General features: G+C 32.2%; 8 protein-coding genes, 1 long non-coding RNA gene and 1 pseudogene across 9 annotated transcripts; 5 read left to right on the forward strand and 5 right to left on the reverse strand.

The window, feature by feature from the left end:
* Nucleotides 1-12,037: 12,037 nt before the first annotated feature.
* On the reverse strand, nt 12,038-18,217 carry LOC133186921 (stimulator of interferon genes protein-like). The gene is made up of 4 exons (XM_061322311.1): nt 18,024-18,217; nt 12,835-13,067; nt 12,161-12,259; nt 12,038-12,048 (listed from the first exon to the last, which is right to left on the reverse strand). The coding sequence occupies exons 1-4, from the start codon at nt 18,212-18,214 to the stop codon at nt 12,038-12,040; spliced, it is 534 nt and encodes a 177-aa protein (XP_061178295.1). The 5' UTR covers nt 18,215-18,217.
* A 2,988-nt stretch (nt 18,218-21,205) lies between these two features.
* On the reverse strand, nt 21,206-22,188 carry LOC133186922 (uncharacterized; annotated as a pseudogene).
* A 553-nt stretch (nt 22,189-22,741) lies between these two features.
* LOC133186923 (stimulator of interferon genes protein-like) lies at nt 22,742-31,053 on the reverse strand. The gene is made up of 6 exons (XM_061322312.1): nt 30,830-31,053; nt 25,623-25,855; nt 24,935-25,033; nt 24,242-24,474; nt 23,666-23,852; nt 22,742-23,025 (listed from the first exon to the last, which is right to left on the reverse strand). Exons 1-6 carry the CDS (start codon nt 31,018-31,020, stop codon nt 22,742-22,744), a joined length of 1,227 nt encoding a protein of 408 aa, XP_061178296.1. The 5' UTR covers nt 31,021-31,053.
* A 5,715-nt stretch (nt 31,054-36,768) lies between these two features.
* On the forward strand, nt 36,769-46,758 carry LOC133186591 (E3 ubiquitin-protein ligase RNF169-like). The gene is made up of 5 exons (XM_061321819.1): nt 36,769-36,825; nt 40,495-40,796; nt 40,938-41,008; nt 42,803-42,952; nt 43,540-46,758. The coding sequence occupies exons 2-5, from the start codon at nt 40,508-40,510 to the stop codon at nt 45,577-45,579; spliced, it is 2,550 nt and encodes an 849-aa protein (XP_061177803.1). The 5' UTR covers nt 36,769-36,825; nt 40,495-40,507; the 3' UTR covers nt 45,580-46,758.
* A 7,698-nt stretch (nt 46,759-54,456) lies between these two features.
* LOC133187083 (glycoprotein-N-acetylgalactosamine 3-beta-galactosyltransferase 1-like) lies at nt 54,457-74,312 on the reverse strand. The gene is made up of 7 exons (XM_061322449.1): nt 74,280-74,312; nt 73,685-73,798; nt 73,014-73,111; nt 71,857-71,889; nt 67,439-67,495; nt 55,470-56,137; nt 54,457-54,947 (listed from the first exon to the last, which is right to left on the reverse strand). Exons 3-7 carry the CDS (start codon nt 73,108-73,110, stop codon nt 54,711-54,713), a joined length of 1,092 nt encoding a protein of 363 aa, XP_061178433.1. The 5' UTR covers nt 73,111; nt 73,685-73,798; nt 74,280-74,312; the 3' UTR covers nt 54,457-54,710.
* Nucleotides 74,313-79,788: 5,476 nt separating this feature from the next.
* Nucleotides 79,789-130,366, forward strand: LOC133186924 (uncharacterized). The gene is made up of 11 exons (XM_061322313.1): nt 79,789-79,971; nt 80,122-80,614; nt 96,265-96,462; nt 119,179-119,319; nt 120,646-120,777; nt 126,146-126,280; nt 126,476-126,610; nt 126,980-127,024; nt 127,325-127,451; nt 127,566-127,659; nt 129,932-130,366. The coding sequence occupies exons 1-11, from the start codon at nt 79,789-79,791 to the stop codon at nt 130,256-130,258; spliced, it is 2,010 nt and encodes a 669-aa protein (XP_061178297.1). The 3' UTR covers nt 130,259-130,366.
* A 20,011-nt stretch (nt 130,367-150,377) lies between these two features.
* Nucleotides 150,378-222,375, forward strand: LOC133186593 (uncharacterized). The gene is made up of 3 exons (XR_009721070.1): nt 150,378-150,497; nt 151,898-152,032; nt 222,295-222,375. It is a non-coding gene; the product is annotated as an uncharacterized LOC133186593 (long non-coding RNA).
* LOC133187084 (uncharacterized) lies at nt 152,776-155,242 on the forward strand. The gene is made up of 3 exons (XM_061322450.1): nt 152,776-152,891; nt 153,011-153,104; nt 153,745-155,242. The coding sequence occupies exons 1-3, from the start codon at nt 152,812-152,814 to the stop codon at nt 153,970-153,972; spliced, it is 402 nt and encodes a 133-aa protein (XP_061178434.1). The 5' UTR covers nt 152,776-152,811; the 3' UTR covers nt 153,973-155,242.
* LOC133186925 (uncharacterized) lies at nt 185,366-186,859 on the forward strand. The gene is made up of 3 exons (XM_061322314.1): nt 185,366-185,379; nt 185,792-185,885; nt 186,603-186,859. Exons 1-3 carry the CDS (start codon nt 185,366-185,368, stop codon nt 186,849-186,851), a joined length of 357 nt encoding a protein of 118 aa, XP_061178298.1. The 3' UTR covers nt 186,852-186,859.
* A 25,050-nt stretch (nt 222,376-247,425) lies between the features above and the next one.
* On the reverse strand, nt 247,426-273,686 carry LOC133186952 (uncharacterized). The gene is made up of 19 exons (XM_061322335.1): nt 272,957-273,686; nt 265,852-266,254; nt 262,068-262,070; nt 260,088-260,117; nt 259,727-259,839; nt 257,915-257,982; nt 255,931-256,154; nt 255,022-255,090; nt 254,245-254,511; nt 253,898-254,032; nt 253,479-253,526; nt 252,931-253,266; nt 252,446-252,610; nt 251,891-252,067; nt 251,134-251,286; nt 249,650-249,991; nt 249,105-249,446; nt 248,544-248,717; nt 247,426-248,382 (listed from the first exon to the last, which is right to left on the reverse strand). The coding sequence occupies exons 1-19, from the start codon at nt 273,446-273,448 to the stop codon at nt 248,186-248,188; spliced, it is 3,738 nt and encodes a 1,245-aa protein (XP_061178319.1). The 5' UTR covers nt 273,449-273,686; the 3' UTR covers nt 247,426-248,185.
* Between the last annotated feature and the right edge of the window lie 3,802 nt (nt 273,687-277,488).

The following is a 277,488-nucleotide window of genomic DNA, read 5'->3' on the forward strand; positions in this document are numbered from 1 at the left end:
TTCTTTGAATGTGAGTATAAACCACCCCCCCCCCCCACCCCCACCTCCCGAAAAATTCTCCTATTGATTCTATTGGATGATAGTAATTGTATAAGAGTAACACCGTTGATACTGTATATCAGAGAAAGTGTTATGAATATATCAAAACACTATGTCAAAGAAGATGGGCGTGTTTGGCGTGTGATCTTGCTGGTACATTTAAAATGTCTACGATTTGGTCGGCTGACCACAGCTGGACATAGTTTACAAAGTTACGCACATGGGAAAATGTTAGATTGAGTTTGAAATGATTTGTCAGATTTAATACATCAGTCCGCTTCTCTTAATAATTATTACATATACATGTATAACTTAGTAACGCTTCATATAAATAATGAACACCTACATATAGGGTATATTTAGATGCAATTACAAGTACATGTGTATGTTAAAGTATCAGTAGGTTGGAAGAATTGATTTCGCCTTCGGTACAACAGAACCAGAATTTATTTTAAAATAAATCATTACATAAAATTAAACTGACTAAAGAATTGATTGTTTGTACCAAAAAAATATTAACGCTCCAAGCGAGGATCGAACCAAAAATATTTCTTTTTCATTGCACTGGACGGATAATGCATACTACTGAGCTACATTATGTATCAGCGTTACACATATTATTTGGTATTTAAAACGACAATGAAGCACCGCATTTACACATTAGAATTTTTCTCAATTTTTTTTAAATTTTTTTATCGTCTATGGGTCTTATCTCCATTTTTTTTTTTTTTTAATACAAATGTTTGTTAGTTTCTTTGAATTAAAATGTTAAAATGCACACAAATAACGTTTCAAAATCATGGAGAGATGACCAAGAGATAGTAAATTTTTAGAAAAACGTGTTTTAAAATGTAACATTTTGTTCCAAATGACTAATCTAGCCAATTTTCAAGTTCTTTTATAGCAAATCAAAATACAATATCGGAAAAAAATATTTCTCTTTCCTATTTCACAGGAACCCGATATATCAAAAGAAGACTAAAATTTCATGTGACAGATCAATGAAATTTTCGCTTTTCAAGTGCGCACAGATTCCTGCCGAATGCCAATCAATAGCGTCCTCGTCCTTTATGTAAATCACCAAAATGTCTCATTTACCAACACCTTGTTGATAATTTTACCCCCCCCCCCCCATCTTATTTATGTAAACTGATACATTTAAAATATAAAGTACTAAAAACAAGATTAAGACTCTCTGCACATAAGTTAATGATTGAACAAGGAAGATATAACAGAATTTCGAGAAATGATAGAATATACCATCTTTGTGAATAAGGGGACATAGAATTTGTTTTAAAATGTCCACATTATAGTACATTAAGACAAAATTCCATAAGAAAGCTTCTACTCCCGAAGACCAAGCGTCTTCAACTTAGTACAATTACTTAGTACACAGAATATTAAAGAATTGTGTAATTTGGGAATTTATGTCCAGTATGCATAAAAGATAAACATGGTGTTAATATACCCCTTGTACCAATATTTTGGTTTGGGTTAATAAATTGTACTTGAAACGAAGCCTGTTTCGTTAATGCACGAGCATTTTAACTCTCTGATAGCCAATCAACATGTTTTATGAAAAGTGAAAATCCCACGCGTGGACTGAAAACAAGCATGTCATTTCATGGCCGTAGGAACCGGAAAGGGGGGGGGGGGCACAATAATTTTGCCGATATATAGATATATAGATTACTAAAGTAAACATAGATACTATATGCTTGTGCCCTCTAAATTTAATAAAACCTAGTTTAAAAACAATTACCGGTAAGTCAAAATGGGGCACCTAAAGCCGATCGCGAGTTATAGTTGATGCAATATAAACTGTATTTTTTTTTTTCACTGTAAAATTGTAATTTGCTATTTCAATGTAATTATTAAAGAGAAAAAAATTAATATTTTTGCATTTTATAATTGCGATGGGAAAAAATTGATTAAGGCATAATTACATCGTACAAAATTGAAATCACAGATTTTTTTTCTGGTAATATTTCAATCTTATTAGTCATTAAGGGAATTACGTTCTTCAAAAAAAAACTTTAAGCAACATTGCGTAACTAAAATAACATCTAGGTGCAAACATGTTTTTAATGGATAACCATGATAACGTTTAAAAATATAAATATCAAAGAACAAAATCAATTATCAATACGTTGAATCGGGCTCGATGTTCGACGTAACGATGTGCATATGCTGTGACGTCATATCGAAGGTCGAGAGAATGACTCAATGAGGTTGACATGTATGCAGTGTACATTCAATATTATAGGCTATTAAATGGCGATAAATCGAAATGTTTTATGTGTATATTAAATTGTAACCATGAATTAGCGGAAGGTGTAGAGAAAAATACAGTCACGTAAAAATTAAGAGTGATATTGTTTTAATTTAATAGTAAATCCAGAGGAGTTCTGATGACGTTCCCCATAAAAATGAATGATAAAAAACATTCCCCATAATTTTCGAATACATACTGAAACGACAGATAGGTTATTTTTAAGATAAGAAAGGAGAGAAAGCAACAAAACAGGTATTTTCTATAATAATTGTCCATTATTGAAATAAAAACATATTAGGAAAACACTTTCCCCACAACATATTCCAGGCGTCCAATTCCTCACAAGTCGGTTATGATGGGTAAGAGAGAGAGAGAGAGAGAGAGAGAGAGAAGGGGGTAGTTTGGTTTGTTTGTGCACTTCCATGTACTTGTATAAATAATTAAATGCCTTGTTTTCTGAAGCATATTAATGCCTTCATAAACCTTATATCGCGGATGAGCTTTACGTACTTTACCTTTTTGCAAATAAAAAGTAGGAAATATCGATCATATTTACTTCCTTCCGAGTCATCAAATTAATAAATATATAATCATTTCATTTCCTGCCAGAGATGACATATAGACACCAAATTCTTCAGTAAAGTTATTTCTAATTAAGAAGTGATAAAATTAAATTTATCGAAAAATCTAGAAGAAAAACTTACACTCATGGATCATTTTTTTGTAAGTGATTTCATCGGGTAACTTTCAATGAAATCGCGATATAAAACATCTTTCAGAAAGAGAGAGATGCATGTCCACAAGATCACACCTAACCAGTTGTCCACTGAATGAATATCGGACTACCTTAAAGAAGACATGAATCTATACATCTTAAGTGTACCTTTCTTACACTTGTAAGCATTCCTTATCACTATATTTATCATTCCAGTATTCTCTATGAGATATCGAAAGATATCAAAAGTAAGTATACAAGTCTAGATATCGAACAAAGGTTTTTTTTTATATCATGTGTACTTTTACCAAAATAACCCAAGCTGGTACACTACAAGACCAAGCTTCGTGATTGGATGACTCTGTCATTGTGCTTATGATTAATAAAAAATATAATTGCCAATGATAAGTAATTATCAAGGACACAGCGTCGTGTTTACTAAACAATTAAGCTCGACCTTGAGGCGGTCGATTGTTTAGAATTTTACGATGTTTCATCGATACTTAACACCATCTGATAAAATACACAAATTTAGAAGCAAAGCATCAAATCGACCTCTAAAATTTAGTATAATAAAATAGGGATATTAAAATCTCAAATACTTCATATATTTATACATGATATTTAATATGTAAATATCATAGGGGTAGTCGAATATATTCAAATATTCGGTAAAATAAATAAATCATGCTTTATTCTAATATGTCTGCATCACCCTACCCTGAGCTAGTACAATTTTTGCGTCGGTATTTAGGAGTAAAATTTCATGTATTCGGTAAAATAAATAAATCATGCTTTATTCTAATATGTCTGCATCACCCTACCCTGAGCTAGTACAATTTTTGCGTCGGTATTTAGGAATAAAATTTCATGTATAGTTTTTTATGTGTACAGTTAAGTATCTTTATGTAATTTTTGTCAATATTTTATAGAAATAAATTGATTGTACATGTGACTTCTCTCTATGAGTGAAAAGTTCTCGATTGGGACGTAAAACAACATACAACCAATCAATCTTACCGAAGACTTGAATAATAACTCCTACAAACGTATACCGAGCAGGATTAACAATTATGTGTGAAAGAAAAAAATTATATTAATTGATATGTTTTGAGAAAAAAACCCAAACATTTTGAAAGCAATTTCCTTAATTTATTTCCTGATAATAATTTTTAATGAGATACATGTAAACAAGAAATCCCTGCCTTTATCATGAAATCGGGCCTCCAAATGATTTAATGATCAAATTTATAGAAAAACAGTCACTCTTCACGGATTTTAAATAGTTTAATAGGAATGTCTTTTTGTTTTTATAAATCTATATCTGATTAATATGGAAGACAGGAATTTATTACTACCCGTACTGCGAGATCAGAAAACTCCTCTCGATATACAACAAAAGCCATTATTATTATTTATTATAAAATATCGCCAAATGATTGATTTCGAGGGTATGAATTTTTTTTCTAAACATCTAATTCAAAATATAAAAAAAGATGATCCGAATTGAACTTGATTAATTGAATACTTTTTAAATTAAATTTGCCAGGGTTATCTATCTTTTCAGTATACTGAAATAAAAACGAATTTTCGAATCATTAATTCATATTCAGATACATTGTATATTCATTGAATGAAAATTCCTTGACATCCATATATTAAAAAATATTTTCACAAGAAAAAGTCCAAGGAAAGCACAAAATTAAAGTATGTTTTTTATTTGAAAACTTTATACCGAGCTAAAAATAAAAATACACAAACTTTAAGATACACAGAAGTAACTCGTACTACCAGCACTTTGATTTTTAGGACAATTTCGAAATCAAAATAAATGCTCCGCAAGTTCACAATTTGAAAGGAAGAGTTCATATGGTAGAAAAAGGCCAGCTTTCGGTGTCTTTTTCTTTTCAATTTCAAATCCTCTCAACATTTTTAACACGTGTATAGATTTTTAAGATATGTCTCTAACAAATAAGAAAAGCGCCAACATTTCACTGAAATTTGTGGATTTACAATCTTCTTTCATGAAACCAGCCTGTGGTGGAACTTGAGCTGGATTGACATCATTAAACTCAGTAAAGGATAATTTTTTCTCGTACCATCCAAAAATCTGAGCCAATATACTTATGAAAGAAGAAAGTACGTTATGTACCAAAATCGGCCCTGTCCCCAAATCTGACAAAGATTTTTTTGAAGCATGTCTAAGATGCCCTCTTTTTAATTCAGCTTAATTTTTTGTAATTATATCAAATCAATTTTTCTAAAAGCTATCTGAATATAGTTAGTTTCTTTGGAAAATAACACTATGACGTTATGACGTCAATCTATCGACGCTACGCAAATACGAGGTTGTTGGAAAGTTCGTTATATTACTCTCAAGAAATATTTTTAAAAAAACACATTTTTTCATACAGGTATAAAAAATATTTATTTTGTTGATGTGTGAAGTTTCATTCCATTCGATTTAACAGAAATTAATTTACTTAATTAAAAAAAAAACATGATTGGTAACCCCGGAGCTACATTATGATGTCAAAACACATTGCGTCATGGTGTTTTTTTTTAAAACCCCTTTACATTTCGCACAGTTTGGTCCAATAGCCAATTATTAAAAACGTTTCTCTATCAAATTTGATTTATTTAGCTAACAATCGTACCAGTAGCATAATTTAATTTTGTATGTCCATGTAGCATAATTTAATTTTGTATGTCCATGTTTTATTTTTTTACTCTCAAGAAATATTTAAAAAAAAAAACACATTTTTTCATACAGGTATAAAAAATATTTATTTTGTTGATGTGTGAAGTTTCATTCCATTCGATTTAACAGAAATTAATTTACTTAATTAAAAAAAAACATGATTGGTAACCCCGGAGCTACATAATAACGTCAAAACACATTGCGTCATGGTGTTTTTTTTAAAACCCCTTTACATTTCACACAGTTTGGTCCAATAGCCAATTATTAAAAACGTTTCTCTATCAAATTTGATTTATTTTGCTAACAATCGTACCAGTAGCATAATTTAATTTTGTATGTCCATGTAGCATAATTTAATTTTGTATGTCCATGTTTTATTTTTTTTTTAATTTTACCGCGTAACTGTGCATTTACAAGATCAGCAACTGTGAAGAGCCTTTTTCTTTCCATGACCTACAAAGTTTCTGTTCAGATTTTTACAGATAATCCTTTTTCTCACAGACCGCCCTTGTCTGATACAGAGTTTTAATCATTCGAATACAGCTTCTATCATTTATACACATATGCACAAATCGCTTTTGACATTTGCTCCCTACAATATTTTCCGAGTTTATTCTGAAGATTTCCAGAGTACAACACAAAATTTTGTTATACCTTTAAAAACTGGTTACAACACAAAATTTTGTTACACCTTTAAAAATTGGTTTCTAAATAAATCTATACACATTCTCAATGTTGTACAGAGCGGTCATAAAAAAATCGATGTTTGGCCGCGGAGTAAGATACCTGTCGATGAGAAATTGGACCGCTTACGACAAAATTGTGGGCGGGATCAGCTAAATCTCATTTGCATTCGTTGGTGTTCGACAGTGACGAGCTTAACCAATTTTAGCCCCAGTGGTTTAAGGAAATTTACATCATGGAATCTGGCACAAGATACAAAGGTATAACGAAACATTTATTGACTATGTTCTGTACTCGGGCAAAATGCGTTTTAATTGTCGACCCATCGATCGGTTAGATAAAGGCCTCAGACAAACAGTTTGGTTTTTGGGTCCGACAATATACGTACAAATGAAAGATTAATTTAAACAATTTTAAAACGAGAGAGAGAGAGAGAGAGAGAGAGAGAGAGGAGGGGGGAGGGAGAGATGCGTAACGCATATTTAATAGTACGTTTATTATGAGTATTCGATTATTCTAATTCAAGCAAGAGTTTGATTTTTAAAAGCTAGACTATTTTTATGCGAATTCCTTGGTTTGTTTTTAAGATTGCATTAAAACTTTTAGCACTATTTTATAGAATGTCAGATTCCCTATAAAATTTTATGAGAAAGCATTAAAGATATTTTTGAAAAGTATTTGAATTTTTAATTAACAGATAACATTGAAAGGACAAATTCCCCAGCCCATCCTTTCCAACGAGTTGTTGCGTCATTCACGAATTTATCTAAACAAAATGTGTTTAAAACGTTTCTATCGTCATCTGAAAAAGTTTCAAAAAAAAAAATAAATGAAAAAGTACTATAATTCGATTAATAATTTTATGTGTCACCGGATGGTCCTTCTCAAATGCACGAATAAAGAATCACCCATCCCCCACCCCCTTTACAAGCTGGTACGTTGTAGAGATGCAGTACTTCTCTTGGATAGTTGGCATAGGCAACTTTCTATCGCATTTTCTTTAGCAACTTATTGAGGTTTTTTTTTATTACCAATTTAGTATAGCTTTTCAAAAAAAAGTATAAATAAATAAATAAATAAATAAATAAATAAATAAATAAATAAATAAAAAAAATGAATAATAAAAAAAAAGATAAATGAATAAATAAAATAAATATAAACATGTATAAACAATTACTTTCTTTGAAGAACACTTTAACGATCTTTTTTTAAATACGTACATATAATTATAGATAAATACTGTTGCTTGAAATTTCTCTCAATATCTATCTTTAAGTAAGTATTTTAAGCCATCGATATCAAACCTATGGAGAGAAAGGTCATTTTATGCCTGCTTTTCAATCCATTTCAGGTAGAGCGCTCGCTCTGATCGGAAGGTCGTGTGTTCGAATCACGTATGCGACCGACCTAACTCGATTAAAATAGATAGCAACTGTTCCTTCGTCAAGCGCTCGCACTTTTAAGTGAAAGTTGCGGGTCTTTCGGATGAGACCTTAAAAACCGAGGCCCCGTGTCTCGGTAGGTTCAAACTTTTTTTCACAATTTTTTTTTTCACAAACAATTTTTTCCCCAATACCTATATTCCTAAATTTTACCTATGCTACAGCAAACAGAGGGGGGGGGGGGGGGCAGTCTTTCAATGAACATTTTCAAAGTTTGGAGAAAAGTGGGAAGAAGCCCTGCGTCCCTGATTCTTCGTGCCTGATAAATAACTTGTTTTCTGACTTGTCCACACTGACAGATAGTTTTGTTCCACAGTATATACTTATATTAAATTGTGTGATACACATATACTGCCTTTAGGGGTAGAAAGAATTAAGTGACAGGTAACCTTGCTGAAAAGTGAACCCCTCATCCGATACAGCTTTTTTATAAAATTTTTTTGTCCGAAATTCTTTTTTGACCTTTCTGTCGCTTTCTCATTCCAGTCTCCTTTTAACTTCACTGGATCCTCGACAGATAAGAAATTACAACTCTGGTATATGTGGAATGATCTTAAGTAGAATATAATAAGTAGAATAAAAATAAATTTTACTAGGTGAAATATATGAGCCTTTGTTTTTATATGCACAATATTATCGACAATGTCTACAATATAAACTTATGCAGATGCAACACACTTATATTGTGCGTGGAATTATAAAATCTGAAAATATATTGAAACATCAACCGTGCACTTGTATAAATGACTGAAAATACAAGACTTCAGAATATTAATTAATCGGATCAGTCGTGACCGACGGCATCCAAAAGATTGGGAATTTATACCCCCCCCCCCCTCCAAAAAAATGTGTTGCAAGCTAGGGGACCTATTGTGACGTCATCTTTTAGTTTATTGCATAATTTATTTACATATTACATGCAGACTTCAACTAAGCCGTTTCAGTAGCAAAATAAAATAAAGGCTAGGATTTAAGCATTTTCTCTTCTGCAATAATACTTTTAGTGATTTCATTTGTCAGCTAAACATTTTTATTGCTTTAGTATATTAAATTGATCTCTTCCCTTCTTGCTGGCATTATTTATCAAGTGTAAGGCTTATTTGTATAAAATTATATCGCAATTTGTCATTTCTATAGAACATTTTTTTTTTTAGTTTTTTATACTATTTTCATGACAAATATATTTGTATGAGCAATATAAATATGGACAATCAATGATAAATTTATTATTTTGCATTATTACATTATTATTTTGCATAATAAATACACCATTATTATTACTCCTAGATAAGAATTCGCCTCTCGACTAACTTTGTATCCGCCACCGGAAATAGTCATGAAATGTCTAAATTAACATACTGCACATTCCCCGAGCAAATTCTTACCATTATTTTTGCTTGTCTGATATCAAATTATTTTCAAATATATATGTTTTATTTTGCTCGAGGAGTGTGCACTACTTCAATTTTGGGAATTTGTTGTAAAAATAGTGGAAAAAATAGCAATTTCCGGAAAGAATGGATTTTTTAAATCCTGTGAATACCTCTAATCAACGTACTTGCGAAATTTTGTTATGCATATTTCAAAACTACCAGTCTTCTTCTACATGTACATAGTAGTTATATTTTTGCAAACGTGTATATCAAAATACAAAAAATTGTGGGCCTTCGAATAATACAAAACGTATTTACTTTTTTGTTGTAATTTAATTGATGCCATTTCTAAGGGAATGTAGTATAATATTTATATCTATTAATTCTACGGCCTATGTGTGAACGAGTTTAAACATTAAAGCCTCTTTTTCGTTGTCAGAGATGCCCATTGTCACAATCAAAGTGGTCTGGATGCGTATTATTCTGGAGCCAAGCGGCAATATCAACGATAGGAAGTATAAATGGTTTCTTTTTCACCAAATGGATGTAAAGTTATATCCTCAACCGATTCCGTTGTCGCACTTACCCAAACCGGGCTTATCAACGTGTGATTATCAAATACTCGTTAAAATGGCGTGTAAGACACATCGGGAATAAAAGAAACAATCAAAAAGAACTCCGATTGTGGACATATTTGAAGAAAAATGTCAATACTTTTAAGATAAGTGCCGCCGACGTTTAAAGAGTAATTCTTCGTTAGTCTCTGAACTGTGTAGTTACGTCTTTTTTGATGCTCAGACCCTTCTTCAGATGGAGAGAAGTGAAACAAAGAGCATGAATCACTTTGTGATAATCCATGTGGTCTTAAACGTTACTCAGAATCCGACCAAGAGCCAGAAAAACGAAACAAAACCATAAAACGAAAACAAAATGATAAAGTATTCCAATTATAATTGATTCGAGGATTATAGGAAGTTTCAAGTGCCTTCTCCCCGCCATCAAAGACATCTGCATTGATTTTTAAAGGCGGTGAAATATCTATGTCATTCTCTTCAATTATGCAGAATTATCAGACTAGGAAGGACCCCCTAGAATTAGTCAAGTATTTTGATATAAAGTGGAGAGTTTTAGTAGGTTAACAGAAGTATAATTTAATAACCAAAAAAATAATTGTAACATTAATGATAAATATAAGACATCAAATATCAGAAATTTTTTTATTCTATATGCTAAGTTAAAAACTTGTCACTGACATTTTTTCTGTATTTATATGACTTATGTACAATGGATTCCAGTGGAAGCAGGTACTAGTATACAATGCTTGCTCCTCATGAAATATATATTCAAATGATGTACTCGTATTCAAATATGTCACTGGGCAACAACTCACTATAATGTCTACAATAGAACACTCTCTTTTGAAAGAATTATCTTCTCTAACCGATGACAATGGCAAACAATTACCAAGTCAACGTTAAACAAAACCACATTCATCCTAAAATCATCAACCTTTTGACCAAAGAAAAACTTTTGGTTTTCCTTGTCCTACATCATATCGGTTCATTGAACACATTGGTTAGTTGGTCTCCTCGTTCTACTGTCTTCAATTTACCTTTCTCATCTCGGTGAATGTAAGGTTCACTTTTAGACATATGTGAATTGACAGAGTTTCCTATGGAATAAAGATTGAAATCAGGTCCACATATGGAGGAAAACTGCTCGAGGCTGCTGAAAGAGGTCTCGCTAGGTTGGTCATCCGGTGATTCCGCTTGTATCTGTTTCTTTATTTCCCTACATATTAACCGTGGTTTTGTTCTCAGAGCTGTTGCAGTTATCTAAAAGGTAATTTATAAAATTTCAACCCGGTAAGCATAAGCATAGTTATTGTACTGATACAGAAATACAGCAAGATAAGCGTACAGCAATTCCATTTATTGTGAATACCTATTCATAACAGAGTTATGTTTTACCAGTAGATATACATGTACTTAATAAGATATTAATGTAAATTATTTCATGCAACGAATTATGGTTATAAGAAACAATTAAGATGTTGCTGTCCATTAAAAATAAGTGCTTTTAATGCAAAAGCAAGTTCTTATGCTTTCTAGTTGCTAATTTTGATATTTAATGTTAAAAGTACAAATTTTAAAGAAAAATGGGGCTTAAGGGTTTTTCTGGTCCTCTGTTTTCGATTTTTTTTAGAACAATTGAGGTGTTTATAATTAAACACCTATGATGATGCCAATTTCAATAAAAGAACTGATTTTATAACAAAATCATCTTATAACATACGTAGAGGGTACAAAATTGTTTAATTTCCAAACTTTCGTACTTTTAATTGATTTTTAAACAATTTTGCTTAAAAAAATGTATTATACAAAAAATTTTGACCAATACCATACCTAGTCTTTTAAAAAGTTAAAATATCTATGCCTTTGATATACTTATACCTTTGTAAAATATAATTTTATATTTTTTCGAGCACTCAGGATCCTTCTGTAAAATGTCCTTTATTGTTAGGTAGAACCTCATGGCTTGAATATACTTTTCTCTTGTCTGTAGGCCTGTTTTAGCATTCTGTTCCATTTCATACATAGTATGAATAACTGTTACATATTCACCGACGAAGTAATATTCCTATATATAAATGCATATTTTAAACAAAGGATCTATTTATAATTCTTTTTAATTAAAAAAATAATGAATATCTATTTTGTTCTAAAATTAATGTGGTGTACAGCAAGGATGTATATCAAGGCAAAAATGAGTCACTCTTTTATCGTATGAAAGTTTCGTAAAATGTAATCAAATCTTTTCTGAGATATCGATGAAGGAAAATATAATAACAAAATTCATGTTAAATAAAACAGAGAGAGAGAGAGAGAGAGAGAGAGAGAGAAAGTGCATAACAAACCAACAAATACATACTTGGTAAAATGATTTTGAGGTATCTGAAATAATATCCCCAGGCAAAATCATGCGCCAGATTCCCCACAGGTAAAAGGGACTCCCAGGTGTAATGTGCTTCTGTTGACAAAAGCGACAACAGAACTGATTTGGACTGTAAAGTCTCTCGCTCTATGATTTTTTTTCTGGTTAGGTGCATGTAGAAGTTATTTTATTTTTTCCCATGATATGTGCATGTAATAAGAATTTTATCTGTGGTATATGTTTCTCATCGTTTGACCATTCACTATCCACAGTTATAAATGACCACAGCGCTGTATAATAATGTGAGATCACTATATTGGGGTTTGCACTTTCGTTGTTTTCTTGGTATAAAGAGACCAACGAATTCATGTCCCCAACAAAAAAGTTGCAATTTCATAAACAGTAAGATGTTCTTCAACCACGAAATCAAATCTCCTCAAACCAAATTTTTTTTCTTCAAACCACAAAAATAAGTAATTTTACAATGTTAATTTTCATTCTTGTTATACAGCGAAAACTATCGAATTTCTTTTAAGATTAATTTCAGATTTCCAAGAAGAGATTATGTTTGAAATCATTAATTTGATTAAAAATCTAGTGCATGTAACTTAATTTTTATTTATTGAATGTTATTACCATGATTATAATAACATATAGTAAATACAACTTACTTTTAATGGCCTGGATGATATCATGAACATTCTCGAATTTTTCACGGAGTTCTACACAAGTAAGAAGTCGGAGTGTAGGTGGGAGACATCCTAGCTTGACCCCGCCTAGCAGTACCGGAACCAGACAAACGCTGTTCCGGGTATGGGAATCGTCCACAGCAATCAGCATCTCAAAGTTGCTCCACTCGCTTTGTAATGACGACGGGGAAATCACCAGAATCACATGGCGGGAACTGAAAGAATATGTTTAAATAAAAGGCTCATGGGACACAATGCTCACCTGCATCACCTCGGCCAAGCTGTTCTTCAGAGGAAGATTTTCAAAAGATTTGTCTCTCTCTTTATTCCAATGAAAAATGGAGACTCCGTATTTTGGCCCCTACTTGCCTTAAAGGATTATTATTTAACCAGCTTGAATCCACACAACATTGGGAGGGTATGTTTTGATATCAATATGACTAACATGGCCTTAATTGCTGTCTTGTAGAAGATTTTTTCAAAAAGATTTTTTATGTACATTAGCATTATGTAAAATCTGATCTCCAGTTTTAACCCCATCTTAACCAGGGTCCATAATTTGAATTTAAAAATAAATGAATCAATAGAATTTATACAATGTTTGCAAATTGATGCAATGTACTTGCTACTGCCTTGCTACTTTGTTCCTATATATTTTCTTGTAAAACTCTGATTCCCTGTTGTGGCCCATTTTTGGGGGGAGGGGGGGATAATCTACATTACCTGAGGATGCTTGCACATTACGACTAATCATGGCTTTGTTGTATTTCATTTTTTCAATTTTTTTTATATAATACCATGTAAAACTTTGATCTCCTATTTGTGGCTCTACCCAACCCAGGTGGGTATGATTTGATCAAAGTTATATCTACAATACCTGAGAATGCTTCCATATGAATAATCTTGCCCATTGTTGTTCTTAAGAAAAAGAGTTTCAAATACACATGTATTACCATGTTAAACGTTGTTCTCCCATTGTCGCCGCATCCTACTCCTGAGGGCCATGATTTGAACAAATCTGAATCTAAACTACCTGAAAATGCTTCCATATAAATATGAGAAATCATGACCCAGCTGTTTTTCAGAAGAATGATTTTAAACTTCAAAAGAATCATTTTAAATTCCTATTCAAACCTATGATCCCTTACTGTGGTCCCACCATACCACAGGGACCCGGATTTGAATATCTTTTCTGGTTCAGTGATTCTTGAGAAGAAGTTTTTTTAAATTTGATACATTATTTTCTCCAGTTCTTAATTATCTACCCTTGATCATGAATGAATCCCCTACACCCAAGAATGTTTTGTGGCAAGTTTGGTTGAAATTGGCCCAGTCATTCTTGAGAAGTTGAAAACGTTAAAAGTTTACAGATGGACGGACAGACAGACAGACCGACAAAATGTCATCAGAAAAGCTCTTATGCGCCTTCAGCAAAAAGTGTTGCAATATACACCAAGCAGGTATTTGCTACCTCTTCTTACTTGAAAATATCTTTTGCAAATAACATTAACAATTTATCTATTTTTACTCATTCAATAAAAGGGGCTATCTCTTTGGCAATGAACAAAACAAGTAGGATTTCAATTTACTTTAATTGAAAAACTATATGTAATTTTAACCTTAAATCAAAAAAATGTTTTGCGTTTTAGAATACAGAATTTGTTTTCTATTGATACCATTTTCTTTTCTCCAATTATCAACTTGAATGTTGATCTACATAATTATAATTCACTGCCTTCTTATTGTATGCAATGTGCTTTTTACATGCATTTTTAGGCTGTGACTTGAATTCTCAGGAAAGAATCGAGTTGTCTCCCTCCCCCTTTACTCCTTTTCATGACTCTAATCCACATTTAATGAAACAAGCAAATTCACAGAATGGTGGTCCCCCGCTTTTCGCTTTAGTGTATGGGATGCATTTTGTGGCATATTGTAACTGTCTTCGGCCAAAGTTATTTTTTTATAAGAAAGTCAAACTTCTAGGTCAAGGTCATGAGTAAAAAAATGATGTAACTTTCTGAAAGGTGTTGTCATATGTAATTTACATATAAAATGTGAAAGCCCCATCTTCTCTTCAAAAGTTATAACTAATGTAAAAAATAAATAGTGTAGGATAAACTTTAAGGTCAAGTTCACGGCGTCAAAAACTATAGTACATTTAGCAAAGTCTTGAAACAGGTGATGCACCTGTCAAATATAAATGCCCTATCTTCTCTCATTAAAAAAAAATATCAGCAATGTTAATTATCAGCAATGTTAAAAGTTTGAAAATTAGGTCAAACTTCAAGGTCAATGTCAAGAGTTAAAAATCATAGTACATTTGAATCTGAATGCCTTATCTTTTCAATCCTTTATAAGTTATCAGTAATGCTAAAATGTTGGAAAATTAGGTCAAACTTCAAGGTCAAAGTCACTGGGTCAAATATCATACCACAATCGGAAACTTCTTGTCAAATGTAATGCTCTTGTCAAATATGAAAGTCCTAACTTCTCTCATTCAAAAGTTATTAAGAATGTTAATTTTTTTTTTAAAAAAATGGTCAAACTTTAAGGTCAAGGTCACAGGGTAAAATATTATAGCACGTTCGGAAATATCTTGTCACAGGTAATGCAAATGTCAAATATAAATGTCCTATCTTCTCTCATTTAAATGTTATATTCAATGTTAAATTTTGAAAAGTAGGTCAAACCTCAAGGTCACGGGGTAAAAAATCATAGTATATTTGGAAAGTCTTATCAAAGGTAATGTACATATGAAAGATGAAAGCCATATCTCTTCTTATTCAATAGTAATGATCATGGTAAAAGTAAAGTTAAAATTTTATAAAAGTAGGCCAAACGTCAAATTCAAGGGATCAAAAGTCATGATATATTCGGAAAGGTCTTGTCACAGGTAATAGACATGTGAAATGAAAGTTCTATGATCTTTTTTCATCCAAAGCTTATGAACATACTTTGGGTAATGCTAAATGTAATGGTAATGCATTGCAATGCATTACCTGAACTTAAAGTAATGCTAGTAATGTGTAATATCAAAAAATTTGCATTACATGTAATGGTAATGTAATGCATTACTTTCGCAGGTAGGTTAAGGCTTCCCGAAGAAAAATCACAGTGCACTCTGTGCCTTCACATCTCTGGACTACCAAAATATGACGTCATAATGGAAAATGACGTCAAATCACTGCAAACTTGAGGTGTTATGACGGGGAGAGTGTCATTAACTTAACACTTTATTTCAAACTATATGTAAAATGCTACATAGCTATTGCAAAATTCACGGGTCGTTAAAGGTTTTTTAAGTCTTATATGTCCGATTATTTTAAAAATACACCGCTTACCTACCCTTGACTGAAATTCCGCATGTTCAAAATGCTTATGAAAAATATACTTTTGAAATGCACGCTGTTTTATACTCGTGGTTGGAGGTAGAATTTATTTTGTGTGTATAAAAGATTCTGGCGCAGGTGATTAATGAGGATTAATCTGAGAATTTTTGTGAAAATCTGTAAGAAGAGGTTGTTTTCTAACTGAATCTTGCTTGGGAAAAATGTGTGTTGGCTTTGTTTTAATACAGATTACGATATTGTGTGGAAAATACCCTCAAATTTGTAGGTAAGTTGAATTTCTCACGAAATATTTTGTACCCAAGTAATACTATGACTTTTCCCAAGCACATTTCGGATACACAAGGATACGATGAGTTTATTTATATAACAAAATGTTAATAATTATTGTGTTAATCAGCTGCACCGAAGCGATTTATATGAAACACTTCAAAAAAGTATAAAAGATTGTCACGTGATCAACAAAATCATGTGATATCATAACAAATATGCTTATATGTAGCCGAGGAAACCCTGTATATAAATTGGAAGTACTAAAGTTCAATACTTATAAATTAAAACCAAAACCGACCTCGCAATGACATATTATGATTTGAGCGCATTTTAAAGCTTCGGGAAGCCTTAACATAGCTGCGTTCTCAAATCCAGAGTAGTGCTGGCATTACATAGCATTACTAAGCATTATTTTGTATAAACCTATTTTAAAAAATCGAAAATGGACATGGACATTATTGCTTAGATAATTTTTATATAATCGAAATGAATGAAAAAAGTTAACCCATTTGAATAAAACTCTCCGTGTCTATTTAAATACATTTTTTATTTTGTTGAGAGTACAATTACCACTCATTTATATTTTCATACTTATTTTAGATCAGATTTAATTTCAAAGAATATTTTAAAGATTTTTTCTTTGTTTTAAATATCCTTTAAAAATAATTCTGGTATGAGACACACTAATTAATATACACTATAAACTGATAATTGCCACCTTTTGAATAGAGCGTCATCAAAATACACAATGCCTCTAAGGTTATGTAACAATTAAAACAATATATTGTTTTAAGAAACACTCCAAAATCCAGCCCCTTTCTTCTGACTGTTTATGAAACATTAATTGAGTTGTCTAGCTTGAGCTGACCATGACAAATTCATTGCACCAAAAGAATTAGAAGACAGGCATTCTACTTTTAGCAGAGCAAAATGTACATACATGTACTGTCCAACCCTTTTTACAAGTTTGTCAGTGCAATTAATTTTTGTCATCATTTAAGGTACTAGATCCAAATAATCTTCTTATTAAGTTTAGTTATAGTTTTGGGGAAGGGAGTAAATTGCCCCCAAAAGTTAAACTGCTCTATGACATCAATAGTTACACAAAAAGTGCATATTTACAAGTTTTTATCGCTTTGGCAATTGAAAAGTTTGAACGTGCTATGAATAATAAAAAGACATGTGAATTTGAATTATCATTCATCATGCTTATTTTTGAAGGGGTAAGATGCATATTTATGCATATTTATGCATATTTATGAAAATATCTGCAAAGTTTTGTATTTTTATTTTTGAAAACCTCCAAAAGTAATGGTAATAATATTGCATTACTTAACTAAAGTAATGGCAATCTAATGCATTACTTTAAGAAATTAAAGTAATGGATGGTAATTTAATGCCCAAATTCTTGAAGTAATGGTAATGTAATGCATTGCTTTACAATGTAATTCGCCAAAACCCTGGTTATGTCCAAGGTTTAAGTTTTTTGACAGACTGACAGATAATGAGATTTAATGTCTCCTCGCTTTCGCGAAAGCGGGAAACAATTACCTATGTATGGCGTCAACGACCAGATCGATTTGAGCTCCTCCTGGTAAGAAATCTTTCTCAGGGAAGCAGCACTGAAAGCCCTCGTTTTCTATAACTTCTAGTATTTTCTTTGCGTTGTTTGTATCTGTGTCGGGACAGTAGTAGATGAAGGCATGGTATCTGTGTGGATGTTCAAGTGTGGGCGACGACATCTCGACGTATGGTTGTGTCTTATAATAAAAAATACATCGAGGAGCTCATCTTCATTCATGTAAAGTTACTGGGGCCAGTAATAAACAAGAGGCTCATGGGCCACATCGCTCACCTGAGCACATTGGCTAGGATAAAGCACAAATCTGTTCAGTATTGAAAAGTTTTCATGGGGGGACTTGAATTTTAAGCTACCTGAGGCTGCTTCCATATCAAAATAACAAATGCTTTGCTGTTCTTGAGCGAAGATTTTTAAAGATTTTTTCCGATATATTCCTTTGTAAAAATTGATACCTCATTGTGGCCCCTCCCTACCCCAGAGGGTCATCATCGGAACAAACTTGAATCTGCACTACCTGAGGATGCTTCCATTTCAATATGACTAAACATGGCTTTGCTGTTCTTCTGAACAAGAGTTTTTCCTATATATTCCTTAGTACAATTTTGATCCCCCATTGTGGTCCCACTCTAACCCCAAGAGGTCATGATTTGAACAACTTGAGTCTACATTACCTGAGGATACTTACATATCAATGACTAAACAAGGCTTTGCTGTTCTTGAGAAGAAGATTTTTAAAGATTTTTCCAATATATTCCTATGTAAAAATTTGATCCCCACTGTGGCCCCACCCTACCCCTAGGGGTCATGAATTGAACAAACTTAAATCTACACTATGTAATCAAGGTTTCCTATAAGTTTCAACTTTTTTGGGCCAGTGGTTCTTGATTCTTAAAAGATGCCACCAAATTTCACTATTTCTGAAATATCTCCCCGCAGCACAGTTAAGGCTGCAGTAAGGAGGCGGGGCCTAATTTATACGGGAAATGCTTACTATGACATCACACAAAAATATAAGTTCTTCAAATTACCACAAAATGAAATGATTTGCTATTTTAAACTGATGAATAGCTTTAAACTACATCAATACTAACTAGTGCATGCATTATTGTCGTTGGTTAAATCCAACACAGCAATATATAAACAATTCACTGATCGCAATGCACTTGTCAATGTGACGTCATATCGGAATATTTGACGCAGTTTGTGTGCAGTGAGAGGCGGATCAAGTTACATTTATACAATGAAAAATGTATTTTGTAATTAAATAAAATATAAATTGTAGATATATAAGAGGCCATTAACTTGGATACGATGTCTTTTTTATGATTTTATTCATATACTTCCCGTACATTCCCTAGAGAAGCGATACTGTTGTATATTTGCAGATTCATTGAAGGGTAATAGAAGGGTCATAATAAATCGATATATTGCAAGGGCATACCCTCAATGAATTATGACAAGCTTTTACACATAAACTCAAGAAGTATGAAGATATTTGAAAAGTGCTGCGAACCTGTTGAAATCTTGCAAATGAATTAATTATATCTAGATATAATGTACTTGACCAGCAAAATATTCAACATACGGTCTAACAAATGTAATTTTAGCAATTAGATAGTAGAATCTATATAGGTTCGCAGCACTTTTCACAAACTACAAAGAGTGTTGAAAATAATTATATGTTAAACTTAAGATTTTTAACTTGGTTATGCCCTTGCAATATTAGAATTTATAGATGACCTCAATACTTCAGGTATATTTGCTAAAATCACGTGACTGCCACATCACGTGACAAGTCTTAATAAGAAATCTAATCGTCTTCAACATTTAGTTTTCAACCACATTGCATTTGTGCGATAATAGTAAAGTCCTAAAAAGAAATGCCCATCCTGGTAAAGAATGTATTTTTTACCTAAAAATTCGCCGATATTTCCATTTGGCACCTTAACTGTGCTGCGCCCTTGAATGAGGGCGTGGCCCTTCATTTGAACAAACTTGAATCCGTTTAACCTAAGGATGCTTTGTAGCAAGTTTTGTTGAAATTGGCCCAGTGGTTCGTGAGAAGAAGTTAAAAATATGAAAGGTTTACAGAGGGACGGACGGACAGATGGACAACAGACAAAATGTGGTCAGAAAAGCTCACTTGAGCTTTCAGCTCAGGTGAGCTAAAACTTATTTGTTTGATCTTCTCCGACCGACCCATGAAAATTGCCCCTACCCAATCATTTTTTTAATACTTTAATTTCTTTTTTGGTTTATGGGAAAATACAAATTTTAAAGTTAAGGTTTATCATTTCCTTGGGGCGTTTCTTAAGATTGAAAGTAGGAATCAATATGAAATAATACTAGTTGTCAGACGTATACTGAAAACATCAGTAAATTTGTTAAGTCTGTAGTTTTTTATGACATATCTATCAATGTGTTAGATAATTCAGAAAAAACAAAAACAAAAACTACCTACCAACGTACCCATCTTTAAAAATGTGGGTCGGAGTACATCAAAGAAAAAAAAAATTAATGATGGCCTAGAAACCTGGTGTCATGTTGCATAACTATACTAAGATGAAGTGCATGTAAATTTAAATAAAGAGATGTGATGAATGGAAAATTTTGCAGACTGTCAAACAGGATTCAATACAGGAGAAACTGCACTACCGTCGTACTTTGGCCCCTCTTGACAACGAATTTTACTCGTAAAATCCCTCTCGATCTACAACAATTGAAATTCACACGTATCCATTTTATTGTTCCTCATAAAATATCGCCAAATGTTTGATTTCGAGGGTATGATTTTTTTTTTCTAAACATCTAATTCAAAATATGAAAAGGATTATCCAATTTGAACTTGATTAATTGAATACTTTTCCAAATAAATTTGCCAGGGTTATCTATCTTTTCAGTATACAGCCCCCCCCCCCCCCGAATTTTCGAATCATTAATTCATATTCAAATACATTGTATATTCATTGAATGAAAATTCCTTGACATCCATATATTAAAATATTTTCACAAGAAAAAGTCCAAGGAAAGCACAAAGTATTTTTTTTTATTTCAAAACTTTATACCGAGCTAAAAACAAAAATACACAAACTTTAAGATACACAGAAGTAACACGTACTACAAGCACTTTGATTTTAGGACATTTTCAAAATCAAAATAAATGCTCCGCAAGTTCACAATTTGAAAGGAAGAGAACATATGGTAGAAAAAGGCCAGCTTTCGGTTTCTCTTTCTTTTCAATTTTAAATCCTCTCAACATTTTTAACGCGTGTATAGATTTTTGAGATATGTTTTTAACAAATAAGAAAAGCGCCTACTTTTCACTTTAATTTGTGGATTTACAATCTTCTTTCATGAAACTAGTCCGCGGTGGAACTTAAGCTGGATTGAAATCATTAAAATCAGTAAAGGATAGATTTTTCTCGTACAATCCAAAAATCTGAGCCAATATACTTATGTAATTTGTCGTAATTTATGATGCCATTTCTCAGGGAATGTAGTATAATATTTATTTATCCATTGTACGGCCTCTGTGTGAACGAGTTTAAACATTAAAGCCTCTTTTTCGTTGTCAGATATGCCCATTGTCACAATCAAAGTCGTCTGGATGCATATTATTCTGGAGCCAAACGGCAATATCAACGATAGGAAGTGTAACCATGTTTTTTTTTTACCAAATAGATGTAAAGTTATTTCCTCAACCGATTCCGTTGTCGCACTTACCCAAACCGGGCTTATCAACGTGTGATTATCAAATACTCGGTAAAATGGCGCGTAAGACACATCGGATATAAAAGAAACAATCAAAAAGAACTCCGATTGTGGATATGTTTGACGAAAAATGTCAATACTTTTAAGATAAGTCCCGCCGACGTTTATAAAGTAATTCTTCGTTAGTCTCTGACCTGTATACTTACGTCTTTTTTGATGCTCAGACCCTTCTTCGGATGGAGGCAAGTGAAACAAAGAGTATGAATCACTTTGTGATAATCCACGTGGTCTTAAACGTTACTCAGAATCCGACCGAGAGCCAGAAAAACGAAACAAGAAACCATAAAGTATTCCAATTATAAGTGATTCGAGGATTATAAGAAGTTTCAAGTGCCCTCTTCCCGCCCTCAAAGATAACTGCATTGATTTTTAAAGGCGGTGCAATATCCATGTCATTCTCTTCAAGTAGCAAAATTATCAGACTAGGAAGGACCTTGATTGACCCCCTAGAATTTGACAAGTCGTATTCTGATGGAAAGTGGAGAGTTTTAGTTGGTTAACCGAAGGATAATTGAAAAATTAAAGGATTATTGTAACATTAATTATAGATATAAGAAAACAAATATCAGAAAACACAATCTTTTATTCTATATGCTAAGATAAAAACTTGTCACTGACATTTTTTTCTGTATTTATATGACTTATGTACAATGGATTCCAGTGAAAGCAGGTACTGGTATACAATGCTTGCTCCTCATGAAATATATATTCAAATGATGTACTCGTATTCAAATATATCACTGGGCAACAAATCATTATAATGTCTACAATAGAACACTCTCCTTTGAAAGAATTGTCTTCTCGATCCGATGACAATGGTAAACAATTAGCAGGTCAAACTTTAATACAAAACCACATTCATCCTAAAACCATCAACTTTTGACCAAAGAAAAACTTTTGTTTTCTTTGATCTACATCATGTCGGTTCATTGAACACATTGGTTAGTTGGTCTCCTCGTTCTACTGTCTTCAATTTACCTTTCTCATCTCGGTGAATGTAAGGTTCACTTTTAGACATATGTGAATTGACAGAGTTTACTATGGAATAAAGATTGAAATCGGGTCCACATATGGAGGAAAACTGCTCGAGGCTGCTGAAAGAGGTCTCGCTAAGTCGGTCATCCGCTGATTCCTCTTGTATCTGTCTCTTTATTTCCCTACATATTAACCGTGGTATCTTCTCAGAGCTGTCGCTTTTATCTAAAAGGTAATTTAATAAATTTAAACCAGGTTGCATAGTTGTTGTACTGATACAGAAATACAGCAAGATAAGCGTATAGCAATTCCATTTATTGTGAATACCTATTCAAAACAGAGTTATACTTTACCAATAGATATACATGTACTGAATAAGATATTAATGCAAATTATTTCGTGTAACGAAATATGGCTATAAGAAAGAATTAAGATGTTGCTGTCCATTAAAAATAAGGGCTTTTAATGGAATAGCAAGTTCTTATGCTTTCTAGTTGCTAAGTTTGATATCTAATGTTAAAAGTACAAATTTTAAAGAAAAGGGGAGCTTAAGGGTTTTTCTGGTCCTCTGTTTTCGGTTAAATTTAGAACAATTCAGGGGTTTATAATTAAACACCTATGATGATGCCAATTTCAATAAAAGAACTGATTTGATAACAAAATAAACTCATAATATACGCAGAGGGTACAAACTTCTTTAATTTTCAAACTTTTGTACTTTTCACTGATTTTTTTTTAACAATTTTGCTTTAAAAAAGTAGTACACAATAATCAGTTGTTTTTTTTAAATGTTGAAAAATTTTGACCAATACCATACCTAGTCTTTTAAAAAGTTAAAATATCTATGCCTTTGATATACTTATACCTTTGTAAAATATAATTCTATATCTTTTCGAGCACTCAGGATCCTTTTCTAAAATGTCTTTAATTGTTAGGTAGAACCTCATGGCTTGAATATACTTTTCTTTTGTCTGTAGGCCTGTTTTAGCATTCTGTTCCATTTCATACATAGTGTGAATAACTGTTACATATTCACCAACGAAGTAATATTCCTATAATTAAATGCATATTTTAAACAAAGGATCTATTTATAATTCTTTTGAATAAAAAACTAATGAATATCTCTTTTGTTCTAAAATTAATGTGGTGTACAACAGGGCTTTGATTTTGTCCCTTATCATTAAGGTTTGTCATTGACACATGGCAATACATAATATAAACCGAGATAAAAATTTATTATTAATCATTTCTTTCACTATCTATACGCCTATATTACATATTGCATAACTTTTCATGTCTCATCCTTCACTATCACTGTTAGTGAGCGTAGAGCGGTGGAATTTCTGATAGGATAACACAATGCATCTAAATAATAAACACAAAAAATATAACCACCATGATCTACTGACGGATGTCAATGATAATTATGAACTGTACTCACTTCACCTCTATCGTCCTGAATGCTGTATATACTGTTTCTATATTGACGAGCTACAGTACCAGCTCTGTTTTTAGTAATAACAGGAAGATGACCAACATGTTCGATAAGAGGGTTTTCGTCAGAAAGGGAGTCTCTACACCGACAGCTTTGAGGAAATAACAGGAACAATTTTTCACTCATTTTCCCATTCTTGCCATTGTCCATCCACCATTCTTTTGCTCTTACGTCAATAGCTTGAAAATCAGTACAATGCATAAGAATTCAGTCTAGAAAAAAATTATATAAACATTGAGCAACTCTTAAAAATTATAATAGACATGTGCAATTCTGCCAGGAGATGGCTAAAAAATGGTCTTCCTTTTGTCTTTATTTCAAAGCCGCTTATTTTGACAGCAGCCAAGAAGTTTTAATTAAAGCGCTAACTTAGATTTTCAATGGCTTACAATGGTTTTCCTTAATCTTATCCTTCTACATGTAAGTGACATGGCCATCAAGCCACGGAGGTATATCAAGGCAAAAATGAGTCACTCTTTTATCGTATGAAAGTTTCGTAAAATGTAATCAAATCTTTTCTGAGATATCGATGAAGGAAAATATAATAACAAAAATCATGTTAAATAAAACAGAGAGAGAGAGAGAGAGAGAGAGAGAGAGAGAGAGAAAACAGTGCATAACAAACCAACAAATACATACTTGGTAAAATGATTTTGAGGTATCCGAAATAATATCCCCAGGCAAAGCCATGCGCCAGATTCCCCACAGGTAAAAGGGACTCCCAGGTGTAATCTGCTTCTGTTGAGAAAAGCGACAATAGAATTGAGTTGGGAGGTAATTAAGGTCTCTCGCTTTAAGATTTTTTTATTACTTGCATGTAGAAGTTATTTCATTTTTCCCATGATATATACATGTAATAAGACTTTTATCTCTGATCTATGTTTCTCAACGTTTGGCCATGCACTATCCACAGTTATAAATGACCACAGCGCTATATAATAATGTGAGATCACTATATTGGGGTTTGCACTTTCGTTGTTTACGTGGTATGACGAGACCAGCGAATTCATGTCCTCAACAAAAAAGTTGCAATTTCATAAACAGTAAGATGTTCTTCAACCACGAAATCAAATCTCCTCGAACCAATATTTTTTCCTCAAACCACGAAAATTTGACCCGACAAAAATAAGTAGTTTTACAATGTTAATTTTTATTCTTGTTATATACAGAAATCTTCCTTATTTCTTTTAAGATTAATTTCAGATTTTCAAGAAGAGATTATGTTTGAAATCATTAATTTGATTTAAAATCTAGTGCTTGTAACTTAATTGTTATCTATTGAATGTTATTACCATGATTATAATAACATATAGTAAATACATCTTACTTTTAATGGCCTGGATGATATCATAAACATTCTCGAATTTTTCACGGAGTTCTACACAAGTAAGAAGTCGGAGTGGAGGTGGGAGACATCCAAGCTTGACCCCGCCCAGCAGTACCGGAACCAGACAAACGCGGTTCCGGGTATGGGAATCGTCCACAGCCAACAACATCTCAAACTTGCTCCACTCGCTTTGTAAAGACGACGGGGAAATCACCAGAATCACATGGCGGGAACTGAAAGAATATGTTTAAACAAAAGGCTCATGGGACACAATGCTCACTTCATCACCTCGGTCAAGCTGTTGGAAGATTTTCAAAAGATTTGTCTCTCTTTATTCCAATGAAAAATGTTGACTCGGTATTTTGGCCCCTACTAGCCATAAGAGACTGTTATTTAACAGTTTGAATCCACACAACATTGGGAGGGGGTGTTTTGATATCAATATGACTAACATGGCCTTAATTGCTGTTCTGTAGAAGACTTTTTAAAAAGATTTTTTATGTACACTAGCATTATGTAAAATCTGATCTCCAATTTTAAACCCATCTTAAACAGGGTCCATAATTTGAATTAAAAAAAATGAGTCAATGAAATTTACGAATGGTTGCAAATTGATGCAGTGTAAGTTATATGGCCTTGCTACTTTGTTCCTACATATTTTCTTGTTAAACTGATTCCCTACTGTGGCCCGTCTAGGGAGGGGGGCTTTAATCTACATTACCCGAGGACGCTTGCACATTACGACTAATCATGGCTTTGTTGTATTTCATTTTTTTTTAATTTGTATACAAGTTTGGCTTTCTAGAAAGCCTGAAATGTCATCTCTTTGGCTTCATTAATGTCACAGAATAAACAGTGGAATGTTATATCATTTTCTCAGCTATTACAGGCAGTAGTATCGCTTTTGAAAAATGGGGGGTGGAGGACCGAAGAAAAAATCGACGATTTATCTGAACAATCTTTGACAAGGGGAAAAAGGGGCTATCCAAACTCAACATTTTCATTTCTTGGAAGGAGGGATTACAACTTTTCCGACAAACATATTTTATATTATAATACATTCTTATGGGATGATTTGACGTACCATACTGCAACAAAAGGTGGAAGAGGGGTCAAGGGTGCGCCTTTTCAATGTTTGGGAAAAAAGTGGAAGGGGACGGCCCTCCTGGTGCTATGTGCCTGTATTATTTTACCTGTTGTAAATATGCTTTATTCAGTTTAAATATATTTTGTATAATGTCTGTAAAAAAATTCTAACCACTGAGAAATATTCGTAAGAATTATTTAAAGTCAAATATTGCGTTTTTTTTTAATAAGTTCAGATTACCTAAATTAAAAAGATCTTTCTATTTGTTTTATTACTTTATATAAAAATAGGACTTTCCTGTAAATTTCACAATTTAAATCAATCACGTTTCAAGGATATTAGAAATTTAAAACAATAACCGATTTATTTACCGATTCAGATTTTAATTAACAGACACAGTTTTAAATTTTTTTTTAATCAGTCGAACTATGGAAACATGAGGTTATTCAAGTTCAAAATCGGTGAAAAATTTAATTTCAACGTAAATAACATATATCATGTTTAGCTACACCCAATCTCGTATTTTTATTTTTTAGCTCAGATACGCCATATATAGCTTTAACAATTATTCCGAAAGAAGATGGTTAAAAAATTAGCGTTCCTTTTGACTTTAGTTCTTAGCCGCCTACTACGGCAGCAAAGAAGTTTTAAAGCGCCAACTTAAATTAATCTGAACCTGAATTAATTCCCAAGACTTTCCTTATTTTCCTTATTCGTATCCTCTGCAGTGAGTTGGCCATCGAGCCACTGGGAATATCAAGGGAAAAACTCCTGCTTCATGCCCTTCTGCTGCCCATGCAGATTCATGTTCTAACGCTATATTATGTATAATATAAGTACATGTACATGTATACGCTCCTGGGAAAAAAAATCATGCATAGAAAGGTAATAAAATTGAAACGTTACCATTTAAAATTAAGTATTTACACACTGAAAAGAACCCCAATCTACCAACATCGATTTTATAGGCTGTTCCATGAGACACACATTTTATAATTTTAGCTTTATTTCAAGAATACGAGGAGTGATTTTTTTTTACCTTTAGAATTGCGTAAAGAAAAATGATAACAGTTGCTTTGTTTATTAATTCTTAAAATCTGAGCCAGGAAAAGAAAACTGTATCTTTTCCTAAAACTTTTCTACAGGGGTAAATTTAAATAAAAAAGAATATAGCGCACACATCCGAGAAAATACTCATAATGATTCTTTATGATCTTTATTCCAATGCCTGCAGCACCGAGTTACTTAAATCAGAGACATTTATGTTTCTGCCTAATTTGTGCTTTTAGGTAAAATTTCTTTTCTTCGAAATTTATTTATTTATTTATTTATTTATTTTTTGAATAAGTTCTGTTTTATTTTTCATATATACGGCATTAATTATCGATTGACTAAAGTGCACATAAAAGTAAAGTTTTTGCCATTGTATATATACATTTAATATGAGTCTTTATTTAAATGTTTTCACTGTTTTCTTTCGTCAGTAAATCTTGGATCCACGCCTTGGCTTATACATTCAATATGCCATGTTTTGTGTATATTGATCCCCGCGCGCTGACCATCGTTTTACGCAAAAGCCTAGATACAATGTTTATGTATATATATATAAGCCGTTAATGAAGACCCACCACCACCCAAGTGATCCTACCTCTATTACTCTTAATGAACCCTGGTGTAGTTTTACTTTAAACTTTAAGATGGACCATTTTGTTTGATAATAATAAGACAGACTTTGGTCAATTTTGTTTACATCTCTATATTTAGAAATCGTGTCATCGTCAGTTCCTTTGCCAGACCACCAGTTTATCAATGGCAGCTTACACTAGGACTTTACTTCCGGTGATTCAAACTTAATGTGTCATCTCCCGAGGGAGATGACAATAATACCGTGTAAAACTTTGATCTCCTATTTGTGGCTCTACCCAAACCCAGGTGGGTATGATTTGATCAAAGTTAAATCTACAATACCTGAGAATGCTTCCATATGAATAATCTTGCCCATTGTTGTTCTTCAGAAAAAAAGAGTTTCAAATACACATGTATTACCATGTTATTCGTTGTTCTCCCATTGTGGCCCCTACCTACTCCTGAGGGCCATGATTTGAACAAATCTGAATCTACACTACCTGAAAATGCTTCCATATAAATATGACAAATCATGACCCAGCTGTTATTCAGAAGAATGATTTTAAACTTCAAAAGAATTATTTTAAATTCCTATTCAAACCTATGATCCCTTACTGTGGCTCCACCATACCCAAGGGGCCTGGATTTGAATATCTTTTCTGGTTCAGTGGTTCTTGAGAAGAATATTTTAAATTTGATACATTATTTTCTCCAGTTCTTAATTATCTACCCTTGATCATGAATGAATCCCCTACACCCAAGAATGTTTTGTGGCAAGTTTGGGTGAAATTGGCCCAGTGGTTCTTGAGAAGTTGAAAACGTTAAAAGTTTACAGACGGACGGACGGACAGACAGACAGACCGACAAAACGTTATCAGAAAAGCTCTTATGCGCCTTCAGCAAAAAGTGTTGCAATATACACCAAACAGGTATTTGCTACCTCTTCTTACTTGAAAATATCTTTTGCAAATAACATTAACAATTTATCTATTTTTACTCATTCAATAAAAGGGGCTATCTCTTTGGCAATGAACAAAACAAGTAGGATTTCAATTTACTTTAATTGAGAAAACTATATGTAATTTTAACCTTAAACCAAAGAAGAAAAAAAAATGTTCTGCGTTCTAGAATACAGTTTTTTTTCTATTGATACCATTTTTTTCTCCAATTATCAACTTGAATGTTGATCTACATAATTATAATCTTCACTGCCTTCTTTTGGTAAGCAATGTGCTTTTTACATGCATTTTTAGGTTGTGACTTGAATTCTCAGGAAAGAATTTTGCATTTTGTAGCATATTGTAACTGTTTTCGGCCAAAGTTAAATTTTTTTTATAAGAAAGTCAAACTTCTAGGTCAAGGTCATGAGTCAAAAAAGATGTAACTTTCTGAAAGGTGTTGTCATATGTAATTTACATATAAAATATGAAAGCTCCATCTTCTCTTCAAAAGTCATAACTAATGTAAAAAAAAAAATAAATAAATAGTGTAGATTAAACTTTAAGGTCAAGCTCACGGCGTCAAAAACTATAATATATTCAGAAAAAGTCTTGAAACAGGTGATGCACATGTCAAATATAAATGCCTTATCTTCTCTCATTCAAAAATGATCAGCAATGTTAAAGGTTTGAAAATTAGGTTAAACTTCAAGGTGAAATATAAATGCCCTATCTTCTCTCATTCAAAAATTATCAGCAATGTTAAAAGTTTGAAAATTACATGTAGGTCAAACTTCAAGGTCAATGTCAGGAGTTTAAAATCATAGTACATTTAGAAACGTATTGTCACAGGTAATGCAGATGTGAAATATAAATGCCCTATCTTCTATCCTTCATAAATTATCAGCAATGCTAAAATTTTGGAAAATTAGGTCAAACTTAAAGGTCAAAGTCACTGGGTCAAATATTATAGCACAATCGGAAACTTCTTGTCAAATTTAATGCTCTTGTCAAATATGAAAGTCCTAACTTCTCTCATTCAAAAGTTTTTAAGAATGTTAATTTTTTAAAAAAAATTGTCAAACTTTAAGGTCAAGGTCACAGGGTCAAAAATCATAGCACGTTCGGAAATATCTTGTCACAGGTAATACAAATGTCAAATATGAATGCCCTATCTTCTCTCAATTAAATATTATATTCAATGTTAAATGTTTGAAAAGTAGGTCAAACCTCAAGGTCAAGGTCACGATGCAAAAAATCATAGTATATTTAGAAAGTCTTATCAAAGGTAATGTACATATGAAAGATGAAAGCCACATCTCTTCTCATTCAATAGTAATGATCATGGTAAATGTAATGTTAAAATTTTATAAGAGTAGGCCAAACGTCAAGGTCAAGGGATCAAAAGTCATGATATGTTCGGAAAGGTCTTGTTACAGGTAATAGACATGTGAAATATGAAAGTTCTATCTACTTTCATTCAAAAGTTTTTTGACAGACTGACAGATAATGAGATTTAATGTCCTTTCGCTTTCGCGAAAGCGGGGAACAATTACCTATGTATGGCGTCAACGACCAGATCGATTAGAGCTCCTCCTGGTAAGAAATCTCTTTCAGGGAAGCAGCACTGAAAGCCCTCGTTTTCTATAGCTTCTAGTATTTTCTTTGCGTTGTTTGTATCTGTGTCGGGACAGTAGGAGATGAAGGCATGGTATCTGTGTGGATGTTCAAGTGTGGGCGATGACATGTCGACGAATGGTTGTGTCTTATGATAAAATAATGAGTACCTGATTTTAAAAAAAAGGAAGTGTATAAAAAATACGTCGAGGGTCTAATCTTCATTGATGTTAGGTTGCATTACTCAATACTGGGGCCAGCAATAAACAAAAGGCCCATGGGCCACATCGCTCACCTGAGCACATTGGCTAGGAAAAAGCACAAATCAGTTCAGTATGAGGATGCTTCCATATCAAAATAACAAATGCTTTGCTGTTCTTGAGCAAAATTTTAAAGATTTTTTCCTATATATTCCTTTGTAAAAAAAATTGATACCCATTGTGGCCCCTCCCTACCCCAGAGGATCATTATGGGAACAAACTTGAATCTACACTACCTGAGGATGCATCCATATCAATATGACTAAACATGGCTTTGCTGTACTTCTGAAAAAAGATTTTTTTCTATGTATTCCTAAGTAAAATTTTGATCCCCCATTGTTGTCCCATCCTAAACCCAGGGGTCATGATTTGAACAACTTGAGTCTACATAACCTGAGGATGCTTACATATCATTGACTAAACAAGGCTTTGCTGTTCTTGAGAAGAAGATTTTTAAAGATTTTTCCAATATATTCCTATGTAAAAATTTGATCCCCCACTGTGGCCCCACCCTACCCCCAGGGGTCTTGAATTGAACAAACTTGAATCTACACTATGTAATCAAGGTTTCCTATAAGTTTCAACTTTTTTGGGCCAGTGGTTCTTGATTCTTAAAAGATGCCACCAAATTTTCACTATTTCTGAATTATCTCCCCTTGAATGAGGGCGTGGCCCTTCATTTGAACAAACTTGAATCCCCTTTACCTAAGGATGTTTTGTGGCAAGTTTTGTTGAAAATGGCCCAGTGGTTCTGGAGAAGAAGTTGAAAATTTGAAAACAGAAGGACGGACGGACACATAGACTACAGGCAAAATGTGGTCAGAAAAGCACACTTGAGCTTTCAGATCAGGTGAGCTAAAAATTATTTGTTTGATCTACTCCAACATCAAAATTGCCCCTACCCAATCATTTTTTTTTCAATACTTTGAATTCGTTTTCTTTTTTGGTTTATTGGAAAATAAAGATATCAATTTTAAAGTTAAGGTTTATCATTTCCTTGGGGGGGTTCATAAGATTGAAAGTAGGAATCAATATGAGATGATACTAGTTGTCAGACGTATACTGAAAACATCAGTAAAGTTAAGTCTGTAGTTTTTTATGACATATCTATCAATGTGTTAGATAATTCAGAAAAAAAAAACACAAAAAAACCTACCTACCAACAAATTAACATACCCATCTTTAAAAATGTGAGTCGGAGTACATCAAAGAAAAAAAAATTAATGACGGCCTAGAAACCTGGTGTCATGTTGCATAACTATACTAAGATGAAGTGCGTGTAAATTTAAATAAAGAGATGAATGGAAAATTTTGTAGACTGTCAAACAGGATACAATACAGGAGAAACTGCAGTACTACCGTCGTACTTTGACCCCTTTTGACAACGAATTTTATTTTTCTTTGTGTGTGTGTGTGTGTTTTTTTTTTTCGGTGTTTTATACTTCCTCGATTTTAGTACGCTAATCTAGTTATGTAATCTTGCACGCCGACGAAATAAATCTCAATTGACATCGAATTCCATATGCCGCATAGTTAAAGAAAAAAATCTATTTATATTCTATATTCTTAGAAAACCCTTGGTAACAATCTGATAAATTTATTGTAGACACAGATTTAACATACTCAGTGTGAACAAATACATGTATTAATGTTAACGAAAGTACATTTTTTTAACTTTCGTAAGTGAATGGGAACGTATGAGGAGAGAGAGAGAAGCTCACATAGTGGTTGGTTTGTTACAAGCTATACTGTATGAATAATTATAAATTCACAGTTTTTTTTAAGCGTATAATTAATGAACGTCATCGCTGATGATATTTACCTACTTTACCTTTTTCAAATTGATGAATTGGGAAATATTCTCCAACTTACTTCCCCCGTGTCAACAAATTATCAAAACTGTAACCCTTTGATTTTCTGTCAACTGTACAGATGACAAACAAACATTTGATTTTCAGTAAAATTATTTTTAAAGAATTCATAAAACCAGATTTAACAGAAACTTTAGAAGAAAAACTTACTCATAAACACTTGTGATTTCACCAGGTAACCTTCATTAAAATCCTGATATAAATAAAGCGAAACCAAACATCAACAATGGGGACTCGCGTCAGAGAGAGAGAGAGAGAGATACGTGTCCACAAGATCACACCTAGACAGTTGTCCACTGAATGAGGCAAGTTTAAAGACGACATGGTTCTATACATCTTAATTATACCTTTCATACACTTGAAAGCATTCCTTATCACTGTTTAAACATTCCAGCCTCCTCTTATCAAAAAGTTTCACACATCGAACGGAGGGTTTTTCCTGATACCAAAATAACTCAAGTTGGTATACATCAAGACCTAGCTTCAAGATTGGGTGACTATATGCCATAGTGTTCATATTCAATAAAAAAATATCATTAATTGTCAATGATAAGTAATAATCAAGAACACAGCGTCGTGTTTACTAAACAATTAAGCTCGACCTTGAGGCGGTCGATTGTTTAGAATTTTACGATGTTTCATTGATACTTAACACCATCTGATAAAATACACAAATTTAGATTGAAGCAAAGCATCAAATCGACCGCTTAAATTTAGCATAATAAAATAGGAATTTTACGCTATTTGAACATATTATGAACATATTTTATTGAATAATTTATACAAAAGGACAGGATACAAGACGTTAGTTCTTTCAACCTAATAGATCTTTTCCTTATTATACATGCACAATAAACATAATGATTATCAAACAAATAAATCGAAATAAATTACAGGTTGGATAAAATTATATACATAAATTATATCTGTTATTTTAATTATTTAATTAAAGACCTATCGTAGTATAGAGCATAGAGTCTACCAGTGCTCTAAATTTACATATCGTAATGGTTACAATGTTTGTTGAACAAATGAGTTACATGTTTAAAAAGGATTTAAAATTTCTTACATATTCTATATATGATGAATTCAAAGACACATGTTTTGAATTAGAATCTATGATCTGATTCTCAAATAATTTTTATGCTCAGCCATGAGGCTCAGTTTAAAAAAAAACAAACTATTCAAGATATTTTTATCAAACTTCACTGAAATGCTGATACATATTGTTGAGAGCTATTCGGCGGCATCAACATTATTTGACCTTGATCTTTACTTTGACCCTGACCTCACTTTTCTTAAATAAGTGTTCTGCTCAGTTTCAAAGAAAATATTCAAGACATTTTTATCAAACCTTATATACGCTGATGCATATTGATGGGAGCTATCAACTGAATCAATATTTTTTACCTTTTACCTTTGACCCTGACCCTGACCCTGACGTTTTTTTTAAATTTGCATTTAGGAAACTTTCAAAGAAATTATTTAGGATATTTAAATCAAACCTTATTCAACTGCATCAACATTTTTTGACTTTTATAAATTTGATCTCACTTTCTTAAATAAGTGATTATCTAAATTTTAAAGAAACTTAAGATATTTTTATCAAACCCTATATGCTGATACATATTGATGAGAGCTATTCAAGTGCATTAACATTTTTTGACCTTGAGTTCCCTGTGACCTTGACCCCACTTTTCTTAAATTATTGTTCAGCTTAGTTTCAAAGAAACTGTTCAAGATATTTTTATCAAACTTTAAATGCTGATACATACTGATGAAAACTATTTAACATAATCAACATATTTTTTACCTTGACCTTTCCTTTGACCTCGATTCCAGTTTTCTTAAATTTGTGTTCAGCTGAGTTTCAAAGAAATTGTTCAAGATATTTTAAACAAACTTTATATGATTATATATATTGCTGAGAGCTATTTAACTGCATCAACATTTTGATCTTGACTTTTCCCTTGACCTTGAATTCAAATTTGTGTTTAACTAATTTTTAAAAAAACTATTCAAGATATTTTTATCAATCACTATATGCTTATACATGTTGATGAGAGCTATTTAATGGCATCAACATTTTTTTACCTTGGCCTTTTCTTGACCTTGACTTCAAATCTGAATTTAGCTAAATTTCAAGGAAACTATTCAAGATATGTTCATCAAACTTCATATGTTTATACATATTGATGGGAGCAACATTTTTACCTTGACCTTAATTTCGTTTGACCTCATTTTTCTCAAATTTTTGTTTAGCTCAGTTTCAAAGAAACTATTTAAGATATTTTTATGTAAGCTTATGCACTGATACATTATTTGGTGAGAGTTTACCAACTGTGTCCTTTTTTCGACCATGACCTTCCCAATGACTTTTGACTTTACTATTTATTGTGTATAAAACTCAGTTTTAAAGAAGCTATTCAAGATATTTTCTTCAAACTTTATACACTAATACAAATTTTCATGTTGCATTACTAATTAACCCTGGGCGGGGCATTCATGTCCTATGGATATATTTCTAGTTTGGAGTAGAACCTATCTGATTCTCGAATAAATTTGTGCACACTACAGAAAATTGGATAAACTGGTTTGAACATATTTTATCGTATTTTATAATTACAAAGGGATTTGGCACAAGTCCTGAAAACTTATTACGACCTCTCCCTACATGTATATTACAAATTTAAATTGTCACAGTTAAATATGAAGCTTTAAAGTATATAATACAAGAAGAATACAATTATGAAGATTCATATTTTTTGTTTAGTTTGTTTGTTTTTCATCATATGCATGACTATAGAATCTAGAGTAGGGTCACATTAGTGGATATCAAAGTATGAATATATATACAGAAAAAGAGGGGCTTCTGTGATAGATAGGAAAAAGAGGAACGAACAAAAGCACGATGAAAAATTATGCTGAACCCCGCGAGCCCTCTGCATGAACAGGCCCATAAAAAACTATATTTCAGTTTCGGAGGTCGTGGGGTGGGGTGGGCCGGGCAGCTACAGTGTAGCAGTTTAAAAGATTCCTTCACAAGCAAAAAAAAAAAAAAAAAAAAAATCAAAAAAAAAAAATCGTAAATTAGTTTTCTTTTCTATTGAATTGGCATAATTGTTTGGAGGGGCACGGTTCTCACGAGCCATCCATGTTGATATCTAAGGTCATTCCTATAGTCAACTTACCACGCCCCTCCAAAATCTTTAACTGGCAACTGCACCAAATATAACAGGAAATGAAAAATGAACAAAGACAAGATGAAAAATTATGACTTTGCTGGATTTCAAAAATATGGTGGAAGTTTCCCCGCTAAAAACAGAAGGCTTAACAATATACAAAAAGTTATATTGATACGCATGCATTAGAGATTCATTTTGTAATTTTATCCAATCTAATTAAAATTAGATGTTCCGAATCCGCTACCACTTCTCAAGAGGTAGCGGATTCGGAACATCTGATTTTAATTAGATTGAATTTTATCAATACGTTATTCATGGTCTCCGGAATAGAGTTTGGCCACAACTGTTGACAAGATTACAAAGAAATATAAACTTTCGCAAGAACAACAATTTATATGTGATATTGTTTTACTTTGACCCCCCCCGGGATGTAACTATAGTATAGGAGGTGGACTTGACCAGCTGTCTTCGATTTCAAATGAACTGAGGTCATGCAATACGAAATATTTTGGGATGACAGACTACTACAGACTCAACTTCCGGTTAAAAAAAAATATTGGATTTGGTATCGCGCCATCAAAATATGAAAAATGGAAAACTTGTTTTATTCCCCATAACAGTAAGAAATATATATAAATTTTCTTTTTTCTATATGATTGTTTCAATTGTACACAAACTGCAATGCATTGTGGCATTTTTCTTTTATGGGACAGACATACAAAGGTATCGGCTGCCGCCTGATGTAAACAGTGGTAAACAAACTGAAGACAAAAAAATATAATTGCTAGAATTATTCTATATGCAAGGGGGGAAAACGTTATTGTTTAATTTTTACTTGTTCTGAGCTGTGCACCTCCTTTTTAAACTCATATGAAGGATCGCTTTGAATGGAAAACTTTGTCCATGCATAAGCAAGTTTTTGTAAGGTACGTGTAAGTAAAGACTTTTTTAGTTTCATGGAAATGTGCCACAAATATTTTAGTAATTAAGATAGTTTTGGACTTTTGGACTAAATCCTTTTCATGGAATTATGCTATATACATATTGGAAATTGAGAAAGATTTGGCCAAAATAATTTGAAATAACAAATTTCCACATATTGCATCAGTATGACATTATGATTGTGCTCAGGACATATCAAGTTAAAGCTTTTTTGAACGGATATATTCCGTAAAACTATTCTAATTAAGCAAGAATTGCCAAATTTTAATTACTTAAATTTAAAGTGGTATTATTTAATTATCTTTTATTTGCCAAGTAGATCAAGAGACAGGTTTCTTGAAACCTAAACAGTTACTTCCAAAGGCAGAAACTAGGGGTATTTGGTGGCATATTGTGATATTTAAAGCATTGAATTATTATTTTAGTTTCATAATTGCAGTGTGTGCAGATGAATTGAGTAACCAGTCTGGTCGAACCCCCAAAGGGGGGTAAATGGAAATAGGAAAACCATACCTCCTAACGGAGGTCTGAGCAATGAGCATATGCAGATTCTTAAAAATGTGCATATTTCACGCAAAAAGTAGGGGTCTACAAAAAACGCTGGTGCAAAGTAACGGATCATTTTGTAAATGTAAAACCAGTTGGAAATGATAGTTAAAAGGTGTTTTTACAAAAATACAGCTTGATTGTACAAATTGGTATTTATTCGCTGGCAAAGTTGGCGATCTTTTGATTCTTAACATACAGTTATTTAAGAAAAAATATGTGATGAACAGACATAAGCACCAAATAATGAATTTATAAAAGAAATCTATTATTCTGCATTTCCTCTGACTAGCAACCCGCGGTCTTTATTCTCGATAATCATGCCCAGGAAATGTAACAAAAATACAGTTAAAAATAAAATTCAAATGCAATTTATGGTATTTATTGTCTTTAATATTTTATAAGAATTAAATAAAATGTTTGGCAATTTGTTTTTTTTTTTTTAATGAATACGATTATTTGAGGGAAAAACACGATTATATTTTACTTTATTTAAATCTAGATTCAAAATTCATATTTTCCTCATTCTTAGAATATTTTTCCTTGTGTTTTAAATTCCATAATTTAAAAAAATCTTTATTGAGACATCACACAATAACATGTATAATAAATTATTTCATGAAATGACGGGAAATATTTCATTATTCCTACAGTATCATGAGTATAAATTCAAATTATGGAAAACTTAACCAGTTGATTTTTTTCTGTTGACATTTTACCAAGTTCATAGCAGAAATAACAATATTATCAATCTTTTTTCCTAAGATAGATGATATAGGCAAGTTAGTTTATATTGGATACGGTAAGAGTTACTGTTCTTGCGCATTGCATGACAGGACGGGAAACCCTCATTTGAGGGTATACCCATGTTTGAGGGTTCGACCAGACTGGTAACACGTAATGAAAATTTGGTTGCACACACTGTTGCAAATATTAGACTACATCTTTCAAAAAATAATAATTCAATGCTTATATTTACATTTTTTAACTCCCTGCCTTGTCAGCAAATGTGATTTTTATATTTCAAAATCCATGTATTATTCTTCGGGTAACATGGGTAAGTTACAGTTATTTACAGTGATTAAAATGCAACAGCTACTACCATTAAACTTTTCAATGTGAGCATGAATTTTGATTTTCGCTTATGATATTGCACTTGCACAGCATTTAACATTGTGACATCAAAATAAAAATTGAATTACAATTATCAAAATTGTAAAATAATTTGTAAAACAGTAAAGCAATGATATCCTAGCATCCAAACATGCTTTATCAATATATAAATTTAAAAAATGAAAAAGGTGAAGATATGTTTTGAACTTTTCACAGCATATTTCTTACAAAAAGTTATGGAAATTCATTAAAAATCATACTAAAATTGCATGCAAAAATTTCATGATGTTATCGTGATTGTTTCTGGAAAAAAGTGATATACTGCAATACAAATATTTGGTGATGCCCATCCCTACAAAATACCCTCTATAGGTTCCGATCAATTAATAATATGGTATGCTTCCAATGGTAACATAGGACATATATCTTCGCTGAATTTGTAGTCTTCAGCATAGGTCATAGGATTGTTATTTGCATTGGAATCATGTTTATATGTTTAACTTTCATGAACTTGATGAAGACAATCGATGGGAATTGACTCTTACATGTGTGAAAATTTAAGGTACACTAGAGAATTTCACTAGCCTATCTACCTTTATGCACTTGACAAGTTGAGAACAAATGTTACTTGTCTAAATCTAATGTTTACTAAGTTGAGAACAAATGTTACTTGTCCGAATTCAATGTTACTTGTTCCACTTTGAAGAGATATAAAAACTATTTTCAAGAATGAAGTACAGTTGAACTTCGGTATCTCAAACACGGATACCTCGAATACCATGGATATGTCGAAGTGATTGGGAAGTCCTTATCACATATTTCTTAAGTATTTTACCCTCAATATCTTGAACCCTCAGATATCTCGGAAGTTTTCTCTCGGTCCCATTAAGTTTGAGATAACGAGGTTTGACTGTATTATTGTTAATTTGATGTATAAAGATTATTTTTGATTAAAAATACAGTAAGAACTGTATCTAACTTTATCTTGATAGCACTTGTTTGTTAACAATATCCATCGACAATTAACAGAGCTCCCCAGATTGTAGCATTTTATAGTTAATGTGAGAAATGAATTCTGTTGAGATTTTTTTCATTCATATTTACATTATTCCATGGTAACACAATACACTGTAAGTAACTTGTCTGATCGGACAAGTGTGTTTGCAGGTAAGTAAAATGAATTGGACATGGACAATCAGACAAACATTATTGTTGAGCCCTGTAGTTGATAATAAGTGACCAGTTTGTTGGTGAATTAAATATACAGTGTAACCCTGGTAATTTGTCTATCCTTTTTATGCTAATTCTTAATTTTTAGAAACATTGTTGCAATATTTTAAACAAAAACTTTTAATTTAAATGAGTTTTGAATACAGATACGCTATATTTAGCATTAATGACTAATGTATTACATGTGGTTAGCATCTATACAGGTATCAAAATACTGAAATATACTATTGTAGGATTTAATAATGCAATACACCGATTATTTTGACAATACTGCATAGTATGATACCCCTAGTAATCAGTGTTGGTCAAGCGCTATTTGAATTGTTGGTCTACAGCTAAAATACATATGTGTACTGTTTCTCATATGGTAAATGTGACCTTATACAATGTAGAAGTTTTTTCAGCCGATGTATGTAGTATCCTGATTAACTGCAATTAAATGTAATTTTTTTTTTAGGTCAGATCTCACAATGACTCTGGCAGCAGAAGATTGTATGTGCCCAATATGCATGTGTATATTAGTGGAGCCTGTCACAATGCCATGCAAACACACCCTGTGTTACCCGTGCTTCAAGCAGAATGTTGAGGAAGCTAGTTTAGCATGTCCTATGTGTCGCGTTCGAATCTCCGTGTGGGCAAGAAGGGGGGCTAAGAATGGCACCCTGGTGAACAAAAAGCTCTGGAGTCAAATTCAGCAGTTGTTCCCTGAGAAAGTTGAAAAACGACAAAAAGGGTTGGATGACAGCATTGATGAGCCTGGTGAGACTGTTAGCAGAATTACCATCAGTTTGAAAAATAAAGTTTGATTATAGGCATAATTGGCCCTTTTTAATTCAAAAAAATATTTAGAAGCATTTTTTTCTGGAATCATATGTTTAAATGTTTATATATTTTTTCCAGTGTTCCAGCCTCTGATAAATATTGCTGAGCCAGGGGAAATACGTAAAGAGTATGAAGAACAGATGAAAAGGGTTTGCTTATATTTATATTCATTCAAATGAGAACCTAAAAAAAAAAGAGAAGAAAGTTTTCTTTTGTTTTACTATGTATTTTCTTGCATCATATCCATCTGTTTAAATATACTTTACATTTGAGCCAGATATTGATACTGATCATGAAGAAAACTGATATTTTCTATATGAGCATTGATATACCTACATGTAAATGAGAGTACTTTTAAGGGATTTTTATTGGCCCGTTCTCAAGCAGGGTGCATTATAGTACGTCCATCCGTCTGTTCATCCATCTGTTCATCCATCTATTAGATTTTATTCTGTCAGGCGCATAACTTAAAAGCTTTGAGGCCTAGAATAATCACATTTTGTCAGCAGATACATTTTGGGTATAAAGTTTGTCACACAGTAAAATTAGGTCACTGTGACTTTCAATTAGGATTAAAAAACAAAGCCCTGTCCGGCTCATTACTGAAAAATAACATGATTTAGAATCATCAAACTATGCCAGTTAAAGTATCTTAGTTGGTGTGTCACACCGTACATTAAGGTGTTAGGTCACAGTAATCTTTAATTATTATGATGTGGCAAAACCCTGTCCAGCTCATAACTGGAAAACTGTTAGACTAAAAGATTAATCAAACCTGGTCATTTAATGTATCTTACTTAGAGGGATTATTACTGTGATCTGTAATTAAGGTGATATGGCCAAATATGACAAAACCCTGTCAGGTTTAATAACTGGAAAATCTAGAATTATCAATATTGGTAAAATATTGCATCTTAGGTAGAGGGTTTGTTGCACCTTATATTAAGATCAGTGTAACCTTTAAATAAGGTGATAGTCAATTAAAAAAACATAAACTATATTTTAAGGGAAATACTTCCTACAGATGTAAGAGCAGTCACCTTATTAAAAATCAAGAAAATATAGATTTTTTTTGTGGTAAACATTTATATTCAAATTATATCTTTCTTTTCTTTGTAATGTTCAATAATGACAATAGTAATGTAACTCAAAAATGCAAAGACTTGACAAGTGCAAACGCAACAGATAAATTCCACTTTTCCCATGGGAGAAATGGTGTAAAATAATGGTATTTCAACATGAATAGGGCATTTTGATGAGTCACATTTCATCTGTCAAGTTAAAGATTAATGAGTACAATAGAAGAAGGCTGTCTTAATCATTTCAATTTAAGCATATCTTTTCAAGCAGGTGTAATCCATATCTCTCAGAAATTGGGCACAGGGATTAAAAATCTGGCCTGTTAATTGCAAATGATAGCATATGTCAAATGAAAATAGTTCTTGATGACCAGCATTTTATTTTCGAAGTTGTTTTGATTTAAAATTATCAATATGAATTTGATATAGATAATTTTTTAGTGTAATATAATTTTTTCAACAATCAGAATGCAGAGTGTCATGTCTCAATAAGATGACAGTAATTGCAATTAAGTTTTACAGTCTAATAACAAATATAATGATTAGTATTTGGTGTTTTATTAGGTTGTGGTATTGTTCATCATTCATAAAAAAAAAACAATGAACACAGCTACAGATTGGGCAACTCCAGCATAATCACATGATAATCAGCTGTGAAACCTACAATGTACTATTTGTTCTGATTAGTAACTACAGCATAGGAGATGCATGTCAAACTTTAGAAATAGAAAAATCATTTAAAACTTTGTACCAAGGTTACTTGATTTTCTTCCTTGCACACTCATCTATTTATGATACACAATACAAGACAGCATATCGTGCCATGGCAGTGCACTTTATATTAATCTTAATTTAATTTTTTAGCTTGAGGCACAGAGAGAAGAAGAGAGGAAAAAAGAACAAGAGGCAAGTGAGGCCCTGATCAGGCAGCTAGAGGAGGAAGAAGCAAGGAGAAAGGAACTAGAAAATCGGGACAGGGAACTAGCTAAGGAGATTAGTCAGGAGGTCAACCAGGTTAGGAACTCCTTAAGAAAATGATAAAATTTTCAAATCTTAAACCAAATGTTTAGTGTGTTTTCAGATATTGTAGCCAGCATACTCTATCCTTGGACCTTTGGCAATTTTATCTAACAAGAAACCCTTTGTTTAGTGTGCAACCCAAGAAAAATAATGACCCCCCCTCCCCCCCCCCCCCCCCCCCCCAAAAAAAAAAGTAAAAAAAAAAAATTAAGTAGGGTACCTTTGAACAAAACAATTAAAAAAAAGAATATGTGTTAATTCATTTTATTTGATGTCACGTTAAATGAAAATGCTGGAGAAACAAATACTGTTCTTTATTTCAGTATTAATTCTGTTATAGTAAAGTTTATGATTAAGTGAGAGGCCCATAATTAGTAGATAACTTATATTTTATGTTTCATTACAGATTCTAAATTTAAAGTTTATCATTTTTCATACTGCCATTTTTGGGGGCATATATGTTTCTATAACATTTCTTGTTGCGTTTAAATTTTTCAAAAAAAAGGATGGCTTAAACTACATGTAAAAAATAAAATAATTACATGAAGTTCATGTTTTGATTGTGAATATTTTATTTGCAGAGTATTAATGGTGATGATTCTGTTGCCTTTGTTGGAGACGATGCAGCACAGCGCCAAACTCGCAGCACATCCAGTACCTCCTCCTGTAGCGCTTCTAGTAGCAGACCTCCATCGACCATTGATTCACTGCTCCGAAAAATGAGAGAAGCAGAAAAATTAAAAGCAGCAGATGTAGCCAGCAGAAAGGCATCTTCACCATATCCTTACAAATGCTACAGTCCAACAGAGAAGGCATCTAAGCAGAAGAAAGGGAAGGAAAATGGTGGTGCCTCCCCATTTCTTTATAAACGTAATGATTCTGCAGAAAAGTTGACCCAGGGGAGAGACATAGTTTCTAGGAACTTGTCGTCTGCTGGACTTTCCTCCAGAAGCTGCACCAGTGTGAGTGAAATGGGAAATGCTGAAGATGATGATGATGACGATGAGGATCTTCCATCAAAATATGTCTCTCTTGGTCTTCCATCACTGGAGACTGCCATAGGAAATATAAGTGACCGTTCTGATGGTGAAATATTTGACAAAGACTCTGTTGAGGTGATAGAGAGATGTCGGAGTTCTGAGAGTATGGACAGCATTAGTCAGGAGATCAGTCACTTTCGACCAATCAGAGTCTGTCCTCTCACTCCACCACGTAAACTTCCCAGCGGTAAGGTTGTTGAGGCGCCACTAATCCGTACCACACCAAGAAACTTGAGTAAAACGGAATTTGGATCTCCAGTTCGGACTCTCTCTGATCTGGATGCTTCCAGTCCAATCATGCAGAGAAGGTTATCTGAGTTGGAGGAGGAGAGAAAGACAAATGTGAATAAGTTATCGAAGTCTACAAGTACAGAGACTAAAAAAGACACCAAAAAATCCAAGGTGGTGACTTTGACTCGTGATCATGATTACAGTGGGACTAATAAAGGTAACAGTGATCATGATTACTCAGCCGTGGTGATTGACCTTGAGGCAGACAATCATGAGGACTCGTCTCTTAATGAAAGCAAGGAAGATTCTGGAAATCCGGAAGAGAAATCCGATACAAACAAATACAAACTGAAAAAGCTTGTCATTCCATTGGAACCTACATTTAATGATAATGACTTTGACATTCCACCCATGAAGGAAAACAATCCGCAGAGAATAAATAGTGACACAATCACAGTTGTGGGAAAACAATCACCGATTCTAACAAAGAGTAAAAGTGAGCAGGATACTAGTGTACGGAAAAAAGTGCAGAAGTTATCTGGGAAAGCAAAACTGGCATTAAGTAGCCCGCAGCGGACAATTACAGACTGGATTAAACAGTCAGCAGAGTGTAGTGGACAGAACAATTTTCATCTGGAGCCGAGTGGTAGGGATGATGTGGATGGGGAACCAGTCCGTAAAGTTAAGAAAGGACAATTGGTCAGTGTGACCCCATTAGGTGACTGCCCACGAAGAAAGGAGAAACGACACAAAAAGGTTAAGTCATATCCGAAACGTGAAAGAAAACCGTACAACCCAGACCCCATGTGGACGTTTGTGAGTGCAGTGCACAAGAGCCAACATGTGGACATGGATGAAAGTTCAAAGGACAGCAGTGTTTTTAATGGTGTGTTGGATGAACAGAATGTTGAGCGAAAAGAAGTCTCTAATCTGCACTCAAAAAAAAGGACAGCTACATCTATGAATGATGAAAAACCCAAGAAAAGAAGGAAGGTCACAGAAAAGGCAACAGTCAGATCCAAACTAAAACAGACGTCATCCAAAGCTAAACTCAAGTCAGTCCAACATTCGCAGGCAAAAAATCCTATCCTTAACTTCTGCTCACAGTCAAATTTAAAACGGGTAAAGGATGCTATTAAAAATAACCAGTTAGTAGATGAAGAAGCCGATTTTAGAGTAAGTGATGGGGACAGATTGGACAAAGAAACACAGGAAATGATGGACAGAAAATTAGCAGAAGAACTTGCTAAGCAGTATGAAATGGAGGTGAAAAGTGGTTTTCGATTTTTCAAGCTGAAGGGAACTTCAGAAGAATACAATTTCAGGCGGAAACCAAAGCTCTCTACCTGATTATTTCCCCTTGAATCTTTAGATGAACTGTGCAATCACACGGTGTCATTTTATTCTAGTATGTTGGACATGATGGCCTTATCAGGTTAAAGAAAGTGGCATTTTTTGTTTTTCATTTGTTTTTTTCGAGGCAAACAATTGGTCTAAATGTTACATGTTAAACACTATGAATTAATTTTCCATTCATTTAATGTTTAGTTTTACTGCAAATTTTGAATAGCTCATGCTGAAATGTACACGTTTGGGAACATAAAAAATACAAGTAAATCACTGTTTTTTCTATCGGTTTAAATTAATCATTGATTAATAACCAGTGATTAGTGGGGGTGTTTTATCTTTGTTTAGTCTTTATAGTTTTCTTCCCCTCTTTGCCTCTATGCTTTTTGTCCCTATTGACAGTAAAACACACCTTGTATCACAAAAAGGCAGTCAAATTTGCTTATTCTACATTATTTGATTTTTTTCTCTCCCATGGAAGAACATAAACTGAAAGTAAATCTGTAAATAGTACACATCTAAATTGAAAGTAAATCTGTTACACATCTAAACTGAAAGTAAATTGTAGATCTAGTACACATTTACATTGTAAACACATTTGTGACAAGTTTCTGGAATTCGTTATCAGGAATGCTTCTTGGGTTATCAATTTGATAATCAAAACCAAGTAATTTCTAACTCTTTACTTTTCCAATAAATAAGATGCCAAGTGCAAAATTGGTTTAAGAAAAATGAAGGCATTAAGCCAGAGAAACTGGTAATAAGTGTATGATTAGATAATGTGTACATGTAAAAGCTAAGGTGTATGCTTAACATGGTTAAGGAAAATCTCCTTAAATCATGTTCATGTCTATATGATGCTTCAAATATTTTATGCAATATAACTAGTAATATATTTCTTACTTTTTGTAAATATGTGATGCTTTAATTAAAATATGAAATATAATACAGAAAAAAATTACATGTATGTATGTGATCCTGTATAGCAGGTAGCAGAATCTGTGTACTTGACAATTAGTAAATTCATGTAGAACAAGTATTTTTATTGAATGATTTAAATTATTTTGACAAAATATTAGCATTTAGATTTTTGAAGTCCATATTCAATCAAAATAATTTCCTGTTTTACAAAAGAACTTATGACCAAGACCAAAAACTTAAAAATTAGTTGATTGTTAAATCTTGCAAAGTGAATGATTCTGTTAAAAATTGCTTTCATAATAATATGTAAATTTGTTTAAAAAAAGATTTAACCATTTTCAAATCAATAAAAAACTAATAAGAAAGTTACATGTATTTTGTCTTAAGTCATTTGTTCTTTTGTAAAATGGGTCCCATATCTTTAATCTTGCTTTATTTATTTTTTATGTTTATTATTGATTTAAACTTGAAAATTGAAATCTGACTTGGGAATTCACAGTTCCATAAAGCCCCTGCCATTTCATGTACCTTAGAAGTCTCGCTGAAAGTGTTGAAGTTTTATGTTTAAAAATACAGTTGAACTTCGGTATCTCGAACACTGATATCTCGAATATCATGAATATATGTCAAAGTGATTTGGAAATCCCAATCGCTTTTCCCTTAAGTATTTTACCCTGGATATCTCGAATCCTCGGATACCTGAAAGTATTTTCTAGGTCCCATCGGGTTCGAGATAATGAAGTTTGACTGTAAATCCTTTTTTTAAAATAATTTTATTGATTCTGTATTTGCAATAAAATAAAGAATTAATTTCCTGTAGTTTTTTTTTTGTTTTTTTTTTTTAATTTTTCCAAGTTTTTAAAAAAAAGTATTTTGTATATGTTATAAAGAAGATAAGCAATATCTTATGCTCTGCTCCAGTATATATTTCCTGCTTATGCAAGGTTCCCTATGATGTTCATCTGTTTAATGGCCATTTTTGTGTTCTTGTTAATGACTTATAATACTGTTGACTTGTAATATACAATTGTACAGATGTACTGTTATGCTTATTAAATTGTTGGCAACTTTTGTAATGATTAAACTAAAAATTGATTTTAAATTTTGAGGTTGCAGTCTCTCTATATTTCTTATGGGAAAAAAATTGACAAATTTCTTTGCAGCTGGTGAGCTTCAGTGACCTGCACTTTAAGCAAGCAGCAATAATTTCTTTGACAAAATTGAACACAAAACTACATCTACTTGATGATACATTTAGCTGCTGCATCAAAATATGACATCACTCAAGACTGTTGTCTGAAGGAAAGACTTTATCCTTGTGTTGGTCAAAGAATTTTATTCCTTCATTGGGCCTGCCTTATAATTTAAATGTATTTGATCAAAATTGAATCTACACTGCATTAGGCAGTGCTTTCCAAGAAATGTCCAATTCCAGACTTCCTGTTTGGAGATTTCTAGAGGTTAAAGGAGACTTCTTACAAGTCACAATATGTTCCCCTCTGATTCAAGGGCCACAAAACGTAAATGAGATCACTTTTTAGCTCACCTGAGCCGAAGGCTCAAGTGAGCTTTTCTGATCACATTTTGTCTGTAGTCCGTCTGTCCGTCCGTCTGTCTGTAAACTTTTCACATTTTCGACTTCTTCTCAAGAACCACTGGGCCAATTTCAACCAAACTTGCCACAAAGTATCCTTGGGTGAAGGGGATTCAAGTTTGTTCAAATGAAGGGCCATGCCCTCTTTCAAGGGGAGATAATAAAGAATTAGTGAAAAATTAATAGCATCTTTTAAAAATCTTCTTCTCAAGAACCACAAAGCCAGGGAAGATGAAACTCATGTGGAAGCATCCTCAGGTAGTGTAGATTCAAGTTTGTTCAAATCATGACCCCCGGGGGTAGGGCGGGGCCACAATGGAGGATCAAAGTTTTACATAGAAATATATGGGGAAAAACCTTTAAAAATCTTCTCAAGAACAGCAAAGCCATGATGAGTCATATTTATATGGAAGCATCCTCAGGTAGTGTAGATTCAAGTTTGTTCAAATCATGACCCCCGGGGGTAGGGCGGGGCCACAATGGAGGATCAAAGTTTTACATAGAAATATATGGGAAAAACCTTTAAAAATCTTCTCCTCAAGAACAGCAAAGCCATGATGAGTCATATTTATATGGAAGCATCCTCAGATAGTGTAAATTCAAGTTTGTTCAAATCATGACCCCCGGGGGTAGGGCGGGGCCACAATGGAGGATCAAAGTTTTACATAGAAATATATGGGAAAAATCTTTAAAAATCTTCTTCTCAATAACAGCAAAGCCCTAATTGATCATATTGATATGGAAGCATCCTAAGGTAGTGTAGATTTAAGTATGTCCAAATCATGACCCCTGGGGGTAGGGTGGGGCCCCAAAGGAGGATCAAAGTTTTACATAGAAATATATAGGAAAAATCTTTAAAAATCTTCTTCTCAAGAATAGCAAAGCCCTGATTGATCATATTTACGTGGAAGTATACTCAGGTAGTGTAGATTCAGGTTTGTTCAAATGTTGCCCCCCTGGGGTTGGGTGGGGCCACAATGGAGGATCAAAGTCTGAAATAGAAATATATAGGAAGATTTCATCTGATGAAGAACTGCAAAGCCATGATTAGTCATTTTGATATGGAAGCATCATCAGGTAGTGTAAATTCAATTTTGTTCAAATGATGACCCCCGAGGGTAGGGTGGGGCCCAATAGGGGGATAGAAAGTTTTACATAAGAACACATAGAAAAAATATTTCTTCTCAAGAACAGAAAAGCTATGTTTAGTATATTGATATGGAAGCATCTTCAGGTAGTGTAGATTCAAGTTTGTTCAAATGACGACCCCCGAGAGTAGGACGGGGCCACAATGGAGGATCGAATGTTACATAAGAACATATAGAAAAAATATTTCTTCTCAAGAACAGAAAAGCTATGTTTAGTCATATTGATATGGAAGCATCTTCAGGTAGTGTAGATTCCAGTTTGTTCAAATGATGACCCCTGGGATAGGGAGGAGCCACAAGGGGGGATCAAATTTTTACAAAGGAATATATCAGAATTTTTTTTAAAAATCTCAAGAACAACAAAGCCATTTGTTATTTTGACATGGAAGCATCATCCGGTAGTTTAAAATTCAAGCTCCCCCCCCCCCCCCCCCCCCCCCGGTAGTTTAAAATTCAAGCTCCCCCCCCCCCCCCCCCCCCCCGAATCTTTTCAATACTGAACTGATTTGTGCTTTTGCCTATCCACTGTGCTCAGGTGAGCGATGTGGCCCATGGGCCTCTTGTTTTTTTATCTTGCATGGCCTCACTTTCACAAAAGGATGTACAGTGTATATAGTGGAGAAAAGAGACTGAGGTCAAAAGTGAGCTATTTAAGTTTTATGGCCCTCGAGCTAAAACCTGAACTCTGACTGTGCCTCATCCTAACCTTCCAGGTCGAGATATTGATAATCATGTACATGTATTCTACATGTACATAATTTGATGAAGTTTTTACATTTTTTATGGTAATATCAAGAAGAAAATTTGAAATAACTTGCCCCCACTTATTTGGAACTTCAGTTTGGACTAGGATCTTATCATTCATTCTGGACCTTCAAGGAAGAATGCTTCAGTTGTGTTTGCTTTATACTGTGGCTTCATGATTTTATGAAAGTCTGTTGAAGTAAATATTAGGCCAACTATCCATGTTTGCATGCTCAGATTAGTGCATTTCAATTGCCAATGCACACTTTAATACATTTAATTACAAGTTGGAAAACAATAAGACGTGTGCCACACACACACAGTTTCCTAAACTCCTTCCATATATTCACATGACAGAATTATACCAACTGAAACTAGAACTATCTTAGCAGGACTATATTACCCCATAGGGTACACTCGTAGGAAGATTAAAACTTTACAAATTTGAATCTCATTTTATGAAACTTTTACCTTACTCAAACTCCTACATATCATGTAAAAGCATCTGCACTCTTTGCCTTTCATTGCTATGACAAAGATTTTTACAATTCCATACCCTTTGACCTTGATCTCATCCAAATGACCTTAGTGCAGGGTCAAGACACACCCTTGGTCATCAGCATAGTTTATGATTTTCCATTTGAAATATTTGAAAAATTATATCAATAACTATAATAACAAAGTCAAATATTCCCAGATAAATTCTTTTACCGGTAATCCCAAGAGTTAACTTTCCTTGCCTACTCGAAGATATATACATGTATTTTTTTTTAATATGAAAAATGCAAGATATTTTTCTCTTATTTTATTGATTATTACAATTATAGCAATGTAGATTATTCCTAATAATTGTAATATCATGCAGTAATACCTACTGTATCAAAATCACAACAAGATCACACCAAATCTGTCCTGAAACTTTAGTTTCAATCATCACAATGTTGGCAAAAACAAAATGAAGACAAAACATTATACAATGGATAAAACTGACATAGCCAATCACAATTAATTAACACTTAGATCAATTAACCAATCAATCAGATAAATATAAATTGTATATCAGGTATGAAGTTGAACCTGTACGAAATGTTCCGCCTGGAATATAGGGGGAATAGAGGCGTACTTGGAGAAGGGATTCCGGGCGTCAGTTTGTCTCAATACATATATGGTGATATACAGGTTCCAGGCATAAGCCAAGAGGAAATGAGCAGGAATTTGAGGCGAAAAATGCAAATGAGCTACGCCCCGAAAAATAAACGACACCTGGAAAAAATTTACGCCTGGAAACTAAAATGTCGCCTGAAGCAGAATTACGCCTGGAAAGTCCTTATTATTATATAATACTATGTGACCTAAAAACCTTATATAACCAAGAAAAAACATTTAGGTTATGATTTACAATGTTAAAGTTAAAAATTTAGCCTTTTGAACTGGAAGAAAACATAATGACAGGTCATTAACATAGTATAGAAATATAATTTATAAAAGCCATTTCAATTTTTTGTATAAGGGACACTGTCACCACCATGAGTGTAAAATAATGTTTAAGAATTCAATAAACTTTTTAAAATACATTTTATCACTTCAATAATCATTACACTGAAACAAATTACTTAATACAGTTCTTCATTTATTCATTACTTTACAGTTCGAATGCCTCTATCAGACTAACTCAAAATATCTAAAGTAAAGAGTCAATAAGTTATAACTTATGATCATTGTACATAATCATAATGGAAGGATCTACTCAAGTTGATACCAGATATTAATTATCTCACCTACCAGCAGATACTGTGTCATCCAGAACAAGTGTAAAAGCCTTAACATTGATATATCTGTATTTCCTATTTCACTCACACTAAACTCCCTCCTTCCTGATCAAATTCAAACTTAACCTCCTATCTGAAATGACCCTTAATTGATAATTAAATTGACCAATCAGATGCTTTCCCTCCTCCTGAAAGTTCCAGGTGTAATTTTTGTTTCCATTTTCCTGCCATTTTACGCCAGGAAAATCTGAACTTGCCAACTGACGCCCGGAAAGTAGAAATGACGCCTGGAAGACGCCTCTTCTACTCAGGCGTAACTTTTCAAAAACTCCGTCTCCGCCTCAAGTACGCCCGGAATTTGCCAATTCCTGCTAGATTCCACCCATATTCCAGGCGGAATCCGCCTTTAAAATTCATACAGGAAATATCAAATTTCATCTTTAAATAGTCCTGTATTTACAATCTTAAACATTTTGTTGCATGGTTTGATATACATGAGAGAAGAAAAACAATTAACAGTTAAATGAGATCAACTCAATTTAAATGTTTCAAAGGATTTCATAGCAACAATACTAAACAACAAATTAAAAAATCAGTTCTTTCTACTTAATGATATACATAGTCATAATTATATAGATCAATACTTTAATGTTTAAGAAATTCTCAGTCACTCAGGTTTTCGGTCACCTATGTTTTAGTTAACATAACAATTAGCATTTCTGCTTAGATTATTAATTTTAATTAATTCTGCTTAGATTATTAATTTTAATTATTTCTGCTTAATAGATTATTAATTTTATTTATCTAAATGTAAGAGAACTTCAGTAAATAAGAGATCAAATGTATACAATATAAAAAGAAGACATGAATCAGGTTCCCGGTATGTGTGTACATGTATATGAAAATACAAAATGAGCAATCAATGGGCCACAATGCTCACCAGTCATGTTTACAATGTAAACGAAATAAATATTTATATATCTAGTAGAAAAATAAGCCCTTATCAAGGCCTACAAAGTGACACAAGTTATGGTTTTTGACAATATTCAGTTGATTAAACACATATAATGATCCTTGCATTTTAAATTATAGCTAGTCATATCCTTGTTCTTGAGAAAGTCTACAATAATCATATATTTACATGTGTATGCAAAATATTAACCTCTGCTTGAGTTCTCAACATACTGTAACAACTGACTAGATTCGAATCTATATTTCAATACTATTAGTAATGCTTGCATACTAATTTGACTATTAAACAAGCATTCTGAGAGTGTTTCATAAGCAATACTAAATCAAAACTGAAAAATCATAGAAGTGGAATGAATTGCAAAGTAAATCTGTAACTGATCAGACAACAAGATAGACTCACAAACAAAAAAATGAGTTCAATTTATGCAAGCCTCTAGAAAAAAACTTCATAAAACCAGTATGGACAGACTAATTGAAAGATAGAGGGACAGAGAGAGAGAGAGGAATTCTATTGGTCCCCTCCAGTTTCACCGGTAGGGAACTGATACAAACATGTGACTATATTAATCTAAGTAAGGGTGCTCTAAGTGTCCCTTCCCTGTACCTTTTAATCAGTCAATTATAAGCTTCCTTGAAGTTTGTAAAAATTATCAGTCTCAATAAGGATGCTCTAAACACTGCTCGTTGAAGAGTTCGAATTCTATACTGTCTTATGAAGTTAACAGAGTGAATATCTGCCCTCTGATGTAAAATGAATAATAAATGGAGATGTACAGTAAAATGACACAATTTGAAATAGATTTAATTATTCTAAACATTATACTAGACTAAGATAAGGTAGTTTAAACATTATTTGCATGTATTACATGTACATTCCCAATGTTAGTGAACAACAGTGATTTCTGTTCACTGATACTTTATGGTCTTTCAAGATTTTTTTTTTTTTTTGGAGAAATATGGCAGGTACCCATGTTGAATATGAACTAGGATAAATCCAATATATACACTTATATATGATGCAATTTTCTCAAATTTGAAAACACATTTCATTAGTGTTTAGAGCTTCCTTAAAAGCCACTTAAAAGTCTTCACATTTATCTAAATGCCCTGGGCACTTACTCAGGCAAATATGCATGTACTTAAAAATACTTCTAAAGTATATAAACACTCATACAAATATAAGTATAAAAACAATATAATCTACAAAATAGACACATTTATTAATAGACAGGTAGAGTTCAAATCTATATACACTGTAAAACAATGATATCTCAGTTTTAACATGACAAACACTTGGTAAACCTTGTATATGTATAAAATAAAATAAAAAGGCATTTGTACTTACATCTCTTCAATATTAAATTCCAAAAAATACTTTTAATGAAATATAAACTAAAAATTTCCTTGAAATTTTTTTCTTTACAAAAAAAAAAAAAAAAAAAAAAAAAAACACTCATAAATATTATATCTCAAAATATTTTTAGTTTACTGTAAATATACCCCATAACTTCCTTGTTTTTTCCTAAATAATAAATATTTTATTTCTGGCATTACTAGTGAACTTAATTGTGATAGCTCCTAGGATAAAGTGTCTAAACTGCTGAAAGGAAATTGATCAACTTTTACATAAAAATATCAACTTTAGGCCAGATGATACAGTTTTATCATAACTCATGATGAAAATAACAAATCAGTAAAATGAATAAGTTTAGCTGAAAAAATTTCATTTTTCATTCAAAGTTTCTCAATAATATCCTTTAAAAGGAATTATCCTTTAAAGAGATGAAAAATTGTTATAGAGTGATGATTAAAAAAAAAAAGAAGACATTTGAGTGTCATAGAAAGTTTACAATTTCTTAATATTTTAGATATTTCATACATGCATTATTTACCACCAGAATTAGTCCAAAAATATACACCAAACCGTGCATCCAAATTATTGTTTGTATCATCTGTCCTTAAAGGTTAAAAATGTAGAAAAAAAATCTACTCAAATCTTGAATATCTATAAAGATGATGCCATATAAATTTTGGAGTCAGGAGCACTTCATTAGGAGCCTTGTTAGGGATAACGGCCTCTTTGTTTGTGAAGATTTCCTTGTCTTTCGTGACTGAATGCCGGCCATAGATTCTTGTGTGATATAACAAATATTCCATTAGGTACATTTCCTCTGGAGTGACATAGTGGAAAGACACTGTGAACTCACTGCAGCAATCAGGGCCCTGGAAAAAAAGAAAAAAAAGGGTATTTGAGTCATATCTTTGCAGTACATAAATTCATGATGTTAATCCATTACTGAACAAGGCCTAAGCTGGATCAACATTATGCACAGAAGGGGAGACCGGGGGGGGGGGGGGGGGGGGGGGGCGGATCCCCTGGAATTTGCATGTTTTTAAATGTATAAAGCAACTAAAAGTGACCTTGGTCCCTCCTAGAAAACACGGACTCCTGTTAATTTGGTAGGAAAATTCATACATGAGAAATGAAGTGGATTCACACATAAAAACAGTGTAAAACATTTTAGCTATGTATAAGCTATGTATAAAACATGTGATAAAAGAATCTACCATTGGTTTGTGGTAGGATATGATTTTTATTCAACTTGTGTGTTTTCTATCCCATCACCAAGGCTCGAGGATAGAAAACATAACTCACTGGATAAAAATCATATCCAACAACAAACCATGGGAGATCCTATACATATCACATATTAAAACTGGAAAAAGATTAAGTCTTGTATTTACTGTGTTATACGGCCTTGAGACATAGTAAATCTCTCCTCCTTTGTGTCCATAGAAAGCCCTCTGAAAGCCAAATGGGTGGAATGCTTGTCGTCCTTGAGTATCAATTGTGGAATAAATTTTTACACCAAGGTTCCCAAAACACCTCCCAATATCCAAGTCCTCGTCCTTTCCGGATACCTCACATTTCCCCGACACCTGAAAACCTTCCTCGTTGATTATCTCCAGGGCCTTTCTATTAATAGCATATCCGGCACCTCCTGACAAATATCCCTGTTTTGTCAACAGTCTAAACTGGTGCCCCAGATAAACTGGTACATGAGATTCATGCTTTGCAAGAAGAAGGCGTAAATTTTCCATGATGATAAATACATCATCGTCACATTTGAAAAACCAATCATAGTCATTTTTATAAGTTCTGTAAAGTGCTGTAAGTGTCTTTACGGTTTTGTCAGTGAGGTAGCTCCTTCCCTCCTTAACATCCACCTGCATGGTATATAAGGTAGAGCTAGGCTCTGGAGTCACAAAAATTAGTTTCGTACATCGAGCTCCCCATGTGTTGTTCACGGCTATAGCCTTTGTATGCATGTTAGCTGGCACCGTCATGGTGTAGCAGAGAATTCTTAACTTCTGGGCTTTCTCATTAAGATAGGATTTTTCTCTGTCAAGATCTGGAATTATAACAGAGTATATAACATTTATTAAGCAAATACTAATGAAAAGTCTAAAGCACTTAAACAAAATATTCAAACAATTTCATGTATACCAAGTGTGTCCACAAAGAAAACTTCAAAGCATTTAAGTACAGTTCTGTGTAAAAATCATGCAAAGGGTGATATATGAAGGTTCTCAGAATTCGATGATTTTCCACACATAGTTTTCTTTTGCCCTATGAACCATGTATGCAAAAGGAAAAATGTTTTGATTCACGGTTACCATGGAAACATGGGTAAAGAATTTTCCCTAGCAACCAGCCGATTTTCAGCTTTGATGGACTAAAAAATCTCTTATCTTTCAGGCTCAAATTAAATGTAAATACTAAAAGAATTTCTTTTTCATTGCTGTTATTCTCAAGATAATGATCTTAACAGTTTTCACAATCAAAAATATAGAAATAAGATTTAAAGATATATCTGTGATATATGTGGGAATATATGCATGGTTTTCCTTTTTTGCTGACTCAGCATTTTCCTTGATTTTGGAATTATTCAATGCCTAATTACTCCAGTGATGGACCTCATACAGATATCCTGTGTATATAACATAAAAGCAGAGGATTTTGTCTTTTAGAATTTGAATTCAGAAGCGTATAATTTTTAAACATTCCTATCCGTTGCCTAGCAACAAAAAATGGATGTTTTGATGAATAAAAAGAGAAAAAATGTAAAATGCTAAAGTCATAAAACACATACCTTGTTATCTTTGAATATTCAAAACAAATTTTACAATAAATTGAAATTTTTGAGACCTCTCTGCAAGCTATGGAATGTTTTACAATTTGTAATCTCCATGGTAACAGCAATTTCCCCTTAGCAACACATCATAGAATAATAATTTTAGCATGTTCATGTACCTGTTGTTAAGGATTCTTCAAAGCATGCTGTAAAATTGTGATTAGGCAAATTTTACAATGTAATTAGCATCTTATAAAATTTTATTTTTCACTTGATTTTCCCATGGCAACGATTCTGAGCACATAGCAACCAATGTAACCTATGTAGAGTTAAGAGATTCTCTGTAGGAATTTCAACTGCTTTGATACTCAGAATCAAGATTACAGGACATGTTTATGTAAAATCATTGCTGGTACAAAATATACATAAATATATACATTTGCAATCAAGATTTAAAAATTCAAACTAAGAATGTTACCATGGTAACGGGTATAAACATCTTTGTTTATATCATTTCAGCTTTATTTCTTCATTTTCATTCATAGCTTTTTAAATTCAAAAAAGAAAATATACAAGCACAGGATTTCATGTTTTGAAAAAAAAATATTAATGCACTTCTTTAATTACTTTTTCATGAATGAAATAAATTCATTTTTTTTATTCAAGTATTTTATAAAATGAATGTTCGCATTTTGGCATAGTTAATTTTTCAAACTATTTTGCTATGTTGTAACAGAAAATTGAATCTTATGTGGAATTTCTGTAGGGCAAATCCTACTCTAGAGTCATTTTCCGGAGAATCCTACTCTAGAGCCAGTTTTCCGGGGGTAAAGATTTTATTAAGGATTTTTCAAAGCATGCTGTAAAATTGTGATTAGGCAAATTTTACAATGCAATTAGCATCTTATCAAAGTTTTTTTGTTATGTGAACATAACAACCAATGTAATCTATGAAGAATTGAGAGTCATATTCTTAAGGAGGGTTTCTTATCATATTTCTTGTATCTAAAAATTGACGAAATTTTCATAGAATCAAGAAGACATAATCACTAAGTGATGGTATCAGTAAGATTAAATTTTAGAACAAAGGTCAGGTCAAGGTCATATCTTTTTCCTTCACTTTAACAATAAAGAAACACTGTTTCCAATCATGTGATGCCTTCTTCTATTTCAAAAGTTAAAATGTTTTTCTTTCTGCGTAAAAAGATACTACCATATAGGGTCTTTCAGTTGATACCACCGAATCAACATGCATAATTCAACTAAAGTACATGTAGATATTGGCTAACCCGAATTTCCTCAATTTTTCTTAAATTGTTAGGATATTTTAGTCATTTTTATTTAAGGAATAACTGTCTAATTTTTTGGATTCATGATGTGATCAATCGAGTGGCTTGCGTGATAATTTGCATAAATGCCGAAGGCGTTTATGCATAAAATTATCATGCAAGCCAATTGATTGATCATCGTCATGAATCCAAAAAATCTGACAGTTATTCCTTATATTTATATGCTGCTGATTCTGAAAATTCCCGTGCTAATAACCCCGCTTCTGTCTCTATTTGTCCCGCCCCGCACGTGATTTTTTAAACCGCACCTACAGTAGATTTATGTAGAAATAAAGTATTTTTACAATTTGTAATTTTATCTCGGACAAAGACATTGGAAATGTAAATATATGCTTCGTAAATTTAAATTTTTCTTATTTTTACAAACGATGAAGCAGTCATATAAAGATACAAATTGACACAAAAACAACAAGTTTTGATGGTTTACTAAGAGAGAAAAACACTTTTTAAATATTTTTTGCTCAAATCTTTACTTAGATTGAAAGCTTTTAAAAGCTAAGAAAATTGTAGTTTGTTTGTAAAATCATATTTATTTGATATATTTTAAAACTTCAATCCGTTATTATTAATTTTAATTACATTTGAATTTTTAGGTCACCTGAGTCACTCAGGTGACCTATTGCTATCCGTTTTTGTCCGTCGTCGTGCGATGTGCGTTAACATTTGAACATTTTTAGCTTCTTCTCTGAAATCGCTCAACCAATTTCAACCAAATTTGGCATATAGCATCTATGGGTGAAGGGGAACAAAAATTATGAATTTCATGATCCCTGCCCCCCTGGGGCCTGAGGGGTGGGGCTAAAACCACCAAAATTAATGCAATCTTCAAAAATCTTCTTTACTCCTGGACATCAAGCAGTCAAACTGTTGGCATGATTGTAATAAGCATTGACCCCTCTACCAAAATTGAGAAATTCATGGCCCCAGGGTCAGGGGTTCTGGTGCTAGGGAGGGGCTATATAGATTATATAGTGAAAGTGCATTATTTCTTTGAAAATCTTCTTCTCTGCTCCTGGGTATTAAATAAACTAACTAAGTATATAGTTATGATGAGTAAGAGTGCCTCTTCCAAAATTGTGAAATTCATGGCCCCAGGGTCAGGGGTTCTGGTGTTAGGGCGGGGCTCTATTGATTATATAGTGAAAATGCATTACTTCTTTGAAAATCTTCTTCTCTGCTCCTGGGTATTAAATACAGTAACTAAGTACACAGTTATGATGAGCAAGAGTGCCTCTTTCAAAATTGTGAATTTCATGGCCCCAGGGGCAGGGGTTCTGGTGTTAGGGCGGGGCTCTATTGATTATATAGTGAAAATGCATTACTTCTTTGAAAATCTTCTTCTCTGCTCCTGGGTATTAAATAAAGTAACTAAGTACATAGTTATGATGAGCAAGAATGCCTCTTTCAAAATTATGAATTTCATGGCCCCAGGGGCAGGGGTTCTGGTGTTAGGGCGGGGCTCTATTGACTATATAGTGAAAATGCCTTAATTCTTTGAAAATCTACTTCTCTGCTCCTGGGTATTATTGAAACAAATTAAATACATAGTTTTGATAAGCAAGGATGCCTCTTCCAAAATTGTGAAATTCGTGGCTCCTGGATCAGGGGTTCTGGTGTTAGAGCGCCGCGGGCTCTATTGATTTAATGTGAAAATGTTTTAATTCTTTAAAAATCTTTTTCTCTGCCCCTGGGTATTATTCAAACAAACTAAGTACATTGTTATAATAAGCAATGATGCCTCTTCCAAAATTGTGAAATTCATGGCCCCGGGGACAGGAGTTCTGGTGCTAGGGTGGGGCTATATAGATCCTGTAGTGAAGGTGAATTATTTCTTTGAAAATCTTCTTCTCTGCCCCTGGGTATTGTTTAAACAAACTAAGTACATTGTTATGATAGGCAAGGATGCCTCTTCCAAAATTGTGAATTTTATGACCCCAGATTTAAGGGTTCTGGTGGTGGGGGAGGGGGGGGGCTTCTATTGATTATAAAGTGAAAAAGCAAAATTTATTTGCTGGGTCAGATGTGCTGGTGTGAGGGTGGGGCTCTTGATAATATGGTAAAAATGCATTAATTCTATTAAATAATCCTGTTTGCTCCTTGGTGTTTAGCAGATAAACAAAGTGATTAGTTATGATGAGCAAACTTATGGTCCCAGGGTCAGAAGCTCTGGTGTTGGGGGGGGGGGGGGGGGCTCTATTGATAATATAGTGAATCTGTAGTAAAAATGCATTATTTCTTTAAAAATCTTCTCTGCACCTGGGCATATCAGAGGTAAAAAGAGTAAAAGTTTTAATAAGGAAGATTATTTTTACCAGATTTTTGAACATCTGGACCATTTGGTCAAGTGTTCTGGTCCTGGCCAGGGCTCTATTATTTTGTATTATACTGAGAGGAGTTATTCCCCTTTGCCATTTACTTTTGATAATTTATCACTGTAAATAATGTACTTGAAAGGTAAATAGAATAAGATAATTATGCAAAAACTTTTATTGTATAATACAGAAAGTACTTTCATAGTTTTAATGATCAGATAGACTTGTAAGTAGTAGATAAATAAAAATGAGACAAAAATAACTTGTCTTATTAAATGTTCATCAAGGACCAAGAGAGGCCAATGTAAGAAATTTCAACAAAGGATTAAAATAGTACAGAAGCATTGATAATTTGTTAATATACTGTATGGTGATAGTGATAAATGGGGATCAGATTTATAGAACATAATTTATAAACTGTTAATGAATATTAAGACCAATTATTTTGTTGATCATGATCACCCTATTTTTCTTGCTTTTTGGCAACAAAGTTTCACCTTTCAGTTCATAGTATACTCTATGCATCCTTTAAATTGTTGTATCATACTCAGGTGACCGTTAAGGCCCTTGGGCCTCTTGTTTAAAAAGTCTTGTTTTGTTTGAAAATTTTAAGTAAATTCATTATTCTATAGTAATGTTGAGAAGCAGAAAAGGAGATTTTTTCATACGCCATCATTGCGCCAAAAATATAGTCCCTGTTAGATTTCGAACTCAGTTTACCATTTCTATTTAAAGTTGTACAACTTTGATGAGGAAAGAAAACTATGATTTTTTTTAAATCACTTACATGTAATATACAAGACATACAAGCAAATGTACTTTGAATATTTCATCTAGTCAGAAACCAGAAAAGAATCCCTCCTTAAGCACTTCAACAGTTTTGTTACACAGAATCAAGATTACGGAACATTGACAATTAAAATGATTACTGGTAGAAAATATATATAAATGTTATACATTCTGCAATCAAGTCCTAAAACCAAAACTAGAAAGGAAACTTGTGTTAATATTTTTGCATATATAACTTTTTCCTGTAATGCGCAATTTTATTCTTAAATCATAAAACCTATGTTGCATTCGTACAATATGACCAATATCGAAAAATCTATCAATCATCTAGACGTTGCTATTAAAAAATTATGCATTTTAACCTTAATTGTGATGATGAGGAATCATTTTCGATTATATTCTCCTCTCCCTTAGATATATAGGTTTTGTTAGAATACACTAGTTTGCGACAGTTTGGTTGAATTTGACCAACAGGTTTTGTAGAAAAAAGTTGAAAAAATAAGAAATGAACAATGGACAGACGGACAGATAGACAGAAGATAGGTGATCAGAAAAGCTCACTTTCACCTTTCCTTATTTTTAATGTTCCAGTATCACTTGTTTATGTTGTTTATTCGGTACTCAAGAGCTTGCTCTGAGTACGATCAATTTTTAAAGTGAGGCATGCTACTCACTGATAAGTTGATGTTACAGGGATTTCAACAACCTCGATTAAAGTTGGTATTTCGTAAATTTTATGGTCGTTATAATGACCTTGTTAGCAAATATATATAACCTATCATTGGGTAGTATTTGGATGACTTGTTTCATACCAATTGTTAAGCCTTTGTTTTTATACTGAATTGACTATGGAAAGTTCCGTCATCCTCATAATTACATAGGGCTCACGGCGGGTTTGACCGGTCAACAGGGGATGCTTACTCCTCCTAGGCACCTGGTCCAACCTCTGGAATTTCAAGGGGTCCGTGTTTTATGCCCTCTTCACATATTTGTAATGTTTATAGATTTTATGAGATCGATCACTGTTCGTTATCTTCACCTTTTACATTGAAACTTCTGTACAGGTGAACTTATTGAAATGGTTCAATCAATGCGAAACTAGAAAATGAAATATGAAGAGACAAACAAACGACCATCTGTGAATTTCTTAAGTCTGATGGCTGTACATTTCTATCTTAATCATGATTGTCAAACCTAATCTTGGTCATTGATATAAAGAAACTTCAGCTAATTATCTGCAGGCATAGCAGAAAAAAAAGATTTGAAATTTTTATTATTGAACTGAGCAGTGAATAAAAAGGATTTTTTTTTTTTTACATTTAAGGCACTAATAGAAGTACTTTCATAAAAGTTGGTCAGTCAGCAACAAACTTAAAATTTGCACTTAGGATGCTTCTGAATTAAAATGACTAATCATGGCTTTGCTGTTTTTAAACTTTTCTATATATAGTAAAACATGCTTATATCGAATTGAAGTATCAGGGATAGACAATTTTAATTTATTATAAGTTTATCTTATAGGTAGTATCCACCACACGTGTGAGATTAAACTAATTAGTTTAATCCCATGCTTGTGGTGGATACTATCCATAAGATAAAGTAATGTTTTATCCTTCCGTATGATTTATAAATAGCACTTCCGGTTTTGACACAATCCGATGCTTCAAGATGTAAAATTTTCGAAACTTTTATTTTTGAAAGTTCTTGCATTTTAACATAAATGATAATGAGCAAACATTTTGTTAAAAACAAGAAAGCTCTCGTTTTATCTCAACGAAATTACATTTTTTTTAACTGACCACTGTAAATATGAATGTTAACCCCACTCTCCACACCCCCAACACGTTCTCACAGGAAACATTAGGCCTATTAGTGAAGTTGGTGTTTCATGATCATTTTACCATTCAGGAAAGTGATCTGGCCACTTTCATCAATACTTTCTTACATTATACTATATAACTTACTATGATTCTACAAATAACTGGCTTAGCACTGTCACCATACACAGAATGATTTCAGAATAGGATTACATTTAATGATTCCTCGGTCTTTACAACGTGTAGAACTTCAAAATCAAACGTTTGTATAAAAATAAATCAACAAACTGTCACATATATTTTAAAAGACGCAGCAAATATCATTCCAAGATTTAATATTTTGTATAGATTTACAAAAAACTTTCAGCATTTCAATGTTAACAGTGCGACGTCATCAATTTACGCGTTGTCGATTTGGATAGAAAGCAATTAACATCATTTTACAGGGATTATCTTAATTTTTTGTGAAAAAAGAAAATCTTATGAGATAACTAAAATATATATAATTGTGCAAATAATAAAACATCTATAATTGTGTGAAGTGGTATTCGCTTTATCCACGTCGTTTAAATTGTGTATATTCGCTCGGAAAACATCGGGAATATACACCATTTCAACTCATTTGATAAAGTACAGTACCAAATATTTTCTTAACCCACAGATCTCTTAGCTGTAAGCGTCATTTCATATATAAGCTCCTTATCTATAAGCATGTTTTTCTGTATTCCTTTGTATAACTTTGATCATTGTTGTTGCTCCACACAATCCCTAAGTGTTATGATTTTTGAACGATAAAAAGATGCTTGAGCCATCTGCTCTGGTGAGCAAAAAATGGACCAAAGAAACTCGAAACCTGATTTGTACAATATCAAGAGACATACCATAAATCAGCTCATTATCTACCGGTGTTGTAGAGTAGGATTTCCCCTCTAAAATCTTTTTCCCCCAGAAAACTGACTCAAGAGTAGGATTCCCCCCCCAGAAAATAGACTCTAGAGTAGGATCCTCCCCCCTACGGAAATCCCACATCAGATTCATTTTCAGGCACAAGCATGGGAAAAAGTAAGGAAAAATTACTATGCCAAAATGCAAACATTCATTTTATAAAATACTTTATTGTATGATTGAATAATTCCCAATTTCTCTGATTGGCTGAGATCCAACAATGTTAGAAAAACACTACGTTATATTGACCTGCACGTGACCCTCCAGGTCAATATAAGGAATTATTTCCAGGTCAATATAGGGAATTATTTATTCTACATTGGACAAAAAATAGATAATCGTATAATAAAACAGTTATTGCTGGGTTTTTTTAGGTCAATACGATGATTTAGACACCTTCGAAGTACAGTATTCACCTTGCCCTTCGGGCTCGGTGAATATTGTACTCCTCGGGTGTCTTAATCATCGAATTGACCTCAAAAAGCAGCAATAATTGTATATTAATTAAAAAAATGAATTTATTTCTTTCATGAAATAATAATTAACAAAGTGCATTAATTTTTTTGTCAAAACTTGAAAACCCGTGCTTGTATATTTCTTTTTTTTTAATTTAGAAAGATCAATGAACCCTGAATGAAAATGCAGAAATAAAACTAAAATGATAAAAACAACATGAGGCCCATGGGCCACATCACTCACCTGAGCACTGTGGCTTGGAAAAAAGCAAAAATCAGTTCAGTATTGAAGAGCTTTAATGCATACGTGGTCCCAACCTACCCCTAAAAAAGAGGGGGGGGGGGGGGGTATGATTTGAACAAAATTGAATCTACACTAACTAAACACGCTTTCATATTTCTTTGACTAATTGTGACTTTTTTCACTACAAGTTTGAACTTTCATTATGATCCTACCCTATCCCCTGGGGTCATGATTTGAACAAATCTGAATCTACACTATTTGAGGATGCTTCCATATAAATATGACTAATCATAGCTTTGCTCTTCTTGAGAACAAGATTTGAAAAAAAATGTCCTATGTATTCCTATGCATAACTTTAATAATCAATTGTGACCACTACATATCCCAGGAGATATTTATATATACCAGTGGGTAATGATTTTTATCAAATATGAATCTACACTACCTTGGATACTTCCTAATAGTTAATAACCAATCATGGCTTTGTTGTTCTTGAGAAGATTTTTCCTATATATATTTCTATATAAAACTTTGATCGTCCATTGTGGCCCCAACCTACCCCCGGGGGTCATGATTTGAACAAACTTGAATCTACACCACCTGAGGATGCTTCTATATAAATATGACCAATTATGGTTTCGCTGCTCTTGAGAAGATGTTAAAAGATTTTTCCTATATATTCCTGTGTAAAACTTTGATCATCCATTGCTGCCCCAACCTACTCCCGGGGGTCATGATTTTAACAAAATTGAATCTACACTACCTGAGAATGATTCCACACGAGTTTCATATTTCCTGGCTCAGTGGTTCTTGAGAAGTAGATTTTTAAAAGATGCCATTAATTTTTCATTAATTTGTAATTATCTCCCCTTGGAAGAGAGCATGGCCCTTCATTTGAACAAACTTGAATTCCCTTTATCCAAGGATACTCTGTGCCAAGTTTGGTTGAAATTGGTCGAGGAGTTCTGGAGAAGAAGATGAAATTGTGAAAAGTTTACAACGACAATGACGACGACAACGACGACAAACAATGGACAAATTTCGATCAGAAAAGCTCACTTGAGCCTTTGGCTCAGGTGAACTAAAAATGTTTATACCCGTTACCATGGTAACATTCTTAGTTTGAATTTTTAAATCTTGATTGCAAATGTATATATTTATGTATATTTTGTACCAGCAACGATTTTACATAAACATGTCCTGTAATCTTGATTCTGAGTATCAAAACAGTTGAAATTCCTACAGAGAATCTCTTAACTCTACATAGGTTACATTGGTTGCTATGTGCTCAGAATCGTTGCCATGGGAAAATCAAGTGAAAAATAAAATTTTATAAGATGCTAATTACATTGTAAAATTTGCCTAATCACAATTTTACAGCATGCTTTGAAGAATCCTTAACAACAGGTACATGAACATGCTAAAATTATTATTCTATGATGTGTTGCTAAGGGGAAATTGCTGTTACCATGGAGATTACAAATTGTAAAACATTCCATAGCTTGCAGAGAGGTCTCAAAAATTTCAATTTATTGTAAAATTTGTTTTGAGTATTCAAAGATAACAAGTTATGTGATTTATGACTTTAGCATTCTACATTTTTTCTCTTTTTATTCATCAAAACATCCATTTTTGTTGCTAGGCAACGGATAGGAATGTTTAAAAATTATACGCTTCTGAATTCAAATTCTAAAAGACAGAATCCTCTGCTTTTATGTTATATACATAGGATGTCTGTATGAGGTCCATCACTGGAGTAATTAGGCATTGAATAATTCCAAAATCAAGGAAAATGCTGAGTCAGCAAAAAAGGAAAAACATGCATATATTCACACATCTATCACAGATATATCTTTAAATCTTATTTCTATATTTTGATTGTGAAGACTGTTAAGATCATTATCTTGAGAATAACAGCAATGAAAAAGAAATTCTTTTAGTATTTACATTTAATTTGAGCCTGAAAGATAAGAGATTTTTTAGTCCATCAAAGCTGAAAATCGGCTGGTTGCTAGGGAAAATTCTTTACCCATGTTTCCATGGTAACCGTGAATCAAAACATTTTTCCTTTTGCATACATGGTTCATAGGGCAAAAGAAAACTATGTGTGGAAAATCATCGAATTCCGAGAACCCTCATATATCACCTGCATGCCTATTTTGCATGATCTTTACAAAGAACTGTACTTAATTGAAAAATCAGTTTTATAAAACATAACATATGGTCTAATAAAGTTTGAGTACATTTTAGTGCTTTCATTAAAGTGTCAGAAAGTTAAGTAATTTATTTTCATAATGGCTTTAAATTTCTGAGTTATCCATCACACTTTAATCCCAATTCATAGCATGTGGTGATTTCTCTGGGTGTCAACTTCAAATATTTTACTGCATAGACATTTCTGCAACATGCTTAACTGGCTGAATCTGGAGGATGGATTTTATGCATGACAATTATATTTGCAATGCCTACATTTCATTTAGGTACACATTTTCAGGGGCTGGCTGCTAATGATGGGGATATTTAACCGGAAATACCTTTCACAAATAATTGACATTATAATTAGGCCTACTTGAAATTTCTAGACTAGTACTTTCATTTAAAACCTGAACCAAAAGTTGATCACATACGGTGTTCATGAACACATATACATATATTTGCTATACTTACAAATTTTATCTCTCTGCTTTACATTCAGAAAAAATCTCTTCACAGTTTCCAAGTATTCTGAAAATTATGAGAACATAAATCATTAGAAAAATACACATAAAATCCTCACAAAATGAAAGATTATCAATTTAAGGTTCATAAAACTTTTTAAAATTCAAAGACTTAACAAGCTGCATCTATGTATTTCAATTATAACTACACATCTAAAGTTAAATACTGCAGCAAATCAATAATTTCAGCTTCCATTACCTTAATATATACTTCAAAATTGGAATTGTAATTTTGAAATTATAGTGTTCAACCGTGTACTAATATTCCAAAACTTGTATCCAGACTACAGTGAAATTCAAACTTTTAATGACCTTTGTTAACTATGTGCAAATTAACAATCATTTATGTAACTGGTTGTGCTATCATAAAGGAAATTTTAGATATATCTAAAGAGATAAATTATTTTTTTACAGAAGAGACCCATGGGCCAAAGTGCTCAACTGAGTCACCATTTTCTTCCTGATCATGTACATTAAGATGCAAATTAATAAAACATTTTATCATGCTCATTGGTGTGCAGTCAGCTTCCAACATCAAAAAATGAAAATTCTTTAGAATAGGTCCAGGGGGCTGAGACACCAAACCGCTGGGTATTTTACAATTCTGTTCACATTAAAATGATTTAGATTGTAAGTTAGCATAGAAATGGACAATGTCAATACAGTCAAGTGCTTTAATGACTGCAACTTTTTTTTACTTTAATAGTGAAAAATAAAGGTGAACAGATATAAGAATACTGGTATTTCAATTTTTGGATGGAGAGAAATGAATATAAATTGCAAAGTGTAATTAAGATGCTAAAACGATAAGCCTTAATTATGTCAAAATTGTAAGGACTGGCAACTCTGGTTACATGTATGTCAAAATTAAAGTCTAAGATTCAATAGCTTTAATTTACAGTTTATTGGGTGTGATGTCACCTTTACCAATTTTAGCCACTGGACACTTTTTGATCAGAAAAGTTCACTTGAGCCTTTAATTTAGCTGAAGTGAACTAAAAGTCATTAATTTCTACAAGACTTCTGAGATCTTCACATTTCTTGTATTATAATTTTTACTGTTTTTCAGTGCTTCCAGGTGTATATGTGGAAAGATGAACACAAAAACCATGAAAGATAAATCACAAATAAAGAGAAAAAATTCTACTGTGAAGAGTAAATTACGTCATACAAACAAGAGGACCACTCATCTTGGAGCTACATTGTAAAGTGATCGAGTCCTATAATAATACAGTCAAACTCAGGTATACTGAACAGGATACAGCAGTGTAGGATTTACTGCTGTAATCATCAACAGAAATAACATTTATAAAGATACAATCTGTGTTAGATTTCATAGTGAAGTTACAACTGAGAGTCTGAAATACTCCATACAGAGGTTGTTATCGGTTAAATTATTGGAAGGTTAAATACAACATAAATGCATAGCTTTTTGTTAGGGATATAAGCATTACCAAGCGAATGAGATACATTAAAGGCTGAAATATCTGAAAAAATAATAAACTGCAACTTAAAGAAAAAAAGAAACAAAATGCAATTAATTAAGAAATAATGTATCATTTTTAAACATCTATCAGGATATAAATACGGGTTGGTCATGAGATCAAATTCCAAAAAGCCCGAAGGGTTTTATGGTAAATTTGATCTCGTACCAACCCTTATTTATATATCCTGATAGATGTTTAAAAATGATACAATATTACTTATATTTACATTTATGACTTATTCATATTTTATAAATTCCTGATTACAATCTTTAACGCGTGAAATGTTTTATTTTTCAAACTAAACGGCACATATTTCATCCATCAATTGCGCGTCGACCCTTTATGACGTCATTGAGAAATTACGTCGAACGTTTATGACGCGAGGAACCCACGTTTATATGGATATAGATACACGTTGCTTTTAATAGTGTTATATAAAAGAAAACATTTGCAGATGTAAATATTAAACATATAAACATTTCAATACTGCACTTGAGGATATGGTTTACTGGGTAAATAAAATGTTACTTGTTAAAGCATGGATTCACTATATCTTTCTTTGCTTTAAACATGTTTAATGCAATTTCTTTATTTTTAGCCAAATAAAATATCATAATAACAAGAGGCCCAAGGGCCTTAATGGTCACCTGAGTATGATACAACAATTTAAAGGATGCATAGAGTATAAAATGAACTGAAAGGTGAAGCTTTGTTGCCCAAAAGCAAGAAAAATAGGGTGATCATGATCAACAAAATAATTGGTCTTAATATTTATTAACAGTTCTTAAATTAGATTCAAATCTGTTCCCCATTTATCACTATCACCATACAGTATATTAACAAATTATCAATGCTTCTGTACTATTTTAATCCCTTGTTGAAATCTTTTATATTGGCCTCTCTTGGTCTTTGATGAACATTTAATAAGACAAGTTATTTTTGTCTCATTTTTATTTATCTATTACTTACAAGTCTATCTGATCATTAAAACTATGAAAGTACTTTTTGTATTATACAATAAAAGTTTTTGCATAATTCTCTTCCTCTATTTAACTTTCAAGTACATTATTTACAGTGATAAATTATCAAAAGTAAATGGCAAAGGGGAATAACTCCTCTCAGTAGAATACAAACTAATAGAGCCCTGGCCAGGACCAAAACACTTGACCAAATGGTCCAGATGTTCAAAAATCTGGTAAAGATTCCCTACCTTATAAAAACTTTTACTGTGTTTGCCTAAGATATGGCCAGGTGCGGAGAAGATTTTTAAAGAAATAATACATTTTTTACTACAGATTCACTATATTATCAATAGAGCCCCCACCCCCCCAGTTCTTTATTGTTTAGAACTGTAGCATTATGATTTTATATATTAGTCTTTGACCATAACACTACAGATCCTGTAATGCAAACATGGTGCAATTTACGGTGCAAGATTTTCTGCCCACCACTGGGGAGAATTTCTCCACTTTCCAGAATTGGTCAATCAACTCCCTAAATTCTAGACATATTTTTTAAGCAAACTGTATATTTATACCCCTCCTAACCCTTTACAATCGTCTCTACAGACCAAAAAACTTGCTTGTTTTGAATTTTCTGCCACCCGACAAAAATTCAAAACAAGCGAGTTAATTGGTCTGTAGAGATGAATATAGACGGTTAGAAGGTATAGATAAAATATTCAGGTTGTTTAAAAAATGTCTAGAATTCAGGGAGAGAAAGGTAGTTGATTGACCAATGCTGGAAAATGGAGAATTCTCCCCAACCATGCACAGAAAATCTTGCGCCATAAATTGCACCATATTTGCAATACGAGATCTGTAGCGTTATGGTCAAAGACTAATATATAAAATCATAATGCTACAGTTCTGCAGCTAGAAAACTATTTTTCTTTTTAAAATTCATTTTTCATTTTAAACCTGTTGAATAGAAAAAAATGATTGTAAGGAATTGAACACTGATTTGGTAATACATGTATTATGAGGAAGGTTACAAAGGTACACTTTTTCCATTTTTTTGACAATATGATTGACACTGGACATAATAGTAAATAAGCCACCTATAATCATTGATTAGATTTTAAACTTAAGTCCCTGTTGATGAAATCAAATCAAATATTACTGGTAAATGTCTTAAGGAGGTTATGTTGGAGCACATTCTGTAAACATACATAAATCATCACACCCTGTCCCAAAATTACACACAATCGTCCTCTTAATCTGATTAGGGCTATCTTCAATTAGGGCACTAGAGTTTTAACTATGATAAGTATAAGTTTTAATCATACATTAGCATGTGTATAAATTAGTGGAAAAGAGGCAATGCAAAAGAGGTTTAACATGACTAATGCTAAAATAAGTATGTTTACATTATACATAGTACATCATAAGAATTTTAGAGCCTAAACATGCTAAACTTGCATGAACTTGGAGGAGCTTTACTGAAGAATGCATGCATGACTATTTATGTTACCAATGTTTTATAAATAATTAACATATACCAATAAAATAATAGGTTATCAGATCATTTCATGACAATGTGTATGGGTTATTTAATTGAGATACATGCAGTTGAACTTTGGTATCTTGAACACCGATCTTGAACACCAGGTTCAAACCATTTTTCTTTATGTGTTGTAACCTCAATATATTGAGGCCTCAGATATCTAAAAAAAATCTCAATCCCATTGAGTTCAAGATATCAAGGTTTGACTGTATCTTTCAACAAATGGCCAAATGAAGAAAAAAAAACCAAAACTTTTGAAACATACACTTGATACATGTACATCATTACAGTATCCACTGAGAAAAATATCACAGACCATTAATAAAATCAATAATATACATGTTCAATGGACAGTCTAACAGAAATAACTACTTACTTAAGGGTTCCGTGTTATCCTCAACTAGAAAACCTGTAAAATATTCAAAATAAACAGATTACATCACAAATAATTTGTATAAACAGTAAAATACAATGTTTAACTCTGTAATAGGAGAGGGATCTAAGAACTTTTTTTTGTAGGTTAATCCAACTTTGATGCCTAAAAACTTAGGAGTGGTTTATCTTAAATATTCAAGTGTGAAATATATGACCATAGAAGTTTTTAAGACTCAGGTGGTTGAGTCTACATATATATATATATATATATATATATATATATATATATATATATATATATATATATATATATATATATATAAGAAATAAATCCTTTACTTGCATACTTGTTTATAATAGAGAGGTTAAGCAGATGACCTTGTACGTCTATGTGTATGTGTAGCTAGGGAAATTCCCTAATTTACTGCGATTTACGTCATCAGTTTTGCATAGCGCGTAATTCTACAAGTTGTACACAACGTGTAGATTCATAAGTACACGTAGGAAAGAACGTGTAGCTTCTTAAACTCAAATTATAGAATATATTTTTTTCAGGAGATGTTTGTTGTGATGTTGAGAGTTTATTACGTACATCTACGCATCTTTTTTAATCAAAGTCATAGAATTATTTGACACAAATGGATTGTAAAGGTGACTTGTTGAAATGACATTTTACACGTACCGGTACACGTATAGTTTGTTAAACAGAACACGATGTTAGTTACGCGTACTTGTAAAAACACGTCTAGGTTTACACATAAACGTAGAGGCACACGGTCAAATGCTTAACCTCTCTATTAATTAACATTTATCAACCATGCTGACATTATAAGAATTAACCACACTTAAAGACTGTAAAACTTCTTCAGATACAATCATTTTTCTCTTGCCTAACCAATCACTCTGCAATTTGTTTTTGTGAAGCACTAGGACTCAAAACCATTAAATCTCTTAATCCCTGATAAGCAATTCTAGTACTGCCCAAGCAACCTATTCAATTAAATCTAGTACAGTAGTGTGCACTTGATATACATCAAAACTGAAATATGCAGCTCCATACTGCAAATCAATTGATATACTACTTAAAATAACACTTAAAATCTTATTTTGTTGACAAATCAAATTTTTGTTGACTTTCAGCATTTAAGTTACACATACTTTTGTAGAAAAGGAAGATGAAAATGAATGTGGCTAACATCCCTCCTATTTTTGACTGTGGTAAGCCATGGAGAGGGTTTTTGCACCTTATCATCATTCTGAAAAGAGAAAAATAAACAATTCATAAAACACTTTGTCTTGAAGGTGTATAAAGGAAATTCCACTTTCACTCCCCTTGTGTCCATAACATTAATTACTGAGTCTTTTTACCATACATCTGTTTATATACAGTTGAACTTTGATATCTCGAACACTGATATCTCCTGAAATGTCGAAGTGATTTGGAAGTCCCAACCACTTATTCTTTAAGTACTTTACCTCTGATATCTCGAAGTTTTTTCTCAGTTCCATCGAGTTCGAGATAATGAGGTTTGACTGTACAATATTTTAGAAAATAAATTTTAGAGAGGTTAAAAATAAAATTGTATCCCTTGACATACATGGAGATATACTGCAAACCTGATTATACTAAACAGTCAAAGAGTTGAAGCTATACCATTCAGGTATTTTTGAAATATGGTGAGTGGAAATTTTAATGGTTTATATTATTCCTTTGTCAATGTCTTCAACATTTCCACAACTGAAAGTAAAACTTGGGTAATCGAAGGAATATGGGTGCTTTCCCTAATCCATTTAACACCACTATAGTCTAAACTTTTCACAATTCTCACCTGAAGTTTTATATCTATGTATGTGCATTAGACATCTCTTTCTCCATCAAAACAGGGAACTTGATGAATATAAAGGCTTTAAGCTGTATTTCTTTTTGTTCACCATGGCCCATCCTGGTCATTAAAAGTAAATAAATAAAATAATTAATGTTACTTTGTATTTATCACCCCCCCTTTTCCCCCTCCAAGGAAAAAAAAAATAAATGAAAGGAAACACAAATTCTTTGTCAATTGGGACTAACTCACTGTAATTAATTTTTTATGACCATTTTTTTTTTAAAGATTAATTTTGAAAAAACCATGGAATGGTGTTCTCAAAGATTTCTGTTGTATTTCAGACTTACTCATGGTATGGATAATTTTCGTGCACTTGATGCAAGATCTAAAAGTCAACTCGTCACCATATTCAAAGCTTTAACAGTGATGACTGGACTTTTCAATGTTTGGTACAATCTCGACTTGTCAAAACAGATAAAGGATTTGATTACGAGTCGTTTAGGTTTTTCGTGGTATAGGTTTTTAGTTGACATCATTATGAGCCGCTCAGCTCAGGTAAATACCGAATGACGAAATAGCTAGTATAATGATTACTTACTACTTCGTTTTATGTCTATGCTGCTTATCAAAACAACATTATTGTCTTTCACACTTCAAAAATACCTTCCAGAGCTGGCTGGGTCTTGACTGTTTACTTTCACATTTCGATTTTCCGGAACTGGAGGGATACTAGTTAACTTGTCCTTGAAATAACTCGATTTCGTTTTCCGAGCGTTGATTTCCACAAAAGCCTTTGTAACTTTTAAGACTTTTAAAAAAATTAAGGTCTTTCTATGCACTACACACTTAAGATATTTAATTATTAGTAATATTAGTAAAAATATGCTTATGTGCAAGTCTGTGTGATTTACATGCACACCAATAATTCACACGCAACTGAAAAAAACTTTCCTTATATTTACATATTTTACATGTTTAAAAGCAGCAAAAATACACTTAAGGTCAAGATCTAGTAAATGAATTCAGACTAACTTTTTGGTGCTAGATCCATTATGACGTCATAATCAATTTTAACTTTCTTTTTCCCGTACTTTACGGCTCTAGTAGAATTTTGTAGAAAATAAAGTACTTTCATAGAATTCAATTTGAAATCATGTGAAAAGTAATCCCGATACCTATATTCAATTTAATATTATTTTAAAGAAGAGGCCAAGAACATACAAATTACCGTTTTCTGAGAGACTGTAGGCAATCTGGATGCATTTCTTTGTCTGATATGGAAAAAAACTCCCGTATTCATGACCAGTTTTCTTAATTTTCCATGGAAAATGACAGTTTAAAATATGATTTTTCGTCTTGTTCATCTACAAATTATGCCCCGAAACACCTTATCTGACCAAGCTAAAGTTATAAAGCACCATTAAAGGAATTTATTTCTCAAATTTGAGAAATCTGTAGGCACCTTTCATTTACTAGATCTTGACCTTAATGTTTGAATTTCTCGCTGTCCTATATCGTTATACTATTATTGACGTCTCTGTAGCCTCATTGTGATTTGTGACGTCACTTTGGCGCGATTTTCTCTGTGAGTATGTACATTGATGTACACGAAAATGAAATTCAAATCAATTTTCTCAGTTAGTATAGTAGACAATAATTAAAAAAGTATATATATTATAGTAGAAAAAAGCATATACAGTAGAAAAAAAACTATTAAATGTAAATATTAATTCTAGATTAAACGATCGCAATTTATAACAAACGAGGAAACAGTTTTCCTTAATTCCGTGATATTTTTATGTAGTTACAGTGATCCGCCCTTAGTCTTAGATTTAAAAATAAAATTAAGTGAAATCTTCAGGGTAATGAGTAATGAATTCAAGCATTCTTGACATTTTACAGCCAGGGCCAATGCAAATTCATGGAATATTAATGGACATTTAAAAAGCTCTGAATATTGTTTTATAAAACGCCAAGCATATAAGGGAAGTTGATGTTTTTGCTATAATTGTAAACAAACATGCATGAAAAATATACAGTACGTGTATTGTGACCGACTGATCATAATAGTTATTGATCATAATAGTTTTGTGACGTAACAATTCCAAAATGATGACATAATTATATTTCTGTATGTTCAATATTCTGAAAAACAGCTAGACAAGTATTTTCAGCAAATTAAAGGGTCGAAATGAGATTTATAATAAGTTTGTTTGATAAAACTTTTCAATGAAAATAGAGCTCGACCAGGACGTGTACTCTAAATCAACAATTCCATTTTTCTTTTATTGGTTAGTTAATAATTAACTCAGGTATAGGGCTATTTACGTTGTCAAGGAAGTTTTTCAGTCTAATATTTGGCACTCTAACAATTATTAGACAAAACATATTCTGAATAAAGCACACTATAGTGATCTATAACAATGCAGTGTTTTTTTAAAAAAGAAACCCGAGTAACAAGAGTGTTAGCTTTGATAATTAAAACATGCAACTCTTCTACCATATAACTATTTCTATGTGTATCTTCAGGCATTACTTCAACTGTCGACATGCAACTTATTATCTTGCATGTTGATTTAAGTATCATACATGTTAAAATATAACTCGCACGTTAACATGAATAATTTTAAGTCGCATGTTGACATAAATAAGTTGCATGTTGACATAAAATAAGTCACATGTTGACATAAATAAGTTGCATGTCTACATAATTTTGTTGCATGTCAACAAAAATAACTCGCATATACTGACATTAATATCTTGCATGTTAACATAATTATCATGCGTGTTCACATAAATAAGCTGCATGTCAACATAATTATGTTACATCTTGTTTGTATGATGTCGTATGGTGGCGTTAGGAATTAGGTAAGTTTACCAACAAAAATTTAGATTCTCTCAAAAGCTTGGTAACTTGCATATCAACATAATTATTACGCTGCTCGCCGACTGGAAAATTCGTCTCATCTTAAGACGCTTACTACACCAAGTATATCAACAATATAATACCCTTTTTGTTTAAGATTCATAGTTTTCCTCTAAAGCACTTGAGGATGCGTGTAGAACAATCACCCGTTCTTCTGACGAAACACTCCTTCTCTGTAAGAGAAAGAATTATAGCGATACTACAGTGCGTTACAGATAGAATTCTCTCTGAGGTTAAGTTAAAAATATGACTATTGTCTTTAAAAATAAAGCACTTTAAAAAAAAGAGCTTCCGTGGAACAAAACTGTTATTAGTATCGTCTTCGTTGGTAGCTCCAACTTCCCTCCCACGTTGAATTTCTTTTCATACATTTATGAAGCAGGGACTCATATGAATGTTAACTGAAGCATATATCTAATCAAGATTTTTAGCTCACCTGAGCCGAAGGCTCAAGTGAGCTTTTCTGATCACTTTTTGTCCGTCGTCCGTCTGTCCGTCCGTCCGTCTGTCCGTCTGTCCGTCTGTAAACTTTTCACATTTTTGACTTCTTCTCAAGAACCACTGGGCCAAATTCAACCAAACTTGCCACAAAGTATCCTTGGGTGAAGGGGATTCAAGTTTGTACAAATGAAGGGCCACGCCCTCTTTCAAGGGGAGATAATTAGGAATTAGTGAAAAAATAATGGCATCATTTAAAAATCTTCTTCTCAAGAACCACTGGGCCAGGAAAGATGAAACTTATGTGGAAACATCCTCAGGTAGTGTAGATTCAAATTTGTTCAAATCATGACCCCCGGGGGTAGGGAGGGGCCACAATGGGGGATCAAAGTTTTACATAGAAATATATAGGAAAATATCTTTTAAAATCTTCTTCTTAAGAACAGCAAAGCCATGATTGGTCATAATTATATGGAAGCATCCTCAGGTAGTGTAGATTCAAGTTTGTTCAAATCATGACCCCCGGGGGTAGGGTGGGGCCACAATGGGGGATCCAAGTTTTACACAGAAATATATAGGAAAATATCTTTAAAAATCTTCTTCTTAAGAACAGCAAAGCCATGATTGGTCATATTTATATGGAAGCATCCTCAGGTAGTGTAGATTCAAGTTTGTTCAAATCATGACCCCTGGGGATAGGGTGGGGCCACAATGGGGGATCAAACTTTTACATAGAAATATACAGGAAAAAATCTTTTTTTCTCAGGAACAGAAAAGCCATGATTAGTAAAATTGATATGGAGGCATCCTTGGGTAGTGTAGAATGAAATTTGTTCAAATCATGACCCCGGGGGTAGGGTGGGGCCACAATTGGGGATCAAAGTTTTACATAGAAATATATAGGAAAATATTTTAAAAAATCTTCTTCTTAAGAACAACAAAGCCATGATTGGTCATATTTATATGGAGGCATCCTCAGGTAGTTAAGATTCAAGTTTGTTTAAATCATGACCCCCGGGGATAGGGTGGGGCCACAATAGGGGATCCAAGTTTTACATAGAAATACATAGGAAAATATCTTTAAAAATCTTCTTCTTAAGAACGGCAAAGCCATAATTTGTCATATTTATATGGAAGCATCCTCAGGTAGTGTAGATTCAAGTTTGTTTAAATCATGATCCCTGGGGATAGGGTGGGGCCACAATGGGGGATCAAAGTTTTACATAGAAATATACAGGAAAATATCTTTAAAAATTTTCTTCTTAAGAACAGTAAAGCCATGATTGGTCATATTTATATGGAAGCATCCTCTGGTAGTGAAGATTCAAATTTGTCCAAATCATGACCCCCGGGGGTAGGGTGGGGCCACAATGGGGGATCAAAGTTTTACATAGAAATATACAGGAAAAAATCTTTTCCTCAAGAACAGAAAAGCCATGATTAGTAAAATTGATATGGAGGCATCCTTGGGTACTGTGGAATGAAATTTGTTCAAATGAGGGACCCGGGGGTAGGGTGGGGCCAATGGGGGATCAAATTTTTACAAATGAATATATGGGAAAAAATCTTCTGCTCAAGAACAGCAATGCCATTTGTTATATTGATATGAAAGCATCATCAGGTAGTTTAAAATCCCCCCCCCCGTTAATTTTTCAATACTTAACTGATTTTTGCTTCTTTTTTTTTCTAGCCAATGTGCTCAGGTGAGCGATGTGGCCCGTGGGCCTCTTGTTTTTTTTTGCCAAACATACACAACTATAATATTTGATTCTTTGTGTATTTCTTTAGACAAAAAAAAAAATTATCGTATCATCAATCAGATATTTTTAAAAGCTAATGTCAAACTTACACTTGGACTGAGTTCGTTTTGGAGCTTTTCATTGCATTTTGATCATGTCTTTGATGTGATCCTGGCAAGAAAAAGATCATGTTATCTACATGGACAAGTTGTTATAAGTTGGCTTGCTTCTCTAAATTTATACGATTTTTTCCCGTTTTGCACACATTTGAAAATTAGATACATGTATAAGAAAAATGTGTGCAAAATGGGAGTTTGTCGAGGTAAGATAATTACTTAATTAATTCAAGACAATTTAGTCTCTGAGTGCTCACTTTTCTTTCACTGATGATTCTTCCCCCTTTTTTGTCAGCTCGTTATTAATATGATTTTGTTTTAATGGCATTGCTTTATATATATATATATATATATATATATATATATATATATATATATATATATATATATATATATATATATATATATATATATATATATATATATGCAAATGTTTTCTTTTATATAACACTATTAAAAGCAACGCGTACATGTATCTCTATCCGTATAAACACGGGTTCCTCGCGTTATAAACGTTCGACGTAATTTCTCAGTGACGTCATGAAGGGTCGACGCGCAATCAGTGGATCAAACACGTGCCGTTGGGTTTGAAAAGGAAAACGTTTCACGTGTTAAAGATTATAATCAGGCAAATATAAATTATGAATAAGTCACAAATGTAAATATAAGTAATAAGGTATCATCTTAATACATCTATCGGGCTATAAATACGGGTTGGTACGAGATCAAATTTACCAAAGATGACAGTCTACCGGGGAAAGTTCAGATACCTATTTCAAGGGGAGAAAAAAGAATTGCTGATAAAATGGATGGTGGCCAGAAAACGAGAGATTCTTCCAAACGAACACATCAACGTGGTCAAAAAAAGAAAAGTTTTCCATCTCAAACATGTCAAAAGAAGCCATAGATGAAAGAATGTCCAAATGCCTGGCAAGCTCCCCCACGAAATTAAGAGATTTCAAGGTACCGGAGGGTATTAAACCTTGGCATATCTCTCGTGAGAAGTCAGGAAAAGTTTGGATAAGTAATTTTCTGGGTGATATAGTACAGACTGAAGACCAAGGAACACAGGTTATGGCTTTTAGAATACAAAGTGATGCGGGAGAAAATTATGGCTTCCATACAATTACGGATGATGGAGATTTGCTGTATATAGACAACAATGGAAAAACCATTCAGAGAATGACCCCTGTTAAGAAGTTTAGAAGGTTCATTATATAGGATATAGGATATTGGAGAGCACAAAGTGTCTACTCCTCTCCCGCTAGCGGAGATGTTCTGGTGGGACTAAGTGACGGCAAAGAAGCAAAGTTGACTAGATGCAGCAAAGCGGGAAAGAAGATCTTAGACATACAGAAGGACGACATAGGTAGGGAACTGTACAAGACGCCACGTTATATTACAGAGAACATCAATGGGGATATATGTGCATCAGATTTCTACAAACACGCCGTGGTTGTGGTGAAAAAATCAGGAAGACACCGGTTCTCTTACACACGTCAGGAGCCCCCAGGCAGCTTGCTGCCTACTGGAATTGCTACTGACAGCCTTGGTCATATCCTAGTTTGCAATGCCAGACTCCAGTGTAACGATGTCCACCTCCTTGATGTTGACGGTAATTTCCTATCCCTGCTGATCACAACACAAGATGGAGTGTCCGCTCCCCGACGTCTGTGTGTGGACTGTAATGACAATCTTTATGTAGGGGACATGGGCAACCAATTAGTAAATGTTTATAAATACCTTCGATCACTGAACGACTGAAATTAAAATGTGTTCTAGAAATTTGTAAAATGGTGTGTGTACATGACTTATTCATATTTTATATTTGCCTGATTATAATCTTTAACGCGTGAAACGTTTTATTTTTTAATATTAGTATTTTTTTTAATACTATTAATAGCAAAAAGAAAATTGAATTTCAAACAAATGTTTTAGAGAAAATATGTATGAACCCTCTCTTTATTAACATATGAAATAAAATGAATCATTTATCACATATATTTTGTCAAAACTATTTTTTTTTTATTCTTTTCATCAAGGGCTGATAACTCTTCAAAAACGTTTACGATGCAAAGTGACCGGCTTCTTATATATTTTCAGAAATGTGTATGCAGTTCATTTTACCTTCATTGTTATCTAGTAGTACATATTTAACTAGTTTAAATTAATGATTGTTCAATATTCCGTCATTATACATTGAATACCTTAAAGTAAATTCTCTTAATTTTGCGACACCCGTTTTGTACCTAGAGTAGGATTTCCCTTCTAAAATCTCTGCCCCGGAAATTTGTCTCTAGAGCAGGATTGCCCCCGGAAAATAGACTCTAGTCAGTAGGATTTTCCCCACGGAAAAATTACTCTAGAGTAATTTTTTCGTGTGGGAAATTCTGCTCTAGATTCAATTTTCAGGAATGGGGGAGGGGGGGGGGGTTCTACTTTGTGTAATAGTTATAGAGTGCGATTTCCCCTAAGCTACCCCCAATAAAATATCATGACTGTACTTATGTATGAGGGAGAGGTTGCGAAACATTGTTACAAGTTTCCCTTGTTCAAAATGGCGACCAGTTCCAATGAAACAAACAATTTATGGAAATTTAAAATTTTAAATCTCATTTTTCTCAGTAACTGTCCAACTAACTCTAAAGAAGCATTTAAATCTTATTCTTTCATATGGTCAAACTGGTTTCTGAAAATAAATTGGCACAAAGTTATCGGTTGGACAAATTTTTAAGTGTATCCATAGAAACAAAAATGAATAATATTTTAAATGGAATTAAATTTCAACTACATGTACATAATATTGATATTTAAGTGTTTATGGTGTTTAAATATCCAAAATAGCTTCAGTTGCAATGGAACTAAAAATGAGTCATTTATTTCTAAAAATTAAAAAAATTCCAGGACTTATCGCATGCTCTTAAAAAAATCATAATTTTATGAAAAAAATTATCTAAAACATTTTTTATTAAAATACTGAACATAATAAATGGTGTTACAAGCATATTTTCAGCGATATTAAGAGTTGAAATTCAAATACAGCGATATGCATATTTCAATCGGATTTCGGCACCATACTGCTGTGACGTCATATGCGACAATTCAGTATAGAGAGATAGGAATATACACACTGTTAACGGAGTTATCCAAGACAAATGCGGTATAAAATACGAAAAATGCCGAAAAAAATATCTAGTAGACGTGCTTTTCAATTACTATAGAAATTTAAATTAGTTTTAATTTTAAGTATTATTATTGAATAAAAGATGAAAATATGTGTATTCTTGCATTATTACAGGACTACGGTGGATGTACATAGTGGCTTCATGTCGGTAAAAAAAAATGATGCTAATGCACGAACAAAGTTGCAAAATTACTACTGGGCTTTTCAAATTTTAACTGTAGTCTATAATAATTATAAAAGAAAAGGTAATTAATAACTATCACAGTTGACCACCTTCTCTTCTTTGAGCATTAAATATTCTAATTATCCCCCGGCGCCCTTCTAAAATGGAATATGATTCAATCGGTTATTTACCATTTAACTTGATTAAAATCTATGTTTTGTAATAGCTATGTTTTAATTTATTTTATTTTACCAAATCTACTGCTATTTAAAAAAATTAATCTGCTTTTTTAGCTCACCTGAGCTGAAAGCTCAAGTGAGCTTTTCTGATCACATTTTGTCTGTAGTTCGTCTGTCTGTCTGTCTGTCCTTCATTTTCGACTTCTTCTCCAGAACAACTGGGCCAATTTCAACCAAACTTGCCACAAAGCATTCTTGGGTAAAGGGGGTTCAAATTTGTTCAAATGAAGGGCCACGCCCTCTTCCAAGGGGAGATAATTAAGAATTGGTGAAAATTTGGTGTCATCTTTTAAAAATCTTCTTCTCAAGAACCAATGAGCCAGATAAGTTTATACTTATGTGAAACCTTCATTACATAGTGTAGATTCAAGACCCCCGGGGGTAGGGTGGGGCCACAATGGGGGATCAAAGTTTTACATAGGAATATATAGGGAAAATCTTTAAAAATCTTCTTATCAAGAACAACAAAGCCACAATTAGTCATACTGATATGGAATCATCCTCAGGTAGTGTAGATTCAAATTTGTTCAGATCATGACCCCCAGGGGTAGGTTGGGGCCACAATGGGGGATCAAAGTTTTACATAGGAATATATAGGGAAAATCTTTAAAAATCTTCTTCTCAAGAACAACAAAGCCACAATTAGTCATATTGATATGAAATCATCCTCAGGTAGTGTAGATTCAAATTTGTTCAAATCATGACCCCCGGGGGTAGGGTGGGGCTACAATGGGGGATCTTCTTCTCAAGAACAACTAAGCCACAATTAGTCATATTGATATGGAATCATCCCCAAATATTGTAGATTCAAGCTCATTCAAGGCATCCTCCAGTAGTAGGGTGGGGCCATAATGGGGGATCAAAGTTTTACAAAAGAACTTATACAGGAAATATCTTTAAAAATCTCCTTCAATCTCAAGAACAACAAAGCCAAGATCAGTCATATTGATATGGAAGCATCCTCAGGTAGTGTACATTCAAGTTTATTCAAATCATACCCCCCCCCCCCCCCAGGGTAGGGTGTTAGACATGAATATATAGGAGAAATATAGGAGAAGAAATCTGCTGACGAAGAACAGCAGGGCCATATTGACTCAGGTGAGCGTTGTGGCCCATGGGCCTCTTGTTCTGTTTGTTAGTTAAACATTTGGATATTTGTCTTCGCCGCCTACCCATTCCCATCGTCGCTGTTATTTTACCGTGTTTACAGATTTTATTGATTTCCTACTGATGGATTTCAAACATATAAGGTTTGGTCATAAAATCAGTAATTTGGTCGTTTATAACGCAGAAATCCAGTTTATATCGCGAATATTTTAGTAAGATGATCAGCCATTGTCGCCTATGACGTATCACGGTCACGTGATCGCTATCTAATTAACTCGGATTTTAGGGATTTTTATTTGAGTTAAATAATGTTTAATAAACGCGGTATATTCGCTACTAAAAACACAAATCTTATAAACTACGATCGTAAGGAACGCTTTAACGATTTTAATTTCAAGTAATTTAGAAACATGCCATAAGTCCTTGAAACGAGTATTTGCTATCTGCTTTCAAATCCAATATACCGCTGGGGTATTGAAAGAATTATCTCCCGTATAAAATATGCAATCAGGCGGTACTTTTATTTTCCCTTTGTCTTTGACATTTTTCAATTTTTCTGGTCTTCTGAAATGAAAACAAAATGTCAGAATTAGCTGGTAGAGTGTTCTTAAAAGAATGAAACGAATTTTGCTTGCATAAAACGATTACAATATATAACCTGAAAAAAAGTTCGAATATATTCCTTCCTGACTTTTCAGAGCTTCTCTTTTTACCTTCATTTTGCAAATGATTGGCCTAATCTTGTTAAAGTGCAGAAAGGTTTCAACCTTTTCATTTGGACCCAAGGAGTCTCCGAGGGCCCACAAATCAAATTCCATGGTCATAACAGGGCATGTTTGTGATAGTGAAGACATACAGATATAGAAACAACAGTATTGTGATTTAGCTTAAGGAAATACAGGCATCAGTTTTCTTCAGTGAGATAAATAGTTCCAATGTTCACAAATTTCCTTATATTGTTCTGAGCGAGATCTTAAATCATACTGTCCTTAGGAAAACCTATTTTGTGATTGATTTGACGTTCATGTTTTGATTTCATAAGATTATAAATATTTCAAATCACCTTCATCTGAATGAAGTTTACTTTTAAAAAAACCCAGCATATTAATATTCAATATATATGAACCTGCAATGCATTTCTTCCTGATATAGCTTAAAAAGGATTGAAGTAAATCAGTAAAAATGTTTGAGATAAGGTTAAGGTCAATTTCTAGTAATGATTTTAAAAAGCCTTTTGGTGCCAGGTGCAATATGACGTTACAATCAATTCAAACTTACTTTCCCTCGTACTTTATAGCTGTTACTGAATTATATAAAAATGAAGCATTTAATCATAAAATTCCATTTGAAATCAGCGTCACGGTAGCTCCGTCGGTAGAGCGCTCGCTCCGTGATCGTAAGGTCGTATGTTCGAATCACGGCCGCGACTGATCGATAAAAATAGGTAGCAACTGTTCCTTCGCCAAGCGCTCGGCACTTTGAAGTGAAATGCGGGTCCTTCGGATGAGACATTAAAAACCGAAGCCCCGTGTCACACTAGGTTGGTACGATAAAGAACCCTTACTGCTCAATGCCCCTGAGTGCCGAGTAAATGTCTAAATTTGAAGTTCTTCACCGGTTTATGGTGACGTCTCTATATGAGTGAAAAATTCTCGAATGGGACGTTAAACAACATACAATCAATCAATCAATCAAACAATCAATTTGAAATCACGTGAAAAGTAATCTGGATACTCATATTCAATAAAGTGTTATTTCTAGGAAGTCAAGAACATACAACTTACCATTTTCTAAGAGACTGTCGGCAATCTGAGTACATTTCTTTTGTGTGCCATAGAAAAAAAAAACCCTCCCAATTTCCTAGCTGATTTTCGTCATTTTCATTGGAAATGACAGTTTAAAATATATTATTTTGTTGTGTTTGCCAAATAATTATACCCCTATACACCTTATAAACCAAGATATGGTAATTCAGAATCATTAAAAGATTGATTAATTGTATGTTGTTTTACGTCCTTTTCGAGAGTTTTTTACTCGTATAGAGACGCCACCACATTATGATGAAGAACTTCAAATTTAGACCTTTTCTCGATACTCAGGCCCATTGAGCAGTGAATGATCTTTATCGTGCCGACGCCAGCCGTGACACGGGACCTCAGTTTTAAGGTTTCATGCAAAAGACCCGCCACTTTCACTTTAAATTGCCGAGCGTTTGGCATAGAAACAGTTGCTACCTATTTTTCATTGACTTAGGTCAGTTTGCAGCCGGGGTTTGAACCACAACCTTCCAATTAGGGAGCGAGCGCTCTACCGGCTGAGCTTAAAAAGTATTTTTTAAATTAGTTGTTTTAATAAGTTTCTTCTTTGTAAAGTTTTTGTTGAGTTTTCATTTAAATTTAATTAACAAGGAAGGATATATTATGAATAATCCTTCCCCCCCCCCCATTTTATCTTTTCTGAAGGCATTAAAAGATTTATCAAATAGGAAATGCATTTTAAATAAATCTACAAACTGCAGGATGTGAAAGTATGGGAAGATAGGACGTAAAAATTATATATAACTAACACTACTGTAATGATTTTCCCCTTAGATTCCAAAAAATCCTCTGACGTCCCCCTGTCTGTCCCTGATATTTTCCTGTCTCCCCCTGACTTTCTCTTATGATTCCCTGTCGTTGTCCCTGACTACCCTGTCTACTCCCTGATGTCCCCTGACTAAGCCCCTGTTACCACTGTCTAACCCCTGATGCCCCCTGACATTCACTGACGTCCCTGTCAACTCCCTGATGTGCCCTGACTAAGCCCCTGACCACCCTGTCAATTCCCTGTCGTCCCCTGACATTCATTTTGACCCAGAAAAGGGGTTAAAATATGTTTTTGTTGCTATTTACTTGTGAGAAATACGTTACTCCTTGCAATTCTTAAGTTTTGTGAAAATATATATTTAGTCAATTGTTATTTGTTTGAATATCTTGAGTAATTTATTTCTTAATACGATTGTATTTGATTGTTTTAGTTTACTACATGTAGCTTTTAGATAAATTTTAAGGAGAATAAATGTCAGTTACTTTGAAAAGAATGAATTACAAATTTATTGCGTCTTGTCATGAATGGCAAGGAAATATATCTATATTTATTTATATGTTAATCTATATATCCACATGTAGTTATTTATTTATTTATTTCATTTATTCATTGACTAATTTATTAATTTAATCTATTCATACATTTCTTTTTAGATATATTTTCCTTATTGAATTATTAATTAATTGATCTATAATATATATTTATTTAGTTTTTAATTCATTTTATTTTAATTAATTAATTAATTCTATTTTATTGAATTTATTTATGAATTTCGCATAAACAGTCGTAAGGTAAAACAAAACATACTTCAAAGTATCTTTTAAGCATATTTACATTTCTTTTAATTCTTTTAATTTCATGATGGGTATCAAAGTAATTGTCTTATTACACACAATCTGAATTCGGAAATTGTTTATTGCTTCTTTTATTTTTTACTTAAAATAAAAAAAATGTTCCTCAAAAACTGTCACGGTTGTGAGAGTAGTTCCGAGCTGTTGATAGTTGACCAGTGACTCTGGGTACACAGATCAGACAGCTATTGTTTTTTTGACTGACCACTACACACTGTTTATTCTGTGGCAGCATGACCGTATCCACTCTGCAGGTGATTGTATACCAGTTAATCATGTAAGTGCCCCAAACAAAATACCTATAACCACTTTTAAGGTTTTCTTATCCATTATCAATTCTGTACCTCCGTACATAAGGCAGGTTTAAATGTCAAAGTAAGCCGTCGACTGTAAAAGTCAGTGCTTCTCGCAAAAGTCCACTACCATGTCTTTTGACGAAACGATTTATCTATGTCTTATATCAGTCGGATTTATGTTAGATGCAAGCTACTTTTAACTGTAAGCCCTTCCTCACTTCCCACATAAAGGATTGTGCATGCATACTTTAAAAGTAAAACGATAATTATGTGGAAACCGACGAAATGGACGTTTAGCTAACAGTCAACAATGTTTTCACTCGTTAAATATCTTATTTTATTAATCGAAATATTAACTATTGGCAGATCGTCAACATTTTCACTTGCAAACTGTTTTAAACAGATCAATTTCTAAACTAGGGCATGCTACTGACAAATAAGTTGATGTTGCAAGGGTATCAACAGTCTCGTTTAAAATCAACGTATGAAATTCTATGTTCGACACAATGACCTTGTTTGCTAGTACAATTTGGTGAGTTCTAATGTTGACTGACCAATACAAATTGTTAGGTCATTATTTTTCTACCTATTACTTAGTTTACTCGATAAAGAAATAGGGGTCACGGCGGGGTGACCTGTTGACAGGGGATGCACTATGTATACTCCTCTATGGCACCTTATCCCACTTATGCCCTGTCCATCTGTCTGTCTGTCTGTTTATCCGTTAAAACTTTAACCTTGCCCATAACTTTTGATTGGTTAGAGCTATGGCTTTCATATTTCACATGTGTATTCCTTGTGCAAGACCTTTCTTTGGGTACCATCATATTTGACCTTTTGACCTTGACCTTGGAATTGACCCACTTTTGCAAAATTTAATGAGACTTCAATCTTGGCCATAACTTTGGAACAGTTGGAGCTTGGGCTTTAACAAGACCTTCCTTTGGATAGCAACATCTTTGACCCTTTGACCTTGGAGTTTGACCTTCTGTTGAAAAAAACTTTAACATTGGCCATAACTTTTGAACACTTTGTGCTAGGTCTTTCATTCTTCGCATGTGTACTCCTTCTGACAAGACCTTTCTTTGGATACCAACAACTTTCACCTTTTTACCTTGAACTTGGAGTTTGACCTACTTCAATTTTGAAAAATTTTAACCTTGGCCATAACTTTTGAACAGTTAGTGCTAGGGTTTTCATACTTCACATACGCATTTACTGTGAGAAGACCTTCCTTTGGATACCAACAACTTTGACCCTTTGACCTTGACTTTGAAGTTTGACCTACTTTTGAAAATTTAAACCTTGGCCATAACATTTGAACGTTTAGTTCTAGGGATCTCATATTTCACGATCATGTATATCACTTGTGACAAGACCTTCCCTTGGGCACATTTGACTTTGACCTTGCCATCTTACTTACCTTGAAAAAACTTTAAACTTTGCCATAACTTTTCAATGGTTTGTACTAGGGCTTTCATATTTCACAGGTATATTCCTCGAAACAAGACCTCTCTTTGGGTACCAACATTTTTTATTTCTTGACCTGGAGTTTGAGAAACTTTAACCTTCGCCATAAGCGGCCATACGGGGGCATCAGTATTTCACAAACACATCTTGTTGGACCAAGATATGATGAATGCGATATCAATTACCAGCATTATATTTAAGCATGGTGATTGATTGAAATGAATAAAATTTAGACTTTATCTGTTTGCTAAGAATATTGTCCAAATTTCAAAAGTACGATATATATATATATAGAGAGAGAGAGAGAGCAGAATTTCTGCCTCAACACGAGAAAATAGTTGATAAATGCTACATGTATCAATGTTTTCTTTTTGCCCGTTCATAAATGTACAGATCTACGCCAAATTTCCGAAACAGCCCATGTTTTTTTAATAATATCTTTGTGAGTGTAATTTTTTTCTCGTTTTTTTTCCCTTGAGACGTTGAAATGAGTTAATATTTGAAAACAGAATTGCTGTAGATCAATATGTTTTCGCGACTTTTTTCGCGAGATTATCATTTACTTCTTATAAGCAAGACAAAATTTGCAATTATTGCTCTATATAATCTTTAGGAATATTAACATAAGCAAGAATGAAATTTTAGCGAGCACACAGTCTCTCATAATTACCCAAAATTAAAGTTTTCGCGAATAAAAAGTAATTTACTATAAAACAATAGAAAATCATAAATAATTTCATGTAATATCGATGCTGAAATAAGCAACAAAAAGTACTACTGTGGTTGTTCACAGGTACAGTGTACATATCTTTGTATTTATAAAATATTTAATTTCATATGTTAGTTTGGAAAAGGTAAAAACAAATATCAACGTTTTACATTCTTAATAACATGTATTGGTAATTTATATAAATTACAATCTTTTAAGGAAAATTTTTCATTTCCTAAATTTGTGCTTATATTGTTTGATTAGAAGCAGGGTCACTAAATTGCCGTTGAAAAAAATCATATTATACATGTACATAAATACAAATTTGCTATATTTAAATTTTGAACCTCGATGCTTGAAAACTACTATGAATGGCTGTGAATGTTTAACATTTTACTTCGACACATTCCAAACTTATTATCTCCTTGGATTTTAAAATATCATAAACGAGGAAAGGTATGTTTATTCATATGTACAATCGTATAAAAGTGTTTGCTCGAAAGTTGATTTATATATATATATATATAGAAAAACTATTGTGGGCAATTTCTTTATTTGTTCCGGGTTACCATCAATGTTATATTCTTTTTCCTTAATTAAGTATTTGATCTGAGTCACATATAACTTAGATTGTTAAAACATAATCATCCCAAGACATCATATCTATTCAAAGCTTTCAGACAAGTAACAATATAGGAGACATGTATTTGGAGCAAATTCAGTGAAAATACGGAACGTTCTACGCACGAATCACCATTTAACAGTTGTTAAAGGCATTTAAAACGTAATGTATGGACGAGGACGTTGTATTTAAAGTGGCACACTTTATCTAAATCCACATTCAATAAGGAATTTTAAAACAGGAAGTTATTTGTTCTGTGCGAAAATGTCAAAATGGATGTATGTAATAGAATGTAAGTGAATATTTTTATCTCTGCTACTAGATAAAAGTTTTTGCATAAAGTTCAGTTTTAACAAAATTACCAGATTGGTAGTGAACGAATAACTACAGGTCGATCTGGGGATTAAGATGTCACAGGCACATTGAAAAAATAAGGAATATGTAAGTTAAGTCTGTAATTCCAACTTCTACTGCCCCATCCGCACATGTATTTCAATCTCTATGCTTAACTAATTTATCATCCTCATCTTTCATTGATTGATATTTGTAATAGATTTTAAAATGGCTAAGAGGTGTATAAGGTGAGGTCGAGCTCTACATGTATACTAGTGTTAACCCTTCTATGCAGTTGGTAGACATCGGGATTTTGAAACTGAAGGTTTCTAAGTTTGAGCCATGTTGTTTACACCCAGCCGTATTTTTGCCCAACTATGGAATGAGTTTAGTTTTAATCTCGTGTTTGAACTTCGAGGATTATGTGGACACCTCTAAGCGAACCGATCACACAGATACTTCTGATATTGTTTTTCAGACGTACTTTCAGTTGCTACATGTAGTATTATTTTTTTCGGAAACGTATTATTGCCAAATGCATACTTTTTATTTTTCACACTTTAATCTGTAAAATTTACACTTTATTCTATAAATTTTACACTTTGATCTGTAAAATTTACTTATTAATCTGTATGTTTTACTCTTTATTCTGTATTTTTTAACTTTAATCCGTAAATTGTACACTTTAATCTGTAAAATTTACATTTTTCATCTGTTTAATTAATTTTCACTTTAATGTGAATAGTTCCCACAATTTGTCATAAATATACACGCTTAAAAACCAGTAGACCATGAATCCTGCATGCTATAATTTAAGCTTAAAGTTTAGTATAACAGTTATTGTGGAAAATAATTTGAGATGTAGGATATAGCACAAATAACCATTCTAGCATGATTGATATAAGTGAGGATATCGGAAAATCAAACATACATATCTTCTTAATGAGTATGAAATCTTTAATTTTGAATTACTGCATGCATTCATTGATTTTATCCTATTATATTGAAGAGAGAAAAAAAAAAAAAAAAAGGATGCAAACTATTGGTTTTGCTGATTAAAACATTGATATCATTAACATGCATATTCATTTCATGCACACAACAGTTTATATATTGAAAGAATTAATTCGTGTATTATGCACAACAATTAAATAAATAGCATTTTAAAATAACCAATAATTAATAAGTATAAATGTTTTTGAGCTTATTTTAATGTAAGAACTTCATAGAAATCAATAATCGCTGATTCAATGATATTTCTTGAATGGTTATGTTCTAAAATGACTGTGATTTTATGTTTTATACTGTACTTGTATTTTATTTGACGTGTACGATATTTCGCGATATATGATCTAGTGCTTAGCACTTCTGAATGTGCTCTCTCTCTCTTTCTCTCTCTCTCTCTCTCTATAAGGCATTTAGCGATGTACTTGCTGAAACAAAGCTGCTTTCCGCGAAAGGCGCTAAATAAAGTACACAACCAAACGTAATATGTTGTAGTATTTTACATCATGATCATAGCCCAATAAACCTGCAATATCAATCTGAACAGGAAATAAGATGGCAAAAATATTTAAGATATTTAGTTTAGTGTTTGTCGCTGTTTACAATAGTACGAAAGAAATATTTACTGGATTGAAAGTAGATCCTCAACAATTTGCTAAGGAAAATTACGAGGTCCAGGGGCAAAAACGCCGATCCTTACTAATAATATATATATGTATACTTTTATGCAACCACTTGAAAACATCTCATTTTTACACAGCATAAGCATTACAACATGATATGACCGCCGATAAATAAAGATAAAAATGTAAATTTTACAAAATAAAGTGGCTGTATATTTTACAGAATTAAGTGTAAATTTTACAGACTAATATTTAATTTACAAATTAAATTGTAAACTTTACAGAGCAAAGTGTAAAATTAACGGATTAAAGGGAAAAAGTTACAGGTTAATGTGTAAAATTTACAGATTAAACTTTAATATTTAGAGATAAGTTAGATTTGATAGATTATTGTGTAAATTTTACAAATTAAAGTGAATATTTTTCAGATTAAAGTGTGAAAAATGGAAAATAAACAAGAGGCCCATGGGCTAGACCGCTCATCTGAGAAACTATGGCTTTTTTTTGTTCATCAGAAGATTCTTTTCCCTATATATCTCCATGAAATAAGAGATAACCAACAACACAACTTAGGATGCTAAAATATACACGATTAATCATTTCTTTCCTTTTCTTAAGAAGAAGACTTAAGGGTTTTCCATATTTATACTCATGTAAAACTTTGATCGCCCACAGTGGCTACACCCTACCCCCATGGTTCTTGATTTGAACAAACATGAATCTATACTACCTATAGTTGCCTCCATATAAACATGACTGATCATGGCTTTGCTGTTCTTGAGAAGAAGATTTTTAAGGATTTTTCCTATATATTCCCATGCAAAACTTTGATTACCCATAGTGGCCCACCCTACCCCCGGGGATGGTTTGAACAACTTGAATGTTCACTGTATCAGAAAGCTTTCATATAGGTCTCGTCTTTTCTGGCCCGGTGGTTCTTAGGAAGATTTTTAAATGATCCCATCCAATTTTTACTTTTTCTTAATTATCTCTCCTTGGAAGAGGATGTGACCCTTCATTTGAACAAACTTGAATCCCCTTTACCCAAGGATAATCGGTGCCACGTTTGATTGAAAATGGCCCAGTGGTTCTGGAGAAGAAGATGAAATTGTAAAGAGATAATTACAACAACGACAACAAGACAACAACGACAAACAACGCATAAATTTTGATCAGAAAAGGCTCACTTGAGCCTTCGGCTCAGGTGAGCGAAAAAGTGTCTAAGTGGCACTCATATGCTTCCTTAATTTTAACATACACCTAAATCTAAAGTATGATTTGTTTTTAATTTTTTGTAGTGTTTTCTATTCTATATTTTAGATTCATTCAATTTTCTCTTATTTAATCCGGAATTAGTATCTTTTCTGCTTTCATATATTGTCGACAACAGCTTATTTAAGTAAATTTGTACATAGAGCTCACAAGGTTGGAATCAATTAGGCAGAGCGACTGACGGCTTTTAAAACAATAAAAACTAATCAACCGCAGTGCATTTTTTTTAATTTTAAGAACACTTATTTAATTTCAGGGTTGTTTATTTCCATAATTTTACATTTTGGCTGTTCAGCATACAATATTAACAGGTATGTAATTAGAATTGGAAGCATATATGTTAGCTTACTATGATCTGTAGATTTTAAATGTTATGTACCAGATAAAACAAATGTGGATGTGGATTTTTGGTTATGTGCATGATATGGAATTCCATTAAATAACTGGTTTACTTTACAAGCATTGATATATGCAAAAAATTTTAGTGATAAAATAAAGAAACGCGGATTCGCCATAACATATTTCACATACAACTATTTTCATTTAGCAGCGAAAATGAATAATCTTTCGAAAGATTGTATAAATAATGATATTTGTAATTTGTGACAGATTATTTTTAATTGTAACTGTTATTAACTACTTACACTGAAAAAAAAAATTCATGTATTAAACATTATCCTTAATACTTAAGAGAAGTAGAAATTTTGTTGTGTATAAATAAAAAAAATATTAAAAGTATAATCCAGAAAATTCAGAGTAGACATTTGAGAAAGCAAAACCAACTCACCAGTATTGTCATTCCATGCTCATTGATGTGAGCAGAGTTAAGAAATTGAACACATCTGGTAAAACGTAAACATTAACAATAACACAACTCGTGTCCTGTTTACAAACACACACATGTTAAACGTGATGTAAAGAGGAATGTCTTTGTCATTGAATTTTAAGAATATTTATGTAATGTTAATTCATTAAACTGAAGTTAATTTTTGAATAAACATAGAAATTTAAAATGTAAACAAAACAACTGTGTCCAGGCCACTTTAACTTCCGTAACGATTAATTTCCGTGACGATGTTTTCCCCGAAATTTTAATTTAATACCAGATACATACCAGACTTCAAAAATCATGTAGCGTCCTTCTATACTCAACAAAAAATCGAAAAGTAGGCTAAATTAAGGTTTATTTCAAAATATTAAGTTGATAATTTTCAAAGTCCATGTACCCACCTTGTTTTTCTGAAACTAACAGAAAACGGAAAAATCATTCTTGATAGCATCTTGTCGTTTTGAACATATTGTCATCGGCGACAATATAATTATGCACATATCATCACTGCACATATTGTCGCCGTCGACAATATGTACCGTCCCACATCTCTTTCAAGTTAAAATAACATTGAGGAAATCGTATATTGGATTGTATAAGGAAATTTTGTAAACGTGATCTCTTTTAGAACTAGTACATGAAAGACGTATTGCCTTTCTGGCAATATTTCATACTATTAATAATTTCATTATTACATGTGTATTTCGAATAGTGCAAAAATTCTAAATCTTATCAATTGTTTTGATTTGCAATCCGACAAATGGGGAGGGTCCCTTAATTTTGGATTTGACCACCGTGAGGAAACATTATGTTTGAAATATTTAAAGACATTGTGAAAGAAAAGCAAAAAAAAAAAAAAAAAAAAAAAAAAAAAAAAAAAAAAATTCTTGAGAAAGAATTTCGAATTCATTTAATATTGTGCAACCTTTCAAATGTTCAATTCACTTCTCTCTTTTTTACCTAAACTATACACGTTGAATAATTCAGCTTTTTAGAACATAAAGTGAAGAACTTTAATTAGATAACTTTTTATTTCAAGTGATATTTGCTTACAAAGGGCAATTGAATTTGCATGGAGGAGTGACGCGTGCTGGTTTACATTACAAGATGCACGAAATTGGCTTGAACAAGGTAAATCAAAGATTCATAGTATGGGCAGAATTTTAAAGATTTTTTCGCTGTTAAAATATGCAATCATTATATTTATGCATGTTTTTCTTTTACGAGTACTTAAAATCCTTATATGCAAGGTTACAACTAAGCATTAAACTTTAATGGAGGAAAGACTACTGTAATATGGCATATAATATCAAATAAAAAAAAAAAGATTAAAGAACGACAATTATATAATTCTTCTTCAATCAGAGCTGCTTTTAAATAGTCTTTTCAACGCAAATATGAATACTAAAAGTTTATAAACCGTCCTTTTTCCTTTCATTGAAAGATTAAATTACAATTTTATACTAAAAAAGACAATTGTGGCTCATATTGCTTCAAGTACATCCTAGGGAAATCTAAAATATAAGCGTATATTCATGTATACATTTACTGTGTGCATTTTATGTTGAGATTGGAAGTATATACACATTAAGCAATATTATTTGTGGCTCAAACTTGGTAACATAATCTGACAATCACTTTACATTAGTTTTTACAGCTCGATCAGGCAAGTCATCAACAATCTCATTGAGATTATGAATTGCTTCAGAACAATACACTGTATTCGATGTGAAATCAGAATAGACCAAAAATGTTTCAAATCATATGAGAAGACTCTCACAGCAGTTCAGAATCAAGTGATTTCTGATTGTCAGGGGAAGCACGTGTATTTCTTGTGTAACATACAGAGCTTGAAGTAGAAAATACAAATAATATGTGAATCATTATACAAAAACAGTTCAACTGTTCAAGAGGTTCAGAATCTACTCAAACATCACATTAAGAAAAGCCATGCTGTTATATAAGTAACTACATTGTAGTAGTTAAGATTCTCTAAGTGTTTTATTTTTTAATTAATTGATGAATGTAATGCTTGGGATTTCGATTTGTTAATTATTATCTATTTAATTTTCCAGAAACACATACCTGTTTCCAAAAATGTAAAGTACAAATTGAAGGCTTACGCAATTCAGAATGGAAATATTATGAACTGGAATCTTTAGCTCTTAGATTTGATGGTTTGAGCAAAAATTTAAAGACAATCAACACGCGATGTAGAAGTATATATGAAAAGAAAACTTTGGAAATTTTTTGCAAAACGGGCTTTGAGGATGGTAAGTATGTAAGAACAAATGATAATTAGCATTAATTGGAACGGACCATTTAAGATGTTCCCAAAACGACTTCTCTATTCTCTTTTGACTGGCTCATTCCATACAATCATCACTAAATTAGGCAATGCTTTTGTATTATAGACCTTAACTTAATTTTCCAGAATACTGTATACAGGGTAATTTTTGATCCAAGTTTTTCTTCGCCCTTTCACTCTAGCAAACAATTTTTTAACCTGTTTTAAGAGTGCTAGAGTGAAAGGGCGAAAAAAAACTTGGGTTTAATTCGGCCAGATACGGTTGCGTTTAAAAGATAACGCTGTTTTCCTTGAATTCGCCCCGTCTAAGATTGCCCACTTGTGACGATAGCGAAATATAAAACGGGGCGAAAATTTTCCTGCAAACATTGATTTCTTTGGATAATAAAATTGATATAGCATTGTTAGAATATATATTAACCAATCAAATTTTACCACACATGCATGCACTTTTTTCCAAGATAGTATCATCTCATAGTAATATAGAATTAAATCTAAATTTTAAAGTTAGTCACTAAAGATTTAAAAGTTAATGCAATGAAATATTAGCAATCAGAATTCAGCACACGTGCATGCATGTCCTTGAATCCATATTTGATGATTCCGAAATGCACGGACTTTTAACATGATACGTTAACCTAATATCAGATTTCAGCGCTTATACATGTGTGTGTTTTACATATTTCTCACTCAGATCTTTTTGTTTATACCCATTGAAAAGGAAGAGAATTACATCCATCAAAATATTAACCAATCAGAATTCAGCACCTGTGCTGAAATATGGAAATAACGAACAGTAATTAAGCTCAGGGGTCTATTGAAACAATACAAATTGGGAGCAGAGCAAACACGGACCTCTAAAAACATCAGAGGTGGGATCAGGTGCCATGGTGGAGTAAGTATCCCCAGTTGACCAGTCACACCCGCTTTGTGACCTTGTCATGATCGTGCAAACGGAATTACCCGTAGATAATTCAGTAATGGCCTAACAATTTGTCTGAAAAATGTCAGTCAGCATTAGACTTATTGATAGTTGGATTTGCTGACAAGGTCATTGTATCGACCATAGAATTTGCAAAATGTTTACTTCCAACGAGACTGTAATTCAGTAATGTTTACTTCCAACGAGACTGTTGATATCCTTGTTTCGTCAACTTGCTTGTCAATAGCTTGCCTCGGTTTAGAAATTCTCCGTACGTGGAGCATGCTTTTGCTTATCGAATCAACTTGGAGACCTTAACTCCATATGCAGGTGATTATGGTATATTGCTACATAAAATAAGGAAAGTTGACGATAGAAAAGTTAAGATCATCAAGTTTATCATAAAGTTTTGTTTTTAGGTTACCATTAACTTCTGATTCTAGGAAAATATCCAAATATGAAACATATGTGTCTCTGTGTCCCACATACATGTCCTTGTATTCAGTTTTAATAGAAATAAGTTAAGAATGAAGGAACACATTATACTTATCCAAATCCTTAATTCTGTCCTATATTCTTGAATAATGAGAAAGTTATAGCCATTTTTAGTCTTAGTCAATCATATTGCAGTGCACATGCATGTGCAGGTTTTAAAAAAAAATCATATGTCACAGAACCTCATTATCAGGTCTTGTACAATCACTAGATTTATCTACATAGCTGTATTTGCTTACTAAATGTAGCTTTATTTAGCTACTAAATCATACTTATTTCTTAAATAAGCATTTTTTCAGTATATGCAAAAATCACACTTTGATGCAGTGAGTGATAATTCATAACTTCGAACTGATCTGAATAGAATTCATGAAACAAACATTCTTGAAGATTTGTCTCTTTCTTTTACAATCAAAATTCTAAAAGTTTTTGGGCTATTTACAACTGTCAATTTGTGACCAAACAGTTACTTGTTTAATGAAATAACAATGAAGACCATTTTTGGTTAACATGATAATTGATTGGTAAAATTTCAGCATAATGTGAAGTATTCATACTTATCCATGCCTCATCACACACATAGTGGTGTACAAGAAATACATCTTTTGCCTAAAAGTGTTCAAAAGCAGCGATGTTCAAACTATTTGTGCTCTGAGATGCTATTTTAAAACTCCTTAGTATACATATAAGTAGTCACATACGATTTTTTTGTCTATTTTACATAAAAAGTAAAATTGTGAAAACTTGCATTAGATTAACTAAATAAAGCTAAGCTACAGTACTTCAAGTAGCTAAATAAAGTTACGGTAGGTAGTTAGTAGCTAAATGTACTGAATGTACATGTCCTTGATATATATATATATATATATATATATATATATATATATATATATATATATATATATATATATATATATATATATATATATATATATATATATATATATATATATATATATACCGTATATACTCGGCTATAAGTCGGTCCGCCTATAAGTCGGTTGTATTTTTTGAGGTTATTTTGGAGGAATTTGCCATTGACCCGCTTATAAGTCGGTACAACTTTTTGCCAGAATCAGTTGACAATTTCAAATCAATGGTGTAATGTTTTAACCTGGTTTTGATCAATATTTTTAGAAATGACGCCGATATTTAATTTTAAATCATAAGAAAAATATATAATACACACTTAAAGATAAAAATAAAATTATTAAAATATGTAAATACTTGTGTTTATGTGTAATCTTAGAATACATAAATGATATAATATATCCAGACATTGTTTAGTGAAAATCATTGGAAATGTTTATAAAATACTACATTTCGCTCTCCAGAAAAATACAAATCTTTTTATGACTCGCCTGTAAGTCGGACATAGAGTTTTGGACCAAATTTTAACTCCCAAAAAACCGACTTATAGGCGAGTATATACGGTATATATATATATATATATATATATATATATATATATATATATATATATATATATATATATATATATATATATATATATATATATATATATATATATATATATATATATATATATATATTTGTGATATATATATATATATATATATATATATATATATATATATATATATATATATATATATATATATATATATATATATATATATACCCATATTTTTAATTTAATAGCATTTTGTAAGAAATAGAAGAACAAAAACAAAACAAGTTAGTTTTGAGAGTTTTGTCCCAACCAATACATAAGGGCGCATGCACGCGTGCTTTCATGATGATTGGATCATGTCTAATCGTCTAGATTATAAACTTTTGTGAAAGCTGAGATGAACTCTTTAATATGTGCTATGCAAGTCCTCTCCGCCCTATTTCACTCTGATACCTTATTTTATTCTACCCACTATATAAACCCTAATGTTTTTTGTTGAGTGATTTTCTGTCTTCGGAACACACAATGATCTGAACGAAAACAAGTTTTAAGCAAAATAGGATTTCTTAGAAGTAAAAAAAATTTTGAATAGATGCAATATAGAAAAATTAAAAGGCACATGCATGTTTGATGCATGTTAATATTTGAACAATAAACAAGAAAAGGCCACCCCATGTATCGTTTTCTATTATATTGCATGTACTGTTCGAGCTATATGCATGATACTCGGTGTATACACCTATTTAAAATATGTATTCATGTACAACAAACTTAGATATGCATACATGCCAAGAAAACGCATCGAACGCCGTAGAAATACTTCTATCGATACTGGGATGTACACATGTCAAAAAAATTACATCCCTCATTGAAATTTGTGTCACAGAAATAATAAATTCTATCTGTAGTTCAATGGTAAACACACCGCCATTGTGTAGCACTTGGACACACGTGGTCCCTGCCGATCAAGTTGTTTTGGTCATGGAAAATCTCGGAGTAAATCGTACTAATATTTGCATGATTGGGCAAAATAAATTGGAAATGACTCTATTATAATTACATGGCATGGCCCGAAGAACAAGCCGCTGACCTTCAACCATGCACGATGAATGCCAACATTGGGTATGCGAACATGTCTGATCACTCTTTTATTGAAATTTTCTTCAAGTTCACAAACCAAATTCGAGGAAGAGGTAGCTGGAAATTTAATAATAGTTTACTATACGATCAAATGTTTGTCCAAATTATTAAAGAATGCATTTCAGAAACTATTACTCAACATGATACAAATAATAGCTCTATAATTACTGACCAACTACCCTGGGAAACTTTAAAATTAATGATAAGAGGCAAAACCATATAATATACCTAATTTAAGAAACACAGTAGAGATAAAACAGAGGTAGGATCTGAGAAAATATTGCGAAGACTCTATATGATTAGCACCATTCACAGGAAATTAAATAAGAAACCGTTAAAACAGAAAATGAGTTAAAGCAAATAAGAGAAGACAAGGTGAAAGGTATAGTTATCAGGGAAAAGGAAAAATGGATTGTAGAAGTGGAGAAAAAGTACCAAATATTTCTGTAACCTGGAAAAACAAAATTATACAGAAAAAATTATTCCAAAAATTATAATTGATAACTTTGAATTCACACAACTTTCGTAAATTTAAAGGCTCAGGAAATTTTTTTATAAAGAGCTGTATACTGCCGGTGATCACATAATAAAACAAGAGGCCCAAGGGCCTTAACGGTCACCTGAGTATAATACAACAATTTAGAGGATCCATAGAGTATAAAATGAACTGAAAGGTGAATCTTTGTTGCCCAAAAGCAAGAAAAATAGGGTGATCAGGATCAACAAAATAATTAGTCTAGTGTTCATTAACAGTACATAAATTAGGTTCTAATCTGTTCCCCATTTATCACTCTCACCAGACAGTATATAAACAAACTTATAATCAGTGCTTCTGTACTCTTTTAATTCCTTGTTGAAATCTCTTACATTGGCCTCTCTTGGTCTTTGATGAACATTTAATAAGACAAGTTATTTTTGTCTCATTTTTATTTATCTGTTACTTACAAGTCTACCTGATCATTAAAACTATGAAAGTACTTTTTGTATTTTACAATAAAAATTCTTGCATAATTCTCTTATTCTATTAACCTCTCAAGTACATTATTTACAGTGATTAATTAACATAAGTAAATGGCAAAGGGGAATAACTCCTCTCAATAGAATACAAATTAACAGAGCCCTGGCCTGGACCAGAACACTTGATCAAATGGTTCTGATGTTCAAAAATCTGGTAAAAATACCCTTCCTTATTAAACTTTTACTATTTTTGCCTCTGATATGCCGAGGTGCAGAGAAGATTTTTAAAGCATTAATGCATTTTCACTATATAATAAATAGAGCCCCGCCCTAATATCAGAACCTCTGATCCAGGGGTCATGAAATTCACAATTTTGGAAGAGGCATCCTTGCTTGTCATAACCATGTATTTGTTTAAATAATATCCAGGAGAAGAGAAGAAGATTTTCAAAGAAATAAGGCACTTTCACTATATGATCTATATAGCCCCGCCCTAGCACCAGAACCCCTGACCCTGGGGTCATGAATTTCAAAATTTTGGTAGAGTCACCCTTGCTTATCATAACTATGTATTCAATTTGTTTCAATAATACCCAGGAGTACAGAAGAAGATTTTTTAAGAAATAATGCATTTACACTATATGATCTATATAGCCCTGCCCTAGCACCAGAACCCCTGACCCTGGGGCCATGAATTTCACAATTTTGGTAGAGTCACCCTTGCTTATCATAACTATGTATTCAATTTGTTTCAATAATACCCAGGAGTACAGAAGAAGATTTTTTAAAGAAATAATGCATTTACACTATATGATCTATATAGCCCCGCCCTAGCACCAGAACCCCTGACCCTGGGGCCATGAATTTCACAATTTTGGTAGAGTCACCCTTGCTTATCATATATATGTATTCAATTTGTTTCAATAATACCCAGGAGTAGAGAAGAAGATTTTCAAAGAAATAATGCACTTTCACTATATGATCTATATAGCCCCGCCCTAACACCAGAACCCCTGACCCTTGGGCTATGAATTTCACAATTTTGGTAGAGTCACCCTTGCTTATCATAACTATGTATTCAATTTGTTTCAGTAATACCCAGGAGTAGAGAAGAAGATTTTCAAAGAAATAATGCACTTTCACTATATGATCTATATAGCCCCGCCCTAACACCAGAACCCCTGACCCTGGGGCCATGAATTTCACAATTTTGGTAGAGTCACCTTTGCTCATCATAACTATGTATTCAATTTGTTTCAATAATACCCAGGAGTAGAGAAGAAGATTTTCAAAGAAATAATGCACTTTCACTATATGATCTATATAGCCCCGCCCTAGCACCAGAACCCCTGACCCTGGGGCCATGAATTTCACAATTTTGGTAGAGGGCTCAATGCTTATTACAATCATGCCAACAGTTTGACTGCTTGATGTCCAGGAGTAAAGAAGAAGATTTTTAAAGATTGCATTAATTTTGATGGTTTTGGCCCCACCCCTCAGGCCCCAGGGGGGCAGGGGCCACGAATTTCACAATTTTTGTTCTCCTTCACCCATAGATGCTATATGCCAAATTTGGTTGAAATTGGTTCACTGGTTCCAGAGAAGAAGCTGAAAATGTTCAAAAGTTTACGACCGACGGACGACGCACGACGACGGACGAAAAGTGATAGCAATAGGTCACCTGAGTGACTCAGGTGACCTAAAAAGAACATTATGAAATTTTTGTACACTAAAAAGGAGTATATTGACTAGCTTACAGAAGATTAAAAAATTAAACTGGAAGATCAAATCACCAAAGAGGGACTTCTTTTTGCATTACAAAATGAAAAAAAAAAAAAGAAAAAAAAAAGAAAAAAAAAAAGAAAAAGAAAAAACCGCCGGAAAATCACTGGGACTTGATGGTTATACCTATGAATTTCATAAACTCTTCTGGAAAAATATATATAAGTATTCATTAAACTCGGTAGAGTATTTTAAGTCAACCTCTATGGCTTCATAATGATATCAAAGTAAGGAAAAAATACGTATTTAAACGAAAATGGATAGCCAATAGTGGCGATTACATAAATTTCATCTAATTTTTAAACATAAATTCCGTGGCGTATAACTGACTATTATCAGCAATCCCTAAACATTGGAAACAAACGATTAAACATCACCAAAAGTTGAATGAAATTAAAAGTGAAAAAATTTTGACACTTCAAAAAATATGAAAGTTACAAAACACTTTTATAAAAAGTTTGTTGAAAAGATAGCAGAGTCCCATTCAATGGGTTTAAGAAAATGGGAGGAAAAATTTCAATACACATTCATGAAAATAAATGGAAAGACTCTTTTCTTTACTTTATTTAATAACAGAGGTGAAAAAGCATTCAGTTTAATATTTTTTTTTTTTACAAATAGCAAACTTATGAAATGCAAATGAGCTGAAACAGAATTTTGTTCTATTTGCAATGATACTAAAGAAACAATTATTCATCTATTGTGTTTGTGTCCTTATTCCGTCACTTTATGATCTAATTTAAGAGATAAACTTCGAAATACATGTGGTTTAATAATTAAATTTACTGCTGAGGAAATCATATTTGGATATAACACTTCTAGTGAAACTGGTTTCAGACATTTGAACATAATTATTCTGGTTGCAAAGCAATATATAATGATTTATAAATAGAAAAATATAACAACGTCTTTTTATGCTTACTTTGAAGTACTTAGATATTATGGAACTACGGGGGTTGTTTGGAAAGTTCGTGGACTACCGTCATAACTCTTTTACTTAACGTCATATTATATCAAAATTTGGAAGAAATACTGTATAGGGGATTAATTTCACGGGTTGTAATTTTCACGTTTTTCTCCCCTCGGACAAGATCGCGGTTTGTTGAGTTCGCAGAATTATATAATATTATATATTTTATATAATAAAAGTTACCTTCCTTTTCTATATCCGTTTAATCCATAGCATAGCTAAAACGATATTAATCAGTGTTATGTATTCACTTCACGAACAAAACGGTAGGTTTATATAAAATAGTTATACTACTATTTAATAATTAATTGACGATTAATTAAGAAAAGTGTAGTGATTAAAAGCCCTCGACTATAAACGTCGAATGACTTTCCTATATGCTATTACGATGAGTGCATATACACCCCCAAGATCTTTCAATAGCATAAAACATCGCGGCGAAAAAAACACCGGACGGTAATACAAATATATTAATGTATGTCGACGAAATAATATCCTTCCACATCTTCAGCAAGTTCGATAGTTATTTGAATGATTTTTTTAACCAAAATGTCGATAGAAACTAATGCGCATGATAATGCAGGTAACAAGTACATGTGGTAACATTAGTTACGAACGGGTAATCAAAACCCATGACCCACGTGTTTTGATTTATGAAACATGTAGCATTGGCTATTAAAACAAAACAGCTTTTTAACAAATACATGTACATGTTATTATCTGCTGATTTGAATTAAAGTAAAGCGTGATAATTAAAATAATTGAATGACAAGTACTACTCGTAATTACCAAAGGACCATATACTGCACGTATATATACCTATAGTAGTATATTCTCAAATTTCCAAATATAACATGGAAGTTACTGAAAACTTATTCAATGTTTCTTGAATTCACGGATTTATTAACACCGTGAATATAGCGAATATTAACACCGCGAGTTATTTTCCCCCAATACAGTATTTCAACAGTAAATTCAAATGATGTTAGTAAAAATTTTTAAAATTCCTTGGTTTATTTTAAACTTATTTAGACTTAAAAATGAGAAAATCGGACCAAGGAGCAGATGAAAATTTGGTAATTTACATGTACAATCAAGACACTAAATAGTGTCTGTACTCATATCTTCTGTAAAATGACACACAAAAAAAAATCTACACGTTCAAATTAAGAATTGTTTCATCATTTCTGATTCCAAATTATGACTTAATTTTTTGCTTCGTTGAAAAGAAATCAGTTTCAGAAGATGGGTAGATCTCATTGAAAAAGGCAAAAAAAAGATGACGTCGTAGAACGTCACGGAGCAGCAGTTAACCATACAATTTTGTGTTGTACTCTGGAAAACTCCAGAAAAAACTCTGAAAATGCCGGAGGAAGTAGGAAATTTGTCAAAAGCGAGCCATGCATGTGTGTTTACATGGTACAAGCGGTATTTGAATGATAGACTACTCTGTTTAGATGATGGTGATCTGTGAAAAAACGGATTATCTGTAGAAATCTTATCAAAACATTGAAATATTAGTAACGTCATGATGCTAAGAGTTTGGCGCTTCACAAATTCTGATCTTGTGAAAGCACATTTATGCAGTGAAAAAAATATAACATTGACAAACAAAATGATGCTACTGGAACAATTGTTAGCAAAATGGATTTCAAGTGATAGAGAAATGTATTTAATGAGTGCACTGGTGTTGGGCAATACTGTGTGAAATATATAGGGAGAGTATTTTTGAGAACCTCATGTATGTTTTTGACGTTACAGTGTTGTTGAGTTTGCGCCGTGGTTACAAAACGTGTTGATTTTAAAATTAAATGATATGAATTCTGTTAAATCACATGAAATGAATCTTAAACACTTAAACATAATAAATATTTTTACATATAATAATGTGCTCATTTTAAATTTCTTCCAAGATAGTATAACGAAGATTAGCATAGACCACGAACTCTTTTTCGAGCTCTTTTCCTCCTTTTCCCTCTCTCATAAGAAAACAGACATTATAAAGCGAAATTGGGATTTTCTGAAAACATTTCTCAGTCAGTGAAGGATAATATTTCAGAAAATAAAAAAAAAATTATGTCGTCTATTTTTCAAAATTGTTCAAATTTCTTTTTTGTCTATCATGTAGAATATTTATATTTATGCCATGATATTGTAGTTTTTGTAATGTTTGTATAAAAAAGTACATGTTACGACAGAAATAAAAATATGAATGACAAAGATATATATATATATATATATATATATATATATATATATATATATATATATATATATATATATATATATATATATATATATATATATATATATATATATATATATATATATCTGCGGATTTTTCCATTATTTCCCGATCATGACAAGGAGCACACGCGGGTGTGACCGGTCGGGAGGGGATGCTCACTCCTCAATGGCACATGATCCCACCTCTGAAGTTTCAGGGGTCGATCCGTGTTTACTCTGCTCCTTTTTTTGTAATGTTTAATGGACTTTTGAGCTCGAATACTGTTCGTTATCTCCGCATATTTCACAGAAATAATTTTCTACCTGGAGTTATAATGAATTATTTGTTCGGAATCACGTTTCAATCGAATACCTGGTTAATATGAATTCAATAAAAATCTGAAATCTGAACTGTGTGAAATAGTCATCACATAAATGCAATGTTAATTTTAGAAATATTCTTTTTATTTAACTAAAATTTCTTATCGAGATATCTTCACATGTTTTATTTGATACTCAATGTGGCAGTATGCTTCTATGCATTTATTAACAGTAAATTTAAAACCGTTAAGCATCTTATTTACAAGTTAAACAATCTTTATATTGTCTCTTGAAAAATGCCAAAAAAAATCTTATTAAATACATAAATTGAAATGGGGCTTTTGTCAGAAGTTTAATGGTGACACTTTAGCTGAAAGTATTTCTTCTTAAATGAAATTTTAGAAAGGCAGTGCACTGATCATCTTGCCCAAAATCGAAATGAATCTATGATGAATGTCAGCTTTGTAGAAAAATTTAAAAGCAAGCATACTAGTATTTGTACACTCATTGCATATTTTAAAACAAATGCATAGTCATGCTTAGTTCAGTAAAAACGTGTAAAATTGTCTAAAATTTTCAGTAAATGCATGATTTTCCTAGTTTATTTAGTAATTAAGGTCTTTCGTCTTCACGGGAGACCTTATAGTGATTTTACTGTTTCTTCTTCTTTTTACCGTTCACGGTAGCTCAGTCGGTAGAGCGCTCACTCCGTGATCGGGAGGTCGTGAGTTCGAATCTGACCTAAGTCGATTAAAAATGGGTAGCAACTGTTCCTTCGCCATGCGCTCGGCACTTTGAAGTGAAAGTTGCTGGTACTTCGGAGGAGACGTTAAAAACCGAGGCCCCGTGTCACCTCAGACGTTAGCACGATAAAAATCCCTCACTGCTCAATGGCCTTGAGTGCCGAGTAAAGATCGAAATTTGAAGCCCTTCACCGGTATATGGTGACGTCTCTACATGAGTGAAAAATTCTCGAATGGGACGTAAAACAACATACAATCAATCAATCAATCTTCTTCTTCTTATTTTCCCCCAATATTTTGTGCAGGCGATTTCTCGAAAACTATTCAAAAATTCGCTTCCGGTTCCAAGTTATTAACAGTTTTCTGATTTTAAAATGAAATTTTGTCCTCCTTTTTTCAAAAATGGCTTAAGATATGAACTGAAGACTTGTTAGAGATGATAGATTATGACTTCTAGAGGAGGGAAATAACCTTTTCGTACGTCGTCAGTACTTCTGGTCGCTACCGGAAGCGAATTTGAAAAGTCGAAATTTTAAACTTATTTGTTTTTCAATATTTTTTAATGATATTTAGAAGGTTAATAAATACTTCCTGCAAAATGTCTAATATATAATTGTTTGAAAATTGATAAATCCATACTCTATTTGAGGCGGTTGTCCAAAATGGCGGCTGTCTTCGTAAACTCCCACGACCAGGTCGGAGTTTACGCGAAATAATGTGTCGTTCCCCGCCTTTCATAGTAGACAAATGGACTGATGCAGTAATATAGAAGTGCAGAAAATGATTACACATAGATGTTTGTTTTGAATTGAATGAATTAAAAAAAAAAATGCATAAAGAATAAGGGAAGTAAAATCAATAGTTGTAGACAAATGGACTGATGCAGTAATATAGATGTGCAGAAAATGATTACACATACATGTTTGTTTGGAATTGAATGAATTAAAAAAAAAAGAATGCATAAAGAATAAGGGAAGTAAAATCAATAGTTGTAGACTTTTTTTAATTTGAAACGGTGGTGCAGAATGGCGGCTGTCTTCATAAACTCTAACGAGCAGGTCGGAGTTTACGGAGACAGTCGAGCTTGCCCAAGAAAAGGCGCAAAGATTTACTCATGATATTTGGCTCGAAATAATGTATCGTGTCAAGCATTTTATAGTAGACAAATGGACTGATGCAGTAGTAGAAGTGCAGAAAAGGATTACACGGACATGTCTGTCTGGAATTGAATGGAATAAAAAAATGACTGCATAAACAATAAGGGACGTAAACACATCAAAAGTTATTATCGATAACAGATTATTTCTTCTGCTAACAGTTATTTTCAAAACTCAAGTAACAAATTTCGGTGTGAATTTGCTTGCACAAAGAACTACGCAAGCTAACTCTCGATTCCCGCCTACATTTTACACCCATTTAATTAATTACTAATGGCAATTTGGCCGTAAAATCTTTGTTGAATGCAAATAACAGTTCAATGGTAATTGACTGATAATTTTAATACCAGTGTTAAATAGTTAATTACCTCTAATTTCACCTCTTTGAATGAGGGGGGTGAACGATATTTTTCATTGAAATCAGGCTTTAAAGCATCACCACATTTTAAAATATTATTGGATATGAATAAATGTTCCTTAAATCTTTTCTTATGTTTTACTCATATAAAAGTAAACATATATCATTAATAAAATACAATGTTTTACTTTGACTGTGGTGAAAAAAATAAGCATTTTTGTAGTTTTTTGTCTGTAAACACATGTGCCCCCCCCCCCCCCCCCCCGTGAAACACAAAAAGCTTTGGTATGAATTTGTGAAATGACAGTTCATATTACCCTTAAAAAGGAATTTTTGTTTCACGGGAGAGGGGTGATTTAAAAATATTATCCGTTTTCCATTGCTTCCTATAGTGAAAGACACAAGTTTTACCAAAATTATAGAGTTATCTCTCTTTGTTTTCCCAAAGAAGTAATGTTTTTATGAAAATTCATATAAATATCTATATAGAAATGAAAAATCATTCAAATATGTTTTGAAAAATTGACTTGGAGGTAGGCGGGAGAACAATACTATCGTTCGCAGTTCTTTTAGCTGGTTAGATAATATCCTATAATTCCGTACTATGAAAATACTAACCTGCCTGACGCTCTTTACTTCGGTCAATGAGTGCAAATAAACATCGATGATAGTTGGATTACATTGCGCTGGTAGAGTGGTTTCCATATTAATTTTTCACGCAGGCGATCTGGGTTTAATCCCGACTATGTCCGATTTTTTTTTTTCATTTTTAAGCCTTAATTTACATTTTCATTTTCATAATTGATGTTTGTCTTTTTTTCTGTCTAAATTCTCCAGTTTTTATTTTTTTTATAAATAAAAAAATCTTTAATATCCTGGTATTTTTCAAAGATATATTTATAGGTGATCTTTACCACAATCACATATAAATGTAATTTTACATGCAAAGAATATCACTTAATATAAGGATGGTTATTCGGAAGGAAGACCTCTCGTTCCTCGCAACGAGTTTCTAGTTATATTTATTTCCTATACCATCCAGCAATTATATTATTTACTGAACGGTTTAGGAAATACATGAAATGCCTGAGTTCACATTTTATTGTAACATATATAAAGAAAATAAATGCACAAAATTAGCACAACATTTCAACTTTTTCCTGAAGAATGACAAAACGGTCATGTGACAGCAACTTTTCAGAAAAGAAAAAAAGCAAATTCCAACTAGTTAATATTTATAGCAACATACATAAAATTTGAGAAACAAATTCTATATATTCTATAAGGAATAATCCTTTAAATTTTCAAAAATGATTGACTGGAAAGTTTCTAACTAAAATAAATGAACTTTTTAAAAATTTATTTAATCTTTTTTTTTTTGCAACGATGGTCATTTGGAAAAATTAGAGGTGGAAAGAACAACTTAGTCGGTCTTATCATTTCTTTAATGTTTCAGATTATGCAAGCCATTTGTAAGAACTTTTGCTGTCAAAATTAGAGGTCTAGCAATTAAATCATATCGCCTCGACTAAGTTCGAGACTACATATTTGTACAAAGTAAAATTGAGAAACAGAGTAAAACGGTGTATTTCCAAACTTTGTTTAAAAACATAAATTTTCCATGAAATTATAAACTTGTATATGACCAGAAGCACCTCACGGAGAGATTACCTGTAGGTAATTTCAACATTACGTTTACGATATATTTTTTTCTCATTTGGAAACGATCGTGAAGTGTTTAGCTAAAAATACTGAAAAACCTTATTTTTGTATAGACTTTTTGTCTATTTTCTCCAATGAAGCTCCGTATTGACAATTTTTTTGTCCATTTTCTTTTCATTCTCTTTAAAAGCTTTTTGAAAAACCTTGCAAAACTTTCTGTGTAATTTAAATCAAATATTTCGTATTGCAAACACCTAATATTAGGACTAGAAATTACTTTTTGCAAGTTTAAAATTTTATACATCGATTTTTATTAATGGCAATATTTTGATCCTCTCCACCTCTTTACACCAGACATTAAAACATTTTAATTAGATAGGGTGAATAATTGCATGTGAAATTACTCAACATTAAATGAATTATTTTTCTGTTATTATGCCCCCCGTAATCAAAGATTCGGGGACATATAGTTTTTGCTCTCTCCGCTCGTCTGTCTGTTTATCAGCAAAAACGTTAACCTTATCCATAACTTTTGATTGATTGGAACTATGGTTATGGAGCAGGTCCATTCCCAAAATACTTTAAGACCTATCTGAACCAAACTTGCATGGATGATGTATCTATAACGATGCACACTACCTAAGCTGCTTCGGTCTTTGCTGGGTCTGACCTATATTTTCTAGATGAGTGAATATTTGTCCTACTTGTGATCAAACTATCATGGATGATGTATCCAGGGGTGGTCACTAACAGACTTGCTGGGGATGCTGGATCTGACCTATAATTTCCAAATGACTGGCCAGGGTATTTTCTTTGGAGTTGCTGTAGTACTACATGGTCTGTTATGATGAGACCTGCATGGATGATGCAACAAGGGATGGACATCACCAGACTTGCTTTGGATGTTGGAACTTACATACATGTACATTTTAAGGATGATTGAACAGGTAAAAGTTTTTGGGGTCCATTCCCAATTAACTATATGTCCTTCTTAAATCAAACTGGCAAGGATATTGATCTCAGGGTGCACACAACAACTGTTACAACAACAACAACAACAACAAAGAATTGGTGTGAGATTCGCCACTTATCACAGGACGAAAAGCCATCTTAATGCGATCACTTAATGACAGCTAAAAGGTGGCTTTATGGTCGTTTAAAGAAGTTAATTCCTTTAAGCCACCATTAAGGCACCTTTAAGGAGGAGCATGACCTTGAACTGAAAAAAAAATCCTGTCATTTTTTTTTCTATATTTTGTATATTACTAATTTAGAATATCCTACACATATTAATCAGTTTTTTTCATCAGGTTTCTCGACTTATTTAAGAGATAAAGCCGCACAAATATTGCCTCGTGTCTGTATGAAGTTTGAACTTCATGTTTACGGAACAATTACCAAGGCCATAGCGGGAATTCTTAAGTACAAATAAAAGATATAGATGAGAACATGTATTTCTTAAAATATTTTACACTATAAATTGAGTTTAACATTCTTTAAACAAGATTATTTTCCACACTGCAAATGGATTGAAAACATTACGCACTTTTTTAATCAACTAACGACAAAAAAATAATTTGTGAAAAAATTCTGTCAATGTATAATTCAAAATTTACCACTCAATTGAAGTCCTTTATTTTAATAATTAACTGTAAAAGCATTGAAAGGTGAAGCTTATTCCAATATTGCACACGTCATCGTTAAACACGACGTAATCGTGATAAAAACGCATTATGTTTATATTTTCCGAGTACAGGAAATATGACGTCACACGAAAGCCTTTGCAAGCGATGTAAGATTCAAATATATAAAAAAAAAATCTGCTTACATCCAAGCAAAAATTATGATTGCGTTTCCTCTTTCACTTATATTAATACCTCAAAATAGGCTGACAATCACCCATTTCATATAATAAAGTTGACTGTGAAATCAAGCGTACTTGATCCTGCTTTGCTGCGTATGACGTCACTGACTTGTAAGTCGAGCAGTTTAGGGGAAACAGTGGAGTTGATGAATCTTTTTCACAATTTGTAAATATTGATATGAATTTGAAAACTTTGGAATATTTTCACATAAGATGATAAAACCCAACTATTTGTACAAAAATTACACAGCTACTGGTGATTTTAATAATGTTTTGACGTATTCTGCAAAAGAGATGCTGCGGCCATTATTCTCCAATAAACCACAAACGTCATCAACAAATTATCGATAATTTGAAATTGGTTTCCTCTAATTTTGGCTGCCTTCACTAGGAAAAGGATAGAGGTATCTTTTGATTGTGACGCAAATTGGTTGGAAAAGTTTACCTTGGGTTCGGATTACATCGTACTTTTTATAATCCTTGAGATAGAAATGAACGAGGAAAGTATTCAATTGTGACGTCATAAGGCATTATGATGAAATCCAAATGTAGCTTTTGCAATTCTCTATATAGATGTTTAAATATTCGCCGTAGCAGAATAGAAATAATTTCCTCGTCGTCAGAATTGTTTCGTTGTATTTTTCTTTAGTGTGTAGAGAGCCAAGTTCTGCTACTGAATTCATATGAAATATTGTAATATAGAGTCATTTTCTTCTAATGAAAGAAGATTTTGAATATTCCGTAAATCGAATTGATCGAATTTGGACATTAAAAATTATACGTTCTTTGTTTTGACATAAACGCATACTGTTATCTCTCTCAGACGGATCAATTTTCTTTGATTGCCTAGATTACCAATTATTGAATTTCATCATGAACAATTTGAATTAATTCGTAGTTTTGTAACATTTAATCTCGTTTTATTTTAAAATAATACTGTAATGGTCTGGGCCGTGGATATCGGCCTGGGTAGCTCAGTCGGTGGAGCACCTGACGAGTGATGCAGGGGTCCCGGGTTCGATTCCCGGTCCAGCCATACGTTTTCTCCTTTCCTGTTACAGATTTGGTGCCGTGATCACCCCTGGACTTGCAGGTGAAACTCCTGCCAAGGGCTAATAAGAACTTGGGTTTGGTCTTCGAGGGCGAAGACAATTATTAATTAAGGAGGGAGGAATGTACTGGTTTGGGTCGTGGATATCGGCCTGGGTAGCTCAGTCGGTGGAGCACCTGACTAATGGGTCCCGGGTTCGATTCCTGGTCCAGCCATACGTTTTCTTTCCTGTTACAATACAAAAGTAAGGAAGTTTTTTAATCCTAAATTGAATCTACGGATTTATTGGAATAGTTGGTCTTCATTGTTTTATATTAAATAAAAGAATTTTGAAACAACGATACCTTATTTCTAAATCAATTTTCATAAGAACAGCCGATCAGATTAAAGGTGGCATCCGTCCAGATTTATACATAGTGGGAAGCAGGGTAATAAACAGTATGCAGTATCGATTGGTTTGACAATAAACATTAATAAGGTATCCCCAGTCCCTGGTCAACTAACAAGAAACGGTATATACTACGTACAGTAACAGATTTTTCACAAAAGTTAACATCTAATGCGAGCAGATAAAAAATTAAAGATTAAGACTGTATGCAATTGGACAATTATTTTGATACCCATCATGATATAAAAAGAATTGAAAATGAAGAAAATTTTATGCTTTTTAACCATGAAGTATTGGATGAAATATATGGAGATAACGAACAGTATTCAAACTCAAAAGTCCATTAAACAATACAAAATAGGAGCAGAGCAAACACGGACCTCTAAACATCAGAGGTGGGATCAGGTGCCATAGAGGAGTGAGCATCCCCTGTCGACCGGTCACACCCGCCGTGTGCTCCTTGTCATGATCGGGAAATAACGGAAAAATCCGTCGACAATTCAGTGTGTAAATAATGGCCTAACAATTAGTATGAAAAACGTCAGTCAGCATTTGACTCAATGATAGATTGTATTTGCTGACAAGATCATTGTATCGACCATAGAACTTACGAAATGATGACTTTAAACGAGACAGCTGATATTCTTGTTTCATCAATTTGTTTGTCAATAATTTACCTCGTTTTAGAAATTGTACATACGTAGAGCATGCTCTTGCGTATCGAATCAACTGAGCGATATATACCCCGTATGCAGGTGATGAAGGTATATTGCTGCATAAGTAAGGGAAGTTGACGATTGAAAAGTTAAAGTCATCACGTTTATCATAAAGCTTGGTTGTTAGATTACCATTAACGTCTTTTTTCAAGTAAAATATCCAAATATGAAACAGATGTGTCAGATTCTGTGGTATCTTTTATCTCAAGCTCACCAGGATATATCGTATCGACATAAGAATGGAAATAGCCATTGTTAATTGACAATACATCGTCGATATATCTAAATGTCGAGTTGAAGGCCACAGCAAGTGTTTTCTTCTTTTCACGTACAAGATTTTTTGGACAAATTCTGCTTCATATGAATACAAAAAAAGGTCTGCTAATAACGGGGCGCAATTGGTACCCATGGGAATTCCAATAGATTGTTGGAAGACCTGGTCTCCAAAAACCACATAGATATTGTCAATCAGAAACTCAGCATTTTTTTAATGTCAACTTCAGAGTACTTGTGTGTACAATGAGAATGTTTTTAACAAAATAATTTTGCATATGACCAATGACAAGGTAAGTATATTTACGAGTTCCATTTTTATTGAAAAAGCAGCTGTCAATTATATCAAAAAGCCTGGACTTTAATTTATCGTGGGGAATGGTTGTGTATATTGCAGTTTCATCCCAACTTGATGTTGCCAAAACTTTACGAATTTATGTGTTTTGTGGTTTTAATTTTAAATCTTACTGCAGTCAAGAGTTTAACAAAGCTGTTTTGTAATTATCAATGAACTTCATCTCTTTACCACAAAATAAATTATAAAAAATGCTGGATACTATTTGTAGATGAAATTATTATGTAAATCAACAAATCAAAGACATTTCTGGACTTTTCAGTTCACAGAATAGTTTACATCATCAAATGTATATTTGAAAAAAAAATATATATATTGCATAAGAAAGAAAAACATATTTTGAAGTCAGGAAAATATTAAAAAAATCCCGTAAATGATTAAAAATATCAACAACGAACTACTGTACAAAATTAGAATTAAATATTGTGTGTTAAAATATTTTAAACAGTGTTTGATAAAAAACATGACAGATGTCAGGGGTGCAACAAAATAAAGTAAAATAGGATCACCTAAAATCTAGTAGTTTTTTTCCGTAGGAAAACTTGCATTACCAAACTTCTCTCTTGGCTCAGATTGGAAGAATTGGCAAAATTGACAAAAAAAAAAAAAAAAAAAAAAAAAAAAAAAAAAAAAATGGAGTAATATTTCATATCGAAACTTTTCAAACCAGAATCGAGACAATTGATATTAAATTGCAAATCAAAACCATTTTTTCACATATACAAGAGGGAAAACCCAATCAATGTTTAGATCTAATCATTAATATCCTTGAAACAAGTCTGAAGATAAAAAAAAACAACAATTTCTTTTGATTATGTATTTCAGAAAGTCCTTTTTAAAATGAAGTCATATTCTTTTTTTTCATTTGAAGATCTACAGATAAAACTTCTGAAACTTTTTATCCACTGTTCAATTTTTATAGTAATTTCGGAAATTTTAAATAGAATCTATATACAATATGATGATATAATTGAAAATGATTGCTGGTCATTATTTTTGCATTCACCCCTATGGGATTTATATCTCCCAGTTGATTCGATATGCAAGAGCATTCTCAACGTACAAACAATTTCTAAAACAAGGCAAGCTATTGACAAACAAGTTGATGAAATAAGGATATAAACAGTCTCTTTTAAAGTAATTCTTTTGCAAGTTTTATGGTCGATACAATGACTTGCCGGCAAATACAATCTATCATTAAGTCGAATGCTGACTAACGTTTTTCATACTAATTGTTAGGCCATTATTTAAACACTGAATTGTCTGCGGATTTTTTCCGTTTGCCCGATCCTAACAACGGTCGGCAGGGGATGGATGCTCACTCCCCCATGGACCTGATCCCACTTCTGCTGTTTAAGAGATCCGTGTTTGATTTGTATTAAATTGTTTCAATGGACCTTTGAGCTTGAATATTGTTCGTTATCTCCATATTTCATCCTAAAGGAATAAGTATGTTTTAAAGAAAATGGTCTACAACCTGATATAGGGAATTATTAATATTTTCAAAATAATATTTAACATCATGGATAAAATATTGACATTTTTCTACATCCTACTTTAAATGTGTGTATTCCCTTTGAGCATTCTCTAAATAAGAACAAAAACGAAGAATTGATTGAAGCATACTAAATTACTAAAGGTCTTACTGCTATGGCCATCACAAATCCTTTAATCCAGCCAAACTTAATTCATGAAGATTGATTGATTGATTGTATTTTGTTTTACGTCCCATTCGAGAATTTTTCACTCATATAGAGACTTCACCATATACCGGTGAAGGGCTTTAAATTTTTACCTTTACTCGGCAGCCAGTGGACCTTTTCACAAAAAATCTTAAGTTTTTGCGTAAGATTTTAACTTAAGAATCTCTTACGACAAATCTTAAGTGCTTTTCACGAACGCATTCGTAGCAGATTGAACTTAAGATTTTACTTACGACAGACGTCATCCCTATCAACGACTTCAATATGCTTTATATTCCTTGAATAAGTGGGTGAAAATAAAAATAAAACTTAGTGTTCAACATTTGTCAGCATAAAAAATATTATTGACAACAAATATCGAATGTGATCGTTCGTGAAGCAAGGAAGTTTAAAATCTGACGTCACAATCACAAGTCTGACGTAAAAGTAGGTCATACGAAAATCTTAAGTGAAACTTACATCGTAAATATTTTGTAGTGTCTTTCATTTAATTTTTCGACAATGATTGTGAAAAAAATATAAAATACCATTGGAAGTTGCTTTAAAAGGTTCATTTTAACGTGTGTTTTGGTCTTTGCGGTTATATTTTTACAATAGAATCGGTTTTAAAATAATAAAGAGAGGGATGGGACTCTCGTAAAGTTACGACAGATTTTGCACTTACGACTTTCTTAAGAATTTTTGTGAAAACGATTTTTATCATAAGTTTTCACTTAAGAAAAAATATGTCGTAAGATTTTTTGTGAAAAGGTCTACAGGTCCATTGATTAGTGAGGGATTTTTATCGTACCAATGCCTGCCGTGACACAGGGCCTCGGTTTTTAAGGTTTCATCCGAAGGACCCACAACTTTCACTTCAAAGTGCCGAGTGCTTGGCGAAGGAACAGTTCAGTTGCTACCTATTTTTTTTTATCGATTTAGGTCAGTCGCGGCCGTGATTAGAACACACGACTTTCCGATCACGTAGCGAGCGCTGTACCGACTGAGCTACCTTGACGGTGAATTAATGAAGAGAGAATCTTCTAGGTGCTGTTCACCAACATTTTACATAAAATTGTAGGAAAATAGAAACAAGTAACTGATTGAGCTTTTGTAATAATTTCAATCTGGTTTTCCGTGCGCACCAGTTTTTGTAAAGAACTATGGTATGGGATGTAGAAAAACACATACAATGAAATTAAATAATTGTAATGTGTATTACTATGAAGATGTTGCAATGACAGGGTCCGTAAAAGACTGAAGAAAGTCCTTCGCGAAAAACTGTGCTGTACTATATTTTCAATCAGACTCAATACCTACAAATTCAACAGAAAGTCGCTGGTTTCCGTAGATAGTAAAAAAGATACAATGATGACAAAATATACTCAGATGCTAAGCTAAAATAAAAAAAGATATGTTAACCAATTAAGGAACTAAAGAAGAAGGTATGGTTTTAGCTTTATTGTGCCCTAAAAATTTAATGTTTTCAAAAAGTTTTGAAACTGGCTTAAATATTAGATGAGTATATGACTGTAATAAATCAGGAAAGAATATAGCATGATGGAGTACCATTCTGGATATATGACGTCATTAATTTGATGCATTTCTCTATTTTAAACAGAAAAAGCCTCAAAATGGCCCATTTCAAGGGTTATTTTCCTTACGAAAATAGTGTCCACAGCCGTCGCCCACGTTAATTTTTAGATATATTGTGTAAAATTCTTTGAAAAATCACATATCTCAAAATCTTTGTGGGCGATGCCTGTGGACAATATTATCTGAAAGAAAATTCTATTGAAAATTTATGTCTTCTGCAACTTTTTAAGAAAATACGGGAAAATGCACAAGTTTATGACGTCACAATTAGCATTTGGAAGGTCATGTGAGAAAAAAGATTTGTATGATCTTTCTGCATGGAATTTCAATAATTCAAAAAGCATGAGTTTTAATTTTTTACATCACTTTTATTTTTAAGAAAAACACAGGGCAGGATTTGTATTGAAACCGTACCTTGTTCTTTGTTTAAGAAATATAATGTAGTAATTATAATTTTAAAATGCAAATTAAATAACTCGCAAATACAATTAACCTTTAATATAGTTTTATTCTGTGAATGATATAAGTTTCAGTGACATGATATAAATTTTCTCCTTTGCTTCTTTTGTTTCCATTTTTATTCATATAAAACACTTTTCTTTTTTCCAGAAGGCATCTCAAAACATATTTGTACACAAACTAAAGGGTGTGAAGATCCATCCAAGACATGTTTGCGATCGTCGACAGAACAAATCGGCGTTTGCATATGCGAATCTGGGTATATAAGATTCGGAAACAAATGTTTAAAGGGTAAATAGTTTTAAGCACGATGAGTTTATATATTGATTTTCACATTCTGTATTTAATCAAACAAAATTATTTGTGACATGACCCGGCGAGTTTTTCTTTGAAGTCAGCCGTACAATAACTGCGATACAGAACACTTTTAGTGGGCGTTTTTTATGCAAATGAGTAGAAACTGTACTGTATCTGAAAAATATCAGCGATACAGTACGGTTTATTTTTAGCGATGAGGGAAAACTGAATCCGTATCTTAAATGATATAGACATAAGAATCAATCAAATCGCATGCTAGCGCTGTTAGTATTTATTCAAACTTTGAGATGAATTAAGAATTGAATTTTACACGTAAAGTTACCAGTGGCAGATTCAAAAATTTTAGAAAGGAGGGGTGAGGGCAGTACACAAATGGTTTTCTTCGAAAAAAAATGTCCAAACTGAAGAATCGGGAGTTTCGTATGGGGTAGATTCATATTCAGGCATGACACTTTATGTGCGTGATCGTTTCATGTTGATAAATTAAAAGTGTATACAAGTTTAGCAAACATAATTCACGAAAGCCAAAAAGGAAAAAAAATCGAAAGGGGGGGGGGATACCGACGCGCGCGAGCGAGTGCTGGATCTGCCTTTGGTTCCTTTAGATTTTGTTTCAAACATGAAGGTAATATGCCCCCTTTCTTACATCTGTTTATTTCAATTTGGAGCCAAGAATTTTGTTTTCACAAGTATGACTACCGGTCGATAACATTGTCGGACATTTCTCTCAGAATACGACCTCCCCGAAACATTTTTGCTTGAAATACATTCCCATGATGATTCTTATGTATCAAAATGTTTTGCACTAAATTCGTAGCTTAGATTTTAAAAAAGTCAGCAAGAGCTAAATAGAAGGGAAACAAACCTAAGCAATCAAATATAAATTAAATTATGGGAAAACACATTATATAATGCATCTCATGATTATAATTATTTAAATTGATAGATACCTGCACGTCCACCTCAATCGGCATTTCAGTTGCTATTGCTAAAAATTGGGTACTAAATCAACTTTCTGCAAAATCATCTGATTGGTTGAGAGATATATACCCAAATACACATGTAAATTAGCGAGGCCATAAGAAAGGTCATGTCACAAGTCATTTAGAATACTCGTTTCCTACTGTATCCGGGATACAGGGCGGGGCCCGGCTCAAGCTATCGCTCTCGCCTTAAGCCCCGCCCTGTATCTCCGATACAGTAGGAAACTCGTACTCTGAATATAACTTACAGCCTAGAAACATGTGAATATTTAAATTTTATCTTTAAATGTGTTTTTTTTTAAATTTCATTTATCAGGAAATTTGAAACTGAACAATACATGCCAGCGAAATGAGCAGTGTTCTGGAGCAGTTGGTATTGTTTGTCAGAACAATGTATGTGTCTGTAGGCCAGGATATGTCCCACTCAATGATTCCAGCTGTTTTTTCCGTAAGTTCATTTAAATTCTCTCATATATATTTTTTAGTTATGTTACTCTTTGAACAAATACAGACTAACAGCGGCTGATGATGCAATAAAGAAATGGAAATTGAAAAGATAGTTTGTGTTCTACATATTTTACATGTTAAGATACCGACTTTGTTGTTAAATGGGTAGAGTGTCTTTGGAAGAACAACAGTCCTAGGCCTCTAGAAAAATTTAAAAATCCGGGGGAAAATGACTAGAAAGAATATACAACTTGAAAGATTTCTTTTTTCATTCAAAATCTTACAAATTATGATCAAAAGTTTAATATTAAATGGCCAATGCTGTATTTGAGTAGTTTTTTCTTTGTAAAAGTTGCAAATTAAATTCCAGTAGCGGTGTTAAATTAGTTTTGAGGAATATTGTAAATTATTTCATAAAACTTTGTTTTTTGAAATCACAAACGAACAAATAATTCAGTATGATGACTCAGTAATATACCCAGTAAAGACAATCAGAAAATTCTTATCTTGATGTGAACATATTTCAAGGTTCTATAATATTTCACTTATTGTATAAATAATATTTTTTGAGGAAAGCTAATTACCATTTATCTAAAATTTTATTCTAAAATATCGATTCAATTTACCGATGAACGCACACACTTGAGAGGCGTTGCATCAGGAGCTGTTCCGAATGGATATATAAGTTGAGGTATTGCACATTGCAAGTTAGTCAAACAGTAAGCAAATAACGACCAAAACTAATGAATTGATCTATAAAAAGAAATTTGTATTCTTCAACAGTAATACTGTAATTCTTTCACAAAATATTGAAGTATTGGTCACAGGCACTTGCCCCCCCCCCCCTTTCCATTTTTTTCTCTAAAATCTGGAGTCGACACACCTTTTTCATATTTTTATATTCTAATGTGCACTACCTGATATCGATAAGCCTTTTGTCTCGATAAGCTGTTTTTAAATATATTGTTTTCGACTGACACATAAAAAGAGAGAAGCCTTTCAAATCTTTTCTCGTCACTCGCTTCACCTCGCTTAAACTTCGCTTGATTATTTATTGAAAGCATAATGAAACACGGAATATGCATACATCAATAAACTTGTTACAAATTCCTCTTCCTTTACATATTTCCATTTATTTTTTAAGTACCACCGAATTGTAAATATTTTCGATCAAATCACTCGCATCTAGGCTAAATTTTGTTGGTGTGCATCAGCTGGTCATGGAAGTGCAATAACGGTAACTCTGACTTTTTAAATTCTTTACAATGCTTTGCATTAAAAAGTTTTTTTTCCGGCCTTGTGAAAAAATTATTAATATAATAATAATAATAATAATCAAGGCCGTATGTTTATTGCTACTCTTCATCCATCAGAATCGGCTAAAAACAGTTATCTGGTTAAATACAGAACTTAACGTTAAATAGTGAGAGAAAATTCGGTTTTTCCCCTCTTGCATATAATGTTTCGTACGACATCGCACTGATGATGAAGCCCGAAAATACCGGGCACTTCTGTAAATAATCACGCGAGACAAAAGGGTTATATTAGATACCAGGTAGTGCATATTAGAGTACAAAAATAGGATAAAGGTTTGTCAACCACCCAAGATTTAAAAAAAAAAAGGAAAAACCTGGAAAAGGGGCGGGGGTGGGGGGTCCAACCCCCCAAGTGCCTGTGGCATTGGTATGAAATTATGGGTTATTGACAGATTGGGAAATATGCCCGTCCGAGGAATTTGTGCGGTAAAGCAGACTTAGTTGCACTGACCGAGTGCGGGCATACTTCCCGATATTTAGTCAAAAGTCTCTAAATTACAGGCATTTATAACCATGCGTATAGTTTTTAAAATAATTTATATAAAACACAAAGTAGTCACAGGGAATTTACAGTGAGGACTGAAATGGCTCTGTACAATCTTTATAAAGAATATATTAGAATATGCAATAGAGAACGCAGCGAGCGACAGAATCTATCTGAATGTTTGCCCATAAACATATATATAAGAGGCCTGTTCAACAGATTACTTATTCCTCCAACAGAAATGTTCGCGAGCGCTCAGGCTGTTGAACAGGCTTCAGAATGTGTAATAGTGAACAAAGCGTGAACAAATATTTGTATGCATGTATGCTGAATTTTTTGCTGGTCAACTGCACTAATTATAGAAATAATTAATTCATTTTTAAGATTTTCAAGATTTAACGAGGATCGGACTGTTGATATTCTTGTTTCATCAACTTGTTTGTCAATAGCTTGCCTCGTTATAGAAACTCCATTGAGTGTATGCAATTGCATTAGAACGATCTATTAAGACCCTTATTCAAACCCTCCAATGTACCTGCATACAATAATACGGCGGTATCAGTTAACTAGGAAATTTTATGGAAAATATATGAATAAAATTATAAAAATAAAAAGACATTGCATCCATGTTAATGTCACTTTAAATATCTGTAAATAATATTTTATCTAATTATAAAATACATTTTAGCTTTGGAAAAAAATACTTGATCAGCCTCTCACTTCAATCAAATTGCGTCAAGTTGTACGAAATAACATCACATCGACAAATACATGGCGAACAGGGACTTGTTTAAACCTTGCTATGTGGGATTGACCTAAAGACATAACAGCATGTTATAGTCAGTTTTAATGTAGTTTTATTCTCTCGTACAGTTTGAAATCGCAAATTATTTCAGTTTGTGGTATTTTAAAGAATTGTTAGGATTGTGTGATGTCATAGTTAATATTTACCGTATAAATCAGGCGCCCGCCTATTTTTTGTAGCCTTAACTGTGCTGCGAAATATACATGTAAGTAAGAGCAGAACATCACGGACTCCTGAAAACTTATGTAGTATGATCAAGTGTCATGGAGAAGCAAATATCAAAATCAGTCGACAACGCAGTATGAAATTAATGGCCTAACAATTTCCATGAAAAAATATCAGTCAACAATATTTAGATTGTGTTTACAAACAAGTTCATTATATCGATCACATATAGCATTCGGAAATTTTTACTTTAAAGTTCTTTAAACAATACTTTTGATGCCCATATATGATCAGTTTATTTGTCAGTACCTCATCACAGAAATTGTTCGTGGTAAAATATTCCCTAATGTATTAAATTAACTGGGAGACATGAACTTCATAGGCAGATGAAAACGGTATATTGCTTTATAAATAGGTGAAGGTGAAGACAGAAAAGTTAAAATCATCACGTTTATCATTAAATTTAATTCTTAGTTTGTCATCAATGTCTTGCTCCAATTTAGACGTCCAAATTTTGAAGAGATGTGTCGGACTCTGCGGTTTCTTTTATTTCAATTTCAATGAATTCTATATTCTGACGAATTTCAAGCTGTTTAGTGATTTCTATCATACTTAGGACTTTGCTTATATTACACAGAATCATAATGATGAAAAATTACGCATTACGAAGGGTGTTCAAAAAGTTCGCGAGTTAATTGAATTACTTCCATAAAAGAAATAATATTAGGTTTTAGTGTTCAGTATTTTAAGAAGTAGTCCCCTCCGGTCTTAATGCACATCTGCCACCGTTCTGGCCATGCACGAATCACATGGCCACGTGATATTTCCCATAGCGTACTGTTCACGGCAGCTAAAAGATTTTTCAAGTCTTATATTTCTTACCATGCAGGTTCTTTTTTAAAACAAGAATAGCCAATTTGTCACAAATGGCCAAATCTTGGCAATAGGATGGGTGGACAAAGATATCTTTTCCCAGAATGAGCATGGTGACCATCACAACCCGACTCCTCTATCTTGGGCGCGTCGTTTATACAATGTGGACCAAGAATGGACGTCTTCTGATATGTTTAAAGTCTAAAGTAAATGATATTTTAGGGATTTAATAATTATTTTATTGTTAAGATATTCAATTTTTTTTCTAATGTAGCTTGGCGATCTTTCATAACAAATTGCTCAACTTGAGACACATCTCTTTCCCAGCTTACTTTCACTTGGCACCAGAACGAACATCCTTTTTAACCTTCTCCCTTCCTTCACTAAAACAATCAATGCATTTAATGATTGAACTTCTGGCAAGTCCTTTGTCTTCATAAACTTTGTACAAATTATTTTGTTATACAATTATAAATATCTTTTTATATATTTATTATAAATAAAAGTCCAATCAAAGTAAATATTTTTTCATCGGTCTAACAATTTCATTGTTGACCAGTCTGTCAGTCCAACATAAGAATTGTTAGACCGCAACGTCACTGCTACGTCACAAGTAATTAGTTGTCGTTCAATATTGGCGACATGGAAATAGCCGAAGTTTCAAGAATTACTACGTTTGCTATTTGAAAGATGGTGTCAGGGGAGAAATAATGTTTTGTGATAAATAATTTATGTGTTTTTATAATTTAATGATTATTTTTTTTCATTCTTTGTTGTTGTCATTTTTACTTAAAAAACCAAAATATTACTTATACAGAAATTGTTTGATTATATGAGTAAATTTGTTTAAAGGTTTTAATTTTAGTGTTTTATCTTAAGGACCCTCTATACACCTGTGCAAAATGTTTCTTTGGACTTTGAGAAAATTATATTGAATAAAGTTATAAATATTGAGCTTATCAATTTAATTTTCAATATATGGTACGTGGCATTTACCTCCAGGAAAAATGTTCTCAGACAATCAAGGGTTCTTAAGTGAAGGGTATATCAAAACAGTTATAGACGGGGATTTGGGCAACATATGATTTGTTGGAAGTGAAGGTGAAAAAAAAATGCTCTTGGCCTGCGGCCTCGGACAACATTTTCAACCTTCAGGTCCAACAAATCATATGTTGCCCTCATACGCAGTCAATAACTGTATAATATGCTACTGCAGAGGAAATTTCGAGAATTACATTAAACTTTACAGCCGTTCCATGCTCAAGTACGAGTCAACCATTTCACAAGCCATCTACATATTGACGTCATTTCCACACTGTGACGTCATAATCAGCAAAACATTTCGTTGCACATGCTATTTACAGAACATGTTAATGACTATATGTGTACCAAATTTCATTCTGATCTGAATCGTGGTTTTGTAAATATAGAGATCGCGAACTTTTTGATCACCCCTCGTAATCGCTAATCTGGTATAAAAAAGAAATAATGTAAACACATAAACTAAAGCAAGTTTAAGTAGTATAATGAAGAAATCATAAGAAAAACTTATTTAGGTAAAAGTTGACACTTATTGTTGATTTTTTAACATGCAAATTCAATATCTCGTAAATTCAGTGACAGGATCTGTCACGTAGTTTATTTTTTGAGTGATATTGAGTTCAACAAGGTTATAAAATTATTCATCGTTTCCTTTTTATTGATGTGCAAAACATTTCTTTTGCAGTAGGAATCTCAGAAGATTTGTGTACATCACCTGATGAGTGTAAAGATGAATCTAAAACATGTTCATTGACAGGACAATTCGGCATTTGTACTTGCAGAGATGGGTTCATAGGGTTTGGAAACAAATGTTTAAAGGGTAAAATCTGAAGGACGAATAAAAACCACGCTTTCCGAATTTGAATATTGCAATAGTACCAAAGATTATAAATCTCTGAAAATAAATTAATTTAAAATGGTTTCCAGTACATATTAATTAATTCACTTTATATTCAGAGAAGATACATTTTTTATTTATATATATTTTTAAAATGTTTTTCATTTTATTTATTAGGGAAATTGAAACTAAATGAAACATGCGAGCAAAATGAGCAGTGTTCTATGGTATTTGGCTCTGTTTGCCAGAACAACACATGTGTCTGTGGAGGTGAATACGTCTCCTCATTTAATGAGTCCGAATGTTCTTTGCGTAAGTTCATTTAAATCTACTCATGTCAATTATATTTAAAATTTATTTACACATACATATTTGACACATGCAAGTCTATTTTTCCTTTATTTAATAAATAAAGAAATGAATTAGAACATTATAATTCAAATAATTTATCTGTTATTTAGATCAAGTTTTGTTGTGCTTTGAGAAAAAAAAATAAGGAACAGCCATTCTTACCATTTTTAGCGCATACGAAACAATTTGTGAAGTTTTGGATTAATCCAAATTTGTAAACCACATCAGGGTTTATATTTTTTTTGCTCGAATTACTGTTGCATGCTTGTTGAAGCTTTCTATTTTACATGTCGAAAAGATCATTATCTACAGATATATTATTGCTTACAGCTTCCTCAGGTGGTAATTCTGAAGCAAGTGTCCAGGACCAGAAAGGTATTAGAATTCCGAGCATTGTATTTAAAATCCATTTGGGTTTAAGTTAAATCTGTAAAAAAAACATACATTCATTATTTTTGGGCGTTTCTTGCTTGAATTCTTTTGCATTAAGATAAACAAATTGGAAAAGGGGAAAATGCAAATGAGGAGTGGTGCATTGAGCTAAATCATATTTATATTTGTTTGCTATTAATTAAAAGCTGTTTAACACTAGAAATACTAGTAGTTGTTTTAGTATGTTTTTTAAAGAACCAACGAAATTTCTTGTAACTAATTTTTTCTGTTATATCCTTGCAGAAGATACAGTAGTCAGTGTGACAGTTGGGTCTGTTATTGGTGGCCTTATCTTAGGCATTATCCTAACTGTTCTTGGACTAATAATCTACCAAAAAATACGAAATTGGAAACCTAAAGCTGAAAAAAGGTATCAGTGCTTACAGCTGAGTTTGTTTCTGTGTTTTAGCAATCATTTCTAACACTTCTAACATGTTTTATTAATGACTGAAATCGAATCACAATTTTTGATCATTTTATTTAGAAAATGCCCAAAGGCTGCAGTTTTTAACAATACTACTTATAAATCTGAAAGTGATGCAGATCAGAACATTCCCACCGTGCAACGTACAAATGAGGTAAGAAATATAAAGATTATTAAAAAGTATGCCTCGCTATATAATAACCATAAAGTAACAGTGAAATATTGGAGGAAATTATTCGAAGTCATATGCAATTTTTAAATATTTTTAATATTCCCAACAATCAAATTGAAATTGAATTACCATACTTATATTACATTCCTTAACTATATATTAAAATCCGTACAAACAAAGATACACAGCGGTTTCCAGTAAATGTTCCTCCAATGCTCTTTCTTTTCTCCTCACTAAAATATTAACAGCAGTGAAGGAGAAACTTAAGGAGTACTGTACAACAATATAGTCGAGAAGTAGTGTAAAAGTGCATCCTTAAAAACTCCAAAAAACTTTTAGAAAATTTGAAATCACAAAATTTTACTAGAATCAATAACATCAAAAAGTACGACTTTTCAACACTTTATACAACCATTTTCCACGATAAATTAAAGTTCCAGCTTTTTGACCTCATAGACAGCTGTTTTTCAATAAAAGATGGAACTTGTAAATTTACTTACCTTGTCAATGGTCATTTGCAAAATTACTTAGTTTAAAACATTCTGATTGTACACACAAGTACTTCGAAGTTGATATTAAAAAAGGTGCTTGAGTTTTTGATTGACTATATCTAGTATGTAGTTTTTGGAGATCAAGTCTTCCAACAATCTGTCAACATTTCCATTGGTACTAATTATTTATTAGTAGACCTTTTTTATATTCATATGAGGCAGAATTTATTCAGAAACATATAACTGAGAAGAAGAAAACATTTGCGGTGGCCTTCAACTCGACATTTAGATATATCGACGACGTATTATCAATTAACAAAAGTTATTTCCATTCATATTCATATGTCCACTTGATATCTCCCAGTTAACATGAAATGAAAGATACCAGAGAGTCTGACACACGTTTCATATTTGGATATTTTACTAGAAAAAGACGTTAATGGTAACCTGACAACAAAACTTGATGACTTCAACTTTTTTTTATCGTCAACTTCCCTTATTTATGTAGTAAAATACCATCGTCACCTGCATATGGAGTTTATGTCTCCCAGTTGATTTGATAAACAAGAGCAATCTCTACGTATGAACAATTTCTAAAACGAGGCAAGCTCTTGACAAACTAGTCAACAGTTTGCAAGTTCTATGATCGACATGATGACCTTGTCAGCAAATACAATCTATCAATGAGTTGAATGCTGACTAACGTTTTTCATACTAATTGTAAGGATATTATATACACACTGAATTGTCTACGGATTTTTCCGTTTGCCCGATCAAGATAGGGAGCACACAACTCATGCTTACTCCTCCATGGCACCTATCCCGACTCTGACTCCGGGGCGATAAAACTTAGACAAGGTCACTTTTAATACCAGTCTCACTTTTCCAGTATGAATTCCTTTCATAAAAGTGATACTGAGATCAAAAGTGAGTTTTTGTAGGTTTTATGGCCCCAGAGCCTGATGGTTTTGGAGGCCCGTGTTTGGTCTGCTCCTCATTTGTTTTGTTTGAATGGACTTCGAGCTTAATTACTGTTCGTTATCTCCATATTTCACTTTAAGACAGGTACTCCCATTAATTCTGATATTTGACTGGAAAAATCTTGAAAGTGAAGAAAATATTGATTGGTTGTACAATATAACATTAAAAGAAGAGGTTACTTCCTATTTAAAGGTACATGTATATGCATACATGCTGCAGCTTGAAGAGATCCACCTTTTAAAAAAGTTATCAAATACATCGTTAGATTGAAAGGACCCTAACTCAAAATTCGATGGGTTAAATTTTAGTATGATAATTAATAGCTCAGAATTTTTGCACTTGATACATACTAGCATAAAAATGTGCTAGTACATGTATACCCGCTTACTGGATTTCCTGTTTCTTCTTAAACTGCTGGGGCTACTTTGCTTTAGTTAAATTAATGATTTTGAGTATACCTTTCTGGATTGCTCTTGAAACGCTGTAGAACTGCTACAGCTATCGAAGAGCAGACAAAGAAAGACCTTTTAAATACTTGAACCTTATTTTGCGTTGGTACTGTACAATTTTTCATAAATGAGAATAAATTTTACATTCTCTTTTAATCATAAATACCGAAGAAAAGGTGTTAATTTACAAGATTCTATTAAGATGTTAAAGACAATCATACTTTTTTTCGGTTGTGGTACTTTATACGTTGTATTCCATTTAATGTATTTTTACCCATCAGAAAATAAGTGAAATAAGGCCAATATATTTCATTAAACATTTTTGTTTTCTAGAAAAAGGTTGTAAATGTCCCACCGTTTGCTCATTCCGTAGAATTGTCAACAAAGAGAACGATCCAACAAGGCAGAAAACGTACAATGCCGAATAATGACGTTAATAACGACGTATACAGTCATCTGCATGAAAAAGAAGAGGATCCTGACATTGATGAAAACTACGACCACGCCAATGGAAATATTAATCGAGCGATGGAAGAGAGTAACTACAGTAATCTCAATACAGGGAGAAGTAATAAGGAATCTGTTGTTTCTGCTTCTGAAGGAAATGATTATGACGTCCAAGGACCAACTAGTGATTACTGTGCACTTAAAAAGCAGTAAAGAACCTGTATGTTCTTAAGCAAAGAACGTGTTGCACTTAAAATTAATTTTGTTTTATGGCTGTAATTGTTGTTGCTAATGACAGAGATCTTACTTAAGAAATAATAAATGCAGTACAAAAGAATTAATTATCAAACTTTTGATAGACATGTAACATAATAATTATTTATAAATATTTTTTATTCATTTAACTGTACAACGAATTCTGGTTAATTGAATAAGGTGAAGATAACAAACAGTGATCGATCTAAAACCATTGAAAAACCTAACAAGCAATACAAATCTGTTAATGGGGCATAAAAATGCCCCCCCCCCCCCCCCCCCGAAATTTCAGAAGTAGGATTGTTGGGGGAAGTGATGACAGAGATTAAAAAAAATGCAATTTGTATTTGAGATTTCAAATATGCATTTACTTTAACGATTTATATTAGCAATTTTTATCAATGACATGTTTGACTGATAATATTTAGTTTATAAATAAAAAAGAATTATACATGTATGCATGCATCTTTAAGTTCTGTATCATGACAACTTGAATTTGTATCAGAGGCAAATATTGCAAATTTATTGATTGTAAGACTCAACTAATTGAGAGAATTTCCCTTCAAATCACAGCTTTAAAGTACAATTACAACTCCACCCCTCTCCATTACTGCTTCCATAATTAAATTAATTAAATTGTAATGGAGATGTGCAAATGAGACAAGGCTTGGTATGGGACTTTCTATGCAAATAAGCTGATTATAACACAAGAGATTTGACTATTATAAAAAGAAGCGTTAAATGAAACTCACTTATTGATACATGCTTAAAGTTACATTCCATACTAAATACACATTATGACGTCGTCGTTTTCTACTACTCGATTTAACCAACAAGAACAAAAGTTTCAGCGCAATAGCACATATTATCTAAATTCACAGGATTATTGTGAAATAAGAGGCAGAACATAAGAAAAGTTGATGATATTGCTACAGAATTCAGTGATTTATCTCATTTTATCAGAGTTGAAAGAAGTCTACGTTAGACTCAACGTTTTTAACGTGTTTTAACAAACACCACAAACAGTATCTCAACAATTAAACTAATGACATTTATTCAGCAATATCATCAATCTTTGGAATATTCTGCTTATAAATGAATTTTGTTTTTGACATATTAAATTCACATTGACCTTGCACTTGCACGGAAGCAGATTTATTGATGTTGTTAATTTCTTTCAGTAGTAGCGGACGATGACGTCATAAAATGTATTGATTATATCAATATCAGTAAGTAAATTTCAACCTTTTCTGTTTCAAAAACTCTTAAGTGTTTTTAATAAGCTCATTTGCATAGAAAGCCAATACCTAGCCCTAACTTGCTTAAGTGGTGATAAATGCAATTAAAATGCTCTACATACACCAGAAAAAGAATATTTTCTATAAATATATATTTTTAAAAATCTTAATAGATATCTATAAATGCATTAAGTATCTTCAAGATGATTATGGTCATAAAAAGGTTCCACGGCAGGTATGACCAGTCGATGCTTGCTCCTCCATGGTACCTGATTGCTTTTTTTTCAGAGTTCTTTGTTCTTCTCATTGGTGTGCAAGTACACACATGCAATGTGTGGAGGAAATAGTAATATCAAATTTCTCTCAAACCGATCCCAGATAAATCCTACAAATTTTGACAAAATAATGATATTCAAAACCTCCAAGAAAATACAAAATACTGAAATTAATTTCTTGTATTGTTTGTGCTGATTCTATACAGTGTCTTTCTGATTATGAAAAAATCCACAAAAAATGATTGAAAGTATAATTTAAAACTGCTAAAAGGAAAAAAAAAACTTTTGCGAAGTTGTTGTAATCTAATTAATTACACGTCCTAAAAAAATTCTTTGTAATCTATTAAGAAAAAAATCCTTTAAATATTTTTAATGCAGTTGACACCAGCCTTTTGCAGTTGTATTCTCATGGATAAAGGAGAACACATATATTTATCATAAGACCTGAACAAGGACAACTTTTCTATCGTCAACTTCCTTTATTTCATTATTTATGCAGCAATATACATGTACCATTATCACCTGCAGGTGGTGTTTATTTCTCCCAGTTGATTCGATACGCAAGAGGATTCTATTTATACAATTAATTGATTCTGACAAGGTGTCAAAGTTTTTTTCTTCATATTTAACATATTGTCTGGTATAGTCTTCGACAAATTTCAAAATATACATTTATTTGATATTTTGTCGCCATTCCGAGGATTGGGGTCCCCTAAGTTTTATCATGTCAACAATTTATAAGGAAATGTCGGGTTGCTATTATTACCATCATTACGTCGATCTTTTCCTCATTCTTTGTTTTCATAACCCCTCTTCCCTTTTGCATTTAATGCGGTAGCTTAACATACACCTTTTTAATATGACAAGGTTTGTAAAATATCTTGTAAGAGTGTAAAAATTTGACTTTGGCTCCGGGACTCCATAGGGCCCACAAAAGACAATAAATATATCATGGTGATAATGAGCCATAAGTAAGACAGCGAAAGTATGAAAAATATAGATAAGATAGTGCTATAATCAAACATAAGGAAGTAAAGACATGATATTTGAGTACTGAGTTTAATGAGATACGTGTAAATACTTCATAGGATTAAAATCTTAAGCATGATATGGAATTCTTTATACAACGATTTTCCTGTCGTGAAAAAAATCATGGCATTCGACTTGAAGTATATATTTTGACTGGTTAAATCTAGAGCTTCAAACAACTTCATAGGAATAAATTTTACTTTTTTACACTTATCTGATTCAGCCAGCAAATTAAAGCTTCACTTCCTGTTCTTTATTCATTCAACGTGTTATTGGCAAAGAGAGATTATATAGTCAATTTACTTATCCTGTAACTATAAAACTTTTTTATTTCCGGGGAACATGTAGGTTCCTAGTGATACTATGATATTGAAAACAAAGCTAATTTACAGTTGTACTCCTTCAATGATTTTCTCTGTCTATATTATACATTTGAAAACAAAGCTGACTTACGGATGTGCCCCCCCCCCCCCCGAAAAAAAACAACCTTAAAAGATATCTTTTTAACTTGTCAAGAGTTTCTGATATTTTGTGAAAATGTGAGTGATGATTATTGCTTTCATCAAAGTACTACTACTACTTGTCAGGAATTCATCTGCATCTGCTTTTTTGAAATTAAAAAAAAAAAAAACTATTTTGTAATATACACTGTATAATTAGTACATATAATTTTGATTTCAGTCTTGAGAGTTATTACACAGTCATAATTGAAATTCGATATATAATTGTGTATGAGAGAGAGAGAGAGAGAGAGAGAGAGAGAGAGATTGAATGTTATTTTGCGTCCCGTTCGAGAATTTTTCACTCATGTAGAGACGTCACCATATACCGGTGAAGGGCTTCAAATTAAGACCTTTACTCGGCACTCGATCAAGGCCGTTGACCAGTGAGGGTTCTTTATCGTGCCAACGCCTAATGTAACACGGGGCCTCGGTTTTTAAGGTTTCATCGAAAGACCCGCAACTTCTACTTCAAAGTTATAAGAGCTTGGCGAAGGAAAAGTTGCTACCTCTTTTTTATATTCTTATCGCGGCCATGATTCCAACCCACGGTCTTTCGATCACGGAGAGAGAGAGAGAGAGAGAAAGTCCTAACGCAATAAAAGTTTAAAGATTAAATATTTGAAGTACATGTATTAGAAATTATTCACACATGCAGAGTTTGTCTTTTTATTTTGTGTTAACATTATTTTCTCTTCGAATGTTTGTTAAACTGAAATAGAAGTAAATTCATTTATTTTTTCATATCTTAAATGCAGGTGTATTCTATGAATTAGGAGGTCTTTTGAATTATAAAGATTTTTTTCATATTTGTTTTAGAGATGTTTGATTTTGAATGGAGCATTATGTACAGAAAAATGTACTACAGAATTCCTAAATGAATGATTTTGTGTTAAAAAATATGAAAGGTTCAAATTTTGTACCTCGATTCTGATAGCCTTTTCTGACAGGTGTGAATCATCTTTAAAAGACTTAATTTTTAAAAAAAAAATTACAAATGAATAAGGCAAGAAAGGGATATATTAATTTAAGAATGATGTCTTCTATTGAAAGTTTGTAGCCTGGTTTGTATGTTTTATTGTTTGATTTAGATTTATTGTCTTCGAGCATATTTCACCCATTTTGATTAGCTTCCGATTGGCGGTGGCGGAAAACTGCCCCAAACAAAAAACTATTATAGTTAACTATTAGTTTACTATAGTTAACTATAGTTAATACTTTGATTTACTATGAAACTTTACCTTAAAACTTTTTTGAAGATTTGGAGCCTTAATATTTTTCAAAATACATACCAATGATGTATATTTTTGAAATAATATGTAAATATACAAGTAAAATTGTCTTTTAGTATAGAAAAATTGCTTGTAGGGATTTAAAAAAATAAGATATAACGATAATAAATTCATAGTATAAATACTTTGAATAACTATAGTAAAAACTTTAATTTACTATAGTGAAAACTTTGATACTATGGTTAGCTATAGTAAACTATAGTTTACTGGAGTCTTTTTTGTTAGGGGCAAATTTAGATCCGTACATAGCACTTATGTCCACTGAGCATTTAGGTATCTTTTTCGTGCCAGTATCTGCTTTTAACAGAACCTTGGTTTATACAGTCTTATTTAAACTTAGGGCATAAGGATCGACTCCGTGTTCCACAACATAAATGCGACTTTCTTTGTTATTCTTGCGTTACGTTGGTAACATTACCAGTTTGTACTCATATAATCAAAATAAGAATTCATTTAAATTTAAATACAACTGTATTGTTTTCACTAAGATACCATTCCTACCAAGAAATAATCTTATTTAATATAATACTTTTTTCACATGACAGATAACATCATGATTGATACAATATTCTCAAGATGTGGTATTCATTCAGAACTTTCAATTCTTGAAATTATTAAGCAATTGGCATTTAAAGCAAATTCCACGATATGATAATGTTCTATGCACAACAATTTTAGGGCGATGTCAGGCACTTGAAAACGTACAACAAGCAACAAGGACGTAAAATTAAATGTCTTCTGAGGCACACTTTAACAAGATTACAAACGTTATCTTCTTGGTGTTTGTCAGGAATTATAAGACAGGAAGTTATTTTCTTTTTTACGTATTTTTTTTGTTAAAACATGGGAATGTCAATGTATATAGAATGTAAGTATATACATATTTCTATTTTTTGGTAGTGAAGTAATCATTACATCCTTACATGGGTTCTAAGATGCCGCTGAAACTAAAACAGATTCATTCCTATGTTAAGAAATTTTTGCAAATTATATTTTCACTCTTGTTGGTTTTTTTTTTAAATACTTGAATAATTGTCAATATCTATAAGTATTGAAAATTTTGAAGTCATGACAACTGATTGATCAAGATCGGAGCAAAAGGCTCATCATGGACTGATCTTAAGATGGATTTGGATTTGCACATTGTCAGAGAACACTCAAACATGTACAAATACTTACTAGTTGATTATCTTAATCAATTAAAATCTTTCAGCTTCTCAGTCATAGTTTATCGACAAAACCCGCAAAGGGGGGGGGGGGGCATGTTCTCGTGCTTGAAATGAAGAATTTAAAATAAAAAAAAAACTGGAAATCTTATCTTAAAATCATTAGATTTAAAAACTTTTAAAAAGTTTGGCATATAATTTATAACGTTAATTTTCAATTAATTTTTTTTCCAATTCCTGAAAAGTGGGTCGATCGGTCTTGAAAAACAACTTTTAAAAAAGGTGGCCTTACTTTAATAATGTTTTAAATGAAATATATAACAAAACAGTCAAGACAGTCATGTTAATCTCCGAGTCCCGTAGACAACGCTAATCTAATAAGTATATGTGAGTTGTAATAAATTTGACATTTCTGGCCTAGTAATAAAAAGGGTTGCGGTGTCCGCGCGATGGAGAATTCTATGCTTTATATAATGAAGTTTACATTCTTTTTATCAAACCCAAGTCGCTATTGCATTAAAAAGTTACTGGCAGTGTTGTTGAGGACACGATATAGTGATGAAATTGACGTCATTCCCTCATATACAAATTTATTTAGGTTATGTTAGTGAATGCCACAAACTGTTTTATAGGCTTTTTATTCATTGAGAGAGGATAAGATATGGTGTTTTCGTGATGAGAGGATTATTGAAAGAACTATGCAATTTAATGGCTACTGGGCTATCAAAATTCTTATTGCATTAATATTATACATATATCACATGGCTTCGAGGTTAACATACAAATATATATATATATATATATATATATATATATATATATATATATATATATATATATATATATATATATATATATATATATATATATATATATATATATATATATCGACCTTCTGGCATCACGTAAGGGCATGTTCCGGTAAAATATAAGTTAAATTTGAATAAAATAAACTAGTACTAATTGTAACGGAGACCTTTACTGATGTTGCCCAAACGCTCCCCTACTCCCTTTTGGGCCCAATTCCCTATAAATTTCATTTAATTGAGCAAAATCTTTGTATTATAAACTTTTACAACTTACTTCCAAAGTATTTTTGGGAAATAACAATGCATTTACAGCACAATGAGCATAAGGAAATCAGATTTAAGTAGAAATGCATGTGCATGATTTGGAAAATTACCATATGCATGTACATCATCGCAAAGAATGCCATAATAAAAAGCCCCATTTGAGATTTCAAAGAATTTCACTGAAAACGTAGAAAGTTACAGCAATAAGAATATTAACCAATCAGAAATGAGAACACGTGCATGCATTCATTTCTAATGACTGAATAATGTAGGAGGTTGTATTATGTACGTATATTCTGAATGTCACCTTCTTTAGTTAAAAACTAAGAAAGTTATAAATACTAACAACATTAGCCAATCAGATTTCAGCACATGTGTTTGCGCGTATTACAGTGTAATATTTTGTAAATTTCTCACATATATATTCTTATAGTGCCTTATAATTTATACCAATTTCTTAAATTTCAAAGAATTATATTGAATTGTAAAAGAGATAAAGCCTATTAAGTATTAGCCAATCAGTTTTTCAGCACACGCGCATGCATATCCATGCATTCAATTTTGATAGTAGCATAATGTAGAAACCAGTTATACCTATCTATATTCCAAATTTCATCTATTAATTATTACTGTCTTTAAAACTCTTCTTCTTTACTCCTGGTCATGATTCTAATAAGCATTCTGGTGCTAGGATTGGACTTAACTATATAGTGAAATTACGTTATTTATTTAAAAACTTCTCTTCTGTTCCTGGGTATCAAGTAAACAAACTAAATGCATGATGAGCAAGGATGCCTCTTTTAAATTGTGAATTTCATAAACCCTGAGTTAGGGGTTCTTGGGTTAGGTTTTTTTTTTTATATAGTGTTTTTTTAATAGTTTTTATACAGTGTAAATGCATCAATCTTTTGAAAAACTGTGTATTTAGCAGGTAAATAAAGTTATGATAAGCAAGAATGCCTTTTCCAAAATTGTGTATATCATTGTCCCTGGGTCATAGGGTCTGATTTTAGGGCAAACTCTACTGACTATATAGTGAAAATGCATCTATTCTTTGGAAACTCTTGCTACTGGGTATTAAGCAAACAAACTAAATACAAGGTTATAATGAGCAATGATGCCTTTTCCAAAATTGTGACTTTCATTGCCTCTGGATCAGGTGGATCTGGTGTAAAGGCTGGGCTCTATTGATTACACAGAGAAAATGCATCAATTCTTTGAAAATAATCTTCTCTACTCTTGGATATTAAGTCGATACACAAAGTGCATGCTTAAGATGGGCATAGGTCCCTCTTCCAAAATTGTGAAATATGAAACTCCAGGGCCAGTGATTCAGTTGAGATGGGGCTCTCTGGATTTTGTACTGAAAATGTAGTATTTTTTGATAATCTTCTGCTCATTCCTTGCTCATTCTTCTGCTTATTAATAAACAAACTAAGTGCATTGTTATGATGAGCAAGGGTGTCTCTTCAAAATTTGTGAATTTCATGGCCCTTGGATCATGGAGTGTTAGGACAGGGCTTAATTGATTATATAGTAAAATGCATTAATTCTTTGAAAATCTTCAACTTAGTGCATAGTTATGATAAGCAAGTGTGCCTCCTCCAAAATTGTAAATTTCATGTCCCCTGGATCATAGGCTTTCTTGTAAGGGAGGGGATGTGTTGAATTTATAGCTAAAATGCATTTTTGCGTTTGAAAAACTTCTCTGCTTTTGGGCATCTAGGAGGCAACCAGAGTACAAAATTGTAATAGGCTAGGGTATTTTTACCAGATTTTTGAAATTCTTGGGCAATATAACGCCATCTTTCAGTTAGTTTTGTTGTGTACTTCTATGGATTCTTACAGTGTTGTATTATATTCAGGTGACAGTCAAGGCCCTTGTTCATGTAAGCGCTCTTGTGAAAAAGATGTGATAAATTTGTGGGTAAATAATGCCATATCATACAGAAAACAAGAAGAATTAATATAACAGCAATTGGGTTAGTTCGCTGTGACAATAGAAAAGTTTCAGCTTAAATGTTGCATTTAGATTTTTTGGATTTGTTTTAATACCATCTTTAAGTTTAATGCTTTTGCAAAATAATTCAAATACTTTCCAGACATATATAACTAAAAAAAGAATTATTTGTTTTTATATATTTTTTCAGACAAATATTCGGTCTATAAACTGTTCTTGTTACTTTATTTAATATTTTTGTTTATTTCGAAATACACATATTTTCCCATAAGTTACATCAATTGTGAATATACACTGTGATAAACCAACAAAAAGTAGGGTATCTTTTAAAAGCAATTAAGTAATTTTCACTATCATGTAACACTATAAGCTTTTGCAAACAATCTTTTAATAAGTCTTTGTGCTTGATAGAGATACATCTTTTTGGAATGTTTTCCAGTAGGTACTACAAAAATATGTTAACAATAAATACTTATTCTCTACATATTTTTCGGAGGGCAATAAATCTTACTAATGTTTCTTCATTTATGCATTTTCTCTGATACATATTTATAAATTAGTATCTTTTTTTAAAGTCAGTATTAAATTGTTTTCATTTTAACCAGATTTTACACATTTCAGTGATGATGTTAACCAAAAATTTTTATTTTTAATTAAATTTTTAATTTTTATTTTCTTTAAGCATGTCTGACATTTTAAAAAATGTAGCAAAATATATAATTTCTGTGTTTATTAACATATCAAACTAGTATTACGTGATAATTAATGAAGTTATTCTACCTTGTACCATTTTGTAAAAGTTTGAGTGTGGAGTTACCTTAAATGACTAGAGCCCACACACTTGTTATGGTCGTTAGAAATATTTGACATGCATATCTGATCAGATATTGTCAGCATATAACGAGTATTTAATCCTGCGAGATTTATAGTGTCCTTAAATTCAAAAATCTTTTGAAAAATAACTAACATCAAAACATAGGTCTTTTCTTTATTTTATACTACCATTTCTTACGATGATTTATAAACTAGTCCTTTGATATCACAGACAACCGCATTTCAATAAAAATGGGACTCAGTGATTTCAATTTCATATCTTTTGATTGGTCATCTAAAAAAATACTTGGTTAAAAATCATTCTGATTTTACAGATAATTCAGTATTTTGGGGTTGAAATTAAAAGGATACTTGAGTTCCTCACTGACGAAATCTTCGTTGTCTTTGGAGACCAGCTCTTCCAACAATCTGATTTTCCTGTCGAAACTATTTATGCTCCTTTATTAGGCAACTTGTTTTCATTTAATAATAAAGCAGAATTTATTCAAAAACTTCCACAAGATAAGAAAAAGAACTTGCTTTTGCCTTCAACCTGGCACTCGTTATAAAAGACACCATAGAGTCTGTCATATATGTTTCATATTTGACTACTTTACTGACTAAAGACGATAAAGACCAACTAATAACTAAACCGTATGACAAAAAAAATTACACAAGCTTTTAATCGTCAACTTTCCGTATTTATATAGTAATATTCCACTAGCACGTGGTTTATGTCTCCCTACTGATTCGATACTCAAGAGCAGGCTTTGAGTATGATCATTGTTTTAAACCGAAGCAGGCTACTGACAAATAATTGATGTTACAATTTTTTTTAATTATTCAACAACCCTGTTTCCAGTCAGCATTTTGTCAATTTCATGGCGTTCTTAAGACCTTATGAGCAAATACAACCTTTTATTGGGACATAATTTTAATATTAAACTTGACTACGGATTACCACATTTGTGACGTCAATGGTTTTTTGCTGAAAGTGATGAAAATTAAATTATGTGGATGCATATATTAAAATATTTAAGGAACTTTTTGGAAAATTTGAAATCACAAAATTTTACCAAAATCAATTACATGCACATAAAATCTTACGACTTTTCGCTCTGTATACAACCATTTCCCACGATAAATTGAAGTCCAGGCTTCTGACATCATTGACAGCTGCTTTTTCAATAAAAATGGAACTCGTAAATTTACATTCCTTCTCATTGGTCATTTGCAAAATTATTTTGTTTAAAAAATTTTGATTGTACACACAAATACTCTGAAAGTGATATTCAAAGATGCTTAGTTTCTAATTGACAATATCTATTTGGTTTTTTGGAGACAAGGTCTTACAACAACCCGTTGTAAATCCCATGAGTCCCAATTGCGTCTCGTTGTTAGCAGACCTATTTTTGTATTCATGTGAAGCAGAATTTATTCAAAATCTTACACATGAGAAAAAGAAATATCTTGATGTGGTCTTCATCTCGACATTTACATGAAGATATATTGAGGACGTATTATCAATTAACAATAGTTATTTCCATTCATATGTCGACACGATATATCCCAGTGAGCTTGAAATAAAAGATACCACAGAGTCTGACACATCTGTTTCATGTTTGGATATTTAACTAGAAAAAGACGTTAATGGTGATATAACAACAAAGCTTTATGATAAACGTGATGACTTCAATTTTTCAATCGTCAACTTCCCTTACTTATGCAGCAATATACCTTTATCACCTGCATATGGGGTTTTTATCTCTCAGTTGATTCGATACGCAAGAGTATGTTCTACGTATGAACAGTTTCTAAAACGAGGTAAGTTATTGACAAACAAGTTGATTAAACAAGCATTTCAACTGTCTCGTTTAACGCCATCATTTTGTAAGTTCTATGGTCGATACAAAGACCATATCAGCAAATACAATCTATCAATTAGCCATTTGCTGACCTACATTTTTCATACTTACTGTAAGACCATTATTTACATAATTAATTGTCGACGGATTTTTCCGTTATTTCCCGATCATGACAACGGGCACACGGCGGGTGTGACCGGTAGGCAGGGGATGCTCATTCCTCTATGACACCTGATCCCACCTCTGATTTTTTTTTTTTTTTTGAATTCCGTGTTTGCTCGACTCCCGATTTGTATCGTTCTAATGGACTTTGAGCTTGGATACTGTTCGTTATCTCCATATTTCATTTAAAACTATGGGAGTTATGTGTAAACCATTTGATAAAAATAATTTTCTGTAGTTTGTGGTTGAATATGATTTTTATCTAACTCGTTGTGTGTTTTTACCCTTTTGCCATTGCTCAAGGATACAAAAATTCCACTTAACTCATTGGATAAAAATCAAATCTTACTACAAATTATGGGAGATAATATATATCTTCTTGTAATCATAGTTTATGCTTAAGATTTGGTTGGAATTTCATGGGCAGACAGCGCGAGCGACAGATTTTTTTTTTACACAATTAATATTCAGCCCCTGTTTTCAAATAAAATGTATTGTGACTCTCTATTTTTTTTATTAATAAAAGTATGTTATTCCAAGGTTAAAAAACATATATTTAATTTCAGGGCTGTTTACTTACATGGCTTTTCATTTAGACTGTTCGGCATACAATATTAACAGGTAGGTATGCATATTTAGAGGCAGAAATGTTAATAAACTATAATCTTGCAGTGAAATTATTGTGCACCATTGTGCGCATTAATGTAAATCTTGTTTATTTTTGGTAATGTACAAGATACGGAAGTCCATTATATTACTGGTATATTTCAGAAGCACAGTAAGTAAAATTTATTTTCAGTTAATAAATACATTAAATAATAAAATAAAAACATATCAAAATTGTAAGACATTCACTGGTCATTGTAAAATGCAATCCATTCTCTATTGCACGTTTAAAATGTCCCTGATATTTTAAAACGTAACAATGAATAAATGAATGAATGAAATTGTAGCTGTGAAGACAACGCTAACATTCGGAGATTTGTGAAGCATCTACAAAGATTTTAGGGCCATTAATTAAATCTGGACAATTTCAATATATAGACATCAATTTTGATAGCCATAAAGCACAATAATTAAAGTAAACAAAGCATGCATCCTTTTAACCAATCACATATCGGTAGTTAGAAAATCCACGAGAAAAAACCCCCATAAAAACCGTGGTTTTATATATTCCCATATATTTTTTTTCAGAACAAAACATTTGTAAACTTCATGTATAATTGGGAACTTTAGAGTATATAATAATTCTACCATGAAATAAGAATTTCCTCTATTTGGGATTAAAGTATGTATGTCACACCAAAAGTTCAGTTGTTAAAAGTATCTCTTTTGAAAAATTGTGCATGATTTTAGCATTCAATCTCTAAATTATTCAAATGAAATTATGCGGGTTTTTTTTTCAGATAAATTGTAAAAACTGTTTGGGTAACAAATAAGACACTTTGGAGCTAAAATTTTCTTGTTAATTAAAAGCATATTAATAGAGAGAGAGATCATTTTAGTTTTAGAACAGAAATATTAGACAATCATATTCCAAAAAGAAATTGAAATCAAATTGCAAAATTAACGAAAAAATGTAATTCTCAGATCTGCCTCAATCGAGATCGAAATAAAACTGATCAAATAAAAATCCATGCCAAAAAAGTTGTCTATCTGACCCCTTTGCAACGGAAAAATCAAATTAGTTACGGTTATAATTACGGTTATATTGAATAACGTTTGTTATACCAGCACTTTCTAAAGAAAGTTCCGGTATATTGTTGTTACCCCAATCCGTCCGTCCGTCTGTCTGTCACGCTTTCTTCCTCCTCATACTCCTCATATACAGTAGCCTATGCATCTTTTGGAATATGACACATGGTGTCCTATAGATGTGCAATAAGTTTTTTGAATTTACAATTCGAAAATGATGTTTTTCTACATAAACCTGGTTCCCAGAACTCCTCTTACATTTTATGCATTAGCCAAATTTCCTATTGAAAGATGACTGCTGCTGTCCTGTAGATGTGCAATAAGGAAATGAAATTTTTTTTACACTCTGGGGTTCAAATGGGGGTCACAAAATGTTTTTTTTCTACAAAAAAACCCTAGTTCCAAGAACTCCTCCTACATTTTAAAGCTTTAGCCAAATCATCTATTGGAAGATGACTGCTGGTGTCCTTTAGCTATCATGACACAAATATCAAACGATCATCGACATAGAAGAATTTGAGTCATCCCAGTCCTATTCTACTGGTGTGTACTTATAATATTAAAGTGGTATCTTTCTGATAAGTGTTTTAAAAGATTTTTAAAAAAATTCTAGTTTTAATAACCTTGGCAACATATTTTTTTTTAAATAAAAAAACAAACGATCTATAAGATTATTAATCTTTGTAAAGTTTACTTGAACTCCAAGACTTAATAAAATCAGACCAAAACTGTTTGAAGAATAAAAAGCAAGAATATCTATTTTAAGTAACCATGATAATATTGTTCATAGAAATCAAAGACCAATATACAGAATTATATATCTACGTATAGTCTAATTGTGCTCCAAGTTTTAATGAATTCAAATTAAAACTGTAGGAGGAGTAGAGTTTTGGAAAACAAATTTGATTCTACACTTTCACATAAGTTTCAACTTTTTCTTGTCCAGTGGTTAAGAAGATTTTTGTGACTTCATTTAAATAAACTTAGCAAATTTAACTCCGCTGTGTCCAAGGGTACTTTGAGGGAGGTATAAAGGCCAAGTAGTTCTTGGGAAGATTTTATTGTTATACTGAAATTAACAAGTATTAGACATTATTTTACACAAGAAATATTTTACATGAGAAATAAAGCTCTTCGTGTTTCTAACTATTTCATCACACCTCCAGTGTGTATCTTTTTATTTTAACTTATACAGTGATGATTTAATCCAGACTTGTTCGATTTAGTACAGGTTTATGTATGATTATTATACCCTGAGGGTTGTTAACCTGTTTCAACACGTCAGGTTATTGTTCACAATGAGTACAATTCAAGCATAATTGAGTTCATTTCTGCCTATCGAAGTATGACGACTAGTATGTATTTTAATAAATCTAATGGATTTAAGCAGGAACTTACATGACATTGAGCAATATGACTTCCATGTGAAATTTGTAATAAATCACGAGAAAAGACTCCTGGCTGTGTCCTTTTGTAATAAGATGTACATCAAGGACAAGATAGTGAGTAAACCTATTTTTTACATTTCGGAGAGGGATGTTATTCTAGCTGCATAATGAATTAGTGTAGAATCCTAAAAAGTCAATCAATTTAGATAAAAAACTTGTCTTATAATTCCATTTTAATATTTGGCCCAAGATTGATTGATTGTATGTTATTTTACGTCCCGTTCTAGAATTTTTCAATTATACAGAGACGTCACAATATACCTGTGAAGGGCTTCAAATTTAGACCTTTACTCGGCACTCAGGGCCATTGGGCAGTCAGGATTATTTATCGTGCCAACGCTTACCGTGACACGGGGCCTCGATTTTTTAAGATCTCATTCAAATGACCTAGCGCTTGGGGAAAGTAGATATTAGATTGATGATTGATTGTATCTTGTTTAACGTCCCATTCGAGAATTTTTCACTCATAAAGAGACGTCACCATATACCGATGAAGGGCTTCAAATTTTGACCTTTACTCGGCACTCAGGGCCATAGAGCAGTGAGGGATCTTTATCGTGCCAACGCCTGACGTGACACGGGGCCTCAGTTTTTAAGGTCTCATCCGAAGGACCCGCAACTTTCACTTCAAAGTGCCGAGCGCATGGCGAAGGAACAGTTGCTACCCGTTTTTTATCGACTTAGGTCAGTCGCGGCCGAGATTCGAACTCACGAGCTCCCGATCACGGAGCGAGCGCTCTACCGACTGAGCTACCGTAAATGGTAGTAGATGTTAGAAAGAGAGAAAGAGAAGGAGATGAAGAGAAATTACTCCAGGTATATAGCTCCATGAAAGACATTATAAACTTGTGATTGCAAAAGAGATGCAATATTTGAAAAGTAATTTTTCATGTATTGTTTTCAGAGCAGCTCAAAGCTGAAAATTTAGAATTAATACAATTTCAACATAGTGTGATTTTTACCCAAGCTGATAAAACTGAACGTTTCTTTTTAAAAAGTAGGCCTATGATAAATAGCTAAATCAAGGTGATTTGAATAACAAAATCAAGCTATACCTGTATACCTAATTGAACTACTGAGCTAAATGGATTTTTTTTTATTATGCAAGATCTTATCAACTTTTAACCATTCTTAAAAATATTTAAACCACCATCCCTGATTCAATGGAGAGCTAGGCATACTAGGATGACCAAAAATTTAATGATCTTTTGACTTAATAAACATGTATGTTGTGAAAAGGTCAGTCAATAATGATGATTTGTGGGAAATGGGTTTTAATATTCATAAATTCGAGAAGTTTTCTACAGTTAAGACCATGCAGACATAACGCCTTCCCCTTTACCCCTTTTCAAACCCCCTGGTCATTCATGTATACAAACAAATACCATGTTTTGACATATAAACGAATTGTGAATATACATAAATGTACATGTACACAAAGTTTAATGGTGAGTTTCTAAATGATCTTCATTTCTAATACTAGGGGGTCATAAATGAAAGGGGAAGCAGTTTATCATTGATGCACTTTTGACCCAGGTCATATCGTGTTTATTCCCAGTTTAAGGGGTTAAGATGACTTCCAGAGGGTCATAAGCTTTATTATATTAAATGCATAATGACACAAAGAAGAATATTTTATGTATGGTTAAGGGTAGAAGTTTTACAATCATTTTCAAGATATATGATCATTTGAAGTTTCAGGGGGTGGGGATGATCTCCGGGGGTTCATAACTCCATATACTATTTAATCTGTCACAATTTAATATAAAGATGGCTTAGGGGCTTTTGATTTAATGAAAGTTCTTTCATTGATTCTTGTTTCAGAGAGTGGGATGGGGAATGACCTCAAGGACTTTCTTCAATGTCTAACTTGCATGTGGCATCCAATGATCTTGACCCTTTTTAAATAAAGGCCCCTTACCAATTTGATTTCAAAATATTTTACCCAGTTCTATACTAAACATTTAAGATAATATATTCATAATGTACTTACCGCCTGTTATAGGCAATGCTAACTTCATAAAATAAGAAATTAAATCCATTTAAAACACACTTTGGATTCCTACTGGTAATAATGATGTATACACCATGAGCAATCCAATAATGACAACGGTAAAAGTAGTGCTCATAGTGTGACGTAGTTCTAACGCCAGTCGCGGGTCTAGAATTTTTCTAAAAAGGTGTGCATATGTAAAATTTATATTATAATTACATACAATTTTTTAAACATAACTGTATTATCTATTCCAAATATGACAGGAAAACAGTTGAACTGAGAGTGTGAGTTGATTTTTGACAAAGTTGATCGGATGTGATTTTGGAAAGGGTTTTTTCCTACCCAAAAACTGATAAAAGTTTGCACAATTCGATCATTTCCGAAAAGTGTCAATTTGGAATCTAAATTTAAAAAAAAAATATTACAAAATATTCTTTCAACAATTCTCTCTTAAACAGAATTTGCAACATTAAATTCTGTAATAATTCAGACTTGTAATGGATTAAGTATATCAAATATTTACATAACGTGCACATGGACCACACGTTTCCCTGAGCATTTTATGTTTTATGCTCGATTTAAATTATAGAATTATTGTGGCCTCTTCCTTGGTTAACAAGATTTGGAGGAGGGTGCATTTAAAAGCAAACAACATAGTGCGGGTATTAATGTCTTATGACAGCATCTAGTTAATGTTGAGTTTTATGAAAATAATCTTGAATAGATATGCGCTTTTCTAAAATGTTTAATGAAGAACCATCATAAGTATTCGTTTACTTTCAAGCGAGGTTTGCCTGGAAAAACCCTTTGAATTTGCATTAAGCGGGAAAGCTTGCTCATTTACATTAACAGACGCAAAAGTTTGGTTTGAATCAGGTACTTATTTGAGATACATCAGATTAATAATTAAGGTGCATTCAAAGAAAATAAAAAGATATAAACCCCCAAAATACATGAATTTGTAATGACTGTTTTTACAGTGAATCGCAGTAAAAAGTATTTTCTTTTTCATCTTTATTAAACTACTGGTCAAGTGAAACGTGGTGATGGATCAAATTTAGTAACATGTGATCTCATTATGTATAACCTAGTAACCTACTGTTCGCTTTACTAATTTATAGAGTTTGGGATTTTGATAATTTAATTTTTCTATTTAATTTTTCAGAAACTGACATCTGTTCTAAAAAATGCCAAGTAAAAATCAAAAACCTAGAAAGTGGAGTATGGAATTTTTACGGACATTACACATTCCTTTATCAATTGACATCGTTAGTGCTTAGTTTCAATAACTTAGACGAAAACTTAACGACAATCCAAGGGAGATGTAATTCTTATGTGCATGATGAAAAGAGAACCATGGAAATCATTTGTAAAACAGTTTTCGAGAATAGTAAGTGCATATAACGACTGATTCATGAACAAATCATAACTATGTAATTTTTTTGTAACAATCACTCCTTAATTGATTTTATTTTATTCTTCAAATGAAATGAAAGAAAGTCTTCAAAGTTTTCAATATTGGTGTTATTGAAATAATTTTTTTTATATCAATAGGCTACAAATTTAAAATCAAAATATTCATCTACTTTACAAAATAGTTCAAATTTTTTTTGTTAACTTGCAATGAAATAACATATTTGAAAATGAAGTTATGGGTTTATATCATTGACTTGAATAATCAACTCATTTGGTGGTAACTAGACATGTTAAGGTTCCAAAGGTGCAAGGGAAACACTTATTTGAAAATGGTAAAGTTGGTGAAGATAAATTCAACAAGTATATGAGTAAGAATTTTGTGAAAAATCTATGAACCCTACAATTAGTCTTATCAATTTACAAGCATTCTAATAGAGTGACTATTAGAATTATTGAAACTCTGAACCGCGGGGGTTGGAATGAGGTCACGATAGAGAGAACATAATTTTATATATTGAAAAAATCTTAAACACTTTTCCGAAGAACAGCCTGGAAAGAATTGAAATTGATGTTCATTCAAAAGTTAGTTTATATTCAGGATTGGTCAATGCTTCTTAGATCAAAGTTTGGCATTGAAATAAAACGAAAAAAAATGTGAAAAAAATTTTCTTCAGCAGGATCACGCTTAAGGTGATGCAGTTGAGCATCATAGTCCATGGGGCTATCAGTTATTCCTCTAATAAGATTTTACTAACTTTTGAGGGAAATCGCAATGCAATATATGTTTCAATTGTTTGTGTTTTTTCTTGATTTTTAAATAAAGTTCAATCTTATCATATAATTCTCTTACAGAATATTGTCTTTTGGTATTTGTTGAGTCCCAAGAAGTGATTTCTATCATATTTAGGATTTCGCTAACATTCAACATCATGGCGACAAATTTTGCATTAATTGCTTATTGCAAAGCTAATTTTCAAAAGAGAGATTTTGTAATTACTTCATTACTTAGAGAACTTAGGATCAAAAGCAGTTCAATGAAGGAATTTCAAAACGCAAATGACTATCACATTTAATTACTCTGTAATCCAATGTTATTCTGTAAAGTACATTGACATCAAAAGTAATAAAAAATATTTATCACATGTTTACACCTTCATCCAGTGGTTATCACACAATAGATAATTTTTTTCACATTCATCATGTTGCATTCATATGGTTCACTTGTAAACAAATGCACTTGCTCTTTTAAAACATTAAAACTTACATTTTCAACAGTAACATAGTGTAATTTATCCATTTAATAAAGGTGCAACAAAACTCTTGATTTTCAGTCCCTTCAACAAGAGTGTTATCAAAAATATACTTCATGTTACAAGATAGCAAGAGTAAATAAAACATCCCGACAGAGACTAAAACTGCCAAAATTTCATCAAATTTCCATGTTTGCAATTTTCTTTCTCACAATCGATTGTCTACGACGTCTAAAAACCACTCAGCTACGACGTCACAACCATATTCCACTTCGGTACGAAAAGACACAAGCAAAAGAATAATCAAAGATAATGATATAAACAGAAAATTTAGTATTTCGAATATGGTGTTAACTTCATTCGTAAAATAGGATTTAATTTCAATTTTGATTTGCACTTAAGAAAATCAAAAAAAAAAAAAAAAAAAAAAAAATACTTTCTCATCCGTGAAGTGAATTCCATTTCCAATATGCAAGTAAAAAGCATTCAATATCTATTTATTTCATCGTTTCCTTTTTTTTTTTATTTATGTGCAATGAATATTGTTGGCAGTTAACGTCTCAAAAGATTTATGTGTATCAAAAGAGTGCTGGGATGTATTCAAGACATGTTGGCCATCACCGAAAGGACAAATTGGTGTTTGTGTATGCAGTCGTAGATATATAGACTTCGGAAACACGTGTCTGAAGGGTTAATATAGGCGCATTGACACCAAATGCACATGTTTATTAATACACTCACAAATATTTCAATACTCTGTAAGTTATTTTAACCATTTTTACTAGATATTTTTAATTATTTTAATCATTCATTTTCTTTAAAGGATAGTAACATTTACAGATTTGTGTAAGTTTTGCCAATGTTTTATTTTCTTTTGTCTTTCTCAGACAATTTGAAATTGAACGAAAAGTGCCAGAGGAATGAGCAGTGTTCTGTGGTATTCGGATCGGTTTGTCAGAACAACACATGCGGCTGTAGGCAAGGATATGTCCCCTTCAATGATTCGGAATGCATTTCGTGTTGGTTCATTTAAATTCTTTATTTAATTCCTTCATTTAAGATTACATTTTGAACTCATGTTGTATCATTAAAGAGGATTTTTTTGGGGGGTGGGGGGGTGGGGGATGGGGGTGGACTCTCTGGGAACAATAGTCAGAGGACTACAAAACAATTTAAAAATCCGAAAAGATAACACGAAGGGGTGTATAAATTTTACACTTTTAAAAATTAAAATAGCATAAGAAATTTGAACTTGAGACTAATCAACCCAGACGCAATTTGAGTAAAATAAGAAAACGACATGCTATCATAAGATGGTGATTCGCGCACTTTAAACCTTGTCTACTTCATACCCCTGGGTAACTGTCGTCAAAATAGTTATTACATGATTTACATTTACATTTATCAAATTGGGTAGCAGTCTGCTCAAACCTCTTGTTGTAGTTGTAGAAAAAATTCCGGTGTCCATTTGGTCCCTATAATAAAAAATAAATCCCGAAACCTTTTTGCACATCTATAGAATACAGTAAATGATATTACAAAATATGATTTAGGTTCTTATCAAAATGCGTGAGGGAACCAGGTATAATGAAAATAAAAACACGTTGTTTTTCTACTCGGATTGGCTCTCCTGAAAATGAAGAATAAAACTTTTTTTGTACATCAATATTTTACCACCAGTAATATTGTAAAATGTGATTCATCTAACTTAAAACTTTGAAAGGATTTCTAGGAACCAGAAAAAAAACCCGTGGATTTTCGACCCATATTGCCCCCCCCCCCCCCCCCCAAGGATAGAAATGATAATTCCAAAACCCTATTGCTCATATATTGGACACCATCAGTCATACAGATAAATTAGCTAATGATTAAAAGCAGATTTAAATATAAGAGGAATTTATGGAAGAAACTTATCATAGTGTGGCAGACGGAAGGCCCAAGACAACAACAATTGACTTCAAGTTTCTTGAAAAAATACGGGAGTAATGTTTCACGATATTCGAATTAAAAGAAAAACTTATCAATATAAAGACTGAGTTTTTATTTTTTGTTCTTATTTAAAGAAAAATAGAAAGATTTAGCTTAGAGGTTTGCAACACCAAAGTTCGTCAAAATATTCTTTCTTGTGAAGAAAAATGTGAACAAATATTTCAATATGCCAACTCATTGAAACCAATAAAAATATTTTCCTCTAATGTCATTCACAAAATCTTTATTATGACTGCGAACAAGCAAAAGGTTCTTCAGTATTCATTTTTCTCCTTTAGTATAAATAATTATAATTTTGCCAGAAAAATTATCTATAAGTCCTGATAATTTCATTGTACCGTTTTATTCTGTGGCTGATATCGACTTAACAACAATGGCATTATTTTTCATCGCTTTCTTTATTCGTATAAAATATCACTTATCTTTGTAGTAGACATCCTTAAAAATTTGTGTACATCAACTAAGGATTGTGAAGATGTATCTAAGAGATGTTTATTGACAGGAAAATTCGGCGTTTGTGTATGCAAACCTGGGTTTATAGGATTTGGAAACAAATGTTTAAAGGGTAAATACTTATAATTTCATCTATATAGCAATTCCCGGCGGCATTGTGATAAGAGGGACACAAGGTCATGATATAAATGGCTTCATCATAGACATTATTAATAGAGATTAAAAATATTTTCAAAATCATACATAAGTATGACTTTCTCAAACAAATACATATGGTTGTATTTCAACATGTTATCAATTTCAAAAGTTTTTAAACTAATGCTAAGCTTTAAATGATAAAATGATCTATCCATTCCTCTGTTTCTCAATACTCCGCGCCTTACAAGTATTTGACGTCATAAATGTATCTTTTAGTGAAGCAAGATCAAGGGCGTGTTACATGTAATTATGCATCGGTTGAATATATGATAGAAGACTATAGTGAAATCATGGTAAGGTATATAGTGAAACAAAACACAATCATGAATCTTATAACAATTCTGATTTGCGGCAGGTATATCGATGTGTTTATATACAATCTAAGTTGCAAAGACTTTGTGCTACGTAAATGTCAATATAGATCTATTATCATGCATGGAAATTGTGCTCTGTTTGTAACTAAAGTAAGCTTTACGTCTAGATGTTGCTATCCATATACGTATTTAAAATCTAGTTTAATTGAGAATTTTGAAATATTGAATGATATATTTTTAAAAAAAGTTTTCTTGCACTAGAAGTACGATTTTGTTTATGCAAAGGTTTATAGAAATAACAAAACGCCTATTAATTTAGTTCCTACGATATCTTGCAGAACATAATATCATAAATGTGATATTTGGTCTTGGCGGCCTTATGCTAGGCGCTATTGCCACTGTTCTTGCAGTAACTATCAATCATCATATACGAAAGGGAAAATCCAAAATTGAAGAGAAGTATGAAATACTTTAGTGTCTACAGTTTATATGTAATTTATTCATGTGTTTTCTCATTCAGTTCTAGCGTTTGTTATTAAAGTTTAGAATTGAATCAAATCATTTCACATATTATTTAGAGAACGCCCAGGGGTTGCTAATGTGAACAACGCTGGTTTGGAGATTGAAATGGATGCAGTTCAGAACATTCCCACGGTTCATTGTACAAATGAGGTAAAAATTGTTCATTGTACAAATGAGGTAAAAAAAAAAAGAGGGTGAGCGTTCGGAATGCTCGGCATAGGGAAACCAGCAGCTTCAGTCTCGTCGACAGAAGCGGAGTCATCTTTCTGGAGCAGCTTTTCTGGATCATCCTAGAATATTCTGAATACACAAGATCCTTTTTGCACTTTTTCACTTTCAGTAAACAAACACTTTAAGCACAGAAAATGCGTTAAAAAGGGAAAAAATGGAATTAAAAATTTTCCCTCCCTTTAGCAACAAATAGTTATGATTGTCATAGATAAATCTAACTTGTTATACGTGTATCGAGATCAGAGTCACATACCATTCAAATCAACGTATTCAGGGATAGTACTACTAATACTACTTTGCAGAATTATGTATCTTTATTTTGTTTTGTATCCGCTCCTATTGACTGTTCTTGGGCTGCTAATCTAGATTGTACTGCATCCTTTTTCAAAATTGTCAACTGACGCGTCAGCGGAGGTTTGCCATGCTTTCCAGAACGGTGAAAAATTTAACCGTTATCCTTCAAAACATGATGCATTTTATTCCTTTTAATATTGTACTTTAATCTTTTAAAAAAATAGAAGAAGTCAAACGTATTTTATAAAAAAAAATTGTTTTCTAGGGAAAATATGGAAATTTGCTGCCATTTGCTCACTCTGTTAAATTGTCAAGAAAGAGAAACGCCCAAGAAGCCAAAACACGTTCGATGACGAAGAAGGAGGAAAACGGTGACATATACAATCATCTACATGAAAAAGAAAATGATCCTGACATTGATGAGATAAATTACGACCACGCCCCTGAAAACCTTTGTAATGCGATGGGAGAAAGTAATTACAGTAATCTCTAAGAATAAATAAGGAACCGTTTCCGTTTCTGAGGATAATGATAATGATGTCCAAAAGGCAGCTGGTGATTGTATGATAAGTGTTCATGGAAAACACAGTAAAGAATGTGTATATTCTTGACAAAGACAATGTTTTTTATGCTTTTTATTGCCTTTTATAGTTAAGCTTTAGAAACCCTGAAAACAACAGTACTAGTGTGTTAAGACACTGTTTCTTTAACATTACTGTTTGTTGCTTTTCTAAGTTAATCTTCAGAAACCCTTAAAATAGCATAAAGAAAAACAATTATAGTTGTGTATTACTTATTGAAATGTATTCCGATCGACATTTGATGTAAGGAGCAATATGTTTCCCTGTTCATATGACGTTTCAGTGATGCCTTTTATACATCTTCTCATAGCAGTCTGCAGTGATGTTCAGACAATACCAGCCAGCTCAGAAAAGTGACCCAGACATGTGCTGTAGTATACTTGTCTTACACACAAAATAATAAGTTTTTATTGTAACTAGTCTCTCTGATTTATGGTAGCTATTTTTACTATTTATATAACTTTAGGTCATCACACTGTCTTTCTTTATCAGTATTAACATATTTTTTTAAAAATCGACAAATTGACTACCATATGTACTACAATGCTTCTTGATTTTTGTTGATACTTAAAAAAATCTTCAAAATGTGGCCGAATTTCCCTGTTATCGCAATTGCAAAAGTAACTATAATTTGAAGAATTTTCCCTAGAGTAAGCAACGTAAGATTTGTCATTCGAATTGGGAAATCTCATAGTTTCTTCTCCTACGTTTAAAGACGCAGCCTATTATTCATTTTGCGTATGATTTGCCTTGAGATCTAGAGGTGCAGTATGATTTTAAAATCTAAAATTTTGTCCAGACTAATATCCATTATATTATTGTTATGACACACAAGGGGGTATTATATTGTATTTTATCAATTTAAAGTTCACGATGTAATACAGATATAAAAATAAGTTTTATAATGGGGCATAAGGAAGTAAAAGCAGGAAATTTTCTCAATAAGATAAATGGTTCATTTGTTTACAACCCAAGTTGGGTTGCTCGGAGTGAAAAACAGATTCTTTCTATGTACAATACTTCCTTGTTTTTAGGAGAAAAAATATTAGCACGTGTTTTGACTTGACAGAGTAAGAGCTCTCAATTGTTGTTTGATCCGTATGAGCTCGCAATGCATTTTCTTTCTGTTACATGTACTTTAGTCAAACTGTAATTTGAATGAGTAAACAAATATAACATTTATAGCAAGTTAAATTTTTTTTAAAATTATTTTTATGGAGAAAATGTTCTCATATAAATTCATTATTTGAAAATTTACAAGAGAAAGATCCCTTACTGCTGGTCTATAAATTTAAAGACCTTCAACGTTATATGGTGACGTCTCCATATGAGTGAAATTTCTCCACTTGCACTTAAAACAGCATACAATCAATCAATCATTGAAAGTTTGTCCTAATGAAAAAGTGTGTTTTCATTATCAAGTATATTTTACTAAAATTGATTATTCTAGGATTTCAACTATCCTTTTGTTTCTGATTGTTTGAAAAAAAATCTACATTGGAAAATTACCATTGCCTCTAGTACTGTTTGTGTTTGTATGTGTATCTTTTAGGGATGTCAAAATATTTATTTTCCTTAGTCGATTATTCGATTGCCTTATTCGAACGATAGTCGAATATTCGGAACATTTTCTGAAAATAAAATTTTATTTGAAACTTCAGATACATGGCAGTCGCCCGCGTGGCGCAGTGGTTAGAGCGTCTGCTCTAGAGTCGCGAAGTATGGAGTTGCTCCTAACGTCACGGGTTCGAATCCCACTGTGCGACGTGGAGACCGGTCCTTCGGATGAGACCGCTTAAACCAAGGTCCCGTGTCGCAGTAGGTGCTGGCACGAAAAAGATCCCTCACTGCTCAAAGACCGTAAGTACCGAGTATAGGGCAAAATTTGCAGCTCTCCACCGGCAAGTGGTGGCGTCTCCATATGAGTGAAAAATTCTCGAGAGGGATGTTAAACAATATACAAACAGACAAACAGATACATGACATATTTATTACTCAATTAAAACCTTTTTTCTTAAGTCTATTGAAAAAATAAAATCAAAATGAATGCAACGTAACTAGTGGATAGCATGATTATATGAAATAAATTTAGAAACCTTATTCTCCAAAATGTATGATTTCCTTGTCAATTGAATTCATAAATCGGTTTGTACACGAAGTCAGTTTTTTTTAGTAACATTTAAAATTGCCAGCCGATATTTTTTAAATCTTATTACGTAATAAAATTGGGGAGGTGAAGGGGGGTAAGGGGGGGGGGGGTGTCTCACAATTTCCACAAGTCAGGTGCCTGTGAAATTTTTAAACAGTTAGATACCGCTTATTTAATAATTGATTACTCCTGCTATCAAAATGGCCTTATACATTAGAACATGCCACAGCTATGTTCCTTGCATTTGAGCAATCTAAAAATAACAAAAGATAATTGAAACATGAAATAAGATCAAGTCCAATTAATAACTTTACAAACAAAGCCAGTATATTGGTGGGAAATTTATCACAAAAACAACACGTTTGTTATTAATAAATAACTGTCGCAATAGTGCAGCACTTACATTGACTGTACTTTCTATACGTGTGTGGAAAAGAAATGTTGAGGAAAATTATCGACTTTCTCTGAGGAAAGACGGTTTCTCAATTTTGTGATGAGAATTCCATCTTGTCATTACTCTTTTATTGCACATATTTAATTATAATAATATTCGAATGTCGTTTCATTATTCGATCGTCGGTCCATTCGACTGATAGTTGAATAGTCGACTATTTGTTGATATCCCTAGTATCTTTGTGTGTGATGGATTGTAACAAATATCGTAAGTCATTCGCTATGAAAACTTTGAAAGAATGTCAAACTCTTTTGACTGTAGCTCCTGACAAATCGATCTAGATTTCAATGTGAAAAATGATCCAGTGTTAAATGAAAACTGATTATATTCTTAATCCCTCCACATTTTCCAGAAAAAAAGATATTGCACACATTCTGTAAAGTGGGAACGTTGACGATGAGAAAACTGATGAAACTGACAATTGTCTTACAGTCAATGTCCACAATCCCTCAAATATCTCATCATTATTAAAGAGAAATATTTACACTAGAACATAGAGATCGATTTGCAATCTTCAAAAGTTTTCAATGAAGAAGCGGTTGCACTTTCAAGGCGTTAATATTGTACGATTTACTAATCTGTGGAAATTTTAAATAAACTCTAAATATTTCGTTCAATTAAATGTATATAAAACATTTTGTCGGAGTACACCATCCAGACTGGTTGTGTTTCATAGAGGTCGCTTTTACTTTGAATCGATTTGTTTTAAACTTGAAAATAAAACATGTAAGATTGTTTATATATACGACTTAGTAGTTAAATGTTAGTGCTTATTGTTTTTCATTTTTCACTTTCATTTTTAGTGACTCTATAAAAATTATATAAAGCACTAAACAAATGTCAGGACGCCCTTTCCCTTCCCCAAGACATATATCTATATATAGTGTTAGATTTTATTTGAGTTAATTGATTGAACAAAAGCTATTTTTTTTGTTACCATCAGTGTATTTTTTTCTATTTAAGGTTTTGCCAAAGGTCAACATGGCCAAAAATATAGTTTTACAATTGCTCCATAACTATGTGGTTTATAAAGTTAAATTTTTTACAATTTATAAATATATCATTGATTAACAGATGAAAGTATCACTTGATAACAAATACTTTAAAAAATATTTATCGAGAATTTTTTTTAAAAAAAAATGCATACATCTTAAAAAAAAATACACCTAATTAATTCCGTACTTTAAGTGAAAGCCATCATTGCAGAAACAATATATGTTTATCAATGAAGGGCAAGTTGGACTTCAATAGCCTCCGGAAAGTTGTTTTCCCTGTTTATTTTGTCCAAATGTTAAGATTTGAAACCGAAAGTACATTGCAAATGGCGGATTTTATAGGGGTCTTGTCTTTATACATGTCATGCTTTCAATAATCAGTCTTTCAGAGACCATTCACGTCCAACTTGCCCTTCATTGATAAATATATATCATTTCTGCAATTATGGTTTTCACTATAAGTACAGAGTTAAGCAGGTGTATTTTTTTTTTAAATGCAAATTTTTTGAAATTTTTTTCTCAAAAAATATTTTTTTAAATATTGTTTTCAAGTGATACTTTCTACTGTTAATCAGTGATATATTTATAAACTGTAAATTTGAAATTTTAACTTATATCTCACATAGTTTTGGAGCTATTGTAAAAATAAATTTTTGGACATCTTGACCTTTAGCAAAACCTTAAGTAAATTTGGCGATATTACAGTGTTCCTTTAGTCTTCAATAACAGCTGATCAAGGCAATTAAAATGTTATCAGTAAAATGATATTTATGGCAAGGAAGTGATATATAGAGTCCTATGAAGCACACTTTTAAAAACATGCCAGTTTAATCCACTCAGTGGATGACATTCATAAAGGATTTTAGAACAGAGAGTTATTTCGTTCTTAACGAACGTTTTCCTTAAAATGGCGATATTGAAATGTGTAGAATGTAAGTACGTATGTCTATCTTTTGCAATAGATTCTATTTTCAAAAAAATGGTAAGAATAGATACTGGAGTGATCACCGTATCTAAGTCTGTTTATTAAGATACCACTGACACTGGGAAAATGCAATCGTTTTTTATGTTAAGAAAGTTTCATATTTATTTATCCATCCGTACTTGAATATCACAATTCAAAAGAGCTACCAAAAATTTTGAAGCTAGCACTATTAATTTATTATCTTTTTAGCAAAAGCACATGATGGACTGATAACTATGAAATATCTTTGTTTTCTGGTCATGAGATGAACGCAGGGAGAGTATGCTCAATCGTGCAGTAGTACTAGCTTGCTGGGTTAACCTGTAACTCAATCGTTTAAATCATAAATTTTGAATGTGAAGGGTTTTAGGTTCAAGCCATGTTGTAGACACTCGTTAGAGTCATTAGCTCAGCTGGTAGAACATTGGATTATAAACCACTGGATTGTAATTTTGAGTAACATCGTGCAAACCTTTAAGTTAAACAGTCATAGAAATACTTGAATGAACCTATTCTCGTTATGGCCTTTCTGTTGCATTTTCATATTGTTAATGTAATAATTATTTGTCAAATGTACGCCCATCTGAACGTCTTTCACAAATGAAAGAAAAAGTGAGCAATCTCACATACCCCACGCTCCTCCAAAACTCGACAATGCAACACGTAATGAATGGTACAGTGCATCTTAGATACACAGTATAATTCAAAAAGGGGCATTACTTGCAAAAAAAATCATCACATCAAAACTTCTTGCATATAAGGACATTCAAATCTTTGTATGTTACAAATTATGAATTTGTTAATAAACTGTACTTATGAAATTATTTAAGACAAAGCACCAATTTGAGAGGGGGGGGAGAGGGAGAAGACCTATCCAAGGTTTGTGTGTGTATGTGTGTGTGTGAGGGTGTGTGTGTGAGGGTGAGGGAGGGTGTGTGTGTGTGTGTGTCAAATCATAAATATTTTGATCTCAAAATCAATAGGGGTCTTTTAAGGTCATAAAATATTTCACGTAAAATTTCATTACATAAGCTGACTCCAGTGTATTTCCTTATTACTTAGCTCGAAAGTTTCTTCAATAATAGGCAAAAGTCGTGAGGCAAAAATAATGGAATCGGAATTTCCTGGTAATATTCACATCTATACACTGTGTATTAAATATCTGCAAAGTTTAACCAAATTCTGTTTAAGAGGAGTTGCACTAACAAACTGTTCATCTCTATATTCAAGATATGCCAAAAAATCTAAGTTAAAAAATGACGAAATTCCCAGAAAAATAATGGAATCAAAATTTCCTGGTAATATGCACATCTACACAATGTGTACTAAATATCTGCAAAGTTTGACTATATTCTTTGCAGTGGTTTAAGAGGAGTTGCGCTGACAAACTGTACATCTCTATATTCAAGATATGGCCAAAAATCTAAGTTGAAAGTGCCAAAATTCCCAGGAAAAAATAAAGGAATCGGAATTTCCTGGTAATATGCACATCTACACATTGTGTCCTAAATATCTGCAAAGTTTGACCAAATTCTGTGCAGCGGTTTATGAGGAGCTGCGCTGACATACTGTTCATCTCTATATTCAAGATATGGCCAAAATTCTAAGTTGAAAAGTGTCGAAATTCCCAGAAAAAATAAAGGAATTGAAATTTCCTTGTAATATGCACATCTACACATTGTGTGCTAAATATCTGCAAAGTTCGACAATATTCTGTGCAGCGGTTAATGAGGAGTTGCGTTGATAAACTGTTCATCTCTATATTCAAGATATGGCAAAAACTCTAAGTTGAAAAGTGCCGAAATTCCCAGAAAAAAAAGAATCGGAATTTCCTGGTAATATGCATATCAAGACATTGTGTCCTAAATATCTGCAAAGTTTGGCGAAATTCTGTACAGCGGTTTATGATTAGCTGCGCTGACAAACTGTTCATCTCTATATTCAAGATATGGCCAAAATATCTAAGTTAAAACATGCCGAAACTTCCAGAAAAATAATGGAATAAGAATTTCCTGGTAATATGCACATTTACACAATGTGTGCTAAATATCTGCAAAGTTTGACAAAATTCTGTGCAGCGGTTTATGATTAGCTGCGCTGACATACTGTTCATCTCTATATTCAAGATATGGCCAAAAATCTAAGTTGAAAAGTGCCGAAATTCCCAGAAAAAATAAAGAAATCGAAATTTCCTGGTAATATGCACATCTACACATTGTGTCCTAAATATCTGAAAAGTTTGATTAAATTCTGTGCAGCGGTTTATGAGTTGCGCTAACAAACTGTTCATCTCTATATTCAAGATATGGCCAAAAATCTAAATTGATAAGTGTCGAAATTCCCAGAAAAAATAAAGGAATCAGAATTTCCTTGTAATATGCACATTTACACATTGTGTGCTAAATATCTGCAAAGTTCGACAATATTCTGTGCAGCGGTTTATGAGGAGTTGCGTTGATAAACTGTTCATCTCTATATTCAAGATATGGCAAAAACTCTAAGTTGAAAAGTGCCGAAATTCCCAGAAAAAAAAGGAATCGGAATTTCCTGGTAATATGCACATCTACACATTGTGTCCTAAATATATGCAAAGTTTGACAAAAGTCTGTGTATCGGTTTATGATTAGCTGCGCTGACATACTGTTCATCTCTATATTCAAGATATGGCCAAAAATCTAAGTTGAAAAGTGTCGAAACCCTAACAAAAAAATACTATAGTAAACTATAGTTAACTATAGTTTACTATAGTTAACTATAGTAAATCAAAGTTCCAAAGTTTTCACTATAGTAAATCAAAGTTCCAAAGTTTTCACTATAGTAAATCAAAGTTCCAAAGTTTTTACTATAGTAAATCAAAGTTCCAAAGTTTTCACTATAGTAAATCAAAGTTCCAAAGTTTTCACTATAGTAAATCAAAGTTCCAAAGTTTTCACTATAGTAAATCAAAGTTCCAAAGTTTTTACTATAGTTAATTAAAGTTTCAAAGTTTTCCCTATACTTAATCAAAGTTTCAAAGTTTTTTTCTTTAGTTTAACAACCTACGTATATTTATTTATTTTTCTTTTGATTATTTAGCCATTTTAGGGGACGGGTGGATATGGGGTTGGTTGGGGCTGGTTTTTGTTGTACATCTTTATTTAAATATACAAAGTAGTTAATTCAAATGCAATATTTAGATTTATAAATTTAAAATAAAATACATATTGACTGAAATTGATGAAGCAGATATTTTGATTCTAAATGACACAATTTTTTTAATATTATTTTTTTCTCCATAAATAAGACTTACGTTACATCTGCATAACATTAAAATTAAATGCATTAAAATAAATAATACTTATTAATCGGCGCAAGCGACAACCTTTACATTAAAATTTATATCTTGTACATTATTCTTTTAGGGGAGGGGTCGGGTTTTTAAAATGTTCTCTAAAGGTTTTATGAATCTTAAACTTGAAATATCATAAATTGTAAAGAATGGGAATCAAAAACATAATTCCACGGGATTTATAGTACTTAATCAAAGTTTCAAAGTTTTTACTATAGTAAATCAAAGTTCCAAAGTTTTTACTATAGTAAATCAAAGTTCCAAAGTTTTCACTATAGTAAATCAAAGTTCCAAAGTTTTTACTATAGTAAATCAAAGTTCCAAAGTTTTCACTATAGTAAATCAAAGTTCCAAAGTTTTCACTATAGTAAATCAAAGTTCCAAAGTTTTTACTTTGGTACTATAGTTAACTATAGTAAACTATAGTTAACTATAGTTTACTATAGTATTTTTTTGTTAGGGAATTCCCAGAAAAAATAAAGGAATTGAAATTTCCTAGTAATATGCACATCTACACATTGTGTCCTAAATATCTGCAAAGTTTGACCAAATTCTGTGCAGCGGTTTATGAGGAGTTGCGCTGACAAACTGTTCATGTCTATATTCAAGATATGGCCAAAAAATCTAAGTTGAAAAGTGCCGAAATTCCGAGAAAAAATAAAGGAATTGAAATTTTCTGGCAATATGCACATCTACACATTGTGTCCTATATATCTGCAAAGTTTGGCGAAATTCTGTGCAGCGGTTTATGAGGAGTTACGCTTACAAAAAATAGGACTGACTGACTGACTGACACACTGACTGACTGACGGACGGGTCAAAAACATTATACCTCACGCAGCTTGTTGCGTAGGGTATAAAGAATTAACCTTTGTCATAATTTTTGAATGAAAAAGATAGGGCTTTCATATTTTATGTGTACATTGCCTGCAACAAGACATTTCCCGATGGAAAATGATTTTTTACCCCTTGAATTTTTACCACTTTTTCAAAAATATTAATATTGCATTTGGTGATAACTTTTGCATGAGATAACTTTTGATTTTCATATTCTACCTGTGTATTACCTGTACAAGGCCTTTCCGAATTGACTTTGGTCTTTGACCTTATGATCTGGACCTTGAAGTTACTGTTTAATTATAAGGCTTTCACGCTTTACCATGTACATTATCTTTGACAACAACCCTAAAAACCCCGATAATGTTTTACTTCTTGGCCTTGACCTAGAATTTTAACCCACTTAGTTTTAACTTTGGCCGTAACGTTTGCTCTAAAAGAGACAGGACTTTAATATTTTTTTTTCTTCTGAGCATTACACTGTACTTGTAAGAAGTCCTATCGGATTGTATTATGATATTCGGCCTCAAGACCTTGATCTTGAAGCTTGATGCATTTTTTAGAAACTTTAATCTTGGTCAAAACTCTTAAAATTTAAATCTTTTTTGTATGATGGACAGTCAAGACAGGACGCACTGACAAGACAATTAGAACATGCTTTAAATAATTGCATCAAAACCACTAAGACACTGAAAGAGAGCACAATGGTTTGAACGTGCAATTGTTTTTTTTTACTTTTCACGATGATGTCGATTTCATTCTCAATCTTAAAATTATCTTCACTCCATTCAAATATTACATATCTGAACCAAAATAAGGATCTTTTTTAATGTAACACGAAAACAACAAGCATACATCTTTTTAATTAAATTAAAAAAGCCTCCCTAGATTATTACAAATTCTTTCAGTTAATATTGTTACTCCAATCAGTTTAAAATATGTCTTTTTCTCTTCCCACGCAATAAAGTTAATGTTACTTCTATCTTTATTTTCTTTTTCAAGTCTTCTTGTCTTTTAATCTGAAACTATATTTAAAACATTATAGCTGGTCGGAATATCAAAGGAAAAGTTTCTTATGACATTAACACCATTAAAAATCCACCAGGTGCTTCTACATTAAGTGCAACGTAAACAAAATATTGTATTTAAAAAGAGGATAAAACCATGACTTTAATTTCAGGGTTGTTTGCTTTTATGACATTACTTTATGACTTTTGGCAGCAAATATTGACAGGTATGTATAAAAATATATATGGAAGTATAATATACATCTGTTTACTGGCTGTAACGACAATAGAAAGCTTTTTGTCCCCCAAGGCAAACTTTTACCGAGGTGCAGTCGATGGAAAAAGTTTCTGTCGAGGATGGCAATTCACTTGCTATTGTCCGAAAGTCGGTAAACAGGTGTTTTATAATACCAAAGAAGACTTTACTTGTGAAAGACACTACCTAATAAAAAATACTATAGTAATTATAATTAACTTTAGTTAAATGTAGTTCACTGTAATTAACTACAGTGTATCTGAAATCAAAGTTTCAATGATATCACTTTAGTAAATCAAAGTTTTCAAAGTTATCACTACAGTGTCATAGTTTTAAAGTGATCATTAAAGTGTCATAATAATGACCACAGTGAATCAAAGTTTTCATAGTCTTCACTATAGTTTCATAGTGGTCACTATAGTTAATCAAAGTGACAAAGTTATCACTATGGTAAACAATACTTTCATAGTGTCAAAGTAATCACTATAATTGACTATAGTTAACTATAGTTTACAATAGTATTTTTTGTAAGGACTCTTCGGATAAAACTAGAAAAGTTCCGGGATAAAATTTGACGGAAATCAAACACTGCCGATGAACAATTTTTGATGACTACCATTATTTCAGCCCGGGCAAAGGACATAAAAATGATATACGGTATAAAAAACATGTTTATTTGTCATATATCTAAATATTGAAAATACACAGAGGTAAAATAAACATGATAAAAGCTTTTGTTATGTTAATCGACATATAACGTAACTTAAAGGACTTATCGCATGATTTTTGAAAAATCTTAATTTTATGAAAAATATTATCTTCAACCTTGTTTATTAAAATTCTGAATACAATAAACGTTGTTAAAAGCGTATTTTAAGAGATATTGAGAGTTGAAATTCTAATACGGCAATAGCATATTTCAGTCGGATTTCGGCGAAATACTGCTCTGACGTCATAGGCGACAATTCAGTGATAGAGAGATGAGAAGTTGCACACTATTTACGGAGTTATCATCGACAAATGGAGCTTAATTATGAAAAATGCTGAAAAAATTAATTCCTAACGTGATTTTCAATTACCATAGAAACATTGACTAGTTCTAACGTATAAGAATTTTGAGATGTTTTCGTTTTTTATTCCAAACATTTAGAATCTGTAGCTCTGATTACGACAATGTTTCGTGATCGGAAAATTATTTTTCAAGACCGCCATCCTTTACAAAACATATGAAGGCATACTTGCATAAATTAATACTATGTTAAAAACGAAGAATAACAAAGTTATATAATATTAAATTTGTGAATCAAATAAGTTAATACATGTGATAAAATGACAAATGAAATTGTATTGTAATGGCGAGTTTCTTCGTCTTCGCCGTGTCTCCCTCGCTATCGTCACTGCTATTTTTACAATGTTAACGGATTTTTCAGATTATTTCTTGCTGACAATTCTATAATATACATGTAAGGTTGGATATTAAATTTCATATCGATAAAATCAGAGATTTGACCGTCCATAACGCAGAAAATTCAGGTTGTATTGCCTATATTTTAGTAAGATTTACGTGAAGAGCTGATCAACCATTGTCGCCTTTGACGTCACAGGGTCACGTGATCGCTATCTAATTAACTTCGATTTTTAATTCAGGGGTTTTCATTTGAGTCAATAATTGATTAATTACCGCAGTTTATCCTCAGTAAAAACACAAAATTTATAAACTGTGGTCATAAGGAACGTTTTACGATTTTAATTTCAAATAATTTAGAAACTTGCGATAAGTCTTTTAAGAATCAAATTAATGTTCTTTTTTGCTGTACAAAAGATATAAACGATAAGTGTATTTCATTTAAATATGGATAAATTAAATATCTATTTTCGTTGGGAAATAAAGAAAGGAAACGCACTCAAAACATTTAGAAAAGGAACTTTATAAATATAAAATGTCATTCTCTATTGCAGGTGTAAGTATGCTACTGTTTTATGCAGTTGTTTGTCATTTTGGTATGCTGTTTGTCGCCTGTGAACTTTTCATATTTCAACTTAATTGTCCACAAATGCTAGGGCAATTACGACCACCCAATCTTGTCATGAAGCATCTTTTATTATATCTTCATATAAAAGCAAGGTCACAATAATTAATATTAATATTCAGAGATCCCAATGTAGGGTTAGTTCAAATTTGATCCTGACAGGTCATTGTTCCTAAGGGTCAGGGAGGGGCCAGAAAAGGGAATCAATATATGCCATGGGAATATGTTGAAAGTTTGCTTTGAGAAAATTTCTTTCATGGATAACATGGCCACATTTAGTCCCAATTCTATACCAGAGTACAGTATTAGATTGTTCAGAATCATGTACAGTATTAGATTGTTCAGAATCATGTACAACTCTTAAATCTTTTAAACCTAACATCCTTTTGTGAACTAATTTATACTAAAAGCACAATTTGAAAAAAACGTATTTTTTTTACCAAGGTGCAAATAAAATATTTGATGGATTTTTCACCTTTAATAAAGTTTTCATATTCATGATTTATAATTTACTCTGTAGCACCAAGTTGCTCCACATTTTGCACGACTAATATCCTAAATACGATTAAGCATGTTATATAATAAACTATGTTTTGAAAGAACATTTTTAAATTAAATATCTCTCCCGGTAAAGTATCGTCCACATGTCTATTCTTTGGCATGTGTTTACCAAATTCATCACATTCCACCCTAAATCTTCCATGAAATGCTTTAGATTGAGTTTCAATCAGGAATGTTTTCCGGCCGGGTTAAATATCTAAATAATGCATTGCATTTGAGAAACACTTTTTTATCATCATAAGATACTGAACGATGTTAGTACCATGGGGTTGTTTACATGTAGTACTCACATGTATTTGTATTATTTTCCAGCATGTCATAACTCAAAAAGCACCAAGGTAGCTGCATAGAATTAACAAAAACCCTCAAGCCACTGTTAATCAAATTGATAGAGGTATCCCAAGTTTGATTGATTCTATTATGATCAAGTTATGCTTTTTGTGGCCAGAGTGAAGCCTTAACAGGGGTTAAGTATTATATTGGAAAGTATAGGAAAAATCTCTTGAAAACTTCTTATCAAGTGCAACATGACTATTGAATTGAACTGAAGGGACGTAATGAAGCTTTTTAATGTTCAATTTTCTTCTTTTGTTTGTTGTTTAATTATTAACTCATCTATATCAACTTTAAAAGTAAAAGTCGTCTTAAGATATCGTTTACTTTGAAGGGATGTTTGCATTGAAAGGCCTTTTCTTTTTGCATCGGCGAGAAAAGCGTGCAGGTTTACATTAGTGGATGCACGACGATGGTTTGATTCAGGTAATTTAATAGCATTTCTAAATTTATTTTTCCTTACCTTACCTTAACCTTAATTCTCTCCGTGCTAGAAGGCACAGAAGGCCTGAACATTCCTCTTCCACTGGGGCCGGTCCGAAGCTGCACGGCGTGCCGTGTTCCATGACTTCCAGCCCGCATCATTTCGCTCCAACACCACCATCTGCCGCCATGTTGTCTTGGGACGGCCTCGTTCCCTCGATTCAATAACATTTCTAAATGTATTTAAGTACAGGTCCACGTAAGAATCAGGCAATCGGTGATAAGTCGAATATTTCATATTCATCCAATATTTTTTTATATTATTACTTGATACAGTAGTAATTAAAATAAATCATGATTTTTCCAAAAAGGCACATCCAGGCTGTGATATGTTACTATAAATAGATTCGGGCATTTATGGGCCAAAATGTCAACCAAAAAAGAGGAAGTTCAGTACAGAAGTAACAAGTGTTGTTGTTTTTCATAAATTATCTAACCCTATTTTTTTTTGAGAGGAGTCTGTATCCTTCTTGTATTAGTTGTCATGGAGTTGATATCTAGGTCGTATCCATAGTAACCATTGTAGTTATATGTCAAGACATTTTGGATGTCACAAACATTGTGAATTTAAAACAATATTATTAAAAACAGCAAACACATTATGTAGCTTATTACACATGGAAAAATAAAACAACTGCTCATTATTAGTTTTCCAGTTTAAAAAGCGTGGAAAAATCAATTAGCAGTTTTTAATGAAAAGGAAAACTATTGAGAAATTTTGATAAATTTCTTGAAGCTTGACAAGAATTTTTCCTAGATCTAAGTGCATTGTATGTAAAATTTAAATTTTATTGAATTGTTTCTTAATTACATTTATCACATTATTATGAATTTTTCTATTCAATGTATCAAGTTTACTCTGGAATTAATTTTATTTCTCTAAAATAGTTTTGGAGAGAATTATGATCGGGATCGAAATTCTGTATATTAAGTACCCAACTTTGATGATTCCAGATTTTTTTTTCCTGTTTTTATTTTAAACAACTGTTAAAACTAAGCAGGTGCATCCACTTTTCTTGTATTACTTTTTTCATATAGTAAACATGATGACCAATCACTATCTATTTGGGTGATTCTTCTTATATAAGCATTTATTTTATTTTCATTTAGTTTTTCAGCTTTTACTGTTTGTCAAATACTAACTTATATATAACAACAGAGAATACATTATGCCACATGAAGACATAATTATTATGTATAAACAAGTCAGAGTATGTTGGTCTCTGCTAGCAATGTCCTAAAACTCTCAACTTTTATAGATAAAATTATAAATTCATTAAGTTCTTTGACTCCTTCTAAATCAAATTACATGTATATGAAAGGAATGTAAAGGATTTTGTTCAACTGCAGAAAATGATGCAGCTGCAACATTTGATTTACTGTACCATTATATGAGCAGTAATATGATATTTTTAAATTGCATATTTAACAAATATGTCATGTTGTTCAACATACTAAACTAAATGTTTTAATATGAAAATTTCCAAGTTTATTCTTGAGAAATCAACAATGACCAATTTGCAAAAAGGTTTAACATGTTTATTAAATGTTTAACTTAACAATTTATAAATTACATTGTACATTATACAAAGATGAAATTTGTAGAAGAAAAGTTTTTACAATATCAGTTCTTTATAATCATCATTCCATCCCATGATATAAAAAAAATGCTTTTTAAACTACAGTACTTTTCAAGCAGACATGCATATTCAAAATTCTGAACTTGATCAATTTAATATATGGACTTGTGGTGCATCTACTTTTGGATGGTTTCCGTTGTTTTCTCATATAGTACTTGCCACGCTAAATCTCAACTGGTATGCTATTCCCTTTGTTTACATAAGTTAATGAGCAATGTAGGACTAAAGTTCTACCTGCAGGTTGCACAACAGTATTAAATTTTGCTATATATTCTTACCAAAAATGCGCAACTTTGAGTAGATGGTATTAAATGAAAACAAACTTTTGAGAAGTTTCCTTTTCAGATCTTGTAAAACAATTCTTTATAAAGATTTTAGTACCAAAAAATACATAGCCATCCAGCAAGGCACGCAAGTTTGTCTCGCTCGAAGTCGAGCAGGTGCTTGAAAATCAAGTCCAGGACCTAATCACTCCCCACTCAAATACAGTATATAGAAAATTCAGCACGCCCTAAATTTTAATGAATCTAGTCAATATAGGAAGTTTACATATTGTTTTTCATCTCATAAAAAAATTCAGCTCCAGTCTCGTGTTAAAATGCCCGAATCGGAAGGGAAGATTCAGGAATTATTTTGCGTCAGCCATGATTTGACGTGAACCTCAAGTGAAATACTGTTACGACACCTGCAATAAGAGTGAAAATTTTTGCTTGCCAGTATAATGCTATTTTCCCGATCTGTAATGAATATTCAATGTAATAAAGCAAGTTTCATAAAAATCTGTCTCAAGGTAGGAAAAATATTGGCGACACTCGGTGACAGGGGTGTTCGCGGTGAACACGGATTTCTAAAAATATGGCAAAAGTTGAACTGTATGTAATGATCTTGCGCGTTGAACTTTCGTTGTTTTTTCGTCTCAGATTTTTAATTAATGCATACTGATTCACATAAGGATTAAAAATTATTTAAAATATGTTTGCTTTTTATAACAGGGCGAAAGAAGTAGTCTTTGTCATAAGGAAGGGGGGTGGGGTTAAAAAGAGCATTGAAATAATACATATTATTGAAATATCATGGCGTTTTCTGCTTAATTATGATTGTTTTGCCTAAATAATTCTTTTTACGAACTAGATTTCTTTATCTGTTACCACTGTGTTCCAAATTAACGGATATTTACACATATTCAGAATTTTTATTTTGCTCCGGGTTTAGTCTAAATTCTTTAAATTGATAGATTTTGAAATTGTTTATGAGTAAATAATGTTAACGAGTGTGATGGCAAGGTATTTGTTAAAGTGTCCTCTAATTTTCATGCATTTCTCTCAACCCGATACATCGAAATCAGGCCCTTGTGTGGTCAAGATAAATTATTTTAGAGGAAATCTGGACTAATTTTCTATGCTCCATTAAACGCGAACGAACAGCAATGACGGTCAAAAAATGCCATTATTTCTCATTTTCCGTCTAAACTCACGAAATTAAACCTTAAATTATAGACTACAATATTTCGAAGTATAAAATCTGCTTTTACTGCAGGTTGCACAACAGTATTAAATTTTGCTATATATTCTTACCAAAAATGCGCAACTTTGAGTAGATGGTATTAAATGAAAACAAACTTTTGAGAAGTTTCCTTTTCAGATCTTGTAAAACAATTCTTTATAAAGATTTTAGTACCAAAAAATACATAGCCATCCAGCAAGGCACGCAAGTTTGTCTCGCTCGAAGTCGAGCAGGTGCTTGAAAATCAAGTCCAGGACCTAATCACTCCCCACTCAAATACAGTATATAGAAAATTCAGCACGCCCTAAATTTTAATGAATCTAGTCAATATAGGAAGTTTACATATTGTTTTTCATCTCATAAAAAAATTCAGCTCCAGTCTCGTGTTAAAATGCCCGAATCGGAAGGGAAGATTCAGGAATTATTTTGCGTCAGCCATGATTTGACGTGAACCTCAAGTGAAATACTGTTACGACACCTGCAATAAGAGTGAAAATTTTTGCTTGCCAGTATAATGCTATTTTCCCGATCTGTAATGAATATTCAATGTAATAAAGCAAGTTTCATAAAAATCTGTCTCAAGGTAGGAAAAATATTGGCGACACTCGGTGACAGGGGTGTTCGCGGTGAACACGGATTTCTAAAAATATGGCAAAAGTTGAACTGTATGTAATGATCTTGCGCGTTGAACTTTCGTTGTTTTTTCGTCTCAGATTTTTAATTAATGCATACTGATTCACATAAGGATTAAAAATTATTTAAAATATGTTTGCTTTTTATAACAGGGCGAAAGAAGTAGTCTTTGTCATAAGGAAGGGGGGTGGGGTTAAAAAGAGCATTGAAATAATACATATTATTGAAATATCATGGCGTTTTCTGCTTAATTATGATTGTTTTGCCTAAATAATTCTTTTTACGAACTAGATTTCTTTATCTGTTACCACTGTGTTCCAAATTAACGGATATTTACACATATTCAGAATTTTTATTTTGCTCCGGGTTTAGTCTAAATTCTTTAAATTGATAGATTTTGAAATTGTTTATGAGTAAATAATGTTAACGAGTGTGATGGCAAGGTATTTGTTAAAGTGTCCTCTAATTTTCATGCATTTCTCTCAACCCGATACATCGAAATCAGGCCCTTGTGTGGTCAAGATAAATTATTTTAGAGGAAATCTGGACTAATTTTCTATGCTCCATTAAACGCGAACGAACAGCAATGACGGTCAAAAAATGCCATTATTTCTCATTTTCCGTCTAAACTCACGAAATTAAACCTTAAATTATAGACTACAATATTTCGAAGTATAAAATCTGCTTTTACTGCAGGTTGCACAACAGTATTAAATTTTGCTATATATTCTTACCAAAAATGCGCAACTTTGAGTAGATGGTATTAAATGAAAACAAACTTTTGAGAAGTTTCCTTTTCAGATCTTGTAAAACAATTCTTTATAAAGATTTTAGTACCAAAAAATACATAGCCATCCAGCAAGGCACGCAAGTTTGTCTCGCTCGAAGTCGAGCAGGTGCTTGAAAATCAAGTCCAGGACCTAATCACTCCCCACTCAAATACAGTATATAGAAAATTCAGCACGCCCTAAATTTTAATGAATCTAGTCAATATAGGAAGTTTACATATTGTTTTTCATCTCATAAAAAAATTCAGCTCCAGTCTCGTGTTAAAATGCCCGAATCGGAAGGGAAGATTCAGGAATTATTTTGCGTCAGCCATGATTTGACGTGAACCTCAAGTGAAATACTGTTACGACACCTGCAATAAGAGTGAAAATTTTTGCTTGCCAGTATAATGCTATTTTCCCGATCTGTAATGAATATTCAATGTAATAAAGCAAGTTTCATAAAAATCTGTCTCAAGGTAGGAAAAATATTGGCGACACTCGGTGACAGGGGTGTTCGCGGTGAACACGGATTTCTAAAAATATGGCAAAAGTTGAACTGTATGTAATGATCTTGCGCGTTGAACTTTCGTTGTTTTTTCGTCTCAGATTTTTAATTAATGCATACTGATTCACATAAGGATTAAAAATTATTTAAAATATGTTTGCTTTTTATAACAGGGCGAAAGAAGTAGTCTTTGTCATAAGGAAGGGGGGTGGGGTTAAAAAGAGCATTGAAATAATACATATTATTGAAATATCATGGCGTTTTCTGCTTAATTATGATTGTTTTGCCTAAATAATTCTTTTTACGAACTAGATTTCTTTATCTGTTACCACTGTGTTCCAAATTAACGGATATTTACACATATTCAGAATTTTTATTTTGCTCCGGGTTTAGTCTAAATTCTTTAAATTGATAGATTTTGAAATTGTTTATGAGTAAATAATGTTAACGAGTGTGATGGCAAGGTATTTGTTAAAGTGTCCTCTAATTTTCATGCATTTCTCTCAACCCGATACATCGAAATCAGGCCCTTGTGTGGTCAAGATAAATTATTTTAGAGGAAATCTGGACTAATTTTCTATGCTCCATTAAACGCGAACGAACAGCAATGACGGTCAAAAAATGCCATTATTTCTCATTTTCCGTCTAAACTCACGAAATTAAACCTTAAATTATAGACTACAATATTTCGAAGTATAAAATCTGCTTTTACTGCAGGTTGCACAACAGTATTAAATTTTGCTATATATTCTTACCAAAAATGCGCAACTTTGAGTAGATGGTATTAAATGAAAACAAACTTTTGAGAAGTTTCCTTTTCAGATCTTGTAAAACAATTCTTTATAAAGATTTTAGTACCAAAAAATACATAGCCATCCAGCAAGGCACGCAAGTTTGTCTCGCTCGAAGTCGAGCAGGTGCTTGAAAATCAAGTCCAGGACCTAATCACTCCCCACTCAAATACAGTATATAGAAAATTCAGCACGCCCTAAATTTTAATGAATCTAGTCAATATAGGAAGTTTACATATTGTTTTTCATCTCATAAAAAAATTCAGCTCCAGTCTCGTGTTAAAATGCCCGAATCGGAAGGGAAGATTCAGGAATTATTTTGCGTCAGCCATGATTTGACGTGAACCTCAAGTGAAATACTGTTACGACACCTGCAATAAGAGTGAAAATTTTTGCTTGCCAGTATAATGCTATTTTCCCGATCTGTAATGAATATTCAATGTAATAAAGCAAGTTTCATAAAAATCTGTCTCAAGGTAGGAAAAATATTGGCGACACTCGGTGACAGGGGTGTTCGCGGTGAACACGGATTTCTAAAAATATGGCAAAAGTTGAACTGTATGTAATGATCTTGCGCGTTGAACTTTCGTTGTTTTTTCGTCTCAGATTTTTAATTAATGCATACTGATTCACATAAGGATTAAAAATTATTTAAAATATGTTTGCTTTTTATAACAGGGCGAAAGAAGTAGTCTTTGTCATAAGGAAGGGGGGTGGGGTTAAAAAGAGCATTGAAATAATACATATTATTGAAATATCATGGCGTTTTCTGCTTAATTATGATTGTTTTGCCTAAATAATTCTTTTTACGAACTAGATTTCTTTATCTGTTACCACTGTGTTCCAAATTAACGGATATTTACACATATTCAGAATTTTTATTTTGCTCCGGGTTTAGTCTAAATTCTTTAAATTGATAGATTTTGAAATTGTTTATGAGTAAATAATGTTAACGAGTGTGATGGCAAGGTATTTGTTAAAGTGTCCTCTAATTTTCATGCATTTCTCTCAACCCGATACATCGAAATCAGGCCCTTGTGTGGTCAAGATAAATTATTTTAGAGGAAATCTGGACTAATTTTCTATGCTCCATTAAACGCGAACGAACAGCAATGACGGTCAAAAAATGCCATTATTTCTCATTTTCCGTCTAAACTCACGAAATTAAACCTTAAATTATAGACTACAATATTTCGAAGTATAAAATCTGCTTTTACTGCAGGTTGCACAACAGTATTAAATTTTGCTATATATTCTTACCAAAAATGCGCAACTTTGAGTAGATGGTATTAAATGAAAACAAACTTTTGAGAAGTTTCCTTTTCAGATCTTGTAAAACAATTCTTTATAAAGATTTTAGTACCAAAAAATACATAGCCATCCAGCAAGGCACGCAAGTTTGTCTCGCTCGAAGTCGAGCAGGTGCTTGAAAATCAAGTCCAGGACCTAATCACTCCCCACTCAAATACAGTATATAGAAAATTCAGCACGCCCTAAATTTTAATGAATCTAGTCAATATAGGAAGTTTACATATTGTTTTTCATCTCATAAAAAAATTCAGCTCCAGTCTCGTGTTAAAATGCCCGAATCGGAAGGGAAGATTCAGGAATTATTTTGCGTCAGCCATGATTTGACGTGAACCTCAAGTGAAATACTGTTACGACACCTGCAATAAGAGTGAAAATTTTTGCTTGCCAGTATAATGCTATTTTCCCGATCTGTAATGAATATTCAATGTAATAAAGCAAGTTTCATAAAAATCTGTCTCAAGGTAGGAAAAATATTGGCGACACTCGGTGACAGGGGTGTTCGCGGTGAACACGGATTTCTAAAAATATGGCAAAAGTTGAACTGTATGTAATGATCTTGCGCGTTGAACTTTCGTTGTTTTTTCGTCTCAGATTTTTAATTAATGCATACTGATTCACATAAGGATTAAAAATTATTTAAAATATGTTTGCTTTTTATAACAGGGCGAAAGAAGTAGTCTTTGTCATAAGGAAGGGGGGTGGGGTTAAAAAGAGCATTGAAATAATACATATTATTGAAATATCATGGCGTTTTCTGCTTAATTATGATTGTTTTGCCTAAATAATTCTTTTTACGAACTAGATTTCTTTATCTGTTACCACTGTGTTCCAAATTAACGGATATTTACACATATTCAGAATTTTTATTTTGCTCCGGGTTTAGTCTAAATTCTTTAAATTGATAGATTTTGAAATTGTTTATGAGTAAATAATGTTAACGAGTGTGATGGCAAGGTATTTGTTAAAGTGTCCTCTAATTTTCATGCATTTCTCTCAACCCGATACATCGAAATCAGGCCCTTGTGTGGTCAAGATAAATTATTTTAGAGGAAATCTGGACTAATTTTCTATGCTCCATTAAACGCGAACGAACAGCAATGACGGTCAAAAAATGCCATTATTTCTCATTTTCCGTCTAAACTCACGAAATTAAACCTTAAATTATAGACTACAATATTTCGAAGTATAAAATCTGCTTTTACTGCAGGTTGCACAACAGTATTAAATTTTGCTATATATTCTTACCAAAAATGCGCAACTTTGAGTAGATGGTATTAAATGAAAACAAACTTTTGAGAAGTTTCCTTTTCAGATCTTGTAAAACAATTCTTTATAAAGATTTTAGTACCAAAAAATACATAGCCATCCAGCAAGGCACGCAAGTTTGTCTCGCTCGAAGTCGAGCAGGTGCTTGAAAATCAAGTCCAGGACCTAATCACTCCCCACTCAAATACAGTATATAGAAAATTCAGCACGCCCTAAATTTTAATGAATCTAGTCAATATAGGAAGTTTACATATTGTTTTTCATCTCATAAAAAAATTCAGCTCCAGTCTCGTGTTAAAATGCCCGAATCGGAAGGGAAGATTCAGGAATTATTTTGCGTCAGCCATGATTTGACGTGAACCTCAAGTGAAATACTGTTACGACACCTGCAATAAGAGTGAAAATTTTTGCTTGCCAGTATAATGCTATTTTCCCGATCTGTAATGAATATTCAATGTAATAAAGCAAGTTTCATAAAAATCTGTCTCAAGGTAGGAAAAATATTGGCGACACTCGGTGACAGGGGTGTTCGCGGTGAACACGGATTTCTAAAAATATGGCAAAAGTTGAACTGTATGTAATGATCTTGCGCGTTGAACTTTCGTTGTTTTTTCGTCTCAGATTTTTAATTAATGCATACTGATTCACATAAGGATTAAAAATTATTTAAAATATGTTTGCTTTTTATAACAGGGCGAAAGAAGTAGTCTTTGTCATAAGGAAGGGGGGTGGGGTTAAAAAGAGCATTGAAATAATACATATTATTGAAATATCATGGCGTTTTCTGCTTAATTATGATTGTTTTGCCTAAATAATTCTTTTTACGAACTAGATTTCTTTATCTGTTACCACTGTGTTCCAAATTAACGGATATTTACACATATTCAGAATTTTTATTTTGCTCCGGGTTTAGTCTAAATTCTTTAAATTGATAGATTTTGAAATTGTTTATGAGTAAATAATGTTAACGAGTGTGATGGCAAGGTATTTGTTAAAGTGTCCTCTAATTTTCATGCATTTCTCTCAACCCGATACATCGAAATCAGGCCCTTGTGTGGTCAAGATAAATTATTTTAGAGGAAATCTGGACTAATTTTCTATGCTCCATTAAACGCGAACGAACAGCAATGACGGTCAAAAAATGCCATTATTTCTCATTTTCCGTCTAAACTCACGAAATTAAACCTTAAATTATAGACTACAATATTTCGAAGTATAAAATCTGCTTTTACTGCAGGTTGCACAACAGTATTAAATTTTGCTATATATTCTTACCAAAAATGCGCAACTTTGAGTAGATGGTATTAAATGAAAACAAACTTTTGAGAAGTTTCCTTTTCAGATCTTGTAAAACAATTCTTTATAAAGATTTTAGTACCAAAAAATACATAGCCATCCAGCAAGGCACGCAAGTTTGTCTCGCTCGAAGTCGAGCAGGTGCTTGAAAATCAAGTCCAGGACCTAATCACTCCCCACTCAAATACAGTATATAGAAAATTCAGCACGCCCTAAATTTTAATGAATCTAGTCAATATAGGAAGTTTACATATTGTTTTTCATCTCATAAAAAAATTCAGCTCCAGTCTCGTGTTAAAATGCCCGAATCGGAAGGGAAGATTCAGGAATTATTTTGCGTCAGCCATGATTTGACGTGAACCTCAAGTGAAATACTGTTACGACACCTGCAATAAGAGTGAAAATTTTTGCTTGCCAGTATAATGCTATTTTCCCGATCTGTAATGAATATTCAATGTAATAAAGCAAGTTTCATAAAAATCTGTCTCAAGGTAGGAAAAATATTGGCGACACTCGGTGACAGGGGTGTTCGCGGTGAACACGGATTTCTAAAAATATGGCAAAAGTTGAACTGTATGTAATGATCTTGCGCGTTGAACTTTCGTTGTTTTTTCGTCTCAGATTTTTAATTAATGCATACTGATTCACATAAGGATTAAAAATTATTTAAAATATGTTTGCTTTTTATAACAGGGCGAAAGAAGTAGTCTTTGTCATAAGGAAGGGGGGTGGGGTTAAAAAGAGCATTGAAATAATACATATTATTGAAATATCATGGCGTTTTCTGCTTAATTATGATTGTTTTGCCTAAATAATTCTTTTTACGAACTAGATTTCTTTATCTGTTACCACTGTGTTCCAAATTAACGGATATTTACACATATTCAGAATTTTTATTTTGCTCCGGGTTTAGTCTAAATTCTTTAAATTGATAGATTTTGAAATTGTTTATGAGTAAATAATGTTAACGAGTGTGATGGCAAGGTATTTGTTAAAGTGTCCTCTAATTTTCATGCATTTCTCTCAACCCGATACATCGAAATCAGGCCCTTGTGTGGTCAAGATAAATTATTTTAGAGGAAATCTGGACTAATTTTCTATGCTCCATTAAACGCGAACGAACAGCAATGACGGTCAAAAAATGCCATTATTTCTCATTTTCCGTCTAAACTCACGAAATTAAACCTTAAATTATAGACTACAATATTTCGAAGTATAAAATCTGCTTTTACTGCAGGTTGCACAACAGTATTAAATTTTGCTATATATTCTTACCAAAAATGCGCAACTTTGAGTAGATGGTATTAAATGAAAACAAACTTTTGAGAAGTTTCCTTTTCAGATCTTGTAAAACAATTCTTTATAAAGATTTTAGTACCAAAAAATACATAGCCATCCAGCAAGGCACGCAAGTTTGTCTCGCTCGAAGTCGAGCAGGTGCTTGAAAATCAAGTCCAGGACCTAATCACTCCCCACTCAAATACAGTATATAGAAAATTCAGCACGCCCTAAATTTTAATGAATCTAGTCAATATAGGAAGTTTACATATTGTTTTTCATCTCATAAAAAAATTCAGCTCCAGTCTCGTGTTAAAATGCCCGAATCGGAAGGGAAGATTCAGGAATTATTTTGCGTCAGCCATGATTTGACGTGAACCTCAAGTGAAATACTGTTACGACACCTACACTACTGTCACTAGCTTTTATGATGGTTAAACACAACAAAAGGCACCAGATTCACTGCTCGATGTGATTTTAGAAAATTCTTTCATTCATAAAGTTTGTTTCCTTATTTTCACTAAATTTTGAAGTTTGGACAGGAGAAGAAAACCTCGACTGTTTGAGAAGACCAAAGAACTCTTCTGCAACTTGAACTTGTCTGAAAAATTAAATGCAGTGGCATATTACCAAGTATTTTAAACTCTGAATAAGCATAAAATTTAATATTATGAAACAATTTAATAACCTATCTCTAAAAAACATTTTTAAAGTCTTCAGCAAGATATTTTTTTTTCAATTGGTAGTTTAAAATAAAATAAATATCTATACCCATTTTATAAAATGGGGTTCTCCTAATTCATAGGAACGATTTCCAAGAAGAAAAAAAATTACACCCAACTTTGAAATAATTTTGAAAAAGACCAAAAATTTAGGCACTTAAAGCTTAATGGAAAAAAGCTTGCTTATTATTTTTGGTTGACATCAAAAGGGTTTTCCTCATTGTTAGCTTAAAAAACTACTTACTTGCACCTGTTGCATCACATGAACTCCTTTTTTTGTGAGAAGATAATTTCCATATTTCAGCAGGATTTCGGGAAATAAATCCATAAATGTTAGATATATAATTGAGTCTTGAAATAACCACAATCAAGTGTTACATAGGCTTTGTTGTCCTCAAATCGAGTGTCGCATGACTCGAATAAGTCCGCATTTCCTCGCCAACATGACTTTATGATTGAGAGTTTCAATAAAACTGCTGTTTGGCAACGATTATTTAAAATGCGTTGTGTAACGCGAAGACCAATTTTCTTTGAAGTCTGTTATAAACTATTGTGCATCTTTGATAACGCAGTCAAACTGTAAAACTATAATAATCCTGCCCAAATCCGCATATGACAACAGACAAGTTTCGAGCAAGCTGAACCCAATCAAATTTGACACCCACTGTATCGCTAGATTTTAAAGGAAAAAGATGTTTAGTTTGAAGTTAGACATTCCTTAATTTTCAGTAGATTAATTAAACCAAAATAAAATGTCAAATTCGATGTTTAATCAATTTGATTCTGTTTTTTCGGCATCAGCGTACTTAACAACGGAGCGCCCTCAAGCGACAAATTAAGTCATAAATCAAGAACGATAACTGAAATTCACTTATATTGGAAGTAATTATCGGGGTAGTAAACGCTAGACTTGCAATTTTCCAAACTTTTTAAAATTTAAAATTATAATTTTTAAATAGCTGTTTCGTTGTTCATTATCACTTTCTCTCATAGCGTTTGCTGTTTTAATTTTTTAAGGTTTCAATATCCATACCATTGTATAGATTTGTACTACTCAAGTTCATAATATTTTCTCAATATATTGCCTATTAAATTAGAACAAGCCTGAATATTTCCAAATCATTGAACACATGTAATATATATGTCCTGATGCATAACTATGTGAAGTTTCAAGTCAATTCTCAAACACTGACTTATCATGAAAATTTGATTTTGCCTGATTCTTACGTGGACCTGTACTTAAGAGTTTGTCTTACAGAAAATCGTTCACGGTAGCTCAGTCGGTTAAGCGCTCGCTCCGTGATAGGGAGGTCGTGAGTTCGAATCTCGGCCGCGACTGACCTAAGTCAATAAAAATGGGTAGCAACTGTTCCTTCGCTATGCGCTCGGCACTTTGAAGTGAAAGTTGCCCGTCCTTCGGATGAGACCTTAAAAACCAAGGCCCCGTGTCACGGCAAGCGTTGGCACGATAAAGATCCCTCACTGCTCAATGGCCCTGAGTGTCGAGTAAAGGTCAAAATTTGAAGCCCTTCACCGGTATATGGTGACGTCTCTATATGAGTGGAAAATTCTCGAATGGGACGTAAAACAACATACAATCAACAATCTTACAGAAAAAATGTATTACTGTATCTAAATTATAATGCATGAATTTTCAAGGTGGATAATATCCTTCAAAGTTCTTTGTGAAGCAGTTATTTTATTTTGACTAATAGAAAAATAAACATAGTTCATTCATAATTATTTCTAACTGCTTGGAATTTATTTTCAGATATGGGTGTTTGTCCTCAGAAATGCCGTGTAAAAATCGCATACTTGTATTATGGATATAGGTATCAGCTGACAGATATTGATCTTAATTTCATAACTGATTATTTTGCAACGAGATGCAACAGTAATAATTATAATAGAACTCTGGAAATTGTTTGCAAAATAGACACAAAAAATGGTAAGTTTTTTTCCATACTGCGTAAACAAATGTGTTGTACTAGTCATTCTTTTTCATAGCTTTCTCATAGCTGTAGAAAAATAGCTGTCCAACTAAATTTCGTAGAGAAAAGTTATATGGCTTTTCAAAAATCATCTCTTAAAGTAACTTATGTAGGTTATTATTTATAACATGTAATCAGAAATATCTAAATGAAATAATTTTATCTCAGCTTTGAGATAAAGATTAAATTTTGGTGTTATACTATAGCTATCTGGCATTTCTTAGTTATGAAATCAGTGTAAGAAAAAAAATGACTATATTTAAAGAATTAGTGAACAGAAACTGGTACTGTTGATTTGTGTTTTCTATTAAGGATAATACTATCGTTCTACACATACATATTCTCTGAATTTGTTGTTAATATATTTTGAAGTCTATATGTTTCATACAAATTATTAGGCAGTTGTTTTAACATTGAAATTACTGGATTTTCTACCTGATCAATACATAGGCCTCGCGGCGAATGTGACAGGTTAAAGGGGGTGCTTACTCCTCTTAGGCACCTGATCCCACCCCTGGGATTTATGGAGGTCCGTGTTTTATGCCATGTTAACAAATTTGTGTTGTTTATAGATTTTTGAGATCGATCACTGTACGTCATCTTCAAAGAATTGGGAAACCTCTCAAAAACAGAATGATATACAGCTTAAATCTCAGAAATATCATCATAGAATCAAAGCCAAACCTCCACTGAGATTGTCAGATCAAAATATCAGTAACTGAAGGCAGAATCCGGTCGATATAATAAAACGCGTACACATGTACACAGTGTTCGAAAAATTTGAGTAATCTCATACACTAATGACAAATGACAAAATTTATTCCATCTATCTTTCAAACTTTATTAGCACTGTTTATTTTTTCTGCAGCAGAATAATTTATTCAAAAACTTTTACATGGCCCTATATTCCACATAAGCACACTGAAGTATATCGACGACACAACATTTTATCAATAAACAATTTTCATTGATATATCCCGTAAAGTTGAAATAAAAGATACCACAGAGTCTGTAATATCTGTTTAATATTTGGATGTTTTACTGACTATATATGTAAATGGAAAGTTGACAACTAATTATAACGATCAATTTTTAAATCGAGATAAACTATTGAAAGATAAGTTGATGTTCCAAGGTTTTCAACAGTCTTGTACAAAAGTCAGGATTTCGTAAATTATATACACCGTACTAAGTAGTTGTTATAATGAACTCGTTGTAAACACAAAGTACCGTTAAGAGAATAACCATTAGATAAAGTTAATTGCTTATCTACGTTTCGGCTTTAAAATAATCTGAAAGAATCCAATAATAAACAAAAAATAAAACTTCACTACAATCTGATAATATATTGAATTGCTTTCGTTCATTATTGGACAATTGCAGGTGGATTTTCAATAAAATTCAATCTAGAGAATGACTTCGTGGGAAAGTTAAGACTTCCCGAAAAATATCATTTATAATTACATCCTAAGCTGTTACTTCTCTGAAATACAAAGATATGACGTCATAATTGAAAATGACGTCAAGTCACTGCATACTTGAGCATTCATGACGGGGAAAATGTCATAAAATTCAAGTCTTATTTCCAATCACATGTTAAGTTTTAGAGCGTTATTGTAAAATCCATGCCTCTTGACTGTTGTTTAAAGCCCGAGGGTGTGTAATTATTGTTGAATATTACAACGTTACATCGGTAAATTTATCTAGATTGAAATTATATGTATTCAACACTTTATTGTAAAAAACTTGAATTTGAAATGCTTCCGTTAACGGGACCATTGTTTAGATGTAGAATATATAAGTGTGTATAAAACAGGCTGGTGCAAGTGTTTAGTTAGGATGAACTTTTAAAAATTGTGAAAAAATATACGAAAAAATTTCACTGATTGAATTTTGCTTGGGATGGAATTGTTATCGCTTCGCTTTGGTATAAATTACAACAAAGACAGGAATATACCCTCAAATATGTGGGTAAGTTCGATAAAGTTCTCATGAAATATCTCATACACTAATGATGGCTCGTCCCAAGCACTTTTCAGGTAAACAAGGATATAATAATTTTATTTATGTATCGCAGAAGCGATATATGTGCAACACTTGTAAAAATTATAAGTGACGGTCGTGATCAACTGGGTCATGTGATATCACAACAAGTGTGTTAATGTTTTGTTGAGAGATCTCTTTATACAAATTGTCTGTATTTATATTTATAGTCTACATATATATTGAAATAAAACCGAGCTGGAAATGTGGTAATATGTTTTGAATGGAATTTAATGCTTCGGGTAGCCTTGATATAGCTGCGTTAATGAAATAAAATAATTTGATGAAACTTATGAGTTCGGTGGTTCTTTATACTAACTGAAAGATTTTAAGTTAATTCTTAAAATTTTTCGAACACTGTGTACATGTGTACGCGTTTTATTATATCGACCGGATTCTGCCTTCAGTTACTGATATTTTGATCTGACAATCTCAGTGGAGGTTTGGCTTTGATTCTATGATGATATTTCTGAGATTTAAGCTGTATATCATTCTGTTTTTGAGAGGTTTCCCAATTCTTTGAATTTGCTGATAGGTTGTCTGATGGGCTAAATATGACTGATTCTATGTTCTGTGTATGCTTTTTTCGGGTCCTATATGTACAAAACCTCTTTTTCGTGCTACAGTAAAATTTCTCTGAATGCGCCAGATTTTGATATAAGCTCCGTCAATCTTATAAAATTTTCAAGATATCATATAACTGAGAAATGTTGTTCATGCGCTTTGAGCAGGAGTAAATTCTATATGATGAGAAACTCTGTTGATTTTTTTTTTTTTTTTTTTTTTTTTTTTTTTTTTTTTTTGAATATTTATTTTGGGGTAGGCATTTCGAAAGATATTTGTACATCAACAAAGGATTGTGAAGAAGAATCCAAGAAATGTCTATTGACGGGAAACATCGGCATCTGTATATGTAAACCCGGGTATATAGGATTCAAAAACAAATGCTTAGAGGGTAAATATTAAAAGGAATATTTATACTGCATTTACGTACTAGTCATTGCTATCAGAGGTAATATTTAATAAGACACAATCAATCATACATTTTAAAGAATACAAGACACGTTTATATTTTAATTGGGGTGACTTTTAAAAAAAAAAAATCTTAACATGCTTTTCCCAACACAATGAATAGTGATTTTCTTTTTATAATCAAAATTAATATACATGTTTATGAATATTTTTGGATTAATGCACTATTTTCAGGCTATTTGAAACTGAACGAAACCTGTGAGCAGAATGAACAGTGTTCTGGGGCATTTGGATCAGTTTGTCAGAACGATACATGTGTCTGTAGACCAGGTTATATCCCGTTGAATGATTCGGAATGCATTATGTGTAGGTTGATTTTAATCTTTCATGAATCATTTTATAGACTAATTTCACATTGGACATATGTACAACTAAATGTTATTTTGCACAAGTACTTATAGTTCAATCTAAAAATAATAAATATATCAAATCTTGATTTCCCTTGTTTCTGGAAAAAATTAGCGAATTACATATTTTTTCACACATATATATCTTTAAATATTCTCAAAGTACTGCGGTATGATTATTGAAACTTTCTTTTTATATTGCTTACCATTAATGGAAAAATACGTTATTGCTTAAAGCAAACCAAGGCGTACATTCTCAAGCAAGTATCCAGGACCAAACAGGTATTTAAATTTGTATATTATCGACATTATCCTTGCATTATCCTTTCAGGTAAATGAAAAAATACCCATTAAAATACAAGGTATCATAAATGTGCTTGTTTCTATCATTTTTAAATAGACATTCATTTTCAAAAGTTCTCTTTGCTCGATATCTATACATAAATGTATGATTTTGTAAGGTATCAAAGATATATTAAGTTCACCAAATTGTTTAATTTTTTGCACCATTTCAGAAGACAAAATTGGCGGTGTGACAGTTGGATCTCTTTTTGGTGGGCTTATTCTAGGCGTTATCCTTACTATTTTTGCAGGAACCCTCTTTTATTGCTTACAGCGTCTTCAGGTGGTAATTGTCAAACAAATATCCTGCACAAGAAAGGTATATTTTTTTTAGTTCAGATAAAATATGTAAAATTACGCGTTTTCATTACTTGTACATGTAGGTAATTAAAAATTTCTTTTTCTTAAGGACAAATTTCGCCAAACAAAAATACGAACATGAGGGAAAAGAAGTGGGGGAGGGTCAAAGAACAATACTAGTAGCTAAAATCAAAAATATATATGCTCCCTGAAGTTGCAATTTGGTTTTTTTTTTTTAGAAATACGACTTTTTTTGTAAAGGTATAAAGAGCTTACGAAAACCTTGTTATTATTAGCTGTTATATTATTGCAGAAGATAACGTAGTGAGTGTGATAGCTGGATCGGGTCTTGGTGGCCTTACCCTAGGCGTTATCCTAACGGTTCTTACAGTTATCATCTATCAAAATACATGTAAATACATGTAAACGAAATGGAAAATCTAAAGCCGAAGTGAAGTATGAAACGATTCAGTGCCTATTTGCTATGGTTCAGTTTTTTATGGGTTTTAGCATGTTTTATTAAAGATTAGATTCATCTTAAAATTCTTTAAATATCTTATTTAGAGAATGCCAGAAGGTTGCATTTGTCAACATCACTTCTTATGAAACTGAAAAAGATGCAGTTCAGAATATTCCAACAGAGCGTCGCACAAATGAGGTAAAACATACACAAAATAAATTTCACTACGTAATAAACAGGTAGAAACAGTGATTTTTTTTTTTCTGAAAACACATATACCCCTTACTTCTGTTATTTCACGGAAAATCGGAAAATCAAATCTCGATAGCGTGGAAAAAAAATACCTATTTGTTGAACAAAGGATATTAATTCCAAGGGCTGCAAGTGGGAGCATATTCTCTTGAAAGGTATATGCAGAAGTCCAGCTGGAAAAGAACTTCTTAGGTGTCAAATACAAAATTGGAATTTGACATTCTACCCTGCAAAATTTAATGGTTGAAATGTTGGTAAAATAATTTTATTGGCCTATGATTTATGTGAATTACGAGAATCAATTAACTTAATAAATCTTTAAGAATTTCAAGCATCGGAGACAGATACGTATGCTAGTATACAGGTCTCTGAATGCACTGCTTTATAGGAAGGGATACTAAATATCTTCCATCAGTGCTTCTTGTGACAGTAATTATATGCATGATTGGGTAAAAAAAATTCATACAAACATACACATTTTGCACAAATGAACAAATTGAGTCGAAAGATAAAGGGGTTCATTTACAAGATTCTCTTAAGTTGCTGTAGAAAACTTTTTTTTTGGCTAAGAATAACTTGTGATGATGTTAAGAAATATTTCATTATATGTGGAACTTTGATGGAAAAGGCAAAATGTATTATATCAAAAATTTGGTTTTCCAGAGAACAGTTGTAAATGTGTCACCACTTGCTCAATCTATTGAATTTCGAGTAAAGAGAAACGACAAAGAAGCAAAAAAACCTTCGTTTGGGAGTAATGACGTAAATGATGACGTGTACAGTCATCTGCATGAAAAGGAGGATCCAAACATTGATGAAAATTACGACCACACCCACGTAATCCCTAATCAGATGATGGGAGACAGTTACTACGGTAATCTTAACACAGGAAGAAAACACGAAGGGAAATAGAACTAAAATACTGCCGAAGCAAAAAGAAACATGTGTTTTTCCGAATGCTGGATAACTTTGGATTTTTATTCTAAAACTACCTTTTTTACTTTTTAATTGGAAAATGCAGAATTTGTGCTTTTATTAATGGTTCTCGAAAATTTATTTGAGATTTGATAATTTTTCCTATATGATGAACAATAATGACGAACTCTAAAAAAATAACATTGATCAATACATAAAAAATTTTCAATACAATTAAATTTTTTGTTAGCATATTCATTTTTGAACCACTAATTTTCAAAACCTGAGAACATATAACTTTAGTCCTACTTCATACGATTATTTGTACAGACATAAATGACAAGATAGGCTAAGACCCCTTTTTGGCCCCTGGTTTGGGGTGTCTTTTAGAAAGATGCAATAGTTTATCAATAAAAACCAGTTGTCACCCCTGCCACAAAATGAGTATTGGTTCTAAGTTATGGGATACACTGAGGTCACAGGAAGGTCAGAAAATATGTCAATTTCCGAATTTTCTTATTTTTATGCAAATTTTCATTGCTTTTACAGCACATTTTGTTTCGGAAAACATAGAGCACAAGCTTGCCTATCTACTAAATTTATAAATTTTATACACGAGTATCCAATGCATCTTATTTATAGCAAGCTTGTGTTCTATGTTTTCCGAAGTGAAAAGTATCTAAAATTTGACGAAATTCCACAAGAATTGAGAAAATTCAAGAAAATGTCCTACTTCTGCACCCTCATGTGGCCTCCGTGTAAGCTTTGAATTAAAATTAGTGCTTATTTTAAAACAAGCATCATTTTCAGTTCTTAACTATAAACTATCACAATTTCAACTGTGTTTGATTTTTACATCAAATAAGGGGCCAGATTCGGCCCTTACCGTACCAATAAAAGACCATTGTTTGTTAATGTGTATTGAACAGTTGCAAACCATTAATTCCTGCACCAACAAACAATGTAAGCAATGCAGTATTTCAATATGTCCACTACAGTCACATTTTACGTTTCTTTTATAATCAATGCTTCAGCTTTAAAAAAGCTCCAGTTACCCTATGTTTACATAGGGTAGATTCACCATCATGTGGCGGTTCATTATGTGCTGTATATATTGTCTTCGGCGACAATATATACATACCTTCACTGCATATATTGTCGTCCATAGCCATCTCTACATATTGTCACCAATCGAGACAAGACTTTTTTTTCCCTGCATAATGGAAGACAAAATGTGCAGTCACGCAACGGCACATATTGTCGTCGGCAACAATATGTACAATATGCACGTTTTGTCGCCGATATACTAGTATTCTGGTGAAGAAATTTTACTAAGGTCGTGAAGAGAGAGAGAGAGAGAGAGAGAGAGAGAGAGAGAGAGAGAGAGAGAGAAGAAAGTCAGACAGACAAAAGGATAGACAAAGTGTATGGTAGTATATTATTAAACAAGTATAATTCATTTATTTAGTATTGCTCGCAATACTGTACGGAAAAAAGTTTTGGTCTGAAAATTATGTCCAGGATTGGTGTACACCACTATTATATACCAAGATACCGTGATTCATGATATATCTGATAAATCAGCCTATTTTTTTCTCTTTATACATATTTAAAATTGAAAGTTAATTTTTTTGTTCAGTAATAAAGATTATTTGAGAAAATTTTTTGCTTTATTCTTATACATATGCCAATATAATTGTGGTTGGGATCGAAAATTTTAGCTCACTTGAACTGAAAGCTCAAGTTTTCTGATCACATTTTGTTCGTCGTTCGTCTGACAGTCCGTCTGTAAACTATTCACATTTTCAGTTTCTTCTCAAGAACTCCTGGGCCAAATTCGACCAGACTTGCCAAAAAGCATCCGTGGATAAAAAAAAAAATATAGTTCAAATGATGGACTGTGTCCCCTTACAAGGGAAAATAATTATATGTAAGAATAAGTGAAAAAAAAAATATTGATATCTTTTAAAAATTTCTCAAAAACCACTGTGCTAGAAAGTTGAAACTTATGTGAAAGCATTGTCGGGTCTGGAAGATTTCCAAATATGGAAGTCAAGAACGACAACTGAAAGTTGCTATAAATATACATCATATACACGTTAATATTTTCCTGCCCAGTCAGACAACAGCATTTTTACACACCTCAAAATATATTTCAAATTAACAATAAGATAACATGTGCTTTTGTTTTTTCTTCCTAAAAAAGATTTTTTATGGGGGGGGGGGGCAAAAAACCTTCACAAGTAAGATGACATTTTCTTAAGAATAAGGTATTCCCCAAATATTTACCGTGAACAAACATGACATTTTCATCTCGGAAAAGAAAAAAAAACAATGCATGTAATAATGTGATCGTTTACGGAGGAATAGATGACATCGTCAAGCTATTATCAATAACAATTATAACATTTACCAGAACATAATACAGTATAATTTTGCTCAGCCGTCAGATTTTCAGCGACAACGCTTAGTTTCCATGCGTATAGATCTACCGCACACAAGTATTCATCGGAAAGACTACATGTATAGTTTTAAAATAGCACGGGTTTCATGAGCGTTGAATACCATGTCATAAACACTTTAAATAGACATAAGAAAAGTTGTAAATCATGGAGAAGAAGGGAATAATTATACATGAATGCTTTTTACATCACATCTTACCTCGCATGCAGAAACTGCATGGACGATTTTGTAACAAACACTCAAAAAATAATTAATACTGTTATCCATACGAAAACATTTTCACGTCAAGCTCTAAAAACTGAAAATCTGCCGTATTTATATCAAATTTCTTAACACAAGGTAAACTTTTGGGATTGCTAACTTGTAGTGACAGATTTTTAATCCCCCTTAGAATTTATTGTAGGCTTTCAAGTCGTGTTTGGTCACGGTAGAATTGTCAAATATATTATATTATTCCTAAATATGCATTAAGTTTACAATAAGTTTGTTCTACAAAAATCTTTTGAGCAAAAAACTTGAAAACCACGTGTTTTATTTATTTTCTCATGGGTTTGTCTAAATGCCGTCATCTAATTGGTCAGAAGGATTAGCACCTTGTTTATTCTGTGTATTTTTAGCTTTTCAGGGTTATCGATCTTGACTTCCGTATTTGGAAATCGTCCAGACTTGTTTATTATAAGCGTGGATTCCATTTTGTTCAGATCATGACCAGGGGATGTTTTACATAGGAATATATAGTGAAAAACTTTCAGTATCTTCTTCTAGAAAACTTATGGGCTAGAAGATCTAGAGTTGATACTTATTTGAAAGCTTCATTACATAGTGTACATTCAATTTTTTTTTTATTAAATCATGACTCCCAGGGGTAGTGTGGGGCCACAATTGGCGATCAAAGTTTTACACAAGAATATTTATATAGAAAATCTTTAAAAGCCTTCTCAAGAACAGCAAAGCCATTATTACTCACTATCCTCAGGTAGTGTAGATTCAAGCTTAAGTTTCTTAAAATCAATACCCCCTAGCCTATCATAGTGTTACATCAGAATTAATAAGAAATTTCTTTAGAAATATTTCTCTCAAGAACAGCAAAGTAATTATAAGTCGTATTTATATGGAAGCATTGTCATGTATTGCCATGCGACATGTAACGATGGACGACAATATATGCAGCTAGGGTAGGCACATTGTCGCCGGAAACAATATGAACACGACGACAATATGTACCGTCACAATCGCGCTGCATGAAACATACGAGATACGTCAGTGTGATTTACACACCACTTAAATTAATAAACTACAAAAAAACTACGAAGACATCTTTAAGCATCAATATATGTAGGTTGACAATATGTGCAGTGAGGGTAGGCACATAGTGTTGCCAGCGAAAATATGTACATGTGTAACTTTACAGTCAGCAAAAATATGTACCGATGGACGACAATATATGCAGAGAGTGTACATGCACGTACATATATGTAGATACATATTGTCACCGCCGACAATATGTACAGAACGACAATATGTACCCTCACACATACGCGCACTTGAAATACATGTAGCTCTAGCGATATCGCTACCGACCGAATATTATCAAGATGGAGCTTAACATGTATTATGTAATAAGATATGAATTTAAGGCATGGTTTCTGCTATTTATTGAGAAAATATTATTAAAAAAATAGATTTTTTTAGAATAAGTCAGAATTCACCATGGATCGGACAGTATTCATCATGCTTCGGACAAACGGTATATTGAACAGCAAAATTGTCTAACCTTATCGCGGTGGCCTTTAAATAACCATAAAATACTAATCAATTAATGACATGATGATGTTTTTATGCTTAATTTAAAAAAAACACTCTATTTTCATTTGATTGACTATATATGGAGAATGTTAGTTGCATCATATCGCCTAAGATAGGCCTCGTATAAGGCAACTAGTGCCTTGGTTTTTTTTTTTTTGGTTTTTTTTTTGGGGGGGGGGTATAGATCTTTTAATATGGAAAAAAGGCTACTTCCATTTTTCATATATCAAATCGTATTTTCATCGAATATGCTGAATTTATATATATATTTTTTTTCTACAAAAACAGCCCCCAGGTTTGGTATTATTCTTGATCTCTAAACAAAATGGAAGTAATTATCAGTGCAGCGGATGTTCAATGCATGGCTAATTTGTGTCCCATGAATGGTTAAATGAACAAACTAGTTAAAAACAACTCTAAGGAAATTAATACAAACTTTTAAATGACATTTCTTGAAATCTTCTACAAAATTTTCAATGAAATACCAATATGGAGAGAAGGAACAGTTCTAGTAATCAAGCTCAAAAGTCCCTTGAAACAATACATATTGGGAGCAGAACAAACACGGACCTCTGAGAACATTAGAGTGGGATCGATTGCCATGGAGAAGTAAGCAATCCACACCGACTGGTTAGACCCGCCGTATGCTCCTTGTTGTGATCGGGCAAACGGAAAAATCCGTAGTCAATTCAGTGTGTAAAAAATGTCTAACAATTAGTATTGAAAACGTTAGTCAGCAATCGATTTAATGATAAGTTGTATTTGCTGACGAGTTCATTGTATTGACCATAGAACTTGGGAAATGATGTCTTTAAACGAGACTGTTGATATTCTTGTTTCATCAACTTGTTTGTTAATAGTTTGCTTTGTTTTAGAAATGCTCTTTCGTATCGAATCAACTGAGAAACATAATCCCAATATGCAGGTGATAAGGGTATATTGCTACATACAGTAAGTAAGGGAAGTTGACAATTGAAAAGGTTATGTCATCATGTTTATCATGAAGCTTGGTTGTTAGATTACCATTAACGTTTTTTTCTGGTAAAATATCCAGATATGAAACAGATGTGCCAGATGAGTGGTATCTTTTATTTCAAGCTCACTGAGATATATTGAGTCGACATATGAATGGAAGTAATTGATAATACGTCGTCGATATATCTAAATGTCGAGTTGAAGACCACAGCAAGTGTTTTCTTCTTTTCAAGTAAAAGATTTTGAACAAATTCTGCTTCATATGAATACAAAAATAGGTCTGCTAATAACGGGGTGCAATTGCTACCCATCGAAATTCCGAAAGATTGTGGGAAGACCTGATCACCAAAAACTACATTGATATTGTAAATCAGAAACTCAAGGAATTTTTTTAGGAGGGATTCTTGTCTGGTTTCTGACTCAATAAAATATTCAAAGTTGCTTATATGTCTTATATATTTAGATGTAAGGGATATAAAAGATCGGTTTTTTTTTTCCTCTTGTTATTATTTTTGATAAAATTTTGTCATTTTAATTTAGAAAAAAATCCTTTGCGTGATATTTTCACAAAAAATGAAAGAAATTTACCTTTTTTCGCCATTTCCGACTAGTGCTAAAGGAAAGCGACACATACACTCTTGGATTGGCAAAAATGTCATAATTATCCATCCGTGCATTATTATTATTTACAGTATTCGATATTGTAAAAAAAAGTTATCATCCTTGACTTCATTTTTTTTATTGTACTAAGTACAATTAGCTACCACTTGCATTCAATGTCGACTTACATCAAGCGAATCGAGTTACGACAATTATTTTCATACAAAATAATACTGGAGAATTGTGTTCAGATTGTCGGCTTGTCGAATTATATGCATTTTGGTTTAATGTAACAAATTTAAAAGAGGAAAATTGTGATAAGTTTACTCTTTTCTAACTGCTTTTTGAATTATTACAAATGTTTCATTAAAAATGTTGAATTAAGTTTAGTATTAAGCATGAGTTTTTAAACTAAATATTGAATTAACAATGAATATTAATCGGGGTTGAGATCATGAGCGTTCCTACATTCTATCCTCGCTAACCAAGCGAACCAAAACTGAGACAAAACATGTAAAATAAATTTCGATGAAATTTCAGGTTATAGCCCTTCCAGGAAATATGAGAATTGATTAGTTCTTACAGTGAATTTTATATAGAGATTCGAATGCTGGAATTACTTTTTCTGATTTCTGCGATGCTATACTGTTTTCAAGGAAGGAAAAGTGCAATTAAGATCTAAGTACGACCTTCTGATGAAAGATGCATTGTTTTAATCTTTGAAACGGGCTTCAGGCTATCCACAATTGACACGAAAAGAGTGATAATTTTACATGTAGTTTGTATACTTGATTATAGAAGTGCGATAAAGTAAAAAAAAAAAAAAAAAAAAGCTGTCTTACACTTTAAGCTTATCTATACACATCTAAAAATTGCACAGTTATTGTGAAGAAAGGAAACGTTAAAGATAAATATTTTTTTTGTTTGTAACTAATGAATTGACAGACCTGGTTACCCTAGTTTTCATTTCTTTAGTTTTCAGATAATAATGAAACATTAGCTTCTGATTCCAATTTATACCATCAGCGAACGAAAAAAAGGACTTAATTAAGTGAGGTTAATGGTTCATATCTTCTCAGAATACGCTAGAATCCCTCTATATATTGCATTCACCATATATTTAAGTGCTGGGCGTAGGGGTTTTACATTATAAGATATGTTTCAGATGAACTTCATTCGAATAATTTTCATTATTTTAATTATACACATTTAATCAATATCAGCAGGAGATCCATATTTCCCTGTATTTTATTTCATCGTCCATTTAAAACCAGTTGCCTATGATGAATTTCAACTTTTCAAGTTATTTCCAAAAAGAGAAGATTTGTTGAGTTTTCCCAGAAAGTTTCACCAATAGGGAAGGAAATATAAGAACATTTTTGGTGTGAAATTTATACATTTCTCAAAATATAGCAAGCTTTTATCATATCTGGACTTACAGTGTTGATTTTGATTGCAAATAGCAAATTAATTTTACATACCGTATGATCCTAAAAAGTAGAGAAATAGAGGATGTAAATAGCACAAGGATGATGAGATATCCTCAATTTTATGGAGTGTTCACAATCCAGCAATTATTAATGTTTTTCCTAAATGGATTCCCATTTAATTTTACCACAAAGTCCTGTTACATCAGAATTTGAATAATTTGAAGGTAAAAGAAAAACTTGTTTATAGTGAAATATTGTTTGTGTTTTACCTCATAATATATTTTAACTAATAGTTTTTTTATTGGAATAGGTTAATTTGACCTTGCTGTGTTTTTCCAAGCATCTTATTTATTGGTGAGAGTTTTTCCAAACATCTTATATACTGATAAATACTATGAAAAACACAGTCTGAGAAAAAGTTTTGCAAGAGTAAATTATGTTTGTAACAATTATTTCTAATTTTGAAACAGGATCATTAACTACAGAGAAATATAATACACGTATGGATATCTAAACATGCACCATGGTAGTGTAACTGTTGTGAGTCAGAACTGATATGAAATAAAAACTTAAGTACCAGTCCGCCTAAAAATCAGACAAAAGGTGTTATTCATGGGGGTTCTCAGAATTCGATGATTTTCCACACATAGATTTCTCTTGCACTATGATCCATGAATGTAAAATGAAAAATGTTTTGGATCATGGTTACTATGGAAACCTGGTCAAAGTAATTTCCTTAGCAACCAGCCAATTTTTCCATGTGAAGGGACAAAAAATCACTTATCTTTAAAGCCTGAAATTATGTATAAAAACTTTAACAATTATTCTTATTCACTGGTATAATAAAGACACACACTTTAGGTGTTTAAACAACACAAGACATTGATATTTTATTCAAAGGTAGTACTGTGGTAGACATTAGAATATATAAATGTTTCTGCATTTTTGCTGACTCAGCATTTTCCTTGATTTTGACAATATTGAAAGTCAATTTAAAATTAATACCAAGCTAATACAGCTGTTATGTTTATTTCACATAAAAGGGGAGGACTCCCTCTTTTAGACTCTAACTTCGAAAACACGGGTTTTTTGAAAAATCCTATCCGTTGCCCAGCAACAAAGTTGGATGTTTTGCCAAAGAAAAAGTGAAAAATGGTAAATAGTTGAGTCAAAAATCTTATAAATTGTTATGTTTTTGCTGCAGATACAATTTTTCAAGTAATAGAAAATAATTCTCATTTATTTTAAAAATGAAACAATAATTCATAATTATTTATCTCCATGGCAACAGCAAGTTTTCCATAGCAACAATGTAGAAAGGTTTATTTTGGGCATTTTTGTATAGAGTTATAATGGAAACAAATAGATAATTATTCTTAAAATTGCATTTTAGCTGTTGTCAATTTAATATGGGTCTGATAAAAGTAAATTTTACTTAATTAAACCATAGCAACAATTCTGAATACCTATAGCTGGCAACCAATTTTGTAACCACTTTACCCTTTTACATACAGGTATTTGTTTGGGAAGCTGAAATGAGATTTTCCGAAAAAGGCCTTCTGAATGAAAAATAAACACAGATAGATACAAGTAGTATGTATCAAAATATCTTTGTTGATGTAAAGATTCCATAGAATAAATAACTCTTGGGTTGCCATGGTAACAAGTTCCACACTGGCCAGAAAACAAACTTTTTGTTTGCGAAATACTTGGCTCCAGTTTTTTCTTATTAATCAAATTGGCAAAACTAACTGGTTATACAAGTAGCTTTAGCATACCTGTTTCTTCAGATAGTATATTTTTTTATGATTACCGTGGATATAGTACCTTAAATTAATGTAGTTTAGCTACCATTCCATATGAAAGATAAGGGCTATCATAAAGCTATGTTAAATTTTACACGTAAGAATCTCTAAGAATTTTTGTGAAAAGATTTCTCTTACGGTTGAAACTTATGGCAAGATTTTTTTTTTCTTTGTGAAAATCTCTATTGGTTTTGAAAATATCTGGAAATCAATTGATTATTTATTGTTGTTTTAGACACTAAAGTAATAATTTACATCCACATTGATAAAGAGTTTCAAATTTACACCTTTACTCAGCACTCAGACCCACTGATCATTAAGGGTTCTTTATCTGCCAACACCAACCATAACATTTAAGGTCAGATCCAAAGTACCTGTGACTTTCACTTCTAGTGACGGGTGCTTGGCAAAGAGACAGTCACCACCTATGTTTACGTTTTAGGTTTGTAGCAATGCAGCAAACGAGAATCGAACCCGGGCCTTCCAGCTATGGAAATTATATTATGACTAAAACGTATCTTAAAGAGGCTGGGGGGTTGTGGCCATTTTTAGACTTTATTGATCTCCTTTAGAAGAAGAGCTCCATATGAAGATATAGAAAATGTTCAAATTTTAAAACTAAAATTTTTGAAATTTTTCTTTGCCAAATGATAGTTGACAGCTTAAGATATCATATCTAAAAAATTAAGTTAAATCTGGTGGTTAATTTGTGGTTAATTTGTTGACCCCCCAGCCTCCTTAAGAGATACTGGGAGTATCTTTATTGTATGTTTGACCATCCAATATTTTTAAACTCATAATAATGAGCTATGTACCATGACTAAAGTCAAGTTATTTTGAGTCTCATCCAAAAATGAACTTAAGACGTCCTTGACTTCCTGAAACTGTTATCATCCTATGCTTGTGTAATTGTAAATATTCCAGTGCGGTACCGTTTTGTGCAATTGTGCAATTTGTGCATCTTCTTGGGTCTTTCCGGCAAGCTCGAAAAAAATATCCTAGGTTATATTTCTGAACTTGCCAGAATGATCAAGTGAGGTAGTAAAAGCTAGGTATTTATTATAGTTTTAGAAATGACTGATCTTGTCAGTCTTGGCATTATAATATCCAAGAATTGAATGAAAAGGGTGAAGATAAGTAATATAGAAGTAATATCTAATAATATCTAAGTAACTGTTACTTTATATACATTTTTGTACAGATTATAACAGGTAAGACAATAAGACAGGGAAATTCAGATCATGTGTATTTTCTGCTGATATAACGGAATTTACATGGTACAGTAGTATTACCAGAATGCAGTACCGTGATGCCGAGGATGCGTATACTAATAAAAAGACTAATTACTAGCGCTTGCTTGAGAGCACTAGCAACTGAAAAAGATAGCTCCTTAATAGCGAGGCGATATAAGTTCCTTGCTGCATATCTGTAGCTCGCTGGCCTGAAAAAAATTGGGATGATGACCCCAGTCTTTTTTTTCAATATTTCCCCCACAGAACTACATAAGTTCCATATGCACTGTTCACTACATTACTCCCTCAAAGTGCATATGTAAAGAAAATTTACTTACGGAAATATATGTTGGATTATTTGTTGGTTTGATAATTATATGAAAAGCGATACAGGTATCTATTTATGTACAGTCAATTTTCCAATATGCATTTTAATTTCTTCTGCATCATTTTTTAGGAGAGAGAAGTGTGTTATTGTGTAGCAAAAGGAACCAAAAGGCCCACATTGCTTACTTGAGCACATTTGCTTGGAAAAAGCAGAAATCATATCAATATCGAAAAGTTTATGGGCGACAAACTTAAATTTATACTACCTCAGGATGCTTCCATTTCAATATTAATAATCATGGTTTTGTTTCTGAGGGGAAGAATTTTAAATATTTTTTCCCTATATATTCTTAAGTAAAAATTTGACCCCCTGTTGTGGCCCTGAACTACCCTTGGATGTCATTAAATCTACACCATGTAAGGATTGATTGATTGTATATTGTTTTACGTCCCATTCGAGAATTTTTCACTCATATAGAGACGTCACCATATACCGGTGAAGGGCTTCAAATTTTGACCTTTACTCGGCACTCAGGGCCATTGAGCAGTGAGGGATCTTTATCGTGCCAACGCCTGTCGTGACACGGGGCCTCGGTTTTTAAGGTCTCATCCGAAAGACCCGCAACTTTCACTCCAAAGTGCCGAGCGCATGGCGAAGGAACAGTTGCTACCTATTTTTTATCGACTTAGGTCTGTCGCGGGCGAGATTCGAACTCACGACCTACCGATCACGGAGCGAGCGCTCTACCGACTGAGCTACCGTGAACGGTCACCATGTAAGGATACTTCTGTACTAATATGACTAATAATGGCATTGCTGTTCTAAAGAAGAAAAAATTTTAAGATTATTTCCTATATATTCCTATGTAAAATTTTGGGCCCCTGTTGTGTCTGCGCCCCACCCCAATGGGTCATTATTTGAAGAAACTTGAATCTACACTACCTGAGGATACTTCTCTATCAATATGTCTAATAATGGTTTAGTTGTTCTTGAGAAGATTTTTTTAAGATACATGTACATGTATTTCCTATATATTCCTATAGTAAACTTTTACCCCCTGTTGTGGCCCTGCCCTACCCACAGGGTAATGATTGGAATAAAGTTGAATCTACACTACCTGAGGATACTTTTATGACTAATCATGGTTTTGCTGTTCTCGAGAAGAAGACTTTAAAGACAGTTACTCTACATTCATACGTAAAACTTTGACCCTTCTTGTGGCCCTGCCCTACCCCCGGTGGTTATGATATGGACAATCTTGAATTTAGAATGTGTAATGAATACTTCACATTTTCATTTTTTCTTGTCCAGTGGTTCCTGAGATTAAGATTTTTAAAAGATGCCACCAAATTTTCACGAATTCTTGATTATCTCCGCTTGAAAGAGGGCGTGGCAATTCCTGTGAACAAACTTAAATCCCATTTACCCAAGGATGCTTTGTGGCAAGTTTGGTTGAAATTGGCCTAGTGGTTCTTGAGAAGTCGGCTCAGGTGAGCCAAAAAAAAAAATAAAGACATTAATTATATGACTCTGTATTTTTAATTAAATGTTATATATATTTCTTTGTTATATAAACATAGTCTGCGATGTTACAACATTTTAGAATTATCTTAAGAATCTCCTAAGTATACCCAAGTAAGCCCATTCCTAAGGGAGCTTCTGGGTCAATCTTATAAGATCTGTCTTAGGACCATCTGAAGTTTTGTCCTCAGATATCTCTTAAGTTATTAAGTGGTTCATAAGAAGATCCTTTCCTATAAATTTCCATATTAATCTTTGATCGTACAGTAAGGCCTCATCCTACCCCCAACCCCCTCCCTTGGAGTCGTTTTTAAACAATTTTATTTGAATGTACACTACCCAAGGATGCGTCCATATAAGTTTCGTATATTCTAGCTGGCCTAGTGGTTCTTGAGAAGAATTTTAAGGACCCTCTTTACACTGATGAAAAATGTTTTTTGGACTTTGAAAAAATTGTACAGCGTAAAGACGGATATTTGAAATCAACTAATTAATTTTTAATATAGGGAGTGTGCCTTTTTTTCATGTAGGAAAAACCTTCAAAATCAATGAAGTAATGAAAACGAAAATAGCTTTTATTTACTCAAATACAGAATACATGTACATACACATTGAAAAGTCTTCAGCTACTCTATCTAAGTCTAATATAATGTTTCGAATACTTATTTTAAATTATGACATATAGTGCAGATTACAAATTATTCTATTTTATGTCAAATGGTGGGTCAGTCTAACTAAACAAAAGTACCCTGAAATTAGGGTGCAGTGTAAAGAGGGTCCTTAAATGATGACATAAAATTTTCATTCATTAGCTCACCTGAGCTGAAAGCTCAAGTGAGCTTTTCTGATCACATTTTGTCTGTAGTCCGTCTGTCTGTCCGTCCGTCTGTAAACTTTTCACATTTCCAACTTCTTCTCCAGAACCACTGGACCAATTTTGACCAAACTTGCCACAAAGCATCCTTGGGTGAAGGGGATTCAATTTTGTTCAAATGAAGGGCCACGCCCTCATTCAAGGGGAGATAATTCAGAAATAGTGAAAATTTGGTGGCATATCTTAAAAATCTTCTTCTCCAGAACCAATGGCCCAAAAAAGTTTAAACTTATAAGAAACCTTTGTTATATAGTGTAGATTCAAGTTTGTTCAAATCATGACCCCTGGGGGTAGGGTGGGGCCACAATGGGGATCAATGTTTTCTATAGCAATATATAGAAAAAAACTTTAAAAATATTCTTCTTAAGAACAGCAAAGCCATATTGATATGGAAGCATCCTCAGGTATTGTAGATTCAAGTTTGTTCAAATCATGACCCCCGGGGGTTGGATGGGGTCACAATGGGGGATCAAATTTTTACATAGAAATATATAGGAAAATATTTTTAAAAATCTTCTTTTCAAGAACATCAAAACATTGTTCAGTCATATTGATATGTAAGCATCCTCAGATAGTGTAGATTTAAATTTGTTCAAATCATGACCCCTGTGGGTAGGGTGGGGCCACAATGGGGGATCGATGTTTTCTATAGCAATATATAGGAAAAAACTTTAAAAATCTTCTTCTCAAGAACAGCAAAGCCATGATTTGTCATATTGATATGGAAGCATCCTCAGGTATTGTAGATTCAAGTTTCTTCGAATCATGACCCCTGGGGTTAGGGTGGGGCCACAATGGGGGAACAGAGTTTTACATTGGAATATTTAGGGGAAAACTTTAAAAATCTTCTTCTCAAGAACAGCAAAACCTTGTTTAGTAATATTGATATGGAAGCATCCTCAGATAGTGTAGATTTAAGTTTGTTTCAATCATGACCCCCGGTGGTAGGGTAGGGTCACAATGGGGGATCAAAGTTTTGCATTGAAATATATAGGAAAATATCTTTAAAAATCTTCTTCTTAAGAACAGCAAAGCCATGATTGGTCATATTTATATGGAAGCATCCTCAGGTAGTAAAGATTCAAGTTTGTTCAAATCATGACCCCTAATAATACAACAAATACATTCCAATATTTGGAACGTAACAGTGCACATAATTCCTCTGTTTTTAAAGGATTTATCAAAGGTGAAACAATACGCCATATGAGAAATACAAGCAATAAAATCACCTTGCTTAAAATTCTGCGTGAGTTTGAGATTAATCTCTTAAAAACAGGATATGATAAAATTGAAATCAAATCTAACATGCAAAATGTACTCGCTAATTACAGCAGAGAAAAAACCCTGCAAAGTAAAAGTGGCATCAGGAAAAAAGGAATTCCTCTCGTTTTTGTCACAAAGTACAACCCCTGTATACGACATTTAAAACGAAAACTGATAAAATATTGGCATATCCTTGCAAAGGATGAAGACTGTCAAAAAGTCTTCTCTGAATTACCTATTGTGTCCTACAAACGCAATAAAAACCTGGGTGATGTTCTCACCTCCTCAACAATTAAATAATCTTATTGTTTATGTGTAGATGCATAAATGCATAATGCAAATAGACTCCTGATGAGGCGGATTTGCAGCAGTAGGAAGAAAATTATTTCTTCATTATGAAATTAATTTATATAAATATACCTCGTTTCACACCGCCGAAACACTAAATTAGTGTAGAGTCAAGTGATCGGAGGTACGTGGCTGATGGGAGCCACCTTTTTGAAAAAAAAAAAAAAAAAGTAGGGTGGGGCCACAATGGGGGTACAAAGTTTTACATAGGAATATATAGGAAAAAACTTTAAATTTTTTTTCTCAAGAACAACAAAGCCACGTTTATTCATATTGAAATGGAAGCATTCTATGGTATTGTAGATTCAAGTTTGTTCAAATCATGTCCCCCGGGGATAGGGTGGGGTCATAATGGGGGATCTAAGTTTTACATAGGAATATAAAGGAAAAAAAATCTTTGTCTCAAGAACAGTTGGGCCACAATGGGGTATTAAATTTTTACAAAGGAATATATAGGAAAAAATCTTTAAAAATCCTCTACTGAAGAACAGCAAAACCATTTGTTATATTAATATGGAAGCATCCTCGGGTAGTTTAAAATTCAAGCCACCACCCCCCTGTAAACTTTTCAATACTGAATTGATTTGTGCTTTGTCCTAGCCATTGCGTTCAGGTGGGCGATGTGGCCCATGGGCCTCTTGTTTTTATTTATCTCGCCCTTAAAGAGGGTGTGGCCCTTCATTTTACCAAACTTGATTATCCTTTATCCAATGATACTTTTTGGGAAGTTTGGGTACAATGGTTCTTAAGAAGTTACAAATGTGAAAAGTTTACAGACAAACAGACAGGCAGGTACCAAACAAAATGTAATCAGAAAAGCATTCATACACCACTGAAGTTTCTAGAATGTAATGCTGTAGTATTTTTTTAAAATTAATAATTTTAAAATGATGAATTAATCTCAATTAAAATAAGTTTTTCTCCCCAAACATTAGAAAATTTCAAAATTTGGTTATATTACAGTTACTAAGCAACACTAACTTCAAAGTGTATCAATGGTAACCATAAAAACATACAGTTTTTTAAATTATGAATGTTAAAGTTTTCCGAGTGTTTTACTTATTTCAATGCAAGCAAAAGGTATGAATACTGAAAGCCAAAATTTCAAATAAAATATTTTGGTAACAGATAGTTTGCTTCCTGGCCATTGTGCAACATGTTGCCATGGCAACCCAAGTATTATTTGATTATGGAATCTTGTCATCCCTACAAACTTTTTGATACATAATAATATTGTATCTTAAGGTATTTATTTTTCATTTAGAATGTTTTTTGTTGAAAATCTCATTTCAGCCCTTAAAATTTAGCCTCAAAAATGACTGAATGTAAAAGGATATTGTGGTTACAAAAGTGGTTGATAAATGTTCAGATTTGTTGCCATGGGTTAATAAAGTACAAAAAATACTTTATCAGACCCATATTAAATTGACAGTTTTGCCAAATTGTATTTTAAAGAAAAATTATCTATTTGTATCTATTATAACTCTATACAAAAATGCCAAAAAATAACCCTTTTTGCATTGTTGCTATGGAAAATTTTCTGTTGCCATGGAGATGAATAAATAAAAATTATTGATTCATTTTTTAAATAAATGAGAGTTATTTTCTATTACTTGAAAAAATATATACAACTAAAAGATAACAATTTATAAGATTTTTTACTCAACTCTTTACCATTTCTCGCTTTTTCTTTATCAAAACATCCAACTTTGTTGCTAGGCAACGGATAGGATTTTTCAAAAAACCCGCGTTTTCGAAGTTAAAGTCTAAAAGAGGGAGTCCTCCCCTTTTTTGTGAAATAAACATAACGGCTGTATTAGCTTGGTATTAATTTTAAATTGACTTTCAATATTGTCAAAATCGAGGAAAATGCTGAGTCAGCAAAAATGCAAAAACATTTATATATTCTAATGTCTACCATAGTACTATCTTTGAATAAAATATCAATGTCTTGTGTTGTTTAAACACCTAAAGTGTGTGTTTTTATTATACCAGTGAATAAGAATAATTGTAAAGTTTTTATATATAATTTCAGGCTTTAAAAATAAGTGATTTTTTTGTCCCTTCAAATGAAAAAATTGACTGGTTGCTAAGGAAATTACTTTGACCAGGTTTCCATAGTAACCATGATCCAAAACATTTTTCATTTTACATTCATGGATCATAGTGCAAGAGATATCTATGTGTGGAAAATCATTGAATTCTGAGAACCTCAGTGAATCACTTAAATATTACTTTTGTCTGATTTTTACGCAGACTGGTACTTAAGTAGACTTATACTTCTGAATAAACATGTATGTCGAATTTAATTTATCTTTACCACTCATTATATACAAAATTTTTGCAGTTGTGTTTTTTGTGGTAATCACTTTCAAATAATAATATTTATATGTACATTGTACATGTACATCAAGAAGGTAATACATATGTGAATATCTCTTGAAACTCAAGATTATTGAACAAGCCTCCAAGGATATATATATTTTTTTTACTCTGAATACTTATGTACGACGGCCGTTGAAAAATTACGTGGACTCTGCTATTATTTACTTTTACAGATGTCAAATAGTATTGAAGTTTCACAGATACATATTTCTTAAGGATTCCAATAAATTCTTTGGTAATTCTTTTTATGTCAATTGATTTCTCGTTACATTTTTGCTGTATTGCTATTACAAAAATTTTGAAAAACAAACGTGAAGGATTCAAAATTTTATTCATTCATTTTCTATAATCCGCAATATTATGAAAAAAAATCTCTTTTTCTTTTTATTGTTTAATCATTATGTACTAAGATTTCCAACTTTATATTTGTAATAATAGAAATAATGTAATTTTTTCCGATGTGATCCCTATAAAATAACTGCAAAAAATGACGTCTCTTGATTTCACGGAGCAGCGCATTCCTATCAAATTATGTGTAATGCTCGGGAAAACGCCAAACGATTCCCAAAATATGCTTGATGAGACATATAGAAAACCAGCGGTATCCCTATAACTATCTATAAGTAGTAAAGAACATTTTAGACGGTTAGATCTCAGTGAAAAGCAAATCCAGGAGGGGACGAAAGATCATCGATGAAAACCTGGTCTCGATTGTCAAAAGGACGTGATTGAAAGCGACCGACGTTACATGATATTTCAGAAATATCTGCAGTTTTGGAGTTTAAAACCAATAAGAACATGCTCTACTAGTTTGGCAGGTTTATGCTGGCCCATAATTGGTATATTGATGTTTATGCTACACTTGTTTCAACGGTGTTCCAGCTTTTAGATACCATCGCAAAAGTTTTCTTCCTTGCCATCTAAGAAAATCCTTAAAGCATCGATGACTTCATCGTCGCTGGAATTTTTACCATAAAATTCAGATTTTAGTTTGAAAAAGTCTGATAATATGAAGTTTAGAAGAAGTGGTAAAGGAGTATTTCAAAGCTTCAATTGACAGCTGCATATTGGGATGCGTGAACTCCTGAATTATCCTGGAGCAGATCGTAGTTTTCCCCTCAGTCTTTCCTTGATTTCAATTGCTACAATTCTGAAGCATTGTTTTTCCCAATATTGGTGTTCTCTGGCTCTAAATAGTCAACCATTATTGCACCATGGTAGTCCCAGAGTACTGAAGCCATAACCTTGCTACTGACACAAAGTATTTAGATTTTTTTCGTTGAGGCTGCCCGAAGCTCTAAATTGCCAGCAAAATATTATTATTATATTTCTAACTCGGTTTTGATTTTAATTGGTAGATTATGTTTATAAAAACAGACAGTTTGGAAAGGGACCTCTAATCAACAGATTGACACATTTGCTGCGATATCACATGACTTAGCTGATCACAATCAACGGTCAATGACGGTCAATTATAATTTTTCAAGTGTTGTACATAAATTGCTTCGGTGCAAGTGATTAACACATTATTTTAATATTAACATTTTATTACATAAATAATCTTATTGTATTCTAATGTACATAAAAAGTACCTCGAACAAGCTATAAGATTATTAGTGTATGAAATATTTAATTAGAATTTCAACTTAAACACAAATTTTAGGGTAATTTTCACTCGTTGTGTTAATTCATATCAAAGTACATGTGTATACCGATAACACTTCCATCCTAAGCAAGATTTGTTTAAGGAACATACACCTCTTACGAATATTTACAAAATATCCAAAGTCAATCCTAATAAACCACCTGCGCTAGTCTCATTTAAACACACATAATAAAGGATGTATATTCACGATTTCAGAAGAATTGACTTATAGGAGAAAACAATTTCAAGGAAAAAGTGACCTTTAAAAATCAATGTGTATTAGTTATTTTCTACCGTATATATGTCTAAATTTTTTTAAATTTGTATTTTGCAAATAAAAATTATTATTTACAACTTTAGAATAAACCTCCAAACTTGGCCAAAACTGCATTTTGTCCGTTAAAGCGCCGATTTTTGCATGGGTTTTGGCCTAGAAGTCCTTCAGGGCAGGCTTGCACCTAAATAAAAGTGTTATATATTTATAGGTTGGGATGTAAGGAATAAAGGTATGAATTGTTTTAGGGGCACTCCTGCCCTAGGGTCGAAATTCACCAAAAACCTACAAAAAATAAGGAAACCGGATCTTCGCAATCTGGTTCAAATTTATACATTTCATTCTATTAGTTAGAATAGCTCAATTGATATAACCGCTGACTATTCACACTGTGAGTTGTTTTTTTTTTTTTAAAGTCGGGGGTTCGCATCCACCTGGTGCCACACTTTTATATTTCTAAATTCTCGCTTTTTCAATATATATATATATATATATATATATATATATATATATATATATATATATATATATATATATATATATATATATATATATATATATATATATATATATATATATATATAATTTTTAATAAGATTGTGTGTATATATATATATATATATATATATATATATATATGTAATTTTTAATAAGATTGTGTATTTTCCTTCAATTATCTACCTTTTACATGTTTTATGCACGTCCGTTCTTGATATAAGAAACACTAAAGAAAGCAAATCGTAACATTCCAATATAACTAAAACACAGTCATGCGGAACTATGCCTCAGTATAGCACACTTTCTTCGAGGACAAGAATCACTCACTCTGTGTTACTCGATACAGGTATTCTCGGCTGCAATGACCTGAGATGGATTTCAATTGTATACATTCCTTAGATTTTAATCAAATTGCCTTAATTTTTTTCTGTCTGCACTGCATGTACTAGTGCTTGTCTTGTTAATATGTATGTTACGTTTTGCTTGTATTATTTGAGCTTAATATATTTAGAATACATACATGTACTTCAGTTCTGAGTCAATCTTCTAAACTCAGATCTTAAGTTTTTGATATAGTAGGGCTATATATCAGTAACTGCACTCCCTTGGATTTCATTTATATAATTTGCATACAATAATGGCATGTGTTTATTATATCTACGGAAATATGCTGTAAAATAAATACACGTCAAGAATAGAATTGAGACTGCAGACACTACCATTATGTACAATGAGAAGCTACCATTATGTACAATGAGAAGTAAAAAATATCAATTATTACATTTCGAGATAACAAACTCAAAATGCGTTGACAATATCATGCTATATACAAGTAGTCAATGTCTATGAAAGGGTTCCTCTTACCCCTACTACTGAAATAAAGATTTATGAAAAACAAAATCTAACATGCATTTAGCCTGAAGTTATTAACCGGAACGGACAAGCTTTTGGTAAAGAGAAAAACCAATCCCGACCCTTATAGGTCAGATCCCTATATACATAGAAGTGTACCTTTTACCTCTAACCACGGCCTGTACACTGAAGTATATCAAAGTCTTTTAAATGCTGTTGCTTTAGACTGATATTATTGAAGCTGTTGTCATTATTTACTAAAATGATTGAAATGAAAACCGGAAGATGTAAAACACTTGTTTGATGATAACCCTCCCTAATTAAATGGCGTTACTACCTCTCTCAACACAATAAATAAATAAATTTATCGTATTGTAATATTTTGTATAAAGCAAAAGATTTAGTGAATCTAAAGTGATCTTGTAATATTTCATTTTTTCATAGAATTAACATTTTCATACATTTTTTATTTTTTTTGGAAATAAGTTACTGAGGTCGTAGGAAACTGGTAATAAGTATCACTTCACAGTTCGTACCTTAGCAGATCTCACAGTGACAAGTACGTCTGAGAGTGGCTGGTTTAAAGTTCACCAAGATTCAATTTGCATGTAACTTTATGCTAGGGCAATAGATATGCGACCTTAATATTGATGAAATACTTATATGTATAGGAGCAAAGAAATTCTCTGTTCTTTCGAAAAAAAAGTAACTATTTAAAAATTAATAGTTCAGACATAAGTCGACATAAATTGTCGGATTTTATCTAGTCTTTTTTCTAAATAGTTTAAAGTACAAGTCTCTGTAAGAATCAAGCAAAACGTGAATCACAAGGGTTCTCAGATTTTTTTTTTTATTAGCCTTCACAAGTGTACAAGCAAACTTATTATATATACAGTATATATATAGATTTATATATATATATATATATATATATATATATATATATATATATATATATATATATATATATATATATATATATATATATATATATATATATATATATATATATATATATATATATATATATATATATATACATGTATATACACAATGAATTTCTTAATAATTTTGTTCTTACAACAGTACAAAATTTACTTGTAACTGTGAAAGTTATTTTTAATGTAGAAAAAAGAAAAAAAAAAGAAGGGGGGGGGGGGTCAGCAGTGGTAGAAAAATGCATATATAAATATTGACAATATAACAACTAAATATTCAATTACAGTTCATCATAAAAATAGATAAGATTGTTCAAAGTGCTTCACAGATTTTTTGCCAATGCCTTTCATATTCCATATATCTACAGCTTTGTAACAGCAAAACCTTTTCTATAGAAATTCTGTCTATGATGCTCTTCATTAGAATATCAATATTTAATTTTGGAACACTTTCATATTTACTAGCAAAAATAAATTGTTTGACAATAAGTATTATCAAGTTTTGTAATTTGCATATATTCTTGTTTTCATATTTACGAAAAAGTATAGCTCGTCTCTCAAAACTACAATGAATATCTAACTTTTCTAAAATCCATTCTTCAATGCTACACCATAATTCTTTTACTTTGAAACATTCAACAAATAAGTGATCAATTGTTTCTATGTCACTTGAACAAAAAGTACATGCTGGTGAATCAATCAACTTCAATCTAAAAAGATAATAATTTGTTGGGATAATTCTGTGTAATATTTGAAATTGAAACCAGTGAAATTTAGATTCTTGAGTAATTTTGAAAGGAAGTTCAAATATTTTATTCCAATCTGGTTCACCAAAGAAAACATTGTTTTCCTTCCATTTTAAAAGAGAACTGATTGGCTCTCTCTTTTTATTGATAAATATGTTGTACATATCCTTACACCCTTTTTTGTTTCTATAGAATATAAAAATAGAATTTGGAATATTTGGTCCAATAATCTTCAATCTTTTAATTTACTCTATTCTTGCATATTTCAGTCTTTCTAATATAGCTCCCTTAAGACCATTATATATTCAACAAAATTTGTTTTCACTTTTGAATTGACTATGGTATCAAAACTTTAAAAATTACCATCATTATCAAAAAGGTCATGTAATAAGACAAAGCCTTTATCAAAATAGCTTTTCCGGAAAAAAGATTTTCTGTTTATCATTATGTGTGGGTTATTCCATATGTGTTCTGATAACATCTTCCGTTTTCTTGGTGTATATTTATAAATCTTACCAAGGAACTAAGGACCTCTTTCCAAAAATCATTTGTTGATTTCTTTGTTAAATTTAGAATGTAATCTGAGCCCCTTATCCACATGCTTTCAATGTCTGTTTTTAATTCAGCTTCAAACAGATTTACCCATTTTGCATCTGAGTGAATAAGTCTTCTAACCCAACTTGATTTAAGAACAGAAATGAATTCTGTTTAATCTATCATTTTCAATCCTCCATATTTATAGTCCTGAAATATAACATTTTTCTTTATCTTATGTATTTTACTATTCCATAGAAAATGAAACAACTCTGCCTCAAACATTTTTAGAAATTCAGATTTAGGATTTGGTAGGGTGAAAATCAGATGATTTAGTTTAGGTATAATTAAAGTTTTAATTAATGTTAATCTGCCAACTGGGGTAAGTTTCCTCATACTCCAACTGCTTAACAGTTTTTTGATATCATTTAATTTTTGTCATTTAATTTACGCATTTCACACATTTCCTCCAAATTAACTGAAAATTTTATTCCTAGCAGATCAAAAATTGAATTATCCCAATCAAGCTTCCACCGAGAATGGTGAAAAACTTCCTTTGAAAATTTCTTACTTTCAATCCAAACCATTTTTGTTTTTAGGAAGCTAATCTTTAACCCTGAAATAATTGCAAAATAATCTAGTTCTCGAAGAATACCATCCATAGATGTAGGTGAACCATCTGAAATAAGAGAGGTATCATCAGCATATTGTGAAAGTTTATACTCTTCACCCTCAATTGTTATGCCTTTAATGTCTTTATTATTTCGAATTAAAAATCAAAGTATTTCTTCACACAGCAAAAAGAGATATGGTGAAATTGGGTCGCCTTGTCTACAGCCTTCAGAGTTCTCAGAATTTGATGATTTTCAACACATAGATTTCTCTTGTGCTATAAACCAAGTACCAAAATTAAAAAAAGAAGTTTTTTTCAACAAAAATGCTGAATCAGCAAAAACACAAAACATGCATATCTACCCATATCTAGTACAGATATATATATATCAAAATCTTATATCTATGTAATACATTGTGAAAACACTTTAAATGTTTGTCTTTATGATAAGAATAAATAAGAAGAAATTCTTAAATATTCAAAATCAACTTCATGCCCTGAAGTTCAGTGATTTTTTGTCCATACACAAGGAAAATTGACTACTTGCTAGGGAAATTTCTTTAGCCATTTTTCCATAGTAACCATGACCAAAAACTTTTTTTTTCATTTTGTATACATGGTTCATAAAACAAGAGAAATATGTGTAGTGAAAATCATCAAATTCCGAGAACCTTCGTGATTCACTTTCAAACCTACTTTGCCTGATTTTTACACAGACTTGCACTTAAGTTCACAAAAAAGGTCGGGAAGGAGGAACAAGTTTGGGTTTAAAATTTTGTGTTTCAATGATCACATTCATCGGTTATGCAAATACTTTTGAAAACTTATAGATTTTACAGAAACCCTCTCAAATTTGTGCAACGGTTTAATAGCTTTAAAATATAAATAATTTATATTATAAAAAATATTTTTAAAAAAATAAAAAGATAATGCATATCGATCTAGTCTTACTCATATGTAGGAATGCAATCTATCAAAACACGAGATATGAACCACTGAAAATGATCGGAGTGATTATAAAAATAAATTTATATATTTATTCATAAAAAATAAATTTATCATCCATTTGATATTCAATCGTAAATAGTATCTGCATTAAAACAATGTAAATTTTCAAATTGCATGTGTATCATATTTCATTGCGTGGTAATGTTTAACATATGGTTTATATTATAACCTTATAAATAGAAGGAATTCGAAAAAAATTAAGCATGAGAATTGTAAAGAATCAGTCATAAGAGGTGAGAACCTTTTTAAATTTATTTTTTTTAAAGATTTCTTTTCGAAATTAAATCTTTTGTTGATTTTTCTTGAACTGTTGTAACATATGTGTAACTAGGTTTTCAATTCTTGAGATTTCAGAAAGAATGGGAAACATTATTATAATAATTGGGTTTATTGTGGCGTTCCAAGTTGTTTCTGGACACAAGCCGTTTTTAGAATATTTGAAAACGCAGGCGAGCAATATGGAGAAGGGATTGGACTCTGTCATCAAAGGAGGAGGATATGGGAAAGCTGGTGAGGTTAATTTCTCTAAGTATTGATTTATTGGAAAAATGTTTATGAACAAAAAAGAAATATTACAAAAGAAATGTTAATATTACCATTTCATGGTATTTAGTTAAAAGAAAACGAGGAATGACAACTGAAACATATTACAAAAAATATTTTTGATTTTTCCAGGCAGTGTTGCGTTTTCAGCTTACCAGTCAACAGTCAAAACTTACAAACAACATGAGACATGGATCTACGATAAAGTTCGTGTGAACGATGGAAATGCATACAACAAGGCAACAGGAACCTTTACAGCGCCTTCTGGTGGAATATATGTGTTTACCTGGGCAACATTGACTGAACCAGGTAAAGCAGCTCATCCTTACCTCAGAGTTAATGGTCAATACAAGGGATTTACAGCATTTAACAATAAGCACACGTCACAGAAAGTTTGGAGTAGCGGTTCCAATACGATTGTTGTTCGTCTGAAAAAAGGGGACAAGGTCGATGTGGCTTCCGGGTACTTGGCAGCTTATGCAAGAGAAAGTTTTTCTTCGTTCTCTGGATGGAAGATATATTGAATGTTACTTTTACGTGTAGAATAAATTTATGAATCTGATTTTAGAAGTATTTTTTAAAATGTTTAGTTTAATAAATTTTGAATTTGTATGAAGTACAGAATAAAATCCAATCTTGTATCTGACAGCTTCTGAAGGAGAACAAATATTTATCAATATGAAATTACAAGATATTTTTAGAGGAATTAAGACTGTTTAAATTTTCAATGACTGTCAAAGATCTAATAGGGGAAGTGTCAAGTTACAGAATTTTACTAATGCAAGAACAAATGCCATTAATGGAAGATATTAGACATTAACTGAGCCATGGTTTGCTACAGCTATTATTATTACGTGTAATAGATGTAACGGTTCATTTGAAATGGCTTTTCCAAGAACAAATATAAATTAACAGTGAAGCAGAAATCAATATCAATAAAGATAGATATAAGGGACACTAGATAATGAATGTTTTTATCAACAGAAATATTTTAGTGACTTTGAAATCTCAGGGCATCACACAAAAACTTAATCGTTATGTCTCTACAGGTATCCAAATACCACCATACAAAAAAATTTGCTTTGCGTTATGTTTTAAAAAAAAATCACTTTTTTCGCCATTTCCGACTCGACACTTACACACTTGGATTGGCATAAATGTCACAATTATCCAACCGTGTACACTAGACAAAATTGCTAACGCACCACCAAATGAAATTAATATTTTACTTTTCAAAACTTTCTAATGATGTATTTGATAAATAATAATGTTACGTTAGCAAAAAATGAGGCATTTAAATGTCTTAACTGATAAATAACTACAATTTTAACTGATGCGTGACCATTTCATACAAAAAAATAAAAATCGTATCCATACTTTTTTGGAGGATTAAATTTCTATTTTTTTCTTTGTGTCTGTGTTCTTTATGTTTGTACTAATTAAAAAATCAGGAAAAAAAATTACAATGCATGCGGCATTTGATCCCAGAAGAGCGTGCTTAAACAGTCAATATCGTGTCTGCAGGGGGTTCCTTTGGAAGAATTTATAAAAAATTAAAAATAATGTAAAAATTATTTATTCTTTTTGTGAAAAATTGCTGCAAAAAGATTAACAAACATAAAAATGTTTACTAAAGATAGCCAAGCCATTAAGTAAACACCACACCACAATTTCAAGATTGTTCCACAAATTTGGAACAACCGGAAGTTGGGTGGACTGGGTATGAATAACAAGGCACTGGATGACTAGCAGGCGACAAAATAGTCAATCACTGCATATTATTTGATTTTTTAACTGGGAGACTGCTTCTGGTAACCTCAAGGACCAACATCGGTAATCACCAACTTCATATCTGTACAAAAAGGATGCGCAATTCATTTCGGGAAATTGGTTTTCGGGCAAGAAGGTCATTTTAGGGTTTTGTCATGACACCAAGACATTTTTCAATTGCACTCTATTGGAAAAAATGGTGTATTATATATACTATATAGTACCGATTAGGCAAATGTTCAAAAGAATAACAACTGGTACGTTAGCAATTTTGTCTAGTGTTTTATTTTATTATTATGTTATTCGATATTGTTAAAAAATTATCATCCTTGACTTGTAACATTTATTGTTATTTGATATACATGTAAGTACAAATGTTCATTTGATACAGCAGGTGCTAATGTTAGATACGCGACTACTTGCATTCAATGTCGACTTGCATAACTACTCAAGTTACGACAATAATATTCATACAAAATTATACTGAAGAATAGTGCAAAGATTGTCGGATTGTGGAATAATATACATGTAGATTTTGGTTTCAATGTAACAAATTCAAAAGAGGAAAGTTGTAATCAGTTCACTCATCTTACTACTTTTAGAATAAAAATTTATTATAAATGTTTCATTACAAATGTTTAGATAAGATTAGTATTACGCATGAGTTTTTTTTAAATATATAAATAACAAAGTATAATAATAGGCGTTGAGATCAGGAGCGTTCCTACATTGTACCTCGCTAAGCAAGCGAACCAAAACGTATACCTAAGACCCAAAAAAAAATATAAATTTCAATGAAATTTCATTCGATAGCCCTTCCGGGAAAGATGAGGAATTGATTACGTCTTACAGTGGATTTTAGATAGATATAAGAATGCTTTAATTACTTTTTTTCTGATTTGCTCCCAGTCTATACTGTATTCAAGGTAGGAAATGTGCAATTACGATCTAAGTACGAACATCTGATGAAAAATGCACTTTTTTAAATATTTTCAGGATGGTATTCAGTGTGTCTTCATATGATAATTAATAATAAAACCAAAACTCCTGTTCTTTTTATACATTTTAATACTGTGGGGCAGAAAAACAAAGATTTTTTCCCTTCATTTGAATTATCAGTATCACTAAACACAAACTTCAATTAAAATATATTATCAATACAATAATTCATACAACGAGTCGAGGCAACAGGAACCTTTACAGCGCCCCCTGGTGGAATATATGTGTTTACCCGGGCAACATTAACCAATCAAGGTAAAGCAGCCTATCCTTACCTTAGAGTTAATGGTCAATACAAGGGATTTGAATTCAAGAACTCAGGATATTTGAAAAAAAAAAGATTTTTTTTCTTTTAGTTTTCCCAGAAAGTATAATGGAAGAGAAGAAAATATTTTTGTAGAATTCATCAATTTCTCAAAATATCGCTTGCTTTTATAACATCAGGACATGCAGTTTGATTGCAAATAGCAAATAATTTTACAAACCGTAGGTTGCTAAAAGATACAGAAATAGAGGATGTAAATAGCACAAGGATGATTGAGATATTTATACTTTTACTTTTCAATGAATATTTCCAATCCCTCAATCATCAATATTTTTTCCAGTCCTAGTAAAATCAAAATTTTGATAGGTAGGAGATAAAAGAAAAGACTGCCTTTTAAAAATTATATAATTTATTCCAATATATATTCAGTCCTTTATTGTTGATGTATACGTCATAATATTTTATCAAAAAATATTCTTTTTAATGGAATAGGTGAATTCGACTTTTCTGTGTTTTTCCAAGCATCTTATATACTGGTGAATACTATGAATTCGAAATACGCGGTGTTACAAAATTAATAACGACAAAAAATTTAATAAACTTAAATAAAGATTATTGAATTTTGCGTTTTTATATTTTGCTCCAGATCAACGCAAAATGCAATGGCACAAAATGTAATAACACAAGTTTTGAATTATTAAAATTTTGTATTATTACATTTTATGTCATTTTTGAGGTAAACGCAAAATGTTATAACTAAAAATGTGAAAGCACCCCTTTTGGCTTATTACATTTAGCGGTATTGCACTTTGCGTCGAAGTTAACACAGAATATAATATCACAGAAAATAATGATTGCTTATTATCTCCTTTATTATGCATTTATCATTGAAAGTAGGAAAAGAGTATATTGCAATCAAATGTTCTATATACAATTTTGACTTCCTTATCTAAAATAATCCTAAATTTCCTGTCGTTATACGTTTTACATTGGTCACGAGGCAGAGTTTATTAAAGGAAAATGTCATAAACCTTGTCAGTTGCCATTACAAAATGATAATCATATTTTCCATCTTTTGGAAAGTTTTAGCTCACCTGAGCTGAAAGCTCTAGTGAGCTTTTTTGATCACATTTTGTCCAGCGTTTGTCTGTCTGTCCGTCTGTAAATTTTTCACATTTTAACTTCTTCTCAAGAACCAATTACAACCGGTCAATTTCAATAAAACTTGCCAAAAAGCATTTTTGAGTGAAGGGGTTTCAAGTTTGTTCAAAAGAAGGGCTACACCGTCTTCCAAGGGAAGATTATTAATTTGTGAAAATTTGGTGGCATCATCTTCTTTTCAAGAACGACAAAACCATGATTAGTCATATTAATATAAAAGCAATTTCATGTAGTGTAGATTCGAGTTTGTTCATATCATGACCCGTGGGGGTGGAGTGGGTTAAAATATGAGATTTTTACATAGGAATATATTGGAAAAAATCTTTCAAAACCCTCTCCTCAAGAACAACAAAACCAAGATCAGTCATATTGATACTGAAGCATCCCCATATAATTTTAGATTCAAGTTTGTTTAAATTAAACGATGGTAAGGTAGGGGCTGCAACAGGGTATCAAAGTTTTACATTGACTTATAAAGGAGAAAAAATTCTGATGAAGAAGAACAGCAGAGCCATATTGACTCAGGAGGGTCTCTTGTTTTGAATCACTGTACTTATACCTCAAATTATTTCGTAATAAATCGAATAGCATTTTAGTTTCTCCCTGGATTTGTTTCAGTTTTTACCTCTAGTAACATAAGTTATTATTTCCATTAGCTTTGTTATAAATTCTGTAGATTTCGACACAGAAGTTTATGAACACAAAATGTGAATTTGCATGTATTTATATTATTTTTATACCATATAGTACTGATTTTTTTTTTAAACATCAGAAAATGTGATTTAAAATAGTCCCAAATAGCATGTACATATATTAAAGAATTTGTTGTTCAAAGTATTATCTGTTCAAAGTTTGATTTCGATATCTGCATATTGTATAATTTGCCAAGCATACTTAATTTTATGGTCTGTATAGACACCCAAAGTATCCACTCTTGGTTTTCAAATAGATCTGAAATTATATATAAATATTGTATGTGAAAACAATATCAAAATGATACAGTTTCTTAATGTTTATACCGTCAAAGTCATTTCTTCATTAAAACAAGTTTTTCACCTATTAGAAAACTGCGAGATATAATAGTACCATCTGCAGACTTCATGTCTCTTCAGAACTATCGATAATTTTTAAAATAATGTAGATATTTAACTCAATATTATAAATTTCCATATATAACAATGGCATATGACTGGTACTATTTAAAACGGTGCCAGCAGCATCATAGAGGCGACAAGGACATACAAAATACACACTATATAAAAATACAAGCTTTATCCTGTTGATGAAAAGTATTCAAACGGAATGATAAAACTGAAACTTATTGTTTCTCTACAAACATTTTTTTTTCAAATGGCAACATTTAAGTATTTAGAATGTGAGTATATATATTTACTATATCTGCCTCTCTTGCTAGGTAGTTTATCAGATAATAAAACAATTATTGACTTTTTCCTCGGACAAACCTCGTATATGCTGAAATATGGTTAAAACAGTGTTAAAGTTTTAAAACCATCACTACTGATTGATTACGCTCACAGTGGACTGATATTTCTAATATATCTCAATATTGCTATGTAATGTACATTTTGAGATCACACTCTACATGTAAAAGTATTAGTTAGCTGTTTAGCTAATTCTTTTAGCTCAGTCTGTAGAACGTTGCATTTTTAAGTTCGTTTTCTTCTCACGGCTGTAATTTTAGGATATTACCGTTCCATTTGTTTATCAGATGTGTACCGGATTATTTATTAATGAAATAAGAGTTTCTGAAATTTGTTATACTAAACTATGGGTAATCTTTTGTCTATTGCATAGTGAATCAATTACTTTATCTCAAAATATCAAAACATATGTCTAAATAATATAATTTACTTTATGCAAATGGGGAGACATGTTTTCAATGCTGTCCTTGGAATTGCTTTATAGAGGACTAACAAACTCAGAAAAAGCGAAATAGGTATTAGATTTGTGGAATCTTAAACGTATTGATGACAGGCTCCCAATATTATTAATTAGTAGCTTAATATTACAGACAAGCACTTAATCGCTGGATAATAAAGATTGAGCTACATTATGATTTTGGACACATTTAAGATTTAAGTCATAAATGCTGAATAATGCTGTCCACCTGGTGTTCTCTCTGTTGCACTTGCAATATATTATCGAATAATATTTATAAATTTTGTGTACTGCTTTATTTGTTCTTGCATGAAAATTTTTTGGATTGGCTAAAAATCAAACTATAGGGACATAAATAATTGTAAAATGATTCAATTACTATAACACACACCAAAGTGATACTATGTGTTTATTCTACATTTTACGGTTATTTCGGTCTCAGTTTGAACCAATTTCTACTTCAGTTAGATTTTACATATTTACATATCCATTTTTTTTTCTTTCCAATTAGTAATACTACTTTCCAAAACATTAGCATACTACTTTCCAAAACATTAGCATATACCTTTTCAAGTAATTAAATGAATGGAGTCCCACCAGATTGTTAGAAACATCAAATATGTGTATTTGCACTCACTATCAAATATTGTTAACATATTCCGTTCAAGAAGTGTATCTTTTGCTATTTTCTTCTGGGATATCTATTTTATCCTTTTTTATCTTTGATTTCCTTTCATATTTTTTGTGTTTTAAGTTGGTGCTATATACACATGTACATGTATTTCTAACTTCAGAGCTGTCAGAATATCATAGACACTCTAATATCATTAAAGTTCCAGAGTATGTTTCTATTATGCACGTTATAAACTACGTAAAACGTTTTTGATTTCAGTATTGGTTGCTTATATGTTATTATGTTATGGCTCTTCAGCATACCCCTACAATATTGACAGGTATGTATACAAGAATGACAGAGAAGAGGTTGAAATACCGTTATTTTTGTTTTTATTAAAAGTGCAATCCAGCTAATGAAACAAATGTAAGGTGACTTTAGATGGGTGTGTGTTACTTTTTTTAAGTATTAAGTATTAGGAGAAGCATCAAACAGAGATTTTGAAGCTGTTGAATGTTTCATGTTGAAATGTCATTTTCAAAAACACTGTTAGAGAGATAGATTTAAAGTTTATTGCTGCTTGATTTTCCGAAGAAATATACATGTATATATTTTAAAATCTATTTCTAAACATTTCCGTTTTAAGAATTTTTTTTTTAAATCAAAGCCAAGTAATTCAATCATTTTTTTCTTCAGAAGGTACAATAGGAAAAGGCTTAGATACATTAAATTACCCCCCCCCCCAATCCCTTTCACTCTGACAATTAATTAGAAATAATGAGATCTTTTCCTGAGCTGCAAAATGAAGCTCAAGGATACATGTATAAATATAAAACGCATATATACATTCATTTTGTCAATTTATTGTCTTGTATTTCTTAAGGACGTCTAGGGTTTTTTTTCCTGTTGAAATAATGAAGAAATTGAACCTTGCAATGAATCCTTTGGATCTTTGTAACTTTCCAAATTGATTATCAAACATATCGTTAAAATATCATTACAATATGAAAACAGTTAATCTTTTTCATAAAAAGTGTGGGAAAGAGTCGCCATCAGTTTCTCCTTTACCTTTCAGTGAAGTTTGTGTCAACAGGCCCTTAATGTTTGCAATGGGTAAAAAAGCATGCAATTTTACGTTATCAGATGCAAGAATGCGACTGGAATCAGGTAATCCATTATATTTCAATTTATGCTGTGCACTTATCTATGAAAAAAAAATATAAACATCGCACTATATGATAATTTTTTTTATGTCATACTAGATATCTATCATCCTGTTCCATATATATCGACTCAAAAAAATAATTAAATAATGTATCATTTTTAAATATTGGGGGGGGGGGGGGATCTACTTCCCCATTTGTATTGATATATAAATCATGAAAAATGAAAACCTATCAAAATAGCCTTGGAATAACATGTAAACAAGACAGTTTAATTGAGTAGTATACCATCTACAAATTTCATTCAATATTATTTCTACTATTTCTGCACTCCTTCATTTTATTCCACAGATGAGGGAAACTGTGTTCAGAAATGTCAAGTAAAAATGAAAAACCTCTTCATTGGATATAGGTATCATCTGACATATATAGATCTTAGTTTCAATGGATTAAGAGAGAATATGGCTGATTTCACTAGTAGTTGCAGCAATTATTTTGGATATTGGATTTGGGGCAGAACTTTAGAAATTACATGCAAAACGAATAAAGACAGTGGTGAGTTTCTTATTCTAAAGCAATTAATTGAGTCGTGTACTTTTCATTCTATTTTCATACCCATGCGATAATATCTGTCAAACTGAGGCATTCTGTTAGAAATGAATTGTATGGTCTTTTAAAAAAAACTATCTTTGTTAGTCAAGTATGCAAATTATTATGTAAGACAGGTTATCGAAAAGATTAAAGGGCTTTCTATAAGGCAACTTCAAGTTATAGATTAGATATTACCGTTAAATCGCAACCTTCACAAACTAGTATTTCATTTGATTTCGGCCATATAGTTTACAATCAAAACCTTTATGGGGGAAAAATAGTGGAAGGACACTTTTAACATGAATTTGAGTTTTAAATCTATATAAAAATACATGTATGTCTGGAATTCCAGCTTTTAATTCATGAGTGCCTATTCCTGTTGATTGCTTAAGTTTTACCGGTTCCTGTGCTCGTAAATATGAAGAGAATGGGCTTGATTAAAAAAAAAATGTAAATTCAGGAGTGGGTCTTTTAAAATCATACAGAATGAAAATTAATCATAATGACTCAGAAAAAAAGCATCTATCCAAAGTCAATTACAAGATATTTGCAAAAACTTTCAACTTTACTTTTCATTTAATAATGATTTATATTCAAACATATTATTTCATTATGCAATATGTATTGATTTAGGTTTTATTCATGCGTGATATAGATGTGTCTTTTTTTTAAAACAGATCTCTCAAAAGATTTGTGTACATTAACTAAGGAGTGTAAAGAGGAATCCAAGTCATGTTTATTGACGGGAAATACCGGCATCTGTGTATGTAAACCTGGGTATATAACATTCGAAACTGAATGTTTAAAGGGTAAATGCTTACATTATTACGTTAACTTTATTGTTATTAGAAGGTTTTAATAAGCTGCAAACACGTTAATTGATTCTCAGCAACACTTTCACATTAATAATCATAGTTTTGTTTATAAAGGATACCGTTACAAAAACATATTACTTTATAATTATATTTTTAAAGGCAATTTGAAACTACATGAAAAATGCAAGAGAAATGAGCAGTGTTCTATTGCATCCGGTTCTATTTTCAGAATGATACATGTGTCTGTAGCCGTGGATATGCCCCATTATTTACATTTGCAAATATTTTTCTTAGATGAACCTATTGAAGAGAAAATATGTTCAATTCTGTATGAACTTATTAGGGGGTCAGAGGTCATGGCGTGACCGAATCAACAGCGAGACGATATCTTGTCTACGTATTTCTGTCACAGTGACACTGGTTTCGGAACTTCTAAGCCGTTAAAGCGATGAAAAAGACAAAATTATTGAAACATTTTTTTCGTTTAACAAATGATCATTAGATCTTTCTTCGGTGTGAAGAATGTTTCTAATTAGCCTAAAATCACGCTTACCTTTTCAACCCGAAATTCCTTTGAAGGTATGTAAACTGAAGACGATAGCACCGCTTTTGACTTCATATATAAAGAACTCATACAATAATAGTACGATAATTCCCAGTAGCGATCATTGTTTTTTCATTATGAACAGAAATTTCCTGAACTGGACTGCTGAACATCAATGTAAGTATTCAAATGTTGGAGCGAGGGGAACTCTCAAGACCAAACAGCTTCTAGGTCATTGCGCGTCACAACATAGTTATACGGCGGGCCGTTCGTGTAATAAATGCAGTTCTATCCAAAATATTCGTCCCAAATGTAAATAAAAGTAATAAACAACAATGTTAAAAAGTTCACTGGGAAATGAACTTGGTTGGTACGTGATCAAATTTCTTCACAGGATTTGATCACGTGACCAACCAAGTTCATTTCCCAGAGAAATTTTTTACATTGTTGTTTATTTCTTAATTAAATGATTCCGATTGCTTTCCGTGTAGGCGTCTTTAAATCAAGTTACTTGTTCAATAATTCAATAACCCTGTAATATAATAACCCTCTAATACTGATAATTCTGTGAATAATATTAACTTTGCCAACAATGACAAAAATTAAGTTTACTTTACTGTTTCTTTTTATTTATGGACAATAACATATGCCTTTCTAGTATACATCTCAAAAGATTTGTGTTCATCGACTAAGGAGTGTGAAGATGTGTCTAAGACATGTTCCTTGACGGGACAAGTCGGCGTTTGTGTATGCAAAAATGGATATATAGGATTTGGAAACATATGTTTGAAGGGTAAACAATAGCAAGTGCATTAAAATTATATGATTTTTACATGTAAAACAAAAGAAACTATTTCAAAACTTTGTAGATTAATTAAATCGTATTCCGTAAGATTTGTATATCTGAAAACTTTTAATAATGAGTTTTTGTCTTTTCAGGCAGTTTGAAACTAAATGAAGCATGTCAGCGAAATGAGCAGTGTTCCGTGGCATCTGGGTCTGTTTGCCAGAACGGTATATGCGTCTGTAGTCTTGGTTATGCCCAATTGAATAATTCCAAATGTATTCTGTGTAGGTTCATTTTTATCTACTTATAAGTCACTTTTTAAAACAATTTGCTTAATGAATACGTGTACGTCTCATTGATTCTTATAAAGCAATAAACGAATCAAAAATTGTACTCATAAATATAATTTATATCACAATTATTTTTTTATATTAGAGCAAATACCTGTTATTTTGTTTAAAGGGTCTCTTTGGGTTGAGGAAACAAAAGTATACAGTCATGTATTCCTATTCAAAACTAAAAATCAGGGGAAAATGATATCAGAAATAACTCACTTCTTGGTTAATCCAAATCTTTATTGTCCAAGTTTTTTTTAATGTGAGACTTTTTTTTTTCAATTTTGGAGATTTGTTTCCTTAAACTATCGAAAGGTTTCTATATTAGAAATTGAGCATGGACCCTCATGTCCTCAAACTATTGTTTTCCCAAACCGTCCTTTTGGCAAAGTCGTCTTACAAGAAAAAACATTTATAAACACATAATTTCGTGAAGGGATTTATTGCAAATCTGCAAATCTCCTTAATTTTGTTTTCAAATCAATACTGTATTGTCATGAAAACTACGTTTTTGAAAAGTATGTCCATACTGTGTTACGTTTCACCTTCTTTTACTATGAATTTGGTGATTGTAACTTGTGGGTCTCCCAAGTCTGTATATCAGATAGAGATAGAAATATAATACCAAATTACGTTTTGTACAAAACTTTTATTAAATAAATTTACTTTGTCAAGGATGGATTACTGAGCGATGATAATTTATAAAAGTACTTACTTCCAATACATCAATAAGAATGGGATTTCAATATACTATATATAAAGTTTTTCCCAAATGTGGGAATACCCAAAATATTTTCTGTAGTTAAACTTTTCAAAATAAACGAATTTAATTAACAGGCATCAGTTACCAATGCTAAAAAATTAATTGGGTAAATCAATCAATTAATTAATTACCCATCTGCTTTGGGTTTCCATGTTCCAAACATTTTCAGCAGTCCTCGTCAAATGAGGTAATGAGCAGAATGCTGCAGATGACCTGTTTATATCGTATTTCGTTCCTAGAGAACAGACGTACGATCCGCTCTCCTTTCCTGCAATTAGATCTGCACCGGAAGTTTATTACGCTAATCGATGTAGTAAAAACAATACAAGATCCGCGGGAATTAGGATCATGTCATTTGGAGGATCATACGATTATTTATAATGTCGGAATAACATAAAGAGAAGGTTATTTTATAATTTACAAGATTATGTTGATAGGTAGCGTCTGTTTGATATGAGAATTATTTGTTATCTTAACGTTCCCAACTAATGGAGGAAACTCGGAATGACCACATAGTGACATTAAATATCAAAATCATTAATCGTAACATTGAATAAAAAAAATATTTTCACACTAAATTGTCTACGGATTTTCCCGTTTACCCCCTCATGACAGAGAGCACAAAGCAGATTTGACCGGTACACAGGGGATGCTTACTCCTCGATGGCATCTGTTCCTATTTCTGATGATTTTAGATTGCCATGTTTTCTCTGCTCCAAATGTGTTGTTCCAATCGACTTTTGAGTTTGACTACTGTTTGTTTTCTTCATATTTCATCAATATTAAAAATGTTTAAATTCTTTCACTGTCACCTGAGAACAAATCTCAATCAACTCTCCTGGAGCAGAAAGGTATCCAAATTTACAGTATCATACATTCAGTTATGTTTGGTCAATGTTAAATCGACAAAAAATATATTAAATCAAAGATATAATCTCCACTAAGGAACACTTTTTTCACATTTGATTAAGTATTTTAAGATAAATAACGTTTTTCCAAGAATTGTCAAAACACTTCATAATAAGTTTCTGTTATAAACATGCAGTCAAAAACCTAGACGGTGTGACAGTTGGAATTGTTTTTGGTGGACTTATCCTATGCATTATCTTAACTGCTATTGCAGTAACCATATTTCATAAAGGACGACATGGGAAAACAAAAACTGAAGAAGAATATGACACATTTCAGTGCCTTTTGTTCATTTTTATCAAATCTTCATATCTCAAAACATGCATTATAAAAGTTTTTAATATATATCAATATCTTTCAATATTTATCAGAGAATGCCCAGAAATTGCATTGTTTAACAACACTACATACGGGACTAACATAGAGGCAGTTCAAAACAATCAGTCAGCGCACCGTACAAGTGAGATATATACAGTGAAAATATATATATATATATATATATATATATATATATATATATATATATATATATATATATATATATATATATATATATATATATATATATATATATATATATATATATATATATATATATACTGGACTTTGACCCGTGCGTGCACGGGTTGACATTGTTATGAATGCATCCATGTACATATCGGACATTTACCAAGGGTATCCTAAGTAGGAACTTGAAAGTACTTCTTGCTGCAATAATGAAGCCTTTTCCTGGGGGTGGGGTGGGTGGGGATGGGGGTTACAACTCTTTTTGGATCATACAATATCATTTCCATTTTTTTATTGAAATCATACAATGTATTCAGAAACATTTTAAAATAAATGTTTTGATGTAATTATTCAGAGCATAATTTTTTTCAAAATATTTAGTAAAGTCTGAGTTTACCGCAAACTTTAAAGTTTACTGACCTTGACCGATTTTATTTTGGGACAGCCAATGAGAATTTGGGAGCGGATCTTGAACTGAATATGGGAATTTTTCTTACTTCATACGTAAAAAATGCAGCAAAAATAAAATACATACTTCATAAACATTTATATATCTGTTTAGTGATAACAAAAGTTAATCTACTGCAGTATTAAACGTTTGCAATCAAAAGTCATTACATCACATGAGAACTGTCATGGCTGCTGAAGAAGACAACTTGATTTCACGCTGGTGTATTTTTTCTTGTGGCGATTTAATAAAACGTTAGTTTGTTTGCTACGATTAAATATAATTCATTTCATCAATGAATAAATATTTTTTTATGATCTTAATTTTGTCCCACCTCATAGTTTTGAGATTTACTATGCATGGGTTATATTTTACAAATGATCGATATTTTAGCAGCATTGATAGAATGAACTGTACGGGCCGCAAGGGCTGACTTCAGACTACCTATTAAGCTTAGTTATCACGATAACCTTTACATATTTAGAAGAACAGTTAGGCTGTCCCTTCTATATAACGTACTGAAGATCAATAACAATAATTTACATATTTCTCCCACTTTTTTTAAAGTTAAAGAAATTTTTGGAGGTGAATTTAAATATAAACAATAAAATACTTTCTTTGATGGTTCACGTGACATTGCAGAAAAAATTACATAATCCGCTAATACGGGTTACATATTGTTGTTGTTTTTTTCTGTAATGCTACTTTTATGCTAGTGTCATGCATATCTCACATGAACCACTTAAGAAAGCATTTTATTATTTAAATAACAGCATGATACATATGCATGGACATACACGCGGACAAACAGGCAGGACAATAAACACAAAGGTATACATAAAAGACAGGAGGTACGTGTTGTTGACAACATGGCTATAGGATTTTACTGGTTATACCTGGGCCCCAGGTAACTCAGGGGGTGTTCACAGTATTGTTGACAGACCAGGGTCAGAGGTCATTACACAGTGTTACATGTATTTACATAACAAAGCTATCAGCCTACAATAATGCTATTGATTTCATTACAATCTCGTAAGAAATATAATGTGATTTTTTTGCATGGAATCAAATATTTCTTTGCCCTTAGTTTATGTTTCATATTTACCGCGTTATAAATCTCAGCAGTGAAGGTAATAGTAAACATGGCGAACAAATTCAAGTTGCAATCATTTAAACACATTTCAAATTGAAAATATTGGTTATATTGACGTTATTTTATTATTTCGATTTATTTCAAAGTTAAGAAATGGAAATAATGTTATTGTAATTTTTGGCGGAAGAAGAATGCCTACTTCACTAAGATGTGATTCTAGCTGGAGTTGTAACACACACATTCCCCCCCCCCCTTCCCATCAAAAAAGCATCAAAGAAAGGAAGGATAAAATAAAATCGGGTAGTTACATTACATAAATTACAATTAATAAATGTGTCTCCGAGATGGCGAATGATTACCCACGTGGCCACAATATCACATTTGCATGGATAAACTCAAACACGATAAATAAATACAAAAACGTGTAAATTTCCATTGGAAATTTGCTATATATTCTGTTCAAATATATTTATGATTTCTTATCAGAGAAAAAAGAAAGTACGGTTTTAGCTTCATTGTGCCCTAAAAATTCAATGTTTTTGAAAGAGTTTTGAAACTGACTTAAATATTAGATTGGTATATGACTGTGATAAATCAGGAAAGAATATGACATGAAGGAGTACCATTTTGGAAATATGACGTCATTAATTTGATGCATTCTCTATTTTAAACAGAAAAAGCCTCAAAATGACTAATTTCAAGGGTTATTTTCCTCAAGAAAATAGTGTCATCCCCGTCGCCCACCTTAATTTTCGGATATGTTGTGTAAAATTCTTTGAAATATCACATATCTCAAAATCTTTGTGGGCGATGCCTGTGGACAATATTATCTGAAAGAAAATTCTATTGAAAAGTGGTGTCTTCTGCAACTTTTTAGGAAAATACGGGAAAATGCCCAAGTTTATGACGTCACAATTAGCATTTAGAAGGTCATGTGAGAAAAATGATTTGTATGATCTTTATGCATGGAATTTCAATGATTCAGAAAGCATATGTTTTAATTTTTTACATCACTTTCATTTTTAAGAAAAACACAGGGGTAAAATTTGTATTGAAACCGTACCTTGTTCGAGGTCGATCCATAGATATATCGACTTCACAGAAAAGCATATTGACTGAGCACGAAGTGTGAAGTCGATATGCTTTTCTGTGAAGTCGATATATATATATATATATATATATATATATATATATATATATATATATATATATATATATATATATATATATATATGGATTGACCGAATTAAAGGGCTGCATTTGTTATATTATTTTGTTTTGAAAAAGAAAGAGAAAAACAAATTAATTATGGAGGGATTTGTAAGTTTTAAAGACTTGGATTTTCCCTAAGTTATTTTTAGTAACTCAAGCCAATATTGTAATATATATATATATATATATATATATATATATATATATATATATATATATATATATATATATATATATATTTATATATATATATATATATATATATATATATATATATATATATATATATATAATATATATATATATATATATATATATATATATATATATATATATATATATATATATATATATATATATATATATATATATATATATATATATATATATATATATATATATATATATATATATATATATATATATATATATATTAAGGATGACAATTGGTCATACATACATGTCATACATATGTAGATGTATGCCAATCAAATAGTCAGCTACGTCTATTTTTCTTGTATATCTTTCATAATTTGACCACTGCATAAATATATGACTCTAGTGCAAAAACATTCACATTTATGTCTGTACAAAGACAACTTTTAATCGTTTATTTAAACATTCTGGTTTTATTTTTGACAGATTTTTCCAGAATCTGTAATTTGTTAAGAAAAGATTTATTTTTGATATCGATATTATTCTTTACCTATAAGATCTAAAGTTTTAAAAATGTTTAAAATTTATTATCTGAAGGATTAAAATACTATAGCAATTAAAATATTTTTAATCTTGCAACTAAAATTATATCTTATATATTCCATCTGAAATAATATTTTTCTATTTTCTAAAAAATATTTACACAGGTCAAAATATTTTCTTAAACAATTATTTTCAGAGTGATGACCCCCTGTTTGCTCATTCATTTGTTGAATTGCCAGTGAACAGAAACGTCCAAAGAGGCTCAAAACGCTCGTTGACGAAAAATGATGCAAATGATGTCGTATTTAATCACCGGCATGAAAAAGAGGAGAGTCCTTACCTACATCAAAATATTGACAACGTCTATGGAATTCCAAAACAAAGAGGAGAATCCTTGCCTATATCAAAAAACCACAACGTCTATGGAAACCTCAATTAAGTGACGGGAGAAAGTAATAATAGTATTCTTAACAAAAGAGAGAAGTAGAGAACTGAATGAGTCTATATCTGTATATGATCTCCAAGAGCCAGCTCATGATTACTCTTCACTGAAAAAAATATAGCACACATTATCAAAACCGTATTTATTTATTGGTTTTATTTGTTAACTTTTGAGACCCTTCTTGATTAACAAATGAAGGATTTAGTACAAGATATTAAATGGATGAAACCATATCCAAACTTTTTCAATCATTTTATTGTTTGTAAAATTCCAGAATTCGCGAAAATACAAATAAGATAATCTTACTGTATTCTAAATGTATTAGATGTAATAGGACTTTTGATATATGAACATGTATGTATGTGTGGCAAATTATCTAATTCGGATAATTCAATAAGAAAAAAATCTGAATAACTACATTGACGTTATATCAACTTGTAACCCTTCATGCATGAATTTAACGTCCGAAAAAATCAGCTAATGTGTAAAATGTCCGATGAAAATATAGCTGCCTTTAGATGCTTACCTCCAAAATTTTCTATTGCTACAAGGGATAAGAGGATGAGATTTATACCTGTGATTTGTAATTTAAATTAATAAATGAATGAATATATCATTTAAAGTAGAATTTACCTTACATCCTATCCCCCTCATTCAGTCGCCTGCGTGGCACATTGGTTAGTGCGTTTGCACTGGAATCAGTCCTTCGGATGAGATGATGTGAACCGGGGTCCCGTGTCGCAGTAAGTGCTGGCACAAAAAAAAAATTCACTGCTCAAACGCCGTCGGTTACTAGTACAGATCTAAATTTGCAGCCCTCCATGGCCACCGGGATGTGGTGGTGTCTCAAAATAGAAAGGAATTTAAAATACAAATTATCAAGAACCCTGTCACGGTACATATTGTCGTTTTGTACATATTGTTGTCTGCGACAATATGTACCTACCCTCACTGCACATATTGTCGTCCATTGATACATATTGTCGCCGGCTGAAAAGTTACACATGTACATATTGTCGCTGGCGACATAATGTGCCTCACCCTCACTGTACATATTGTCGCCCCACAGATATTGTTGCTTAAACATTTCCTTTGTTGTTTTTTGGTAGTTTTATGAATGCAATTGGTGTGTGAATCACACTGACGTGTTTCGTATGCTATTTTATGCAGCGTGATTGTGACGGTACATTTCGTCGTCCTGTTTATATTGTCGCCGGCGACAATGTGTACCTACCATCACTGCGCATATTCAATTGTCGTCCAACAGAACATGTCGCAAGACAATGCACGGCAATGCTCCATATAAATATGACTAATCATTGCTTAACTGTTTTTAAGAAGATAATTTTTAAAGAATTTTCCTAAATATTCCTATGTAAAACTTTGATCGCCCATTGTGGCCCCACCCTAGGCCCGGTTTGATTTAAAGATACATGTACGTAAGTCTGCGCTACCTGAGGATGCTTCCACATAAACGTCACTAATCAAGGGCCTACTGCTGTTTCTCAGTGGTGGATCCAGAAATTAAAAATTGGTGCCTATAATTGGCACTCAGGGTCATGGAGCAGTGAGGGATCTTTTTTGTGCCACCTAGCTCAACAAGACTGAAAATACGCTATTTAATGGCTTTCACATAAGTATCATCTCTTCTGACCCGATAGTTCTTGAAAAAAGATTTTGAAAGATTTTTTTTCTAAATACTGTATGAAAAACTTTGATGCCCTTTTGTGGCCAAACCCTTCCCCTGATGGACATGATTTTAAAAAAGACTGAATCTAAACTTCATAATGAAGCTTTCACATAAGTTTTAACTTTTCTGACACAGTGGTTCTTGAGAAGATTTTTAAAAGATGTCATTAAATTATCACTAATTTTTATCTACTTATCTTGAAAGAGGGCTTGGCCCTTCATTTGAACAAACTCGAGTCCCCCTAATCCTTTGCTTTGTGGCAAGATTGGTTGAAATTTACCCCGTAGTTCTTGAGAAGAAGCTGAAATTGTGAACAGCTTACAGACAGAGGGACAGTCAGACGAAATGTGATCAGAAAAGCTCACTTGAATTTCCAGTTCAGGTGAGGTGATCTAAAACTATCAACCCCAACACCAATTTTATCGGCACATGATTGTATATAAGAATAACGCAAAAAAAAAAAGACTTCCAAATAATTATTACTACTGAACAAAAAAAAACTAATGCTTATATTCAATCTCCAAGTATATAGTACAAGAATCTTTGACATATCATTGTGAAGTACATCAATCCTGAACACAATTTTCTGACCAAAAAGTGTTCTCCCTACAATATCTTTTTCCTTTCACAAGAAAATATTCGTCAAAACAATATATCGGCGACAATATATGCCGACCTTGACTGTACATATTGTCGCCGACGACAATATGTGCTGGAGCTTGACTGTACATTTTGTCGTCCATTATGCAGGAGGAAAATAAGGCTCGTCTCGGTACATATTGTCGCCGGCGACAATATGTACCGATGAACGACAATATATGCCGTAAGGGTAGGTACATATTGTCGCCGACGACAATATGTACAAAACGACAATATGTACCGTCACAAACCCTTTCATTCTCGTAGAAAAAGAAGTATTTCAGGCAGCATTCGATTGAAATTCATAGTTCATGCTTGTATCCATTAAAGCGACGGCTAAAAGTATTCCTAGTATATTTAGTATTCATAGCTTCTTTAAAAGGAACGCATTTAAATTACATCAAGGGACTATGAGTTTTAAATAAAAACATATTACAGTTCGTGAATGGCAATATGTATTTCCTTATGAAACACGTATATCTTGATCAAATTAAGCCCTAACTGATACGAATTTGTCCAGTCTAAAGTAGAGTAAGAAGTAATATTATAAAAAAAAATTGTTGTATTGAATCTTAAATTTGTTTTATTGACTATAGCAGCTCATTATATTTGACTTGATAATTTTTTGTTACATACACATGTACATTGGATTGTTAGTATAGTCTGTTTGTTACATATTATCAAATTTATGACGTAGTATCATGCGTTATGATACACATTTATGTACATATTTTTATGCACACTATTATTAATGTCCAAGTTATCAAGGCTATTGCAACACGATAAGTAAATTTGATATGTACAATGACTGTAAATATAATAATTACAGCCCCTCAAAGATTTGCGGGTGCTCGATAGTAAAAAAAAATATATATATCGGTAGTATCAAAAAATACTATAGTTAAATATTGTTTACTATTGTTAACTATAGTTAACTAAAGTGATAACTTTGACACTATGAAAACTATACTTAACTATAGTGATAACTCTGACACTTTGATTTACTTTTGTGATAACTTTGAAAACTTTGATTTACTACTGTAACAGTGATCACTATGACACTATAGTGATAACTAAGAAATTTTATAAGCATTAAATCCTACTGGAAACCTCTGCATAAATATCCACATTAAATATATAGATACGATTATTATTCTGATAATTGTTGTTTTATGTCTTCTAAAACTTTTATTAAAATGTTGATTTAAGAATACAAAGGAAAAAAGTACAAAGTTTTTTTTTTTGTAAATGTATGATTTGCTCTTCTTCAAATTTGTTTTGTTCCAATGGACCTTGGAGCTTGATTATCTTCATATTTCATGCTACTGATAAAAATGTTTTGATCATCATCATTCTACATGGACAATATTAAATTTTTCTTTGGGAATATAAGAACTGAACAACTTAACATCATAGTGAAACTTCTAAAATTGTTTGAACAATATGCTATGTATATGTATTTTAAGTTATAAAAGTAAATAACAATACTACTAAGCCAGGTCAACAAGGACCTGATGTTAACATCAATTTTTAATAAAGCGTTTTCTTTTTCTTTTTGCCTTAGGAATCTCTGTCGTAAACATTGACGAAGCCTAAAAAATAAAATGTAAAGGTTAAAATTAGGGATGTCAACGAGTACCCGGTTAACCGGGTACTCGATCGAACGTCCGAGTATCGAATACTAAAATCGCTACTCGGTTACTCGGATGTATATATTTTTTTTCATATTCCAAAGAAAAAGTATAATTTTTTTATCCAAAACTTATCCAAAAAAAAAAATGCAACTTCAAAATGAATTGTCCATGTTTACCTTGTAATTAGCGTCCCCCACACCTGTTAATACCCGTTATTGTCTGTGGTTGTGTACTTGTTTATACAGTAATTACCGTGACCAATCACCTGGTAAACAGCTGTTACATGTATCACCTCGTGATCCGTTATTTTTTGGATGGCTTTAATGATTAGTATTTGATGAACATCGTTTAATTAGGGTTTATTATCCTAAAATAATTTAGTTCGCATACGGTAGCGAATTCGGCGATACAAAGAAATGCCGCTACCACTTCAAAAGTGAAAAAAAAACCATAAGGCAAGAACTTAAGATTTAAAAGATGTTTAAAATTAGCTGTGCAAAGTAAACATAGAGTATACGGGGAAAACAACCAAGATACATGGATTAATTAAATAATATACGTCTAGCGATATCGACACCGTCTCTTTCTTTAAAAACAATTTCTTGCGCTTGTCTAATCATTGCAAATCTACGTTACAGGCTGTCTTCCTCTTGCGTTGATCAAATCGTCTTGAAGTTCCTAAACAAGAACTATAAACCATTTCTAATTATTGATGTATTCATTGTTGTCTTTTTTGTTTATTTGATAAATAAATTTAGTGCAAAAAATCTTTCGTTTTGCGCGATGTTTGTGTACAGGCATAAAAAAACGTTAAAAAAATATCGATGGGGTTAAACAGGGCTTAACTGGTCTCAATAAAATTAACACATTTGTATTTTACAATTTTACCGAGTACCCGGGTACTCGATCGGAAAATCGTCCGAGTAACCGATTATCAAATATCGACCGATTTGACATCCCTAGTTAAAATATATCCTACAAGGAAACATTTTGCGTTTTTCATCATCCGTTAAATATGATATAGAACTTTAGTTACAAATTATACTTTTCATTCATTCAATTTTTATTTCCTGCATTTAAAGATTTGATCACCTAAATACAATTTTTATAGTTTCGATTATAATTTACCATAATGAATGAAAATGATAGACATTAATACCACTTTCCATAAACTGACTCAATATACAGTTATTGCTATTAGGCTTTTTTAGGATAAAGAACCTACAAATTCTTAACATTTACTGATGGCAATATTTTAGAGAAATATTCGGCATTTTTAATAGCCCCTCGATATTTTTTAGTATGAGAGATGGAACAATACATGACAAGGCACAGAGAATGCATGTATTAGTCGCCAACTGCGAAATAAAAGTGCAAACCCTAACAAACAATTAATAAAGTGAACTAAATTAACTACAATTATCTAGAAATTAACTTTTTTCCTGTTTTGCTTGACATTAAGGTTGTCAACATGACAACAAAACAAAAAGAACAGCTTGGAATAGACGATTGTCATGGATGGAAAAAGTAAAAAATAATTTTATAATTTGGAAAGTCAAAAAATGTACACAAGGTTTAGGTGAGAGAGTCCTCCATAGACAGTCAATAGATAATCATTAGATATCCATCTCGCATGTAGCTAGGTGATATAAACCTATAGATATTATTTTAAGAATTCTAATACCTGGTTTAAAACTTACACTTTTAGTTAATCTCTCTCTCTCTCTCTCTCTCTCTCTCTCTCTCTCACCTGATCGAGTCTATCAGCAATAGCATTTAATTCTTTCACTGTTTGGGACAGGGTGTTGATATGGTGTTGCGCAGCGTGCACTACATGCACTTCCCTCGCACTGTATTCTGGTTGATCATTCCTCTGGGTACCGTATATCTAAAATGTCATGAATTCTAAATCAAAGAGAATGTAACATTCATATTTCGTTTATTTTACAAAACTCTCTCTTTTTACTGCCTTAGTCAGTTTCCCTAACCACGCTCTGGTCAATCCATCTCTATTTTGAGAAGGTTTCTTCATTTGTTTTCAAGTATATTGCCTCCCAAATCATCGAATTTTTCTTATGATTATTTTTATCCGTAAACGAGGATACATTTAGGCACTGAAAAAGCAGGGGTGGAGAAAATTCAATAACATGTAGACGTACAGACATTGCATTAATGTAATATGTGGAGAAAACGAATAGTATTCGAGCTCAAAAGTCCATTAAACATTACAAAATAGGAGCAGAGGAAACACGGACCTCTAAGTCATCACAGGTGGGATCAGGTGCCATGGAGGAGTGAGCATCCCCTGCCGACCGGTCACACCCGCCATGTGCTCCTTGTCATGATCGGCAAGATACGGAAAATCCGTCGACAAATCAGTGTATAATGGCCTAACAATTAGTATGAAAAAAGTCAGGATTTGACTTAATGAAAGATTGTATTTGCTGACAAGGTAATTGTATCGACCATAGAACTTAAGAAATGATGACTTTAACCGAGACTGCTGATATTCTTGTTTAATCAACTTGTTTGTAAATAATTTACCTCGTTTTAGCAATTGTTCATACGTAGAGCATGCTCTTGCGTATCAAAATCAACTGAGAGATATAGACCTCGTATGCAGGTGATAAGGGTATAATGCTGCAAAAGTAAGGGAAGTTGACGAGTGAAAAGTTAAAGTCATCACGCTTATCATAAAGCCTTGTTGTTAGATTTCCATTAACGTCTTTTCTAATAAAATATCCAAATATGAGACAGATTTGTCAGACTCTGTAATACCTCTTATCTCAAACTAACCGGGATAATTGTATCGACGTACATATAAGAATGGAAATAACCATTGTTAATTGACAATACGTCGTCGATATATCTAAATGTCGAGTTGATGGCCACAGCAAGTGTTTTCTTCTTTTCACGTAAAAGATTTTGAACAAATTCTGCTTCACATGAATACAAAGATAGGTCTGCTAATAACGGGCGCAATTTGTACCCATGGGAATTCCAATAGATTGTTGGAAGACCTGGTCTCCAAAAACCACATAGATGTTGTCAATCAGAAACTCGAGCATCTTTTTAAGGTCAACTTCAGAGTACTTGTGTGTACAATCAGATTAATTTTTAACAAAGTAATTTTGGAAATGACCAATATCAAGGTAAGTAAATTTGCGAGTTCCATTTTTATTGAAAAAGCAGCTGTCATCTATGTCAAAATGTCTGGACATTATTTATCGTGGGGAATAGTTGTATATAAAGTTGAAAAGTATTAAGGTAAGCAAAAGGTCCTTAAGCTAATCATTTAGTTTGATATAAAGTTTAAAACAGACTTAGGAAACATTAGATATTTTGACCTATTAAAGAGTTAGATAACATGTATATCGATTGAAAATGGTGTATAATCAAATTTCAGCTTTATAACTATCATGAATGTCTTCTTGGATTGCATAAAATATTTAATGGTAATATAGATATTTATAAATTAAATAAATACAGGAAATAAACTAAACGTACCTTCATTCATATTCAATATCTGCCTACCTCTAATTGCTTATCATTATTTAATGCAGTTGTTTAATGAAAAATGTTTTTTCGTTTTTTTATTTTTCATAAGTTTTCAAATGAAAATAAGAAAAGCGAAATATTTTTTTTTTGAAATTCCGATCTAGACTAGAGGCAAAATGTAACTTTAAAATTAAAATATTCTCTTCTAGGAATAGCAAGGCCATTTAACTTACTGATACAGGTATTCAGAAACCCTACGTACAGTAGAACTACAGTGGATTCGAATTTGGTTATGCCATGATCCTTTCGGGCTAAGGGTCAAGTGGGATTACAATAAGTGTAAACTCAGTTTTCTCATGGGTGTATATAAAAAAAAACTTTTTAAAATAATTTTTGAAAGACATTTGGGCTGTAACACGGGTGAGCATTTTTGCCCTTATTCTTGCTTGTAAAGCTATATTATTTTACCTTCACCTGGTTGTTATATGTATCATTCCCTTCTTCTTCTTGAAGTAGGCGGGAAGTTTCTGTTGGCTCCTCATCAGCTGTTTTCGCATCCTTCTCCTTAATAAAGTTTTTGATAACTTAAGATTATCATTTATTTACACGTACATTTGCAATGTTTTTTTTCAACTATTTTTTACTAGGGAATTGATTGAAATGCAATCTTCGTGTATATACAGTCAAAGTGAATTAACTTAGACTGAAAATAAATAAGATAAGCAGTTTTTACCTTCGTTTTACAACAGCCGAAACAGGATAAAATAACATTCTGTAACATAAGTAAAATAATAAAATTTTTAATGTTTATATATAATCAGTATTCGGTTAAACGAACTCTACTCAAATTTAACAAGGCGTTAAATTTATGTTAACATAACGTTAAATTTATAACATTGATATAATCCAGTGGCACAAAAACAACAGTTTAACATGAATTTATTTTCTAATTACATATAATTGACTGAATTACCTGAAATAATTGGGATACGTTATAATTTTTGTTTTACTCTCTATACATTAAAATAAAGAAAATTGTCTACTATAACTATTATTATTTTTTTAACTGATAAACGGAGGGCGATTGGATATGGTAAATCAGGTCCAGATTCTGTCTGGTTTCCATTGACCATTTTTAGATTATGAGGTATGAGATTAAAGACCAAGGGTCAAACTAGCTGCAGAACTAGAGTTATGGTTTTATATTTTAGTCTTTGACCATAACGCTACAGATCCCGTAATATAAATATGGTGCAATTTACGGCGCAATATTTTCTGTAAACGGCTGTGTAGAATTTCTCCACTTTCCAGCATTGGTCAATCAGTTACCTTTATCTCCCTAATTCTAGACATATTCTGTAATCAACCAGTATATTTCATCAACCTCCTAACCCTTTACAGCCGTTTCTACAGACCAAAAAACTCTCTTGTTTTGAATATAAGGAGTACATGTAGATGACCCCTATTGATTTTGAGATTAAAAGATCAAAGGCAAAGGTCAAATTGGACATAGAAAGATAATAGCTGCTTAATATCTTAAAAACCCTGTCTTTGACAGACATCAATCTAAGTACATTTGTTCCCCACAGAGAGTAGATGACCCCTGTTGATTATGTCACATGCTTAAAGATCAAGAGTCAAATGATATAGACACTAGACATAAGAAGGTATTGCCTGCTTAGTATCTTAAGAACTGTTTGCCCTTTTAGACATCAATTTTGGTACACTGGTACCTTCTATCCCTTATGCTATTGAGGAGTGATAGAGATCAATCTTAGTCTTATGTTTGCCTTTGACTTCTAATGATTAATTGTTTTCGCTATCATTACAGACATTTTAGATTTGAAGTTGTCCCCTTTTTGATATTGTCTTGTTGGGGAATGTATGGTTCCCAAACAGTTTTTTATGGCGCTTGTTCAATCCTGTACAATGCCTCTTTGACTTTGCAGGAAGAATGAAATAATACGAAGATAACGAACAGTATTCAAGCTCAAAGTCCATTTAAACAGTACCAATCGGGAGCAGAGCAAACACGGACCTCCAAATACATCAGAGGTGGGATCAGGTGCCATTGAGGATTGAGCATCCTCTGACGACCGGTCACATCCGCCGTGTGCTTCTTGTCATGATCGGGAAATAACGGAAAAAACCGTCGGCAATTCAGTGTGTAAATAATGGCCTAACAATTAGTATGGAAACATCGGTCAGCATTTGACTTAATGATAGATTGTATTTGCTGACAAGGTCATTGTATCGACCATAAAACTCACGCAATGATGAATTTAAACGAGACTGTTGATATTCTTGTTTCATCAACTTGTTTGTCAATAACCTACCTCGTTTTAGAAATTGTTCATACATAGAGCATGCTCTGGCGTATAGATTCAACTGAGAGATATAAACCCCGTATGCAGGTGATAAGGGTATACTGCTGCAAGTAAGGGATGTCGACGAATGAAAAGTTAAAGTCATCATGTTTATCATAAAGCTTTGTTGTTAGATTAACATTAACGTCTTTTTCTAGAAAAATATCCCAGTATGAAACAGATGTGTCAGACTCTGTGGTATCTTTAATTTCAAGCTCACTGGGATATATCGTGTCGTCATATGAATGAGAAACTATTGTTAATTGATAATACTTCGTCAATATATCGAAATGTCGAGTTGAAGGCCACAGCTAGTGTTTTTTTTTTCTTAAGTATATAATTTTGAATAAATTCATCTTCATATGAATAGAAAAATATATCTACTAATAACGGGCTCAATTGGTACCCATGGAAATTCCAATAGATTGTTGAAAGACCTAGTCTCAAAAATCACATACATGTAGGTATTGTCAATCAGAAACTCAAGCATTGTTTTAATATCAACTTCAGAGTACTTGTATGTACAATTTGTACAAGCTGTTTTTAACAAAATAATTTTGCAAATGACCAATGACAAGATAAGTAAATTTACGAGTTCCATTCTTTTTGAAAAAGCAGCTGACAATGATATCAAAAAGCCTGGACTTTAATTTATCTTGGGGAATTGTTGTATATAGAGTTGAACAGTTCTAAGTTTTTATGCTATTGGTTTTGGTAAAATTTGGTGATTTCAAAATTTCCAAAAGTTCCTTGGAATTTTTTAAGTATCCACATCTGATTTTCACGATTGAAAAGTTCAAGTCATCATCTTTATCATAAAGATTTGTTAGATTAACATTAACGTCTTTTTCTAGTACATGTAATATATCCAAATATGAAACAGATGTGTCAGACTCTGTGGTATCTTTAATTTCAAGCTCACTGGGATATATCGTGTCGACAAATGAATGGAAATAACTATTGTTAATTGATAATACGTCGTCGATATATCTAAATGTCGAGTTGAAGGTCACAAAAGAGATTTCTTTTTCTTAATTATAAGATTTTGAATAAATTCTGATTTACATGAATACAAAAATAGGTCTGCTATTAACAACTGGGCTCAGTTGGTACCCATGGGAATTCCAATGGAGGAATGGAGGGCGGAAATCCACAATCAAGGTGATGATCATGATTGGATTACCATTAACCCTAGAACTGGAGGGCTGTCAGAAATCCTAGACCATGTTCGTAACAAGAAACTAAATGCCATCTAGTCAACACAACATGGCTTACAATTTAGTTGAATACAATTAAATCAATTAAGTAATTATAGTAAGCATGTACTTAATGTTCATTCATTTTATTCATTTGATAAAGATTTTATACAAGCAAAGCATTTTCATTTTGTGCAAGGTTTTGTTTCGGGGGCTAAACTGAGTACTTATCAGCTTTCAGTTCTGATCGTTCAATCTCTTTCTGTATTTTCGATTACTTCAACCCAGTGTGTTTCTTCTGATATCATTAAAGCAGTAGAAATATACAATCACTAATGATTGAACCGTTGGCCACCGTGTTATTTCTATTCTTCGTAAATATTTGTTTCCTCATACAAGTATTGCATTCTGTGCAAATCTTCTGACAAGATTTTCTCTTTTCTTGTATTTGCAATTGGTTGTCAATGATGAAGGGTTACATTGTACGTCAACTCTAACGTTAAAGCTCTGATTCCTTTTTTCACTGTAGCCCTATGTAGTAACAGTTTTACATGAATTGCTAAATACAATAGGATGAAGAGAATAAATCATGATCAGAAGAGCAAAATATTGAAAACAATTATAATTTTATAACTGTAATTTTACAAAATAAAATTGTTAACATCAAATGAATCCCGTAAACTAGTATGATTGAAATGTGGAATGTGAATCATTTTTATTTACTACACAAAAAGATTCATTAATGCAAATTCAAAATCATGATATCAAACATGTCGTAAGTATTTGGATAAATATTTTATAAGATGAAGCACTTCGGACGTCGTCTACATCTTCAGTCTTAATACTTTCCGTATTTCTTCAATGGTCTACATCTTGAGTTTCGATAACTTCCGCTTTTATTTCACGTTGTCATAAGTGAGTCCTCCTCACTTTACAGGGCATACAAATTAAAAACTGCGTGTAAATACATCCTGCATGATATTTAGAAACTTAATTAATGTTGGTCTTCATTATATATTTGTATAACACTTTTCTCTTTTTTATCCATTTTTAATAGGTTTGCTTAATGATAAATAAGGAATAGATGACACGAATTTGACATCATCATTAATTTGTTTTTGTCGGCCAACAATGTAAACAAACCGCGTCTCACGCAACAGATGTATGCTGAGTATTTATGTAATACTGTAAAATCACTCATTTTAGGAGGGGTTTACTTTTAGTGGATTTCGAGGTACGAAGAGACTCACGAATTTTATGTCTACCGCGAAAATTTCATATGCATAACTACTTAACATTTCCTCAGCAATGAAATCAAGTCCCAGCGAACCAATAGTTTTTCTTCAATCCTTCAATTTTCTTTTTTGACCCAAATAATATGTGATTTCACGGTATGTATTTTTTTTTTTTTTTTTTTTTTTTTTTGCATAAGCGATCTGATATTACACCTGCCTTGGTAAGTACTGTCGACTCGAAGCCCCTATTAATAACACTAAGATTAAGACAATCTTTCATCAAACCGATAATCAGTTAATTTGCTGCGGTCGATGTTTTCGGTGGAGGACCCCACCAGTTATTCTGGACTGCTTTGGGGCGGTGCTGAATTTTTTCATTGTCATCTGCTAAAATTTCTACTGGAACTACTGTCCACCTCCTTACCCCAACGGCGTTTATCAACATAGTAGCCTTCGCTTCATTTTCTGTTATTTTTGGAGTAATTAACTAAATTGCTTGAAGCTTCCTTCATTTTTTTTTCAACAAAATCAGTCCATGAACTTATTTCTGAAAAAAAAACCTCTTCGTTTTTTTCAACAAAATCAGTCCATGAACTTATTTCTGAAAAAAAAAAACCTCATCGTAAGTAGCCATTATCTTGTCTGTCGTACTTACACGAAGTTTAAATCATACCAGTTTAACTTAGTATTATTTTACTTATTATATCCCCGGGCAAACACTAATCATTATTGATGACTCTTCATGAATTACTATAAAACGATATTTCGGCTTTATTTATATTCACTGATTTTTGTATTCAATCACATGAAAATAGTCATTTTAAACATAGAGAAAGCAAACAATTGCCGACCTTCATAATTTAAGCTGATGACAATGTTTATCAGTCCAAATACAATCTCTGACTTATTTCTATTGCTTTAATGATTTCAAAACCGGACTGCTTGTGTAGATTTTCATGTGTGTTTTTTTTTTCAAATAATGCACCCATGATGTGATGTAAAAAGGGAAGATAACGAATAGTGATCAACTCATAAATCCAGTAAAAAAAGGATCGTGAACAGGGAAAGAACATGGATCGCTGGAAACAACAAAAGTGGGATCAGGTGCCTAGGGGGAATAAGAATCCCCTGTTGACGGGTCACGTCCGCCATGAGCCCTTTGTATTGATCAGGTATATACGGAGTACTTCGTAGTCAAATTGAGTACATAAGCAATGACCTAACAAATGGTATGAAACATGTCAGACATAATACGATAGGTTGCATTTACAAACAAGATAATCATAACGACCGTAGAATATGCAAACAAGCTTACTTTAACCCAGGTTGTTGAAATACTTGTATCATCAACTTATTTGTCAGTAACTTGCCTCGGTTAAATAATTGATGGCACTCAGAGCATACTCTTGCGTATCGAATCAGTTGGAAGACATAAACACCATTTGCAGCTAATTTAGGATAATACTAAGATGTGGCAGACACTGCAGTGTCTTTTATTGCATTAGGATATATCGAGTCGACATATAAATGGAGGTAATTATTCTTGATTGATAAAACGTCGTTGGTATATCTAAATGTCGAGTTGAAAGCCACTCCAACAGTTTTCTTCTAATAAATGGACACAGTTAGTGCCCATAGAAATTTAAATTGATTGTTTGAAAACCTGGTCTACATACATGTAGATATTGTCAATAAGAAACAAGGGCGGGTTAAAAAGTGCCCAAGTTTATGGTTAACTGTTAAAATATACTATGTACTATGTAGTTGCATGTTTCTGAAAACATGACCACGAAAAATAAAGAGTGGGTCAACATCAGGGTGTCAGAGGTTCACGTAGGGTTTTAGAGATGTCTTTAGATAAGTGAGTCCAATATGAGAGGAATTAAAAAGTAAAAATTCCCATGTTTTGTGGATGCAAGTTAATTCATACATTTCCACTTGTGAGGGATTTTGGTCAAACTTAGGTTTGTAGTTTTGAATAGAAATAGACCTCAAGTCGACAATATGAATATTGATTGTGAGGCACCGTTTAGTTTTGCGTAGATTTGTTGAAATCATGGGCTATAAACTGATGGACACAGTCAATATTATACAATTACGGGCTCGGTGAATATTGTACTCCTCAGGTGTCTAAATCATCGTATTGACCTCAAAAAACAGCAATAACGGTTTTATTATATGATTATCTATTTTTGGTCCAATGTAGAATAAATAATTCCTTATATTGACCTCGAATAATTCCTTATATTGACCTGGAGGTCACGTGCAGGTCAATATAACATAGTAATTTTCTAATATTGTTGGATCTCAGCTAATCAGAGATGGGAAATATTCAATCATATAATAATTAGAATTATTACGTCATCTAAAACGACGTCGGAGAAATTTGATTAATATATTTATTGTAATATTGTTATTGTTTCCCCTGTATTTGCAGAATTCCTTCAAATTGCATGCAAAAATTCAAAGTAATAGAAATAACTAAGAAGATTTGTAGTTTTATATGAAACATTTAGAATAGTATCCTTTAAAAAAGAAACGAAGAAGGTCAATTCGGGGTGATATACACAATATTATATCAAAGTTTTTAGTTTTCTTACACATTTTTGTCAGAAATTAAACAATTGACTTAGGTTAACATTGTGACAAATTAGCCTTACTAAAGTTTTGACGTTGCATATCAACACCTATGGAGATTTCTAACCACAGCTTCGTACTTACTTTGGTGCTAACTTCATTTCTATGTAACTACATTGTTGTGCTTTTTTGAATTGCAGATAATTATTTAGTAATTTTATGTGTTGGTGAATGAGGTGCTGTTCATTTTTCTTTATCTAATCTTTTTTAAGTCTGTGTTTAGACTAAACAAAGCTTGTTTGTGCTTTATATAAAATAATGAACTTGACTTTTTTATATTAAAATGATGTATGAATATGTGTTCATTTTTTTCATATGATCCTTGATAAGATTTAATTGTACGTCGCTTAATTGTAGTGCAGAATCAGTGCATTGTTAACATTTAAAGTGCCTCCACGATGATTGCTTCAGTGCACTAAGTATGCACTGTTTTAATTATCTAGTGGTAGGTACACCATGTGCTTTTTTTTAATTGCTCAAATGTCAGGTCATTGAAAGTATCTGAAACATAATTTACAACATACTTCAAAACGAAAGTTGCGCACACAAACATTGGGAGTCCATGTGTGTGAAATCTTTTTTAAGAAACACTTGAATATAAAAAAAACATTATAAATAACAAAATATAGTAGAAAAATTATGTAGCACATATTCTAGTTATTCTGTGAATGTAATACTTGCTATATTTAGCAAAAAGAGTATTCAGAAAACAAATACATATTTTAATAGAATTCGTAATATACTATAGTCAAAAAACGTAGAAATGATCGCATACAAATGTTCTATCACCAGACTTTCTGGTAATTAAACAAAGTACATGTAATTATATTATAACTAAAATAGAATTTAGTAAAATGTAAATACTTGCGCCCATTTGTTCCAGCCTAAATGCTCTGATCAGTTTTTCTTCTTCCTGGGCGTCCAAGTGTAGGATACGAAATTTTACTTCCTTCCCTACTGTTTCGTTTAATTGGAGTCTTACTTTGTTGACCAATCAGCGATCGTACTATGATAATGAAAATTGTACAGCCGGAATACCTCACAAAAAGTTTAGATTGCTCTACAGTGGGTTTGGTTTTTTTTTTAATTATTAATAAAAACAACTTGAAACCTTGACATCATCGTTTTTATCAAACATAGCAAAAAAGTCAAACGTTCATGCAATAGATGTTCGAAAAAAGATAATAATAAATATAGCGCAATGTGAAGTCATTGACGTAGATAGTCATTTTTTTGGTTAAGCTGAGGTAAACTTTATTAACGAAATTTTGCTTTTAGACCCGCCAAAAACTTTTAATTTTCTTCGATAATATTACAAAACGAAAAAAATATATAAGTAGTTCATTACTTCATACATCAAAATGTACGTTACAGGGAGAGTTGGGAAGAGCTGATCCCCTAAACTACTGATTCATGATTTGACCACAACCGTGGTATGTCATACAACATCTGACATTTCTGGATTTACAGTTCATGTAGGTTTTTCCGTTTTTTGACTTGATCGAGTTTCCACAATTAATTTCCATAGCTCCAATTGTCAAATTTAGAAGCCATAATAATTATTGCTTCTTTTTAAACGTAAATTTGGCTTTCGTAAGGCGTTGATATTTTAAAAATTTGATGATTGTCTTCTACTATAATTTAGATCCTTTATCTTCATACATTGTTTCTATATATAAAAAGATCTTGTCACTATGTCAGAATGAATAAAGCGTTTTAGATATATATTAAAGAATCCAATTAGAAAATTATAGGGCAAATGCAATCTGTTTATCCTTCAGCTTTCAGTATACATGAAAAATGTTTTGGTTCCAGCCGACAAAGCTTGAAACAGTATAGTCTGTTTTTTAGTCTTTTTTGTAATGCTCATTTTTGAAACTGCAATTTAGAAGAACTCTGTTTTAATTCCACATTTGTTTATCCAACCCATACTCACAGATTCCTTTCAAAAGATGAAATTTTTAAATATCACATTTCAGTTGTAAATACTTTAAGCATTCCAGTCAATGGAAGCGAGTTTGATTGATCGTACCGATACTGGATTCCAAAACTTCATCAAATCCTTACAAAGATATATTGAAGTGTTCAGTAAATATTCAACCCAGCCCTTATCCTTACTCCTAACCAAAATATGAACTAATATGGAGCAGAAACTTCCATCGTATTCTACGTTTATATAATCATTCCTCTAGAAAAATTAAAGAGTAGGCTCTTTGACATCATAGACAACTGTTTTCTCAATAAAATTGGAACTCTTTTTATTGTGATTGGTCATCTATGAAATTACTTTGTAGAAAATCATTCTGGTTCTCTACAAACAAGTACTCTGAAGTTGGTATTAAAAGATGCTGGAGTTCCTCCTTGACATTATCTATTTAGTCTTTGGTGACCAGGTCTTCTAACAACCTGTTGGAATACTGCTGGAAACTAATTGTGCTCCTTTATAAGCCGATCCGTTTTAATATTCTTTTGAAGCATATTTATACAAAACTTTCTACAAGAGAAGAAGAAAACACTTGTTGTGGCATTCAACGCAACATTTAGACATATACATAATTTATATATTAACGACGGATTATTAATTAACAATAGATACTTTCATTCATATGTCGACTCGATATACCCCAGTTAACTTGAAATAAAGACACAACAGATTATACCAGATCTGTTTCATATATGGATGTTTTATTGCTTCATTATTTATACTTTTATGCTGTTTAAATTGGAAGAATGTTTCTCTGTCTTCTTAGTTTGTTTCTTGTTTAACGTCCCTCTCGAGAATGTTTCACTCAAATGGAGACGCCATCACTTGCCTGAGGAGTGCTGCAATTTTTTTTACCTATACTCGCCACTCGGGGCCATTGAGCAGTGAGGGATCTTTTTCGTGCCAGCACCTACGGCGACACGGGATCTCGGTTTATACGGTCTCCTCTGAAGGACCGGTCTCCACGTCCCACAGTGGGATTCGAACTTGCAACGTAAGGATCAACTCCTTACTCAGCGACTTTAGAGCAGACGCTCTAACCACTGTGCCAAGCGGGCGACCTCTCGTCTTAGTTGTTTACTCTGTACTGCTTTCCAGTATGTTTGGAGTTTTTTTTTTATTTAGACGTGTTTTCCACATAGAAAGATTTCTTTTCTTTCTGTACATATTGTATTGTGAATTTATTTCATTCGGTGTTCAAATAAATTGTCTGTATTTGTTCTATATAAGCATCAACGCTGTATTGGTTCAAATGATCTCAATCTGGTATATAAAAAAAAGACCTTTATAATTTGTTAAGCTTAACCTCACAGAATTTAAATCCTTGACAAATGTCCTTGGAGATCCTAGATTGGTATCCAAGAATAAATATTTTGCTTCCAATTTCATCTAAGCCGTTTTCCTGTTTGGTTGGAAATTCAATTTTGTCAGACTGGTGTCATTGCCTTCAAAAACCAGTTATCAAACAGTAAAATAAAAAAAGGCCTTGTAGGCAAGAATATAGCGAAAATAATTCCAAAACGATAGAAGATGGCGCATTTAATCCATTCCACTGTTTCCTCTTGCCTTTTCAGTGATTTTTTTAAATATTCATAGCAATTTTAAACATTATTTTAAACATTATTGACTTTTGTATTATTACGTCACAATAAAACGTCAGCTTTAAAAGTTTGCGCAATAGGCTTCTTGAGATGCTGAATATCAAAGATATATTTTATTAATTATGGTTCTCTTTTCCGAAAAAAGAAAATATTTATGTGTATTTGGTCTAAGTCTTTTTCTTCTCTATAATCTACAATTTCCTAGATGCCTGTTGTGATGGTCGGTTCAGCAATCAAATCAATTTGTAGTAATTTTAAAATAATTTATTTGCATTTGTAACAAGTATAACAACATAAAAGATTAAAATAAATGTATAACTTATTTCAAGATCATATTTCTATGATGTATATCATGAAAAATTTACGATGAACAAATCATTTAATGATATGTCAACAAGAAAAGTTAAGTAAATCATACACAATAAAAAGAGCACCTGTATTTTACACGTTCTCAACATTTTGAAAAAAAAAGTAGTAGCACTCTCATATAAATCAAACACTATTAAGGTCATCTTTGATTGTAGATTACGTGTCATAACAAGAATTTGTAGATTATTAAGGCACCAATTTACAAATTATATATCACATGAGATATCTATATGAAAAATATGTAGATAGAGAAGATCTGTAACATGATATGCAACACATTCTAGTGTCCATGAATATTACTAAAATCTGTGCAGTAAAACAGCTGTTCGAATAATCCTACCTTGGCATTCGATCTGAATACTATGCAGACCTGGAAATTCGATGCACATACAACAACTAACCTGTCCACTTTTTTCTCAAAATTATAGCAATATTAGGAGCAAAACTTTTAAATGCTGAAAAAAACAAATACCACATCTTCTCTTAAACCAGAGTGTTCTGTTACAGTACAACTTTCATAAAAGGTCGAGTTATTTACGGCATGTCCGTGTATAAAAGTATTCAATTTCAATGAAAAACTTGTCTTCTGTCAAGGATTATTTTTGAATACACAACTCCTGCGTTTTCAAAAACAGATTCCAGATTGCAAACACAAAATTCTTTCATACATATGCATCAGCACTTGGTCAAGCATGTCAAATTAGCAATGACTCTAAGAAACATATCACATATGACGGTGATGAAAAGCTTCGGTGTTCAATCACTTTGGCCTTGGATGTTTAATTATTAAGCAGAGGTAGAATTTCTACTGCAATGAAATTTGTCTTCTTCAAAAGTACATTGACCATCCTTAAAATACTGTGTCCCCAAGGGACAGTGCTGTATGACCTCTTGACCTTGGACACACCATATATACTTGTTGCAGATTGAATCATGAGGGAAATATACTCCGTTTCTGTTTGGTTTGCAGGGGAATTCTGGATCTGTTCAAAAAGGAACAAAACATTAAAGAAAAGGATATCATTATTATATCAATATGTATGTGAGTAAGGTTATAGCTAGAAAATGCTCATAAATTTAAAGCATATTGGATGAAAAAAGCATTGTAAGATTAAAACTTTAAGATAAAACTATCGAATATTACCAATCACGTCAACTTCCTTTTCCTGTCTAATATCACATTCTTGAGTTTCCGGGTTAAAACAGAGCCCTATACTACACCTTTGTACATATGTGTAGCCATCATGACACTGTATATACTGATAACAGTTGTTAGGATGCGCACGCTTGTCACGTGATATGCCTGCACAAAAGTTAGCTGAAAAAGATGTTTGAAATTAAATACATTGTATCTTATGATCCTGAATACGTGTAATACAGAAAACAGATTGTGTTATTAATCAATTAATGTTTACATATTCTTTTAAAGAAACATTATTCTTAGTGACATGTATAAATGCACAATGTATGAAGCATAGTATTTTTCGCTTTTCCAATCTTATGACTTAGCTCTCAATTTATTTAAATATTTTTACTACATTTTTCATATCACAGTTACATTCTTTTTTTAAAACACCAAAAAAAATGTAAAAGTTGAGTATATTACAGAGGTTTTAAATTTCTTATGTCAATATTCAAAACATTTTCCATGAACATTGTGAACAAATAAATAAATTTTAAATTTCGCAGTATAATTAATTTTTACCTGGAATCACATGAATTTTCTTTGTGGTATAAAGTCGTCTGCCACTGGGCATTGTGTCCTGGTTTTCAACAACACATCTCACTTCCATTCCATCATGTTTTTTATTTGGTGTGAAACGGAATTCGTTCGTGACGTACGATTTACAGTTAGTTGTATTTTCATGATCACGCTTGGTTTGGAATGGTATCTGATTTGTAAACTCAGCATTCCCCCTTAGTCTGATTTCCCAATACATCTTCCCTTTAGGGTATCCCACGTTTCCTTCACATTTGAACCACTCCCTTGGTTCTCGGCTGTCAATTATTTCAGTAGGTATCGTAATTGAAGGAACATCCGGTTTTGCTGTAACGAAAACAATAAATGTTTCCTTAAAATTATAATTTACACATCCATGCCTTGACACAATTGACTCCATTTTATCCAATCCAGAAAGATGCGCTAAAATTACTTAACATTTCATTTGTTATATCAAGTGAGCAAATACTTACATATTTTTTTTAATTCAATTTTTAATTGTAAGGGGAATCTTTTAAAGATAAAATTACCTTTAATATTTAGTCTGCCGAATGCTTCAGGAACTGCAAATGGTACATCGGCCGTGCAGGAAAATTGACCTTCATCCTTGCACTCCAAGGAATAGACCCACAAAGTAATATTAACCTCATACTTGGAAGGTTTATCGATGGTAGCTCTGAAGCGATGGCTAACTTCCTTCTCCACTTCTGGATTGGTGGAATCGTTGTAAGCAATGAGAATCCTTGATTTGTTTCCATTAGAGGCATGTTTGTAGATGGATATTGACGTCCATGCACCGACATGAAGCAGTCGACAAGAAAGCAAGGTCACGCCTTCATTCAAGTAAGCATCTGCTGATGTCATTTCAAGGCCTTCAACGACATATTGAAATGAATTTATGAAGGTTTTTGTCATATACAAAATATCTTTTTGTAGTATAGCATCGACTACATAATCGCTTTCAACGAAATATTCACATGAGACTGAATTATGGCAGAGGATTCACTATGACTGCATTAAACTTACTGTCAGAATGTAAAAGTTGATTGATTAATTGATTGATTGTATGTTGTTTTACGTCCCCTTCAAGAATTTTTCACACATATAGAGACGTCACCAAATACCGGTGAAGGGCTTCAAATTTAGACCTTTACTCGGCACTCAGGGCCATTGAGCAGTGAGGGTTCTTTATCGTGCCAACGCCTACCGTGACACGGGGCCTCGGTTTTTAAGGTCTCATCCGAAGGACCCGTAACTTTCACTTCAAAGTGCCGAGCGCTTGGTGAAGGAACAGTTGCTACCTATTTTTTATCGACTTGGGACAGTCGCGGCCGTAATTCGAAGACACGACCTTCCGATCACGGAGCGAGCGCTCTACCGACTGAGCTACCGTGACGGCATGTAAAAGTTGAAGATAATGAAAATTGATCAATCTTAATAATCCAGTAAACAAAAAAAAAAGAATCATGAGCATGGCAAAAACACGGACCCCTGGAAACATCAAAGGTGGGATCAGGTGCCTAGGAGGAGTAAGCATCCCCTGTCGACCGGTCACGCTCATCTCGAGTCCTATATATTGATCAGGTATACGGAGTACTCCGTAGTCAATTAAGTATAAAAGCAATGACCTAACAATTAGCATGGAACATGACAGTCAAAATACGACCCAAAGTAATGTAAAAATTTTTGTTTATGTAGTAAATTTTCAAATATGTTTACAATAATCGAACCAATATGTCCCCGTCTGAACATTATTCATTGTAAAAATATTCTCAGGACATTCAAAAGTATACAATAGATGGAGCAATAGATCTGCAGAACAAGCATAACATTTAAAGACTACATTACCGGGAAGCATTGGAAAGATTGTTTATGTTCTAAGTAATACTTCATCAATAGCTAGGCTTAGTCAAATGTTTAATACCTAAATTGAGTTTATCACCAAAAGATTTTGTAGCTTTTAAATATTGACATCAATACCCTCCAGAAAAATATTATTAATTTAGATATGTACCTGTTTGTCCACATCTTTGACTTGTCGGATCGAAGCACAGATTGTCTGGGCATTGTTTGACCTGCATGTCTGTGTTTGTACACTGTACGTACTTATCACACGTGTAGGGATGTTTAATCAAGGTATTATCACTAACGCCATTACAAAGACTGCCTGTAAAGAGACTCAGATTTATTAAACAAGAAATCGTGTTTCATTTCCTTTAAAAAAACAGAGAGTAAAGAATTCTCAGAAAATGGAATTGAATGCTTAATTATTAAGAAATACTTTCTTGGTCATAAGTTTTAAATTAAAAATAATTTTTTTTCCGTTTTGTAAAATGTAGCAAAGCAGGGCGCGAATAAATTTGGCAAACTAAAAATCTCTATTTCTCATAAACTTTTACATTATATAATCCGACAAGCAATTGTATTCCAAAAAAGAAAAATAGTCGCTTCATGACGTCTGACATTTGGAAAGGTTTACATTAAAATTATTAAAGTTCATAACGTTTTATGAAACAAAATTTGAGCGCAAATATATGTTTTGAACTTCAGAAGTGAAACTATTTCTCTGTATTTCTTTTTCTTTCTAGATATAAACCATGTTTGGGTGAAAAAAAAATAGATAACATATAAAGATATATATCAAAAATAAAACTAAAATTGATTAAGATTTTTCTAAATATGAATCCTCATGAATCAAAATGCAGGCACCAATTTGACATACGAGATTTTGTCGTAGTTCTTGACAACAAGAAACAATAGGCATGACTTACTAGGAACAATTTCAATGGTTGCAACATCCTCTAGAGCTAAGGAAGAAAGTCCGGCATTTGCTCGCTTGACCACACAATTCACTTGGACGTCATTAACCATTGGTGGCTCCTTCAGCTCGAGTCGTATTGTCTTGATTTGTCCGCATACGCCGCTTCTCTTAGGACTATTGTCAGTATCTATATAACAGAGAGCAACTCAAATTTACAATTTTTACAAGGTATTTATCTTGTGTACTACTTGTATTAAATAAAAATAATAAACTAATGCTCTTTATCATTTTTTATTCTTTAAGATGATATTCAGGTGTGTTTCACATAAGGACTTAGTTTCGAGATCAATGTATATTTTTTTTTTTACAAATAAGTTCCTCTTTATATTACATCACAAAAGTAACCAAAGTATGTTTGTCCAGGTCTCTCCTATAGTTACTTTGGTATGAATATGTTTCAAAAAAAATTGCGTACAGAACGAGTGTTGACATGAAGCACGTAATTGGAATAGTATTCCAATAAACTATCCAACTTTGTCTATGTAAACTAAAGCACACTACTTACTGCCTATTCTTTGAAATGAATCCATTCCTTGCGCCTTGAACAGCCATTCAAATTCAGATTTTACCGCTGGAAATCCGACATTGATTGTACACAATAGCGGCTCTTGTAATGCTTTGCCTTCAATGATTTCCACGGGCAAGGTAACTTTGGGTTTTGTAGGTAACACTGCACAAAACATAAATCGGACAATTCAAAAACATTTTAATTGAATGCCACTTAAAAACTGGTATGTAATTACACTTTTAGGGTGGATTTATTTAGCAATCATCCCACAAAATTCATGAAAAATTGCATCATTTTTTGTTAATTTGAAAAGAAAAAAAATTGCCGTGACTGATTTTTGACGGGAAAAAATGTTAAACACAAATTATTACGTATCAAGTATATCTGATTATAAAATTACGAACAGTTAAATATTTGTATATATATTACCATCAAATTAGTTATAACGTGAATTAAACATTTTTATCAAAAGAAATTCTTACATTTTAATTCGCCGCCACCTATAAACGAGTAATCTCCCTTGTGTACTTTACACTCGTATCTTCCAAGATCTCCACATTGCAACAGGAAGCTGATACGAATCGTACCGGAAACGCTATTAACATCCAGGTTCAAATAGAGTCTATCTTTGATTTCAGGAGGAATTGTGATCATTTCGTCAGAAGTTAAATTCATAACAAGATAGGGTTTTCCCTTGTATGGCATATTCCGAATGATGAGGAATTTCCAGTCTTCCAGATTACCAAAGTTACACGTGACCGTGGCATTATGGTCACCTGTTGTTCCGACCGCTTCTGTTTCTGTTGTCACTTTCACATCTGCAGATGTAGAATTTTACAATTCAATTTTATATAGTTATAACTCGGGAGACCCTCGCCAACACATCAAAGACTGATTTTGCAAATTATCACTTTTTAAGATATTACATGTAACTTATAGACGTTCACATTCTTACAGAAAAAAGTGTAATAGGTACTTCTTCAAATTCAGATACATAACTTTTATTTGACAATATAAATTCAGTACTTACATGGCGTTGATATAGGAGTTTTCGTTGTTGAAGGGGTTGTTAAGGATTCTGTTTAAAAAAATGTACGCGTGTTAGGAAAAAGAAAGACAGTAATTATCCACGTTATTAAGACATGCATCACTGGAAGTTCTAAAATACTGTCCAGTCAGACACTGGGATGTACAATTTTTTTTTTTTAAAATTAAAAATACTTTGTGCCTCTAATTTGTCGACAAGGGTCATTTTGTGGAGGTGTCAATCTGCTTTAAACTCAAAGTAAAAAGAAAATAGTGTAAATATAAACTTGCTAGAAATATTAATACAATATGTATTTCTTTACAGATACGAAGTTGTAAATACTAATGGTATCCATAGACTTATTCATAGAGGGATTTTTTTCATTAGTTTAAAGAAAAGATTACATTTTATGGTTTGCATACCATTTTCCTTGTTTGATGATTGATCAATTTCATTTCTAGGATCATTTGTTCTTGTAGTTGATATTGTTGTTGACGCCAATGTTGTTGTTGTCGTTGTTATTTTTGATGTTGTTTCTGATGAAGATGGTGTAAAACCTAAAGAATTAAAGTTTAAATTGAAGCGATATAAAAATTGTTTTAGTAAATAAGTGGTTTTGGTCATTATAATTGAAGAAATGAAGCAGGAAGGGTGAATATTATATTTAGATTAAAAAATTGCTTTTCTTAATCCGTTATAATTATTATGCTTGTGTAGTGAGAATCTTACTTGAAGATTCCACCACAAACAGAACTACAGCACAGCTTACCACTAATTTCTGTACTTGATTTCGCCCCATCTGTTGTTGACTTTGACACGAATGTTGTTGTGCCCTTATTGAGAGGCATTGCTGTTGTCACTTCTTCCAGCCTATTTGATACATCATTTGAGAAAGTTGTAGTTTCTGGAACAGACTTGATAACTTCCGGTTCTTCATTCTCGACAACAGATGTCGACTCCAAGCTGACCTTTATCGGGATAAGTGGTTTTTTCTTACTAAACTCTGGAATAAGATGCTGTATCTTTTTAGGTCTCTCTAATAATCAAAAAAAAAAAAAAATAGAATTAATACAATTACCCATTTTTATTTGTTTTATTTCTATCTATTGAAAATTTAAAGCACCTGATAAACTAAGACCAATGATCCCACAACATTTGCCATTTTTCTAACTATAAATAATGTAGTTTAAATAATGCTATATTTAGTCTACAAACTACTTTCCTTGATCAAAATATCTACGAGTAGAATTCCTGTGATCTTTAAGAGGGAGACAGTAATAACAAATAAGGATCTTGATGGGAGAAATTATATTTATAATGTAATTGGCGTCTATGGTATGCATTTTTACATCAAATTTAAATAAGGTATCGTGAAAATAGTTTTTTGTGACAAAAAGACATGTTTATTTGAAATTGTTTATAGTGTCAAAGGTTCAATTTAAAATGAATGTCCATGAATTCATGATTATTTCTATATTAACATTAATTGTTTATATAATATTTTTAAAATATGTTAAGCTATGTCATAATACAATGATATACGGACCTGTTGTTTTTTGAATGGCTTCTTTGGAATTTTTGGTTTCTCGCACTTCCTCTATAAATCGCCGTAACTCTGAAAAAAGTGGGACAAAATTCTCATCTCATTATGGTAATAAAAAAATTCATAGGCCGTGGAAGTAATTAAACGACTAATATATTTGCTGTCACGATTCTAGGAGCCATAACAAATTCCATTTTAAAAAAAAAAAAGGTGTGAATAATTTATTTCAGACTCCCTACGTAAAAAAAAAAGCTCTTTGAAATTGATAATTATAATTTTTCAACGTTTCATCCTTTACAATTGCAATGAGATATTTGTACTTGAAAATGGTATCCACCTTCCTATATTCATAGAAAAGGGAAAAAAACAAGAGGCAAATGGACCACAACAGTCATCTAAGGTCACCTTGGCTGTTCTTCATCAGCATTTTTACTTTAAAAATGTAAACTCCATTCTAGCTTCAATATATAACCTAATCTGAATCCACAATTCGTTGGCATCTATGTTTCAATATCAATATGACTTACATGGTCGCCTTGCTGTTCTGGAGAATGCGAATTTCTAAGATTTTTTTCCAGTACATGTGTCCTAGGTAAAATCTGGTCCGACTTTCGCCCTAGCCTATCCCATAGGCCCACAATTCAAAAAAAAATTATAATAACTTGAAGATAGCCCCCTTAACCCAAGGCTTTGCGGAAAGTTTTGTTGAATTTGCAAAATGAAAATGTTTGAACTTTACGACGACAAATGACACATGGACAGACAGACGACGGACACTCTATGATCAAAAAAGTTCATCTAAGCTATTAAATCAGCTGAGCTAAAACAATTCAATAATAAATAAAATAATGAGTTAAATCTCTCTCTCTCTCTCTCTCTCTCTCTCTCTCTCTCTCTCTCTCTCTCTCTCACCTTTGAGCTTTGGTTTATCGGGAAATTTGTCAACGTTAACAAATGACAAATCTATATGAATACTGTCGTAATCAACAATGTTGTCTCCAATACGAATGGCTTTCATATTTCTGTAAGTAAAAGGGGCTGAGGTATCCCGAAGGACATTCTGAATAATGGACGGATCTCGTAGATGCTCAACGTCTTTGAAAGAAAGATCACTGTACGTATAAATGCTACCATTTCTGAAGACAAAAAACACATAAATGTGATGTCATTTAAACACTTTTATTCTTAATATGTTAAGAAAGAAAAATTAAAAGATGCACTGATGATACAATATTTGCATAAAAGTCAACTTTGGATCCATTAATAATCTACAAGAAGTAGTATCATGTAAACCAAATATGATACAATGTACACTAATTATTCAAAAATAGATAATTCAGGCCTAGGGTAACAATGTCACCCACGTAATAAATGAAATATATTTGCTTTACATAAGTTTAAAATTTCCACTGATGCTAAAACTGAAACAAAGATACCATCATTTGATCAATGGATATTCAATGTTTTGTTGCTGGATATCATAAAGGATATTTTCACGATTGGTACAGGATTTTTTTTTTTATATTTTCACGAGTGCAAAGCAAGAGTGAAAATATCAAAACATATCCTGTCTCACAAGTGAAATTCCTTATTCATCCACAAATTGTTGAATTTACTGATTATTACATTTTCTTTGATTTTAATTTCTCTTTGCCTCTGTCTTTTGTAACACTGTGTCATAGGCAGTGATGACATAGTTGAGCGGTTGAGACACGTAAAAGCTATATATAAGCGATTGTGAGCTTGAAAATATTGCAAACAGATAATTCAACAACATATTTGGAGAAACTTCGGCAGTTTTAGTCTCTGTTTTATAACATGCCAGGTAGTATTTTTATAACGCTCTTCGTGAATTGGAGGAAAATTGAGAGTTTTGACGCACTTCTGATGTTATTTCACACGGTGGCAGAATATCACATTGATATTCTTTCACACTGTGACAAAATTCAATAAATAAATTACAGTATTTCACTGTTGAAAATGTAATAGAAATGAATCCAGTATTTTATATCAATTTCATTAATGGATTTTTCACTGCAATATATTTTTTTTTCTCCATTGATTGATATAAAAAACTAATTTTTTTTAACATTTGAAGAAGGTATTTTCTATCATATCAAAAACAAAAGGTTGCGCATGAAATAAATACAATATATTATACTGAGATACTTTGCACTATACAATTGATTTTATTTTTGCAAAATGTGCATCGTTCAATACCCTTCCCAAAAAGTTTTAGACTCAAAGGCTTTCAAAACATATTGTCCACAATTTTCTAGCATTAAAATTTTGATCTTTAAGTGACATACTAACATTTGATATTATACGTATAAAGATTAAGTAAAATAAATTTTCTAGCAAAAATTTAGGCGTATATTCTTAAAGAATGGAAGTTTATCATCAATGGTCTCCAGCCATACATGTAATAGATTTGCAGTGTATACACACGTCTGATCCTTGCAGTTTGAAAGATAATTTTGATTTTTCAATTCGTCTTCTACATGTACGTTTAAAGATTATAACAATATATTCAACATTCATTCTTCTGAAAAGTCGACGTCATTCTGTGTCTTCGTTAGTACTTTGTCAAAATTAAAAGACGGTCTTTTTATTTGTCAAAAACTTATCTGATTTTTGAAAAATATAAACTCCGTTTACGCCTTCTATACATATTGATCAGATATAAAATGAATATATATGACGTTGTGTCAAATATTCGGTATCATTGCATAGTTGCAACTCTTTCAAACATGTGATTTGCTCTGAAGGAAAAAATTACCACAAATCATCAATAAACGTCATAATTATCTAAAGGGGAAGCCAAAGATTGATTATTATGAACACCTTTACACCTGAGTAAATTGCAAAAAGGTATTTCTTAAATGGGATTTCTTACCTTAGTGCATTCAAGCTTGTGCCATAAAAATATCTGCTTATGTTGCTCCTGAGAAAGACATCATTGATCTAAAAATGTAAACACCCATTTTTGAAAAACCAAATTTACAGTCAGGAAAATTCCAAAACATTTACACATCAAACAGAAAATTCTAAAAATGTTTTGTAAATGTTCACAGAATGTCGATTTTTTTTACTGATTTCCCTTGGAAATTATGCATTAAGAAATAAATTTTTTGTTTTAAGATCTTTGTTTTGTGATTCATGACATCGGCTGGAACTAAATTCACATAAACATATAATGCAGGAAAGTATGTTTTTTTTCTTATATACATGTATCTTTTTTAAATTCAATGAAAAAATATCGGCATTATGACTACTTTAAAGAAACCCAAATCATTCATAAGAAACAAGAATTATAATGCATCTAAATTAAGAAAATATACTTTCTCTCACCAACGTATAGCCATAATTTATCAAAAGAATGTGGTCAGTTTCCTTGTTAATGGAGACAAGCTTCATTGTATATTACCCATAGAATATGATGTGTATGAGCGTTTTGCCCTAACAAGACGACCTAGCCATTAGACAAAAACAGGAATAAAAAGTATTGAGCTAAATACAAAACCCACACGTCTAATTAAAAACAAATAATTGTCTCTTTTATACGATCATTGCCTCCTAGTTTGTTCTATAAGACCTGGTCCAGAAATGCGTTGGTTAATTGTTCGTTATGTCTCAGAATTCATATATGGTCCTTTATTCAGTAAGAATGTAAATTATATCTTTAACATTCGTGTAAATATGAAAGACATTTCGAAACTTTCTTCGGTCTTTTTAAAGTTTGTGAAGTCATGACTTAAACAGTGCAATAAAATGTTAAACCTTAATGTCTTTTTATAGGTACATGTACCCTTATATATAAATTGCTTTACTGAATGTTTAAGCACCAAATAGTTTGTAAAAATTGTACTCTAGATTACTTATTTTCACTTATGAACAACAAAAAGCCATCCAAAAATGTGTTATAACGGAATGATGAGTATTTATGAAGTTCCTTTGAGACTGAAATCTTTCCTTAAACAAGACAATTTATTCGTGTTATAAGACCTAAGACTGTACTGATATATGAATTATTCGGAGAAAAATAAACATAATCAGCATGAACAGGTTTTTGTATTGGTCGGACTAAATTTTACGTGTAATTCAGATATGATGGATGTGGTTATTTTAAATATTATAATTTGAACATCACATTTACGATAAATTTTGCGTGGTTCACTTGCTATTATCTCTTTGGCACATATGCATATATGTATAAAGAACTCCTGTTACGTACATGGTCAATTTACTTATTTATGGCGACAAGTTTTATCATATTCCCCCACAATATAATGTCTATCAGCGTTAAGTTCCAACAAGACGACCTAATCATTAGACAAAATCCAAAAAATCATTGGGCAACATTAAACCCACACGTCTAATTAAAAATAAATAATTGTCTATTTTATACGATCATTGCCTTCCAATGTCTTTTTATAAACCGTAGTCTTTACAATGCGTTGGTTAATTGTTCGTTTTATCATGTCTCAGTATTTATGTGTGGTCATTTATTCAGTATATGAAAAAAATTCAAGACTTTATTGTTATTATGCTTTACAAGTCATGACCTTAGAAGTTGAAAGAAAGTTTCAAAACTTACTGTATTTTAATGAGTACCCTCTTGTATAACAATATGTTTCAGCACATAATCTAATAACTAAAGATATTTTGAGGAAAGATGATATCATATTTAAAATTTTATTCCACTTACATCATCTTCAAAAGCGCTACTGAACTGTAGGAACTTGGGGCTCGATGAATTAGACATCTCTGAGACAAATTTTTTGTTGAGAATGCGCATGTGCGTGATTGCTAAAATCATGACTGAAAAACAAAAGGAATATCATAATTATGAAACAAATATTCAGATATAAACAAACAGGTATTTACATTAAGTCGAAGGATAAATAATTGCCTAATTTTAAAGAAAATATCTTGCTTTACTACATAATTTCCTTCTTATAAGTTTCCTTTGTATAACTCAAGACTCAATTTTTAACTAAGTTGTAACAAGAAATAATAATCCAGACGTGGAGCCTTTAATGTTTAGAGTAAAAATTCGTAAATATTACCTAAACCGTCCTTTTCTTCAGGTGATGATTCTAAAAATAGATACATAATGAAAGTTACCTGATTTTGATAAGCGCAAATGAGATTAATCAACATCACAAAAATTGTATAAACCAACTCAATTTCTGTTGATTTAAAGGGGAGATGATTTACAAAAAATAAAAACAGTGTTTGCCTCAACCAAGATAATCTATTTTTCTACAAAATATATTGACTGGAAAAGCTGACCGACTCTGTGTATGCCATGATAGAGAATACATATGTTAACTTAAAAAAGACTAAAAATCTTTTAGCTCAGCTTGCATGCAACTTTTTAAACAGGTCATGACAAAAATCATGCCTTAAAGATTCTGAAAATTTTCAGGATAACGTTTGAAACTGTCAGAACTAGCATATCTTATTTTAACTGTTTATTCCTCTTTTTTATCGCAGAACTACATATTTCTTAGATTTCTGGTTTCCCTTGACAACATTTACAAGTCACAACCTCAACAATAATGAAATTTAAACATCCATTTCCTCATGTCTTCATACAAATATCACATTCCTAAGTAACAAAGTGATAGATGTACATGTACATGTACATTAGTGCCATTATAATCCTTCTAGTAATTTGTAGTTTATGAAAAATTTGAAAACTTAAATAAATTCTTACCAATTGGAAAAAAAAGGTATATGTTTATTTGAAATGTAACTTTATCATCTCAACAATCAAGAAGGTCATGTCAAAATATTACTTTGTAAAAATGACATGCAAGAATTCTTAATAAAAGAATTCAGATATTATGTCATCTTGCAAGTTATTACGGACGCAATAGAAGACATGTATGCTGACAACAAATATGTCACAATAATCAGTCAGTTACAGGATAATTTATAAGAATTTAATCATATAAAATCGATACTGCTGACACCTCAGATTTCGATAGCAGCTTAACGCCACCATAGGTTTCAGAGAGCAAATTAACATGAATGCATTTTATACCTTTCTCAACAAAATCATTATTTAGCTTAAATCAAAATATATTCAACCATTCCATGATCAAACCACAACTGAATGAATAACCGAAACCAAAATATTTAAACATACTAAACAAAACAAAAAACACAACAACAAATGATTACATGCACCTTTATGACAACAAATTCAGAAAAGCATGTTGACTCACTTTAATTTTCTGTGGATAAACAAAATAATTAAAATTCTGCAATTAAATTATAAACGTAGTTACACTGCATCTTAATATAGATATGTCATGTTACCTCTTGATGTATTACACAATGCATTCATCTTGCATACATGAAATTTAAATATACGTGTCTGCTCCAACATTTTTGCAAAACTGTGTGGTAGATCTTATATTTTAGTCAAGAAACCCCTTTTCTATTTACAGCAATAGTTTCCTTATTTTGATAAAATATTTTAATTTGGAATGTAGTATCATATATACATGTATTTTACATTTCTGGTACATTTCTGGTACTGACAGACTTTTCAGCAACGTGTTAAGGTTATTCTGCAAAATCATTAACAGTTAATAATAATTTTTTTTTAAATTAGAACGAGACTTTTTGTAAGGCCAACTTTTTCCATTAAAAATACATTTATTGCCACAAATTTTCACCACATATGACATTTTGTCAAATCCATGTTTACAATTAAGTGAATGCGATATGACGATGCATCAATTTTGACCATGATATACACTTTGGTGGAGACTGTGGTTTGCTGAGGCACCATTTATTTATTTCAATGGTGTTCACTTAAAGCTTTCTGTTTAATTTATAACTTTGGAGAATCTTAACATCAGATGAAAAACATATACAACCAAATATGTCACAATAACGATTATGATAAAAGATGAAATACTGGAATTAATAAATCTAAAAATCATTAATGTTGATATTATCGTAAGATTTCGATGGAGGCTTAAAGCCATCATTTGTTTCAGAGAGAAAAATACAAAGAATGTACTTCAGACCATCTGCTCAAAATTATAATTAATCTTAAATCAAAAAACATTCAGCTTTCATATGACCAAAACACAACTGAACACAAAACCCCTAAAATCCAAACAAACAAACAAAACAAAAACATGACTTTGACAACAGAAATAAGGATTACGGTATTGACATGAATGAGATGCTTGTTGACAAAGTCAATGTTTCTTCCCATTAACAATTTGAAAGATGAATTGCATTCTCACTCTGCAATTTGATTTCAGACGTGATTTTTAAATTAACTTTTACGTAAATAAAGCATATCAGAATTTATAATGTATCTGAATGTAGATATGCCATGTTACCTATTCATTTACGATTGCATTCATCTTGCATATATAGGGCATTTGAATAAATATACATATATGTTCTATCTATGCTATGAAATAGTTTAGAAGATCTTATATTGAAGCCTAAACATATTTTCCCATCTTTGGCAATGTTTTCCTTATTTTAATAAAATTAGTTTTTATAATGTCGACAGCATAAATGTTTTACATTTCTGGCACTGATAAATTTTCTAGCAAAATGTTAAGGTTAATTGAGGTATTCAGGACATTCTAAGGTTTGTAGGACAAAAAAAAAAAACAGATATCGTACATGAAATGTGTCATGTTCAATTAACAAGGGCATAGTTGTACGATAAATGTGTCGTGTCACTTTGACACTGTCCACTACTTAATTAGATCACACTGAGCTTGTAACTCTGTAACTCTGTAGACAATTAGTGTAACATTTTTTGGTCATTAACGTAACTGGAATTAGCCCCGTTATAATATACAAGATATTCCGGAACAACATTTTCGTGAAGCCAAATCCTACTAACGCTTACCTGTGGCATACCACACTCTTTTGTAAATGAAGACTTAAAGGTCAATGATTTTACCTAAATGATAGGTTAAAATACTGAAATTTTCTGTTCATTCGGAACTGTATTATCCAATTCATAATATTACATTACTGTTCCAAAGCTTCTGAAATACATGTTAACAATCGTTCGTCATTTGGTGAAATATATCATATAGTACAATTGTGTTCAGGGACGTAGCATCGTTTTTGAAAGTGGGGGGCCAGCCAGAGAAAAAAATTTCAACTTACCTGAAAAAAAAAAAAACTTGACAAGCAAAAAAAAAAAAAAAAAAGAAGGAAAATCCTATTTCGTGGGGGGAAGTAGATTCCAACTTCTTTAGTACCAGATTTTATTCATACACTACTACAAAACTCTTATTTGACTATTCTACAACAAAAACGGGGGGGGGGGGGGGCAACCGGCCTTTCAATTAACATTTCAAATAGTAAAAAAAAGTCTTTGGAAAAAAAGTGGGGGGGGGGGCAGCCCCCGCCCCGCCCTTCCCCCCCCCCTTGCTACGTGCCTGGAGTTATTTTCGACGAAGAAATTTCGTTCCAATATCTGGTATACATGTAAAATGAGACATGCATGTAATTATTTGAAATATGGCTATATCTATTGATTGGTAAATACTTGAGCAATTTTTTGACTGCCAATCTTTTTGAATTGTTTATTTGAAGACTCTGTGACTCTTCGAATCATACTAAAAGGTACAATATTTTTTTTTTCAATTTCAGAAGTTCTAGAAACAACTAATTGATCCACTTAGATAATTATGGTATCTTTATTGATGAACAGCAATGATCAGAAACCAGGAATATCAATACAGAAGTCCACGGATGTACAATTTTCTTACTTTGAACAGAAAGAATAATAATGCAATATTGAAATAAAAGCACTGATATTCTATGAAAAGTAAATTTCATTTAATGAATTATTCAATCAGAATTGGAACATAACATGCAAAAAAATTGAAGGAGCCCAGTGTGGGTAAAATCTTAGTGCTTAAAATATATAATCGCAATCATGTATTTGAGCACGGCTTACATTTTGCTAACGTACAACATTATTGTTTTTACAATGTTAAATTTCATTAATCTCAAACATTTTTATATTGTTTTCGGCACAAGGAAGTGGTCGGCCTTCTGAATTCTTATTGAAAATTTCCTCACGATTTCTCGCGAGAACACGCATAATTTATTTAGACAACCATGGCGACACACCCTCCCTAATGTGCCCCGTTTTACAAGATGATCAAAAATTTATTACCATTAAACTTGTCATTTAATGTTTCTAAAAAGAAATTTACAAACGAATGTTATTAATGTCTAGCAGAAAAAATAGTTGTTTTAGTCTTTTATTCAATTTCATTATTTGACCTTTTTAAACATTCAGTAAAACTTGTATGAAAAGTTTCAAACTGAATTTTTATTTTCAATTCATTTTAAAATTAGGTATGTGTTCATTTCTTTCATAAATAACATTGTTTTGAACTGGAAATACTAAAAACGCTTCAATCGATATTGTGCTTCGTAGTGAAGAATTAATGATGTTAACTCAAAGTACAAGTACTCCATCGAAAACATTAAATTTTGTTTTGATCAATTATTCACTCAATTTTAATGTTTTAGAACACTGAATGAAGTGGGTCTATACAAGTCCACAATTACAATAATTTTAAGCGAATTGTACAATTCTAATGATTTTAAAAAAAATTAACATTTCTCATTTGAGATAAATTTCATCAGAATTTAAAAGCATTTTAATCTAGTCTGCAGAACTGTAAGAAAAGTCGACTACTGCTTTGTATATAGTTTTTTTACATGTCTTAAAATTGATGAAAATTGCCCTTTTTAATACAAAATTCAAATAACTGAACAAATCCGTGACTTTCTTCGAACCTTTGAAAATATACTTGAGCAAGTATGAACAGTTGCATTACAAACAGATACCAAGTACCTGTACATGTTTGACGTCACTGACTTGTTCGATTGTGTAGGGAAATAGAAGAGAGGATCAATCTTTTTTCATTTTTTTCAACATTGAAATACACGAACGGTAAAAAAAAAATTGTAATATTTTTGATTAGACGTTAAAGTACAACTTGTACAAGAATTACAGTCATCGATGATTTTTAATAATATTTTGCATCTGTATTAACAAAGCTTTAGTCATGTGACCAAGTTATTTTGTATCCTATTCAAATCATACCTCATTACATTTATCTGACAGTTATTCCAAAAAGTGGCCAATTTGAAAACGTGCCTGTCAAATATGCTTGATACGAAATGAAAGAACATTAAAATATACATGTACACAAATGCCAGAGTTTTGTTGAAGATGTTATAACTACTTTCTTTAGACGAATGTATAACTGACATGGATGGGATTTGGTCATTCAGGGCAAAGCAAAAACAAATCGTTAACTTGTTTGTAAATGTTTGTTTTACAGCTTTTTCATCGGTCTTCATTAGTGCGGCACACGGTTCCCGTCGCGTCCACATAACTTAAAATTCCGGAATGACTTTGACATTTGTAAGTCGCATAAACTATCAGTGATGGACAGCTTTGTCGCGAATGGCCAAATATAGAAGAAAAAGTTTACAAGAATCACACTAACTGAACAAAAAGTTGCTAAATATAAACATAGCCTACTGGACCAGGCAACATGAGGCTACTTAGCTGAACGCCTCAAATTAAAAAAAAATGTGAAGATAACGAACAGTGATCGATCTCAAAGTATCTACAAAGGTACAAATCTGTGAACAGGGCATAAAACACTTAAAAATACATAGAAGTCTCGAAGCTGTGAGACTTTCTAGAATATTTTCAAAAATGTTACAATGTATGATAAATATTCATGTATTTGAAATCGAAAGTCTTTGATCGATTAATTAATCATATGTTGTACTCACCTTCTTGTAATGGTCTTAGTAAGATGAAGGCAACAGCAGATAATAACCCTGCCAAAATTAAAATTGTAATGATCACCATGGGAACGAGACACCGCTTCCGACTCATGCGCACACTGGAACGCAGAGGAACCGTAATTTTGTCAGCTTCCTTCGCAGCACGTTCTCGACTTAGGGTACTTTCCAAGGGCTTTTTGACGTGGAACGTCGAAGTAAAACCGTCATCAATATTGTTATTTAACATTTTGGAATGATGCACGTTCTTTGTATGTTTTCCATTCCTTATAGATACAGTTAATACTACTGCTGTTTCTGGATCATGGTCCCCGGGTTTTTTGCGGGATCGTCTCGTACTTTTCTCTCCATGTTGCCGTTTCCGTTTAGATTTTGATTCGTTGTGTATATTCTAAATGAAAATAAATTACACTGATTATTAAATGAAGAAATTACATGTAAGAACATGATACATTGTTTCTATAAATTCTTTCACAAAAACGTGAAAATAATATTTAGATAATGGTGTCGGGCAAATACATGCAAGAAAATGCTAATGATGATAATTTATGAGATGTTATCTTACAAGTTAAAAATCTTGCACATTAATTATTCCAAGATTGTAAATCAAGTTGAATGATACGTTTGATAAAGAAAAAATACTTTGTCATTGTTCCACACCAGAAAATGAACAAATATACCGCCCTTTAATAGTAAAATGGACATTTGTGGCTTTTTAAAGGAGTAAATCAAGTCAATATAAATCATACATATCTACTAAGAATTAAAAGATTTTTTTCCCAAACATATTTTACTTTCATTTATATAAAAAGCAGGCTTTTTAAATTAGCGGCTTTTGCGAGGATATCAATGCGCTAATTCATGAATACCATAAATAAATCATTGATAAATACAATAAACTGCACGGATGTGTATAGCGCTAATTATGATTACGCTAATCACTCAATACCCAGTGACTGCGCTAAATTTTACATTTGATGTAAATCATTCTTATTTCTTTTGTTAACCTTGCACGAAGGTAGTATTTTAACATTTTGTATGTGAAAGATTCTCATATCAAATGTAGCTTCAACTTATTATCTGTTCTTCCTTGAAAGGTTCGAATTAGTTCCAACTGCAATTATAGATACAAATATACAGTGAAACTTGTCTAATCCGGATGTTGTATATATCGAAATCTTGCCTAAAAGGATGTTTGCATTAAGTCCCTTTTTGAATTTTCAATTGTTTGAAATGTTGTCTAATCAGGAATGTTATTTAATCCAGCCAATTTCTATGGAACCAATGGTGTTCGTAATGATTAAACAAGTTTTACTGTATAAGCTGTTTCAAATTACATGTATCTCTCTCTCTCTCTTTCTCTCTCTCTGGTTAAGGACAATTAGTTACTTGGTAAGAAAATTTTCTACAGTTTGAATTTTTTACACTTCGGGCTAAATTGTAAAATCCCTTTTCATCTTACCTGTTTGTTTGAGTGTATATTCCTGTTAGCGTCATACATTTTGGCTACTATTCTTCTATTTAAACAAATCCATTGTTATTTACAGCTATTCAGCTCACTTTTTGTCCGTACAAAAAACCAATATTTTCTCAATTATTAGACCCAGCGTAAAAACCCACATTGTTCTTTCACCACACAGAGAGAAACAAAATGGCGAAGATGAAGGTGGGTCATAAAGAAATGAAATGTTGACATTCGTTTTGACATATTGCCGATTGATGGAGGAGTTTCTCACTTTCCTTAAAACGTACTTCAAACATTCCCGGAGTTGTGAATTAAATGACGCATTTAATTACATTTATGTTTTGGGCATTACATGTTTCAAAGCATTTTTGTGAAAGATAGAGCACTGGTCCGAAATCGTGTGAGGTGTATAAATATTTGAGGTCAAGCTGATTTTAAAGTAATGGTTCCGGTTAAAAGGTCGTGTCAAAAGGACATAAATAAGATTAATAACCTTACTGAAGAAAATTAAGTGTTTTAATTAGATCAATTTTTTTTAATGAGTCAAAATATTTTGTGCTTGATTAAGTATGGTCTTGTCCAATATTGTTTGACTGTTTGTTTGTTTGGTTTTTTTTTTTTTTTTTTTTTTTTTTTTTTTTTGGTTTTTTTTTGGTGTTTTTTTTTTTTTTGGTGTTTTTTTTTTTTTTTTTTTTTTTTTTTTTTGGGGGGGGGGGGAGTTGTTTTTGGGGGGGGTTTTGCTTTTTTTTTTGTTTTTTGTTTTTTGTTTTTTTTGTTTTTTGTTTTTTTTTTTTGTTATTTTGTTTTTTTTTTTTTTTTTTTTTTTTTTTTTTGGTTTTTTGGTTTTTTTTTTTTTTTTTTTTTTGAGCTATTTAAATTCTCGGGTCAATCTCTCTAAAGTGACCCCCAGTGATGTAAAATCCACAAACGATACAATCTAATAATCATTTATTACATTGTATCCATGAATGATATAACTGTTTCATTATAAACCACCATGTTAACCATTTATAATAGGACAGCCACAATATGTGATGATATTAATATCAATGTCGTGCATATCATTCTTTGGATATCGATGTCATCTTATATTGTAAGTGATTGACTACAATGCTCTAGAAATCATTTTATTTCCTGTTTTCTGTTTGTTACTTTCATATAACAGAGAATAAACGCAATAATAGAACTATAAAGATAACATATTTAATTAATTAAATGCTGCTTGTGTATGATAAACAGCTATTTTAACTTTTCTGTATTATATATACGTAATTAAGTTTTAAGGAATACATGCCTAAGAAAAATAGACGGTGTATACTTTATTGGGCTTTTAAAAAAGTTCCATTAAAATGCAAATTATTAATGAGAGAATTCTAATTAAACTTATAAATATGATATCATTCTATATAAAAGAACTATAATAATTGTAATTTTTAAAAGTATTCGTGTTCAGCGCTGAAGGACATTAAGAAATGACATTCCTTTATCCACTGGGCTCGAGAGTAAGAGAAGGAAGGATTCAGAAATAATATCAATGAAATTTTTATGCCCCCGTATCAAAGATTCGGGGGTATATAGTTTTTGCCCTGTCCGTCCGTCTGTCTGTTTGTCTGTTTGTCCGCAAAAACTTTAACCTTGCCCATAACTTTTGATTGGTTGAATCTATGGCTTTCATATTTCACATGTGTATTTTTATGATAAGACCTTTCTTTGGGTACCACAATATTTGACCTTGACCTTTGGTTTGACCCAGTTTTGCAAAATTTTACCAAACTTTAACCTTGGCCATAACTTTTGAACGGTTGGTGCTAGGGCTTTCATACTTCACATATGTAATTCTTAAAACAAGACCTTTCTTTGGATACCATCCATTTTGACCCTTTGACCTTGACATTGGAGTTTGACCTACTTTTGAAAAACTTTAACCTAGGCCATAACTTTTGAATAATTAGTGCTAGGGCTTTCATATTTCACATGTGTAATTCTTGTGACAAGAACTTTCTTTGTTTACCAACAATTTTGACCCTTTGACCTCGACCTTGAAATTTGACTTACTTTTGGAAAACTTTAACCTTGGTCATAACATTTGAACGGTTGGTTCTAGGGCTTTCATACATCACATATGTAATCATTGCGACAAGGCCTTCTTTGGATACCAACAACTTTGACCCTGTGCCCTTGACCTTGGAATTTATCCCACTTTTGGAAAACTTTAACCTTGTCATATCTTTTGAACGATTGGTGCTTCGGCTTTCATATTTCACCTGTGTATTTCTTGGGAGAAGGCATTTCCCTGGGCACCATTAATTTTGACCATTTGACCTTGACCTTGATGTTTGACATACTTTTGAAAAATCTTTAACCTTTTCCATATCTATTCAATGGTTGCTTCTAGGGCTTCAATATTTCACAGGTTTATTCCTCGAGACAAGAGCTTACATTGGGTACCGACATATTTGATTTGCATTTGAGAAAGTTTAACCTTTACTATTAGTTGCCATACGGGGGTATCAGTGTTTCACAAACACATCTTGTTTACTTTGTTTTCCTGTAAATATTTTTTAAAAATACTAGAAAATCACTATCTATTTCATGTTTGAATGCCAATAGTCATTTTTGAAATTACTGCGCACAAAATTCATATGTAACAGGATCATCAAAAGTTCCCCTTGAAGCATCGTCGGAACCCACGGGTTTTCTCTCCGTTACACTACATTCAACTGTGTAACGGAGAGAAAACCCGTGGGTTCCGACGATGCCCTTGAAGATACACCTATCGTGTATAAAACATTAAAATAATCAGCAAAGGCAAAAGAAAATATTCGATCTCGATTAAAAAAAAAATAAGACTAGATACTTTATTCAGCTTTAATACCTTTCTAATATAGTGAATGTCTTTTTTCTAAGTAAGAAAGGTCTATACATCGGTCCAAAAGTCAAATGGCTGAACAAGAATGTTGTCATGGAAATCAAAGCCAAATTATCCCCATTTATCTCTTACTGGAATACACAGGTCAAACAGTACTACAAGTAACCAAGGCTGAGAAGCAATAAACAAGACAAGGTATACATGTACCTGGTAGAAATAAAACAATTATCAGGAAAGACAGAAATTATAATTTCATATACAGTGCCGTCTTTGGATAGTGAATATTTTTTTACAAATTAAAGCTTGTCTTTTTTATATCTTAAAGATAACAGTAGTAAGGAAATGACAGATAAAATTGCCGTCAGCGTGACCTCAAAATTACGAGTTTTTATAGGAATATAGACACTTTTCTCTTTGCTTTTTCTGACGGGATGCAGATGCATGCCGCCGATTACAATGTTAGTATGTGAAGCAACCAAAATTTGCTTCCCAAGTTCAAAGTTTTTCCGATTTACAATATGAAGAAGGGACGATTTCAATACAAATCTGGTCCTGTGGTTTTTCAAAATTTCAAAATTGTTTTGAGAAATTTAAACATGCTTTTTGAACTGTTCAAAGGGCATGAAGTAAGTACATATAAATCGTATCATAATCATGACCTCATAAGTACCAATTGTGACGTCTTAAACTTGTGCATTTCCATGTATTTTCTTAAAAAGTTGCAAAAGACATCAATTTTCAGTGGAATTGTCTAAAACCGTTAAATGTTTAGGCTTTCTCTGTTTCCAGAAAGGTCTTCCCCTATGCCATGTTCTTTACTGATTCACGCATTCATAAATAAGCCATTTCAATTCTTAAGAAAAACAAATTTTTAAGGCATAAAAAAGCCAAACCGTACCTACTTCTTTACTTCTTAGGTTTTTTAAATACACATTTACAATATACAGTTTTGCCCTATTGAAAATTTCATGATCAATACAATTTTTTTTAAATCTATAATTTGACACAAGGTTGAAAAGTCATGAAAAAAAATCGACTTTGCGCTTTCTCCATATAAAAGAAATGCATTTTGTCATTAAATATTTTTTTTCACTTTTAACATTGACCCGAGTAAGGTTATTGAGCAGCACTTAACTATGTACCTATATTTAGATATCATTGTATCTAAAGATTCCCCATGACAGACTTTAAAATGAGATTTATTTTTTTTTTTTTTTTTTTTTTTTTTTTTTTTTTGTTGCTTCTACTTACATTTGGGTAATGAATTGAAAGGAAAAAAAGTGCCAATTTTATTTATTAAAAAAAAAAACAAAACAAACAAAACACTCTAACGCATTACTGTTAATAATCCACAAGAGATTCAAAGATTCAAAACAGCTTTGAGATGCTTTTTCTCTAACAAAAATGTTGAGTACTTCAAAACAAGTTTATACAAGAAGATTTTTAGGGGGGCCGGGGGAGGGGGGGGGGGGGTGCTGGGTTGACTTATTAGTTCGTTCCTAATGTACATTGCTTGAATACAGTTTGAAAGGATTTGGAAACAAAAGATACAATACATGTTTTACGAACTCAAAATATTCATTTGCAATTCATAACCAAGTGATTAATTATTCATACCAATTTCTGATTTTGTTAAACCATAAAAAATTATATTTTTCACAGCTCTTCTTATTGTGAAGAAGAAAAAGGATTGAAATGGTCATAAAAATGTCCAAGCGAAAGCAGTATACTTTTTAACATCCATTTTATTGGCGTACTGAACTTTTCAAATTTAATTTAAGACCCATCGTGTCAAAGGTTAATATCCTATCGGAGAAATCATTTAAGGGATATGGATTTCATCCTTGTTTAAGTTTTTCTTGTTTTATAATTGTAGATCTCTCTCTCTCTCTCTCTCTCTCTCTCTCTCTCTCTCTCTCTCTCTCTCCGATGTCTCTGTTTTTCTCTCTCTTATATATTTTTTTTTCTAAAATTGAAAATAATAACTTTTTTATAATCACCATAAATTTCAGTTATATTCCCTTCATTTAATTATGGGATATACAAGAGTACTCCCAAACATGATACGATTAACCGCGTATCTGTACTTTTTGTAAAAAAAAAAAAAAAAAAAAAAAAAAAAAAAAAAAATCCTAGACACTAATGACGATAAACGTCTGTAAAAAAGTCTTCACATAATTAATTAAAACAAAATAATATAATGCATAACCTGTTAATTGAAGGTAATTAGAACCCAATTAAATTCATTGAACTCCTGATCCCAATATTTTTTTTTTTTCATAAATAATGTCCCGGAATATAGTGTTGGACGCCATTTTTGAAATGAAAAAAAAATGCAAATAACTGAAGTATGATTGATGAATAAAAGTAATTATATTATTTCCCGAAAAATATAATTCATACAGACAAATGCAGTTATTTCTTAGTAATTTCACTTCAAGAGGTCTGTCTTGATATTCCTGTCGGTAAGTAGAGAGAAACGCCGGGCGCCCCTTTTACCTTACCCCTTTTATTCAAGGACCAGGCCTCGGGGCCATAAAACTTAGATGAACTCACTTTTGATCGCAGTTTCACTTTTACTAAAGGAATGTATAAGACAAAAGTGGAGCCTGATTTAAAGAACAGATTAATACATTTCTCAATCACTTTAACCTTTATATAAACAGTATCACATATATTAGGCATATATATGATTGTTATGACTTTCAGTGATATATAAATTATAAAACATTAGAATCATTCCTATTGGAATCTCTCACCTTTCTATGTTCAACTGGGATAAGCGGCAATTCCCGGTTACTGTAATTTGGAGACAGTTTTAAATGTAATGGAGATTTTGGTTGTGAACGATCACTACAGGATCGAACACTCCCAGAGTGTACACAACCATCCGCTTCCACGGGTATTGGGGGTAAAGCCCTACCCTGGTTCGCAGACACTGGGGGCACGTACAGAACGTCACTGACAATAGAGGATGAAGTATAGCTGGGACTCGTAGGATGAGAACAAGGCGGGCGGGAACCGGAAGTACTTCTCCAAGAACCGGAGGTTGATATTCTTCCAGTCGCTGTTTGAATGTTTTCTAGGTCTTGCAGTTTAAATGTGTCTTCTGGAAACACCATCCCTTGCTTTCGTTTTCGAGTGTCCTGTGTTTGCTGAGGGCAGTATCCATAATGCTTATCCTCCCTTGGTCTCCCTGGGTAGTCGGGTTCGATTCCATCAAAATAGGTCGCCCAATTAGGCGTCCCCATTTTTATCGTTAATTAAAACTCCAATTCAAAAGTCAACCATCGAAGAAAAGCGTAAAGTACTGGATATCCATCAACTTATAAGAGAATGTAAAATTTATTTCATTCAATGTCTATCAGCATCTGACACAGATTATTAATAAAATCCCTAACAAGATCAAACTATGTTCAATATTCACCGATAAATCCACATAGAATATAATCCTTTCATAAGAAGCATATACTATAATTCAAAAAAGGTCCCACAGAGAGAAAAAACCTTGTTGATTTCACTATACGACTTTGAATTAATATGAAGAACCCAGGTCAACGCTTCTTTCTTACGACTGTCGTTTTGAAATTTCGTGATTCTCACTTTGCATAAATTGCAAGGTATTACGTTCATTGGCGTGTGTTTCTGTCCAGCCTTAATGGTTCCGCTTCAATGACCCAGCACTACCTGTGCCGTTTTTGTTGTTTTACCTTGCGATTAATTAATGTCTCTCTCGTCCATCAACACCGCAAGATCGTGTGTTGAACTTTAATTAATATTCTCTTTCACACGTGTTAAATGAATTGTGACGCAAAAAACGAGCTTTTTCGCAGGTTTCATACTGTATACCATTTTTCAATATTGTTTACATACATGTTGCAAGTAAAACAATTAATTATGATAATTAATTTATTTACCTGTATTGCGGGATTGCATTGGGTAAGATTTCATCTTGAATATTATATCACATTTTATATTTTATGACGACGCCTACGTGTTGGACAAAAATATGACACTTAATTATGTGTTTATTTTGACATAAAGCACTTTGATCGCAATATTGCGAGGACATTTTTTAGGTGTCCAACATATGTTATTTTATATGCAAAACGAGCGGATACTAGACAGTTTTACATAATATCTCCTTAAAATATATACACAGTAAATGTAATGATAATTAATGAATTTCTTGAAATACACTGTAGATATTAAATAGTATTTAGAAGTAAAACTAGAGAAACTGTAAACGAGCTCACAAAGTTAAGCATGCTCCTCCACTCCCTTTCTTCCAGAAACCTCCATTAACTTTCATATTGATAAATTCACTGTGAATCAGATTCAGAACACATTTTCAGATAATAAACGGTTATGTAAGGTATGGGTTATCAATTTATCATCATTAGAAACTTCACACTTTTATTTTTTACAATTAATTTAGTAGTTATCCAACTTACCCAAACTCGGCGTTATAACACACTCTCAGTTTTAGTCTAATATGTAATAAGGTACAACTGAAAAGTCTTTCTGCACTTGACATTGAACATAACCTTCTAATATTAGATACAGACAGCGGAAAACCTTTAGGTCATAAGTAATTTGGTGAGAACTCTTAGCTTCCAATGTTACTTTTCTGGAAAATTATGGCACTACCACAAACTTTACATTTCTTCTCGCCATTAACTTTGAACTTTTCTAAATAACATTGAAATTTTACAAAAACATATTTTCAGGTCATTAGAATTCTGTGTATGAAATATGTGGAGATAACGAACAGTATTCGAGTTCAAAAGTCCATTAAACATTACAAGATAGGAGCTGAGCAAACACGGACCTCTAAGACATAAGGGGTCGGATCAGGTGCCATAGAGGAGTTAGCATCCCCTGCCGACCGGTCACACCCGCCATGTGCTCCTTGTCATGATCGGGAAATAACGGAAAAATCCGTCGACAATTCAGTGTGTAAATAATGGCCTAACAATTAGTATGAAAAAAGTCAGTCAGCATTTGATTTAATGATAGATTGTATTTGCTGACTAGGTCATTATATCGACCATAGAACTTACGAAATGATGACTTCAAACGAGACTGCTGTCTGCTGATATTCTTGTTTCATCAACTTGTTTGTCAATAACTTACCTCGTTTTAGAAATTGTTCATACGTAGAGCATGCTCTGGCGTAACCAATCAACTGAGAGATATAAACTCTGTATGCAGGTGATAAGGATATATTGCTGCATAGGTAAGGGAAGCTGACGATTTAAAAGTTCAAGTCATCACGTTTATCATAAAGGTTTCTTGTTAGATTACCATTAACGTCTTTTTCTAAAAAAATATCCAAATATCGTGTCTACATAAGAATGGAAATAACCATTGTTAATTGACAATACGTCGTCGATATACATAAATGTCGAGTTGAAGGCCACAATAAGTGTTTTCTTCTTTTCTCGTAATAATGTAATGTATCAAAGTAGATTCTCGTGTTTCTGTTGAAAAGTTATTACCATTGCACAAAATATTATCTGCCCCGACCTTAAGCCTACTCAAAAGATAAAATGTCAAGGTCATGACACATCCATTGGTCAAAATAGAGTTTCTGCACCATTTTGCAAGTTCAAGTCAAGGCCCACTACGCTCCTCAGAAACCCTTTGCTGATTTCGCCACTTTAACTGCTCGACACTTGCGACACTTTCTGAATGCACTAAACGTTAACCAATCATATATTAACAGTTTCAAAGTGCAGTGCAGAGGTGTACTGAAAACAGATATAAAAGAAATACAGCAACAGTAGACTAGTTTTAGGCAAATATACATGCAGATGAAGGGAGGACAGTTTGTACAGTGTATCTCTGGGTGCAAGAAAGCTAGTGGCAATCCGATTGTATATGAACGTCCGTCTTGTTTAGCCACTCGCTTCTTCGCCCCAAATGCAAATGATCGGCATCATTATCAGGTTGGACTTATCATTGTAAGAAAGAAGGAAAGCGACCTGAGAAGTTGAGGGGAACAAAAAGAGGGAGCAAGAATGAGAGTAGAAGATCCGTTAGATCCCTGGGTGTATTGATAACTGGTGATAATGAAGACATGTACATAGCCAGCAGTCTCTTCAACAGTGTGGGACTTCTTGTGAAGGTTATTGCATCTGGTTCTAAGAAAGAATAAATCAAGTTCTTGAACGTAGAGGTTAAATCCACCTTACTGAATTTATGCTCTATAATTTTATAAGTTTACAATGAATATGTTTAACGTGACAGAAAGTTTCAAGCATTAAGTTTTTCTCTTAGTAGTATTTTTTTTTTTTTATACCTTTCTTAAACTATCTGACCGCCAGACCACACATGAAGCAATTCATTACGGAGGTATTTCCAAATACACATGTACGTGTAATTTGACGGAGTCTGTAACCAACTCCAAACTCAGCGGTTACCGATTTGCATCAACCTCCATGATAGATGTACTGTACAATAACACATCAAACGTACCCAGTTATTACGAAGAAAAACAACAAAACCACTGACAACTGTGTTTAACCTTTATTTTGTCTATCATGTTTCCCTCTGACGCAAAATATTAATCAATTTGGTGAAACGCCTATCAAGGAGTGAAAATATTCTCCTTTACAGGCCACATAATTTTGTTTCGCCATATATTTATGCAATTACTTGCAATTACTTTGCATAATTTCTTCTGCAAATGTTGATTATAAAAAGAAATTAAACAAGAGGCCCTTGAGCCTTGAGCCACAGCACTTTTATTATGCACCACTCTTTTCCTGAAAAATTGAATTTGTACATTTAGATAAATTAAACCCTTTTCTGTGGTAACCATATGAATGTCCATGTATGATTTCAACAATTTGAATTTATAGTATATCCAGGCTTGATGTTAACTTTTTATCTTGTTCTTGTAAATGTCTATATTTTTTGCCAAATTTTTTTTACCCCAATTGTTTCAAATTATTGCACAGGGGTCATAATTTGGAAAAAAAGGAAAAGGTAAACTACATGAGGAATCTGCTTACTAGCATCTCCTAGTAATTACGGCTGTGATGTTCTTATAGGAAACTTTTCATGTTTTTTTTTTCTGTATTTATATTTAACACCCTATTATGGCTTATTTCTGCCCCTATGATAATTTGAACTTCATTCTACACAATAGAAAACAACCGAGTCTTCTCTAGACCAATGGTTCTTAAGAAGATGATTTAAATGAATGCATTTTCTCTCTTTTGAAAGAGGGCACGGCTTTTTATCTGAACAAACTTCAATTCCCTTCACCCAACGAAACTTTGAA

Source organism: Saccostrea echinata, unplaced genomic scaffold (assembly GCF_033153115.1).
Source record: "Saccostrea echinata isolate AGI-Se365-2 ecotype Australia unplaced genomic scaffold, CSIRO_AGI_Sech_v1 ptg000014l, whole genome shotgun sequence".
Classification (NCBI taxonomy): Eukaryota; Metazoa; Mollusca; class Bivalvia; order Ostreida; family Ostreidae; genus Saccostrea; species Saccostrea echinata.

Excerpts from the sequence above, each read along its gene's own strand:
- LOC133186921 (XM_061322311.1), bottom strand. The coding sequence starts at position 18,214 with ATGTCGTCGCCCACACTTGAACATCCACACAGATACCATGCCTTCATC. Across the intron at positions 13,068-18,023 it reads GTCGTTGACGCCATACATAG|TTCCCGCCATGTGATTCTGG; the intron begins GTAATTGTTTCC and ends ATATTCTTTCAG. Across the intron at positions 12,260-12,834 it reads TATCATCCAGGCCATTAAAA|AAGCACATTACACCTGGGAG; the intron begins GTAAGTTGTATT and ends TTTTGTCAACAG.
- LOC133186923 (XM_061322312.1), bottom strand. The coding sequence starts at position 31,020 with ATGTCATCGCCCACACTTGAACATCCACACAGATACCATGCCTTCATC. Across the intron at positions 25,034-25,622 it reads TATCATCCAGGCCATTAAAA|AAGCAGATTACACCTGGGAG; the intron begins GTAAGATGTATT and ends TTTTCTCAACAG. Across the intron at positions 23,853-24,241 it reads TTCAGGACGATAGAGGTGAA|GAATATTACTTCGTTGGTGA; the intron begins GTGAGTACAGTT and ends ATTTAATTATAG.
- LOC133186591 (XM_061321819.1), top strand. The coding sequence starts at position 40,508 with ATGACTCTGGCAGCAGAAGATTGTATGTGCCCAATATGCATGTGTATA. Across the intron at positions 41,009-42,802 it reads ATGAAGAACAGATGAAAAGG|CTTGAGGCACAGAGAGAAGA; the intron begins GTTTGCTTATAT and ends TTAATTTTTTAG. Across the intron at positions 42,953-43,539 it reads TTAGTCAGGAGGTCAACCAG|AGTATTAATGGTGATGATTC; the intron begins GTTAGGAACTCC and ends TTTTATTTGCAG.
- LOC133187083 (XM_061322449.1), bottom strand. The coding sequence starts at position 73,110 with ATGATGATAAGGTGCAAAAACCCTCTCCATGGCTTACCACAGTCAAAA. Across the intron at positions 67,496-71,856 it reads GGATAACACGGAACCCTTAA|AATACTTGGAAACTGTGAAG; the intron begins GTAAGTAGTTAT and ends CATAATTTTCAG. Across the intron at positions 56,138-67,438 it reads AAAGCAGAGAGATAAAATTT|ATCTTGACAGAGAAAAATCC; the intron begins GTAAGTATAGCA and ends TTATAATTCCAG.
- LOC133186924 (XM_061322313.1), top strand. The coding sequence starts at position 79,789 with ATGTCAAAAGAAGCCATAGATGAAAGAATGTCCAAATGCCTGGCAAGC. Across the intron at positions 80,615-96,264 it reads TCTTTATGTAGGGGACATGG|AAACACATACCTGTTTCCAA; the intron begins GCAACCAATTAG and ends TTAATTTTCCAG. Across the intron at positions 127,025-127,324 it reads AAGTGTCCAGGACCAGAAAG|AAGATACAGTAGTCAGTGTG; the intron begins GTATTAGAATTC and ends ATATCCTTGCAG.
- LOC133187084 (XM_061322450.1), top strand. The coding sequence starts at position 152,812 with ATGCTAGGCGCTATTGCCACTGTTCTTGCAGTAACTATCAATCATCAT. Across the intron at positions 152,892-153,010 it reads AAATCCAAAATTGAAGAGAA|AGAACGCCCAGGGGTTGCTA; the intron begins GTATGAAATACT and ends CATATTATTTAG. Across the intron at positions 153,105-153,744 it reads CGGTTCATTGTACAAATGAG|GGAAAATATGGAAATTTGCT; the intron begins GTAAAAATTGTT and ends ATTGTTTTCTAG.
- LOC133186925 (XM_061322314.1), top strand. Across the intron at positions 185,886-186,602 it reads CAGAGCGTCGCACAAATGAG|AGAACAGTTGTAAATGTGTC; the intron begins GTAAAACATACA and ends TTGGTTTTCCAG.
- LOC133186952 (XM_061322335.1), bottom strand. The coding sequence starts at position 273,448 with ATGGGGACGCCTAATTGGGCGACCTATTTTGATGGAATCGAACCCGAC. Across the intron at positions 252,068-252,445 it reads TTCATTTCAAAGAATAGGCA|ATACTGACAATAGTCCTAAG; the intron begins GTAAGTAGTGTG and ends TCTGTTATATAG. Across the intron at positions 248,718-249,104 it reads GAAAATTCATGTGATTCCAG|CTAACTTTTGTGCAGGCATA; the intron begins GTAAAAATTAAT and ends CATCTTTTTCAG.